The 245,478-nt window shown below is 43.3% G+C and overlaps 6 protein-coding genes and 3 long non-coding RNA genes across 19 annotated transcripts; 5 read left to right on the forward strand and 4 right to left on the reverse strand.

Moving 5' to 3' along the window:
- Positions 1-297: 297 nt before the first annotated feature.
- EVL (Enah/Vasp-like) lies at positions 298-142,369 on the forward strand. 9 transcript variants are annotated; one of them, XM_086895076.1, is made up of 14 exons: positions 298-453; positions 72,852-73,020; positions 80,467-80,644; positions 123,187-123,250; positions 126,407-126,468; positions 130,393-130,622; positions 131,270-131,391; positions 134,376-134,436; positions 136,401-136,467; positions 137,769-137,835; positions 137,940-138,002; positions 140,225-140,291; positions 140,669-140,726; positions 141,760-142,369. In XM_086895076.1, exons 1-14 carry the CDS (start codon positions 449-451, stop codon positions 141,795-141,797), a joined length of 1,251 nt encoding a protein of 416 aa, XP_086751202.1. In that variant the 5' UTR covers positions 298-448; the 3' UTR covers positions 141,798-142,369. The 9 variants fall into 9 exon arrangements, with proteins under 9 accessions (XP_086751202.1, XP_086751195.1, XP_086751196.1 ...); XM_086895068.1 differs by lacking the exon at positions 298-453 and adding an exon at positions 12,808-12,884; XM_086895074.1 differs by lacking the exon at positions 298-453 and adding an exon at positions 24,658-24,748.
- Positions 23,285-24,294, reverse strand: LOC147652713 (uncharacterized). The gene is made up of 2 exons (XR_015288558.1): positions 23,779-24,294; positions 23,285-23,601 (listed from the first exon to the last, which is right to left on the reverse strand). It is a non-coding gene; the product is annotated as an uncharacterized LOC147652713 (long non-coding RNA).
- On the forward strand, positions 37,099-39,372 carry LOC111929825 (uncharacterized). The gene is made up of 3 exons (XR_002864870.2): positions 37,099-37,136; positions 37,269-37,339; positions 39,335-39,372. It is a non-coding gene; the product is annotated as an uncharacterized LOC111929825 (long non-coding RNA).
- On the reverse strand, positions 77,850-78,807 carry LOC111929824 (uncharacterized). Its single transcript, XR_002864868.2, has 2 exons — positions 78,599-78,807; positions 77,850-78,030 (listed from the first exon to the last, which is right to left on the reverse strand). It is a non-coding gene; the product is annotated as an uncharacterized LOC111929824 (long non-coding RNA).
- Positions 127,313-128,553, forward strand: LOC147652714 (ena/VASP-like protein). Its single transcript, XM_086895078.1, has one exon. It carries the CDS (start codon positions 127,391-127,393, stop codon positions 128,489-128,491), a length of 1,101 nt encoding a protein of 366 aa, XP_086751204.1. The 5' UTR covers positions 127,313-127,390; the 3' UTR covers positions 128,492-128,553.
- A 2,433-nt stretch (positions 142,370-144,802) lies between the features above and the next one.
- Positions 144,803-178,453, reverse strand: DEGS2 (delta 4-desaturase, sphingolipid 2). 2 transcript variants are annotated; one of them, XM_086895080.1, is made up of 3 exons: positions 178,194-178,453; positions 154,349-155,091; positions 144,803-147,152 (listed from the first exon to the last, which is right to left on the reverse strand). In XM_086895080.1, the coding sequence occupies exons 2-3, from the start codon at positions 155,063-155,065 to the stop codon at positions 147,009-147,011; spliced, it is 861 nt and encodes a 286-aa protein (XP_086751206.1). In that variant the 5' UTR covers positions 155,066-155,091; positions 178,194-178,453; the 3' UTR covers positions 144,803-147,008. The 2 variants fall into 2 exon arrangements, with proteins under 2 accessions (XP_086751206.1, XP_086751205.1); XM_086895079.1 differs by lacking the exon at positions 178,194-178,453 and adding an exon at positions 163,871-164,023.
- YY1 (YY1 transcription factor) lies at positions 177,174-202,598 on the forward strand. The gene is made up of 5 exons (XM_086895077.1): positions 177,174-178,308; positions 187,286-187,448; positions 196,665-196,725; positions 199,201-199,359; positions 200,424-202,598. The coding sequence occupies exons 1-5, from the start codon at positions 177,612-177,614 to the stop codon at positions 200,604-200,606; spliced, it is 1,263 nt and encodes a 420-aa protein (XP_086751203.1). The 5' UTR covers positions 177,174-177,611; the 3' UTR covers positions 200,607-202,598.
- A 7,362-nt stretch (positions 202,599-209,960) lies between these two features.
- Positions 209,961-219,272, reverse strand: SLC25A29 (solute carrier family 25 member 29). Its single transcript, XM_086892748.1, has 4 exons — positions 219,156-219,272; positions 217,561-217,604; positions 212,961-213,044; positions 209,961-212,312 (listed from the first exon to the last, which is right to left on the reverse strand). The coding sequence occupies exons 1-4, from the start codon at positions 219,187-219,189 to the stop codon at positions 211,569-211,571; spliced, it is 906 nt and encodes a 301-aa protein (XP_086748874.1). The 5' UTR covers positions 219,190-219,272; the 3' UTR covers positions 209,961-211,568.
- Positions 219,273-232,535: 13,263 nt separating this feature from the next.
- Positions 232,536-241,194, forward strand: SLC25A47 (solute carrier family 25 member 47). Of its 2 annotated transcripts, none has more exons than XM_023927568.2 (6): positions 232,536-232,870; positions 237,970-238,013; positions 238,295-238,366; positions 238,638-238,820; positions 239,884-240,154; positions 240,899-241,194. In XM_023927568.2, the coding sequence occupies exons 1-6, from the start codon at positions 232,843-232,845 to the stop codon at positions 241,183-241,185; spliced, it is 885 nt and encodes a 294-aa protein (XP_023783336.2). In that variant the 5' UTR covers positions 232,536-232,842; the 3' UTR covers positions 241,186-241,194. The 2 variants fall into 2 exon arrangements, with proteins under 2 accessions (XP_023783336.2, XP_086751564.1); XM_086895438.1 differs by lacking the exon at positions 232,536-232,870 and adding an exon at positions 233,999-234,081.
- The last annotated feature ends 4,284 nt before the right edge of the window (positions 241,195-245,478 follow it).

The raw sequence follows: 245,478 nt of genomic DNA on the forward strand, positions 1-245,478 counted from the left end.
GCTGGGCTGTGCAGGGCTGGGCAGGGCTGTGCAGGGCTGTGCAGGGCTGGGCAGGGCTGGGCTGGGCGGGGCGGGGGGCGGTGCGGCCCCGCCGCGCGTGGGAGCGGAGCGGCGCGGGGCGGGCGGCGGCGGCGGCGCTTTGTCCTGCCCACACACACACAGACACACAGACACACAGACACACAGACACACAGACACAGGCAGCGCAGCCGGGCGGGAGCCGGCAACATGGCCGGGCCGGCGGAGGGGCTGCCCGGCGCCGCGCTGCCCGGCTAGCGCCCAGGGGCCCGGCGCTGCCGCTGGGGCGGCGCCGCCGCCGGAGCCCCCCCGGTCCCGTCCCGCCGCCGCCACCGCCCGGCCCCGGCTCCGGTCCCGGCTCCGGTCCCGGCTCCGGTCCCGGCTCCGGTCCCGGCTCCGGTCCCGGCCGCCGCCGCGCCCCGCCGGGAAGATGAGGTGAGTGCGGGCGGGGATGCGCCGAGCGCCGGGGCAGGGCGGCCGCGGAGCTGCCGGCGGAGGGGTGGGGGCACCTCGGGTCCCCGCGGTGGTGTCACGGCGTGGGGGTGGGGATTTCCTGTGCGACTGGAAGGCGGAGGAGAGGTTAAGCAATGCGGCGCTTCCTTGTCCTTCACCGGATGGATAGTACGGGTGGGTGGTGACGTTTTTGGCATGTTTGACTGTCAGTGCCTAAGTCCATCTGACAGATTATCCGGTGGTTACAAAAGGCTGTGAGCGCCTGTGAAACTGCTGGGCTGGGCAGCCGGGATGTGCCCGGTGCTATTCTGCCCTAATGCCGGGATGTGCCCGGTGCTGCTCTGCCCTAATGCCGGGATGTGCCCGGTGCTGCCGGGCCCTAATGCCGGGATGTGCCCGGTGCTGCCGGGCCCTAATGCCGGGATGTGCCCGGTGCTGCCGGGCCCTAATGCCGGGATGTGCCCGGTGCTGCTCTGCCCTAATGCCGGGATGTGCCCGGTGCTGCTCTGCCCTAATGCCGGGATGTGCCCGGTGCTGCCCGGCCCTAATGCCGGGATGTGCCCGGTGCTGCTCGGCTCTAATGCCGGGATGTGCCCGGTGCTATTCTGCCCTAATGCCGGGATGTGCCCGGTGCTGCCCGGCCCTAATGCCGGGATGTGCCCGGTGCTGCTCTGCCCTAATGCCGGGATGTGCCCGGTGCTATTCTGCCCTAATGCCGGGATGTGCCCGGTGCTGCTCTGCCCTAATGCCGGGATGTGCCCGGTGCTGCCGGGCCCTAATGCCGGGATGTGCCCGGTGCTGCCGGGCCCCGCAGCCCGGGGGGACGGCGAGAGCTTCGCCGGGCGAAGGACTCCCGGTCGGGGAGAGCGGTGTGCGAGGAAGGGAACGCGGAGTTCACCGGAGAAGCGGAGATGCTCTCAAGAGCATCCAGCATGGGCCGTGCCGGATCTCCCTCTCCTCAGGCAGCCGGTGCTACAGCTCATAGTTTTCCCGAGGTCAATTTGTCAGTAGTGAACAGGAAGGGCTAAAAAGCCCCACCAAACCAATTTCCTGATGGAAGGATGGAGAGGAAATGTTATTTGGTTTGGTTTATGTTCGTGCAAACCTCTCTCTTTGCTCATTTATTCGAGTTCACTTGAGCTGTCAGTTTCTCGGAGCAACCCAGCCCCTTGATTCATCTTTAATACTAGTGAATTTTTCCACTTAATAATTATCTTTAGCAAAGCAAAATTGCTTTGGGAGAGCTTAAAAATGGAAATAACTGTTTGAAGCCAGATATCTTTCTGTGGTGCCTGGTTCCTGAATTGCAGGGTTGGCATTGCTCCTAGCAAATGCAGTGGGAGTCCAGAGAAGCCTTTGCCTGCATTTACAGTTACATTTACTTCTGGCATTATCATGTGTATTGAAGACTTGGAGCTGCATGGATTTTTTTTTTTTTTTTGCCATTTACATTACCATTAATTTTTCTCACTTGCTTAAAATTGCATTCTTGGGGAGGGCCAAAAGCACACAATTCCTGCTGTGTCATGTGTCTCTGGTCTCCACACAAAAGGTGTGTCTGCATCAGTCTCACCTGGCCTGATCAGAATGCGAGTCAGACACCTCTGGGAGAAGTCACCAAACACAACAAATGCTGGGGAAGTTTTCCCTTGCTCCCTCCTGCTCGCTAAGCAGCCCAGTTGGGAGGACTCTTGCCTCATGAAGAAGGGTTGCTAGAGCTCTCCCCAGGAAGAAGGAAAGTTAACTTACTGCCCCATAAGCCCATCTTTCACCCCAGAGAGGCACTATGGGCAGTTTGGAAGGCTGCAATGATGCTGGGTTTCTGCCATTGAAGATGTTGTGCTCCACATGAACCTCCACAGTTGGTGGTTGCATTTTTGTTGGAAGAGGGAATAGGGGAGTGATCCATCATGACAGACTGTGAATAAAGGTATCATAATGTACCCAAGGTAATCCTCACCAGCTGAGATAGGGCACTCAAAGAGGTCAGCCACAGGGTGTTTTGGAAGGGAAAAGCAGCTGAACTCCAGGAGAGGCTCCAGAACTTCCCCATATCCTCGCTTTTAACAATGATGGAGGGGGTGCTTCTCTAGGTTGCACCCCCCAGCTGCCTCTGCTCTACGTGAGGCAGCCAGAGCTGGTCTGGGTGTGCTGCTGGGCATGTCCCCGTGCAGCTGTCCTTTCCTGCCTTCCCCACACAACACTTGGCATCTGCAGGTGGATCACACTTAAAGTAGTCTTTTGTTATAAATACCACTGCTTCTTAATGCACAGTATTATTTTGTTGGATTTTTTAAATGAATTCCTGTTTTTAAAGGCTTCCATTAGATTTTTTTCCCTTGCATGTACAGACATTACTGAATAGCTTGTACTTGTCAGTAAATATATGTCTGTAAATCACCTAAAACCTTTTCCAATAACAATTCTTGTTTAATAAATACAGGCTGTATAATTTCAAAATACCTTGGCAGGCTATATAATCATTTAATAAAAACCACCTTGAAACATTTGCTTAGCCATGTGTGTTTTATTTATATCTCTCTTTTTGTGGTGAATAGATTACAGTGCTATTCTTTGCACTATTGCATTTATGTGATGGTTTCCATTTTTTGATAATTCTTTATGTCTTAGCTTCAAAGATATGAAGTGTGTGAATAGTGGGTGTAGCAGACACCTTAGTAATAAAACCAATTATAATAGATGTTCTGCCTCAAAAATGGATTAGGATCCCTGTGTGGAAAATGTTAAAGTGCAGAGGTGTTATTATTTTTTAATACACAAAAATACTGCTTTACTACAGCAAATGTAGCAGTTACTTGACAGCAGATATTCATTTATTCTTAGAAGTAACAGAATTAGCTCATGTTTGGGAAAATATCTATGAATATCGCTGTAGGTGAAAATAAAATTTTTACATTCTGTCAGCAGAGGTATAACCTGTAATTTCTTAAGTCATACCTGTAGTTTATAAGGCATCTGTGTTTCAGTGGTCCCTATGCTTAAAAATAAAATGCAGACATAGCATTTTGGGTGTATCCCTGAAGAAATCCATCTCTCTTTTTGCCATGGCTGTAGTGAGTGTACATTTGCTCTCTGTGCTGTGCTCCTGAGACAATGATGGGGGGGAAACCACCCACTTTAAGCACTTAGTTTTTTTCTAAGCAGAACATGCAGTTAATATCTGGAGATAGAACCAGCCTCTAAACAGGATTATTCAGATTAATAATCCTTACTCTTTTGTGATAGCACATGCTTTAATCCAAGCCAAAGTAATGAGTTCAGCACAGAAATGATGGGGGGAAATGGTGTCACTGAGCACCTTAAAGTTTAGCTAAAGCCAGCCTTTCTGTTCTGAGTTTTTTATAAAGCTATCAACTGGAAATCTGAAAAATGTTTTGTATCTAGCTCTAATTTAAATGGATGGGGAAACATGTTGAGAAAAAGAGGACTGAATATTTATACCTTCCAGTTTTAATAACAGGAAGTTATATACATTATATATATATATATATATATATATATATATATATATATATACTTAATCCTTTTATTTTCAGACATAAACAAGCAAAGTCTTTACATTTTTACCAATAAACACAATGTATTGAGCATTTCAGTGTCCTCCCCATTTTCTGTTCATAAAGCAGTTCATGATATAACTCAAGAGACTTGCCAGTTCTTGCATGTGGGGTAACTGGAGTTGTACGTATGCAGTGTTATTTTCTAACTTTCCTCTCTTTACCAGTTCTTTCTGTTTGCATCTGTAAAAAACAAGAAAGAACATTATGTTTTTATTTAAAATGTCATCAAAATTTGGATTACCAACCTCACTTACTGGTGGACTTTGTAGCTCAGTGTTTTCAGTAGAAAAGCAGGAGCCCACCCTGAGATGGACAATAAAATTGAGCTGGCTATAAAATATCATTTAACCTTGTCACTTAGTAACTGATTTCTGAGCTGGAGCAATATGCCTGTAACTTAACTAATTTTTGTTTAATTCAAAGGCTCTGTCCTGCCATGTTCTGACTCCTGCTGTGTGCTGTGGCATCCTGGTGTGTGTGGTTGTGGGTTCCTGGGGTCAGCTGGGAGCTGTCAGATCACCTCCACAGCCCTGCCTTTGGGTGTGTTTAGGTTTGCAGCCCTTCAAGCTGAACCTGTGCCACGCAGTTCTGCCAGAATCTCTCGACAGGAAAACCCCCAGCCCTTGGCCTGTCATGGTTTGGTCAGCAAAATCCCGAGTGTGGGTGCTTAGGCTGCTGACAGAAAACTGCTTTTGTTAGCTCAGCCTTGATCTTTAGAGGGCTAGGTAAGCTCCAGCTGTAGACAAACTCATGGTCAGGAGATTTTGGAGCTCCACTGAAGGTTGTACCACGCTGGCTGTGGCCAAGTAAAGGCAGCAGTGGTGTTCCATTGGGAACAGGCAATGCTGGGTTTCCATCAGCATACCCTGACTGCCAGGCTGTGGAACAGGCAGGCCAGCTGTGCCTCTTTCATACTGCTTTTCTGTATACTTCCAACTTTTTTTCCCTCTCTCTAAAATGAAGCATAGATCCTGGATATCTTTTTGTGCATTCCCTCATTTTTTGGGTATTTTGTCTTGTATTTTGTAGTGGTGTAACTGAGGCTGAGGATAATCTTCCAAATGTGCACAGGTCTGTTTAACTCAGTGCTGTGGGTTTGTGTGGTGTGTCCCTTCTGTCTGTCCTGAGTCACTCAGACCACGACTAACAGCAGATACAGAGCAGCTCCATTAAAGTGTGTCACAATTAAAGGTGTCTGCATAGTCTGCCTGCACCTGGCTGCCTACTTCTTTGGGCAGTACAGTACTTCTCTCTTTTGAAGTATTTTAGGTTAAATATTTGTATTTCTTGTAAGAAATAAAAATCTTTCCAAAGTGCAAACACAATTCAGTTTCAAGTAAGTTCCTGTATCTTGCAAGTTTTGGGATTTCTTTCCTTCTTCTTGCTATGTGACAGTTTTGCTCAGTTCTGAGCACTATGTAGGGAGCAGTATGGAACCTCTTTAGAAAATATTTCTAGAACTGTTGCCAAAATGAAATTAATTATAACTAAATCCTAATAATTACAGAATTGAAATAAGTTGAAATAATACAAATTGAATGAGCTGTAGGTTTTCCTTTTTTTGTGAAAGTTATTTATGAATATTTCAGGGTTCTTTGTGGAATCAGAACCACAGTAGTATCATCTCATCCACTCTCTATTTACATTTAAGAACACCTCAGTGATGTTTTGGTATTCTCCTTTACTGCAGTAGGTAAGCAGCAAAGGCTGCCCCAGCTGTACATTGGTATTGCCCCTACATATCTTTTGTTTTCTACAGTCATTGCAGAACTCTAGGGATCCACAGTGCTTCCCCTCATTTTTCTTTTCTTTAGCCTTGTGGCCTGGACTCAGTTTCTCAGGAGCAGGGAGGAGAGGTGGATAACTGTGCCATCATTGTCTGGGCCCACTGTTCACCCTCAGGCAGATTTCATCTGCAGTCACCTACCCAAGACTTCCATTTCATCTGCTTTTTGATCTAATGTGCCATAATGAGGGGAAACAACCAAGACCCACCGTGGCACACTTGATGGGTAAAGCCCTTGTCCCTGTCACAGTGCAGTCCTGATGGGGCCCAGGAGAAGGTGCCAGACCTCCAGACAGGCTGCCAGGGTGCAAGTCACGGCAGCACACAGCCTTGCTTGGGTTACTCTGCCTTGTTCCTAGTTAGCCCACGAGAAGTTTGCAGGGTAAGGGCAGGTTGTTTCCCAGTATCTGGGTGGTGGGACATCTCTACCCTGCGCTGTAGGAACCTCGTGGTTCATCTGGCACATTTTTCCTGTGACAGCTCTGGGTTCATGGGTGTGTGTGCACATCACCCAGTAACACTCAAAGTGTGCTTCAGTCCACATCGTGACCCTGTGAAACTGAAAACAATTTAATTATTCCCCCCCCCCCCCATTTCTGGTGTATTTAACATCTCACTCTTCCTGTGAGACTTTGCATTTTTGCATTGAGCAAATGCTTGGAATATTATTGACGGTCTTTCCAAAACTATTCATCGTTTGAGAGCTGTAGAAGCGTTAGGGATATCTGTCTTTATTTGAGGAGACAGAGTGGGCAAGTCATTACCAAAAATTTGAGCGTGTAAATCTTCACATTTCTGACTATCCAGAGTGCCATTCTGTAATGCCACAACAACCAGTGAAGCATTACATTTCACTGGATATTTCACAGTCCTAAAGTCATAGAGACATGTGGCTACCAGAAACCTTTGACTTTCCTTCTTGATGCAGGCATTCAAGCCTTACATTTGTTTCAAGTTCAGTGTTAGTTTATACACTATAGTTGGGAACTCTCCTGAGTTGCCATTCTTGTTCCCTCAGCTGTGGCAGTTTAGCCACTTGTGGTTTGGCAGGATGAGCTGGGTCATGAAGTCTTTACATTGAAAAACAGAAAAAAAGAAAATTCACTTTCCATATGCAAAGGGGGTGTGCATAAGGTAGGTTATGGTAATGCTCCCTGACACCAGAAATGCTCAAGAAAACATTTCTTCAGGGAATGGTATTACTACAAATTAAAGTATTTCTTTTACTGAGATGCTGCTCCTGATCTTCCTCTTGTGCTCTGCAGACCCTTCTACTGCAGGCTCCCTAGTGCTTTAAGGTACAAACTGTATAGCCTAGCTGTTGGTATGGATGAGCATTTTCTAACTACTAATCATGCTCCTTGTCCAAAAAAGGTATTTTTCACCTGAGTTCATGATGGAGTTGTTTTTACCTGCCCTGAGTTATAGGTACTGTTTATCAGGAATTAAACACCTTTCTTAAACCACTGAACCTCCTTCCCTGATTGAATTTCCTGTGGGCTTTCATGTGATCACCTTCCCAGTCAGCACTGGGGCTGGACCTGTTTTGTAGAATCACAGAATGGTTTGGGTTGGAAGGGACTTTAAAAATCACTCCAACAGGTGCCATCTTTCCTGTGCTGGGGACCCCAGAGCTGGATGCAGCCCTGCAGGTGGGCTAGAATGAAGAAGAGAGGCAGAATCACCTCCCTCTACCTGCTGGCCAGCCCTTCCTTGATGCAGCCCAGGATTCAGTTGGTTTTCTGGGCTGTGAGCACACATTGCTGATTTGTTCTGTGGAAGCTCCTGCCATTGAGTTCGATCTCATTTAGGTGAGCAGTTCATTCCCCAGGCAGTAGGTGTCATTCCTGCAACTTGAGATCTCACAGTTGTATTTCTGTCTTTCTTCAGCTTCACATAGGTGTCAAGATGGATAGACATCTTTTTCTGTGAAAAAAAAGAGTAAAAAGAGAGAGGGAAAAAAAAAAGCAAGCTGTGTAGTGCTGTGACTCGTACTGTGCCACGGGTGCAGGGAGATGCTCCAGCAGTTTGTGTTTCTGCAGCAAGGCTTCTCAGGCCCAGTCCTTGTTGTTGGGGTGAGCTCCATGGTGCAGGCATGCTGTACTTCCTGGGCTGGTCTGCAGCTGCTAAATCTTTTAACCTTTTGGGCATCATTGCTTTATCTGCTGGAGGATGACAATTCTTACCTGAGAGGGAATTAAGATGATTAAGTAGCCGGGTCTCAGTCTAGCACAGGATTTAAGGCTTAAGTTTGGTCCTGTTGAAATCCTTGCTTTGCTAGATTGGAGTCTCCTGTTCAAAAAGCATTTCTGAGGATGACAACCATCTTTGTAGTAAATGCTAATCGTTACAGCAAAATTCATTGTATATTGCCATCCATTCATTCCTTCCTCCCCCTTCTTCTTTTCCCATTCCCATCATTCGCTGCTTCTTAGTATGTGTGTAGCTTCCTTCCTTTATCCCTCGTCAGTAAGCCACTCCCTCAGTAATGAGGAGAGCTAGAAAACACAGTGAAATGGCATTAACAAGAAGCAGGGCCGTGGCCACCATAATCCCTTTAATTGCATGCTGAATGCTTTTCTTCCCAGGGCTGTACACGGTTCAGGAGCTTGGCCGCAGCGATGTTCCGAGGGTGTGTGTTTGCATGCAACAGGAACGGCTAAACACAGCCAGGGCTGCTGAATGCTCCTGAGGAAAGGATGGCTTAAATAAGTAAATTCAAGTGTAAAAGCTGTAATTGGAAATGTCTGTTACATGTGTGCTGGATGAGTAGGAATATGTCCTCAGCACTCGGCAGACTAGCACTGTTCCACTCATGGTTCACAGTCCAGAGGACATCAAATGAGAGGCCAAAAAATGGCTACAAAAATTTTCAAAATCAGAAACAAGGCAGTTTAAAATCATCCCCATATGCACATATTTCATGCAGTTTGTATGTGTGTACCTATTCCTGTTAGCTTCTTGCTGTTCTTATTACCCACTTAAAATATTTTGATACTGAAATTATTTTATTACATGGCTTTGCTTTGTCTGTCATTCTATTTCCCACCTGCCAAACAGTAGTGGGATTTGAGATAATCTGTGAATTTCTTTTTGAAAAGGATTTGTGATTTAAAATGAGAGAAATACTGGACGAGTATATTTTGACAGAATGAGGTAACTTTAATATTATGACTTCGTCATGAATTGGTATTGAGTGCTGCAACACATTTGCATGCTAATCTTTCTTTTAATTAACTAAATATATCACCTAGGTGAATGTAAGTCAGTTTTTGATCCCACAGCTGTTATGTTGAGAAGTAAGGGTTGTGTCATCCAAATAAAGCAGCCTTCTCAGGTAATTAATTTCTTTGACTATTCAGTAAGTAGAAGAGAGAAAAATATGGACTTATTTGAGTTCATTTTCCTGTATGTTCATGTTCATTTTATCTGTATGCTTAATAAAAGGTCCTTTATCTGTCCCTGTGTGTCGTTTTGCTTGTCTGGTAGTAAGAAACATCTTTGAGTAGGAACAAGGAGTTACATCTCTTCATCACACTTTGGCACATGCAGTTTTGTCCATTGGATGTGCTGCTTTGTCAGATGTCACCAAAGTGATCCACAGCTCACAACACCAGCTCAGGTTCCACTGGTAGCCCAGTGTTGTGATGGATCCTCCCAGAGCCTGACCTGCTGCCTCTTGGCTTCGTGTTTATTTGTTTTAATTGGTGCTGAGCTGTCAGAAGTTCGTTCACAGCATATGGAATCACACACAGCTGTCTCCAAGGCTGCTGTGGCGAGGGGTGATGCCCAGGGATGTCTGGTTCATCACACACCCAGGAGCAGTCCAGAGGCACTTGCCTGTACCTGCAAGTCAGCCTGGAGCCATCAGCCTCCATCCTTGGGGATTTCAGCTGCCCACACCTCGTGCTGGAGGCAGGGAGAAAGCCAGCTGATGCCACGGCATTAAGGCCCTAATCTTGAAAGGACTTGTACACATTCTTGACCTTATTACTGGGAACAGCATCCTTGATGTTTGTGAACCTAATAGTCCTTGTGGTGAGACTGCTGACCGTAATAAATTCAAGTATATGTGCAAGTATTGAAGGGGTTGGGGTCTGATGGAGCAGTGAAGGCTTTCTTCTTCATTTGAGGGCAGAACTCAGCAGGGGAAATTTGTAGCTTTTAGGAGGGGAGACAAAAGTGATTCCTTTTCTCTGTATGGAAATCCTCACCTTTAACATATACAAACAGGAATATAAGCATCTTGTTTGAAATATCCCCCACACCCCCAATGAACAATGATTACCTGAAGACCTGAAGTCAGTAAGTCAAAAACAATGCCAGCCCTTGGGGGAGCAGAGGAGGTGGGCAGGTACAAGGAGCAGGTTTGCTAGGAAACAGTGTGGAGGGCTGGGGCAGCCAGAGCCATCCTGTGGGGCAGGTGAGGTGGGTCCTTCCCTTTCAAGGGTTCACAAGCAAAAATGGAAATAAGAAGGGAACAGGAAGAGGGTCAGTGTGTTTAGTGTAGCTGAGAAGTGTGTGTGTCTTGTTGGGGTGGTCCCTCAGGGCTTGTTTTGACCCCAGGGAATGCCTCCTCATTTATATATTCCTCAAGACGTGACACAAGGGTGAACTGCAAGGGTCTGCTTGTCTCTTCTGTCTTGGCTTGCTGAACAAAAATAGGGCTGGAACTGCATGACTGCAACCCTTTACAGGAGCTTAAAAAACCTGAGCCAGCATACTATTTTAAAATTTCATGGTATTAAATATGAGACTGTTACAGAAATAGCAGAGGGGACACTGAGCCAGCAAGCTAGGGAATGTGGAAACAAGTTTGAGAGAGCAATAAAGGCACACAAGGACATTTCTCAAGCTATGAAATGTGTTCAGAGGTGTGCAGGGTGAATGCCTTGCGTGTGCATTTAGATGTTACTGCTGTCCTGAGTACTGGCACAGGTCTGGTTTAGTCAGTTCTCCCAGTTTCCAGCTGGCTCAGTCTCCTGAATCTGTTTCCCAAGGAGCTGTGTAAATGTCTGTCAGCACCACACCAGTGGGGGTGGCAGAGAAGGCTGTGATGCCCCAGAAGGCAGCAGGTCAGCCCGAGTGGAAATGATGCTCCGTGTCTGACCCTCCTTGCAGTGCTGATTTCATCCTTGCAAGAGCTCACATGCAGATCACTGCATGGTCTGATTAACCCAGTGGTTTGCTAAGGACTTCCATGCTAAATTGCTAAGAGAATAGTCCTTTTTCCTCATCCAGGAATGCTTTCTGTGGTCTCCAGTCTCTGATGTCTTTGGCACTTTGGTCAAAGTCTGTCACTGCAACCTTAGTTGCACCCTGATGCCAGCTGTCATCTGTTGTTGCTATCAGGCCTCTTCATCATCCTTTTGCTTCAGAGGTTTGGACGCCTTTTGTGACCCTTAAAAGATGATAATCCTGAGTGGATGCTGCAAAACAAACAACACAGCTAAAGGTTCCCTGAAAAAAATATTTAAAGGTATGCCTGGGTATTAAAGGTTAAGCCTGACCTTGCTAGAGCCCTTGTCTTCTATTCGAATGCAGTGGGATTATAATCTAATATCAATTTCGATCTCTGATTCCCCAACACCCATCTCAGTATGATAGGCCTGAACTGCAGTTCAGTTTCACAGATGGTACCTGCATCCCAGAAAATATTAGATGACTCGTGCCCTAAATACGACAGAGTGCATTTGCCTACACATCTGTGTGTACAGAAAAATCTCTTTAATGGTGAAAAGCATAGTCACGTAAGAGCAATGTTAAGGGAGTTTGCTAGAAGACCCAGTGGTGACTTTTTAAGTGTTGGAGCAGGGTAAGCAAAATGAGAAGACCTCAAAGCTGTGAATAAACATGGCAGCTCAATTTAACATGTCTGCCTAAAGAAGCAGGCTTTTATGATTTTTTTTTTGTTATTTTATTACAAACAAGAACTTTGATAACTGCTGTGTTTTCCCAACAGTAAAAAACATGTCAAATATTTTTGTGACCTGCTATTTAAAAACTAACCACATCAAATGCTTCAGCTTCCTTGAGGATTGTCTCATTTTCCTTCAGGACATGGATTTCTCATGGCCCATCGACATCTGTTCAGCTCCTGCAGTGCAGGAGGATGAAGTGAAGACTTGCAGGGTCTGATTTGCTCTCCAGCCTCTGGGCACCAGAGGAACTTTAGTGAAGACAGAGACAGGGGAGAGCCTTCATGGGGACTGAGCATGCAGCAGCCCTGGCAGTGTGTCCTCAGTGGGATACACAGCTTCGAGTCCCCCTTTCCTGGGGGGGGAATTCACTGGCAGCTCAAAACTGTTGACTATGGGGGGAATTTTTGCAGCCTCTCCTCAGGTTTTTGCTGTCTAGTTTAAAGTTGTCTGAACAAGGATTTGAAGGAAAACTAATCCAAATCACCAAAAATGTGAATGTAAAGTAAATTAGGTAAACTAAATTAAACCATTGTATATATTATCTGATTCAGCATTCAAGTGACCTTAATTGTGTTAAGCTTAATTCACATCAAAGTAAATGATACTAAATATGAAATAGGGTTGATTTAATTAATAATGTGTCTGCAGGGATCTAAAGTGGTTTGATTCATTACAGAAATGTTAATTCAGATTACCTTCCTAGAGTTTTCTCATGCAGATACACCTTACAGGACAGTTTATTAGTTAGTCCTAAACTGGTGTAATTGTGTGTTTGTTCTCCCTTGGCTGTAGAAGGACCTTCCCACTGCTCTCCTCTTGTGGTTCATGGGCACTTTGTTGTGGGATGTTTTGTTAATTTGTTAGGACATTCATTGGTTTTCTGTTGGCTTAGTCACCTTTTCACCTGATTTGTGGCTGCATGGTTCTCCACAGGGTGAAGACAGGAGTGTGAATGTGTGATCAAGGTGGAGAGGGTGGGACCTCACTTGAGGTCACCCCTTTGTGCGAGAGACACCCTGCTTCCACCCACACTGTTGGGTTACACAGCACATGGACAGAAGAAATGAGCTCTGCTGGAGTTGTTCAAAGTCACGTGCCACCGATTTTGATTTTCTTGGTGTTTAGGTACAACTGTGATGTATTGCTTGGCTTTGGCTTGTACTCTTTCACTCTGGCTTTTTTGTCTCCTTTGTGCCTCAGTAGTACTACAGAGCATGTGGCTTCTGAGCAGCCTCACCGGGTAGCTCATGCCCTCAATACACACAAGCTCTACTGACCCACTTTCTGACTGCTTTTCTTCCTTTTCTCTTGGTGGCCTTGAAGTTCTGTGAGTGTATTGTTTGGTGTGTGATTACTAAGGGAATGGGCACACCATAATTGTGAAGATGGGACAGCTGGAGTGGCTGAGACATGCAAGTCTTTGTGCAGGGTGTTTGTAAGGATGGACTTCTGTTTTAAAGAATTGTGTGAAACACTGCTGTGATTCAAGTATAAAACTTGAACTGAAGCACCTGATAATTTTCAACAATTTGCCAAGTTGAAAATACTTAAAAGACTTGAGGAGAGGAATGGATGGTAAATATGAACTAGATACAGCAAAGATTATCTAATTCCATAACTTGGGGTTTTTTCCTTTATTTATTTCTTTCTCTGAATAGGAGTAAACTGGTATTTGAAGAATAGAGAAGTCCTCCAAAACATGTCCTGAACTTTAACAAGAACCCTAACTTTGATGCAAAACCCTCTGAACTTTGAAAAGTGAGGTGAAATATAATATTGTGCTTCAAAATTCACTTGAGGTCTATCCCCAGCATACTAGGAAATGCTGACTGTTCCTGCTGGCATCTTCACACCTTCTAGTTTGAGTTTGCACCAGGAATCACTTCCAAATAGTGGCCAAGGCAGTGCTGTCAGCTTTTCTGGGATTATTTGGTTTATCCTCTCTGGAAACCAGGCTTTGAAAGCACCGAGCTGTGCCCATCTCGTCCTGTTTGAATATCAGCACACCCAGACATGTAAACAATGTGCTTCTTCAGGAGGCAATGAAAATCAATGAGGCTTTGGAAAGACATAAAGTCATGGCCTTATTTGGGAACTTGCAAGAGGCTTGGCTGTCACAGGAGAATATTTTGGCTCTGTGACAGTTTTCTTTTATAAGGTTCTTCAGTGAGGAATCTCCTGGGTTTGTGCAGTGATAGTTTGAAGTGTTGTGTGTCTTTTTCACTCCTTCCCAGGAATATTTGCTTCAGGAGAAGCCAATATGTTGGTCAAAAGAGGCCAAAGACCCCTTTTAACCTCTCTTGTCCAAAGTATGTAGAGAAAAAGCAGGTTTTCAAAGATAAAATTAAAAATTCCTGGTATTTCAGCATTCTTGAGCAAACTCACATGTTTTTATCATAATTACTTCTCTATATCCTTTTTATTTCTCACTACTGGTTTGTTGAATGCTGCTTTCTGTTTATGTAAGTGTGGGATTGTTTAGAAATAATCTGGTCTGACATTGCACTTTTGATCCTTACACTCCTTGGGAACATTTCCTTTATGTTCCTAACACCTTGCAAACTGTGGTGGGATAAAAGAGCCTGCATGATAAAGATAAATAATAAAGTGAAGGGAGAGTGTCAGAGACAGAAGCATTTTAGACTTTGAATTGTTTGGGAAGAAAGAGGGAGGAGAGGGATTATCTCAGCAGCATTTTGAAAGGGTTTCAGAGGAGGTAGCTGAAAGAGAAAGGGGAATTAGAGAAGAAAGATGTGATTATAACCTAAAAATCACTGTGTCTGTTTCTGAGTCCCCTATCTATATGATACAGAGGTGGAATGTAAAATTACTTAAGAGACTCAAGATGCAGAGTTTAGTGAATTCTGAAGGAAGAAGGGCCTTCAGGCCACACTGATGTTGGAGATGTGGGGCACATGGATCTGTCACAACATGGATACCAGAAAGGACACCCTCAAGCATCAACAATACTCTTAAATAATTATAGTTCTTGGAGAAGTTGAGAGGTCAGGACAAGAGGGTGAAGTCAACAGAGTCTGGTTATGGGACTAATACCTATCCTTCAGATTTTCCTTCCTACAAAACACCCTTCTTACCAGGATATCGAATTGTCCAGCATCTTTGTCAGGTTTCCCTTGACCTGTTCTTGCCATTCCTGTGCTTGTAGTGACCCAAGACACATTTCTGCTCTTTTCTGCTCTGCTGGTGCCTTTCTGTCCCTGAGGAGGTGGGGAGGGAGCTGCACAGGCTGGGCTCTGTTCCCAGCCCTGCACTGCAGTGACAGAGGTAATATTTGGCTGGTGCTGGTGTGTCTTTGGAGAAAGGGCAGGGGGAGAGGGCAGAGTGCCTGGAACAGAAGCAACCCAAGGGTCCAGCATAGTTCTAATGTCATTTAATATTGTGCATCTAATAGCAGGCTGAGGTAGCAAAAGGGGCAGTGCCCATGGCAGCAGATGGGAAAGGAAGGTTTGTGAAACCTGAGAGAGCCTGAGCTATTTGCAGCCAATGTGGGGAATGCATCTAGGAATGTGAGGCTGGAAGGAGCACGTGTCAGGCTGATGTGTAGTGCTCTGAGAGAGAAATGTGAGTTAAAAACGTTGAGGAATAAGGATTCTTGTCTGTGCCTGGAAACCTAGAATGAATTTCGGGAGCAAGGGAAATAATTTTTGGATAGTATTTGATGGTTTGTGTTAATTTCTCATTTTATGAGTCTTGTAAATTGATTTCCAAAGCCTTGCTATTTCCCTATCAAGGTCATTGGGATACACTGTTTACTCTGTAGCTTCATTCATTAGAAATTAGCTAAGCTGGGATTTGACTAGGATGTTTATCTGGGATGACCTGAACCACTTGCTTCAGGAAGTCATTCATACTTGAAAAGACAAGATCTCATGTTAAAGGACAGGTCATGCTCACCTCTCTTTCTACTTTGAGGGAAGTAGGATTTGACTCATGAACAAATACTTAATACATGAAAGTAGAGTCAGTTGTCTGAACTGAATTGGTGCCCAGTCCCATTTCAAATGACCTCAAGTGCTGGATGTGTGGCTGATGGTCATGACCAGAGCCCAGCTGGATGCCAGACACTGTACACATGCTTGGACCTCTGGATTTGAACCCCAAGCAATGCTAGGCAGGATGGCACTGGGAATATGCAAAGTTTCAGCTGTGAGCACTGCTGGGAGGGAAAAGCTTTTGCTTGCTGCAGTTTGCTGTGGGGTTTGGTGTACAAAAATGAGTCAGTGGAACTAGAGCCAGATCACTGTGATTGCAAAACTCATTCCTGACTTCCCCTTCTGTCCTTTCCTGGTCCTGGGTACCTCCTTTATGCAGTTTTGGGATGGACAAAAGCGTATCCCATTGCTTTTCCCAAGGTTGTGACCTGATTGCAGGACAGTTTGGATGTGTTCTGTGTGGCTTGCCTTTTAGTCTAACCTAAGTGATGAAAAGGGGGCAATTGGTGTTGTACTAAGCATGATTCATGGTAGTGTAGGGCAGTTTGTACTAGTGCTCCTTACTTGGCTGTAAAAATGCTACTAGCTCTACCATAGGTAGTTAATCATGGTTGTATAGGCTAAGTAAGCAGGTTTTTTAAAGACAGAGTGAGAAAATGGGATCATTCAATTGAGAAATGGTAAGCCATGCAATTATAGCTGGGCAAGTAGTGTGTATGACCTCCTGCTCTGCTCTTCCCAAGCTGTCCTGCTTTCTTCTGGCTGGGTCTTGGTCAGAAGTGGTGGATGGCCAGGGCTTAGGGCTGCTGGGACAGGTCATGGTAGTGACTGATTTGTTGAAGATTGGTTCAGACTGTGCATAGAGCAGAGGTCTGGGTGCTGGCAGAGCCAAAATGAGAATTCAGACTTCATCAGTAACTTCACTACACAGACCTGAAGCAAATAGTGGGGCTTTACTTAGAATTCCAGCTACCACTTCAGAAATCCTGTTCTTCTTAGAGAAGATACAGGAAGATTAGGAGATGCATGGAAAAACCTTGGTTATAGAGCACAAAACAAACTCCCCCTAACATGGGGGCTCTGTTAATGTTTTGCTTTTATGAATTTTCAGGCTTGTCCTTTTGTTAGGAAATTGAATCTCATCCCTGCTACCACTGGAAACTGGAGAACTAATGATGTTCAGATGATGTGGGGTCCTAAATGCTGCCTGGGTTCATGGATTGTATAAAGGCTTTTGCTGTGATGCGTTTTTTGTAATTTTCATGCATTTGACTCCAAAGAGTAACTTGCAGCTTATGTTAAAAAAGTATTTTGTGTTCATTTTGACACATCCTTTAATTAAAGTGTCAGACTTAATACTGTTTCATTGAAAAAGCCAGTGGACCCTCTCCAATGAGTCCAGCAGAAGCAGAAAAAAACAGGAGCTGTGATATTTCTCAGCTTCTTAAAGAAAAAAACAAACCAAAAAACCTGTTTTTTCAATCTTCAGTCTTCATATATGTGAAGAACAAGTGGGGGATAGAAACATGATATTCAAAACAATACGTTGCAACATAAACTTCCTTCTTTGGTTTTGATTTGCCAGAGAATATCGTATTTCCCCTTGCTAGGTCTGGCTCAAAAATATTGAGTCTTACTGATACTCTGGAAAGAGATTGGTAAAGTTGGCACATATCCATTGGCCCTCTGCAGAGGCCAGCATGGCCACGTGCATTTCAGAGAAAGACCCCCCCCTGAGGTTCTCCTGGGTTTTAGAATATTCTTGTGGCCACCTCTAACTTTCCTCTAGCCTTAAAGGAAGAAGGCAGCATGAAGTCTCAACATTGTGGTCTGACTGTGTCAGTGGTTCTCCTTAAAGATGATGTATAATCTTCCTCTCCTCTGTGTGCTTTTCTCAGGGAGCAGGCGTTGTCAATAAGTGAATTCCACATGAGCTATCACAAAGGGGAGAGGTTGTGGGAATGACCTGATGCTGCTTGTGGAACATCTGCTGTAGCAGCCAGACACACTTCAGGAGCAAACTGTTCTGTGCCCAAGGGATGGGAAGGTCCTGCTCACAGAACCAGAGTTGTGGAGCTTGGCAGGGACATTTGGTGATCATTGAGTCCAACCCTTGCTCAGGACCTTGTCCTAAAGAGTTTTGAATATCTCCTGAGATGCTGATGCCAACCTTTCTAGGCAACTTGTGCCGATGTTTGAGCACTCATGGTAGAGAAGTTTCTTCTGATTTCTGAATTGAATTTCCTGTATTTCAAAATTTCCTGTATTTCAAAATTTGTACCTTGTCACCTCTGAGAAGAGTCTGACTGCCTTCTTTACTCCCACATTGTGTATTTTTACACAGTGGTGAATGTGTCTATAATGATGTGACACCAAAAGCCTTACTGGAGGCAAGACTTCCTGCAGAGTAGGCCAGAACCTGTCCAGGGTGACAATGGTGTAGTGATGTTCATCCTAAAGAGACAATGGAGAAACATGCCCAGACCACAACAGCTACTGGGTTTATATTCAGGTTCAGGTAGGAACACCCAGGTACCTCCCTGGATGTTGTGGATGTTGTTGTCCAATGTTGTGGATCAGGGGACGCGGAGGCTTTGACACATTCGAAGATGTTTCAGGTGCCTGTTGTATCACTGCAGTTGGGTCCATTATGGCTCATCATGGCCCATCAGCAGAGGTGAAAACCTTCAGGCCACATGTGGCTGTCCAGGGCTGCCTGGCAGGGGAGTTATCACAGCTGAGTGAGGATATTCACAGTGAGGATGAGGTGACAGGACCTGCCTGGAGAGGTTTGCCTCTGTCCTCACCTGCCCAACACCAGCTGTAGCCTGTAGGGCTGGGCTCAGGCTCCTTTGCACATCCCAGCTTCCCCACAATGTCTGAGCCATCCGCATTCCAGCCTCTCTTCCAGTACCCCTTGTGGGTACATTCCCCAGATCTGGGACAATTAAACAATAGTATCCCCATTGTCTTATCTCATGTTCCCGTCACAGGTCACAGCCCAAATTCCAATTGACAGGCATATTTGGGAAGGTGTGGGCTATGGGGATGGCTGCCTGCTTCTTTGCAGTTTGCTCCAGTGGGGAAGAGCACTTCTATGGTTTTAGAAATGTTTAATCCATTAACTGTTTCAGTCTCTCACAATAAGAAGACCCAGTTGTTACTAGGAATACTCTTCTAAAGTTTATCAGAGAAGATGTCTAGTAGGCACTGATATTTTCCGTGCAGAGTAACTTCTGTCCAGCCAGTATACTTGATAACGAGTCTCAAATTCAGGCAGCAGTGTGCCCCTTTGTGTGGGGGAAGTTGCTTGGTCCATGGTGGCTCCTACTTTTGACTGCCAGCATGCCACTCTACAGATGAAACATTTATAAGATCTAGGCCACTGGCTTGCTTGGAGATGACAAGCCAGGGTGTTTGTGGTGTTGTGTGTGTTTGTATTCATGTCTGAAGCACACAGGTGTGGCTTTGTTGAGATATGAGGTGTGCACCCCACATAAGTGTCCAAATGTTTTATTGTGAAGTGCCTTTTACTGGATGACCATGGTTTATTCATACACTATTTCCAGTTCCACTGACATTTCATTTGATAGTGCCAATAATACTGGTTGAGTTTTAACTCTAACTTCACTTTTTTCCCCACTTAAGCTCTCACAACTTGGAAAAAGTCGAATTGACCAAATTCTAGATTTAAGGAGGTTTCCAAGGTACATTTCCTTTTATTTTCTCTGATAGTGTCTTCTGCGTTCTGCTCTGTGTACAGATACTAATCAGCAAAGATGTAGCTGTGGTAAGATGCTGTGGCTGTCAGGTGAATATTGGGCAGTGTTATTCATTATTACAAAGCAGACTTCTGTCTGCAGCATGATTCATATTTATCTGTGCTGAACTGTAAAAAAAGGTTGATAATCGTTTATCTAGGAAAAGTCATACATTACTACCTTGTACTTCAAATTTGTATAGCCTTTTCTTGAAAGGGATTTTTGTTTTTTTAAACAGTAGGGCCATAGAATGGTTTGGGTTGGAAGGGACCTTACAGACCATCTAGTTCCCTTCCCTGCCATGGTCAGAGACACCTTCCACCAGACCAGGTTGCTCAGAGCTTCATCCAGCCTGGCCTTGAACACTTCCACAGACAGAGTGTCCATAGCTTCTCTGAGAAACCTGTTCCAGAGCCCTGCCACCCTCACAGGAAAGAATTTCTGCCTAATATCTATTCTTAACTGACCTTTCAGTTTGAAGCAGTTGTCCCTTGTCCTGTCACTACATTTTGTATGATTTTAAATAATTTCTCATGAACAGGAAGCAATACCCAAATCCTGGTCACATCAACTAACATTTGCAACCTTTACAGACTGAATCTTAGTTTTTAGGTGTTTGGTGGCTTGACCATATTTCTTCTTTTACTAATTTGAATTTATCTCATATATCCTTGTCTGTTGTTTATGTGAACTGCTTTTCCATTTTCAGCCTTCTATGGCAGTCAGCACCATACAGTTCTACACTTGACTGGGTATTTCAGGCGCTGTTTCAGTGATCAATAACTTAATAATCCGTATGGAGCTTTTAGTTTTCACCCCGCCTGGCTCAGTTCTGTTGGATTGCTAGCTGTGACTTGGTGCTGTCCCCAAGCGCTGATAGAAAATCAGTGAGAACCCCATTCTCTCTGGTTCACTCCAGTGCATCTTCCCTAAAGCACTAGAAAAAGGCAGATGAGGCTGTATTTGGAAAAACATCCCTTTCAGCTGCTGTGCACTCATCTGCACCTGGTACAGGGTATCTGTTCATGAAAATGGCATGTGAGACTGCCAGCATGGTAAGAGTAAAGCTGTGGGAGAAGAATGTTGGGAAGGCATCAGACACCCTGTAATCAGGAATCTCAAATTCTGAGATTTGCAAAGCATGAGGAATACTTGGGCCAAAGTTGAGAGGGAAAAAATTGATTTTTTTCTGTGCAAATATTTGTGGGCTGTGATAATAATGTGATAACATGATATATGGTAATAAGGTGATAGTTCCAAGATATATAAATAAAGATATGTAAATAAGGTAGGATTTTTTTGGTGAAGGTTGACATTCGAAAATCAAACTTTTGTGGTCAACCTGAAAACCTGAGAGTGAAAGGAGAAGCCTGAAATATGCTGGACTATCCTTATGCATCAAAATTCGTATTATATTTTAAGGCAACACATAATAGAAATCCCATTGATAAAAGGAGGGAAAAAATGTTCATTTTTGCCCCACCCATCCTTCCCTTTAACAGCTGAAGCTTTGAGTCAGTACTTCAATGCTGAATACATCTTTGTTCTGTAAACTTAAGGGCACTGCAGTTATTTTCACAATTTCCCCAGTACCCAAACAAACTAAGGTAGTCACTCCTTTTCTATTTCAATAAACATTTTAAACTTCATTTTCCTAAGCCCAAGACAGACTTTTGAACTCAGAGACAATCCTGTTGAAAGGAGATTTTTCAGCATATTCTGGGAAGCTGCCTGTGATTGCCACATTCTCCACTCTGCAGAAATTTTGGAGCTGCAGTGAATGAACACTCATTAGATATGCTGTTGTTGGCTCATTTCCCTTCTCCTTTCTGTTTTCTTCCTCATGAATTGAAATGAAAGTGAATACAGAATTTTTCAGTACAGTTGCAGGGTTTTTTTAGAGTGGTCTGAATATCACTTCAGCATAATGATAATGCAGGCTTAATGACAGAAGTCCACTGTGTGAGTGGCTTTCTTCCTTTCTTGAGCAAGGGAATAAGTTACTTCATTAAAATATCTCAGTCCTTTTGTGATTGGATAATGTCACCAGGCGTCTGGCAAAGGCTTTGGTGGAATCTCAGGTCAGGAGGACAAATACTGATACACTGATATACCAAATAACAATAATGCAATAAAATGGTACACTTGAGGAAACCAGACTTTTGGCCAAGTATCAGCATAAGGCCCTTTGATGGCAGTGAAATACTACATAAAACCAGAAATTTCACCAGTATCCTCTGCCTTCTTCTGGTTTGTCATTTTTCCAGGCTTATTTTGGATCCTTTGCTCTTTTGGCAAGCTTTCATCAAGGATAACCACTCCTATTACAGTCTCATTTGTTTGTTAGAGCCCAGCATTAAAATTGCAAATTGTTTCCCAAAAGCTACTGCTTGTCTTCATTGGGAGGGACACTCATTGTCACATCTTTCTGGCCTCTGATCAGAAGGTGGGGTCTGGGTCCCACAGTTCCCATTGCATTAATTGTGCCATCCAATGTTCAGTAAATTTTTATTTCATGTGACATAATTTCAGTTTTTGGTAAAGTGCTGGACATTTGTCATCAAATGTCTGGACTGGTTATACTGCCAGGAAGGGAACAAACAACTTCTTGTAAAAAATTTCATTGCTGATTGTGGTTTCTGACACAATTTCTGGCTGCTTCTCAAGACCTTCAGTCTGGCTCAGGGCACAGGAAGTTACAATCTTTGCTAAAAAGCTGTAAGGAGGTATTACAGCCTTGCATTTATTTATGTATTTGGCAATTTCATGTGTTCATGTGACTTTCTGAAGCCCCTGTGTGTTCTGTTTGGTAAAATTTCCTGCTGAGCCTCACCCGTGTCTGCAGTAGGACATGGTGGTCTCAGATCTTACTGTTGAATATGGGAATCCTAGTAATTAATTAACCAGAATTGAGACTAATGGTTGTCTCACAAGACAGAAGTCCTGCTGTTTCTCTCTGTAATGCTATCAGCTGTTGTGGAAGTGCTGGCCAAGAAAAAAAGTTAAAATGTTATCCTAATGAAACCTTTCAACAGCTGACCTCTACTGTATATGAAAACTTTGTGGAGGATGTTTGCTTTTCTAGTCCTTCACAGTGAACTCATTGATGACAGAAGCCTTGACTTGAACAGCTGGCTATTTGTTTGCATTGTGGCTGTGGAGAAACTGCAGAAATTGGAAGACCAGATAGTGATTTTGTCAATTTTGTTTCAAGAAGAATGCTTAGGAGAAGCAGTATGTTTGATCTTAATTCTGTAGAAAGGTTTTATTTTAGATAAACAGCATGAAAAAGAAACAAGTTTCAAGTGAAAACTAGCCCTCTCTACTTGATTCAAGTTATTGGAAGATTGTGGTGAGCCAGAAAACAGAACTTCAGAATTCCATCCTTCTCCCATGAGGGATCTTAGCTGGCTCTGAAGGTATAAAACTATTTCCTACAAATCAGGAGCAGAGCAGTTGCTTGCAAGGGGTACCTCTCCCATGCCCATCTGCTTGGGTGCTGTTTACAGTGAGCATGCTTGTGGTGAAGTTCAGCCTAAATGTGGAAGGTGGATTCTCTTGATGGTTGCATTGTTCTCTCTGCCAATTTCAATCTTTTATTAGGCTGTAGCCAGAATCACCTACCTCACAGTCCTTCTCTTGCTGGATGCTTGTGGAAGAATTAATTTCTGTCAGATGGTGTGACTGCATGTGTTTTAGTGCTCCTACAGCGTGCCTTTATTGTCACTTAAAACTACCACATTTGTTTAGAGGAAATAAAATGAAACCCAAGGTCACTACTACATTAAAAACACCATGCCTCAAGTAAATGTGGATTTTTTTCATTTCCAGTGCTGGATTTTTAATTTTTTTTTTTGCCAAGAGTGTCTTTTCCTTTCACTCCAGCCCCTTCTGCCTATATTTTTCAGAGCCATGAGATCAGATGCCACAGTTACCGTGGCCTGTCCCCAGTCACTGTGTCTAGGAGATGTGGCAGTCTGAACACTTTGGATGCTTTTCCAGCCTTCAAATCCTGCAGCTCAGTGGGACAGCCATTGCCCTAGAGCACAGTGAACCTCAGGAGCTGTAGCTGGGCCTGGATATTTGAGACTCCAGCCAAAATCCTCCATGTGTTTCCTTGTGCCAGCCCTAGCAGTAAAAGAGACAAGTCACGGTGGGGAGCAGGCCCAGAGGGAACCTTGAATTTGCTGTCTCCCTGTGACTTTCCCAGACAGCATGTTCTCACACTGCCCCATTCTCTCTCCTTCCTAGGGCTGTGGTCGATTTCCCAGGATTTGCACCTCCCTCATTTGCAGCAGTGCTCACCTTTCAGCAGCTCTGTAGGAGCAGGTGACTGGCAGAGCCTGTCCCCCTCTGTTCAGTGCTGGCACCCCTGGGTGTCCCCAGGCTGTGGTGGCTGATGCAGAGTGCACAGGTCAGGGTTAAACCTCCCCTGTCCGTCCCCATCGCGCTGCTGAGTCGGGCAGCTTGGGCAAATCTCCCCTTCAGTGACTCTCGGCTCACACCCGTACAGTCCCTAAGCGAACTGGGGATGGGAGTCACCGGCCCGCCATTCCAGAATTTCCAAGGGGTGTCTGTGGGGATGGCGAGCTCTGGCTCCGGTGTTTGGGCTGTTCCCCAGCGCTGCGGGCAGTGTTTGCTCAGCCTCGGCACTCATCGCTGCCGGGCCGTGTTGTCTGAGAGCAGCACATGTGCCGTCCGGGGCTGGCCGGGAGCCTCCCTGGAGTGCCTGCGGCTGTCCCAGCCCGGGCTGGCCCCGGGAGGGGCTCCTGGCGGCTCGGGGTGGCCGTGCCCGCCAGGCTGTCCCCGTGTGTCGCCCCTGGGGTGCGCAGCGGCCGCTCTGCCCTGCGCTGGCTGCGCTGTTGCCATGGAGATTGCGTGCGCTGTTGCTAGGCAGCTGAAGCATCCTCGCCCGCACACTGCAATGCCACGAAATGCTCAACTTTCCTCATTCCCGTCTCCCTTCTGTGATCTCGCAGATATGACTCCTTTGGCTCTTATCCCACTTCATTCAGTTGCACTGCTGCGATTTCTTGGTGTTAACCCTGTAAACCCTAAAAAAGCCCGCGTGGCACTGCAAATAAGGATTATGGCAATGAGTTCAGGGCTGAAGGAGTTAAAGTGGTTGGGGATAGACTACAGAGGAAATGATTTCTAGCAGATAAACTACTTTAAATGTTCTGGCTTTCATGGAAGGGGAGGTTTGTGGATGCAGTCTTTTGTTCCATCACTGATGGTTTAGATGAATAAAAACAGACTAAAATATCACTACAAGGTAAGAAAATCAGCTTGAACGGGCCTAATTAATCTCTTCGGTTACAATATATATTTAGTTTTTTTATTATCCTCTGCTTGTGCTTGCTGATTTTGATGTAGCATGTGAATGATAATTTAGCTGTGAAGCCTGTCGCGTACCGTATTTGACTTATTTGGCTTGAATAATAAAGATATCAGCCTGTATTCTTGGAGTATACTGCATTAATCAGACTTGCAGGAATGATCACATGGTACTCTATCGCCTTTTCCTGTTAGCTGCTGCTTGTCAGCAGCTGGCTGAGCTGTAGGCTGCAGGCCAGTATCTGCATACCCTTTCTCCTCAGAATATTCCAAAAATACTGTCTCGTCATTATGCATTTTGCTGCAGTTTGACAGACTAAATGGTCCTCTGCACGTTAAGAAGATTATTTTAAATTTCAGAGCATTTGTGTAGTTGCTAGGCCATGTATGCATTTGAAGAATTCAGGTAGGCTCTCTGTTTTATACATCAGTGTGCTTGGTTTTTGTTCTCACAAGGTTTTTGCTGTGTAATGTCAGTCAGCTCTACAGTTAGTTCTTCAATGTGCAGATATTTATTGCGTTTTAGAATCTCTACCCTGTGCATGGGGAGAAGTGCTTGAAGGGTTCGTTGCAGGTAACGGTAGCTTAACTGCATGATGAAGTGCAAAGCTGGGTAATTGATTATATCTTGCACAAATTTCATAGCCATGCAGCCAGAAACAGCGAGTACAGGGTAGTTATAAATATAAACCAGAAACTGTTCTCTTTAAAAGGGTCTTTGCTATTTTTAGTTCTGGAGAATCTGACAGATGCTCCTTCAAGATAAAATACCGATGGTGATAGAGAAAATTGATGCTTGGATTGTACATAGGATTATATTTTATGCTGCTGCAGAATATACATGTCTTTTTCATAACCTTGTAGCTGCAGAATTCCTTATGAATTACATTTAAAATAAGAATATTGTTAAGTTTCTTGGGGTTGGTTTGTAGTTTGCAGACATTTGAGCAACTGTGATTATTAGAATATGAAATTAGCACTTTTTATTTGATATCGGTTCTGCTCAGTATTGCCTCTGCCCCCTCCCCTCCTCCATCTCCACCCCCAGTATAACTCCATCCTTATGCAAGTATCGAGGTCTATTAAAACATCAATAGACATTTGAAGGCATGAAACAATTTCTACCCTCACTAACAGACAATTATTTTCCTATGCAGTTTGGGACTTGAAAATATTCTGGTCAGTAGTTGTGGGGTAGGGAGTGTCTCACTTTTTGTGAAAAAAAAAAAATTTGTTTAGTGTGTTCAGTTCTTATAACTTGTGTTATAAAATTGTCCAGATAAAATGGTGACAATTTTGAAGCAGCACTAGGCTTCACCTTATGATACGTTTGTCTATATCTCATTTTTAGAATGTATCTTAAAAATACCTTTCTTTTTGATTCAAAAAAAATGGACTGTTTGACCAAGTATGTAACTAGAGGAGATGATGTATTCTCTTTCTATACACAATGAGCATTTTTTATTAAATACCTTAAAATTAAATTTTCTACCCTCAGATAAGATATTTTTAACATTATTTCTGCTTTTGTTAGGCAAATATATTGGCAATTTCCATTATTTTGTGAGTTGCTGCTCAGTTCTGTGTGTGAGTGGTGGCAAAAGCAGGTACAGGACACCCCCACTCTCCAAAATGTTCTGATTCCAGCTGCAAGGGCTGAGGAGACCCAGGATGACTGTGTGTATTCCTCCTGTTGTGAGATGCAGCATGAATACTGTCTGAGAGGAAAGATTTTACTGGAAGACCGGATAATGCTGTGTAACTGCTGTTGTCAGGGCTGTCAGGAGATGCTTGCAATCTTGACATTGCTGATTGTTGGCAGTAATTTAAGGTGCAAATGGGTCCAAGCTTACTGTGCCACTTACTGTGCCCACAGAGTTGTTTGTATTTCTGCCAGTTGGTTGGGTCCTATTCTTAATTGAGTGAAATCCTCAGTAAATCTACAATGAGAAAAAAAAAGGGATATTTTTAAAATCCTGCTTTAAAAGCCTTAGCTGTCTTTTCAGTGGCTTTCCTAGACATCTTGGGCCAGAAAGACACCTAGTTTTATGGCAGGAATGGTCAAATGCTGATTACACACCCATTAGGCTTATTAAATTACGTGTCAGCCTCTCTTAGACTTGATTTGAAAATAAATCAAAAATTTGATTTGATGTGCAGACTGCTAGACATTTTCTTTTAAATTTTCTGTACTGGTAGGGCTGGCGTTTCTGTACAACAGCATTTAAATGACATTCATTTTATTGGGAATTTCTGTGGTGTTTTGTTGAGGTTGCATCTGTGTGTTGATGTGGATTTTTTTTGTGGTATGATTATTCTCTTGCCTGTGGCTATTTTAGATTCTGATGGCATCAAAACATATCTTGCAATTTAAAGATTAAAAAGAGGTCTAGTTGAGCAGTGGGGTGGAAGCCTCCCTGCCATGGGCTCCTGGAAGCAAAGTGGCTGTAGCAGCAGAGGGCACTCTTCTCTGGCCTAAGGCTCCAGGGTTGCCCCACTCTCTTTTCAAGTTTCCTGTCTTCCATGTGCACAAAACACAGGCTTTGCACTCATCTCTCACCTTGACTTTAACCTGAAGTGGATGCTCATGTGTGTGTTGCAGCAGCAGGGCTGTTTCCATCCTCCAGTGCACCCACAGGCCTTGAGGACCCGAGTGTCCCCTGAAGTGGTGAGCCCAGCGGGGCCTGCTCATGCAGACACAACCATGGCATCTCTGTGTGTCACTCTGATTTTTTTTTTCCTGTCTCCACACGGGGCCTTTAGGACCTGCAGGGCTGCCCAGATGGGTGGTGCAGGCTGTAGCACCCTGAGCCTTTGCCAAGAGGCATCCCTGCAATCAGGCCACCCAAGTTCTCCCACTGATTTCATTTTGATGCAGCCATCTTCACTTCCCTGGTGAAATGGTGCCAGGTTATTTTTGTGAAGTGTTAAGCAGCTGCTGGACCTCTCTGAAGAATTGTTTCACTTAAAGAGTGTAAGTGACTCTGGTGTACTGTTTGTGAAAAACTTATCTGTAAAGCCCTTTGGGATGGAATCTTTCCTGTGTGGTTACTGGCTGGATGTAGAGAGACTTAAGCCTCTGAAAAAATTAGGGAGTAAATCCATAGAATAATCTCACAGCTTCTTGTATCAGCCAAGCTTGGTTTATCTTCCTCTTGGAAAGAACCTAATATTCCCTGAAAAACTTTGCTTTTCAAGCAGAGGTTAATGGAGCTAAGCCCCTTCTCAGTCCATATGGGCTTCTGGTTTCTGTGTGCTATCTATGGGTTGGCCCATTTTATTGCTGATTCCTGCACTGTCTTCATAAAACCCCAAAGATGACATACATTTGGGTTATAATTGGAGGCAGGGTTGTTCATAAGCCATGCTTTTATGACCTGCTGCTGACCACACTGCCGTAGGATGGCTCTGCACGTGAAGCCATCAGGAGGATGGTGCACTTGGCCACGAGCAGTACTCCTCATTTGGTATCTTCCACCCAGATTTAGCTCTCTAGTGGCAGAACACAAATGCATTTTCTTTTCTTTTGTTGCTATGCCTTTATCTTTCTGGGATATTACTTGGTATTCTTCGCAGTGAGCTGGTGTCTGTCTATTTCTGCTACACCGCCCACCACAGCACCACAGTATTTTTAACTACATCTTCTATTCCCTCATCCAACGAGCAAAACTGAGAACGCTACAGGAAGGAAGATGAGTCTCTCAGAGCGAGCTGGCTCTGAACAGAGGAACTGAAACCCACCGATGAATAGAAAGCAAAGCTCAGAATGAACGTAGAGCGCTTGGGTGCCACGGTGCATGGAGAGCCTCCCACCTGCTGGTCCCCAAAGCAGCAGCAGCACTAGAAGATGTCCCCTGTGTCTTTGGGCAGATGAAGGCATGGTGTTTATTGTAATGTATAAGCATTTCATGGCCGAGTTTAGCTGCACAATTGGATCAGCACACGGGAATTCTGATGTTTAAGCTGCTTTTGCTGCTGCCAAGCAAAAAAAACACCTGAATATGCCAAATTAGTGAAGAATTTTGGTTTTTACATGATTCTGTAAAAATGAATTGTGGTGGCAGGTGCCCATCAAATGCATGCTCTGACTTAGAGTGCAGCTTTCTCCTCTCTCTGGTGACCAAGAGAAGGACACAAGGAAATGGAATGAAGCTTCATCAGGGGAAGTTCACACTGGACTTTAGGAAATCATTCTTCACTGAGAGGGTGGTGGGTCACTGGAACAGTTCCCCAGGGAAGTGGTCACAGCACCAAACCTGTCAAAATTCAAGGAGTGCCTGGACAATGCTCTTAGTTATATGGTTTAGTTTTCGGTAGTCGTGTGAGGAGCAGGAAACTGGACTTGGTGATACTTATGGTTTGCTTCTAACAAGAGATATTCTGTGATTCTGTAATTTCACTGCTGACAGTTCAGATATCTCCAGGGTACCTGGCATCTTTATTAAAGAACTGTATAAAGGAGAAGTATGATCATTTTGTAAGGATGGATATTACAGTAAAAGGCACGTGACTCTTCCTTCCCCCTTCTCCAACAAACAGTAAGATGATTTATCAAAGGGACAAAAGGCTGGTGCTACAAAGGGATGCAGGCCTGTTTCCAGTAGCTTTTCCTGCTGAAAGTTCCTAAGAAGAAGGCCTTTTAAATAATCACAATTTTCAGAAGTGACACTGCAGTTTAAATAGCCAAGCAGCCTTAGAAAGCTGTAGCTGAAGTGACAGCCAGCATGGCTTCTCTTATGGTGAATGGTGCCTGACAAATACAGAAGCCTTCAGCAGTGGGGTTACAGTGTTGGTGGATAAGGAAAGAGTGACTGTCATCATCTGCCTGGATTTGTGCCAAATGTTTGACACTGTCCTGTACAACACCCTTGACTCTAATCTGGAGAGGCATGGATTTGACAGATGGACACCTCAAGGGATGAGAAATTGGCTGGATGGTCACACTCCAAGAGCTGTGGTCAACAGCTTGCTGTGAGAGTGGACACCAGTGCTGAGTGCTGTGTGGCACTCTCAGGGGTCAGTGTTGGAACTGGCACTGTTCATGTATTTGTGACAACATGGACAGGGGGCTTGGGGACACCCTCAGCAGGTTTGCCAGTGACACTGAGCTCTGTGGTGCAGTCAGCACACTGCAGGGAAGGGACCTTGACAGGCTTGAGAGGTGGGTCCATGTGAACCTCATGAAGGTCAGCAAGGCCAAATGCAGAGTCCTGCACCTGGTTCAGGGCAATCCCAAAAGAATGGAAGGTGTTCAGGGCAGAGAGGTTGAAACTAGATGATCTTAAGGTCCCCTCCAACTGAAACCATTCTATGACTCTATGACAATAGAAAAGGATTCCTGTTCATTGCTGCAAGAAATGTGATCATATTGATGAGTAAGAAGCATCAGGAGAATTGCCAAAAGGCTATTTCAAGTTTCTAAGGAGTGTAGCTTCTGTGTAGAGATATAATGGAGAAGTGGAACAGCAATGCTACAGAGAAGTGTAACAAATTGTTGTTCCAAATTGGTGACTCTGACCTTCCAGGTTAGATGGAGCAGCTAGTGAAAAACACACCAAATGGTGTAGTTAATCTTTTCTGACAAGAGGGGAAAAATTTGATGAGTAGTTGTTTCTGAGTTCAAAAGGTGTTGAAATGAAAGGGAGAAAGCAAGTTTAAAAAGGAGAAAATTCAAGGATGGTATCTTGGCAGATCATAATTAGTTGCAGGATCTTCTGACCTGCATAGCTGAACTCTCCAATTGTATATCATGTTCAAAATACCCTGTAGGTGCTTAATAAATAACCACAAATGTATGAACCTGAAAGCTGCAGGCTGGCCAAACCTCTGCTTTCTCTGCAGTGCCCACCAGTGAACCAGCTGCTTCTGTTCCTCCCTTTTGTCCTTGCATGGAACACACAAATTCACAGAGCTATGGAATGGTCTGGGCTGGAAGGGACCTGACAGACCTCTCACTATACCAGGTTACTCAAAACAACATCCAGTCTTCCCTTGAACACTTCCAGGGATTGGGCATCCATAGCTCCTCTGGGCAGCCTGTGCCAGTGCCTCACCACCCTCACAGTGAAGAACTTCTTCCTGATACCTAATCTAAACATCCTCTCTTTCAGTCTGAAGCCATTCCCCCCTGTCCTCTCACTCCATGCCCTTGTAAAAAGTTCCTCTCTATGTTGCTTGTAGCCTCTTAAGGTACTGGAAGGTGCTATAAGGTCTCCCCAGAGCCTTCTCTTCTCCAGGCAGAACAACCTCAATTCTCTCAGCCTGTCTTTGTAGGAGAGGTGCTCCACCTCTTGGATGATCTTCATGGCCTCCTCTGGACTTGCTCCAAGAGGCTGATGTCCTTCTTGTGCTGGGAGCCTCAGAGCTGAGCATGAAACTTGATAAAAACACGTTGTTGAGACAGAAATTTCTGGTTATCTGCAGTAATTGGCATGCAAATATGAATATTCCATATGATGCATCTCATCAGAGAATATGCACAAGCCTGGGGGGGCAACTTATGGTCCCAATAAGATCTGTAATACCCTTTGCATAACCCTTCACCCTTCATTTTGTGACTGAGAGACAAACTTTAATATTTTTTTTCTCCAAAAACAAACTTGCACTAAATTAAAAAAAGAGGAAAAGGAACTAGTTTTTCATTTTTCTTTTGCTGAAGGCGATTGCCTCAAATCTGCTCTTTGATATTGGAAATTGATTTTCGATCCTTGGATTTTGGACAGTTGTTATTTATCCACACAAGGCATACACCCTGAGGAAATGTTGCTTCCTTAAACAGCAGATTGAATCAAATGTTTTTGCTGACATATTTTTCCCTGTGACAACTGACACTGCAGTTGCCACATATTTCAGTGGTTTAGCACAGAGACATTTGAAGAGAAGGAGAGAAATGCTTCTAAGAAAGTAATGTGAGAATGCTGTTGCTGGAAATGAAGATAAGCACGTACTATTCTCATAGTGGCTATGTTGAAATATTTCTACTGAAGAGGAAAATGGATAGAGACTCTTTGTTAGAGGTGGTGCAGTCAGGTTTGGCCAGATTTTAAGGGGGAAAAATTCTGATGTTTGGGCATATAATTTTATCCCAAATATAAATATAAAAGGAGATTTATTCCAGGATATTCACTGGATTGGAAGGGCTCCACTGTCTATGTTAGGAGGTAATTTCCAGTCACAGTTAAATCAGTGTAAATTATCTGTGATGTGTGTATTTAGTGCCTAAAACAGGGGAAGTCTTCCTGTCTGTGGAGCAGCATTCCCTTCTTTTTTCCTGTTGAACTGTAAACCCTACAGAGCACCAGTCTCACTGGTGCCAAAGGCTTGGATCACAGCCTTTGTGAACCTACCTGAGGTCTGCAGTGTAATTCATTTCCAAGCCCAAGGAATTTCCTCTCTATGCCTTTTGCTCTAGGCATGATAACCTATTGTTGCATTTTTATCTATGTCTCTCTCATCTCCAAAACATGTTTATCGTTTTCTCCCTTTTTTTAACTCTCTCTCAACTCCAAAACATGTTTAGCCCCCCTCTTTTTTTTAACCAACCTTGTGGTAATATTTGCAAACAAGCAGTGTCTGCTGTTGTTTAATGAGGATCCAGACACACTTTTCAGAAATGAAAGTAGCTATCAAGACATGGAAATTGATGTCAAGCTTTAAAATGAAAATAAACTTGAGTACAGATGGCTTCTTTAAATAACAAAATTAATGATAATTTTTAAATCCACCTATGGGCATTCATTAGAGCAAGTTATTCTCAGTGTCATTCTAGTGTTTTCTAAGCCTTAGTATGAAATCTATAAAGATTTGAAGCATTTCAGCTGAACTTTCATGGGAAGTAGCTGCTGCTCACTTCTTCCTACCTGCAGTGTTTTTTCATAGGGGTGGATGCTTGGTTTCAGTATCCTGGTGTCTCCCAGAGATGCTCATTACCTCTGTCCCTGTCCATATTTTCAGCTACAGGACAGCGTGGATATCCAAATTCCCTCTTGCCTTTTCTTGTGCAACAAGGCCAAATGGATAAAATTGCTGTTCTTGTTATTTCTGCTGTTCATAAGGTAGATACAGGACATGGGGGCTTCTTCCTATGATCCGTTTTAATCCTTGTGGTGCAAAGCCTCAGACTAACTTCCCATTAAACTTGTCCATGGCAGGGAAGGAGATGGGGTAAAAACCAGGGTGAAAGGAAGTTAATTAAAGGAGAAAAAGCCAGGTAAAAATTTAGGGAGATTATTGAAACTTTTTTTTTTTTTTCAGAGTGGAGGAGGGTTTTATATCAAAAAGCTTGTTCTTTCTTCTGACTGTAAGAATTGTTATAATAAAAGAAGTATTCCTACCAGTTTTGCTCTCCACAGATTGTCTTTGCTTCATGAGACAGCACTTTTTGATGCCATTTTTTGTAGTTAGCACTGTTCTGCCCAGCCATCACAGCTTAGCTGCTGTTTGGCAAGGGGCTGTTTCTTATAAAGTGACATTAAAATGGAAGTAACAGATAAGACTCTTTTTGACATGCATTGCAAATTATTTGAGATCAAAGTCACATTCTTGTTTTAATTGGGAAATGGAAATCTAAGAACCACATTTCAAAAATGAAGAAAAATTCATTTTACACGGATCAGATTTTCACAAGAGCATGTATCAGCTCTGATTATTCCAGGGAGGAGGACCAGCTGGATGCTATTTATGTAGAAAATTTGCCTTTGTCTTTACAGGCTCACATAAATGTGGAGTATTTGAATTGTTTGAAAGTTTCTGTTTGTTTTTCAGTGATGAAGAGTGTGGAAAATGTGATTCTAAGGTTGTCTGTGTGTATTGCAGAATGGGGGAAGCAGGCATTTTGGCCCTGACACTGTGCTGTAATGGTGCACAGTAACTGGTTCTGTTATTGTACTGGGACAATTTTGTTGCAAGAGAAACAGCAAAGGATTCAGGAGCCCAAAGTGCTAGCAATATAAAGGAAGGGGAAAAACCCACCACTGCTTTTGGGAAAGGATCAATCTCAAAGCTTGAGGATGACACTTCAAAGTCTGTATTGGCTTGTTAGGCAAGATTAATAATACTAATAAGAGGTAATGCACTCATGTCAGTAGCTCCCCTATGGAAATTTTTAACTACTCTATATAACCAGTGGTATTTTCAAAGCTCACTCAGCACAAGCTCATTAAACACAGATAGGCACTTATTTAAACTATTTATTAAGTTCAGTGTGAAAAGGAGAAGAAAGGAAGCGTGTTATTAAAGAAGAAGGTGAAAATTAAGTACCCACAGGGTACAGCCCATGAAAGGTATCTCAGTAATTTGACATGACAACGATGCTGATTTATTGTGGAAAATCCTGACATCGCTGACCAAGATGTAACAATATCCTGGTTTTGAAGGTCGAAGTAAGAGAAAAATCAATCCTGAAATACAATGTGATTTCCTAGCATCAAGACTTAGGAAGTGGAGGGGCTTGTTCAGAGGGCACGCAGTGCACTTGGCATCACCTCAGCTCCCACTGCACTTCTGCTCCTTTCAGATACAATTTTCCCTCCCCAGAAAGGGTCACATCTGTGCCTGCAAGTGCACAAGCACTGGGTGTGGGTGTGAGCTCAGTCCCTGCAGCTTCCCACGTTCCTTCTGAGCTCCAGCCACACTTGTGAGCTCTGGGTCTGCATCAGGATAACCTTGAGTGCCAAATACTGGGGATTTCAGCTGGCTGCTCTTGTGTGTGTGGGTGAGGGGAAAGCAAGGGGTCAGACATGGACTGGGATTCCCTGTAGATGCAGAATTTGGCTCTTGAGGTCTGGAATGTGTTTTCCTTTGCTTTTTTGGTTTATTCTGTCTGAAGTATCTGAGGTTGGTCTGTCTGGACTGGTGATGCTGAGGATGAGAGCCTTGGTGTCACACACAGGGACTGACACCTTTGGGGTCCCACCAAACTCCGAGAGACTGCTACTTCTTGGGGCTTTACCCCATCACCTTCCCCACTATGGGTTGTGAGCCAAGTACAGCACTCAGCTGGCCAAATTAAAGTTTCTGATGCTTTCTCAAAATTTCTGAGGTTTTCAAATCTTTATAGTCAGATTGCATGCTTGTAAATTATATGTATTTAAATTAAAACAACTAATTTATAAAGTCTGATGCATTTTTTAGTTGTTTCTCTGTACTTCAAAAGGATGATACAAAGCCTTTTGGTGGGTACCATGAATAGGAAGTTGAATTTTAAGAATGCATTTTGAGATATATATCCTGATTTATATTGAGTCCATTTGGTAGAGGAGCTGTTGAGAAAAACCAATGCAAGGGAAGCAAAAGCATGCCATCATGTTGCTACATAGGAAAAATGCACTGTACTGCAGATTTGCACTTGTGGTTTAAGGTGATGATGAGCAGAAAGCATATTTCCAGGGCTTTCTTTGTGAGCAGATTACTTAAACCCAGATTCCTTCAGATGTCTGAGCTCAGTCATGGAAGCATTAAGAACAAGAGTCAGAAACTTGACTAAGACTGCTCACAGAAACCTTTATTAAACTTTAAAGAAGGCAATGAAGCAAGGATTAGATGTAGCTGGGTGTGGAAAATAGCTGTGGAGACAGGTGTTGCTTGTCAGTTTGAGTTTTACTTTGATGTTCAAGCAAGCCAAGGCAAGTGGGGACAGAGCTGGTGGGCAAGCGAGGCGGTGCGGGTGCACTGAGTTAGCTGGAATTGCACCTCTCACTGCAGTGCCCAGAAATGTGCATCAGGGGAAGCCAGCCATCCAGGAAATTGGGCTGGAGGAGTCATCTGGGCTTCCTTAGTTTGTGTTCAGTGTGCAGACTCTAGTCTGAAGTCAAAAATCACTGTAAATTCAAAGGGGATCAAGTTTGATAGTGGCAGCTGTGCTGTGGAGCTGAGGGTTTGTCTTTAATGCTGGGATTTAATGCAGGTGCTGCCAGACATGGTACCTGTGTGCCCATGGACATGGGGGACTGTCCCCAGACCAGTTATTAAGGGCAGAGAAATTGAGGTACAGTGTGTCCTAAATCCTGGGAGTGGCACTGATGAGTGAGATCCAAGCCCGTCTCTTTGGGTCTCTTTTGTCCAAGGATGTCTTCCCTCTGAAACATGACTGTAAGTGTGTATATTTACATAAAAATATTTAGATATTTTTATGTGTGTTTTTACATTGTTCTGTAAATGAAAGTTTGTATTATGTGAGGACTTACTTTGAACTTTGAACAACACTGCTGGGGTTGTGAGAATAGTGGATGGAGCCAATGACACTTTGTTTTGATTTCTAGCCCAAGTTACTGTGTACAGTGATTCAAGTGTGGCTTCTAGACAGGACTTATTTGTATCTGTCCACTAGATTTGGGAAAAGGCTGCATGTTTATTTACACTTCTGCAATTCAAATCTATTTGTCTGCTACACTTAATGACAGAATGCGTGGGCTTTTATGTATATGGAGATCTATTTATATATAGACATATTTAGGCAGAAAGCAAAGAATGATTTTTTTTTCATTAGTACATGATTTTAACAGGCAACAGGAACAGGGAATTTGGTGATAAACTTGCAAAGTGTCAGATCAGAAGATACAAATCCCAGAGAACTAGGCATGGGAATATGACTGAAAAGGAGTGTTCAAAGAAAAACACATGAAAATTAGTATCAGCTACTTTAAAGGTAAATATCAGAAAAATGCTGTCTTTGTAATGGTAATCATAATTGTGTTCATATAATAGTTAATGGTATCACTGTTTTGATGAGGAGCACAGAAATCCCAGAACACTTTAAAGATGTTCATCGAGTAACTCAGCGTTCTGGGAAAGTTGTTAAAATTATCCCTACTTTGCTGTTAGTACAAAAAGTAAGGTTAAATAAAATGCCAAAGGTCAGATTCCAGATTAGATGTAGTGCTGGGAATAGGGAACAGGCTCAGACTCTTTCAATCCATGGATTTAATTCAAATGTTTGAAATGGAAGGACCTTGCCGTGTTGGGAATTCACATTTGAGATCGCTCTTCAGAAAGCTGGTTGTCTTCTACTTTTGTCTTTTTTCTGCAGTGGAAATTAGTCCCACTTTCAGCCATGAGAGGATTAGTAGTGCTGTGGATGCAGTTGTGCAGATGTCTGGGATGAGCTTCATTTCTCCTAACTCTGAATGTCTACATCCGTCCTGGTCCCTGTAGGCTCCTTGTGTAATCAATGGAGAGAAAAAACTGCTGCTAACGTGATTCATCTGACCTGTTTTAGCCACCTACTTTAGGAGTAGATGAAGCATGCTCTAGAAACATTTTTATTTCTTCTGATTTTAAGGAAGTCCAAAAGAAGAACTGACACTTAGAGGTTGTCTGGACTGGACAAGGTAAAGCAGAACTTGGAGGAGTGTAAGCAGTTGTAATATTTTGTCTGCCTCATACTGTGGCTTACAGGAGTTTATCTTTTTCGTACTGGCATTTTGCATGTGTCACTTTTCATTTTATCTTCTTTATTTCAGCTTCTGGCCTGTGTTTTAATGTCTGTTAGATTTAACTACAGTTTCAGAGTACAATCATGGGAATGACCCAGGTACTGTCTCATTGACTGGGGTGATACCACAGCTTTGGATTCTGTTTATTGCTTGAATGCATATCTTTATTGCAGGAAATGGAGTAAATAAACTCCCTTGTAAAGCATGATGTTAGTCAAGACAGAACTTGACTTCTGATTGGGGTACAAGCACCTCTTCCAATCATCTTCTGCTCTCTTAGGGAGCATTTTAGGGGTTCTGTTCATTGTTATCCTGATTTTTACCACATCCCCTGGGATGTTCTTTTTCTTTTGGTTTACTTTAAATTTTCCTTGAAATATATTTGAAATGCAGTGCCTGTGATGCTTACACAGCCATCTGAAGACCACTTCTACAGGGGTACCCAAGGCACTACTGCATCAGTATTCTTAGGTTAATGTGCTCCTGTGTATCCATACAGGCTGTTTGTAAAATCTCTCTCTCTGTGTTAGGTTGATGTGCCTTGTGATTTTGATGTGCTTTGGCTCGATTACATATATGTGATTGCACCCAAACCACTGAAATTCTGTGCTGTAATGAAACTTTCCAAAGGAAAGATGTATTTAAAAGTCCAAAGAGCTACCTGTTCCTGGATAGTAAAACCCATCCAGATGAGGAAAACTTCCTGAATAGTTGAATAGCTTCCTTCATGTTCTAGCTGTCTGCCTTTTGGGATGCTGGAAAAGTTGTGGAGAGAATTGCACGGGATTTCAAAAGGTTCCTGTTGTATTAAACACCTGAAACACAAAAGTGGATATGTCTAAGTGTATCTGAGCATCTCCTGGTCTGTGACTTACAGTGACAATATATAGCTTTTGTCATCTCATTTGGGTGTTACTATCTTCATGCTTTGAATCAATTAGTTAGTGAAGCTGGGAAAGCTGACATTTGCCTGAAACCACTTGTTTTTATGAGGTGCTTTGCTGTAAATGTCATCATAGACCAGCCTGGTGTCACTGGTGCAGTAGTTTGCAAACACTAAAAAGGAAACTCCCTTCCAGAAATAATCCCTGTGCTCCTGTTTACATGATCTTGTCAAAGTCTCAAACCATTGTGCTTTTTGTAGAGCACCTGAGGGTGTTCTCAGTGCAGTACTACGTCATTCCTGCACTGGATCTGGCTTATAATTCATTAACCACTGAAATAACAAGGAATAAGGATGGACCTTAAACATGGTTCATGCTTTCTGAAAACTTGGGCAGATGTGCCCATTGTATCCAGTCTACATTTTAAATTCTTTGCACAAGGATAACTGATAACTTTTGTTTTAAAAGCTGAGCTCTGGGACAAGAAATCCTATATCACTTCTTACACCTGACTAAGCTTTTGAATCTCACTACTCTGAGAGATACTGCTGTGCACTGAAAATTGCACAGGAATATCCTGGGCCAATAGTTATTCCAAACAAGCCTGTGTTGAACTAAAGGCCACAATTATCTAAATGTCCCAAGAGTTGATCTCCTCTTCCCCAGTATTGCCAGCTGCAGAGTGACTGAACCTGTGTGTTTCCTGGGGCATGTTTCCAAATGTCTTAGCAAATATTAAATAGATGAATATGTAAATAATGTTAAATCTTCCTGTGCTAACCTCTTTATCACAACTGTAAGGTGGCAGTTGCTGTCCCTTTAGTAAGAGAGGTTGGAGTTTGGGTGTTTTGTTTAATTTAGAAGTGAATTGATAGTTCTCTTCTTGCCAACTGTGGCACATGAGACAATGAACTTCACAGTGAAATCTGACTATAATAAAACACATAATCTGTTTCACTTAGTTTTAAAGAAGGCAGTTGTTTAAAGCAGCTGGTGAAGCACACAGATGTTCTGGTTGAGGGCAATCCAATATTGAAATGGCATAATGTGGCAACAAACTCACATTTTAAAATGAATGGCTGACAAAAGAAATATTTAGTCAAGCACCCTACCCTTAATTATAGTGGCAGATATTTTTCATCTGGAAGCATGTGCTCAAAAGGTGCTGAACAACCGAGCCTTCTTTCTGACAAAAATGCTGTGTTGCAGTTCCTTAAGACAGAAAAGATGCATTCACTGGCTTGCTGGACTCAGTTCTGCTCTGTGAGTTTGCTGCCTGAGCCTGCAAGTGAAATGACAGTGGCTGTGCAAAGAGGCTTCATTCATCTACAGATATAAGTGTTGTGAAGTCATATAAGAAAAGAAAGCCGAAGGTAACGCGCTTGTGTCGGGGTCCTGCTCCTCTGCAGGAACCAGCAGACTTGAATTTTTAAGCTGGGATGGAGACCAGCTGCCTCAGTGAGTTTCCTTGTGGAGACAGCTTTTGATCATAATATTTTAGTCATCTTCATGAATGCCTGCCCAGTGAAGCATGGAAGTGTTGGGCTTTCTCTCCCTGCTGCAGAAGAGGAGGTCAACTTATGCAATTTCCTTGCACTTCATTTCTTTGGATTTGCACAGCTGCCCTCTCAGGACTGCAAAGTCCCTGGCCCTAGGGCCTGCCAGTTTTGGAAGCTTCTAAATGTCAGGTCTAATCTCAAGTTTTAATTTTTAAAAATACAAAGTTCCTTGACTTTTTGCTTGCAGAGAAAATTGAGCTATTCCCAGTCAGTCAAATCTTGGTGCCATTATATTTCTGGGTGTAAGGTGGGAGAGAGAATGAGATGTGACTGTTTCATTTTCCTGCAATAAAATGAGGCATGATGCCTTCAATTACACCAATTAAATCAGTTAAATAGTGACTTTCCTCACTATCACAAGGCCTCTGCTTTACACAGGCCTGTTCTCTAGTGCAGTCTCCAGCATCAGAAGCTCTTCACAGCCCGCCCTGGCCATGCAAAGACCAGGGCAGTTCTGTATTGCCTGGTTCCTGAGGTGGGAGCTCTGCACAGAGGCACCCAAGAGCCTGAGGGGAGAGGGAGGACTGCAGTAGCTGAATGTATGGGAGTAAAACAAGAAACTGTGGCTATTTTCTCATTTCCTCTCCTGGCTGCCCAATTTGAAGTCATTACTGGAATAAAGCTGCAGGAGTCTAGCCAGGAATAGAAGGTAGGTAGGTAAGTGATATCAAAAGTTTAGTCTATGACTGAAAGTACTCAGCCATCTTCCATAGCTTCCAAGGCTTCCTTCCTTGGTGCAGATCATTTTATATCCTTCCCTGAGCTGCTCCAGCTGCCAGTTCACCAGTTTTAGCCCCAGGGCTAATTTCTGCCTACCTTCCGTGCCCATCAGCTATCTATTATTGACTTAAAGTGTTAGTCAGACCTTCTGCAGCTGTCAGTGGGGCTGGCAGTGGTTGCCTGTGTCTCAGTAGGCTGTTGTCTGATGCTTCCTGGCAGCAGGGGTGGTGCAGAGACTGTGAAGCTCATCTGGTCAGATAGCACTCAACCGCTGAACTTAGTGTCTGTGTTGGCATCATCCCAGTTTATTAGTGCCATGATAATTTTGACTGAGTTGTACACACAGAACTTAAAGTCACACTTCTTGTTTGCAGGAGAGGTGCAGTGTTTGTCCTTCTGCCATCCTTGTCAGTGAGACAATTTGTCTTCTCTATACCAATGTGCGTCACCCAGTGTTGTTTTGATTAACTGCTTACATTTTCTAGAATTCATCATCACAGGGACCCCCTGTGTCTCAGAGCATTGTAACCCTGCTTGCATGGTCTTGGAGGCTCTGATAAGAAGAGCCTTGTTCTAGCAGTGTTGTGTCTTCCCAGCCTTTAGAGGACATGAGGCATGTATGGCATGTATGGCTCTTCTCTGAGCTGGAGAGGTGAAGGTAGAAAATATTGAGCTCAGCAACTTCACCATTTTTGCATAGAACACTGTCAGATTTATTCTTGTTCCCACCACTGTTACAGAGACCCAGAGTCAGGATGGGCTTCAGAACGAGGATGGTGGGATGTGGTGGATAGATTGGGACCAGGGCCTGCAAAGATCTGAGTTTCTTCCTAGGCTTGTGCTAACACTGGGGTCTCTTGGGCAAAAAGATTCACTGTCTAAAAAATGGGGATAGGTAGACTCCTGGAATATAAACCCACTAAGGTTGCAATGCTCTTGGAAACAGCTTTTACTTAGGGATTTTTCTTTTGAATGACCCTTCCTGGACAAAGTTATGTCTGTATTTCCATGTCACACTGTTGTATATGGTGACTTCACAGCAATGCCCATCTGTGGCAGGAGGTGACAATACACAGGCTTTAACACATTAATTCAGATTTAACTACCTCTCCAGGAAAATATTTAGAAGTACCTTCTCCATGTAAGAGGTTTTCTATTGCTAGACATCCTGAAAATGAATGTGCTGCCTCAGGGCAAAGGCAGTATCTTCTTATTGTTCAGAATATGGGTACTTTAAATCTTCTGCCTTTATTGAGAAAATTATCATCCTTGCTGAGGATCCCTTGTTGAGGATCCCTCCATTAGTCTATCAGGGAGGCGGTTAGTAGAGATGTAGATGAGTCATGTGAAGCCTTGTGTCTCTTAGTGCATGTTTGCAAACCTAATTTTAGTCAGTCTACTCCACTCCACTCCTCCAAAATTAGATAACATTGTTACAGCTATGCAAGTGTTTCAATCAAAAAGAATCTCCAGATAAATATAATTAGGAAAAGACGTTCTCTTTAGCTGTATTCAGTTGTGGATCACAAATACATCCATCTTTTTTCCCCCCTTTTTTCCCTACGAAGTACCTAAATTGTGGTTTTTAAGACTGCTCTCAGACCCCCCAGCTTCAGCAGGCTTTGTGTGGCATTCTTAACTGTGCACACATCCAAATGTGTGCCTGACATTTCCTGTGCATCTTTGTGCTTAAAAGTAATTGTTACCACTACAGTGTTCTGCCTGCAAATGCCCTCATGAGGCACAGCAGCAGTTTAGATGAAGATTTCTTGACTTGCCAGGAAATTGTAGTGTTTACTGTTAATTTTTGAGATTTCACACTGCATCCATTAGATTTGTATTTGAGCACCTCTTTCCAGTGAATCTTACCCTTTTGCCCTTGGGAAGTAGGGGATCTGACAGGCAGGTGTTTTTATGGTCATGCACTGAAGTCAGCATGGACTGGGACAGGAGCAGAACCTGATATGAAATATCAACAAAACACATCTGAAAAGGAAGAAAGAAACTGATAGTGTTTGCAAATTGACTCTTTAATGCTACATATGATGCCGTTCCAACAAGCTTTTAGCAGCATTTGCTACTTCTGATTAGATTTGTTAGATGTACTAGATGACAACAGTCTATTTAAACTTCCATTCATACTCTTGCTCTAGTGTGTTTTACAGTCCTGTGGGTATTATCTTTGGAGTTGTGGGGACACACAAGAAGCCTCTCTTTCTTTCTGGAACTTTTGTTCTGATTTGCCAGCCATGGCACTTTGCTCCTGGGATATCTTTGTATTTTTGTCTAAAGAGGACCAGACATGGAATCTCTGGGACTTGTGTTTCTCTCCAAATGCTTATGTTGGAGGAAAGGACTTAAGTCACAAAATCTTCTTCACAAGATGAGATTTCTTGCTCCTTCCCTTTCCTCCCAGACACATCATCTGTCTACCAGCAGGGGTTATCTCAGAGAGAGGTGTGCTGCCTGCCTGTGGAAGAGGTGGCTAACTCCAGAGTGAAGCGAGTGAATGCAGTGGTTAAAGAGAATAAGGACGGCTGGCCTGTCCCCTCGTGTGCAGCCTGCATGGGGAACAAGTGACTCATGCCTTGGACAGTATGTTACTGGCTTCTCACAGCTTGGGATCCCACAGTTGCAGCTGATGTGTGACCAGTCATCCAGCATGGCTGGAGCGTGGGGCCATGGAGCAGGGAAAATGCTGGGATGTGGTCCAGAAGGAGACTACTGCACTGGAAAACGTCCTGAAAATGTGTCATTTAGCAAGATCTTCATGCCAAAGAGCATCATCTTATCTCACAGTCAGGAGTGAATGTGGGATCTTATCCTCTGGGATAAAAGGGTGCTGGGGAGGGGAGATTGAAATATCTCCATCTTTGCCTTATTGATCCTTCAGCCTTCTCTTATCCGGTGGGTTTTTCCCTTTCCCTCTGCTGCCAGAGTCCTGCTAAGTGCTGAGGGAGGGCAGAGCCCTTGCTCCCATTGCACCTGTGTTCTGGGTAAACAGATTCACTGCTGTTGACAGCAGTCCACAGGCTCCTCAGTCTGCTGAAGTTCCATTTGAATAAACAAAGCATATTTTCAGTCGTACGCAATGCTTGGCCATGGTGGCAGAGAGCCCTAGCAGGTGTCTTGAAGGCCTCTAGAAATGAGACAACAATCCCCAAGCGGAACATGCAGTGGGCTGGCTGCTTAGCTGATGGGAGCTGGCCAGCCTCCACTGGATTTGACTCAGGACAACTAGATTAACACAAAAAACCAAAAAAAAACCCCACTTGTTTTCTTTCTAACCAGCAATGTCCCCTTCTCTTCTGTCTCTCAGCAATCTGTCCCCTCATCTTTCCCCAACTCTCTTTTTCTGATCTTTTCCCTTCTTTTTCCTGCCAAAAGGATCAGAAGTACAAACACACCATTTGCTAGTCTGGAGTGACCCCAGAGCAATTTTGCCTTCTTGCCACTTAGATATTCCAGGAAGCAAATGCTGCCTTTGGTTTCGAAAAAGACTGGTGGAGAACTTGCAAGAGGCAGGTGAACTGGTGTGGCACACAGGTACAGCAGCTCTGTGCTGGCACCAGTGAGTTGTGCAGGAGAAGTGTTGGGATGGCACTGTGGGAGTGATGCTGGATCTTCCAACCTGTGACATGGGAAGAGCTTGAAAAGCACAAGACCCTGGTGCAGCACATTGTCAGGTCTCATTCCTGGACTGCATGTGCTAGCTGGGCAGTTGCCTTTTGGTGGTGAAACTCCACCTCCAAGTCCTACTGAAGGACCTGTTAGAGTTATTGCAGGTGGTTATTCCTAGAGGAGACTGTACAATCTTGCACATCCATCGGGTGTATTGCTGCATGAGTCTGCTTAGATGGGAGGGTATCACCCGTCTAGCATTGACTGAGTTAAGAAATAAGAAGAAAAATCTTTATTTTCAGGATTTATTATGATTGGATAAAAGAAAAATATGACCAGACAGTTAAAGAAGACATTTAAATGGGAAACAGAAAAGGTAATGGAGTTAAGGAGATTAAAAATTGATCTTGAATAGTGTGTATTAAATTATTTGTATTTATCCTGGTGTCTCTTTTAGTGGGACATTATTCATGTCCCTAACTGCATAGAAGGTGCAGTTAAAATGAGGACTTTTTATTTAAAAAGGGATTTGAAATATGAAACATAGCAGGAAAAACAGATGTTGGAAAAATTGGAGCCCAAGTAAGTCATTATCAGACTATTTTCTGCATTCAGTGGATCTGATTACCTGATCATTATTCTGAGCAATGCTTGGAAAAGGTGGGAGATGTGAGAGATTTCTCCTTGAAGTCTTGCTACAGATGTTGAGATACTTCTATAGCTGCATGTTAATGTATGGCTGAGCAGCCTTCAGAGACTGGGAGAAAGTTCTTGATTAGCAGCAGCATCAGGTGGAAAATTGTGGATGGAATCAGAAATCAGTGTCTTCGTTAATTGTGAATTATGGATGAAGGTTTTTCTCTGCTAGTTTTATATCTCTAATAAAGACTTGTTAAAATCTGCCTTCAATTAAGAATATTTTAGTAAGTTCTCCATGCTGGCTCTAGAGGTTAAAAAGAATGTCTACAAAAGAGGTGGAGGTTAGAAAGTAATTTGTGTTTAAGTGTTGAACCACCATAGCCTCTTCCTGCAGAAGTATTGGGAGGACTTCATTAACTCCTGCTACTTCTCCTGCACTGTCTGAATAATGTGAATTCAGAATCTGTAGACTGAATAGTGTGAATATAAAGTTTTGGGGTTTGTTTTCTCTCCACCTCCATGTTCTAATTATGAATAGAATTATGAATAAAAATGTAACCTGGTAGTGTTAAAGCTGTAGAGGAGACCAAGCTTAAAAGTCTGTCAGCTCAATGTTATGGCAGATGATATTTTATATTTATTTTGCAATATTTTTAAAGTTAATTTTTAAATGGAACTAGGGGAGTTATGTAACTTATTCTTGTGTGCTATGAATTAAAATTCAAATTTCCATTGCTATACAGTATGACAAATCAAAACCAGAAAAAACCCCTATGAAATGCAAAATGTACATCATTCATTTTTGCCTAAGTTACTGTAAAAATTAAGAATTCTGAATACAAGTGCAGTTAACCTGCATAATTGCTTATTGAGTTTTAATACTGAATAATGTATTCTGCTCATCACCCAAGGATGCAACAAGTTCTTCCAACCAGCAAGAGTTTCCTTTGGGAAAGCAGCTGAAAAAAGCACAAATGCAAACCAAAATGACAATAGCGCAGGACACCCTGTTTTAATTAATTTTACTGATTTACACCATAATTAATACTTACTGCCTTTGCAAGAAGAACTTGTGGGCCACTTAGAAATGAGAGTGGGCTCGGAAGGAGCCTGGGCAGTGGGCAGGGAGCGGGTACCCAGGCTGCAGCACCCACCCCAGCTCACTGCACCTCTGCATGACTTTGTCACTCCCAGAGGAGAGCTGGCCAGCACAGAGATCTGCAGCACAGACCCAAGGCAGCTTCTGCAGTGGTTGTGAAATCACACTCTGCAGTCCCCCTGTGAAACTGGCCTTTGCTTTTATTAGAAAGGTTTTAAAGTATCCCAAATTGGAACGCAATGCTTAGTTGCTACATTAATTTGAAATAAAAGGTTTATTATAGCCAAAATGGTTTTCATTTGATTCATCTGTAATAGTTCCATTTTTTGTGTTTTCTGTACAGAGAAATAAATCACCATTATGTGCTGATTTCTCTTTATGCTTGTTTATTGTGCTGTGATGGTTTGTTCTGCTTTCAAGTGTCATTAATCCCCAAGAAGTAAATCAGAGTTTCTGAATAAGCTTTTCTTTGTCAGGTTTCACTGGGGTTTAATCGTTGACATCGTTAAAAAGGCTTTTCTTTTTATGGAGGAGCCTTGTTAGGAATTACAGCATGCAGACAGTAAAAATTCAGACATAGTAGTTGTCACCCGTTAGAACTTAAATTTCTCTTTTCCCTTCTCCTTCTGCCATGTGTAGCTGCTTAGGGCTTGGGTGAGACACAGACATAGTGGTTTGGCTGAAAAGGGTGAGCAGAGGAGGAACTGAGCTATAATCTGCTCTGGAGCTCCTGTCTGACTCTGGCTTCGCCACTCACACGTGGCTTTGGGTGAACTTCCCGGCATCACCAGCTGGAAATAGCCACACATAGCATTTTGTCTTGGGTGCTGTGGCCTCATGGCTCTGTGCAATGGAAAATTTAGGCTTTCTGTGCAGGAAGACTTGCTTCAGAGCTGACAACAAGACAGAAAATACTCATTAAAACAAAACAAAAAAAAAACCAAAGCAACCCTCAGTAAAACCACCCTGCCAAGAGCTGCCACAAACCACATGTTTCCTCCCATGCTTCTTTACCTGTTCTTCCCAAGAAAAGACTGTAGCAAATCAGCCAAGAGGCAAATAATTAATTAAAAACATTCCCAAACTGCGTCCCTGAGAGGTGTCAACAGTGAGGAGTCCTGTTTGATGGATGGTCCTGCATTTAGGAGAGAGGGAAGGGTACTCTTCTCTGTTCCCTTCCCTTTTTCTGGAAAAATGCTGTTGGAGTATTGTGGGCTGGTCCCAGATTAATTTCAATAAAATTGAAAAACTGAGGCTGCATGTGGCAGAAGTGGTTTTTCACTCTAGCTGGCTCCAAAGGAAAAGCTCCAGAAGGCCATCAGGCACTTGGACAGGTTTCACATCTTGAAAAGTTGCTGGTGGTAGAGTTCCTGCTCCATTGGAAACATGGGATGCTCTGGTGGCATTTGAGGCAGTGATAAACCCATACACAGAGGCAGAAAAGTCCACACATTGATGACAGCATACTATTAAAAGACTTAAGATTTCACAGAAGGAACTGGATTCTTTGGTAGGGTTGTGTAAACTTTTTACTTTCTACTTTGTAAAAAGGACTCATGACCTGTACAACAGTTTTTTGCAGTTCAGGGGCAGTGTGCAGAACTCACAGTGATGCTATACTGCTGTGATTTTCTTTCTGGACTTCTTATTTGTGGCTTTATATCTAGAATTTCCACTTAAACAAATATAGCTTGGTGAAAATATCAACCAACCTTGTTTTGGGAGAGGGGGAGAGCCTCTGTGTTGACTGCAGAGTGACTGAGATGCAAGTTCAGACACTGAACTTGATGTGGATGTGTGAGGTGGATGCAAAATTAATGTATGAGATGGGCAAAAGGATCTCTGAGGACAAGAGCTGGGTATAAAAAGGGATAGAGGAGGGTATCTTGCAACATCCTCAGAAGTGCCTCTGATGCAGGAGGGATGTCTTTGTTGCTGGATAGAGTTTGCCATTGGATTTAAGGAATGGTCATTCACTCTTTGACTGAGACCATTACAAGGGATAAAAAATTACATATCTGCTTCATGTTGTCCTGAAATGTACCCTCCAATCTGCAAAACTAAAACAAGAGCTGATGACTGTTTGGTAAGTATTGAATGTTTTTTTATAATACCTACTATCCACAGAACAACCTTGCTAAAAAGCTCCAGAAAATGTAAATGACATGCTATGAATAGGCAAATGATCCCTAGGCAATAATGTGTGCTGAATAACCTTTGTACCTTAGCAAACTGCCTTTTCTGCAGTGGAATCTGGTAGCTGAATAATGCATTGGGTTTGATGCTGCACCTGGCTCTGGACATGGAAAGCAAGATCAGTCAGCCCTGGTGGAGGGACTGCTGTGTGGAGGATGACACTGGAAAAGGTTCAACCACAGCATCTCAATCCAATTGGAGAGCAAATTTTCACTACAGAACGGTGCTCAGGACAAGCTGATTTAATCTTCTCCAGTCCCTTCATGTAATTTTTTAAGAGCAAAGCTGCATTTCAGGACCATTTGTTGAAAGCAGAATGTGCCACTGCTGCCAGGCTGGTAGGAAAAGACAAATCATCTTCTTACAAGGATTAACACTGCAGAGGTCTACCAACACCAACATGAAAGAACACAACCTAACTGTGTCTTATTTTGGGCTTCTGAGTGTTTCTATCATTCTCTATGTCATCAGAGTTGTTTCAGAACATATTTTCAGCTGTATTAGCCACAGTGGCTATTTTAAAAAATTCTTTCCTATTATGCCATTCTGCTACTGTCTGAAAAAAAGTGAAAGGGTAGGTCCAGCTTTCAAAGGGATACATATTCTGTCTGCTTCAATGAAATCAATATGTTAGTCTCCACCTACTGTGGCCTGGGGTTGTTTTGTGAACTACGTATCAGAAGAACATCCTATCATTACAAGCATTTGAAAATTATTCTCTAAAATCAATGTGCTATTTTCTCTTAAGCTTGCATTTAGCAAAATCTTCTCAGCATTTCTTCCCTCTGAAAAAGTTAGTGGCTGTTAATTATGAGAGAAATGCATCTGAAATTATTTTCTCCAGTGACACGGATTCATCTGTTCTATGGCTCACATAATCCTGTGACGTTCCAGAGGTTACACCCAAGATAAATTTATCTTGATGTATGCTATGTAATTTATCCATGGAAATATGAGGGCAGGGGGGGATGAGCAAAGTCTGGCTGCCTCTGTGGCTGTGCACATGCTAGAAAATCTGCTGGCAGCAAATACGGCACATGGTGAAAAGTTAGTTGGCCTGATTCTGTCTTTCCCAGAAAGTCAGAGAAACGGAGGCAGCCCTGAACGCCCTGAGCCGGCAGTGCGGACCGCAGGGCACGGGGGTGAGCTCCTGCTCGTGCAGCTGGGTACAGCACCCAGCACCCCCTGCCCAGCACCAGCCATCACTCTTCATAATGTCAGCATCCCACAGAGCCCGTCCTGCAAGCTCTGAACTGGGCCTGAGTGAGACACAGCGCTTCAAAACACACCTTTGGTGCCACACTGAGGGTCACCTCCGCTAGCGCTCTTCCTCCTCTGTGTGACCCCGCGCTGTGAAAAGAGCTGCACTGGGGCTGTGGCACACAGAGAACCACACCGTGTGGCTATAGGAACAGAAACGTCCGTGTGTCCCTCTAGTACCCAGCTGTTAGCTTCAGAACTGCTCAAGGGTCATATCTTCATCCAGTGAACTGATAAAAATCGCCATCCTCTCTCTCTGCCTCCCTCAGCAATTGCCCACTGTGGACTTCTTATTTCTTTCTCCAGCAATGGTCTGCAACCTTGCATTGTGCTAACAACACACATCAGATTGATGTGGGGTGGGGAGCAGGGGTGCCTTAGTGCAGCCACCATCCTCCTCATGGAGATTACAGTCATCAATTTCCATCTGCTGTGAGCATCAACAACACGATTCCTGGCTTCAGGAGCATCAGTTGATTCCCAAGGCTGAGCAGGTTTTCATTTGGCAACCATTACTGCACCCTTACCATCAGTGCTGTAAAAATACATCAGCAGCAGGTAATTTGCTTTGGCTCTATAATATATGAGCCTGAAATGACATATTTTCCTTTACCATGTTAGATTGGTACCCAGATTGGTACCTTTTGAGACTTTACAGATGCCTCATGGCTTTCAATCCAATAGCACAGTCTATCTTGCACTGGCTAATCAGAAGCATTATTATTCAACACTTGTTTTTCGGGAAAAACGAGAAACTTCAAACCTTAATTAAACACGGTGTGAACCAAGCCTGAAATTTCAGGATAATGGAAGAAGCAGATCTATTTGCAGGGCAGCAGGCTCACAGCCTCATTGCTGTTATCCTGCACCCCACCCAGCAGCACCAGTCCCTCCTCCTCCCTTGTGACTCTTCCTGTGTATTCCCCCACCCCCTTGGCTGCAGGCTCAGGGTCTCCATTCGTATGTGGTCCCCATTTCATAGCTGAGCTGGTCTGCAAGCACACACAGTAGGAGCTGCTGCAGTTTAATCTGAATTTGAACATCTATTTCTGTCAGGGAAGACCTTTGCCAGGGTAGAGAGGATGGGTGGGGATCCTGACAGGGAAAGGGGACACCCTGGAGCAAGCAGCTGGGGACTGTGGAGTTGAGGCTAATCCCTCCTGAAGCATCAGACCCCACAGGCTGCAGGTACATCTCTGGTGCAGCTGGAAGATCCCTAAGCTGAACAGCTCTGAGCTGAACCTTGGAGGCCTTTTCAAACACTCTTTTCCCAAATGCTTCTAAACAATGCCTGTGATTACTCCAGAACCATGATTATAACACTTGGAGGAGGACGAAAGGTTTAATAAACCCAAATGTGTTTGTTAGCAGTAATTCACAGCAGAGTCTGTGGCTGAGCCTGCCAGCTGCCACCGTCTGCACGAGTTGCATTTAGCCAAGCCTAAAAGCAGGAGCAGTATTGGCTCTGGAGAATCCTACTGCTCCCTCCTATTGTCTAGAGAAATGAATTGCTTTATAGTAATGCCTGGAAATTGCTTTATAGCAATGCCAGTCACATGCTAAACAGATAAACAGCAAACAGAGTACAGATTTGTTCAATGAATTTCCAAAGCTTGCTCACTGAGGTGTCATTCTGTTGGAACTCCAGTTGGATAAGGGGCTGATTCCTGCCTGTATTCTTCTGGGGGTGGTTTGTCCCTGCAGGGACTATGTAGAGCCCTATCACATCAGGTGTTGTATTATAACACTTAGTTGTGCAGGTGCTAACTGCAGTACTGCAATAGTGCTTATTTCTTTTCACCACAGTGTGTTCTAGATCCATCAGGAGCTGCAAATGTCCAAGGATATCTATGGCTTGTTTCTTTCCTTGCTAGTGCTGAGACTGCTGTGGCTATGAGAGATCTGACGGGTGACATGTGGCAGGTGGGCCTTGGGCACCACCAGAACATTGTTTAAATGTCCCAACTGAGCTGTGCATGAGAGCATTACATGGGCTGATCCTGTCCTTTCACAGGCTGATTCTTGAAAATGTTCAGGCGAGGTGTTAACATCTCACTTAAATTCTCTACTGCAGTGTTCATCTACCGCCTTCCACACAAATATTCTCTCTGTTGGCTCCACAGTGATTGTTATTTTTGTCCCTTTCTCCAAAGATATGGTCTCAGCTCTGCTCTTTAGGAGAACTCTCTGAGAGCAGAGGAGTCACTCCATGGACAGCAGGAGTTTTGCATTTCTGACCCTGCCCATATGGGTCACTTAAGTACCTATGTACTGCTGTGTCACCCACCTTGGCTCCATTTTCTTGCCCAGCCAGATGCAAACCCTCTGCTGTGGCCTCATGTCTTGTTGCTGTCATCTTTATGGCTACCCTATGCCCTGGTGTTTGTTGTATCTCCCTCTAGAACCCCAGAATTATGCTTAAGTAGTCTGATTTTTGAAGCAGGGATTTTCACAGAATGGAGTGAAATTTGTCCTTGCAAATGAGGAAAAAAAACCTCCTACAAAATCAATGGATTTCTGTCAGTATAAAACAAATTTGAGGGGGAAGAATCCCTTTCCCTCCTCTGCATGCCTCCATCTTCTTTCCCTAAAGTGTTGTAAACAGCAAAACTGCTTCTGGTAAGCGCTGTCCTGGCACTGGAAATGGCTTTCTGTGGCTACTTACAATTACTGTGGAGATCGATAGGCAATATCAGCAGTTGTGCAGTGAGGAGTGAATGACATGAAGTTAACTTTCCCTCCCCTGCTGGGATGGATAGTGTGCTGTGGCCCTGTTTCCTTATCTTCTTTATACAAGAGTCATTTCAAGCTTGATTTTTCTTGGCTATCAAAAGAAGAGTTACAGATTTTACTGTACTGAATCAACCCAAAACATTGCTGCTGTTCAGAGGTGTGTCTCCTCATAATCTACCCTCCAAGCACACTTGGAGGCTCACACATCCCTTCATCATATTGCATTTTATTGTGTTACCTTTCACACACACGCACACACACACGTATAAATGTCCTTGTGCTGTGTTTGGAGCTGTGTGGGGAAGGGGGATGATCTTCATGTGCCTCCCCTTAGAGCAATACTGGCCACATGGGATGTTGTCATGGAAAGGAAAGTGGAACAGTCTTAAAAAGCTGGGGGAAAAATTAAAACATTAAGAAAGGAATGGGGAGCTTTTTGTGCAATCTACGTTTTAAAAAGTATTTACCATTGTAAGCGTCTTTTTTCTTAACTTTTTAAAAGCTTGGACAGCACAATGCCTGCCATGTTAAATTGTTTCCTTCAGAAGTCATTGGCAGTCACAATTGTATTGAAGTGGCTTTGAAGGCTGGGCTGAACAGAGAGATAAATAATAGTTACATTTTTAGTTTGTGCATTATCATATTGCTCTAATTCAGCTTAATGAGTCAATTATCCACTTACAGAAATTAATTACAAAACAGATTCTAAAAGTGTCCAGGATGGGTTCTGTCAAGCCAGCTTTATGCTGTGGGATGTGATGAGTGATGCTGATCCTCTCTCCATCTCTGTGCCTGTAAACTCCTTTCCTTGGGATAGAGGTGCTGAGAGTGGAAAACTTCAGTCTTGGACTGCAGTACAAAACCTTCTGTCAGTCTGTTGTACTTCATATTCAGCTTCACCTTGATTAAAAGCGGGCTTGAGAACATCAACCACTTCTTGGGGAAAAAATTCTGGGAGGGGTTTGGAGCTAATTCAGCTGCAGCACTGAGGAAGAGCTCGCTGTCATTCTGCTCACAGAGAGGATTTACTGCAGGGATGCTGATCTGTAAGACATGAACTGCCTGTCTGTTGCAATGGTGCGTCTCATGTCAAGGGATTGGGATGCAATAGATCAGAGTTAAATTAAAACACATTTCATGTATTTATAAATGAGCAGTGGTATCCATTTTCCTGCTTTGGTGAACCTGACACATATGAATGTACAAACTTCAGTCCCTGGTGGTTGGTGTTATTTTAATAGTAAGTGAAAAGCCCAGAGAGTATAAATTGCTTGTGTTTCTCCATGACAAAACTGGATTATATAAACCTGAAAGGAAACACTGTACTCGGCAGAATAAAACTTATTCATGAATTGCCTGTTAATCTTTCAACATTTACACTGCTTGAAGTTTGGGTTGGTTTTTTGGTGGGTTTTGGTTTGGTTTGTTTTTTCTGATTTGGGATTTGTTTCTTGCTATCAGAAAGATAACAGAAATTAAGCACTGAATTGATTATTTGAGCATTTAGAGGCTGAATCGTGCATTGCCATGAATGCTGTGATCTTTAGAGGCACTGACAGCTTTCCCTCTGGCTGTTAACATGTCTGCTTTATACAACACAAATGTCAACATCACTACTCCTCTAATTAGAGCAGTAGGTCAAACAGTGTCTTTGTCTGTGGAGGAGCCCGAGCCATTAGCCATGTTAAGAAGAAGCTCCTTTGTTAAGCTTGATTTATGTTTCTGAGGTTTGTTTTATCCTGTGGCAGCCTACAAACGCTGTTTTCAGAGTGGGGCATTTTTGCTGACTGCAGAAAGAGAAATACACAGAAGAGATTGTCCCTCCACTGATTCAGCCTCCGCCTGAGCTGCAAAGCAAGCCCTCCCCAGCAATCCCAGCTCGCCACCGGTCTGGCCTGTGTGTGAGAATGCATTGCTTTAGTTTTATTCAAACACAAGATACGCAGCTTTCCAGAGAGTTTAAATTATAATAGTACTGTAAGCTGCAGAAGGCTATAAAAGGAGAGAAGTATAGTGTTATCCCTTAAAACTGACGCAAAGAAAAATTGCCATCGTCCTTGTTTGGGTTCTCTGCTGGAGGCACCAGTTTGGTTTTGCCTTTTCTGATTCGTTTTTAAGTAGGATTTAGCATAATTTCCATAATGATAAATCTTCCATTTAAGATCAAGAAAATAGAGTTGTCTGTCTTGAATATTCAAAAAATATGACTGGTATTTGCAGATCATCCCATTTGTTTTTCTGATGTCTTTGATTGCATCTCTTCCAATGCAATACACATCTCACAAAACTGAAATAGCATTATGGAAATATATAGAAAATTACTTCAAAATAAAATATGGGTTAAATATTTTTATTTTAATTTTTTAAAAAATATTATTTTTTTATTTAAATCTATTTTTAATAAACTGATTTCTTTTTTATAACACTTTTTGTCTCTGTGATCTTGGGTTTTAGTGGATAAGTAGTTGGTGAATCTCCAGTGGAAATTCTCAGATTTCAGAACAGCAGGATTTTTCCTTAGAGTAATTAATAGTCAAATAAGCTAACACTGGCATGAGCTACTGTATATGCTTTAATTCATCTTGTTGTTTCTCTGGAAGGGAAGTGCCAGCAGTGGAGAGGAGATCACAGCAATGTTTCCTCCTCAGAGACAAGCACATTGAAGAGCTGTGCCAAGCAAAGATGGACAGTAAACGCTTTGGGTATTGTTTCCCTGTGTTTTGTTCTCGTTAGCATTTGGCACAGCCACTTGTGCTTCCTTTCTCCTGCCCATTTCCCTACAATGCCATGTGCCACCACGCAGATCAGGGTGGTGAGAGTGACTCCTTACAGATGAAATATTCATTTGCCTCTACCCTCTGGCAAACCTGGAGCACATGGAGAGCATAAGGGACAGTATTCCATCATCCCTCCTCTAACCCACCCTGAGCACACACTATGCCTAAAGCCTTGTGACACTGGTGGGCACTGTGGGCATTTCTTCTTTGTCTGGGGCTGCCTTGTCCAAGGGATTGCCTGTAATTGCTCCTGGGGTATGGGCTGGGATATTCTGCTTCCTCCACAGGAGAATGGTGTGGAGGGTTCTGCCTGCTGCATTCCCACTGCTGCCTGCCAAAAGCACTGCTCAAATGCTTTGCCTCTCCCAGGGTTGTCTGGGAAAGGAAACCACCTCCTGAACACCCCTGCAAGGTTCTGAAACATGCTTTTAACTAGAGAGGGGAAGGTTTATCACACTGAATTGGTAGGTGGAAACCTGAAATGGCTGAAAGTGCTTGCAGTGCTGCAGAGAAAAAAGTCCCTTCTCTCTTTCTGCTGTGCCCCCAGCGCAGCACTGACATCTCAGGGGAGTTGAAGCTCTGGAGATTTTCCGTGTGTTGAAGGATATGTGCTTTACTACCATGGCTTCTTAGGGTTTTTTCTTGGTTTGGTCTGGGTTTTTTTACATTTGCTCAGTGACTGTCATTCTGCAGAAAATTAAAGCTGTTCATTACCCCAGACAGAAGCTGTATTTGCAGATTTATGTTGCCCTTCTCTGAAGAGACAGAGCTGCTTCTGCCAAATTAGCTGCAGCAGATCTATGACCTGAAGGCTGTTCTTCAGTAGGCTGGAATTAAACCATCCAACACACATCCAACACAAACACTGCTCCTAAGATGAAGCTCAGATACAAGATACCAGGTGCCAAGTCTCTGTTGGATTTTAGAGTGTTACCTAACATATATTTAGAAATCTCAGTCTTATTGCTGAAAACCAAATGAAACTCAAATAACGGACTTGGGCTTAATTTGTTTTCATTACTGCAGCACAGACCTCTGAATTAATGATTTTCAATTAGGTTTTCGACTTTGTGTTGAATATAAAATGAAAGACTCAGGCACACTATTTCCTCTTTCCTTCTGCAGAATAAGAGTGTTCCTATATGTGCACCATTGCATTGCAGATGAAAAGCATGAAATAGTTTTGACAGTTGTGTGTGCATAAAACAAGTTTAATATGGAGATCATACATAAATATAAGTTTCTTAGTTTGCATAATAGTTTGGCTCCTAATGGCTTGGCACAATTCCTGAGGGCTGTCCTGGCCCTTGGTCAAACTGATGCTCTCTGTTCCTCTGAACAGAGAGGGTCATGGATGGCTACCAAGTTGGCCAGTAGCTTTAGGAATGAGCTGGGGAGCCTTGCTGTTTTGGAAATCTCAGGTTTCACACTGAAACACAGTGTTAGCCATGCTGCTGTACCCTGGTATTTGCTGGTAACCCTGCTCAGCAGGGAGCACTGCTCTCTCTCCTCACCCTGCAGTGCTGGCTCTCGCACAGCTCCGCGCAGTGTCTCTGAAGGCACACTTCACTGCACGCTGTGTTATGCTTTATTATAATGAGCTGGGTGCTCATTAAAGCTTCACAGTTATAAACAGAGTCGTAATTTAGCTTGAGGAGCACTGTAATATTAGTGTGGCACCTGGAAACTAACCTTGTCTCAAGCTGGGTTATGTCAAAATGTAAGGGAAGGTACTTATTTGTAACAACTGAAGTGAATGATAGAATTGCAAGTGTTTATAAAGTGTACAGATGAAAAAGGGAAGAAAAATCTAAGTCTACAAAGCCCCTCTTATTCTCTCCCAGTCATTCAGCCAGCCCTCCTCTTCCTGCCTCTTTGGTGTCATGGCTGTTCAGAGGGACTCTGCCTTCATCTCTGGTTTCAGAAAGTTTCCATTCCAGCAGAGACCTCCAGGGGTTTGCATCACACTCCCTTTTCCTTTGTTTGTTTGTATGTTTATGCAACCAACTAAATCAAGAGGCTGTTATTAATTGCTCCTGGTAAAACCATGGTCTGCCTCCCCTCTTTGGACCTACAAGTGCTGCTGTGGCAAGGAAGGGACCACCCTGCTTCCAGCCATGGGCAGAGCTCTGCTCATGGTTTCTGCTGCCCAGGGCAAAGGGGCTCCATCCACTGAGCTCCCTCTTGCATGATGTCTGTGGCCTAAGACAAACACAGACACAGTTAAAGCATGAGTCTCCTTTATGGCATCTCTTGAGATCACCCTGTGGTGATGCTAAGTTTGAAAACCCCAAAACCATCTTGAATGGGTGAGAATAGAATAGAATAGAATAGAACAGAACAGAATAGAATAGAATAGAATAGAATACAATAGAATACAATAGAATACAATACAATACAATACAATACAATACAATACAATACAATACAATACAATAGAATCACAGCAGTAATATGGAATTTGCAACAAGCCCCTGTCTTTTCTGAACCTTATGCTCATCCAGAGGCTTTTTAGTTGGCCCAGCACCTGCTAACAAAGCAAGTGTGGTACTGATGCAGCAGGGAGTGTTGGGTCCCGGAGCCATGTGGTGAGTGTGGATGTGCATGCTACTCAGTCAAAAGTATTCTGCCTATTTTCTGGAGGGGTTCTATTAAAAACTGCAGTGCCTTGAGACTCTGATCAGAGCTGGGCACTGAGCATGGCAACAGTGTGCTCAGTGCCTCAGGCATGGCACAGACCAAGAGAGCCTGCAGAGAAAGCAAGATATAGAAAACCTCTTTATCAGCATGTTTTATTCTTATTCTCAGTTTTAAAATGGTGTGAACCTAACTCTAATTGGCAGTGGAAGTGAAAGACTGAGAAGAATGAGGCATCTGGCTATGCTGGCACACCAGTTCATAGCTCTTGCTTTATTCTAGTTTCCCTTTTCTCTAATTCTGGAGCAGGTGGGACAAGTACTAAAGAGCAAAACACCTCTATCCAGAAAAGCTATGTAGAGGGATAGAAAACCAGGCAAATGATGCAGAGCCCACTAGCTATGTAACACCAAGCTGGGAGCTGGAAACCATTCCCTGTGTAGGTCACCATACCATCAGAGTGAGGAAGGGAAGTTCTGTTTTCACTTATCATGTATTTCAGGGGAGTGTTCCCTGAATCCGTGGTCTGATTTCCAGCTGTGGTTGTATTACCAAGTGAATTAGGACCATGGTCTTGGTGTTAGAAGCCAGTTAGCCCAAGCAGAAAGAGATGAGACAGGTAGCAAAGGTAGAAATATTGAGGAAGAAAGGTTCATGGCAAAAAGTGCAGTCAGTTCTAAGGAAAATGCTTCTTTAAAGCTTATGCTCCCTAACCCAGTTCCAGTGCCCTTCATGGGAACATGAGCTGGATTTGACTGGGGCTCTCAGAGGTCAGTGCTTTATCCACTAAGCTGCAACTGCCCAAACTGAGTACAGCCCAAGAGACAATTGGGAGCTTTGCCTGGTTTCTGTTCTGTTTGTGCTTTGGGGAGTTGTTTTCAGCAGACCAAATAACACTGCAACATTGCTCAGCTGATGACACACCAGTTATAAAGTTCACTGTGAGGGATCTTGCTGTGAACTGACTGAAAGGTTCTGTATCAGTTTTGATTTTGATAAGCCCTTCGTGGCCTAGGGAGAAGCCAGGGTATGATGTAGGGCAAGACAACCAAAGCTATGGCAATTTATTAAATCTTTCAAAACTCTTGTGTTGTTTTGGGTTTTTTTAATTAACAATTTAATCATAATATGGCTTTGAATGCTGCTTTCTATATTCTTGTTGGGGCTGAAAATAATGTTTGATGCACTTGAAAGAGGGATTTGCCTTTTGATCCCACTTGGCTGTAGTTGTTAGCATTACTGTTGGGGCTGGGCTGCCTTCACATTGGCTCAATGGAAGATGCACTGCAGGTGTTACCTTACTCCCTAGAAATCCTCCATGACCTTACCTGAGTCTTGAATTTGTGTTCCTGGGAGATGGTGGAGCTGTAGAAGGTTCAGAAAGCCATTAAAAGAAGAGGGGAGCTGAGTTACTACTGAAACTTTCCCCATTCTCTGTGTCCTTTCTCTGGTGTCCTTTCTGTAATTTGTTGACTTGTGAGTGATTTTAATTTCTCTTTTTATTTTTTCCCAAAAACATTGTATCAGCAATGCAAAAAGACAGTTTTAAAGATTTCAGTTCTGTTATAATAAACCCAGGGCATTGTTATGAAAAGCATGTGTTGACACAGACAGAGGCTGTTGAACATTCCCACTCCGTCTAATGGCTCAAGGACTAAATGTTTATGTTAAACTTTGGATGGAAGGGCTACCTTTTGACAAGTCTGAAGTGCTGACAAAACCCCTACGTGTTTTAGACAGTGAAAAAAATGCCAGACAACTGGAAAGTTGTACTTTTGGAAAAAGTCTGTAAGTCTGATGCTGATTTTGAAAGGAGCTGTGCATGCCATTGTGGAGGGTTTGGTGTCATCAGATGGACAATCTGGTGAGGGTATCAGTGGAGCTGAGCAGCGATTCTTTGGGAGACCCTCCCTACCAACCTGTCTTTAGTTTGCTCTCCTAAGAAATTAAGGTTTAAGCAGTTGCTTCACCTCTGTCTGCCCATCCTCTTCCTTCTCTCTACCACCATCCCAGTAGCTGACCAGGGGATTCAGAAGTGTCAGCCTAGTTTGACAGAGGATGGTTTATCACACCAAATGGATGGAGAGGGATTCAATCTGGTGTCCTTTGGTTTATTTTTACTAAAATAATCTGAAAATTACTTTTGTGAAATTTAGGAGGCATCCTCCCACACTGATTGCCACAAATAATACAGATTTTTTAGAAGAGTTTATTAGCATCTGGTGTCTTTTTATGCCCAACTTGAAGAGAGTTTCACCTTTTCCATGATGGAACACTACAAACAGTCAGATCTGCAATGCTCACTTTTTATCAGAAGGAAGATACTTAATCCAAATCAACACTATGACTCAGTTGTGCAGCTTGTTGTTTGGGCCCAGTAATGATTTGTTATTCTTCCCAGCTAAAGTGTATCTGCAAATATCGGGGCCACATTCATTGTCCATCATTACAAACACTGGATTTAAGACAGGGCTTCAACACACTAGTAAAATTTACCTTGTTCTACTGCCTGACTGATGACACAGATGATATAAAAGATAAGTTTCTGCTGCAGCTGGAATGGCTAATTGCTAATAGGAATTTTACCACCAACTTCAGTAAGGATAAAGCAAGTATTGATTAATGCAAAACGACCTCAGTGTCCTGTTAAATGCTCTAAGGGATTATTGGAAGACATGAAAAAATGTGGAAAGAATATGGATGCTTTACAGTTGTTACAGGAGAGAGCTTCCCTGCATGTGTGCACCACGTTGTGTTACATGGCAGTGAAAGGTGTGGTGAGTTGACAGGAGAAACTTTTGACTGCACCCATTCCACATTCAGGGATCCTTCTGCAAGGTGAAGTGTCCCTGTGCCTATAAGTCAGCTGTTATTTCCAAGCTGTCCTATTCCAAGAAATGTAAATATCAGAAACAAGGCCAGTCTTTCTTCATCTTGGTGTCAACCTAGCCTTCTGGAGCCTGCACATCCCTTACTTTTAGAGATGGAGTTGCTGTCTTGAAAAGCTCTTTCCCTATGAATATCAAATATGATATGACCTGAACATCAGACAGGCACATGCCTTTAGAGAACTGCAAGTGATAAAAATAGTCATGTGTGATTTCTGATGGGTTTTTGGTCAGCTGGTTCCCCTCCAGTCTCCTAAGCTGTGTTTACATGCCTTCTCTTTACTCCAGCATCCCTTACATTAGAAAACCTCTCCTTGTTTTCACATCTGCTGGGCTGTACCCCACCCACCCGTGTGCCTCTGAAAGTCTTGTGACAGAAACCCTTCCACAGGCTTATGGTGCCCACAAGATGGGATGGAGGTGTCTCATGATACAAGATAACTTATCTTTTCAGTAAAACATGATGCTTGAATTGCATTTCTTAACAGTGGGTAGCATTAAATAGCTGAGGTAGGTACCAGAACTGAGGCAGTGCTGGTTTTGAGTGAAAAGCTCCTAGTCTTCCTTCGGGACTACTGTGAATTTGGTATTTCTTGTTTCAAATACAAACCCCAGGAATTTACATTGACCACCCCATAAATCAAGAGCTACAAAAAATGTAATGTAGGCAGTTGAAAGGACCGCTGCCTACAGCTGCTAAAACCACTCATCATGTTTACTAAAGTTTAAGGAAAAATGCAAGCTGAAGGTGAAAATACATCAGCTGTGGAGCAATGTTGGGGGATAGCATATGCTTGATGACATAAATATGAGAATGTTTTTCAGCTGATACCTCAAGTAAGTTTATATTTACACTCAGAGCATGTCTAATGGTTCTTTAGATCAAGGGCATTGCCAAGCTTTAACATAAAAAAAGGTTATGTTGAAAAGCTAAGTACCCCCCCTTAAAATCTGAAGTACAGAAGAGGGTTTGCAACACTGTAAATCCCAGCTTCTGGGGAAGAAAGGAGATGGTATGGCTCAGCTGAGGTGGGAACAGTCACTGCTCTTTGCTGCTGGAGCAGGTGTGGGTGGTGTGGCTGGTGCTAGCTATAGGTACAGAGGTGCCTTCTGCTTTCAGCAGGGAGATGCCCATGCTGGTGGCTGCAGTAAGACTGCTGACACGGAGCCTTAGAAGATACAGCCCTTGGTACCACCAGCTGCCATGAAACAATGTGGAAATGTTTGTTTAATAAGGACTGCAAAATGTCCCCGGCACTCAGGACTCTTAAGTACTTTCATCATTTCAGAGGAACTTTTCCTGGCAGACTTTGATCATATTAAATAGATTCCCCATGATATCATAATGCTCCATTTGTTATAAATGTGCTGATTTGCGGATGTGCAATTAGCTGACTCAAGCAAAAAAGCATTATAGATACCCTGTGTATGAAGTGGCAGTTTATTTCTCTCCATATGGTCTATAACTTGTTCCATGCTGCTTACCGTGGGGTCTGGGCTTGCTGCCCACTGCTCATCACAGTTTATAGAGAGGAAAATTGAAGGCAGCCATGGAGTTAATTCTTTGCAATACAGTTATTTCCTTAAGGCAATACCTAAGCTGTTTGCATCAGCCAAAACATCCCCTTGGAAGCAGGTGAGTCCTGGCTGTTCCCTCTGCGGAGTGAGGCTGAGATGAAATCATCTTAGCAAAGGGCACTGCATGACTTGAGAGCCAGAGGCTTCCCAGAAGGAAAAAATAGGGCTTCCCAAATCCTGCAGAACTCATGGCCTTTAAAAGATTTCTTTTCCTGCTGTATGTTTATTTATCACTACCTGAATGGATCTATACAAAGGGCTAAACCTAGTTCCTCTTTAAGTCCAGGGAAAGACTTCCTTGGGCCTCAGCAGTGATGGAATTGCATCCTAAATTTATATCCCCAAAAAGACTAAATTGTAAAATATGCTCAGTGCAGGATCAATTATTTTGTTGTCGAAGTGGCGGCTGGCACCTCACCTCACTGCGCATTTTTAACTCTTCTAATAGTAAATAAGTATATTTTATTCTGCTTTCTCTCTTGCTCTTTTCAAATGAGTGGGGAGCATGGAAAATAAAGAGATTTGGGAGAGCAAGAGCATACGTTAACATACAGGGTTAAACTTTCTGAGGACAAGGAATTTTTTTTGCCTCATCAGCATGTTTAACAGTTGCAAATCTCAGTGTATGAGGAAATGTCTTACATTCAAGGACTATTAACAGCTGTGAAATTAGATTTACAAATCTGAATATATAACTGCATATTTTATATGCTGTTGCATATCATTTGTGCATATATTCATGAAACTGTCTTGTAGTTTATGAAATTTAAGTGTACCATTTCAGTGGGAACTTCCAGATTTCTTAATCACAAAGTCATTAAATGAAAGACTTGCCATATGCAAATTTTGAAATTTGTGCAATATAACATGATGCCTTTTGAGGATAACACAGAATGAAACCCAACAGATACAGAAGTATAAATAGTTATTCGGAAGGTCTGAAACATGCTTATTAAGAAAAAAAATATTTTAATCATATCTACCTTCAAATAACTCTTAGGTGGGTGCAGTTTTATATTATGATTGTGATTCTTATTTTTTAAATAGTATAAGCAACACATTCTACAGTGCTTCATTTCATTCTTAAAAATAGCCTGGGTTTTGTGTTTGGAGATGAGTCATTTTGAGGCTGAGGCACTCACCTTTCTGGCTCAGCCTATAGCTCTAAGGATTGAAAATATGTAACATTATTGTCTTATGCAAATCACCATTCATCTGGCAATAAAACTCTCCAAAAGAAAGCAAATACAAGACTTGAGAGTCTTTGGAACATGAAAGCTGAGTATATGGCCAGCAGACATGCTCCTTGGAAACCTATGGGAATATTCATTTAATTGCAACTAAAGCCTCGCTTCTGTGTTTAGGAATCCTGATCTGCTCACACAGATCTCAACACATGACTGAAATAATCTGTTTATCCAGCATATGGTTCTTTGTGAGGACTGGATAGAAGTCAGCTACTCGGTCTTATGTGTCATTTGTCACAGAGTGCTGTGTCCTTCTAAGTGCTCCCTTTCTAGTCCAGGGCCATGGAGGCATTTTAGCAATGCAGAGAGGTGATTAGAGGCACTTCTGCTGGAATGTATGCTGTGGTGCTTAATGAAATTAATTTGGCTTATGACAGGGGCATGGAAAGGCAGCCCTGGGCTTTGTCCTGCTCACTGTCACTATTTCCTGGGGTGACATTGGATGTATCAGTAGTGACCTGCTCTTTGCTGTGCTTTCAGCATGCATGGTGCTAGCAGGAGTGGGGAGGCTGGGGTTTCCAGGTGTGATCAAAGGTGTTTGTTCAGGAGAACCAAATCTTTAGGGTTTTCTAGCTGATATTATTGCAGATGATATTTGCATGTAAGGAGAATAATATCTGTTTGGTTTAACAGGGAAACTATTCTATCTCATAAGTGCTGTCCCCTTCCCCCCAAATCAGTGACCAATATCCATCTCAGACACATGACATCAGAGAAATAAAAGGGCTCCTCAGATCTTTGCTTAGTCCATCTTCCTGTACCCTTCTGCCTAGAACAGTGGAGCCAGTATGGCTGATCAGAGCCATTAGTGATTTGTGTCCATACTTACTTGGAGATGCATTTTTCAGGTAAAGTCCTTTTCTAATACATTCAGTAAAGTACTGCTTTCACTAACACTACAATTATAGTCTAAGCAGTGTGTGAGCTATGCAGAGGAACTGACCCCAAATAATGTTGAATTTTAAATTAAGTTCATGAAAAGCAGGATTTTTTTGAATGAAACAAGGTAGTGCCCAACATCCACACAGATCTCAAAGCAGAAAGATGTGATGTCAGGAAAGTGATAATAAAATTCTTCATTAAACAGAAAAAATGAAAAAAAAAAACCGATAAAAAAAGGCACTACAGAAAAAGCTGTGCTTAAATGTCAGTGAGAACTTTCATTATTGTTGGCTTTTAAACTCCCCCCATTAGAAAACTGAAACACTTCAGTCATACAGAGATTTTCTGCAGAGGAACCGGAAGGAGCAGCTGAGCAGGCGATGTGCTACCAACTGCGAGAGCAGCCAGATTTTGACACCCATGTTTTCACTAGGTGCCATTTCAGCAGCAGTTTCTGTAGGTCTTTCAGTTGGACCATGAAAGTAATCTCTCAACAGGAAAAATAGTGAGGGTGAAAAGCTCTCCGCTCCCCTGCTTAGGTGGAGTGGCATTTGCAGCCCTTGCTCCACAGCTGAAACTGCGCTGAAGGGTTTGTGTAGCTGGTGTGCCTTGCCAAATTCAGCCTATTTCTTACACATCTCTCTTTTTGCTATATTGAACAGGGATCTAAGGTTTTTAAATGTGTGTTGCACTCTGAAAGCACTGCAAGGACGTCAGGAATCGTGTGATCTCCTGAGGTCTCCAAAGAGCTCTGCAGGTTTTGCTCTCATTAGTGGAGACTTCAGAGCCTCTGGTGCTGCCTCCCAGAGAAAGTCTGTGTGCCTCCATGGTCAAATAATGGCTTCTGACGGTGTTTCCAGCAGTTCCTCAAGAGATGAGAAGCTCTGCAGTTTGTGGGGTGCTTTGGGAAGTTACCTTGTGTCTGTACCCCGTGTCCTCTGCTCCAGGTCAAGTTGGACAGATGTGCAGAAGGCATCTAAGTAGGTGAGAGAGGTAAAATTTGCACTGTGCCGTGCCAGTTAGAGTTTTGGGCTGGGGCTGGAGCTCAGCAGGATGCCAGGTTGGCTGCCAGGTGGTGCAGGGCCCTTGGTACCACTGGGGCCCCTGGGTTTTGTTCTGCGCTGTGTAAACACCTGTGCCATAAATGGATAACAGCAATATTTTTTTTTTCTGAGTCTGAGCTTTATTTGTTTTTGCTTTTTCTTGGACAGTGAACCTGTGCCTCGAGAAAATATCCATTCCTCCAATGAGGCAACAACGGCACATCTAAATCTTTATCTTGTTTCTACTTCTGCTGAGTAAAGCAGCTATAAGAAATAATACATTTCTTCTTTAAAGTCCCTTCCCCGCCCCTGCTGTATAAGTGTTACTTCCTGCTCTCCTGCTCTCTCAATAGCGCTTCCCTTTCCTGTTTTGGTTATAAGCTTTCATAGGGACTCTTGGCTTGTCTCCCTGCCAAATTTGTCTTCTGCTCAGGTGAAATAGACTATTTGGATTTGAGCACACGTGCTGGCTTTGAGCGTGTACCTCTGTGGGATTGCCTGACCAGGTCCTCCTCCATGGCAGGCACGTAAGTATCTGGGGATTGTGCCTGTTGGCAGGGAGTTTGTTGACCAGAATTAATGTGGCTGGATGTGAAGGGGAACACGTATTGTGATAAACACAGAAGGTTTGTGTTTTGGTTATGGCCTGGTAGGATAATTTATAACTGTATAAAATGGTAATTAAGCTTTCATGGCAATGCTATATTAATATGCATCCCCTGGCAGTGGGGGAGAAGCTGACTTGATGAAGCGAGCGTTTCTTCATTCCTGATCTGCCTCCATCAGCTCAAAGGGAATTGTCACAGGTTTATTTACATTTCTTCTGGGATTGAAGGGAAACCAAGGCAAAGTAATGCCAGCTTTCATGAAAGATCTTTATGTTGATTTCCTCTATTCACTTACGAGTCTGCCTTTCCTGGTCATTAGTTATGATTATGATCTTTCAAAGCCTTTATTTAAGGAATTGTTCTCCTGAAACACAGATATGGTTGGCCCATGAGTGAGAGACCTCAGTCATGTATTTTCATTTGACAGTTTAGTTTTGGGTTTTGCATAATTCATATATTACACGATTAGGTACTTCTTGTTTTTATTTCTGTAATTTAAGGGGGAAGGGAACTAGTTTATATTAATAGCAACCTAATCCAGTCGAGTTGCTTTTCTACTGTTTTTGTCTAATTGAGTTCCTGGTGTTTCTCCAGGCCATTTACTTGACTCATTTTTAGGAACTTCTAAGCATTTACTTGGTATTTACATTTAGGAATTCCCAAAGTGTGTCTTCAAGGTGGTATATAAAATCTGAAAGTGAACCACACCACACAGAAAGAAATTTTTCATGATTCAAAGCACTAATGGAGCAGTGAAGTTCCTCCATTAGGAGACTCCATTAGCAGTGAGTTGTTGGATCTTGGAAGGAAAAGTTTCCTGGAGCATGGTCTGGCAGCAATGCCCAGCAGCAATGGCACTTCCCTTAATCACACCACTTCCTCAGTGAAGGGCCTTTTGCAAAGCAGATCTCTTTAAACAATTCTCCACATGCTGAGTTGAGATGCTGATAACTGGAGTTCCCCTTAGAGTCATTTGAATTCTTATGCTTCGGTTTGCAAAACCTACCAGAAGAGGGATGGGTTAAAATTAACAACACTGCATGGTTTAAAAATCTCAGCAACATAAACTAAGCAGATGTGCTGGCTTACAAGGGCATCAATCTGTGGCCTCTCTGCTGGCCCCAAATCTCCACTGATTGGCAGATGTGCTGTTTAAGTGCCGTGGTGGGCACGGAGAGGTCAGGGCTCTCCACAGACCTGGCAGTGCTGAGGACTGAGCTGTTTGGGACTGACAATCAGACCCAGGTGAAATATCTGTTATGCTGCAGTGGTGTTTTGCATACTGTGTAATTTTTTTGTATTTATACTCACTTTTCCCATGCTCAAGAGCATTGAGAGGTGACAGAAGGTCATGTCAGGATTGTGTGCGTGTTCCCAAATTTAGCAACTCATCTGCCAAAGTCCTGGCTCAGTGTGCAACCTGGGTGCCTCATCTCTGTCTCTTCTCTGGTGTCCAGTTGATATGTCTGCTGTGGGTATCTGCAGCAGATACTGGACAAGGCAGTTCCCACTGGGTATGCCAATGTAGTAAGGGAGAGTTCAAAATTAATGTCTTATTTCTAACAGTAACTTTTGGATATTGTTCCTTATGGAGGTGAACTGGTGTTCATCTTACTCTTGATAGCACTGTAAGTACCAGTATTTCCATTTCCTGCTCTGTAAAATATGTATTTGTCTTGCAGGTGTGTCATGACTTTATTTAACAGCGTCAGTCCTTCTGAGAGCTGCTTATGAGGGAGGCTTCATATTTTTACTCTTTTCTTGTAACTATTTAATATTGAACTATATATAACTATTGATTATTGAACTGTTTAGAGTTTAACAGTGGAGAAGGGTGATGGCCATTGCTCAGTGCAAAAGGCTCATCTCCTGCTGGCAGTGCAGACAAAAGATCTGCAATGTGAGTGTGCAAGCCTGAGCAGGAGACCAAAAAATAGCAGTTTCTCTGGGAACTGAGCTTCACTTCAGGCTGACTGGAGCAAGGGCAACACTGTTGGGTAGGTCTCTCTGCACAGGCAGGCAACCAGGAGAGAGTGCAAATTGACAGCTTCTGACCACTGGGTCCATGGGTTGGTTTTTCAGGGAATGCCAGGAAATAGAGCTCAGAAAACAACTGGAAGCAGTCATTATTATATATGAGAGTGTGACTTCTGCTGTTCAAATATATTTTGTAATAGAGTGTGACTTTTACTGCTTAAATATCTGCTATAAAATAGTCAAGCATCTGCATGTCACTGAGGATTAAAAGCACCTTTCTGGATATAAAACCCCCCTGGGGCTGCCTTTGGTGTGATCAAGTGGCTAAATGCTGTATTTTCACCATGAGGTCTTGCTGCATTGCTTGAGGAAGTTCTTCAGGGCTCTGGGACAAAGGTGAACGATGGTGACACCGGCTGTGCTGCAACTTTGGTTGTAGAGGGAAGTGGGCTTTGAAACAGGGGGTCCCAGAAGGAGTCACAAGTACGACTGACATTGTGCTGGAGAAATGAGGCTCCCAAGGAGAAGTGGGGTCATGGGCAGAGCTGGTGGTGAATCTCTGGTGGGAAGGCTGGAGAACCACTGCACTACAGCAGCTTGATTTGCAATGAGCTCAGATCTCAGCTGTGGTCTCTATGTAAGCCCAAATCACCTGACTGTCTTGTGTTCAGAGGGTCTCTCAGGCTTTTTGTTCTCTAAATCCAGTGTCAGAGAGAAATGTCCATTGTTTCAGGTTGCTACTGAAACACTTCCCCTGCATCCCAGTCATTATATTTATTAAAGTGAAAACTATTAAAATGTTTAGGAAATTAGTATATTAGTGCTTGAAGTAGACTTTAAAGTGCTGCAGGAACATGACTTGTAGCTTGCTAATTCTGAGGTTAACACAGATCTGTACTGTACAGATCACACATCTCTGTATACAGGATTTTGGACTTACATTAGCTGTTTAAGCTGACATTGAGAGTATTCTGTCAGCTTCTTAAATCAGCATCAGCAATTTCTTGCATGTCACATTTAACCACACAAGTGTGATTTCCTGTAGCAGACTCAGTGGACAAGTAGAGTAAGATGTGCTAAATAAATGACTTGTGCGTTATCTCTCACATTCTCTGGGCTGAGATTTCGTTCTCAAGTAAGGCAAGCCTGGGGCTAAGTAATATCAACTATTTCTCACACCAATAATAGTGATTAGATCAGTCTAAAATAAGTTCTAATTATTAATAATACAAATACTGAGGGGGGGATGTATGGGAGCTGGAAATGAAAAATAAGGTAAATGTTTGTATAAACAGCTGTTTGTCTTTACTATGAATACCAGAAAAGAGCATCTTTGAAGGTCAATCCATAATAGGTTCAAAGCATGAGATCTTGATTTCTTATCAGGGAGCTTTCAGAGTTTATGCTAAGGGAATGTCTGTCCCAAGGACACAGTTGTGTGTGCAAACATGAAGGATAGTGGAAGTGTCCAGGTCCACCTGGCATGCTGGAGTAAAGCCCAGAGAATTGGATGTTTGGTCCCAAAGTTAGATGGTTGTGCATATTTGTCACACCTTTTGTGAGCATGATTTGCTCACAAAAAGCCAAAAGCTGTGTGACCTTGTCCTGGCTGCGAGAGAAAGCATTTTAAAGCTTTCCCATTGCCCCAGAGGTGTGACCCCTGGGAGGTTTGGTGCTGGACAGGGGGTCCAGGGTAGGACTGGGATAACCCTGTGCCATGGCAGGCTCTGCACGGGGCTGCTGGTCAGAGGTGGCTCAGTCACTCAGTACCAAGCTCTGCAAAAGTTTTATTCATAAGAGGATAACTGTGTAAGTAGAGAAAACAGGTCAGTGAAGGAGCACAGTGCAGCTTGGCCACTCGACTTTTCCCCAGTCTGGAACGAGAGGGAAAAGCCTTAGAGACCCTTCAGAGCCAGACTCTCCTCCAAACATTATGGTTTGCTCTCTTTTTCCTGTTTATTCCTGTTTATTCTTTTGTGGTTCCAGCCTGAGCTTTTTACTCATATATTTGGATAACTCACTGAGCCAAGCAGAGTGAAGCATGAGGACTTTTCTCTTTCCATGGTTCCTCCACTACCAACTTCCACAGTAATTTCTGTGTAATTCTGTAATTTTGCTGGACCTTTGTGAAACCACTGGTGCTTGGACTGTGTTTAAAGTAATGTACAGAGAGTAACACAGAGATTCTCAGTGAGCTTTATAACGTGAACATTTTCTGGGCTGTTTTCAGAGAAGCCTCTTAAAGCAGCAGTGGGACAGTTGTGCCTTTTATGCATAGGAAGAGTAGAAAGTCTTCAGGATAAAGAGTTACACCTCCATTTAGGGTGAGACAGCAAGCTAGCAATGGGTCCCTGGAGGCATTTTGGATGTTGAAAGATTGATGAAGTGCTTTGCAGGAAAGGATTCCCCTCGTGTGCTGTTTTATGTTCCTGTCTGTTATTTCACTGGAGGCCAGATAACAGGCTCAATCCTGTTTCCATTTAAATGAATGATAAAAAACTTCCATTGACTGCAGGGGAGCAGGGATCCAGCTTGATGTGTTGTTGCTTTCTGTCACAGTAACAATTGGTTGTCGTGCATCAAACACTGCTCCTGGAGTCTGTGTTTCAGCCACAGGACAGTAGCAGGTCGTTTGCTGCCAGTTTTGGTGGCAGCAAAGTCTGAAGGCAAAGTTTCCCTATCTACTGGAATCTGGGTATGGCATTGTGAGTAATGCTGTGTTATGGCCCTCATGTCTGGATGGTTAGGTGTAGTCTCCTTGTTGTAAGTAAGGATAATTTAATTAATTTTGACTAATTTAGCAGCTCGTGGTAATAGTGGATTCCAGAATTCATCTGAAATGGAGACAGTGAAGTGCTCTTGCTTACTTTAGTGTACAGCAGGACATGTAGTGCTTGGCAAGGCTTGAGGAGAAGGATGTGGTGTCGCACTGGCTGAGTGTGACTCTCCCAGGAACGTTTTCCTGGAGCCCCCAGCTCACTGGGCAGTGGATGCTCAGTGAGTTGACAGTGGTTGCTGTGCCCTGGGCACCTGATGCTCCCCCCACCCCTGGAGCTGGAGGTGACACAAGACACCTGGTAGCAAAGGCACCATCCATCTATGAGACTGCACTGGGGATCATTTTTAGCCTTTCCATTTCCATATGACAAAGGCAAACCTGCTGTTTTGCTGGTATGTTTCTGTCCCATTCTGTCTGTGCACCCAAGGCAGACTGAGTGTCCCCCAGCAGGTCTGGAGGATGCAGGCAATGCTGCCACTGCTGCCAGGCTGCAGCTCTTGCAGCAGTTGGAGGATTAGGCAGGCTGGAAGGAGCTCAAATCCCTCAGCTGCTCGTGTCAGATATGGAGGAGCTGCCACAAGACATTAGCTTACCTTAAAAAACAGGAGGGAGAGGTGTTTGCTGGGTAAGTACATCAGCAAAGGCACAGCTGTTCTCCAGGTATCTCACAAAGCAATAGCAACTGGTGGATGAGCTGGACTTCATGAATTCTGAACAATATAAATAAAATAATGGTTAGTCCTTCTGATCTGAATATATTGCTCTGGTAGCAGAATTTAGCTGTTTCTATGATACATAATAAAAATACAATTTACTCTGGATTTTCCTACCTTGTTCTTTATAGAGATATCTGCTGGCATAATTGCTCCCTCTATAAATGCTGTGAGGACTTTCCAGGCTCTTACCCACAGCCTGGAGGAGGTCTGTGGGCTACCTGGAGGCTGTGCAAAGTGATTGACAAAACAAGCCAGAGTCAGTGGGCTTTAGTGTACCACGGGGGATACATCTGCCTTGGAAATCTTTTTTGAGACTCGCAAATCAGAAAAGATATTGCTGCTGTAGCAACCCAGATCCTCTTCATAATTGAAGTAACGTGCTCCCTTTCATTAAAACAGTGACAGCGATGGGGTCAGGCAGGTTTGGGTGTACAGCAGTTGTGAGAATTTACAATTTGTAATTTGGCACAGTTGTAGTGCAGCAACATGGTTTAGCATTACCCAGAAGCTTCTTTATTTGTGTGTGTGTGTGTGTGTGTGTGTGTGCGTGCTCGGGGGGGAAACCCAAACAGGGAGGAAAAGGATTTGTGTGCAAAGCGGATTAACCACTTGCTATTGCATTGTTGAAAATTATTTAATATGTCTTGGGCTGTGGAAGGGAGGTATATTTACCTATACATAGGGCTAAAGTTAACAGGACAGTCATGAACCTAAAGTTTTTGCAGGACACAGATCTCAAGAGTTTAATTTAGATGAACTAACTGAATCATAAATGCACCATAAGGTGCCCTATTTGCTTGTTGAAAAATCCCTGCTACATTTAAAGACCTCAAATCTCCAAAATTTGCAGGATTCATTTTTTTCTTCAACTTGTATTTCCTCTAAGAAAAGTGTCTGGGAAGTCAGGAGAGTGGAACTGAAATTCTGACCTGTATTGACATGTCACAGCATTTGCCAGTGGCATTTATTGCCCTTGAAGGGTGTGTTTTATTATGATTCTCTATATGTATATTAGTCAGGATATGACTAATAAACAAGAGGTGATGTATTAAGGAATTTCTGTGACTCTGAAGTAGAAAAACAGTTATTTACACTATACAAAATAGTGGTTATGTACTTTAAAGCTGGCATGCATCCACATTAGTGGATTCCCCTTCCCCACTTCCTTAGCTGCTAGGACGAAGGAAAAAGCATTCCTGTGTGTTTTGCACCGTGTATTCTGGGACTTTCAAGTGCGTCAGTGGGTCTGGGTATTAGGCGTCAGCTGGATTAACTTAATTGATTTCTTCAGTTTACCTAACATGGCTTTTGGTTCAAGGTCTGCTTGCTTCCAGTTTAAATGTATAACTCAGCTGTGGGTGTCACGTTTGTTTCGTCAGCAAGCTATAAAATATTGGTAGGTTTTCATGCAAATGCAAAAGGTGTCGGTTGCCAATGGATACATAAAATAAATAGAGCATTCATACTGTTGGACAGTTTTTGTAATGTTTATGTGATGCAAGTTATTTCTCAGGGCTTAATGTTTTATATAAAATAGATTATTGCCTCAAAACAGCAGCATACAGGAGGTTTTTTAAGTCTCTGAACACATAACATGTCAGCTTTAATTTAACAGATCGCATTCAAAGGATTAGCAGATCTCTTATAAAACATATGTTGCAAGTACTACTGATAGTTTTATTTTTTTTCCTTTAGACATTTTAAGTAATAAGCAATAAGCAGCAAATTCACTGTTTTCTTTCCTGATGTTTTTGTTTTTCTCCCCAGTGAACAGAGTATTTGCCAAGCCCGAGCTTCAGTTATGGTCTATGACGATACCAGTAAGAAATGGGTGCCAATCAAACCTGGACAGCAGGGATTCAGCAGAATCAATATATACCACAACACGGCCACAAACACCTTCAGGGTAGTTGGAGTTAAACTGCAGGATCAACAAGTGAGTAACAATATCAAGTTTCCTGTGAATTAACCTTTGATCTCATTTGGTAACCTCAGTTCTATACCTAATGCAACATTTCCTGCTCTCTGCATGGTGCCTACTAGTCTGTTTATACTCCAGTGATTCAGGTTTTCTATAATTTTTTTTCACACACAATGTATCATAAATTATTATTGCTTATTTCAAAAAAGAACATTTGGTAGATGCCAAAGAGATTTAAAAGTTATTCCTCCCCTTACCCTTTGCAACTTTTTCTTGTGAAATGAGTCTTATTCACTCTGCAGGTTTTGCTCTCAGCTCCCCCCAAATTACTTTTTGTTTTTAGTACGAAATTAAAAATAGAAATAAAAATCAATTGTTCTGCACCGCTGTCCCATGAAGTGTGGTTGTTACATTGCTGTGATAAGCAATTAGTTCCTTGTAATTCACATTAAAATCCTAGGTGCACACTGTGATCTGACTTACAGCATACTAATTTTTAGGACCTCCTTGGGTATTAAAGGAATAATATGGGATTTATATTATCAGAACTGGGATCAGACCCCCGTTGGCCACCAAAGCACGATGCTCTGCCCAGGGCTGCCACGGCATGGCTCTGGCAGCCTGGTTTGTGGTGTGCTGGGCAGCACATGCCATCAGAGCTCCCTCACTGAGTGTCACAATGAGACCCCAAACAAGAGTTTGCTTGAGTGGAGAAGTGGTGGAGTGCCTGTGTTTTCGAGCAGGAATTTCAGAGTTGAGGGCTCCACCCGTGTGCTGTCACGAGGCTGGATGGCAGTGGCAGCCCAGCCTGCCCACCTCTGGTGCCCACCTGGAGCCCTCTGTGTGGCACAAGGATCAGGACAGTGGGCCAGTGGTTGCCTGTTGGCTCAGGAGTGGTGTTGCCTCCTGGGAAGGTGAGGGGAGCACTGCTGCTGGGGTCAGATTGGCAGGGGCAGGGCAAATCCAGCCAAGCTGAGCCAGGTCAGGCCAACCCAGAGAGCGGCAGCCAGGGTACCACCACCTCTCTCAGCTGCCACAAATGTTGCATGGTCTGATCTGCTTGTGGAAATGCTGATGATCCTCAGCTGACAGCTGTAAAGATGCTGTGGGCCAACTGGAAAAGTTACTCAGGTTGCTTACTGGAGGTGGTAATGACTTTTGTTACACTGTGCATATACAGAGTCATCATTCTGAAAAAGGTAAAGCAAAACAAAAATAGGCAGGTTTTGAACACTCTGGTTTTCAAGTCCTCGCAGTGCACTTGTGAAACATCTGCCAAAAATTTTGCAACGGCTTTTATCCTTCTCTGTAGAGCAAAGGCAATATAGGAAAGCAGTTCCATTCAGAAATAGAAAATATTTTCAAAAATAAACTAAACACAGTGTCTTCTTAGTCAGTTATGAAAGCTAGTACTGCTTTGTCGCAGGCCATGCTAGTTCTTTATTTTACATAGCCAGCAGGTGAATGAAAATGATTTTCATGTGACTGCAATCTAAGATAGGACTGAATAGCTGGTGTAAAAGAAGCAGAAGTCATGAAGTCAATATGTATATATGTAAGGGAGACAAAGTAGCAGAGGTCTGTCTTATCAGAGTATGCAGTTTAAAGAGTAGTTCATATTAAAAAGTCAAATCTTAAGCTGCACTTTGAACATGCTTTGCATTAACTGTAATATTTAATCTGCTTGCAAATGTTCCAACTTATGAAGATGTTACATGATATCTAAAAATCATCTCAGTTCAGAAGGAAACAGGTAGAAGAATATATTTATTCAGAGTTAAAGGACTAAAAATCTTCTTTCAAAAAAACAGAAAGTATAGTCACTTACCTTAGCTGCCTAAAACTGCCTGAAACAAAGTGTTCCCCTTAAATATAATTGCAAAAATCCAGTATTATGAATAAAATCAAGACAGTGTATCATAGCAGTATTCAAAGGAACACTCTGAAAGTCTCAATATTCAGAATTTAATATATTTTATATGAGTCTCACATGGAATCATCAGCTTGCTAGGCTTGCTAAGTATTTGCATTTAAAGAGAATAAAAATGAATTTCAGTTAAAATAATTCTCTGGTCAAGCCATTACATGGTTGCTCTCAGATTCTGTTAAGTCTCACTGAAACTGAGGCTTTAGTAAAGCTGTTGATTTTCCAGAAAAGACATATTTATCTGAAAAGGACCAATCTTCAGATAAAATGTGATTTGGCAAATGATGAAGCTAATGAAGCGACATAGATTTTTGAAGAGTTGAGAAACTAGTTTAAAATATGTAATATGACAATAACATGGAGGAACAATTTAAAGTTTTCTTACATACAATTTGTCAAGGCACAGACTAGAGTAATCTTCGTGGCTTCATCCCTGTCTGACTTTATTTCCCTTTTGATTTCATTGGTTTATATTACACCTCTAATAATATCTCTCTTTAATTTTCATCTTCTTTTTCATTTTCCACATATCTTCTTCTGCAGACTCCTTGTCTTGTCTGTGTCTAGCTGCCTTTATTTCTATCCCTTTTATGGTGCATGTGCTGCAGCTTATGACACTGTATTCTTGTTCTGCTTACCTTATCTCCTTATCGCCTTATCTCCTTCTCTAGCTGACAGTGTCTGAAAAGTTCACCAGAGACAACTGTGGTTTGTACAGTACTGGAGCATCATTCTTCCCCCAGGAAGTGGCCCCCAGGTCTCGTTCCCTCTGTGTGTCTGGGTGTCCTAGTTTAGGGCAAATTTGGGAGAAAAACTCCAAATGGGGGTTTCCCCAGGGAAAAAATTCTAATGACCCCTCCCTTCAACTGGTCCGGGGAAAAAAAATTCTTTGGAGAGAAGTGGAAAAAGTTGTTTATTTAACAGAAATTGAATAATATTAAACAATAAAACCTCTCACTGTTTGATGGGATGACAAATCCAGGAAGAAAAGTCCTTTTCATGTGGTGTAGCTCAGCTCACTCAGGTTCTTATCAGTCCCTCCGTCTCTGGATAGTGCCGAGGCCCAGGCCCCAGTGGGCCACAGCTCCTGGGGTTTGTCTGGGTGTTTTTTAGTCCAAAGCAGGTTTGCACAGATCCAGGAAAAAAAAGAAGAAAAAGGTCCAGAAAAGCCAAAGAGAAGCTCTGTCCCGCTGTCTGTTCTGCAGACACCACAGTCCAGGAGCGGGATGTGGGGGAGAGATGTTTTCTTTCAACACGAACTACACGCTTCTTCTTCTCCCTTTTTTGCTCTCAGAGCCAGTCCTAAAGGTGCAGAACTTAATATATAACATAAAGCAGGCAATTGGGGATGCCAGTATCATAAAGTCACCCCAGGACACCGGGCAAGGTGCTCGCCGCGTGTGGCGGCGGCGCTGCGTTACAGACAAGCGGTACCCGAACTCCCCTTTGTGCTCTGCACAAAGCACAGCCTTGCACAGGCTCATGCTGGCCTGAGCCTTCAGAATACCACAAGTGTAGTCTGGAAGCTTTGAAGTCGCCACAGAGACCAGAACTGGTTTGAAGCTAAGGCCAGATCAGTGCCACAATCGCTTAGTGTCATGAGATTTGATGTTTCCTTGCTGAAATGTTTCATGTTGGACTCGATGTTCATTGAGGTCTTTTCCAACCTTAACATTCTATGATTCTGTGATTCTTGAAGCCAACAGCTGCCGTTTTTACACCCTTGTTGCAACTTGCCAGCTGTTGTTGTCACCTAGCCTGTTGTAAAGGTGACATGTGTGAGCTTCAGTCACCATGCAAAGAGTTCACAAAGCCAAGAAGCAGTAGCTCCCCATTCCAGAGTCCTCATCAAACTGAGGTTTAAAATTAGGACTTTAATGACTGACAGTGATGTCAGTTCAGCATGATCTCAAAGACACATGCTGAATAAACAGGCAGGGAGGAGGGTGCAGCTCAAAAGTGAATCACACCTCCTGAGGGGCTGGTCTGTTCACGTGGCTGAGAAGTGAATGCAGAAACAGGGCCTTGGGGAACGTGAGACATTTTATGTGTGAACCCAATCCAAAACTGAAACAGGGATGGGATTCTTGAGATATAAGCTAACTAAAGTTTTTGAAAATAAAGAACCAATTAATCACTGTTGTAATTTATTAGAAGTTCATCAGGTCTGGGCCTGCCTACAGAAGTAAAGAGTGTGTTCTCAGCTGTAGCAGTTTTTATATCCTTGCTGTTTTAGCAGTCTTGGCTGCTCCCTGAGAGATGAGCCTGAGCAGTGGCAGCCCAAGCTGCTGAACCATTTCATACAGAAACAAGCAATTGTCTTGTCCTGGTTCAGTAAGCAAGAGTATTGTCTTATGTGGGAACTCTTGCCATCATCCTGGCTGTGTTTACACCTCAGGTGTTGCCCTGAAGCCCACTCCATCCTTTCTAGCCCCATTCCCATGAGTCCCAACAGCCACCACCATCGTCACTGCTCACAGCTCACAGCCCTGCAGTCAAAAGGAAGGGCTTCCTGGTTTTGAGCTTTCAAAAATCTTTTTTTGAGTTTCTAAAATTCCCTGTTGGTCCCAGAGAGCCTACACCTGAAACTGAGGTGAAAGGGTAAAGGAGAGTACTGGGTAGAAGTGAAGCAAATATTTTATTTTTTTTAACATTATAGTGATGGGAACATTGAAACGTGTCAACATAATGCTATGCATGACTGGTCTGTGAAACTCCTTGCCATATGAGATCACTGAAATACAGAATTTAACAGGCTTCAAAACAACACAGACATTTATATCATTAAGATATATCGGTAAGACTACATTCTTTCAGGCTATAAAATACTAAAAGAAGGTTGAAAAGAAAAAGAGTGTCATATAAAATGTCATGTTTCACCTTTAAAGTGAAATTCTAGGGGAAGAGTTATAGGAAGAACTGTTTGCCATGGACAAATCCATGATTTATTTCTTCAAGATTTCCAGTGAGAGCTTCTCCAATTCACCTGTTGTAGACTGCAACTGAAGATTAAAGATGAACTCTTGGTCTGCTCAGCCTGGCAGATGTGCTCTCTTACTGACACACAAAGCTTTAGAGTAAAGATCCCTTAGAAGCACCTGTAAAAAACCCTATGCTTCAAACAGGGAGACCTTCTTTATTTTGATTACTGCTCTGAAGCACTTAATTATCATCATGTGCCTTGCAGAGTTTCTACACCATCTGTGCAAGACACCTTTGTGCACTCATTCTTAACAACAGCAGGAGATCCCCTCCTCTTTTTTTTTTTCCATTTTCTATAAACATGAGCCAGAGGAGATAAAAATGAAACTCTGGCTATTTTAAGTTTGATTTCCCAGTGATTCATTTCTCAGTAAATTCTATGATTTGAGTTTGAAGGCAAGGTATTACATGCGTGGCATCCTGATGATTACTGAAGGTCACCGTTCAAATTCTGTCTTTATTCAATTAAAGGGATCTAACCCTCAGAACAAAGCAGATCCTTGGAGTTCCTTGGAAGCAGGTTTTGAACAGTTTACCTGACTTCCATTAAACAATTTTTGGCATATGTTTTAACTATTCCTGCCTTTCATTATATAGCTGCACTGTACTCTCTGGTGATCTTTGGGCTTTGATAGAGGTATCCTTTGAAACAGAGGCTTCTGTTAGTAGGTGAGAAACACTCACTTTGAAAGCCTGGTAGAAACTCACAATCTTTCTAAACTTTTCCTCAAAGGTACTGCCTATGCCTTCCCTTGGTTGGTCTACTCAAAAATGGCTGGAAAACTTGAAAATTGGTCCATGTTAAAACTGTTGGTTTAGAAATCCAGGCATGAGCCTACTTGATGCTCAAGAGACTCTTTGAGTGTGAGCAACATTGGTACAGGATCTCCCAATGCTCAGTAGAAGAATGGGGGTGATGTCACAATTTCTCAAGGAGAAAAGGCTATCCAAGCTGCCAAATACAAGAGGAAGTTCTGTGACCAGTTTCCACTTCATTCTGATTCTTGTGGGTGTCTTCCCACGCAGCATGTTGGTGATGCAGTTCCCATTTCCAGGGGACTGATTAATGCTTGTGAACCTCCATACCCAGTGTAGGGTTGCATCTTCCTTTGGCTCACAGGTCAAGAATTTCTCAATGAAATGTGTTAAAAAATCCAGTGTAGGTCTGATTGCTTCTCAGTGCATTTTCATGGAGCCTTGGTGATGATACTGGTTTGAGTGCAACAGGTGGACTATTGTATTTGTGCCTAAGGCTAGACCAAGTATTCAAAGACTGTCTCCTACATCACTTTCTAATGCTGGCTCAGTAAGTAAATGCATCCTAGAAATAAAAGTGTATCTATAATCATCTAGGGGACTAGTGGCTTCCATAGCTGGTTTTCATGATTTTTTGTATATTAATATATACAATATATTAAAGTATAGTAAAGTATAGTAAAGTTTCAAGACATCTGTTAACTATATCAATGAGACAAGGTTATCTTTCAAAAATACTAATGTGTGTAAAACAATTTGTTCCTTATTACGTGCTCATCTAATGTTTCTCTGCCAGTTAAAACTGACAATCCATTGCAAATTTAAAACTCAGAGCTGGGTGTCATTAATCATTGAAATTAGTTTTAAAAGTCTGCCCTTATAATTAAGAATTGTCAGTCATCTACCAAAAATATTGTTGGAATAATTAAATACACTGAAGCTTTTTAGTTGCAATCATAATTTTAACAGAAAACTTTTCAAAGTGCTGGCCAGACTGCAAAAAATGTATTGGTAGGTTTTCTGGTATGTGGCATCCACCTTTACATAAATTCTGTGTACAAAGTGGTGCAGTGGACACTCCTGCCTCTCCACCCTTAGCTAGAGCAGCTCACACTTTTAGCATTGGAGGTTTCTGTCTGGGCCCCAGCTATACTGTGTAGCTGGGTGTCCCAGTGCCCTGCCCAGGCATAAACAGGGCTTTGTATTTAACAGATTAAGTTTCAAGAGAAATTTAAAGCAGTCTCCCCTTACCTGGAAACCACCACACATACAGCAAGGGAGAGGTGGGGACAGGAATGGCTGTCTGGGTTTGACAAAGTCTAAGCTCAGGAAGCTGGTGGTGATCAGACACATGGGAGAAGGAAAGCCAAACTGGTGCAATAAGTCAAACATTCATGTGCTATAGGACAAGGTTAGTGCCAAGAACTCTGTCTGGCTCTTTTCCTAACAATTGTGCACGATCATCCTCCAAAAGATGGAAACAGCTGCTGCCCCTGGCTCCTGACAGCTGTTTGCAGCATCTGCACAGCTGCATCCTGTGGAGGTGCTGTAGAAAACAAGAGCAGGTAATAGATTTTGCAAAACTGGCTTGCAAGTCCCCGAGGCTGAACTGAACTGTTGTAAATCTCAGCCCCAGATATGGGTCTTCTGTCACAGAAACAAACACTGCCTTACCGTGCAGCCACGTAGGAACTGCCTCCACCCATTTAGGTAACCTTCACACAAGGGATGGGTGGGGTTTTTCCCACTGAGAACACAGCTGTTGTTAATCCTTACACCTGTGTTTCAAATCACAGGTAGTGATTAATTACTCAATTGTGAAAGGACTGAAGTACAATCAAGCAACACCTACCTTTCATCAATGGCGCGACGCACGGCAGGTCTACGGCTTGAATTTTGCAAGCAAAGAAGAGGCTACCACGTTCTCCAATGCCATGCTGTTTGCTCTGAACATCATGAACTCACAAGATGGAGGTAACTTAATCTCTGTTAATCTCTGACATTTTAAAATGCTTGTTACCAATCACCTAGTGCAGTGATATTGGATATTATGCCATTATAAAACACATTATAATAAAAAACCTTAGCCTTTAGATCAGCGTTTGTTGTGGCATGAATTGCACATGTGCAGATTTTATTTCCCTTTCTGCTCATTTTTCATGGTGCCTTAACTCACCATAGGAAATCAATAGTTATTTGGGAATGCCTCAGCAGGCAGGTAGCCCCACTGATTTATGTGGATCTGTATATGTGCTGTTTTACATAAAGAATCAACTTGAAGTAAACAGAAGCTAGAGTAAAATAAGCAAAACCTTACAGGACAGGACTCTGAGGTGGCATTTCCAGTGTGCTGGGCCAGCTTCAGCCGTTGGCTCTTTCCAAAAGAGGAGTGTGTGGCAGCTTGGTTATTGAATACTATATTGACTGTAGAAGAAGTTTGTGGTGAAGATTGCTGTTCTGTGAATTTGTCATTGCATTACCTTGAACTGGGCCCAAAACAAAGTCCTGGTTTCTCAGTGGAAACCAGTTTCAGGTTTGTGGTATCTGGATGAAACACTGCCCTCAGTTACATGCTTGTGACCCCTCTGCAGCTTCTGGGCTGGGAACAGAGCAGTCCTTGTGTGGTGTCTTTTTTTTTTTTTCCTTTCCTGCAAAAGCACACACCACAGCCCTATTTTCCTTTTGGAAACACAGTGAGTCAAAGTTTGCATCACTTGCTGCCATCCAGGTTTCACTGCAGTGTTCACTGGTGATGGACAGCAGCTCTTTGGAGAGAGATGGTCTCCTGACAACTTCCTATACACAAATATGTCTTACTAAAAGTGTACTTGTACTGTAAGAGTTCAGATATTTTTATTTTGCTATTTCTTTTCTATTAAGCTGACAAATGCAAAACTCCTCAAAAATCAAGACATATTTCAAATTCTTAGCTATAATTAGAAGTACTGAGGACTTAATTCTGCTTTCTTCATCTGAGCATTTTCAGCTGTAGTTGTGCCACAGCAGGCGACTTCATGAGGAGATCTGGCCAAGATTCACCAGTCCCAAATTCATGAAAGTCTGAAGAGTACAGAGCTCTTTGGCTGCTCAGATGTGCCCAGCTCTTTTAGACCTCCAAATTAGGATTCTTTGACTATGGCCTGGGTTTAGTGATTGGTTTCATGTCTATGATGAGTCTGCCTTTCTTTCAAAAGCCCTTAAATTTGGGTTGTTTCTTTTTCCCCATCTGTCTCTTCCCATCAAAGGGAGTGAGGTTTTTGCAGGATTTTGAGTTTGCTTCAGGGAGGTGCCTTGTTGAAACACAAGTCTCAGGATAAGAATTTATTTGCTCATAGGCTAAAATACAAGAAACTGCCTTAAATTATGTTAGCTACACCTAGCAATGAACAACAGGTATTTTTAAGAAAGTATTTTCGAGCACTTGAAAAACATATTAAATTTCTGAGAAGCTTATGCATATACAGCCAGCAATAATTTCCATTTTGCCTTTTTTGGTGGTATTTTTAAATTCATTTCCTTAGCACTAAAAGTGTGCTTTTGATGCTTTACAGGTTTAAAATTCAGTCCATGGTGAAGAGCTTGTATTTAGAGTTTGTAGTTGTCACATTCAAAGACATGAATTGGGTCACAGATACAAAACTTCCTTCTCTGGACAAAAAAGAATATTCTGGTAAACTTTCAGTCTTCAGCAACCCTTTTTGTCTCATACATAAAGTGTTAGGAGTTTCAAAGATTGCCAGTTGTCCCATTCTTTACAGCTGAGCTTGTCAAAAACTGAAATTTTGATTAAAGGAAATTTCAGCTTTTTTTTGTTTTTTAACCCTCTGGTTCTATGAAACAAATTCCAAAAATACTAATTTTTCATTTTTTTTAATTATGAAATTCATTTGCAGAGGTATTTCTCCTTAATATTAGCTATGCATTGATAATGGATTAGAATGAAGCTTTTTATATCATCATAAGTTTTCCTGTTACTGCAGTGATCTCAGCATGCAAACTGACAGCAAAAGTACATGATGGATATAAGGTATAAAATGTTTTTTCATATTTGCTCTTCCAGGCTTCTATAGCCCTTAAGCTTTTGTGGGCATGGATTAATGTAAATAGGAATTCACACAAGCACACATATCCATATATCTTTTCAGGCACTGCCACTGCCTGCATGCTGCATTAGGGTCTGCTTTTTTCATATGGAAAAATCATTAAGAAAAAATGTATTTATTATATCTATGCATCCATGTATTAAAGTTGCCCATGTGCTTATGCAGATGGATGGCAGTTTTAAGGGGTTCATTTGTATGCCCAGAACTGCTCATACACTCGTAAAAAGATAAACCAAAACCAGGGTGAAACAGAGGCTCCCTCTGCCACATTCAGAGGGCAGCAAACCCTATCTGCTCCTCTGCAGCTTGGAATGTGCTGTGAGCACCACTTGGCACATGCTGTTTCTAATGTTTAGTTTTCTCCTATATAGCCACTGAGAAATTATTACATTTGAGTACTGCTGATCCTCCCATAGTTGAATAGATTCTGGCTTCCATGGCTGCTTCTCCCTTCGTTCTACCTCCCACTTCCATAAACTAAAATTAATCATGGTAGACTACAGCAGAAGATGTGAGACTGCATCATATCTTCAGCAGACGTGGAGTCAGGGTACTGTTACATTTGGGAACATAACTAGTCTTGGCACAAAGTAATGGTGTGGGGTTTTGAGTGGTGCATTGAACTGAATTAGTTCAAAAAAATGGTAGCGGCCTATGTTTTGGGGAGTTGGAAATAATTTTTAGGTAGTGCTGACTTTCAGATGACTGGGTCACTTCAAATGAACACAGAGTTATGAGCTAGCAATGGGAATTACTGTACTGTCCCTCTTCTTCACGAGAGAAACTCCAATGGCCAGGACCAGCCACAAGCACTGATCTCTGTTCTGACTGCATGGGGTGAGTGAAAACTAAACCGAGTGCTTTGTTAAATGCCAAGGGTTAAATGGGCCGAATCAGATCCTACAGCCAGACTGTGTTTACCCAGGTTATGTGTCAAGATCGGTGCTGGGACAGATATGGATGCTAACTGTGAAGCAGGGAGCACAGTGCCTGTAGAAAAGCAGGCTGCATAACTTTCTCAGTCTCACCTGAGAAAGTGGCCTGGGAAATCATAAAGAGTAATTAAAGCAATCCTCAGAGATAGAAGACAGCCTTGCAGGTGCTGTTTGTCAGTTTTTTGTTTTCTTGCAAGAGAAGGTCGAGGGGTGATGTACACCACTGACCAATGATGGTGATGTGTTAGTTCACTAACCAGTAAGAGTTTTACTTTTCTGTACTTTCACGTATTGGTCTATAAAAGAAGATCTGAAGTAATAAACCAGAGGGAGAAATTCTCCTGTTCGACTCTCAAGAGAGTCTGTGTCGTTCTTCTCGCTGTTCCAAATAGAGCAACAGACAGATGTCTTCCCAGGAGTGTGACATCCCAGAGTTGAGCCTAAACTCTGTCTGGTTGTGTTTCTGCAGTGGATGTACTCACTCTTACCTGTGGGGGCAGCTGGCCACTGTACAGGTGTCCATGTTCTGCAGGAGCCTCTCCCAGTGCACATCCCCAGGGCAGGCTAAAGCAAGCCTTGAAAGAGGTGAACACAGACCTGGCTCATTCTTGTGCTTTGTAAGGATGCTTTTGGTTAGATTAGGAGTAATCCAAAACCAGATAAAATGGGACTAAAACCGAAATAATATTACAAATATGTACCATCCTTCCTTTGGAGGTTGACAGTTGCCTCACTGAATCACAATTGTTTACCTGCCAGCTTGTTTATGTGCCTAATTACTTTGATTTCCTTATACATCTCTTTAATCTGTTCTCCCTTACAAACAAAAGGAGAAATATTGGTCCTGAGCCAGCCTGAAAAATGAGAGCAAATGATAACACTGACTTGCTCATTACCAATCTCTTGCTTACAGTGGTTTAATGGTGTCATTTAGTAAGACCATTAATATGACAAACAACTTCCCATTTAATTGCTTTTCTTTCATGGGTGTCCACTTTGAGAAGTCAGACCTTTCACTGGCATAAGGTACCTGGTACAAGATAGTGTGTCACCAGCTTACTTTGTCATCTGCAGCCAGGTTTCAGTGGGGGCAGGGCATCACCCCTTCCTGCCCTGGGGGACTGGGGAAGAATTTTGCATGGATCCTGCCCACAGGCTGTTTGATGTTTCATGTTTTTCAGGGCTTACATCCTCCTAGATTTACCAAATGCAATGACTGGTGGCAGGCAGCATGGTTATTGGAGCAGGACATAATGTAAGAACATCAGTGAGCTAAAACGGGCAAGTTCTTCCCTGCCATAATTTTGTAGGAAAGCCAGTGGTGCCTGTAATGAAGGTAACTTTCTGCAGGGCTTAATGGAGCCTGTGCACCCAGTGCTTCTCCCAGCGAGTGGTTACACTTCTGGGAGAAAGGGAATGAGGCAATTTTCCCTCCTTTCTTGTTCCCCAGTTTTCAAAGGGACTCTTCATTGCTTTCTTTCCTTATTTGCTCATCAGACACTGAGTCCCAGCTGGTTGCTAGCAGCACCTGCATGTTCCCATGTTGCATAAGGGGACAGTGGTTCAGCTCTGTGGCTTGGCGTGACCAGCTCTGAGGGCATCTTGGGCTTCCATGGCTTAAAGACTTGGTACCTCCTGGAGAAGAATTAAGACTCTGATTTGTGCTGCTGGTAAATGCTGCCTGTGGCAGAGAGAATATAACATACTGTGAACTTTTGCTTTTCTTTTGATATCTGTGCCCTGGGGACTTAGATAGTTATTGTTGACTTACAGTGTATGAAGATTCCATTTCTAAATGTAAACACCACATGCTGAAAAGCCTTATGCAGAGGGCTCATTGCAGAGTTAATCATAGTTAGAGGTCAGCTGCCTTATCTGACTAAGAGGGGAGAAGTTGGAGGAAAGCTTGAAATAGGAGAGAGGTTTGAAGGAAATTAATAGTGATTTATTTCTTTATTTATTCCTTGTAAGAAAGCCATTTTTTTGTTCTGAGTGTCTTACAGACCACACAATACGGACATAGGTCATGGAGGGTGCAGAGTTCAGCCCTGTGCCTTCATCTTCACAGACCCAGCCTTACTTCTGCAGGGAGGGCACGTTGATGGTCAGAAGGATTGCTCCTCACTCCTCTTCCTCTGGTTAGAAGGTCTGCTTCCTTTTCAGCCATTGTGGATTATTTGACATGCATTTCTCCTTTCCCATATTCTGGATTTTATTAAGTTCTTAGTAGTTTGAGATCTTTTTCCTTTCCTTCAGTCGTTCTGCTCTTACCCATTTTCAGAAGTGACAACATGCCTGTATTGCTAGAAGTAAGTTCCTTGAAAAACACTTTGGGGAAATAAAAGAATAAAGCTTTGATTAATCAAATAGCAGATAAACTAGCACAACGTACCATAAATTCTCTCTCCTAGTTAGATGCCCTAAGTATTTGCAAGGATTCTGTCAGTGAAGGATGTGTGTGAAGATTGTGGTGCACTGGATTTCAGAATAAAGTGTACACAGGATTTATTATATTTTTTTCAAATATATTATATTCACATATTTTTTTCATAAACATTTTGCCAACTAGTCCTGCATCCCTCAGTTTTTCAGTGGCAGTAAAGTGTAACTTCTGGGAAATTTAGTCATCTGAATTCATCTTCAACAAAGCAGTGCCTGTTTGATTTGATATTATTGCCCCAAGACTCTGCAGCACCAGAGAGGACACAGTGTGGGAAGACAAAAGACTTCATCTTCATTACATACATGAAATATCTCATCAGTAATGGAAGGGACCCACCACAGAACACAATGCCCACTTGCAGCCAGCTGGTTCCAAAACTCTGCTGGGGTAAAGAGAAGGTGCAAGGTGCTTTGCATGCTGCACTGTGGACTCGTTTCCCACGCTATCAGGTGTGTTGGTGCAGATTATAAAGCCCTAAAATGGTGTATTCTGTGCACATTTTACTTTTAAGAGTGCTAATAACATTTAAGGATGTGTGTAACTTCAGATGGCATAGACATTGCAGAACCATAAGCATGCATTGTGCTGCAGGTCTTTGGACAAAGTCATTCCAGACATTGTTCCTATTTGTAGTTTAGGCAAAGAGAACTTGTAAGCAACAAACTTTTGGACTCACTACTGTAAGTGTGATCCATGTGGTCAAACACCTAGTGCTAGCCAAAATAGCAGCCTGCAGGCAATGGTTAATTAAGTGCATGTGAAAAATACAAAAAAAAACCCCATTTTGTTTCTTTAAAAACCAAAAGTTTTCTCAGGGGAATAAATATTTTCTGACCCACGTCTTTCAAAAACACCAGAGAAAGGTTTAGAGAAATAAGTTTCACAATGTTTCCAGACTGATGCCTACACCAGTTTCAGTATCAACTTTAGTCACTCAGAAATGTTCTGCAGAAAGGGGGGTTTCTGATCTAAATTGCTGTGCTTTGTAAGTCAATGAAGAGGGAGGCAAAATTCAAATGAGATGATGTGCTTTTTCCTTTCATCTGCTGCATTACTTTATCACTGAAGCTGTTCCAGAAAAGTCCACGTGACATACAGAATCTTTTAGTATATTGCTTACTACAGAAATAAATTCCTTCCTCTGCCAGTTGGACAGGGATGAGCTGGTAATGTTTGTTACCCAGCAAACAAAGTGGGAATTTATTTTTGCAAAGCAGCCAGTGAAAGGCACGCCCCAGGCAGTGCCCCACTGAGTGTTCAACAGGTCTCTGCCCAACCCTGGGAGGACAAGAGTCCCTTGTGACCCCAGCTGTAAAATACCAGCTCAGCCACAGCACCACTCATTGTGTTTAATTCCCAAAATTTTTTCCTGTGCTGAGGGGAGTGACAGTCCTCACACAAGCCCTCTGCCCATCTTTCCAAAATAACCAAACTTCTGGAATAATAGGCACTTGCTTGCAGGCTTCCCTTGCTTGCCAAACTGCTCAGGTGTCCTCTTCTCAGGGCTAACCCAGGGTAACCTGGGCTTCCTAACTGAACATAGGACATTTCACAGAGCCAAAGAATATTCTGAGTTGGAAAGGACTCACAAGGATCATCGAGTCCAGCTCTGAAGTGAATGGCTCATACAGGGATCAAACCCACAACCCTGGAATTATTAGCATTAGGCTCTAACGAACTTCTAGGAACCTGGGTACACTTCACATTAAGAGATGCATGTTTAAAACCAAAACTGGAAGAAGCTGGCCCAGCCAGGAGAAGCAGTGAGTAAAAATGGTTAGTCTTCTGTATTGGCTTGGCTCCAGCTGACTGGAGCACAGGAGGTGAATTGATTCATTTGTGAATAGATAAACTGGGACTACAGACTCCTTTCAGTGCTAGAACTGTAAATATCATTGCTATTATGCATCTGTCAGGAACTGTCAAACCATTATTTAATTATTCTCCACTATAGAAGTCAGCATTTTTTCAATTCAGTTTTTCAGTCCCCCAGCTGGTATGGATCCACAGCAGAAAGTTTTCCAGGGCACCGAAGTGCCCTCACAGCATTATGCAAATAAGAACCCATGACATGTTGCCTGTGTGCATCTCAGCCTCTTTCCTGCAGGGCTCTGTTGTATCCCCGCTTGGAGCAGCAGCGCCAGAGCCGCTGTCCAGCGTCTGCAACAACAAAAGCTGCCTCTGTTCTTGGAAGAGCATTAGAAACCTGAAGGCCCTTGAGCCTCTTGCTGATGCTCTTTGCTGTGCTGAACTGTTCTGCGCTAAATCAAAACCACTTCAGGAAGGAAACTGTGTGTGGGAAAAAAAAAAATGAGAGATTTAAGAGATACTTGCACACGTTGACTTATGCTAGCAAGATTCCCTTGCACCATTGCCCTCAAACCTGCTTTTCTGAGTGTGCTGCAAACTGCAGAAGTTTCCAGAGCGCAGTGATAGAAGATTCACTGTGGCTTTTTCACTAGAGTATAGTCAGTGGCAGAAGAAGATATTAGCTTAGGAAAAAAATCAAGTATCAAAATTTAACAAATCCAGTAATTGATGTGCAAGCAGTATAGGCCAGATTTTGGCCAGTGTTCATCTGGAGACCATTTATAGAATGATTTGGGTTGGAAGAGACCTTAAGGATCACCTAGTTACAATCCCCTGCTGTAGGCAGGGATAATTTGAAGTAGATGAAGTTGCTCAAAGCCCCATCCATCCTGGCCTTGGTTGCTTCTATTTAAAAGGCTTTCTGTATTCTCAGCTAAGAGCCAGACTCTGTAACAGCTTGTCTCTACACAGTAACTCATCTACTCCCCTAGCTGTGATCCCACTCCTAGCAATTAGTAATTGTGTGACCATGATCTTCCTGTTAATGGGAGTAGACCTACAGGGATCTGTAGCACCACGTTTCATACCTGAGCTGTGATGTCTGTGTGGTCAAGAAACAGTAACAGGTTCTCTTGGTACAGTCAGTTACGTATTAGGTGTCCCTAAAAGCAAAATTCATCCCATTTTCCCTCTCCTTCTCATCACTGACTGTAAAGGATTGATGCTAAGAACTCTTCTTTGATCCCTGACAATTTTACTATGATCTTCTTCCAAACTTTCTAATTATTGTATGAAGGATTTCTAATTATGGTGTAATTAATTAGTAACTACAATGATAATTAAACCTGTAGTTTAACAATAATAAATTAGGGACCTGGAAACTGATGTGCATAATGTGTATTTTAGTGATGCTCTATGGATTTCCTTGGGACAGTTAATAAGAACTCCCAGGAGTCCCTGTGTGTTATGTGTGTCCATACATGTGTTCACATGAGCAGTGCATGTCAGGTTATCACTCCTCTGGCTGCCTGAGCTCTGCAAACAGATGGGCTTTTTACTTGCAAATTTTTTTATTTTACACCAGAAGTGAATTTAGGAAGACATTCACACATATATAGATTGAAGTCAGGAATACTTTGCTGGGCATAATAGGATTTTTCACCGATAAAACTGATAGTATTTTGAATTTTTTCCTTTAAACTATGCTGTCATTATGTGCCATAGTTCAGTGTGCAAACAGCACTCACTAGAAAGGTGTTCCTGGTCCAAGCACAGCATTTAGGACTGGGGACAGGGACAGCCAGTGGTGCAGCTGGGGAGGTAGGGCAGAGCTCTGGAACCCTCTCCAGCAGCAGCAGGCTCAGCTGAGGGGAAAGTCTGCTTAATTCCAGCCACTGAGTGAATCGCCATATGCTGCTGCCAGCAAAGCATGCAGAGCACTTCTCCTGCTGGCTGGTAATCCCTGGGCAGCTCACACAAAGTCTATTAATGGCCTTCTGAGGTGACTCTCCGTGGTCATCCAGCACCTTATTTTTCACCAAGTCAGGGGCTCGAAAGCCCTAGGATGTGTCGCCTCCTGCAAGCAGAACCTTAGACCTTTGTGATGATAACTCATGATTTCTCCAGTTAATTCTAATGAAGCAATACAGATCAAAATGGAATTCATTTAGCTGAACTATAGCCATTTAAATGCCAGGCATCCAGTTTACAAAAACTGCTCATTTTCCTCTCCGTGGGGCGAGGAGGGCTCACCTGCAGGTGAGCGTCCCTAGTCCTGTGCTGCTGGCCCAACAAGCTGCACAGTCCCTGCCATGCAGCAAGGAGCAGAAATTGTGTGGTAGAATGGAGCAGCGTGGGGCCGTGCTGCAGTTCAGTTCAGGAAGGAATCCCCTAAGAGGTGTTTTCAGTTCTCCAAGCGTGCGGCCTATGGACGTGCCCAGCTGAGGACACGGCGTGGTTCAGGTCCTGGCGGTGCCTTTGGAATTCTGCTCCACCTTGCTGACAAACAAACCAAACCCTGCCAAGCAATCACCGCCAAGCAGATTTGATGGTTTGCTTTATCTGTTGGTCTTGATTAGTATTCTGGAGATCTCTGTAGAAAACACCAATTTTAATTCTGCTTTCTCCGGTGCTGGTTTCCAGGGACTCCCTCTGGTGGTTAGGAAGCTGTGTGAACATTAGCTTGCCGTACAGCACGGTGGGAGACGTGAACTGAAGAGTATCTTGGCTTTTTTCACACCTTTAAAAATAAACTTGGGGTCAAAGCCATTGAGGTTATCACCTCTTTTGACCGCTTAAACTTGCTAAGTGTGCATTGCTGGTTCTTGTCAAGAAATGGTGCATTTCCTGCAGCGTGGCAGAGCGAGGAGCACCACTGCAGGTACACGTGTGCCCGTCTGGTGCTTTGCAGACACGAGCACGAGGACGTCCAGAAGGTTGGATGTTGTCAGAAATCCATTTGAATATGGATTGTCCTGAAATTTAATGGATATCCCTTCTAAGGCACTTTAGATGATGGAGTATTTGCTTTTTCTTTTTTTTTTTGGCTTACCGTTGGCATCCGCAGTAGAAATGACTCTGCACCTTTGGGTCGGGGTGCCCAGGTTCCCCTGCATCATGTGCAAATGCATACATTGCAATTTCACTTCTCAAGATGCTTTGCCAGCAGATCTTACAGGGTCCTTGCTGAATGCAAAAGGAAACACTTTGAATCAGCAAAACGGGAGGGCTTATGAAACTTGGGCAGAAAAAAGAGCCTTTCAGTGTCCTCTGGAGCCTGCCAAAGCACTAAGTGCTGGTGATGACTAACGAGGGTGGCACATCTAATGCAAAAGCTGGCAGGAGTTACCATGCAGAGTGCAGCAGGGGGGGCACCCTCAATCAGGGAGGGAGAGGCTCTGGAGATGCATGGCCCAAGTGTGTGGACAAGTTTCTGGATCTGCAGTGGAGGCAGAAGGCACCAAGAGAAAGCTTGGTTCTGGCAGAGTCAGCAGGAAAACTCCTGACTCAGATAAATGAGTAATATTATCCCTAGTTTGTGGAAGGAAGAGGAATTTGAAAAGTGTAACAAAGGTGAGGATCCAAAGGGAAGGGTGCCTTATGCTTCCTGCTGATTATTTTATTTCTCATGTCTCTGACCTTTCTGATTACTCTAAATATGATATTTCAACTTAAGAGCTGAAGCTTGAAAACAGATATTTGGCTCTTTGGATGAGCTGGCATCTGATTCCTTTTTTTGGTCTGTGCTGTAACATTCCTGTGAGCACAGAAAAACTGCATATTTTTAAAAATTTTATTGCAATTATTTTCTTACAGACAAGATTGCCCCTGGGTGGCTTTACATTATCTCATCAGCCTGTGAGTGCACCTCCAAATCACCTCCTTTTGCTTATCAGAGTTTACTGGTGTGTCCAGAAATTGCCCAACAAGGGTCATGCTGTATATATTTCTTGTCTTCCATCGCATTATATTGCAGTCAGATCTTTCAGCACCGCTGTATTTTTGAATAATGTTTTTCCTGACACTGCAAATGGTGCAGAACACTGTAGAGGCAGAGAGCCACCAAGCTGAGCTGGGGGCAGGAGCTTTGGTCAGCAAGCTGTAACACACAGGGAAACTATTTTTGCAGTGGTAGAGTGAGAAAGGACTGCAAAGACGTCAGTGTGTAGAGCTGTGTCCTTGGTCATGCTGTAAAGGTCAGTGTGTTGGGGGCTGAGGGAGCAGGGGCTGCAGGAAGGTTTGCTCACACCCTTCTCTGCCATGGCTTGCACTCACTGTGGTGTCTCTGCAGCTTCTGAAGTTAAATTACAGATCAGACGCACAAACTGGGCTTTTCCTCTGGAGCACTCTCAAAGTGCCTCGAGCCTGGGGATCTCACTGAAAGGTCCACACCAAGGGTTTTCAAGGTTCTTTAAATGGAACCAAGTGGTTTTTCCCCCAGAAATGGATTGCATTTGGTTGTGGCTTTTATTTCACCAAAATCAAAATGGAACTTTCAACCTGCCTGAGAAGATGAAGTGTGTATCTTTCATTCTGATACTACATTTTGCTTCACTTTTTGTTTTCAAATGCATATCATGTAAATTACTAGATTTGGTTATCATAAAGGCAATGACAAAACCCCATCTTTCTGATTCAAAATAAAGAGAAATTCAAGCTAAACATTCTCTTGTGTTTCCATTTTGAAGCTCAAAGTCATGGCAAAGCACAAAACTGTAAAAAGACAGCTTTTATTTTTAAAGATGAGAGGAAACATTGTGATATTTTAAAAAAAATGAATATCTTTTAATGAGAATCAAACTTCCATGCAATTCTCTGCAAATTCAAACATTGTTTTACAATAATTTTTTTAATTAAACCCCAAATTCTGCCAAAAGTTCATTTTTCATGGCTGCACTAGGAACATTAAGGCACCAATGAGTCCTGGTCAGCAGCATCTTGAATTATTTGATTTCACATTATTTTTATTACATTTATTTTTAGTGTCAAAATTAATTTACAGCTAATGTGAGAACATTAGCTATTTAAACAAAACTGCAGAACATATTGTCAGCTTTCACACTACATAAATTAAATTGGTATTTTCTCATATTACATGAGAAATGGATACGGTAGGATATTTGGGGTTTTTGTCATATCACATGATTCTGAAAGTATCTGTTGTAATCAGCTGATTTTTGGGTTTCATTTTAATTGTTCTGCAACACTAAGAAAGTGATGATGTCTTCCATACATATGTGCTTTAAAATTAGGTGGTTTTAATTCTTCCAGTTTAATAATTGCTTGGAGATTTAGAAATGTTTTCACTGGGCTTTCATCACCACATTTCAGTCTTCTCACTGAGCTCAGTGCCTACAGAAGTTAGTGTTAAATCTTAGTTTCATTCATTTTTTCAGTTTTCCCCTCATGCAAGTTCCTGTTAATATGAGAGCATTCAGGGATGAACTCTGGTAGTCTCTAGATTCCTTCCTCCATGGCCCCAGTTGTTCAGGGTTTGTCCTCTGCCATGGGTTTATCAACAGGGGTGGTTGGCTGGAGCAAATTTAAATTAATCTTCTCCCTGTCAGTAGTGGATGGTCTTCCAGAGCTTTTACACTAGTGTTCTGATCGTGTTATCAATGACTTATATTTAAAAAAGAGTAAACCCAAAATTTGACCTGCTTATAGTGTGAAGCGTAGTGTCTGTGCTGGCTTCTTCATACACAGCACAAAAAAAACCCAAAATAAAATAAAAAAAACCACCTCCCTCCCCCCCACAAAAAAAAAAACCAAAACCAAAACAAACCCAAAAAACAAACTAAGCAACCAAACAAAAACTAAACCAAACCAACAACAAGAAGAACCAACTCCTCCCCCAGCCAAATCCAGCTGGTTTGGGATGGTATATTTTCACAGGAGATACAGTTCTGAAAGGAGATGCTTTGGGAACCAATCACATGATCTGTTTTTATAGGGCTCCGTATACAGGACACACAGGACATGGGATAAGAATTAAATCCCCAAAATCAGAGGACTATGGCCAGCCTAATAACCAGGAATCCTTGGTATGAAACCATCTCTAGAAGAGGGCTAACAGCTGCACCTTGTGGGCTTGAAATGCCTTGCAGAGGGAAAGAAGCTTCTTTCATTACCCTGACTTTCATTAAAATCTTTCATTAACTGACTTTCAGAAGTTATCAGCAGGGCTTTGTCTTGTCAGAATAGATCTTTATTTTGGGATACTAAAGATGAGGGCACATTTACAGTGATGATTGTGTAGAGAGAGTATTATGCAGGGATTTATGTTCATTTGCATGTCAGATTAAGGTTTTATGCCATGCCCTGTGTGAATTAAATACAGATAGCAGTTTTGAGAGTTATGAGATTTTCTGATGGATTTCTATGCTGAATTGCAGTGAAATTTTGTATTATCAGATGGAAGTGCCAACTCCAATACATTAATATCCTTTCGTATTTGGAATAGATATAAAAATAGATATCACATTGTATATGCAAATTACTCAACATATTTGCACAGATTTTTATTTCAGAGAAATTAAAGGTCATTTCTGACTCCATATGGAATAAAGTTTACAATTGGGAAGACAAAGCAGAGTTGCCTATGCTTTAATGTTACTGGTCCCCTCAGGGAATGGTGCTTCATCTCCCATCTCCCCGTGCCACACCCCATCACTGCAGTCACGATCAGAGCCATCTCTCAAAAAAAAATATAGGTAATGAAGGGGAAGATGACACAGAGAGAGAAATAAAGGACAAGAAAGAGTGATACAAGTGAAAACAGTTGCTCACCAATGGGGTGGTGCCAGGCCAGTCCTCCAGCAGCAGCCCCATGCCAACCTTCCCCCTGGTTTTGTTGGTGAGTGTGACAGCCCATGGTGTGGAACACCCCTTGGGCCAGCTGTCCCAGCTGTGTCCCCTCCCAGCCTGCTCACTGGTGGGGTGAGAGGCTTTGTGTGAGCATTGCTCTATTATCAACATAACTTCCAGCACAAATCTGAAATATAGCCCCATGCCAACTACTGAGAAGAAAATTAACTCTATTGCAGCTGGAACCAGCACACCAGCCTTCTGCAAAGTGATCATCCACACCAGGAGTGCAAAAAATGTTGGTGTATTTCTTCCTAAAAATCTGCAGAACACCAACACAACATAAAAACATACACTAATTTTATTCATAGAATCACAGCTTGGGTATGAAGGGACTGGGAAATTATCCCCCAGCAGTGATCAGCCCCTCCCAGTCCAACTCTCCCAGTTTATGTACTGATCACAGCTCTCTATGCTGTGGAATATCTCTTTGGCCAGTTTGGATCAGCTGGCCTGGCTGAACTCTCTCCTGGCTTCTTGTGCATCTCCTCACTTGCAGGGCACAGGAGACTGGAAGTCCTTGACTTAGGGTAAGCACTGCTCAGCAGCAGCCAAAACATCTGTGTTATCCACATTATCCTCATGCTGAACCTAAAACACAGCTCTGCACCAGCTACTGGGAAGAAGATGATCCCAGCTGAAGCCACAACGGGGTCTTTTCCAACCTAAATGGTTCTGTGATTCTATGACTTTTCCATTCAGCCTGACCTTGTACTTTTCCCATGATGGGGCATCCACAGCTCCTCCAGGCAACCTATTCCAGTGCTGAGAGCACTGAGTGCTAAGTGCCAGTCCTGCTTTGTAGGACTGAGACCCTCTCCTGCTCTGTGCCCAGTTTAGCCTCCTCTTCTGCAGGATTTTCTGAGGAAGCATTTTGAGGGAAAAGCTATTTCATGCAATATTTCAGTAAGGAAAGAAAATTTCTGTGAAGGAAGTGGATTTTCAGCTGATGGACTTCACATCGATAAGAATTATTAAAATGTGAAAATAATGTTCAGCCAGAGGGTAATGGGATGTGCTGATGGTATGAAATGTGCTTCATGGTATTTCAGTGAGAGGTTAGCTCTTGCCAGTAAAACATGCTACTTAGAAAAGAAGATAAAATGCTCCCATATCCCCAAATGGGAGTTACTGTAGGATTTATGAACATGGTCAGGGCTGTTTTGGTTCTGACTGATGATAGTAAGAGACTGCTGTGACCCTGCTACTTCACAACATCTCTATTTAAAGTGTCAGTGTATCACTTTCTCATAATATTGTGAATCTATTCCCCCAAATTTCCTTGAGGTGTTATTCATGGCTGCTTTCACAATTTTTCATCTCACTTAAGATGATTGATTAAAAATAGAACAACTGTCTTAAAGGTATTCCATGGCTCAATTCTTCCACTGAATTTCTCTTGCCTGGTCTCCTACCCTTGCTCTATATATTTGATCCTGGGAGGAGGTGTGCTTCTACCACAAGTATTTGGGAGAGGGATGTAGCAAGGGAGCCTTCACCAGATACTGAGAAAAAGTAATACTGAGCTGGTAAGCCCAAACACACAGAGAAGAAACCTTATCATAATTACTCTTCCAGTGTAGCCTTGCATATATCTGGAATTACATATATATCTGGAATTACATATATATATCTGGAATTACATCTTATATATCTTATATATCTGGAATTACACATATATATATATATCTGGAGTTACATATATATAAAAAAACTGCTACAGAATTGTTCATGCCAAGATTGCAAAAGATGATTCATTTTTAAAATCTCTTTAAAGGGACCTCCAAAAGCAAACAAGTTTTGACAAAAGCTGTTCAGCAAGTGCCTTTGTATTCATGTGTTAGAATATGGTGAAAAAAGCAACCCAGTTATTAAATACAAAGTAGTGCTTGTCTCTAATAAAGTGTTTTAGCAATATGTTGTGTTACTAGAGAAAGTGTGAATATTTGGTGCCCCTGCTGCCCCTAGGTTTAAAAGGCTTCTATTCCAATTTTTTAAAATTATTTAATAATTATTTAATTATTGTTATTACAACTTCCTGCCTGTTTGTGATGTGAACATGTATTAATTTGGCCTAAATGGTAAAAAGTGAATACCTGCCCAGCTGGTGTCAGTGGTGAGGGAGTGACACCAGCAGCCCACCCTGCTGTGCAGAGACATCTCCACACTTGGACCCCAGATCTCTTTGCTAACAAGAGGTGGAGTTAATAAACCTTTCACATCTCACCAGCTAAGTAAGTATTGCTGCAAAGGACCTCTGACCTGAGCTCAGAACAGCCTCCAAGTTCTGATTTTGGTGTGGCTGCTCCTGTGGGGCCCCACACTCTTTGCCATACCCCTATGCCGTGTGTGATGTACCTTTCAAGAGGTACTACCCCTTGCAAAGTGGTATTTAACATTGAAACTGAGAAGTTTTATGTGTCACATTGGTATTTCAAGCTCTGCTTAGCAAATCTTTGATAGCAGACAGGTGTGATTCACACTGTGGTGCCAGGCAGATGGGTGACATGGGCTGTGGGTAAAGCCATCTCCTGCCTCAGGCTCTGATCTGCCTGATCCCAGGATTTGTTCTAGAGGAGCTTGGATAGATTGTTCCTGTGTGAGCAGAGATGCAAACCAGCCTCAGGAGATGTGAAGTTTTGTGACAGGTTTGAGGTGAGATCCCACTCTTTTCCCAGAGTGTTCTTCATCCCTGGTCACACAGGGATTCGCTGGGTCAGTGTTTAGGTGACAGCTTTTCCCCAGCATCTCACTTGGACACTGTGTCTCATTGCTTAAGTCAGTGTGTCTCTTCATGTTCCCCTTGGGAAGCTTTTTATAAAATACCAGTCCAGCTAGCTCAGCTGCATCTTCTGGAAGGGGTGACTTGGGCTGCCAGCAGCCAAAGTACTCACTGGAGGTAAAGCAATCACGTGAATAAAGGAGCTCACAAAGCTCTCAGTGCTACCAAGTCCTGCCTTGGACAGCTGGGCTGGGCTTTTCAGTGCCACTTTTTCAAAATAAAAATAACTGCATATAGCCCTCTCCTGCTTATATCTTTAAACTATTATTTTTTAAATATAGTAATGATAGCTAATAATTAGACAGCTACATGGGTGCTAAAGCAGATACCAGTCCTTTCACTGGGTGGATTGAAAGTGGGAGTCACAGAATGACAGAACCAGAGAGTTGATAAGGTTGGAAGGGACCACAGTGGGATAAAATAATTGTACATCCAAAAGAAGTTAGCTAATGTTAATTCTGAGTAGTTGCACTGTAGCCAGAAATAAAATTGCTTTCTTTTTTTTATGTGCGAATCTCAGTTGCTGTTTATTCTAACTCTTACAGGTCTGCTTCTCTTGCATGGCCTTGGCACAATGCACTGACTTTGTGCAGTCCCCTCTGATTTACATGTTTGGTGGAAGCCCAGTCTGTTGAGATGTTTATAAGATGAAATCTATTCCTATTGAAGAGTGAGAGCAGGACGTGAGATGATTACAGCATGCAAGCTTTTCTTCTGAATGATCTGTATTAAAGCTTCTTGCATGAGAGGTTTTCTCCACTTGCTAACTCAGCTGACCTGTCTGGTCACATCCACCTTTCTCTTGAAGTTGAGCTGTGTGAAGAGATTCATAGAGCCATTAGAAGATTAATTTCAGCATAAAAGAAGGCAGATCAGCAATTACACCTGTATTTTGTTTTATTTTCCAGCTGTAAAGTGTAGTATTTATGCTTATTTCTCATTTCTTTCCTCCTCAGAAGATCCAGACACAAGGCATGGCATATTTCAGCAAAGAGGATTGGTGGTAGTTAGTTGTGCCATCTTAGAACAAGTGCATATTGCAGGTTTAATGGGACAAGCTGGATTTAATAATTGGTTTATTAGGATATTCTTTTATTTCTGTAGCAAGCAGACAGCAGGCCTGCTGTGGGCTCCAGCAGCATTTTGTCTCCTGGTGCTTTGTTGGGAAGTGAGGATCTTTATTCTGTGTACCATGTGAAGCAAGCTGTGTATGTATGTATTGGTTAAGTGTGTGTCAGGTTTCATGGGATGGAATGACGAGCTGCTGAGGGGACTTGCAGGAGCATGGGGCACTTTCCTTGCTTTTTTGTCCTTTGTTTCCTTGTTCTCATTCCAGGTGGACAGAAGTCCAGTCCAGGAGTGAGCAAGTGATGGCTGTGCAGCCATTTGAGAAGGCCTGAGCAGCTCAGCACTTTGTGCTGCCTCAGGGAGTGAAAAGTCTTCCATGTCCTACAAAACCTGTCTGCCCTTTTTAGAGCCTCTGAGGACTGGCTCTCTGTCTGCCCCTGGCTGGTCCAGACTGTGCATCCAAAAATCTGTCTCTGTTGGTCTCAGAAGAGAAACCAAAGTGCCTGGCCTGTGGATTGTCCTGATTTCTCATTGTTGCAATTGATTTTTATTTTTGTATTTGTTATGGAAAACACAAGCAAAGTGCATCACCTCATCAGGAACCAAAAATGTATTCAGCTGGTCCAAATCAAACCTTTTCAATGAGAAAAGGATAGGCTTTGGTCTTCAGTCTTTCAGTTCAATCACCCTAAAAGCACTGCACGAAACACTAGGTGTTTCAGAAACCAGTACAACATTTAAATAGATTTATTATTCTGCCAAGATTTATTTGAATTAAAATTTACACTTGGAGGAGGGTTGGGGGGAGAAGGAAGTATAATTTAATTTGCTAAGTGATACTGGAAGATTCCTTGTGAACTGTAAAGAGCCCAATGGAAAAAAAAAAAAAAAATCCTGTTTTCATTTAATCCTTTTTTAGGACACTAAGAGATGGCAGGTGGAGAAAGTCTGACAGAACACCTTGTGCATTGGCACAGAAGCAGCATAAAGTCTTTTGCATATCCATATCCTGAAAATTAATTATTTTCAACTGTTAAAATGGGAACACAATGTAATGATTCCTCCAGGTCTGCTGTCACAGGGGATCAGTTCTGTCTGTTCCCTGCAGCCCAGGGGCAGCCTGCAGCTGATGGTGCTTGGCCATGACCAGTCCAGCTGTCAAAAGTGATGGCTCAGAGGTTTATGTTTGAGCTTGTGCTCACCTGCTTGTCCAGGTAGGATCCCAAGTGCCACTGCAGTACTGCAGTGCAGAACAAAGTGGTGTTGAGGCTGGAGAGGACTCACTGAGCTGGCAGTTTCTGTCCCAAATTTCCTAAAGCCCCAGGGCAGGAAGGAGACAAGCCTTGTCTCCAGCAGGTCTCTACAGCACACTCCTGCCATGAGCTGTGCCATGCAGGCTGTGGTTGCATTATCACAGGTAAGGAGTAGTTTATGGAAGTGTTTTATTGAAAGTGAAGTTGTAGCCTCAGCAGCTGTGGGTGTTGCTGAGGAGAATGTGATCTCTGACAGGGAGAGATCTTTCTCATCAAGGGAACTTCTGATTCTGCCTTTCCTTGTCATTCCCATCTCCAGTGAAACACACCTTTGTTTATTCTTCAGGATGTCAGGCCCCAGCACGACAGGTCTGTGCAGCTTGTTTATCCAGCAGGAAGGGAGACCTCCAGGAAGGATGCCCTTGAGAGAGAGCTGAGTGCAGCCAGTTCCCATCTGCAGCACCCAGGTGCTCTCCCCAGTGCATCCCCTCACCCATCCCCTTGTCTCCCTCTATTAGTGGCCCAGGCAGCTGAGAGCCATGACTCATTCACCATTTTGCTCCTTACTTTCCCTCTGGCCATAGACCTGAGAACAACATCTTGTTTTTCTGCCTTTTCATCTTTTCAGAGCATGTCCAGATGTATTGACTCTCTCTTCTTTTGCAGAGTCTTTGGCACGCACCCGCTCCGAGCTCTTGCAGGGCTGCTTGGCATGTTCAGGCTGAGCTGCCTGGACTCCAGCAATGCCAGCAACACATCCAGGCAGGCTCCCAGACAACCCAAATCTGTGGAGCATCATCACCTGCTAGGGGAGGTGGTGGCTGCCTGCTCCCTTGGATGTCACCATTCTTGGCCCTAGAGCCTGTGTCCCTTCCATAAGCAGACATGTGCTTACCCCATCCTCAGTTCACCTCCAAACAGGCAGCAGTGTCACCCACAGTCAGCTGGGAGGACCTGCAAGGGGAGTGGAGCAGGGCAAGAAGGTCCCTGTGCCTTCTGCTCCCCAGCTTCTGCCCTTTTCCTAATATTCCTAGTTTTCCCTAATCTTTCCTAATTTGGGGAATTGGAAAGGAGTATAACACATTTTGGTGTCTTAAGCATCACTGTTTTAGACACAAACTCAAAGCATGGCACCCCATGAGGCGCTATGAAGAAAATCAGCCCCATCCCAGTCAGAGCTGATACAGAGCTGTTGGGGCAGGGATGCTCCTAGCTGGTCACACCTGGCCCCAGACAGAGCAGCCTCGGGCAAGGCTGGGCACTCTGGGCATCCAGACAGGCACAAAGCACCAGCAGCTGATCTTCCCATGCCAGGTGGCTGATGCAGTGAGCTGCTGGGTCCTGGAGACAGCAGTGCAGCACACAGGTCCACAGCAGCTGCGTGCATCGCCACAGAACAGGATGCCATGCAGAGGTGGCAGGGGCAGAAGGAGCAGCTCTGTGTTGTATTCAGCCACATCCCTTAGAGGAAGGGGATTTGCTCTGTGCTACTCCCCATGCACACACACAGAGGTGTGGAGCAAACAGCTGCTCCCAGCGTGAAAAGCCCTGCACTGTGAGGGTGGTCACTCATCACAGGGCAGAGCTGACCCCTGTGGAATGATGTGAATAATGTCTCAGAGTGGACAAGAGGTTTGCTCTTTGTACCTGATCTGTGTTTTCAATTGGGAGTTTAAACCGGAAAAGAGTTTCAAGATTTGTCTGATGTATGACTGTATGTAAATTGCTATGGTAACCACCACATTTCATGTGCTCAGGGCATTTTCCTGAATTCTGCAAGAAGCTGTAGCTGTGTTTATTGATGCAGCTCAGAGTCAAGTTCCATTATGTCACTGGCCTTTTTGGTTTTTTCAGTCTCTCTTTTCCTTTTCTTATCACCATCCATTTTAGCTCTGCATTTTTTTTTTCCTTTCCAAATACAAGTGTTTTGAAACACAGGCCCTTATCTGTACCAACCCCTCCTTTTAATTACAAGAGAAATCACAACTTAGAACAACTCTTCCTTGACACAGAATAAGTAGAGTAGCACTGGAGGAGTTGTCATCATTTTGATCACTTAACCTCGCTGGGAAATTTTGAAGTCTGCACTATTCAAGGCCAAAGTTCCCGAGTTCTCACAGTCTCATGAAATTATTTATTATTAAATGAACACAAATCTTTTGGCTTGGACTATTTTGCTGTAGTGTGTAGAATAGCATTGTGTATTTTAGAGGCTTGGTGCTGTAGAGAATTTTAATACTAAGTCAGCATCCTTCTGCTTTTTGGTTCCTTGTTTCATACAGGGTTATCTGTTACAGCTCAAATTCAGGCAAGCATTTAGGAAATTATTAAGTATAGTTAGGTATTAAATGCGAATTATCTTTGAAATAACTACCTTAATTAAGGTCTAGAAGCTGCTTAGTGGACCCCAGGCCATTAATAGAGGAGTCATTTTGCAATAAAACCCATGGTCAGATGAAGTTCCTTTATTTGCTCTCTGTATGCTGTGGCCACTAGTGATACCTGCTTCCTTAATTTCCCCAGTGTCTTCAGGCAGAGTTATTTAGGGGTCTCTGGAGAACATCTAGTCCAAGCACCTATTTAAAGCAAGGCTAAATTCAAAATTTGGTCAGGTTGCTCAGTGCAACTCAGCAAGTTTTGAGAATCACCACGGATGGAAACTTCCCCACGTGACCAGACCAGGGCTGTGCCTTTCCCATCACGGACCAGTTGGGTGTTGGCTCCACAGTGAGATTGCTCCTTAGCCTTCCTTTCTCTGAGCCCAACAAGATGACTCCCTGGCCCCTTCCTCATGTGCCATTTTCAGCCTCCAGTCACCTTCATCACCCTCCAGTGGGTCACAGAATCATAAAATCATAAAATGATTTGGGTTGAAGCAGACTTTAAAGTTCACCCAGTTCCAACCCTCCTGTCGTGGGCAGGGACACCTTCCACTAGACCAGGTGGCTTGGAGCCCCATCCAGCCTGGCCTTGAACACTTCCAGGGATGGAGCATCCACAACTTCTCTGGGCAGCCTGTACCAGTGCCTCTCCACCCTCATGGTAAAGAATGTCCTCCTAATATCTAATCTAAACCTGTCCTCCTTCATCTTAAAGCCTTTCCCCTTGTCCTATCACTACATGCCCATGTAAAAAGTTCCTCTTTCTTGTAGGCTCATTTTAGAAACTAGAAGGTGCTATAGAGTCTCGCCAGAGCCTTCTCTTCTCCGGGCTAAAGAACCCCAACTCTCTCAGACTCTCTTTCCTGGACAGGTGCTCCACACCTGTGATCATCTTTGGGGCTTTCCTTGCTCCAACAGGTCCATGTTTTCCATGTGCTGAGGGCTTCAGGGCTGGATTCCAGGTGGAATCCAGGTGGAATCTCACAGGGGCAGAGTAGAGGGGAAGTATCCTCTCCCTTGTTCATGGCACTGTGTCAATAGTTCTCTTGCATGGCCCTGCTGAGTTGGGTAGGCATGCCCTAAGGAGATGAAACAAATGGCATTATTGCTCCATGAACAATAATTTTTCTTTTAATTTGGGCTGTGTTCTCTAGCTCCAAATTACCGCCGTGCTTTCTGAGAGTATGGAGTGTGAAGAGTACAAAGTCCGGTGTCTTAATCTAAGAAGAGTCGTGACACTGGAAATACACTGAAAAACTGTGTATTTCCCAAAGAATCTGGGAGGAGGGTTCCATTTTTCCTGCTCATTGTGAAAGTGTTGGTGATTATGTGCTGAAAGTACTGAATTTCACAGCATTGTGTGGTCCATGGATTACATACAGACTGCAAACGAATTCTGATGACAACAATCCTACATTTTGTCTAGTTTTGCCGTAAGCCAACAGGAGGATTTCCATTGTCTTCTTTTGAAGATTTTTATGATGAGTGTCTGCCATTATGGTATTGAGTAGATGGTTATTTTTTATTTAGTAATGGAGCTTTAGCTAAGAAATGTCAGATTTGTTTCTTTCCATCAGTGACATTTTTTTGTTCATTAATGATACATCTAAACTAGAGAAATAGAAAGGGGAGTGAATTGTATTGCTAAAAAAAAAGTTGGTTTAGCTACGAGGAATATGCCAACATGTCTGCAAAACTCCACTTAAATTCAATAAGTAATTTAGCTTATCTCCTCATACACAGGATACTATTATTAGCAAAGCATTTAATTAGCTGTCTATTGCAGTACAGCTGAAAGCCAAACACCTCCTCTGGCATTTCCCAAGAAGTCTGTCTGTAGTTCTCAGAGCAACACTTTTAAGATTGTGTGTGGCTGAATAAGATTTTGCTGCAGGAAGCTTTATGATAAACTTGTATTATTATAGCCAGCCTAAAAAGGAACCTTTTTAAAAAGTTCCTAAGACAAAATGATGCTGATTTGGCTTCATGTAAGAAATAAAGGGTCTAGAAAATGGCCCAAGAAGGTGCAAATATAATTATAAACCTTCAGGATACTTTAAATTGTCCAGTATCAATTGTTCTGGCCCTGCTTCAGCACAGCTAATCAGTGAAAGAGGGGCTTAAGAAAAGGCTCTTGAGGAGCATCCTCTGGCTATTAGAAAATTTCCAGATAGAATTAAGTTGAATGGCAAGGAGGACATGTGGTGGAACTGATACAGGAGGTGCTGACTTCAACACACCTCATGAATGTGCTCTTGGCTCTTTGTAATGCCAGGAGGGCAGCGAGCTGGCATCTCTTATGCAGAGCTCAGCACTTTGCAGAAGTGGGTCCACCTGCCACTTGAAGCCTATCATCCCAAACCAGACAACCACATGACTATTAAATAAGGTGTGTTAACCACTGCCTGCTTCCATGAGATAAAAGCCAGGATTGTGATAGAGATTCTGCTCTGGTTGCAAAAGCACTCAGACAGTCCTAGTGGGAAGACTCCTGGTTTTTGTTTTCACTGAGCCATCCTTGGTGTATTTTGTGTGTCTGTCTCACAGATCAAGGCTCAGGACACTGCAAGGCTCGGGGTTAGCAGTGCTCCTTGTCCTCCCTGTCTGGCTGATGGGAGATCTGGGCTAATGGAGTAGGGCTGGAGGGTGTCCCTGCCTTGCTAAGGGACTCCCATCATCAGGAGATCAAGATTTACTTGCCTGGATTATAATCTGTCCAGGAGAGGGAGTAATTCCATTCATGCATTTGTCAGCAGCTGGCAAACAGCATCAAAAAATAAAATCATGGCATTGTTGACAGTAGCCCACAAGTGAAATTAATACAGATAAAAATGTTTATTTTCATAGTCTTTTCTCATAAATTAGCCAAAATAACTGGCTTATTATTAATTAGCCCTATATACCCACAGATATCTGTATATATTATTAAACATTTTATTCAATAGCATCATAACACTACTTGTAAGAGAAAATATGAAAACTGAAATTCATTAAGGGAACATTTACACTGCAGTTAGATCTGATGCTGCTCAATGTGTGGTTTCAATTTGTTTAATTCATGTTGATGTGCAGACAAGGCTGCAGAACAAGAAAAATACAAGCATTCATTTAATATTAGCTACTTTGCTTGTTCATGCATACTTTAGCTAAAGCCTTGCTGCCATATGATTTCAGATTCCTTCCGTGTGTCCCTGATCAAATATTCATGGTTGTATTCACACTTACAGAGAGGATTCTGAAGCCTACCTTGAAGTAAACACAGGGAATGAGGCATATATTCAGTCCAAACTTTGTTCTTGCTCATGCACATATGAGCTCTAGCAACAGCTACAACCAGTTCCATGTGTGAAAATCAGACAGATGCTTCTCAGGCACAACATTAGCAGCGTGAACCTGTTGGACTTTCTAGGACTGAGACACAGAACACTATGAACATGTGCAGTCCTCATTTCCCATTTCAGCTAGGGAATGGGAAAATGTATTTAGCCAAGAGGATAGATCCACACAGAAAACATTATCTTCTAGATCCAATTCAGCAGGAAATTTTGTCCATTTGGTTCAATGGAGTTCCATTTGGGTTTCATCTTAGGGACTGGTCTTCAATAAGAGCTTTCACTCTTCATTTCAAATTGGGGAAAAAGTGCAAAAGCAACTATCTTAAGATATAGCACAAACACTTAATTCTGCTTATTTCATTATTTCATATATTTCATTATTTCATAATATTTATTATTTCATATATATTCCATTAATACATATCACTAACTTTAATTTTCACATTAATGAACACACTAAAATTTTATTAATATGTGATTAGTATTTTTTTATCAGTGGAATAGAAAAAATATAATTTGATGTACATCAAAATAACTTCAAAAAGTATGAGTGTTTGAGCATAAGTCATTGAGAAGAAAATCTTTATAACATCTGCCCAAGTTATTTAGCTCCCTAACTTTGCCTGTTGATCACTTAAGTCTTACCTGTACGATCATTTTCATGTTTGGTACTATGTTCCTATATAGGTTGCTACTGTAAAAAGAAGTAAATTTGCTGGTGCTGTGTATTATTAATGTAGCACCCTAAGTAAAAAGAAAGAAAACTGACAAGATCCAACCTTACCTTCATTTTAATTCCTTAGGAAGGATGTTTCATTATATTCCCATTCTTTGAAGTACCAGGTCTCTTAAATCTCTTTTTAATGATACAGATGCAATGTAAATACATAGAGGAAGGAGTCAGCATGCAGAATTGGAAGAACACAAGACATTTTGAGGCCATGCCATGCAGGGGGATGGGAGCAGCAGTGGGAGGCTGTGTGTGCTGGGTCCTGGGCTCCTGCTGCTGGCTCTGGTTCAGCAGGCAGGCAGGAGCTTCTCTCATCGTCAGTGAACCAGCTGTTGTGGCAGATGATTGTGCTGAATTTCAGGTCATTTGATAACTAGGGCAGGCAGCCGTGTTTCGCAGTTCAGCTTGGGTGACACGTACAGTAAGAACTTCATCAGCACAGAGCGGAATCGCTCACGTTTCTCGGGTACCCAGGTGGGCTCCTTCTGGGGGTGGAGAGGGGGTGATCAGCCAGATCCCATCCTTGGCAGCTGGGCAGCAAGCCCTGTCTCCTGTTTGCCACTTCTGCATGCAGGAGAAGTGTGGGACATTGCTGGTTTCTCAGCTTTATGATGAATAATGTTCTGAGTGGTTCTTATTTAGGCAATCACTTAGATCTCCTGGCAGGCTCTGCTTGTCATTAATGTGAATTGTGGTGCTGGCTTCCAGACTTGTAAAGAAATGCTTATATCCATGTCAGGGAACAGCAAGCAAAGCTTCCCAAATTCTTTGGTGGCTTGGCAATTCCTGAGAGCAAACTTATGGGAAAGGGGGAGCCCTTACAGAGCCATAGAGAGGAGCAGTCCAACCATGTTCCTTTGTCAAGCTGCTGGAAAGAAAAGTGGCAAGGCTTGCTCAGGGCCAGGGGAAGGATTAATGTAGCATTCTAGGGAAAGCAGCTGGAAATATCACTGTTGTTTTCTCAGCTTGGTGAGCCTTTAAGCTTTAATGTATTCCTAGAAGAGTCAAGCAGATCTTTGGTGTAAAGAAGCCCATAAGTAATGGTGTTGGATTGAATTTTAGAGGAAATTTTTTAGAATTTTAGGGGGAAAAGACAGAATATAGAGAAATCATTAAAGCTATCCACTGTAACCTCTGTGTTCAAACCTTTGGTATTCTGACCACAAATTCTTTCAAGGCAGAAAGACACTGCTTAATGTAACATGCTTAATGTAACAACTTAATGTGATAGAGAATCTATCACTGCCCTAGGTTTGCCCAACTGGCTTGTTACCATCACTAGTAAATAAAATACTGTGTTTGAAAGGATACACCTTACTCTGAAAGCATCAAGCAGCCTTGCTGATTCTGACACCCAAACCAGACTGCCCAGTCATCTCAGCACTGGGTGGAACGTGGCCAGCCTGCCCTCCACCTGGGAGACAGGCACTGAGCAGGGCTGAAAGGGGATGCTGGGGAGCAGAAACACTACTGGTGTAGGAAATGTGGGGAAAAAAGCAAGACTGCAATAAATTTCAAGAAATAACCTTGAGGAGACTTTCTGGTCTGAAAAAAGGCTGGTTTTAATGTAACTTAGAATGTTGTATCTGCCCTCTCTCCCCCAAAGCTTCCCCTAACATGCTGAAAAGCGTCTACAATTTAAAATGGTAAAAAAATTAAGGAGAAGAAGGTCCAGGGATTTAGGTATTTTGACAGAGAGCAGGCTGCTAAAGGTGCCTGTCACATTAGAGGTGGCAGCTTAGGCTTGTTCTCTGTGTTTGGAAGTGAATACACCCTCTAAAGCAAACCAGCTATTTTTAACTCTCATTCTGGGAAGCCCTTTTTCTCTATGCTGGGAGAAAAGATACGTGCTCTGTGTCACAGTTGTCTCACAACCACTTACCTCACCAGCCTGCTTTCAATAATGAGACAGATAATAGGACAGAAAGCTGGTCACCCAGTGATGAATAAACCTCCACTCCTCATTCTGGGGGATGAACAGGGAGGGGGAAGCCTGCTTGATTTATCAGGAGAGGTCCCACTATGGAAGGTCAGGAAGAGCCTAACAAGGTGTTTTTACTCACCACAAGGAGCGTTTGCCCACTGTGCCTCCTGCAAGGCTTTTTCTGGCACACCCAACATGAGTCACAGCAGTGAGCAGAGTGCTGAGCCAACAGGCAGTGTGGTACTGGGTTTTCCAAACCCTCCCTGAATCTATGGGTAATTTGGTAGAGTTTATGGCTTAGTCTCTCAGCATTGGACTCATCCCAGCTATATTTATAGGGCTGAGTCTCACCCAGGCTTCTCCTGCAATCAGCAGAGAGACAGACGGCATGGGAGGATTTATCCCTCTTAGATTGGCACTGATAACTGAGGAAGGTGGTGATGCAACTAGAAGTTTGCAAAGATGAAGTACTTTGAATTGTGCTTGCTAGCCTCTTTATAGGAGTTTGGGGCTTTTTCTTGGGTCTCAGGCTTTCTGCATCATAGGAAAAGTTCATCATGGTTTCCCAAGAAGTGCCTGTTCATACTCTCAGGGAACAGAATGCATTTTCAAGTGAATCATAATCAATTTGCAAGTTTAAATTAATTAAAGTCAAGCCCTCTGAGAAGCATCAAATGCATACCTGCACTTCCTTTATACCAAATGATGCTAATAGCAGTGTAGCAGACTTCAAATTTCCTCATCAGTTAAACTGATTGAATTTTTTTTGTGTGCAAGGCAATTTAGAAAGCAATATACTGTAATATAGGTATGTAACTAGTGACTATTTAATTGTTACCATACTACAGGTTACTGGCAGACAGCAGCTTAAATAAGTTGTATGTGGGGCAGCTGTCATGAGAAATGGCTGATTTACCAGCCTTCATTTTTCCTTCAGCATTTGCAGCTATTTTGCTCTTAGCAGCACCCTGGGAAGAAAAGATATACAAAGTGTAAGCATGTATTTTAAATATTGTTTAATTTAGTACCACAAACACTGACACAATTTAATCAGAGAATATTACTAGAGAATGGCATCAGTATAAGATGCTCCTAATGCAGACAATTTTCTGGTAATTGTAATTTTTCCTAGAGTTGACAGGGGTTTTCTGGGCTTAGTCTGTGAGACTTTGCATTTGCCTGGAATGCTTCTTGCTATCTATTTTTTGGCAGCAACTTTCAGTCTTGCATCCCAATCAAAATGGTTTGTAACTGGAAATATGTGTTAGGGGCTAGTTCTGAAATAGATGCTGTGCCAGGTGAGTCTTCTCACTCCCGTGGGTGAGTGTTGATTCAGACACCTCAATCTGGGTTGTCCATGCAGAACTGAAGGTTCCATGCTGTATTCCTTGGCTGGTTTCGCTGGGCTGTGAGACCCAGACTGTACTGCAGGTGCTGAAATTCAGGAGAGGACCTTAAGTGTCCTGGCATGGACTCAGCCAAACCTCTGTGCAGGGAGCAGCTCCAGAGAGACAAAATGTGGAGATGAGCAGGCTGATTTCTTCCAGGTCTTAAATCTGCTCCATACAGTCATACCCCAGGCTAATTGCTGAGATATGTGGCTGCATTGTCTGTGGAATAGCACCGTGCACTCCTGGGAAACACTTCAGCTCTCCTTGGCATGGCACCCAGGAGTCCTTTGGAACTGATGGCAGAGATGGAGGTTGAGAGCAGAGAGGGCAATATAAAAAATTAAGGCTGGTTCAGTACAAACAGCTTCTGCAGGTATAACAAAACACCTGACACTGACACTTAACAACAGAAATGAGCTTCCATCTTAAGAATTACAAAGATGTGATCAATGGCATGAGAATGGCTTTTTTTAGTACATTTTGTCTGGCTGAGGAACTTAAAAGTTCATTGTTCTCCTTCTTGAGTGTTTTCCAGAGTTCTCTAAAGTATCTTCTCCGAGTGCCAGTTGATAAAGACACTAATAAAATGAAACCAAGCACTTGATTCATTTCATAGTGTTATTTCAGTTTTGGCACAGCCTCTGGGTTCTTAGCTGTCTAATGTGCTGTTAAGTGCCTTCTCAAGCATGGATAATAGATATTAGGAATAGAAAAGGAAAGCAACCTTTTCAATTAAGGACAAAATGTACAGAAAGTAAAATGACGAGTTGTAGCAGCTGCATATTAGCTCTTACGTGCACAGTCTCCAGATACAGTCAGTAGGTGCTCAACCAGATAATTACAGGCTTCCTGCAAAAGGCTTCATGTAGGAGAGTCACCTGCCTGCCTGTTACCACTTGCAAGACCAGAGCTGTCCTTTATTTTCACTGCTGCAGATTGTGGAGTTAGTGTTTTCCAACTTCTGTTTAAAAAAGAAGCATTTTTCTAGAACAACTCCTTCCAGAGGGCTGCTACACCAGGTAAGTGCTGGGCATCAAGAAGGATTTGTCAGCTTTTTTGTCAGTAATGATTTATATTTGTCAAAATGCAATTTTCACAACAGATTTCCTGTTGCAAGGATTACAGGAGCAGTTAGTTGGGGGAGTGCTTGCCTTCCAGCCAGCTGGTATTGCTTCATGCTCAAAATGAGGTCAAGAGTTTTTTTATATACAAGAGTAAGAAGTGGTCAGTTAAATTCTTACTTAAAATCTCTTTAGGTGCACAGCATCTGCAAGTGCTCCTCATGCAGGAATCATCTGTGCTGCCATAGGCAAGCTGGGCTGTAACCTTTGGGAGGGTCAAGTGATGCTAATCAGAAATTATAGGATTTTTGGGGAGTGAAGGGGATGTTATGCCCAATACTGCAGGATAGAGTATCCCTTTTAAGTGTCTTGCATGCAGCTGAGTACCACAGTTTAGGAATCCCTGTACAGGCGTTATAAAAGTATTTTCACAATGTTTTTGGCCACACCAGTTTCTTTTCCTCCCCAAACTTAGACCAACACTGATAGTGTCCAGCAAGTCATAATTTTGTTTATCCAAAGTAGAAGCAGAGGTGGTGGCTCATGTCATACCACCTGAGGCAACTACCTTCTTAGGGTCTTTAATTATTTTTCCTGTGGGCCATGCTGCTATTTCCACTTAAAAGGGGTCACTGTCTTGCTGGTGGGATTGTGGATACCAGTCTTTATTTCAGAATCAGAAGTGATGGTGAAGTCTCTGAGAGAACCTGTTCCCAATCCAAATGAGCTCCTGCTCTGCCATTTCCTCATCACATGGTGGCCCTGGCTGTGCTGCCCCACGCTGTGTCTGAATGAGCTATTTAAAAATATTATGTCAGTTTTAGGGAGGAGGGTGGAGTTGGGGTTGGAGGCAGGAGTTACCACACCCACTCACTGGTTTTCTGGCTCCATGGCAGACTGTTGGCAGAGAGCTTGCTGTGCAGGTGGTAAGTCTGCCCAAGGATATGTAGGAATTTGTTAATCTCTGTCAGATCAGTTTGAGAGTCTCTGAGATGCTGTTTGACCTTGAAGGATGTTTTTTAGCTTTTTATTACTCACAACCATATTTAACCCTGTAGAAACCACAACCTCACTGTATAAGAGATAAGAGTGTAAGAAAATAATAAAGAAAAAATGGGGTAACATAGTCTCGGCCAAATAAATCACTGATGGAGTTAGATGCATTCTTGGGACAGAATGAAAGTTGTACATCTCTGGGTTTACTGATTCTATCATTAGTTTGATACAGTGTTTTAAATTGCCTACATTTGTGTAAGAGGTTTTCTTCTGAAAGAGCAGGTGGTTCCAGTAGTACTGCAGGGTAAGTGAGCACTTTGGAGGGATTAGCTGATATTTTACATCAGCCAGATGCTTCCCTTCAGTCCTTCAGTTTGAGATACAGGAAGAAAGCACAGGAGAACAAAAAGGATTTGAAGTGCCCTCAAAACTGAGAATGCAATGGTTTTATGATACCGTGTTCTCTAGGAAAATTGGACTCCTGAATATAAAACATGGCCTACAATTTTAATACCGTTTTTTGTTCATTTAAATATATTCCTGAATCTTCTTAAATCCTCAGAATGTAATTACATAAAACCATTGGCATTTATGGCTGTGAGACCCTGAATTTACACTCGGGTTTGAATGTAATACTTCTGTTTCTGGTGTGCTTCTAATGGCTTCATAAGCCAGCAAGCAGAAAACAATGAGCACACACAGGTAGAGTTTAGACCATCTGTGTGCCATAGTGAAAAAGATAGCTTGCTATTAACAGAGTTTTTGCTGTCTCAGATATTGATTGATTAATGCTTGTTTTGCTCCATCTGATAGTGGGGAATACCTGAGAGGTATTGATATTGTAGACTTAAAATGGGACATAAATAATTCATAGCAGCAAACATTAGAAAACATATGATAAGCACCTTCACTATTAGAATATCTACATATCAGTCATTCTGAGAATGTTGTGGGAGGCAGGTAGAGAGAGTGAGCAACTACTCAGTTATGATGAGTAAGTGTTGTGTGAGAAGGATGGGAGTGGCTCTGATACATTGCTAATTATGAACTTGTTCCACCTGGGTTTTACCTGGTGTAACCATAGGTAACTTATAAAAATGTGGACCTTTTATTCTAAAAATTAGATATTAGATAAAAAAACTTAGCTGCTGAGTTCAGTATCTGATGTACATCAGAGTAGTGTCACTGAAGCTATGGAGATACATCCCTAAACCGGCTATAAATTTGCTTAAGGAGTAGAGCATTCGGCTGTGTGAAGTCCTCAGCAGACAGAATAATGCAAAGGTGAGGAGAAGGGAAAGAAATGGATCAAAGGTGATAAGGCAGAGGTGGAGAGCAAATAAATATTCTGGTTAGCCTCCTCATACAAACTCTCCATTAACTTCAACTGGATTGCCTCTGAAGGCCTGCCACACTTAAATATGGAAGAGGAAAGTGATTCGCAGGCAAAGTAAAAAAGGTGAAGTGTTGGGATCAGAGGAGATCAGGTATCATGGGATGATGAAGAGCAAATTTAATAGTAGATGGGGGTTTTAAGCCATATATACATGTTTCTGAAGCCATCTTGTTCACACTTACATTTTAAGACTAGTGTTCAACATTTATCACTGAACCCCTTTGACTTCAAAAGGTACCAGTGAACTTGATCCTGCATGTTCAGTAGCAGCCATTGAACTTTGTTTATTCACACTTTGCTTTTATTTTAATTGCTTGCACGTAGGTGAACCTAGGAACATCTGATTGGGGCAGGAGGCAGAAAATGCAATTTCTTTCTTACTTTGACCGCGTTATGTGAAAGCCCAGACAATGAAGCCTGGCTTCAGACACCCCGAAGTGTTGTGATAGGTGAGGTAAAGGGTCCAATTAAATATTTACGTGGCTGGGCCCACTGTGCTGCTGTGGTGGGGGATTGATTACAGCAGGTGAAAGCTGCTCTGCGGGGCTGCCGGGCATGCGGAGCGCGCCGCGGGCAGCGCGCGGAGGAGGCCGCGGCCGTACTATGGTCAGCAGGGAATGGATTTGGCACTGCTTCTGCCTCTGCCACTGTGACTGCATCATCCTGTGCCGAATGTCTTGTAGGTGATGGAAACCTCCCCGCTGCCTTGCGCGCCCTGTCCCTCGCATGCGGTGCTCCTGTGGGAAGGGGGGACGGGATGCTCGTGCCAGGGCGAGTTGGCATGGAGATGGTCTGTGCCACCATCCTGCTGTGCTGGGAAACCACTCACATTTTAGCTCACTGATGGGTTTTTGTCTTTAATTTGCTTTTAATTCAGGCAGGGGCGGTAGGAGGCTGAGATAGTATTTGAGAGAAATGACCCATTAGGTTGAGGAGATGCTGGCATTAGTCAGGGCTGTTAAATCAGGAGAGGTTATTACAGCAAGAACGTGGGACCATGACTTCTGAATCAATGTGTTGGATTGCTTCTGTTTTTACTTGCTAGTGAATAGCATCTGTACTCATGGAAGTGATAATGGTTTTTAAAAACAGATATGAAAAAAGGGTAGCATTTTATATTTGCTATAGTTAATGGATAGGATTAATAGGATGTTTGCCTATTTTTTTCTCCATAATTACCTGCCTGTGACTGATAATTCCTGTTAGCTCTTCTGGAAATGAGGATTTGCAGAGATGAGTGGGTTTAATTTGGGCCTTCCTAGTTAGTGGGACTTTTGCTTCCCTTAGGTAGATAGCTTGGCTTTGGGTGAATGTGTGAAGTGTGAATGGGATCAGGCACTGTATTTGAATATTTCGTTTATCTGTTGAATTTTTTATGACTGCAGCTTAATTATCAAGGAATCCTACCTATTTCTATTGATTATTTTTCATATGGTTTGTTGTTTATTTTTGGGTTTTTTCCCATAAATCCCAAAATATATCTCCATGTAGTTGTTTTGTAAGAAAGTCATCTTCTGTCCAGTACTCTTACCCAGGTACAGGTACCCATCATAGCTGCCTTACAGCAGTGTTGGGATTTAAACCTTGGTGAAATGGATCTTGTCTGGATCTCGACCATTAACTGGATGCAAACTGTGTGTTTATAATATGGTGTTTTCTATGTGTGCATGGTGCTCCAATGCATGTATGGGGCCCTGCTGTTCTCCACGGGGTGGAAAAGACTGCCCTGAGAGGTTTACTGTCCCACCAGTAGGGAAATGGGAAGGAGACACCTAGAAATGAAGAGCCTTGCCTTGCAAGGTTGTATGTGGAGATGGGCCAAGAATAGACCATGCTGCTCTTGTTGCCTTGGGTGCTGCACCGGGCTATAGTGGGTATGGATATATATATATATATGTACTTTTCTGATATAATATGTCATAATCCTATAGTTAAGCAAAACCAGAGATGATGTTTGACCAGCTACGTGTGTATCAGCCGGTTGAACTGCTGTCCATGCCAGTGGCTGGGTTCTTTTTCCCTGTGACTTCAGAAATTATAAGAAATTCAATATGTCCAAAAAAAAAAAAAACCAAGCCAAAAAAAACCCCAAAAAAACAACAAAAAAGGATCAAATCCCTGTGTTTTATTTAATATAAGTATGAAGTGGGTATAAACAGGTATATGCACTTACTTGGGTGTAGAAACACACACAGCCACACTTAGCTAAAAGCAGGTAGTTTATATTTCACAGAACAGATGTGTGGGGATTGAGACATCCAAGGGAAAGTGCTTCCTGAGCTCAACAACACTCCTACTGCAGAGCACAAGGTCAGCATTGCAGTGTCCCTGTCTCTGTTGGGACAGCACCTGGCAAACTGATACTGGAGCAAAACAATTCATACCCTCACTAAAACCAAATTCAGGAAAATATCTTTGCAATATCAACCATATTTTTAGATGGTGTGTTTTGATTTCAACTCTCAGCTTCTTTGGAACATGCACTGCCTGGGCTCCAGCATTAACTGAACGCCCATGCAGTGGTGGGGAGGTGCCAGCTTCTTAGGATGACCCATGCTCTCAATTTTAATGAGATTCTGATAGTATTTGGTGTTTTTCTTAAAGCTCCATTACTGCCTAGAGGCACAAGATTATGAGCTAATCTTTGCTTTTATTGAAAGTTTCAGTCCAGGATGTTCAAGGAAATAGGCTTGATGCACATTCTGAAAAAAAATCAAGAAAAGGAGAGAACGGAAGTGCTGGGGGGCTTGTTTACCTGCTCCTAATAATTGTGGGGTTAATTTACTTTCTTTTATTTTTTTTAATCTAATCTCATGGCCCTGAATTCTATAGATTACTTTTTTTTACTTCTGGCACTGATTGACATCTCCCATCATCTTCCCTGGGCATGTTTAAAAAGCTACCTATACTGGAATTACAGAAATACACCCTTAGAAATTCAATGATGTCTTTTTTTTTTTTTTTTTTTTTTTGAATAATAAGAAAGTAAAATTACTCTTCCTATACTTTTCTATGCACATAACATTTTTCTCACAGCCAGAGGCAGCTCCCCTAACAAAAGCAATTGGTCATCAGCTAAACTGGATGCCTACTTATCACGAAACTGCCCGTGGAAACAAGGCTGCTTCTCTAAATGCATCAGAGCCCCTGCAGCAGCCCTGCCATGGAGGGAGGTGCTGGCAGTCCCCCCACCCAGAGCTGCCTGGCAGGTGACTGCCTTACCCACCTCGATTTCATCAACACATGATTGAGTTGTCGCTGAATTAGTTCTCTTTTGCTCAGAGCTCAGCACAGTAAAGAGAATCCCCCTGGGATGCTCGAGTTCCGTGTTTTTCTGTCCTGCAGGGAGGCTTCCTGCACACATCGTGCCAGAATTTCTCTGTTTCTCGGAGAGCCAGTGCTGCACAGGTCTGAGCACATGCTCTGGGGCGCTGGGGCCTGACCCAGCTGGGTGTGCAGCTATCACCTTCCCTTGGGCTGCCATCCTCAAGGGTGCTCCTAGCGCTTCCTCGGGAAGTGGGGAAACAAGGTTCAGCCACTTCCCCTGCCCAGGCAGAACTGCAGCTTTCCTTGCTCACTTTCCCCCACCCCAAAAAAGCTTATGCTATTCTAGATCAGTGTGTGTGTTTTGTTCTTCCTGTTAGAGGAAGATCATTTCATGTTCTTACACTGTTCTTATCTTTTATGTTAATCAGTCACCAGATAAAATACAGGGAGTCCCATACCACAACACGTGGGCTCCCATCCCTGTTGCTTGCCCTCACTATGGGGATGCATTCCCACCACTCCAGGCTGTATTTTGGGGGAGATACTGACCCAAATAGCCCTGGAGCCACCTCACCGTGTAAGGTTTCCTGTTTGCACAGTCACCTATGTGTATTTTACAATCTTTTTTTAAACTGGCTGTGCTGTTTCTTATGTGAGAGGTAACCCAAGCTGTGCTGCTGAACTGAAGCACTTTTGCTGAGATAAATGCAGCTAAGCCATGTCCTTTACATATTTATTGTGACCCCTGCTGTCAGAGTGGAGTTGCTTGCTGCAGGAGCTGCTTTAGCACTCCTGCATTTGGGAGGAAATACAGAAGTTTTTCTCCACCAGCTCAACCAATACACAAGCATGAAAAATTACCAAATGCTGTGCCAGTTCCATCATGAATAAACAGTCAGGATCAAACAAGTACCATCGTATTTTATACAAAATAGTGGAATTAGCAGCTTCAGCATTTGAGTCAAAGGCACTGGTTTCATGTTGGTGTGCTCAGCAGCATTTCTAGTGAATTGAAGATAGCTCCTTTCTAATCATCTTCCAGCCTTTGCACAGGATCTTTGCATAGCCTTTTTGTTTGGTAACTCCCACTCTGGATCTCATGTCTTCCATCCTGCTCAGTGCACACACACAGTTGTGTGGTTCTGCATGTAGGGACCCCTGCAATTCCATCTGTTGATTTTTTCCTAAAATAAAAACAGGTAGGAAAGGACTGTGCACAGCATATACATCTGTACATAAGTTCTTGCAGGAGGTCTGAACTAATGCAAGGGTAGGGCACTCCCATGTTAAATACAAGGCTTGTTTTTCCAGCTCTGTCACTGTCCTTAAATCTTATCTGCATCGGAAAGTTTCAGCAGTGAATTTTAAATCAGTTTTTAGTTCAAATGAACAGACTTCATACAGACCCCCTGTGTTCACACCCTTATTTCACTTCAAGCAGGGCCTGTTTCATGTTAGATTAAAGTAATCTAGAGGTAAAGGGTAAAAGATAAAAGCAAAGTAGTTGCCATCTTGGGAATGGTGCTTTTAATAGCTTCTAAGATGGGAACTTCTAGAATTCAGCTGAGAATTGGTACCTGATAGACCCTGCTCCTTGTCCAGTGTGGTGTAAGGTAAACTGAGGTTATGTAAAGCATTGCTGGGCATGATTTTAAGAGGATGTGTTTTGCTATGCTCTGCCACAAACTTACAGCAGTGTTGGTCACCAAGGAACAAGGAAGGGAGGTAGAAAAGCTTTTCTGGCACACAGTTGGAAATGCTCCTTTACCTGTACTCTTCTAGCCTCAGGCCAAACCAAATTTGGTCTGCACCAGAATAAGAATGCCTCAGGTGACCTCTTACATAGTTTTGACTGTGTCAGTAGCAAAACTCACCTGTAGGTAAATTGATGCAACCAAATTTTATTTGTGCAGACACGGCCTGGGTGTAATCAAGTCACTTCTGCCTCATAGCATTGGTGAGGCTTAATTAAGGCTGATAAAGTCCTTCACAGTTCTCAGAGGAGAAGTTTGGAACATGTGTAAATGATGTTATAGAAGGTGTTTAATGTACTCTGTTAAAATGCTGCTGAGGCACCCAGCCTGTGAATAACACTCTGAAGCTCTTTCTATTTCATGTTAATGTTTAATAGGAGTGAGGTGAACTGCCTGAAAGCAGGCTTTGTGACACCATTCTCCCTTGGTGGGGTGTGCTTCCTCTCTCTACCAGGCTGTACATCAAAACAACCAAGGCAGGAGCAGGACAAGTGGAGTGCCAAGGCCTGTGACAGGAGAGACCTGGCAGTGTGGCAGCACGTGGCTCTGCCCAGCTGCAGCGAGGGAGAGCAGTGATCCATCTGCTCGGTCCTTCAAACAGTGATCCCTCTGCTCAGTCCTTCAAACAGTGATCCCTCTGCTCAGACCTTCAAACAGTGATCCCTCTGCTCAGTCCCTGGAGCAGTGATCCCTCTGCTCAGTCCCTGGAGCAGTGATCCCTCTGCTCAGACCTTCAAACAGTGATCCCTCTGCTCAGTCCTTCAAACAGTGATCCCTCTGCTCAGTCCTTCAAACAGTGATCCCTCTGCTCAGTCCTTCAAACAGTGATCCCTCTGCTCAGTCCCTGGAGCAGTGATCCCTCTGCTCAGTCCTTCAAACAGTGATCCATCTGCTCAGTCCTTCAAACAGTGATCCCTCTGCTCAGTCCTTCAAACAGTGATCCCTCTGCTCAGTCCCTGGAGCAGTGATCCCTCTGCTCAGTCCTTCAAACAGTGATCCCTCTGCTCAGTCCCTGGAGCAGTGATCCCTCTGCTCAGTCCCTGGAGCAGTGATCCCTCTGCTCAGTCCTTCAAACAGTGATCCCTCTGCTCAGTCCCTGGAGCAGTGATCCCTCTGCTCAGTCCTTCAAACAGTGATCCCTCTGCTCAGTCCCTGGAGCAGTGATCCCTCTGCTCAGTCCTTCAAACAGTGATCCCTCTGCTCAGTCCCTGGAGCAGTGATCCCTCTGCTCAGTCCTTCAGCTCACCATGGAAAGTTAGGTGTACCTGAGCTGCCGTGTCATCCAACGCTGGTTGTACTCCTTGGGCCTGAGAAATAGCGTAGGCACCCTGCTTTATCTACGGGCTTTATCTAGGCTAATTAGATCAGTGCTTTGTCCAGGATAATTGTCTCTAGTAATGAGTTTAAGGGAGTGTCACTGTCACAGCTAGTCACCAGCACTGCTGTCCCCATTCTGGCCCCCTCTCCTGCAGGTGCTTTATGGTGGTGTGTGGCAGTGCCAGGACGTCCCCAGCACTGCAGGCTGAGGTCCTCGGGGCAGCTGTGAAAGTGCTGACAGAGCTGCAGCAGCAGCAGCAGTGTGATTGCCCAACAGTGGCAAGAGAGCCAAAATTCTGAGCAGGCTGTGAATGGGGAAGTGGTGGCGGATGGGGACACTGGGCACTGTGGCTGAAGTGGGGACAGTGCCCTGTGGTTGTCACAGCTCACTGTGGGGTGAGCTGCTGGCAGGGGGACAGCAGCGCCACCAGGAGCAAAGAGCACCTGCAAGAGCACGGGAGAAAGAGGAGAGGTTATGGTGAACCCAGCCAAATTCCCTGCCCAGTTGAGTTCCCAGCATGGGTTTGCACGCTGGCCCAGGCTGTACCTGAACAGGGACCTGATGGGATTAGCATCAGTCAGAAGTGCTTTCAACAGCTGATATGTTGGGGTTTTATGACAGAAAATGCCAATTTATTTGAAAGATACTGCTATTGGAAAGAAAAGCTTTTCAGAAACTTGTAATCTGGAAAGATTTCTTCTGTTCTTGTCAGGATAAGCAAGAATTTCTGTCACATTGCCAGAATATAAGCAATGACAGGTCAGACCTGATGGCTGAAGCAGTCTCCTACAATCCAAGTGTGTGCTGGAATCATCAAACAATGAGGGAGAACTGTCTGTCTCTCTGACACCTTTTCCTCCCATAATCTGCTGGGGGTTTGTGTGTGTTTGTTTGTGGTTTTGGGGTTTCATATTTTTGTTTTTCATGAAATCATCATGTTTTCTCATATGCAAAACAAAAATTTTCAATATAATGAATTTAAAACCCATATGTATTTCTAATTCAGCTCTGACTCTGGACCCTTTCCTTAGCCCACCACTTTCACCACGCTGGTCCAGAAGCACCATGGAGGCTGTACGAGTTGCAGAAACCCCAAGCAGGGGCTGCTTCCATTCTGTGTAATGAATGAAAGCGTGCTCGATTGGACCCGCTGTACTGAAGAAGCACAAAATACTCGTTGCTCAGAGAAATAAACACTTTTGGTGTTTTTCTAAGTGTATGCAGTCAGTGTTTCTTGCAGTTGTAGCCAAAGGAGGGGCAAGAAACATTGCTTGGAGCTTCTCCAGCAGGAGAGAAAGGATGGCATTGTTCCTGTCTGTGCCTTCCTGGTGAGAGTGGAAGCCGGGGCATGGGTTTTCCTTCAGGGAGAGCTTTGTTGGTGTTTTTTGGCTGGCTGCAGTTCCAGACGTGGAGATCTCAGCAGCAGCAGGCACATGGGAACCTCCACAGCCAGCACAAAGCAGCGCCCTGTGCCAGGAGCTCCCCGTGTCTGTAGGGACAGCTGGGGAAGGGCAGAGCGGTGCTGCGCTGCTTGAGTAGGAGGAGAAAAAACAAACACGGAAAACATCTGTGTGCTCCCAAAACCTGCCTTCAGCTGAATCACAAGATGCGTATGTAAAAGCGTGGTTGATTATTGCAAAGCAACTAAGCGAGGAAACACGGACATTGGCAGAGTATCTGCTGCGTTAATTACTTGGTGAAAATGTGGCTCCCGGCAGCTGTGGAGCTGCGAACGGCTCAGGAGCAGAACTGTTTCTCCTGGTCATTGTGCTGAGAAGTTCTCTGTGTGTTCTCTTCTCTGAGGCTGTTCCCAGAGGCTGGCAGGGTCAGAGGCAGCTCACAGGGCAACTAGAGAAGCATCTTCAAATCAGGATGGCATCACCAAGAGCACTCACTGCTCATGTCTGCTTCTGTCTGAGAAATACCCAAAAATGTGGAGGGGAATTAAGCCTAGAAATCCAGCTGAATTGAAACCCCCTCAGCCTCACAGCTGTCTGCTGTACGTGCGCAGCAGAGCATACATGTACAGAATGAAGCATGAAATTAATCCTTGCCTTCCGTGTCCCTGAGCTGTGGCTGAGCGGGCCAAAAGCTGTCCCTGGCTTCCTCACGTGTAGTTTCTGAGAAGATCCTTGCTACACCTTGAACTCCTTTAACAGAGCCGCCTGCTGTGTTGTTCCCAAGTATGTGCTAGGTTTTTCCCTGAGGTTTGCTGCCCAAAACAATCAGCCGCTCCCCCGCGTTCATCGTTTCGTGTGATCTTTACAAAATGTGGCATTTCTGTCTAAGTAGTTTGCCAAAGACCTATGATAAACAACTAAGTTGTCAGTCATGAGTCATTAAAGAAGTGAACTGTCTTCACTTCATGACCAATCATAGGATATTTTTAAATGTCAGAGCTTTTGGCTTAGTGGTTGTCACTGGCTTCATTTTTGGGAGACCCAAAATTAGAATATACAGGCCTGGTTCTCAGAAAGTTCTTTGTAGCCTTACTTCAAATGTTAGTCCTTAAACACATCTCAGAAATATGCACGATTTCCTCGGGATCAGTCAGTGCTCTGGAATTTCTGACTACGATGCATTTCTGCCATCTTTCCTGTTTTCATACTTTCTTAATTGGTTTTCAGATAACATTCAGCCTGGCAGTAATACATAAAGAATATAGAGATAAATATGCTTAAGAATTTGAGTCTGACATATTTAGGTTGTAAGTGTTTAATTCTGATTTGCTCTCATTGGATAATTTTTTAAAGGGTGAAGTTTTAAATTAAAAATGAAAAAATAAGGCAGATGTAATAATTTCCTGCGCATAACTGATCTTCTTCCCAATTTATCAGGAAAACTGCTGTTGGATTTAATAGCAGTCTTATCTGTTTAGTCCCAGTTGAACCCTGCCTCCTCAAATGAATGGAACAATTCTTGTAATAAAGGCAAGACCACTTATGTTACCAATAGTTATTTTTATTTTCAGAATAACTGTTTCTTTCTGAAAATGGCATGTAGTGTCAGTGTCCTTGATTAAATGTCTGAGAGCAGAGATTAAATGATCAATCAAGAGAGGAGGTAGGGGTCACATGAATAGTCAGCTTTTGTTGGTGGATGCCAGTGGAAGCTCAGTTTGATGTGGATCCCCCCAGAAGCAGAAGACCACAGAATTGTAAAAAGAAAAGACACCTTTGTGAAAGTCTAGTTTAATTTTGTATCTCTTTACACCTTTGATCAGGCAGCTTTTGATGCCAGCTCAGCATCAGAGCAGCACAAGTTAGCACCATGTGTGCTCCCAGGCTCAGCAAGGCAGTTGAATTTCTGTGCAAGCACAGAATACTAGAAGGATGGAGCTGAACCATGCCAAAGCTAAAAATGCATCCCAGTGCAATGGGCTGTCCTACAGGAAAACTTTTGCAACACTGAAAGTCTTCACCTCACCAAAGGATTAGTATGTAATCTACAGCAACTGTGGTGCCAAGTTTCTGGACAAATCTGCTCCCACATTTAGCCCCTGGATTCTCCCAGTGGGACTAAAAATGTTCAGGAGGCAAGGATTTGTCTAATAGGGAAAAAAGAGCTAAAAATAATAATAAAGCAGAGAAGACAATAATGCTTGAGGTTTATCTGTCATAGAAAGGTGGAGAAGCGATCTGAGTGGCACTGTTTTTTTGAAGTCAGACACATTTGTTTTCTTTTCCTCTCTTTTTTTCTGTAGGTCCAGCTGCCCAGCGCCAGATCCAGAATGGTCCATCTCCAGATGAGATGGAAGCACAGAGAAGGTGAGTTAATCAGCTGTGGCAGAGTTCTAGTTTGTAACTTGGATGAACATGCAGTCCTTGTTCACCAGTAAGCACTGCTCTTTTTACTCGTACATATTTTAAGCTGGTTCTAAATGTTTTCCAATTATTGCTAATGATTCTGTAATGACTATTAAAGGGTGAAGTGAGCCAAAGTTCACACTCTAGGTAAACTCTGCTTGGTAGGTACTCAGGAGTCTTCCTGCCTCCAAAAACTATAAGGAAAGTGTAGGGAAATTAATTTCCTGAACCTTTACGAATAACTGTGAAAGACCTGAGATTTAGTGTGGATTTACCCTTGACTGTCTTATGGGTCAGCAGTGATGATATTTCACCTGAGATTTACTGTGGGATAGCAGAGTTATCATAAAGGCCAGAGAGCCCCTGCTCTTGCCAAGGCAGGCAATGTTGCCTCTCCCATTGCCTTCCTGAAAAACCTGATCCAGCTCTTCCTTTAACCTCTGGCAGTCACTGATTCTGCAGACCATATGTAGGTCAGGCCTCCAGTTTGGGTGTCTATTATGTACATTTAAAATGTGAGCAGCTTAACTATGTTAGAATAAAAATATTTTATTTATCCATTTTTGTTTAGAGACAGTAAAAGCCCTTTGGGTAGGTAATATTTGACTGCTACAGGGCACATGGCCCTAGGAAAGCTTCTTTTGCTCCACTGGAGTGGAATAAGATATGCCAATAGATGCAGTTAGATATTGCTGCATCTGCACTAGAGGACTTTCAGCTTTAATTATACTGATGCATTCCTTAAGCATTGAGCAGACCTAATTTTAAGCCTAGGGGGTTTTTTTATAACATCTTATAAGCAAAAAGGAAATTAGCTTATGGTATCTACCCTGCAAATTTGTTTGTTTAAAAGGCTTTTTAGAAATCTTTACACAAACGTTTAAAGAATATCTTTTTAAGCCAGAGTGTAATTTGTCCCCTCTTGTACTTTCCTCCTTGCATACTCCCTTAAGTAGCCTTGTGCCAATCCCAGGCTTTATTTAGTTCGACTGGAATAAATTTGACTTCCTAAGAGTTTAAGAACTTCTCCTTTTAGCATGTGTGGGAGGGTGCATTTGGCACATATAAACTATTTCTGACCAAGGGCAGAAAGGGCTGGTATGAACCCCAGTGACTTCAAGTGGCAGTGGTTAGCCCCTGTTTTGGATTTTTGCACCCTGCCCTTCATTCTGTTCTGCAGCAGCATTAATGATTTGGGGGTGTTTTACCCATATTTCTTTACTATCATGTCAGACTGGAATTTTCCAGGTTGATTCTCTAGATCAACCTAGAATTTCCCCCAGGTTTAATCAGGAAAATGTATGTATCAAGTTGTTCTGCATCATCAAATCTTGCTAATAAATGCCAAGCTAAGGTAGGGGATGGTATGCTCAGGAAATTCTTAGTACATGAGTTAACAATTGAAATTTTAGTAGTGCAATTGATGTTGTTGCATCCATAACAATCAAGAAAGAGCTAGGGTACCTATTGAAGTAAAGATTTCTATTTATTTGGTTTAAAGTGTTACAGCTTAAATGAAACCAGTTGAATCAACCAAGACTTTCTCAAAAGTTATTCACCTTTGCTCATATGATAATTTTCTCAGAAACCTGCAATTTTCTAGAAATTGCATGGGTTGCATGTCCTGAACACAAAACCACTTTAGAATTGATCCCGCCACAGCAAAATCATGTCTTTTCCTTTCCCATATATTGAACTAGATATGAAACATGGAAAATTTATTTTGGATATGTTTTCTTTTCCACATAATATAATTTTATTTTTATGGACTAGTTTTTATTTTAAAAGCTTCTGTTGGTATAAAAATAAGATAGAATTTCTCAGCATTGCAGACTCTGGTAAGTACAAGTAAAAATGTAACAGGGAGGTGTCTTAAAATACTGTGCAAGGAGTCAAAATAGAAGTGTTGATTAAAGTTGAGCTTGCTTTATTGTCAGACCATGAAGTAAAGCTATTGAGAAAAAAGTGCACAATGAAGGCTGGTCTAAGGATAAATGAAACTAATTAGGGCAAATTTGACCTAGATGCTGTGGAAGAAAACAGTAATAAACTTTATTACCAAGTGCTTCAGCAGGGTAAATTCAGAGCTGTGTTTTAATATTGTTGAAATCTTTAGTCCATATCCGTGTGCCTGCCAAGGAGCCTGGCAAGCAGTCTGGCTTTTAGCTATCGGGTTTTCTTAGCAGGAGCCAAGCGAGGGTGGGTTTGTGGCAGGGGTCAGGGACATCCCTTCCTGCAGGAGCAGTCCAGCATGCAAGAGCAGACTCTGCTGATGGGCCCTTGGAACTGCACATCCCTGCAGAGCTGTCCCAAGCCTCTCCCTGCCGGACAGCAGGGCAGCACAGGAGCTGGCAGCTCCTGGGGGAAAGGTGCCGGAGGAGCAGCAGTGCACAGCTCGGATCAGCACAGCACTGCTGGGGGTGCTGGTCCCGCAGGGACAGCTGTGCTGGGGCTGTCAGCTGCACTGGCCAGGGCCAGAAGGGGCTTGGATGTGCACCTGAGCAACAGAGGCTTTGTATAGTCAGCACTGAAATGCAGATGAAGCTTTGCTGTATTTTCATTCTAATATGCTAATATTCTACAAGTGCTTTGGGCTCCTGATCCATAAAATATTCTAGATTGTGTCATTTTGAGTATTTCCTTCCCTGGAGATATTCAAAAACTCTCTGGACAGAATCCTGGGGATTGTGTCCTCCAGCTTGAGCAGGGATGTTCGACTGGAGCACTGGCCTCCAGTGCTCCCTTCCTGCCTTACCCAATGCGTGATTCTGTGGAGTTACGTGAGACGCCACTTCCTCTTTCCTTGCAATGCTCTTATGCTCCAGGTTAACAGCATGCATGTTTGCTGTGCTCTCCTGGGCATTGGGCACTGCCTGTTCCTTTGCAGAGCCCCTGAGGAGTTATCTGAAATGGATCAACTGACCCCTGCAGTGTCCGGAGCGTGCAGGGCTGTGTCCAGTGTGTGAACTGGCACTGCTGTGGCCAAGGCAGGTGAAATCAGACCCACCTCCATCTCACAGGGCCAGCTCTCTCCCCAGACACACAGTGCTTCTCAGGGTTTTACTCAAAATTATAAGGAATACCTAATGACCAAGGGTTTTTTCATTGCTCTTTTAGACAAGTGATGGAGCAACAGCAACAACGCCAGGAATCTCTGGAAAGAAGAACCTCTACCACAGGCATGTATCAAATCCAGCAGATACAGTCTCTCCCTGACTGTCTCCTCTTGCTCTTTGTTGGTGTTTGTGGGGTGCTGTACAAAAGCTAGACTGCTAAAAGTGTTTATAGTTACAATTACATTTTAAATATTAGATTTTCAGCTAGGGGCTTACATGCATTTGGTCATGGCTGTGTTGTTTTGCAGGGGCTCAGGTCTGAGGCATGCAGGTGGAGCTAGGCAGGTTTTGCACGTGGCAAAACTTGTACAGCTGAGGGGCATTTTAGGTGTACTAAGGGGGCCTGGCCATGCTTCTTCCACACCCCTGAGGAGAACAGGTAGCTCAGAGGAAGATACAGCTCTAGATGCTCTTCACTGCGATTTTGTGATCATGAAGTCTTCTGTGAACTTAATGGAAAAAATATAGATATTTAATGAGCTTACAAAAATCTTCTACAGCATACTAAGTTGCACTATACTGAGAGAAGAGTTGACAGGAATAGTTTATATCTACAAGGTATGGCTTTGTCTCTGAAAGGAGCCAGAGCAAGCAAGCCATTTTGTGTTTGGGCTTTGGTTTTGGGCAAGTTTTTTCAGTCAATCTGGCCACGTAAGTGAAATGTTTTTCCTCAGCTGTTAAACTTTTTTACTAGAAACAAGCTTAGACACGCGCATATGCCTTTGGTGAGAGAAAGAGTTGGACTCTTGTTTCTGCAGAGGTCAGTGTGCTGCTCTGTATAGGGAACTTAGCCAAAACCCTGCCTTGGCATCCACAAGGAATGGGACATGGCTCCTAGGGACTGCTGGCTGCTTCTTCTCTGCCTACAAGGTGGCCACCTTTGTGTTCAGCACATCCCTTGCACCTGTCCCTAGTGCGAAGGTGATGCTCGTGATCCTGACTCAGATTCACGTGGGGTTTGGAGGAGCCTCACTGGCACCAGAGCATGCAGCCCAGCCCATGCTGCCAGGGTTCTGCTCTGCACACCCCTCCAGTGCTGCTGAGGGCTGGAAATCCCCAAGCTGGTGCCTGCACCATCTCCTCTTTGCTTTGTTTGAGTTTCTGTTTGCGTTTACTTCACGGTTCCTTTTCCTCTGTTCCACTTTGCCTTGCTTTCGTTCCTTCCTGCGTACCCACCTTATTCTTTACATTTGTCTTTTCTGTTCTTTTAGTTTCCACCCTTCAAACAGGCATATGCTCTCCTCCCTCTCATCCCCAGTCTCCTCCTCCTGCCTCTAGTAACTGCGATGTTCCTGCCTCTGGTGTTGTGCTCCCCCCACTACCTCAAGCCAGCGCTGTCTCTTCAGCACCCGTTGTCCCTGAGCCCGCCGGTCAGTCCCCTTTCCTATGCCAGCGGAGAGCCAGGGAGCCCTCGCAATTCCTGCACAGGCACTCGGCCTCTGAGCTGCCAACAGCCCCAGGTTCCTCCCCTCCACCCTGCCCAAATGGCAGGACTGTCATGCCAGGCATCAGGCAAACCTCGCTGTCTCCACCGCCCCTCCATCCTTCCCATTTTCCCTTTCCCTCTCACCAGCCTCTCAGGGGCTCTTCTCTTTCCTGTTCTCCTCAGTCTTCTTCTCCCTCTGCTACAAATGCACCATCTCTGCAGAGGGGTGACATCCTGCAGCCACGTGGTCCCACCATCCTGCCTGTGATTCCTGTCCCACCTGACAGGGTCAAGGCACCCACAGATAAAGCAGGGTGGGAGACCTCAGCAAATGTACCCCTGAATGACCACCCTGAAGAACAAATTGCTTTAGGCCCCCCTGGAACCCATGTGAAAAGCGTGGATGGGTCCTTCTTTCCACACCTAGGAGCTGCATCCTGCTCCCCGCTGCCCACCATCGCCAGCCCCCCCAGCTCCTCTGGCCAGGCTCCCTCCCCATCCTCCCAATTGTCATCTTGTCCTGCGCAGCAGTGGTGTCAGCCCATGTCACACTGTCTTCCATTGCCTCCCCCTCACGCTGCTGTGTCTGAGGTGGCTTTGCCCAGGAGGACCCCTCCTTACTTGACATCATCAGCCACTGCCCACTTGAGTAAGTACTGATTTTGAATGAGTCGCGACCTGTGTAAACGCTCAGCTGCTCAAAAAGCCAGGCTGGCACTGCCCCTGACATAGAAAAAGGGCTGAGAGGCCCAAAGCTACTCCTGCTGTATGTGATTCCTGAAACTGGGGTGGAAAAAATATCAAAATCACTCTGGGCTGGTCCAGGGACCAGGCAAAAAGTAAGAATTACAGACCCAGGACCCTGTAGCTGAGTTGTTGCAATGCATATTCCTACTGTGTTATCCCAGACCGAGATTTTTGTCATTCAGCAGAGTCAAATTGTTTCAAAGACCTTCATATAGAACCTATTTTCAGCTGGTCCAAACGTAGTGGATGGGCTCTTCTGAAGCTGGAGGCCAGGTCTGTGGTAGGTTTCCTGTCTGTGTAGGAATATTGGTAGAGGTTGTGATTTTTACTATTTTTGTTAATTGGTCTTTCTGTTACCAGTGAAACATAGAACATGGATTTTGTTTAAGACACCCAGAATCCCCTGTGGTTGTGCAATTTATTTAATTCAAGAAACTCTCTTCCTGGTATTCACTGCATTTGTAGTTGTGGGCTTGTCACTGTAACTATTCCAACAAACCTTTCTCTTTGAAGGCAGCTCAAGGGCTTGGGTCTGGTCACTTTGTATATGGCCTTGATTTCTCATTGCTATCTAAAGCCTGCAGAGTGAGAACAATTTACAATGCCTGTTTGCAATTCAGAGCATGTTTTGTGACTTGGATCCATTCAGGATTATAACCACATATAATGCTTAAGTGGTGTGCCTAGAAAAGGAAGAAAATGAAAATATTTCATTTTACTTTCTGCTAAAAGTTTTACTGTAACCACTGGAGGCTCTGTCCTTCAGCTGATGTAAGTCCGTAAAATCCACTTAGTTCAATAAAGTTATTTTAAACTCACATCACTCCATTATTTTGACTCAGTTCAATTTTTGCCTGAGGCTGCCCTCTAATTAGGTGGGTGTAGTTTTGCAATTACAATTAAATGTACCCACAATGAATTACTAGCTATTATGTTCATGAACCAAAGAGGGCTTGAAATGTTTAAAGTATTTCTAATAGCAGCTATGGTTCATTTCAAGACTGGAATTGGGAGTGTGAAACAATGGCAGAAGTAACCGCAGAAATAAGGCAGTATTATAAGAAAACCTAAAGAAGAAAAGCAAACTGTTAATGTTAAATATGGTTTCCAAATATTTCTCAATCAAAACCCACCTGTCTTTCAAAGTAACGCTTACTGAACAACTGAAGCTGTGAATAAATACCAAAAGCAGCCAGTTCTGATAGAGTGTACATGGGGAAATACCCCTGGGGAGGTGTGTTTGTTCAACTGACCTGTTACAGACAGGTAAAACACTGCAATGGAGTTATCACCATCAGCCCTTTCCAACAGGCTGCTGCTCAGAGGAGCTTTGCAGGAGCTGGAGTGTCCCCTGGGTTATTCTGCAGAATTGGCTGAGGCCACACACCTTCTACATGACAGAAAGGAGGATGTGTCACCGTGGCCCACAGTTTGCCTGACAAGCTGATGTCAACCAAAGTCCATGGAGTTTATTATCTCCATATAGAAAGCTGTGGGAGAAGCAGCAGAATATGCCACTTATGAATTGGGAAGCGTTGTCTGTGTTCTGATTCTGACACGGAATGAAACACTAGCCCAGCCAAGGAGAAGAGGAGGGAGAAGACTGTCAGTGACAGGGTCTTTCAGGAGGACACAACTGTGGCTGACTGACCATTGATACAAGCACCTCTTCCCATTCTTCACATGCATGGTGCTCCCTTGCATTGGCCACTTGTCCCGGAGTCAGGCCATGGTGCTGGGAGTGGGAACGTGACCTTGTCTGCGGGCTGGGGGAGATCGTGCTTCACATCTAATTCCTATTCTCTGCATTTCAGGCCCAACACTTCCACCTGGCCACCCCAGTGGTGCTGCTGTGATCCCTGCTTCATCTGGGGGGCCCCCACCTCCGCCACCCCCCCCAGTCCCTCCACCACCCATGGGAGCCGCGCCCCCGCCACCGCCCCCGCTGCCGGCTGGTGTTGGCCAAGGGGCAGGCGCTGAAGATGGGTCAGTGTCAGGGCTCGCAGCAGCTCTGGCTGGTGCCAAACTAAGGAGAGTGCAACGGGTAAGGAGGTGGCACTGGGACTCCAGATGGGCTCTCCTCTGCTGTGGGAAAGCCTGGCACAGCTTGGTGTAGTGGTCTGCAAACCCAGAGTGAAACATGGTGAAACATGCTGCAGCTTATCATTGGGTGAACTTTTAAATGTGATTTGGCAGTGCAAATAAAGCTGAGCAGGAAATATTGGATAGAGTTTACGCTCTTCAGAACATATGAGTTAGAAAATAGCTGTGACTTTCACATTGCCAGGATTTCATTACTTCATCGTTCACCACTGTACTAGATATTAGTGTTTTCACTTGTTTTAAGTAGTTAAAACTACACTATACTTACAAAAAGCCAGTGTAGACTGTCGAGTCCTTATGTCAGTAGCTGTCCACTTAGATAAGGGTTGCTTAACCATGCATAAACATAATTATGGACAAGCAGTGCTGTGAGTTTTTTAATCATTTGCCTGTTTATTTGCATCACCCAGATCTGTCTTGGTTTTAGTAACATTCATGTGGGTCTCCTTTCCAAGGCAGAACACACCCTATCTCTGGTTTTGGGCTGTGATTGTGATCACTGTTCCTACCACTTGGGAAAACTAATCATTAAGGGCGTGGCTATAAAGCAAACCTTTCATTAATTCCAGTCCTGATTTCTCTCTTAAGCCAGAAGATGGTTCAGGAGGATCCAGCCCCAGTGGGGTCTCTAAGAGCGATGCCAATCGAACAAGTAGTGGAGGAGGCGGAGGAGGACTAATGGAAGAAATGAATAAATTACTGGCAAAAAGGTTTGTACTTACACCTCAAGTAAGCCCCATGAGATCTGCAGCAAATTGTGGAAGAAGGCGCTGTCATTTTTGTGGTTAGCAGTAGGTGTTGTGCAATTTGACAGGCCCTGAATAGATGTTGGTCACCAGTATTGCCCAACTTCTAATGCAAAAGGTGTTCCATTGGAAAAACTGGCTGCCTTTTCCCAGTGTAAAATGTTATATTTTTACATCTAAATTTTTTAAACTTACAAGTAGTGAAAGAAAAGGATGAATGAAATAATGAAGGGTAGGTACAGTTGTAGGTTGAACAGAGATGGAGTTTTTAAATAATGTTATCTTAGTATAAAGACAGTTCTCAGCTCAAAAGATCTGATTTCAACTTTCCTCCATGTCCTGTTCATTTCAGAAAAAATTCTGAACATGGGTTGTGAATGTAATCCTTTGAAAAGTATTAAATAAATACACAACACTCTAAAAAGCTCCCAGCAATATAAAAGCGCAGATAGATAATTTTTTTTCTTTCCAGAATTAAAATAGCTTGTTGGCTCTTAATTTCCTCCGTACCCACATATCAAGAATGACCTTCCCTACCTGGAAGTTGTCTACAGGCAAAGTAAGGTTTGGTGATTAGATGCTGGGGTAACTAGCTCTGTTCAAGCAGGCAAGCTGAATGGACATCTTATCTGTTTGGATATAGAAATTCTGCATACCTGTGTGGTTCTAGTCTAAAGTGTACTCTGATATGGCTTTTGGCAGTAGGATCTGGTGTCTTCAGGTATTTAGGGTCGAATTCTCCTGGTATCTTAACAAATGCACTTGCAGTGCCATGAGCATTGTATTGCCTCTACTCTGAAAATAAATAGCTCCAAATCCTTTTCCAGGGAGTTGATAGCAGCAGAGTTGTCCCCTAATTTTTTCTTCACAAAGCCATGGAAGTACCTGGAAATATACAAGTGCCATTCAAGGGTGCAGTCTGGGCACATGCTGTTGTAAGCTGATACTGAGAGGATTTCTTTGGCTGCAAATTCCTTCTTATGTGTGATGACATAGGAAAAGGAAGAACCTGACACTGTGTTTCAGGCTGTACTTAGCTGCCTTACTTGCCTGCTATTACCAGGAGATAAAAAAATACTGGTTTGTTTTGGTTTGGTTTTAAATTGAGCATGTTCAATACAGATATCAGATTTATGAGCATGGGATCTCAGGGGCTCTTTTCTGAACAGTAAACCCCATGCTCATATGTCTAATTCTCGGTAAGCAATGGACGAAAACATTTCTGAGAGCTCAGGTGCTATAAAATACCACTCTCTAGGTTCTCTGGCCCCTGTGAGAGCAACCCTTTGCCTCAGGAGTAAAGTGCAAACAGAATAATGAACCAGGCAGAACCACAGACCACTGTCACTCCCAGCTAGTTTGTTGCAGGACATAAATCTAACACTGGCCTCTCACCCTGGCAAATATTTCACTCACTTAGATTTGTAATAATTACAAAACTTCTTTTTGTTAGAAGAATCAAGTAAATATTAGAGAAAGACCAAAAATTTATTACTGATCTAGTAGAATTATTAATGCAGTTGAATATCTGGAAATGATTCTTACAGAGCACTGTGTCCTACAGACACATACTGCTCAGTTTGTTTGGGTTTTGGTCAAATTTTCATCAAATCCTCCAAGCTGTATATCCAGTGAGGCTTTTCTCAAAAGCCTTTCTTAGTGCTTCCTGAGACTTTTTCATCTGAGTTGAATTTTGTTCACTTCAGAAAGAATGAATAAGACTAAATGAAAAACCTGCCCTATTGGTGTTTTAAAAAATATCTGGTAAGGGTAGTGTTCACAGGTGGATAAGGGTAAAGTTCAGCACAATCAAAGTCCATGTGGAGACTTAAGGTGCAGTTCCCCTCATGATCTAAAATGGGAAATTGGATTTCTAGAGCCTCAGCACTGGGCCCGCTGGAGTATTGTTTAGAACCTAAATAGAGCTTAAAAATCAAGAATTTGGTTTTCTTTTCATCATTCAATTTGGCTAATGTCCAGGAAGTTTTACCATGCATTTTTCAAAAATAAACAACCAACACCTGTGTTTACTGTGATGTCCAGTGGATGGATTGCAGCACTTTGCCACTTCGCAGAGAGGTTTCCCCCTCCTTGGAAAGCAGAAACCAGTGCGGGTCTCAGGTCCTCACTCAGCTTCTGTAGACAGCACCAACACTGCTGGTCCTGGGACTACAGAGTGCAGGAGCTCTGCTGCCTTTGAAGTGGTTTTGAGATGAAAAGAATCTGTTGTTCACCAAAGGCACTTGAAAACCAGGCAGGTGGGCTGGTTTCCTGATTCCTGGTCTCCAGCCAGATCTTCCCCACCCTGGGGGGAAGAGGGGGTCTTGGCTGAGCAGAAATGGTGCCCAATCTCTCCCAGCAAGGGTGGACCTGGCTTGAAGGGCATTTTTGACAGTTTTCCCATCATGTGGGAACATTGCTACAGCCCTTTCTCTGTGCAGGATCAGGGATGTGGGGTATAGGACAGGTGACAAACTGACACTGGGGCTGGCTGAGAGCAGTGTCATCACTGCAATACCCACCTGAGCCACCTGCTGTGGGCAGGGTTGGTCCTCAGAAACCCCTGATGGAAGGGTGAATTGTTTCTCCTGTGTAGGAGCCAGGAACCAGGACTTGCTGAACCCTGGAGAGAAGCCATCCTTTTCTCATGCAGTTTCATACCAAGCTTCGCTTCCTTGCTCTGTTTCATCACATTTCCTCATGCTCTGCACCCTGCATTCCTCTGTTAACCACCTCATAATACTGCCCCTCTCTCCCTGAGTTGTATCACTGGGACCTGGATTCTTCACCTCCACCCCAGTCCTACACAACCAAATGCACCCAGCCATTGTTATTTTCTCTGGGATGAGCTAAATAAATAGTAACTCCCACCAAAGCCTGAATCAGTCTTCCCATGAGGATTGTTTCTAGAGGGCTGACCATGTCCTATCTCCTGTTCCTTTGCAAAGGAGGAAAGCAGCGTCGCAGTCAGACAAGCCAGCTGACAAAAAGGAAGAGGAAAGCCAAAACGTAAGTGAAACACTCCTCTCTGTTGTGCTCTTGCAGATTCCTTGTTAGCCAAAGTCCTGTGCTCATTCACTGTGTCTGGCAGGCAGTAACAAGCAGTGCTGATCCAGGAATAGATGTGCACATTCAATCCAAAGCCGAATGTAACTTCCCACCTTTCCTGGGAACAGCACCCTATAAACAAGAACAGCTGCTTTATTCAGAAGAGAGGTTTTGTCTAAACCAGGTGAATGAGCTCTATTTCATGGTCTAATCCCAGTGGTGTAAGGAACAGGAGGTTCTTGCCCTGTGAGAAGGTGCATTGAACTTTCTGGCAAGTTAACTTGAGATAAAGTTCATGTATCTTATTTTACATTTGGGGCTTGAGCTAAGCTGAAGTGGACCATCAGCCCTGCAGTGTAACTTTGGATTGCCAACCTGTATGCAAAGCAAGAATCAGCTCACTTCAGAGCCCAGAGTGCACAGAGAATGTGCCTGGTGGAAGATGGGAAAACAGTGTATTAACCATTAGGTCATTCAGAAGTCACAATGTGACCATGATAGCTACACTAAACTGAGAATTTGGACAGCTTTGGGGAACTTTGATTAATTTCTCTTCAACAAAAGCAATTATACAAGAAGTTTTATTTGACTGAGTCTGTAGACTGAACTTGATGCAACAATTTTGAGTCCAACATGCAGATGAAAACACTTTTTTAACTGTTGAACTGGTAAAGGGTGGAAGATTCCTGCTTTTAAGAGAGGGCAGGATTTGCACTGCATCCTTTCCACTGTGGTGCTTTTCCAGGCTGCTGCTCATTCAGCATTCCTGTTGCTGGCCAGTACCCTCTTTCTGCCACAGCTGCAAGGTCATAAAGCATCCTGTGTGCTTCATATTGCCTGTGTAGAGATGTTCTCTCCAAAGACACAGATGTTCAGTAGGAAATCCATTAAAACAATCTAGGTCTTGCCCCGAGCAAAAAGATTTGTAGGAAGAGCAGGAATAAGCACTTTTCACTGTTTAGGGAGAAAAGGAGCTATTTTTTGCCTGTTCCCCGAGGGATGCTTCAAGCATGGAATTTGCCCTGTTGAACCCGCTATGCAACCATTGCTCTTAATCTTGCCCCAAAGCTGGTTTTGAGCCATACACTTGGAGATGAAAGGCACCATTTAGCTTCTAACTTGCCAGCCCCTGCCTTCTGTCCCTTATTCTCTCTCCTTGAAACTCCCCATTAGTTTATATACCAAATCAAACTTTTCAATAGCACCAGTCTGTTTAGAAAAGTGTTTTAGAGAGCATCTGTTTAATTTGTGTCTTGAGTACATTTCATGTTCAGGGTATCTTCTTTCAAACTGGGTGCAATTCTGTTTTACAATGCAGAGCTGATGCTTCGCCTGAGTTTGTTTTGAGGCTTGCTAGATAATATTGTCATGCCAAATATATGGATGAATGGTTTATGATCTGTCACACATAAATCCGAGATAAAAGAGTCCAAGTCTTTGATGAAGTGTTTTGTCTTAAGAGGAGTACTGATTTTGTTACATTCTGTTTGTACCTGAACTCCTCTCTCTGGTACTGGTGGCTGTCCTGGGGTGAAAGACTGGGATGTGAGCAATTGTTCCTTTAGGTGGCTTGGTTTCCACATCTCAGAGAGTTTCTAAATTTGGGAAATGGATGGTTTGTATTTAGGCAACAGCAGACAGCACTTTAGAGTGGTTTCACCTGGTTTGGTATACAGAGATAAGAGTGATTGAGTGTAATCATGAAAAGAGGTCCACATTAACTAAAATAAAAAGGATGTATTTTGGCATCCAATGTGAGGAAAGTTAAAGTTTAAATGGCCTTGAGCTCAAATCTTGGCAGCAGTGCTTGTTGGACAGGGAGGAAACTTGCTGTTGTACCACATGTGCTGCAGCTGTCTCCAGAGTAGAAGAGGACTCTGCACTTCATCCCCAAACTCATTAATGTCCTGTTTTTCTCTTTATAGGATGATGCTAGCACCTCTCCTTCAACCAGTACACGAGGCTCTGCCCAGCAGCAGCAAAATTCATCAGGTATTAATTAAGTTGAACTACTGGCATTGTAGTTGTCTTCTTAGTCTCATCTTCACCACCACCTCTAGACTCTGGATTCATTGTCCTACTTCTGAGTGCAGCAGCAGTAACTAACAGAAAAATTCCCAGATACCTATTGTTTTAAAAACTGTACTCAGCAAGAAATTATGACTTCTATATGCTTCACAGTCAAGAAAATTGCAAGACAGTTTAGTTAGACATGTAGCTGAGGATCTGTGTCTTCAACATTACACACCTAAGTCTTTTAAGAGAAAAAAGCTGTATTATTTTATTTTTTGTACTGCAGATGTCCTGATCTATACAGCTGGGGTTTGGATGTCAAACTGCTATTCTTTAATCTAATAGTTTTTTTGCAATAAGGCTGATCCTGAGTGTTCCTAGATAAAATTGGTTTTCCTACAATTAATTGAAATAACTGCATCTGAGTAGATGAGCTGCAAGCACTAGCATTCATCCCTGTGTCAGTCTTGGCTTTCATGAATGCTGAGAGAAATCTCTCCCGAGGGAATGACTATTTAACCATTCCAGCTTCCTTTTGGAACAAAGCCATGACTTGTGGCTCTGCAAGGGAAGAGGAGGAAGCCAGGAGAAAGGTGTATGTAAATGAGATCTAGAGATTTCCTGGGAGTGCCTGTAGTTCTTTTAAAAGGCTTTTTAGGACCTCACAGAGGAGCAAATCCTTGTATATAAAGTTGTCAAATCTCTGCAGCAGTTCATTTTAGGAGGAGACTCGGATGATAGGAAGCACTTTCAGCAACAAGAGTTATGTAGTACAGCTTTTTGAGAATGTTCTGTGAGTTAAAAGTATACACAACATTAAATAAATTCTCTGTGGAGATTTGCATAGTGGGATCTTACTGTCCTTTTTATATGCACACACATCTTCTGCCAACTATGCAGACAAAAACCCTAAGACTTCTTAACTTAAAATATAAATAAATATTGTACTGAATAAAGTAAGCCTTGCAGCAATTAGCATGTATTTCCTAACAGAAATAGAAATTAGAAATAGAAATTTTCCTCTTACTGTTCCAGTTCAATTCCTTTTAGTATTGTTTAACTATATGGTCCCTAATTAAAGGGATCACTAAGCAGATTTTTGCCAGTGCTTTCCCAATAATGCAGGCAAATGCACTCATTCAGCAATCTCATTTTCCTGGTTCTTTTCCTAAGTCACTCATCCTCACTCAATGAAAGCAGCTGTATAAGACAATCAACTTCAGGTTATTTTTATTTTCAGAGCAAAAATAATAAACTAACTTTCCATGTTTGTTTTTCAGACTCTGGGAAGAAGCCATGGGAAAGGAGCAATTCTGTTGAAAAGCCTGTATCTTCATTGCTTTCTAGGTGAGCTGCATGGGGTGTCCCTGCGGCTGGCCAGCAGGCAGGATGGTCATGCTGTCCCTGTGGCATGCGCACCACTCATGTCTCGTTTCATTCCATTGCTGTAGAAATCCATCAGTGGTGAAGAGCTGTGAAGCTAAGAGCCCCACACAATCCCACGTGTCTTCTAGGTACTGGCTAACTGCCTGGCTTCTTAACTGTCTTGGCTTGTCCTTTGGCTCATCCTCATTCAGCACTAGTGTTCATCTTCTGCTGCCTCTTTCTACTCATTCTCTTGCAATCTGCTTTGTCTGTCGCTGCACAAAGTGTGAAGGTGTCATGTCAGAGGTTTGTTCCATGGAAACAGCCCGTGCTGCTCACTTGGGCATTACAGATATTTATCACCTGGAACCAGCACTTAAACCATCCATGTGTGTGTGTGGTGTAAGTCAGAGACTTGGGTCTGGCAGTGCTGTGCCATGTGGAAATCATGTTTTGGACCATCTTGCTACATCAGGTTCATGGTGACCCTGCCAATAGGTGAAGCTTTCATTGCCCAGCCTCTGCAGAAATTAAAAAGCAAAAGCAGAAATGACCTGAAAAGCTTGCAGCTGGGAAAAGGGAAGTTATTCTACCCATGCAACAGCAGTGGGTGCATGAGAAAGGAGAGTGAAGCTTGATAATAAAATCAAGACAAAAAGGCCCCACCACAGATAAAACTTTCAGACACATGTGTTATAAAAACTAGCAGGTATCAAAAGCCAAGAAACCCAAAGTAAGACTCCAGAAGTCCTGTCAGTCAGAATAGCCAAGCTTCAGGATCAGCACCCATGTTTTGAATCACAGAGACTAAGTGATGTTGGACAGCGAGAGATGCTTGCTTCCCGTGATGGTCCAGGACCACCTGGTGTTTCTGGACACTGAGATGGATGGATAAGCTGAATAAGGAAGTAGAACACAAGCTTACAGATGTTCAGTATTTACTGCAAAGAGATGTCCCTTATTTTACATTGTTAGGTATATGACAGTGCTGAGAGAGATAAGTTGCCAATGGCAACTATCTGCACATACTTGGCTGCTCTGTTAAAAATGCTGTAACATGTTCTGCCTGAACATTTAGAGGGATGCATCCGTGTTATTATAGCAAAATACAGTTTTGCCAGCTCTCCTAAAACCAGTGAAACATGTTGGTTCTAGGAAATACATGAGCTTCAAATAGACAGAAAAAGACCGTTCTTCCTCCTTACAAATGGGAATGAAACATGGGCTATTTAAAGCAGCCATCACATCTCAGTAGTTATCTTTTATAAAAGCATTGCATCTCAGGAGGAGGAGTTCAGTGGGAACAAATGCTTTCCTAGTTTAATGCCTGGAGTAGTGCTCAGTAGTAGTGCTTGCTTGAAAGAGTTCTGTGGGGAAATCAGCGAAGGTTTCTAAAGCTCTCAGTGGTGATCTGTTTCCGTTCCTGATCAGTTTTATGGCATTTGGATCTTTCTTAACTCCATTAGCTGTGAGATGGTAGGACACATGTGAAGATTTCCCAAGGAAGGGTTGCAAGACCAAGCAACCCTTAGGAGCAGCAGCATCTCCACCAGCCCCCAGTTTGGGCTCAAAGATGATGGTAAAGTTATTCAAAGCCTTTGTACAGCATGGTTAGTTTTTAAAATGTTTTAGAGTTACTGATTAAAAGAGAAAGGCAAACAGCTTCTGGTTTCTTAATTTATTTTATCAGATGTCATCATGGCTCAGCCCACTGACTAATACCATGCAGAAAGACTGATAACACTCAGGTGCACTAGCCATTAAGGCCAGGCTGGTTTTCTTTCTGAGTCAATAAAAAATTACTGTGATACATAATACTATCAACAAGCCACCCTTGACTCATTCAGGTCTTCCAAGGAAAGGATTAGTGGGTTATTATTTTCCCAATAATACTTTTCTAAGATGTAATCTACTATTACTTTAGCACCCAGTGAAAGCCTAGGTTGCCAGGACAGGGCTGCTGTGCAGAAAAGGGACTGTGAGAGAAAACCAGACACGTAGCTTGCAAATTGCAAATGTCATAATAAACCATGGTGTTCAATAGGCTTTATCCCTTCAGCATTTTCTAACCTGAAATCACTGAGATTCCCAACACAAAAAAAATAAAAAAAAATAATAAAAAAAAATGAATAATAAAAAAAATTTCACAGCATCTGTGAGGGTCAGGTTGTGCATACAGGAGCAGTGCTGCTCTCTGGCTGCCAAATATTCCTGAGCAGCACAATAGGGACAGCAACAATCCTGGCCAGCACTTGAACACAGGTGCTCCTGCTCTGGGGTGGATTTCATCCACACCATCAAGGTGGGTGCAGCTTAGCACACATTGTAGGGAACTGACCGGCTTTTTTATGCTTTTCTTCCATTTCTCAAGGATGAAGCCAGTGAGCAGCAGCAATGATGTGGCTATGGATGCCTTAGATTTTGATCGAATGAAACAGGTGAGTGAAGATGTCATTTGCACTTTTAGAGATTTGGCAAGCTACCCATTTTCCCCCATGCATGCGCTGTACGAGCAAAATGGCTGTTCAGTCTTCTGATTTCCTCTACAACTAGGTGCCTAGAGAAGGGCTAGCTGGTGAGCAGCAAGAGAGCACAATCTCACTGCTATTTCATCATGATGTCTGCACAGAAATGTGCAAGTAAATATGCCAGCATCTTCTGCATCCTTGCCTGGGAGTGCAGATGCAGCTGTTAGTAGTGCTAGGCTCTGACCAGCAGTGGAGGTGGGGGACAAGCACAGCCATGTTAAACTTGCATTTTCTTCCACCAGTTAGAAGGAAATTCTGAGCAGCTGACTTGTGTTTTGTCTCATCAGGAAATATTGGAGGAAGTTGTAAGAGAGTTACACAAAGTGAAAGAGGAGATAATTGATGGTAAGAAAGAGAAAAATTATTATTTTTCTCATATTTATGACTAATTTTCCATAGATAAGATGATAGGAACTGCAGAGAGTTCCCTGGTGTTTTCAGACTTCTCTGACAGCTCTGATTTATACACACATTTGAAGAACACGCATCCACTTTATCTGAGCTCTGACCATAACACTGCATTTACACCCTTTATTATGCTGTTGATGAGCATTTTTACCACCAGCCTATGAGAAATTCGTTGGCTGGTGTTTCTCACAGGTGGGAGGGTGAGAAAGGGCCTGCCTGTAGCCCATGGCACATCAATTTATCACAATCAGCAAGCGTGAAATCACTTGTAACTTGCTGGCCACACAGGCCTGGGATGAGGAGGGAACAAAGGAAGCTAACTGAAAATCCTTCCCAAAAATCTTCTGTATGTTTCCTATGCTTGAAGAGTTAAGCTTTCCAAATAGCCACATATTTTTATAATTCATTGAAAAGTACAGGAGCTGCACCAAATGTATCAGTACATTTTAATAAATTGCTCTGCAGTTTACAACTGAAGATATTTTTCAGGGCCATCATTGAAATGCACAGCAACATTCTCATTTGAAGGCTACATTAGGGCAAACGAAGATGTATGTCCACACCCTGCACTCCCCACGTTAGATTCACAGGGAAGGGGAAAAAGAGGAGACTGTAAAACAGCTAAAATCCATTCCCTGTGCCCTTGCCCTAGATGTGTGTGCTCACAAAACCTCCAGGCAGTTTGCAGTTGGAGAGACCCTTGTCCATACGCTACTGTCCCAGCAGCTTGGCCCTCAGAGCCTCCCTAGTTCATTCCAGTGCAAAACAAGGCATTCACATACACCACAGATGCAACTTCTTACAGTAGTACTGCAGTTTGCAAGCCAGCAGCTGACTGCTTACCCTTACTCATCCTTTTGCCCTCCACTCATCCTTTTACCAGCGTGTACTTTCTGCAACCTCCGTACTTAGCGTTTTCCATCACACTGGGTATAACATTATGCACTAACTTTCTGGTTTGGTTTTCTAGCCATACGGCAGGAGTTGAGTAGAATCAGTACAACATAATGATTGCAAAGCATTTGGACGGTACTAAGAATGCTAGGAAGATTGGATCATTTCTAAGTGTACCAAGGTCATGCAAGATGGTGAGAGAGGACACCGGCACTGTCTTTGTTCTTACACCCTTTTTATTAGCAGACTCAGCACACTTTGAAGCTTGCTGCTGCCTTGGATTCGCTTCATTTTACAAGTCTTAATCTAAAGATTATTAAATTTTAAATTTCTGGATTTTTTAGATTTCATCTGACACTGCACATTGGATTTGTCAGCCTTTTTTGTATTTTGTATTTGCTTATTTAAATGTATTACCTTTCTTTTTAGTAGTAGATAAGATAAGAACACACGTGAACCATTTGCTTTTGATAGATGACTTCAAAGTAATTTTACTAGTAGTCTGCAATGTAAATGAAGATCCTTTGCCAACAGAAATGTATTGAGGCATCACCAGAAGAAAGAGACATGTTTAGTTGTCAGCCAAGAAGTTCTTTGTCTCAGAGTTATCACAATATTAAAAAATGGTACGTCAGTGCATCACAGTATCTGTGTTCATATTGGTAATAAACTGTTTATTGTCCACACGGCCCTGCCTTTGTTTCATTTGTCCCTTGAGCTCCTGCACTTGTGTGTCACTTGGTGGTACGAGGAAGGTGACTCACTGTGGGGTGGCAGCCCTGCCTTTCCTCACCCTCGTGGCCCTCACCTGCCCAGCCCTCTCACATGGCTGGCTGAGCACCACGTCCTGCAGCCAGGCTGCCACAACCTCAGCAGCTCTGTGCCAAAGAGAGTGGAGGACAGTGGCTTAAGGCTCTTCTCAGGCCACCAACTATCTGTCCCAGCACATCTCCTGCTGTCACTGAAAAGAGCACAGGTCCCATCATCTGCACCCCTGCAGATTTGCAATAATAAAAAGGAGGTGTCCATGCAAAATAAGACTACCAAAGGTGGATGCAAACTGAAATCCCAGGCACAGCACTGCTGACTAGGGACTTGAGGGGAGTCAGTTGTTAATGGTGTGCAGGTCTTGAGTATTTCTGGTACAGGACACTGAACGCTTAACAGTGCATAGCCAGTCCTATTATCCAGGCCATGAAATTGTTTCCTTTACGGTCATTCTTCCCTCCAGAGCAATCTTGGGAATTTCTGCTTGACTTAGTCTGGTGCAGTCTTTGCGTGGTAGTCGTCTTGATACCATCTTCTGGTAACCTCATGCAAAAGCCAAGGGATTGGAGTCCAACTATTGAAATCTGTCAAGTATTTTCCAAGATCCCTTCATTTCTTCTGGCTTCCATAAAGATTTTATTTTAAAATCCAGGTGCTGAGGATTGGTTTTGGGAGCAGAGCCTGATGCAGCAGCCCAGGAGAGCCTGTGATTGTCTCCTTACTGGTGGAGCAGGCAGCAGGCACAGCCAGCCTGCCACAGGAGACCCAGGAGAGGAGGCAGGATGGATCCCATTTGGCAGTCAGCTGTAAAATGTTACCTGTTTTGTTTTGGGGTGTTCTTCAGCAGTCTTCAAAGCAACCCAAATGCCTTTTAGAAATGAGTCTTTTTCACAGTTTGGTTATACTGTAGATTAAATATGGGAGAAATCTGAATTTAATGCGACAGTGAGCTCCAGACTGAGACTGATGTTTGTTAGCTGATGTTCTGTTAGCCAACAGAAGTCAAGAGAGAGGTTAAATAGCAGGATAAAGATTTCCACATGGGAACTAAAGCAGGCACTGATGTGTACTATATTGCAACAACCCCTGGACCACAAGAAGGGGCCATCCCAGCAACAATGACCCAGACAAGCATCAGTAACAGCAGAGATTAGAATGCTCTGTTGCATAAATCTCTTACAGTAGCTCATGAATTTCCTAATTACAAACCCATTTAATGGCATACCTGATAATGGCAAGTACTCTTCAGAACTACTGCTGCTCAAGATCACATTGTTTTGTGAAACTCTCCTGTAATCCTAATTCAGGTTCTGGAAGTTAGTGCTTGGCATGGTTCATGTTTTCCCTTGGAATGTGGCATTCTGCCTAAGGTCAGTGGTAACCATGTTGTATGGCATGCCCCTGTGTTAACATCAGCCAGCTGCTGTAAATGAGATTTTCTTACTTTCTTCAATTACCTTTGCAGGCCTCATATAATTACGACATAATAAGCTGAAGTTTGCACAGGGCCATTTAACAGTGAGAGCAAAGTATGTGGGGTGGAAGGTGAAGCCTGGCTGACAGGAGCAAGGGAGCAGTCACGAGCACTGTGCCAGTTCCCAGCCTTCAGCTCCAGTGACAGGGATGTCAAGGTGGCTTTTTTCCAGTAGTGGCACTACCAGAGGATTTTCTCCTCCCAGACATTAATTCAGTTTGCCAGCTGCCTCTGCAGGGAAGGGTGTCCTTTCATTCTGGGCTTGTTGAGCCACTGGAACAGAGCAGGCCACCGGCATCTTACATAGCAGAAATCTAAGGGGACATCACTCTTCATTCCTTCCTATCATACAGCTATTTGCCAGAGCCTTAGTGTGCCCAAACAATGAAGGAGATTTGGATCAATTTTTAAGCAAAGGGAATAAAACTATACATAGCTCTAACACACTTTTAACCCTGTGGTTGTGAAAAAAACCCTCCTGCCAACATTACTAGTAGTAGCAAAGACAAATGCCCACGGAGAGAAAAGGATCACAGCCTTTTCCAGCAGCACCCCACACATTGGAACTCAGCTCACATTGCACCATCTGCAGGCACTTGAGGCTTCCAGGCACTTCCAGTTCCTGCTGAGATGCACAGTGCTGAGCAGGAGGCCTGTGGGGCTGCCCAGGCTCAGCAAGTTGAGACCATGATGGAAATACTGATGGGAGGCAGGTGAAGAAGCAGCTGGCAATTTTGGTTGGCTTATTTACGTCAGAGCCTCTCTGTCAGGCCAGGCTAGTAGGCCACAGCAGATGGGTGACTGGATCATGAAACAGCTGAGTAAGGGAACTACAACATAAGGTCACTCATCAAAGAGGATAAGGACAACAGTCAAATTGAGGAAGATAGCATAATCTTTATTGTGGTTTTTATATTAACTTATTAAATTGGACAAGAGAGTTAAGGAGCAGCTGCTAAAGACATGGGAAGTTGAATACATGATCAGAATGCCAGAAAATCTGAAGTAAATTAATAAAAAACCTGAAATTCTGTGACATGAGGACTGATACAAAGGTAATAGAAGTTCCCACACCAGCACCTCTTCCTTTGGGAGAAAAGCAGCTCTAATAATTAAGATATAATGTCTTAAGTATGTTCATCACTGAGGAACCAGCAAAGGCTGAAATACTGAAAGAAGCCCCATTCTTACTCTTCTTATCCAAAAGCACAAAACAGTATTGGTAAATAAACCAATACCAACCAAGGGTGTTCAGCCCCTGTATTACATATGATCTTGATCTGCTGAGCAAGCCTGGGTATTTATTTACCCAACTGCCAAAATCACATGGGTGAGAAGAATGGAGAATGGGGAAATGAAGGAGGAACCCAAATTGCTGCAGGTTAGCTCAGCTGCCCAGTGAGCAGACAGACTGGCTCACTGGATCCAGAGCTGCTGCAGGAAGGAACAAAGTCGTGTTTAGTGAAGAAATCAGGCTTCCCAAGTCTAATAACATCTCTGAGGGACCAATGAGGCTGCACAATAATATTTTTCTTTGTTACAGTCATGGAGTTCCAGAAGAAAAAACCCCAAACTGTTAGAGGGTTACAGGGCAATTATATATATATATATATAATTTCTCTCTTTTAACCACTTTGTAATATTTTTGTAATATGTAAATGTAATATTTTGCCAGCTTTCCATGGTATAGGGAATTTACTAGATGGCATCTGAATTCCTAACTCCCAAGGTATTGTTCTGCTTGGAGAAAGGTTATGCTGATTAAGGTTTTTGATACATAATTTTAATACAGAGCTATTGAGGACAGCCAGAAGTTTATATTTGGAGAACAGGCAGGAAGATTTTAGTATTCCAGTGGGTAGAAATGAGAGATGAAGGTTAATGTCAGTAGCACCAAGTAAGAGATACATAGAGAGAAAAGACCTGATCTCCATGTTCCAGGTACATCCCCTTAACACCACCAGTGTCAGTTTTATATAGCTGGAGTATCATGTGCTTCCCAAATGTCAAGTTGTGCCCCTTGAATGACAGAGGAAAAAAAATGCCATTATTCTGAAAGCAGTTAGGAACAAATACCACCATGGAGATGAGGACATCTCCACGTCTTCACTGACACATACTCCTATCTGCCATGTGGGGAAAAGGGTGTAATACAGAGGAGACCAAGAAAGGTGATCAGGAATGCTAATAGGCATTATTAGCTAATTATTAGCTAATGCTAATAGTCTTGGCAAGGAAAAAATTAAAACTAGAACCTCTCCTTTCCCCAGAAGACTTGCAGTACGGAAAAGGATGAGATACATGAAGTTATGAATACTGTTGAAAATGTGAATGAGAAACCTCCACCCAGTTCCTCTAGAGGCACATCCATGCGCTCATCAGAAAGTAGGTGGAAGACTAAAGAAAGGATTTTTCCTTGCCACAGTTCAGATCTGTCAGCAATAGTATTAGATCCTAAGAATAGAAATTCATTCAGAAAAGTTTTAGACAAAGTCCTGAAAAAAAGATCAAATAGCAGCTACTAAAATAATGTTAGAGATGTACAAAAATATAAACATATTCCATTGCATATATAAAATTTCTGCTGGATTAGACAAGACATTGAGCTAAAAGCACCCTCACCTACCAGAGAGTTTCATTTACTTCTGCATGCCAGTCTTCCCTGCTTCCACACTCCTGTGCACACAGAGCATCTACTTCCAATCTGGCATCAAGAGAAACCAGTCCTGAACTACACACATACACGCTCACACGTAACACACAGCAAACATTCTCCCCCATAGACAAAGCTAAAGCTTGGGCTTAGGCCTAAATTGTCCCAGGAAGTTTAATTCTAAGCCTAGACCAAAGGTTCACCTCATCATTGTTCACTCTAATCTGTGTTCTAAGGGTTATTTATACAAATATCCTTTATTAAAAAGTATCAGTTGTCTAAAATTGCTTCATTTTCACACCCATCCTCTTGGCATAAGCAGCATACACCAACTTTAATTCAGCACACACAAAGATCCTTCTGTTTCTGCAGAAATCTGGAGTCATGGGAATCAACAAACACACACCACTTCAGCAGGCTGAGCTCCCTGTTAGCTTTCCTTCGCCAGCTTGCACCGTCTCTTAACCCTTGAATAAGGACCAAGAGTGTCATCAAAAACAAAGTCCCACAGAACTCGAATCCAGGACTGGTGATGTGGGAGGTTATCATAATATTCTGCTGCAATCTTCTTCACCTGGAAGAAGAAGAGAGACGATGAGCTGTTTGGCTGCACAGAGTCAGATGTGTTTCAACCTTCACATTCCGATCTGATAGCACAGCCATTACCTGAAGTTACTTGTTATTGCTTGTGAACTTCTGAAGCTCAGCCAAAAGAGAGGTACTTAAATGCATTTAGATACTTCTAAGCAGATTTCTGATCTAAGTTTTGCCTCACAGTGCCATAATTTGAAAGACAATGGATTGCTGCCTTCCATATTTCATTTCAGGGGTGCCCCTACTATTTCATTTCAAGGGTGGTGGGATGTCTACAGTGAGATACTTGATCAATTGCCAAGACAAGTGCACACTATATTTAAAGCCCTGTTTGCCACTCAAAATTCTTCTGTTGAGGGTTCTGGGTAAAAGAGAATTATCAACTGAGAAAATGACAGACAGCCTTGCCTACACTTTGTTTTCTACCCTGCATTCTGCTACCATGATGCAAATCTAAGAGATGGGTTCCTCCAGCAAGCAAAAAAATTGCAGGGGTGGTCTGTTCTCCTCAGTCTGAAATTAAAAATACTGTGAGATTCATTATTAGGTCACAAGTCTAATAAAATTTCATTCCTGCTATAATTCCCCAAGTCTTAAGACTGCTGCTGTCAGAGAAACACTGTGCATCATTGGGGTGTTGCTTGTAGTGGGAGTTAGGCCAGAACCAGAGGACAAAGAGCTTTCAAAGCTGGCAGGTTCAGAGAGGTTCAGGGGACTGTGAGGATTCCAAAGTTATCAGTTATTATTCCTGCTCCAACTAAATGCTTTGGTTTTTGAACACATTTATGAAGCAGCAGAATCTGTTAACTATATACGCTTGCACATAACTGCTTGGGCATGGTTTTATTGCAGCTCCACCTCCTAGACAAACAAAGCTCTAGAATAGAGTGGTTTGTCTTGCTGGACAACATGACTTCTATCTTTAAAAACCCTGCAGAATTTTAAAGCCAGCTACACTGAGCACAGTGCAGACTTCCAGTGAAGAGAGAAAGGGTTACACAGAAATCGTCGTGCAGGAAGAGGGTCTCATCACTACCCAAGGTATAAGGGTGGAACCTTAACACAGCATTTGACTGTTTGTGAAAAGGTAAGAATTCCAGTGAAAGTTAAATTATAAGCTAGCGTGTCTCCCTGCTAATTACCTCATTAATTCAGCTTCCTAGCAGACACTTCTCTGTGCAATAGGTTGGATAATGTACAAGAGTCATTAAGATCTTTTACCTCTGTCCCTTACACACTCCTTGTGCTCCTGGCATGGTATGATGTGCTAGAGATGGAAGATTCAGTTCAGGTCTGACTGTATTCTGTCTTTCACTGAATACCTCCAACTTCATAATAATTTTCTCTATCCTGCTAAAAAGCGTTGGTTTGTACTTCAAAGTAGATAATTTTCAATGGGGTTCAAACAATATCAGGATTTCTCCTCATAAATATTTTTTAATGAACGGAAGAGAGATGATTTGCAGGTTTCCAAGATCTCTGGAGATGCAGATTTAGTTCCCCAGGCTCCTTCTGTAACCTCAGTCAGAAATAATTTAACCTGGGTATTGTATCCTCCCTTTTCCTGGCTGGGTAATTGAAATAACCAGAGGATGAGAGGGAAGACTATTTCAACAGTAAGCTCCCTTGAATGGAGGCTACTCATGAGGCCTGATGCAAACACAAAGTGGGGGCTCAGATACCCAGCTTCAAAAGCTTCACTCTAGCTCTGACATAGTCATTATCTAGCACACAGTTGCTTAGACCTTCCTTCCTACCTCCATTTTAGAAATTGTGCCTTTCAACTATAGTTGAGCCCTCATCTACACTACTCAAGTTCATATGGCAAGTCTACCATTCCCCTCTTCTCCAGAGCCCCATGTATTTCTTCCCCTCTGAACCAGACCATGTTTTCTTAAGTAGTTACATTATTCTGCAGAGCTCTTGACCATACTGTTTTCTCATTTCAAGAGCCTCAGGAAGTTTTCCCATATCACCCCTTGCAAATGGAAGTAGAAGGTTAGAGATTCACAGAAACCGATTCAGCTCCTAGGAACAGTGTCTCAGGCTGTGTCCTCTGGCTCCAAAAGCTCCAAAGGAAAAGTAGAAGTGACAAATTAGTTAAAAATGGCCCAGAGAAGAGGCCAATAAACAGCCTGCTTATGTTCAGCCCAATAGCTTCTGCAAACATGAGCAGGACCTTGTGCAGGATAGCAGGCACCACTTGCAAGGTCTCTGGGCAGGTCAGCTGTATGGGATGTACAGAAAATATCGACAGGGGAAGGTGAAACTGCAATAAGGAACAGAAGAAAGAGAAAATTTAATGAATGCAGTTAGAGGGGGGCTTCTGGAGGATTTTCTTATGGAAAATAAGGAAATTTTTTAGGTACATACTTTCATCTTGCTATCATGTGGCAGGAAAGAATTTTAAAAGATGTTTCTCTTTTCTAATAGATTTACGCAAAAGTTTTCCAGCAAAAACGTCTAATTTTTCATTACTTCTTTTAGCATCTCCATACATATAACAAAATTATCACCTTATCTACCAGAAAAACTGGATACTGGGAGAGCAAAAAGTAATTGGGGTTTAATGCAGGCTCCCTTTTAAATGCAACATCATATGAGGAGCAGCTGAGGGAGCTGGGGTTGTTTAGCCTGCAGAAAAGGAGGCTCAGGGGAGACCTTATCACTCTCTACAACTCTGTGAAAGGAGGGTGTAACCAGGTGGGGATCAGCCTCTTCTCCCAAGCAGCAGAACAAGAGAAAAAAGGCCTCAAGCTGCACCAAGGGAGGTTCAGGTTGGACATCAGAAAGAATTTCTTCACTGAGACTTGTCAAACATCAGAACCATTGCCCAAGGAAGCAGTGGAGTCACCAGCCCTGGAAATGTTCAAGAAATGACTCAACATGACACTTAGTCCTATGGCTTAGTTGATATGGTGGTACTAGATCAAAGTTTGGACTCAATGATCTTGGAGGTCTTTTCCAACCTTAATGATTCTGTGATATCTGTTAAGTATGGTTGAGAGTGGAAGGGTCATCCTCTGTGTTACATTCTGCTTAATCTACAAAACCTGTAGGTGGCAGTTTCCAGGTGGCAAGTTTTGTGGCCAGATCGTAGGTTGTCTTAAAGAGGATGGCACTGTAATCACATGTTCCAAAATCTTGCTCCTCAAGCTCTCCATGTATTACATTGTAGGTGGTCCATTTTCTTCAACTCCTCCCTGCCTTTTTCCTTACAAATCTCAACCGTAAGTCTTAACTCATTGCTAGTTTGTAAATTAAAATTACACAAGAACTGTCTGAAATTCAACAGGAGCAAGTGCAGGGTCCTGCACCTGGGGAGGAATAGCCCCAGGCACTAGCACAGGCTGGGGGCAACCTACTGCTCTGAGGAGAAGGACCTGGGGGTCCTGGTGGACAACAAGCTGTCTGTGAGCCAGCAGTGCCATGGGGGCCAGGAAGGACAATGGGATCCTGGAGAGCATTGTAAGCAGGTTAAGGAAGGTGATCCTGCCCCTCTACTCAGCCCTGGGGAGGCCACACCTGCAGTGCTGTGTCCAGTTCTGGGCTCTTCAGTACAGGAGGGATGTGGAGCTCCTGGAATGAGTCCAGTGAAAGGTGGCAAAAGTTGATCAAGGAACTGGAGCATCTCTCTTATGAGAAAAGGCTGATGGAGCTGGGCCTGTTCAGCCTCAACAAAAGACAACCAAGAGGGAACCTCATCAATATCTGTAAGTATCTGGAGGGTAGGTGTCAAGAGAAAAGATCCAGGCTCTTCTCAGTGCTACTGAGAAATAGGACAAGGTACAATGGGCAGAAACTGATGCACAGGAAGTTCCACCCAAACATGAGGAAGAACTTTGTTACTTTGCAGTCACTGAGCAGAGGAACAGGTTGCCCAGAGAGGGTGCAGAGTCTCCCTCAGTGGGGTTATTCAAGAACCATCTGGGCACAGTCCTGTGCCATGTGCTCTGGGATGACCCTGTTTGAGCAGGGAGGCTGAACCTCACCCACTCTGTGACTCTGTTATCATGGAAGGAAAACAAGAGATTTCAAAGTTTGCAGGACAATTGCAAGTCACTTGGCACCTGGTATATTGAGGCTTTTCTTCAAGTAGGTCAAGGTGGCAGGGCAAGAAATCACATCTTTTGGACTGAAACTTTTGTTTCTGTGCTTGTAGAGCACAGTGACAGGACTCTACTCCTACTCTTCATATCTGATAGGCACAAAAGTTAAATGCAGCCTAGTATTTCAGCAAGGCTGTTACACACTCTTTGTCCTAGGGCTATACAGAAACTAGAGATCCTTATGACACAAAGCTGCAAAATTACATTAAGAATGCTCAAAGGCTTATTACAAGAAGTTCCCTCTATAGTCCTACATCCCCACCACAGGATGGTGAGCACTTCAAGCTAGCCCTCCTGGCCATCACAGGGTTAATGAAATCTGCAATTCAAAACCAGCACATCTACCATGTTTTCCAGTCTTGTCTGTCTAATAAATCTGGTTTCATACCATGTCTTTTCCTTTTCCCACAAGCTTAATGGGTAACTAGTTTGCCTCTGGTAACACTGCCTCTTTTATTGCAGCTTCTAGGAGTAGAATTCCTCCTTCTTCTCCAATCTCCTCTCTCCATAAGTACACTCAATCCTTCAGACAATGAAGAATGGATCTCTTTACTCATTTGGTAAACAATGCAATATTTTATATTTGTAAGACTTCATTCAAAGACTAATCTAGTCTAATGTCTACAGGGGTTTTTCTTAGAGCAGGTTCTTCATTGCAATGTTAAATTTCATGGTTTCTTGAGTAATTTCTCATTGTACTAGTGGGACAAGTTCTTACTGCACACCCATGTCACTCATCTTTAATATCCATAAGCTTATGAGCACAGCCTAATTCTTCCTCTTTCAAATCTGTCACAGTCCTAGGGTAAAGGTCTTTCCAGTGGCAAACACATTACTCAGAACATTCTGAATGACACACCTGTAACAAAGGAAAAAGCTGAATTTACTCTCCAGATAAGCAAGCTGAAAAGCCAGTTACCTTCCAAGATTAAGATCCAGTTATTCTCAAATCCTATTTCTCCCCTGATCTCAATCTTGCAGGATCGATCTTTAAAAGCAGAGATCTTAACTCCACATTTTACTTGACAATAATTAAAAATAAAAATAGTCTCACTGAGAGGTCATCCATATTACACAATGCAACTATTAGAAGTGTCTAAGAGACTAAATCTGAAAAAACAGATCTTTGCTGAGTGAAGAATTTGCCAGGAGGTTAAGCAAAGTAGAGCAAGGTGAGGTTTCTTACCTGCTATGAAGTTCAAGATTTAAAGCTCATCAGGGAGAATATGTTTCCTTATCTCTTTTCATCAGAGAGGCAGAGATATTTTTTTCTCATTTTGCAGAAAAGAGTAACCAATTTGTTTCAATGGTCAAAGGATTTTCTACAGGAATTGTTTCGCCAAAGAAAATAATTTTTTTTAAAATAGAATTCTTTGTAATAAAATTTCTATTTGTAATTGATCACTCGTCAGACTCCAGGTCTTCCATATAGTTCTGTCAGGCAACAGTGATTGACAAAACCTGCTCTCTCCTCCACCAGCAGGGCAAGTCTCAGTTGCCAGAGAGCAAAACACACGTGAACACAAGCCCATGAAATTGAGCTAATAACTCCATCCTCTTTACACAGAAGGGCAGACACTTCTAGCTGCTGCACTGCCTCAAGGAATTACTCTGAACTATTTGTGGTGTGGGTGGAGAAGAGCTTTTCAGGTCTCAGTCAGGGCTGGAGCAACAGTCCCAGCAAGTTCCATTAGTCACTCACCTCCCTTGTGCAGGACCCTGAGCTAACCTCCGTCTATTTTCATTGCTGTAATCTAAGTCCATCTAACAAGTTTGAACATTTTAAACTAAAGCTAAGCACATGCACTTTCCCACTGAGCTATCAGGGGTATCAGTGATGGGAGTGCCTCACACAAGGGCTTCATATCCGAGTGTGGGCTGCTGTACCAGCTTCTCTGGGTCTCACCAGGAACAGGCAGCATCTTCAGAACAGAGCTCCAGCAGCAGTGAATGAAACACAATTGCAGGCTATATAGAGGCTTCCCACACTCCTCTGCACAAGAAAATCTCCCCTTGATTTGAATCTCGTCTCAGGGAGTGTTTCTGTGATGGAGAACGTGAACCCATACAGCAGTGTTTGCCCTGGTATGTCATCACAGAAGCTGCATGTGGAATCAGTAGTGGGTAGGTCACAGCTCCTGAACCTCAGGCTCCTCAGCTCTACCTCCACCTCATATGGATATTGCAGTAGCAGTTCCAGCTTTGCATCAGCCCACAGAAAGATGTTTCCTTCCTATTACGTCAGAGAACTTGTATGTAGGAGGAATCCTTCGAAGTCACGTACCTCTAACACTGTGAGCACCTGCTGAGGAACCCTTGTATTAAAACACTCAAGAGCAGCTTACACACCTGGAGGGAGATTGAAAACCATTCCTAGACACCTGGGCTTTGCAAATTTGATTCCCACAACTGATAAAATATAAACAAAAAGGGGTTTGCCTTTCAAAGGAGGAAAGCCACAGCACTTTCCCAACGACAGACCAGGCCTCCTCAGTTTCTGTGGGTGGGGCAGGAGAGCTAAAGGGAGTTACAGAGAGTGTGGCTTTATTTTCCAGTGCTATCTGTGTCAGGCTGGAACATGCCCCAGAAATTATGTCATCTCAAAAACAGAAGAGCTTTCCTTTGATGTTAATCAAGCAATATGGTTAGCAGATTGATCATCAGACAAATTTCAAGTAGCAATTGCCACCTGCCTCCCTTTCGATGGGTCTTTAAACTTTCAAAGAGTTGACACTTAGTGGCTGAGGGATGTAAATTGAGACATTTAAAGCCTTAATGGAGGATTTTATCATGCAAAATATATTCCTCAAGCCCTCTAAGGGTGAGATGTTCTAGTTTGCATCAAACAAAGTATTACAGCAGTTTGACAGCCATTTCTCTCAATCTCTGGCTTAAAATTAATTAGAAACTGTCTTGGTTTATCACCCCAGGACAGAAACAAAAGGCTGTTCTCTTTTTTTCTCCTTTTTTTTCCCCTTAAATTCATCAATTGCTATGATTTGGAGTGTTTTCCTTGAGACAGTTTAGCAGCTCTCATAAAAATCCAACTTGCTCATGCTATACTTACCATGGGCAATCTGCATCCAGGAATGCTGGGGAAGTCATGATGCTCCATGTGGTAGCCTACATTGAAGGTGAGCCAGTTCAGAGGTCCATAATAAGAGTATGTCTCATATCCTTTTAGGAACATGTAGTGTTCTGCTATGAAGTGTCCAGAAATGGGATGAAAACCCAAGCAAAGAATTGTACCTGCTATTAAGTAAATAACAGGTTTGAGCCCCCACAGGTAGTAAATGATGAGGTCTACAGAAAACTGGACGAGAGCGTTAAGAATTTCCATCCGTGTAATTGCTTTGGGGTTCACATACAGGGGTCTCAGACTGTAGAACAGAGGCTGGAGGAACAGCCAAAGCAGTTTCCGAAGGGGAGTGCAGAAAAACCAGCCCTCAAAGTCTGTGGGAATGTCCACATCCAAGCTGTCCCCTCCCAGATACCGGTGATGGTCAATGTGGTATTTCTTGAAGGAGGCAGAATAGGGGATGCCAACGGGCAGGTTGGCAAAGACTGCGAACCATCGGTTCCACTTGGCCTGCTTGTTCCCAAAGGCCACGTTGTGTGAAATGTCATGGATGGCGAGGGTCAGGGAATGGTTGATGCAACCCCCAAAAGCATAAGCCCAGAAGAAAATCCATTTCCAAGATAAGTCTTTCACCAGGTAGCATGCCAGCAGCTGCATGAAAACCATTCCAGATACAATCCACTTTAAATGTGGATCTGGTCCCATCAGAGTCTTGATCTCTGGATACTTTGCTAAAGGGAAAAATGTACAGAAAAACTTGGTTAAATCATAATTAGGTAAACACAATCATCACTGTGACTCTCTGTTTTCATCACACTATGTTTGAGGCCCTGGTTTTATAAAATGTTAATTCCAAAGTAGGATTTCCACTATACAGACAGTTTTATTAGTTCCAGCATCACGTCCAATTGTGATTGATATTGCTATATATAGACATATAAAAAAATACCCTGATGGTCTCTCTGTGGCATCATCTGCCTTCCCCACAATGAGTATTGCTTCACACTGATGAGTAGCAATATGCCAAATCCCACAAAACTTAAACTCTAAGAAACACCTTCTGCCATGTTTTAATGTCCTTTTGTATTTTGCTCAGATGTTATTTGCCATGAAAGGGATACAACTGCCTTCTTTGCAGCCCTTTTCACACTGTTGTTTCAAACACACAAGCAGAGGAGAGAGTTGAGCAACAGGCTCACCAGGTTTTGCTCTGTGGTTAGATGACAAACACAGCATTTAAAAAAAGATTCCTAATTATTTGAGTGTTTACCAGTGCTAACAACAGGTACAACTCTTCACACATGGTAACATCTCAGTAAAGTCAGTAATACTATCAGGATTTTGTAGGAAAATTGTATAGAAAATTCTTCTCTGTTCCCATGTCACATACCAAAAGCAGGCATAAAAGCCACATGGATTATCACACAACAGCTTAATGAGGCCTCACAAATAGTGCAGTACAGAGTCAGAGAGACATGGGCTAGGCTTGAAAGTCTGATTCATGTCAGGCCAGGACCAACTTACTAATCTTCAGTCCCACCATCCATTCATCTGTCTTTTAAAAAGAAAATAAAATACAGAGTACAGCCAATCCTCTAGGTGCTGTTCACTGATTCCCATCTCCTCTTTGCAAATCCACACTTCTCACTTCCAGTTTTAACTTGCACAATTCCTTCTGCTGCCTTATGGCTTTTACCCATGTACTGACCTCCCTCCTTTAACCCATACTTTGCATTTTTCAGTAATTGCAGTTTACACAGATATGTGCATAGAGAAGTCACTCATTCTGAACCTTGAGGTTACACAGTGTCCCTGTGAGTTTCATGGGCCCATTTTATGAATAGAAAAGTAAACATCATCTGACTGCCACAGTATAATACCAATACAATAAAACCAGATTACAATGATCTGCATCTATGCAGCTGTGTCTACTATAAACAAAGGCTGGAGACAATACATGTAATTTATGTGACCTTGAAAGCAGTGGCAGATACTGAGTGCTAGGTGCAGAGAAGGTTTTTTTAGAAGTGAACCCTGAAAAGGTTACAGAAATTCAAAGAGATGAAGTGCTACTTAAAGAAGCAGGTTGATGTGGTCATGCTCTGTAACCATTCCAGCAACCCTTGAGCCTCTTGGCCAACTTCAGCCCCTCTTGACAGAAATTAGAGATTACAAAGATTAGAGAAGTAGTGTGGAAGATGAGGACAAAGGAGATATACTCAAATCTTGTGAGGACAAGGAGGCCAAGGTCACCATGAGGAGTATTCAAGCAAGAGAGAAATTTTTGAAGTGCTGGGAAAGCTGCAGTGGAAGTTCACATCTTCCTAAAGTCAGGAATTTTTTTTGACAAAAATCTCCAGAAAATCCAGGGGTTTTTTTTTTTTTGTTTTGCTGTTTTGTTTTTTGTTGCTGTTTTCACCATTCTTGAAATTATATGTTTCACACCAATAAAGTTGTTCTCTAGTACCTGAATAGGCACTAAAGTTTTACACAAAGTGCTGGTTATGCAAAGTTCACTCTAAAGTGTAACAATATAATGACCTGGTCAGAAACAGTTAGAGACATGCAGTTTTATGTAGCTTAATCACTTTTTCAGGGGCATCTGTCCAAAACCCAGAAAATGCTTTAATAAGTCAAGCCACCTCAAATACTGTCACATCAAGTAGAGATAGGTTACTGCAGTCACCAGAAGAGATGAAATGTGAAACAACTAAATGTGTTCCTTAGCCTGGTCAAATTGAGGCCACATTGACCCCCCACAAAAAAAAAAACCAAAAAGACATTTTAATGGGATGGGAAAATTGCTTAGAGATGTTTCATACTGTCATTTGAAAATAATGACATTTTTTTACCTATTTCTTTCTGTGGCAGCCAACAAGGACTGCAGATTCCGTTTAAAAGGTGTCAGTGCCAAACAGCAGCGACAGTGTGTGCAGGCAGCAATGCAGGCAGGCTGCACTTATCGCAGGTGACAGCTATTAAGTAACTTGCCAGGGTTTAATATTAAATTCAACACATGATTAACTCCAACAGTAAATTTTTGCATACTAGTCAAACCACAATACTGTGGCTGTTTATCATTAATACAGATATAAGCCATGGCATGGAAAAATTTCAAGTTTCACTTCATGAAGAAACCATGGCTTGGGCAGGGAGTGGTGCTGGTAAGCTCAATGGAGGCTAAAAGCTCCACTGGTGGATAGCCTGCCAGAGACCTGTTGGTTCAGGAGCACTTCAAATGCAGAATGTTGAATGCTGACCCTTTTCTAACTTAAAAAAGCAAGCACTCTTCTGTGAGACACATTTAATACCAGATTAAGTGATCCTGATGATTGCAATTCATTAATAAAGGGCTGACACAAAGTTGTGGTAACACATATTTTTATCTCATTTTTCCCCTGTGTTCATGCCTTGCAGTTAGCTGAAAGAATGCTAGTAAGGCAAGAGCCTCACTTGCTGCTGAAAAGCCTGGACATCCCTGTAAGGTTGCTGTGACAAGTGTCTGTAGGTGCTATGCAAACAAGACATCACCTACTTGCAGGAAAAAAAGGCAACAGAGACTCAGAGGCACAGAGAGAGGGCATGGAAAGAGGAGAAAAAACCCCAATCCTATCATTCACCCCTACTGTATTGGGGGATGGGGGTGGATGAAGGTATGGACACACAGCACAGAGAACAACACTACAGTTATGTGGCTGCATGGGACCAAGTTTTGTCCTTTACAGTCTGATGAGAACAGGAGAGACTCGGCTACTCTGGTGCCTACACAGCACATCTTCCACCCTCCAGCTCACTGAGGAAGTCTGTAAGCTCAGGCCAGCAGATAGGTCATCCATGTGTTCTGCTTCAAGCTGTCCAGACTGAGCCACTGTCCCGCTGTGAGAGGGTGGGGACACTGGTGTAGATGTACAGCAGTGCACAAGGATGATATTTTGTCTCCAAGGTCAGCACGCTGCCAAAGCAGCACAGGAATTTTAGTACAGTAAATAAATGTAGTTACTAACTCTGGCCAGACAGCTCCACAGTCTCTGCTCCATGATGCAAGACAGCATTCCCCACTCTTACAAGTCAAGAGAGAACAAATGCTGCAAGTATATTTTCAGAAGGGTTTCACAGTTCTGAAACAACCCATTTACTGAATTAACTTTTCACTCCACTGTTCTACACATCTTTCAAGAGGTGGGTCTCACTCACCAAGTGCCTAAACTTAGTCAAATTAGTCTGACTCTGTATTTTGTTCTGTTGATGCTTCTCTCTGGCACTCACCCTGCAGTGATCCTCAATTAGGGCTGGAGCAATTGTTCCTGGACAGGCCACTGGCTGCCAGGTCCTGCTGTTCCTCCTCCTCAGGAGACAGCAAATACCTTATTCTGAACTCTCACTCATCCTCTGTGCTACTGACCCTGTCCCTGAGATAACTCAGACAAGTCCCAGTGATGGCACCAGACACAGTTTCTCATTGATGTGACTCCACATACTTCACACTTGCTCATTTTGGTACACATAGGCTTTGAAAGTGAATGAGAGCAGGAGCTGTACACAGAGACGGTGGTGATGGAGGTTTAAAGGAGCAGCAGCCTTGCCCACATCCATGAGAAACTAGTAGCAAGAAGATAAGAACTTGAATTTCTTAATTTTCCTTTCTTTTCCCCCCAAGTGCAGCATACTGATACAGTCAAAGTGGAATATTCCTCAGCATAAGTCACTTAGAAGGTTTGTAAAAGGGAAGGAGGAAAAAAAACCCAACAAACTGTGATACTGCTGTTCTGGACTACATTCTGTTGATTATGAGTCCTTGCCAAAACAGGTAAGAGACACCAGACACAGGATGTCAGCTTTACTGCTCCATGTCCTATGCTGGAGCTGGTATTTGTACCAAATAAACAAAGCAAAACAGTTTACTAACATTATTGTGTTTTGCCTTGTAGCAGCTCAGCTCAAAAACATGCTTATAAAAGCACAGCACAGCCAAGTCCTCAATGAATGACATGGATGAGTTGGAGTAAGTCCGGAGGAGGGCTGTGAAAATTGTCAGAGGGCTGGAGCACCTCTCCAATAAGGAAAGGCTGAGAGAGTTGAGAATGGAGAATGTTCAGCCTGGAGAGGAAAAGGCTTCTGGGAGACTTTATTGCCTTTCAACATCTATTGAGGGTTTATAGGAATGAGGGGGCCTGGCTGTTTAGTAGGGCTTGTTGTGATAGATCCCTTGATCTATTATCTTGGTAATGGTTCCAAGCTAAAAGAGGAGACATTAAATCTAGATATAAGGAAGAAAATTTTTACAGTGAGGGTGGTGAAACACTATCACAGGTTGCCCAGAGAGGTTGTAGATGCCCCAGGCTGGTTGAGGCTCTGAACAACCTGATGTAGTTGATGATGTACCTGGTACTCAAACCATTCTATGATTAATTCAAACAATGCATGAGTCAAGACACAGGTAGGATATACAGAGGACAATATGAATGATGACACCTTCAGGTTTTTCATAGTCTCTTATGAAAAAGCCCCTCCAGTACACAAAATAATAAGAAACATTTTTGGCCCAGCTCATTACACTGAAGTTTTATATACATCCACTGTGAAAGGACAAGCATCTTAATCTTGTATTTGTCACCCACAAGTTTCTAAATAGCTTTGTGCTAGCTGGTCCAAGGGCAGTGGGTCACCCAGAAGAGGCCACCAGAGGGAAAGTACCACAGTGGTGCCACTCTGCCACTGCCAACAGAGGTGGATGATGTCAGCACATCGCTATGTCAGCAGCTGTAACCTGTCTGCTTACATTTGTTAATTAGCTAGTTCAGAGTACAGGGATGTAGGAATGCTAGAAAGAGGGCTTCCAGCTCCTTCTGAAACAAAAATCTGCAATATGGACTAAGCCTTCAGTAGTACTCAATACATTTCCCACAGAAGACCACAAATGCCTAAATCAATCACTTCCTGCCTATGTGATTTATTTCAAAGGTGATGCCCACAGGGAATTGGCATGAGCATTGGGACAGCAGCTCTTCTGAGTGCACTCATCAGAGGATGTGCACAATCAAGGGCAGCACTGTGCCCACACACTGCAGGGTAATAGTTTCTTCACCAGAAGCACGTGTACTTCAGAGCTTTGATTTAAGCTAAGGACATAATATATTGCATATTTCTGTAGGTACAACTTATCAGAATTTTCATAAATGTGAGATTTAAAAAGGCAACAGAAGAGACAGCCTGAAGAAATAGCAGATTAATTTCTAAATAGGAGAGCAGAGCTGGAAGCTATACTCAGATCAGCTAAATGTTGGCTTTTTAATTTTGTTCTACCCCGCCCCATGGGCTAACGTATCAGCCTTCCTACAGGATAAAGTGCATATAACACACTTGCACCATCTCCACTCCAAAATAACTTGCCAAAGAGCTAATTACATAACTATTAAGCATTCTTGGATGTTAGATCATATTCAGTTGTTCCTGGTCTATCCTGAGCAACATTGATTCAGCTCTCATCCTCTGCAGCAAACAAGTGCTTCCCTAAGGATCCTGCGAGGCAAGACATTTTCTGACCAACTTGCAGTAATTTTATAAAGTTAGATCCAGCCCATGGCACAAATATGATCTCACTCTTCCCATGTCACAACATATTGCTCATTGCTTGCATTTGGGAAATTGTTTGCAGGTGAAATGACCATACATTGTATGATTATTGTGTTACCTGCATTTAAGCAATGATTTTTTCATCTCTCAAGAGTGAAAAGCCATCAACACTTCCCACTGAGCAAGAGCATAGTTTCTCCAAGTCTTTCAGTCCAAGAAATCCTTACTGACAAAATGCAGAAATCCTATTTCTACTAGATGCTCTCTCTCTGTTATATCTCCCCCAATAGCATTTTTTGTAACTATACAGAAAGGCTAAGCAGATCTAGATGATAAAACTTTTCCATCAGGAAGATTTTAACCAGATCTTTCCCTAACAGAGCTTACTGCAGCATTACACAAATCCCAGTCCTGACACAAGGCAGTAACACGCTTTTCATAAACAAGACAGCGAGAGAATAGCAATGAAACAATTCTATTTCATAAACTGAAAAGCGTGAATAACGTGTTCAGGAACATGTATAACGTGATCAGGGTCGAAGTGCCAGCTTGGCAAGAGATCTCCACTCTAAGTCAAAAGCAGTTGCACCCAGACAGTACTAAGCACTAGCTACATTTTAATACCTAGATACTACAAAGAGATAATAGAGAAAGTATCTCCTCACCCTTGTGCAAAATGTTGATCTATTTGCTGGTATAATTATAGCCTTCAGGAATCACAACCCTTATCCAGTGCAACAGTGTCCTGCCACAAAGCCAGTTTCCAGCCAGCCCACTTGATAAACATTGCTCATAGCTCTGCAGCTCAACAGGAATAGGTTGCCCAGAGAAGCTGTGGATGGCCCATCCTTGGGAGCATTCAAGGACAGGTTGGATGGGGCTCTGAGCAAACTGAGCTAGCAAAGGATGTCCCTGCACATGGTTGGGAGACTGGACTCAGGGAATTCTCATTCAGACACAGTCACCGACTACAAAAGTCTTACAGACACCTGGGCTACTAACTCTTAAGCCAGGACAAACAACTTTGTGATGATGAAAAAAACAACTTTTTTTTTACCTGTCAGATGCCCTATAGGAACATATTCGTGCAACAGCCCAGGAAACACCACTTATGTAGAAAGAAACTGCCTTATGTGTTTGTCAGTTTGCCCTTTTTCGTTCCCCTCCTAACAGATAATTTCCATTTGTATTTAAATACAAGTAGCCATGCCTGAGAGACCAACATTTTCAAAAGCTGCAGCCCAGAGAACAATCAAGTTTCAGTGCTTAGCAACTAAATCATTAACCTATTGGGAAGGAAATACTTCCTTTAGCAGCATGGAATGCTGTCCCCAAGGCATTGCTGGACACAAAAATGTAAAATGCATGGATTTTTATAGATATTTGTTCATATGCATTTAAGATTCTTACTGTGTACTCCAGCTTAGTAGACACTAAATGCTTTGGTAACTATATGCTCTGAATACTGGGTGACTTTAGTCTTTGAATAATAGAGTGAGGATCATTTTACAAATATTATGTGGGATATTATGATAGTTTCAGTAACTTTTGGTAACATTTTGACATTTGTGACACTAGTTTTATAAACCATTCTGCATCACCAGATAGAGATCATACATGTCTCTCTGTCCATGTTGTATTTCTCTCTGCCCTTCCTTCTACTCCCATAGCTGGGGCAGGGGAAGCTGTAAGAAAGCAGATGGACCTTGGTTCCAATTGCTTGTTCTTAACTCAAAGAGAGGGTGGGCAAACTGCTGTAAGTCCTAAAAAGAGTTTGCTGCAACATGAGAGTCCAAGTACCTCCTGACAGCTTCCTCATGGTTTGCACACCCCATCCTATAGCACAACCTAAGAGGCAAGAGAGCACCAAGGGCAGAGACCCACCATACACTCTCCTATCTTTAGTTCACCAAAATGTAGTTCCCTTGACTGAGGAGGTGAGGAGCACGACACCAAGAAGCATCATATGCTGTACTGACATAATTTGACTATCACGATTACATAGTAAAATAATTACTATTTTCCTGAATGTCATTCAAATCTGGCCGTGGATGTTCCACCACTGCAGATATACCGGAAATGTTTTCGTAATTTAGATTTATCCAGGATTAAGCTGTAAGATTGTGGGGGAGTTAAAAAACTGTACCTAATTAGCATGTGTCTTGTGCAGCAACTCAGTCAGAAGCTCCACTGCCTTTTTATAAAAGTTCTTTAAAAACTTTATCCTACTCACTAGAGAGAAGAAAACAAAACGACCAACCCACCCAAATGAAAAGAGGGGGGGAAAAAATCAAAATATGATTTATTAATAAAACGTGGAAAATATATTTTCAGGAGATATGCAACAATACTCTGTGACAATTCTGAGTTACCAGTTATTCTCAAAAACGATCTTCAGAATAGCCAAAACCGTCCCACAAAAACAAAGCTCCCTACCCACCACCCTCCTGTGCGCAGTTAAGCTGCGCTGCGCGTACAACACGAAAGCACGGGAGCGTGTACCTTGTCCCCGGCAGGCAGCGGGGACTTGCTCTTGTTCTCCGGGAGACCCGACCCGCGTCCCCGTTTAGTTTCACGCAGTACCGGGCAGGGGGAAGACGTGCCCGCGGGAGGCTCCGTGCCCGTGCCCGGGGCACAGCCGCGGGCAGCGGCCGCTCCCGGGGCGCGGTGCGGGCGGGCGCTGGGCACGGCCCGAGCAGCCCCGCCGCGGCTGCCGCCCGCTGAGCCGGCTCGGCGCTCCCGGCTCCGTGCGGCCGCCGCATCCCCGCCGCTGCCCAAGGGAGGCAGAGCTGGCAACGCTACACTCCTCGGGGGAATCACCCAAGAGCCCAGCGGGCTGCGGCACTCGCTCTCCGCAGCCTGGATACCAGCCGGACCCCCCGCCCGTCCCGTCCGGAGCGCAGCCCAGCCCGGCCGCTCCCGGACTCCCCGCCGTACCCAGGATCTCCTTCCTGCGCTGCGTGTGGGGCTGCTCCGTGTACACCCACTCGAAGTCGTCGCGGGTGACACGGTTCCCCATGGCTTCTGCTGCGCCCCGCTCCGCTCCGCGCTGCCCTTATAGCTCCGCAGCCGCGGAGGGGCGGCTCCTCCGCCCGCCCCCGCCCCGCGGCCGCCGCAGGCGGGCACCGGCACAGCCCCGCTCGGGGGCACCGGGACAGCTCTGCTCGGGGGGCACCGGGACAGCTCTGCTCGGGGGCACCGGGACAGCTCTGCTCGGGGGCACCGGCACAGCCCCGCTCGGGGGACACCGGCACAGCCCCGCTCGGGGGACACCGGCACAGCCCCGCTCGGGGGCACCGGCACAGCCCCGCTCGGGGGCACCGGCACAGCCCCGCTCGGGGGCACCGGGACAGCCCCGCGGCTCCGCTCGGGGGGCACCGGCACAGCCCCGCTCGGGGGCACCGGGACAGCCCCGCTCGGGGACACCGGCACAGCCCCGCTCGGTGGGCACCGGGACAGCTCCGCTCGGGGACACCGGCACAGCCCCGCTCGGGGGGCACCGGGACAGCCCCGCTCGGGGGCACCGGGACAGCTCCGCTCGGGGGACACCGGGACAGCTCCGCTCGGGGGCACCGGCACAGCTCCGCTCGGGGACACCGGCACAGCTCCGCTCGGGGGCACCGGGACAGCCCCGCGGCTCCGCTCGGGCGGCAGGAGCCGGGAGAGCTGCAGAGCCCCTCGGGGGTGTCAGGGGGAGTCCGGGGGGAAGAGGGTGCCTCGGGGCTGACTCTGAGGACAGAGGACGGGCGGCCGAGGCTCGCCGTGCCGCAGGGACCCTGAAGACAGCCAGGAGAGGTGCGTGGGGTGGGAGTGTTTGCCGGGAACTGGGGATCCCCGCCGTGCTGCTGCCAGCACCGGGCCCGGCACAGCCGCTGCATCCATCGCTGCCTGGGGCGGCTCCGGAGCACAAGGGGAACTCCAGCGCTGCGGTCCCATGGCACTTCCAGACACGGCTTTTGGAAAGCAAAGGTAGTCCAAACGCCATAAATCCAGAGAGAGAGCCCTAAGCAGAACCGTGAATTAGGGCAAAGCCCGGTCGTGTGGGCTCCTCCCAGGGGTGGAAGACCTAGAACAATGCACAGGCGACCAACGGCTGACATACATTTCCTTGGCGCTCTGACAATCCTCGTGAGCTGTCCCGGTAGCATCCAGCCCTTGGCTGTGTAACACTTCACTCCTGGTAGTCTGAGGCCCATTTCCCCACTGTCCCCACTGGAGCAGCAGGAAGTCACACTGCTACCTTGGTAACAAAACCAGGCAAAGGACTTGCTAACATTAAAACTAAGTTAACCTTATGTACCTCTCTAGCCTCTCTGATTCACAGAGTTACACGTTACACAGTGATGTTTCTACACACACAACTCAAAATTAAAGTGCTGCCCTTGTTCCCATATAATCTTTAGCAAGTCCATACCTGACCTCCTGTCCATCTTCACTCATTATCCCTATCCCTATCATTAGTCCTTCCAACAACAACATCACCTGTGGATCAGCTCCAATCTTGTTTCAGTCCTTTTCCGATATGAAAGTCTCTAGCACCCTCCATTCCACTCCACCCTTTAAAATGCCTGTTGCAGATGGAAGTTAAAAGGGACAAAAAAGCAGCCTTGAAAAAATGAGATGTAACTATTTTTCAGCAAGAATTTTTGCCTACAACCACTGGCAACACTATCACCTCTTATATTAGCCTAGTGGAACCATTTAAGATCTCTTGCGAGAACAACTGCACTAAGGACTAAAAACACCAAAAATGAAACAACCCACAAACCCAAAATCCCAATGCTTGGCTGCTAGAAAGCTTTAGGAGGCTTTTTTGAGAGTTGGGATTTTTTTCCCTGTCTAAATCATGGAATCAGCTGAGTTGGAAGTGATGTACAAGGATCATTGAGTCCAACTCCTGGCCCTGCACAGGACCATCCACAAGAGTCACATGATGCACTTAAGAGTATTGTCCAAACACTTCCTGAGCTCTGTCAGGCTGTGAGTGCTTCCTTGGGAAGCCTGTTCCAGCCCAACCACACTCTGAGAGAACAACCTTTTCCTAATATCTAACCTAAACTTCCTCTGACACAACTCCATGTCATTCCTTCAGGTCCTGTCACTGGTCACTGCAGAGAAGAGATCAGTGCCTGCCCCTCCTCTTCCCCTCATGAGGAAGCTGTAACTGCAATGAGGTCTCTACTCAGTCTCCTCCAGGCTGAACAGACCAAGTGACCTCAGCTGCTCTTCATACAGCTTCCCCTTGTGGCCCTTCAGCATCTTTTGTCACCCTCCTTCAGATGCGCTCTTCTGGCTTAAAATGTTATCCCTTGAATAATGAAAGGTACAAAGCAGGTTGAGTGGAAGGACTGTGGTGTAAAGAGAAACAGTTTTACCCACAGCAGGAGCAGGAGTTTAAGCCCTTTGCTGTTACAGCTTAGCTCTCTGTAAGTACAATGGTTTGTTCACTATTGCTCCAGCACAGGGTCGGTGCTTGCTCATAAAGTTGCAGGGTCCAACCCAGATAAGGGACTGTTAATCCAGGTTAAGGTTATTACATGTTTCTAGAAGAAATGGATTGTTCAGGGTGCAGATGCCTAAACCTTTTACTAGCTCAAACATTTTGGTGTGTTGGTAGTGTTGGTGGAGAAGCCAAAACACTAAATATGATGACACTCTTCTGAGCACTTCCTGCTTAGGTGTGCTGAAGGTGACTAAAAACGAAATTAGTGGGGCAGTCTGTGCAGTTATAAAGAAAACAAATATGACTTCACCCCAAAGCTTGTCCAATAGGATAATGCTATTGCACATGGCAAGTTACACATGTAGACTCAACCCGACCACATAAAAAGAACAGAAAACTTTTCTTCTCCAGTGAGTTGGCATCTGGTTTTGAGAACAGAATTTCATGCTTAATATTTCTATAATAAGCCAAACAAATAATACTAATTCAATAATAATTGTGGAAGCCAGACTAACAAGAAACACCAGCTTTAGATCATCTTCTAGAATTGGCAAAACTATCACTCAGTTCTGACCATTTGGCATCCATAGTTTTACAGCATCCTACTAAAATCATTCACAATGGAAAAGGGAGGGAGGGCTGTTAATGGCACCTAGCAATAATAGCCCTTTTAATGAATACTGTAATGACTGTCAACTCCACAGATTCACAAAATCACTACACTTTACACAGTTCAAATGTACTTCACATAGTCAGGTTCTCTCAACTGTAGCCTCCCTTTCTTATTTAATTTCCCATACTTGTTCAGGATTTCTGGGAACTATTGGGAAGCCTAGCTGAGGGAAATTCCTAACACACTCAGGAGGAAGAGCACAATTGCTGACTCTGTGCAAGGTACCATCAAAATATCTCATTTACATAGTTTTAAGTACACATCACACCAATCTCCAGCATCCCAGGGATGAAGACAAAAATCCTTTGCTCCGCTGAGGACATGGCCTAAAATATACAGCTCTGAAGCAAGGTATACTGGTCCACACATCCAGGCAAAGACATCCTTCCTCACCCAAAGGTGCCTATCCATCAGCTGGCTTCCCAGCACGAATGTATTTCTGCTACACAACTCATTTCCTTCCTTCTTGTGCTCATGGGAAGGACGGATGACAGAGTAAACACAGCAGGAACACCTGCACACGTCTCCTAGTGACCACTGCCAGCCTTTGGAGTTTGAGGTATATTAATTCTGCCCTGGTGTGCAGATCTTAACTCCTCTTCTTGTGGTTGTCAACAACTAATCTTTGTTAAAGTTGTTGTTCTGGAACTAAAATAAAGTTGTCTGGGAGTTTTATCTCTAAATAAAGTGTTTTCTTCTCTGAAGTAAGAGCTCCATGTCTCATGACAGACTTGTATTTTCAGTTACTGCATTACCTACTTTCTTCTCTGTCTGTATAAATTAGATCTTCTTTCATCACCAGAAGAAAACATAGCTGTAATTTTTCTCCTTTATTGAAGATTTTGCTGTCATTTTGAATTGGATATCACTCTCTGACTTGATGCAACTACTGCCAACATTTACCACGTGACACGCTTTATTGAACAAAGTCAAATTTTCATAGGCAGCATAGTTTGTGGATGAGCCACGTCAACACACACCCACACTGAAGGAGGCTCAGGAGAAACAATTTGCCAAGAAGACCTCGTTTGTTTTCCCCTGTCGCCTGTGCTGACCCTTCCCGGGGTCAGCCTGCCTTTCTCTTTCCCCTGGGTTAGCTTCATGCTGGAGCTGTGAGTTGAACTGACCGAACAAAGGTGCTGAGGAGCTGGTGCAAGAGCCTCGGGAGCAGGAAGGCGTGTTCCTTTGGCAGTGTTAAGCTGTTGGGTACACTCGCTTCTATCACCCTTCCCACAGCCCGGCGGTCCGCAACGCCCGCGTGTGCGCAGCGCTCCGCAAGCCCTGCTGGATGCTGCCATGGTGTCCCTGCCCGAGAGCCTCCCAAATGAAACGAGAACTTCCAAGAAGCAAACAGCTCCCCAGGAGCCGGGCTCACCGCTGCCCGGCTTCACCGCTCCTCCCCTGCCCCCGGAGCTGTGCGGAGCCGCATCGCTGCCCGCCTTCCGCAGCCGGCCCTGCGGGAAGCTCAGGCCGTGGGAATGCTCCTTTCGTGGGCCGGGAGAGGCAGGAGGGGCTGCAAGGACAGCTCCCCCGCAGCCGGGGCTCGGTCCGACCCGTCCTGCGGCACACGGGGCCGGCCGGGGCGGGGAGCGGAGCCGGGCTCGCCCCGCCGCGAGCGCAGCGCGCCCCCTGCCTGCCTTCCCCTGCCTGCCTTCCCCTACTGCCTTCCCCTGCCTTCCCTTGCCTTCCCCTGCCTGCCTTCCCCTGCCTTCCCCTGCCTGCCTTCCCCTGCCTTCCCCTGCCTGCCTTCCCCTGCCTGCCTTCCCCTGCCTTCCCCTGCCTGCCTTCCCCTGCCTTCCCCTGCCTGCCTCCCCCTGCTGCCTTCCCCTGCCTGCCTCCCCCTGCCTGCCTTCCCTTGCCTTCCCCTGCTGCCTTCCCCTGCCTGCCTTCCCCTGCCTGCCTTCCCCTGCCTGCCTTCCCCTGCCTTCCCCTGCCTTCCCCTGCCTTCCCCTGCCTTCCCCTGCCTTCCCCTGCCTTCCCCTGCCTTCCCCTGCCTGCCTTCCCCTGCCTTCCCCTGCCTTCCCCTGCCTTCCCCTGCCTTCCCCTGCCTGCCTTCCCCTGCCTGCCTTCCCCTGCCTGCCTTCCCCTGCTGCCTCCCCCTGCCTGCCAGCCCCGCTCCGAGCCGCCCTGCCCCGAACACACGCTCTCCTTCACCCCTCAAGCCCCGCCGCCCCTGGAAGGTAACGGCGATCACACCAAGGGTGCCTGAGGAAGGAAGGGCTCACTGGGCTCACTTCGCCAGAGCGACGGAGCTGGTTTGGTAGCGCTCGAGTGTTCTCGCTTCCTTTAGAAATACGTCCTTAAGAAATTTGAAAATGTTTTGTCTGGAAGTTAACAAGTGCGGGGCTGCTGTAACTAACGATACCGCTGTGATCCGGTACATAATCTATTTAGACAGATCGCTCCTGCAGAACTCACATGGAAACAATTTCGTCTTCTAGATAAATATTTTTTTCTTGTGATACAGTTCTTTGCTTTCCTAAAGAATCACAATCTTTCTACAAAGTAATTTATTCCACGGAGTGGTTTATGTTGTCCACAGGATTTGAAATTGCTTTCTCTCACAAGTTGTATCTGTTGTTACACACCTTAAGTACTTCCCCCATGGATAGTTTATGCTACCATCCCTGCAATCTTGGGCATTTCAGGAAGATTTACTAGCATCCTGAAACAAACTCCTGCGTGGAGTGTGGGAACTAGACTTCTATTCTACAGCAAAAATTTAAAACACAGAAAGTAGTAACAACGTTTGTAATCACCTATCCAAATATGAGAACCTAAGGGGTTCACTGTGGACACGTTGTCAGAATTATAAGAGAATGTAGGTCCTGTGAAGAAAACTTCTCTTCCTCCCCTGTAAGCATCGATGCCACTCTTCTCTGAAAGCTCACCCTGCTGTACTCCCCTGCTCCGTCTGGCCGTGCTCTCCGGACTGCAGCTCACCCTCGCAGATCTGCTTTCCCAAACGTAATTCCCGGTACTAAGGTTTCAACCTGATGCGCTTAAAACCTTTCATTTCAGTGCTGCTGAGCTCACTTCTGACAATAGGAGTGACACGGGGTTAAGAGGGGTACTTGTTCAGCCTCTTGAAGTCAGAGACTAGACTTTAAGTAGAGGAAGAAAACAACCATTTGAAAATGTCTCGCTGGGTGTGTATGTAGTGTGGATGTGTAGGAAGAATTCCCTCTGCAGGGAACAGTTGGAGAGCAACTTCGATAACAAAGTGTACTGAATTCCAAAGATTATGTCATACTGTCTTTTTTATTTATAAGAAATATTTTTAGTTAGTATGTATATTGTAGCAATATATATAGACTCTCCAAGATGGACTAGGGTTTGACTATAAATTCACAAAATAAAATTACAATCTTCTGATGAGTTACAAATCCTTCTGGTACAAGCACAGTAGAAAAACCATTGAACATTTTTGCCCATACCTAGAGTGTAAGATTTTGCTCATAGTTTAGTAAACTGTCAGTCAAGTCACAATACCTATTTCCTCATGGAAACCTAGCTAAGTTGGTTTAATAATAATAATAATAATAATAAAAAAAAAAAAAAAAAAAAATCTGCCCTTGGGCTTTCCTTGAGACTGCAACATTTTATATCTTATTTATTTATTTTTATTTAGCCTTGTTCATTTCAATCTATTTTTCATTTAAAATGAATTATTAACTCTAGGGCTACATCTTCCTTAATACTACTGGGATCTATCTGATGACTTCAATAGAAGTCAAGAGCTGAGCACTTTCCAGCATCAGGTCTGTAACCCAAGGGAATGCATATGCGGGAGAGGAGATAAGGAAGCCCAGCTATTTGCAGGACAATCAGCATGAATAGAAGCTGCAGATTTGCTCCCTGGCCCCAGGGAGCAGTGTGAGCAGTTAGGACACGAATTCATATACATTCCCTGTGCTGGCAGGTGTGAAATCGTAGCATGCTGGCTCAATTAATAGGTATTATTTCCCCAGAATTTCTGCTTTTTGTGTTGTCTACAATTTGCAAGATACAGGCTATTCATATGTCCATACACATCATATGTTGGTCTAACGTGACTCCTTTGTGAAGACTGAGGATTTTTGGAAGGGTATTTTCATACCCTCAGCCATGAGATTAGGAATGGAGGACAAAAACTCCATTTACGATCATCAGGTTTAAAACTCAGTAATAATGATTTGTATTTTTCATTTATAATTAAAGGGCTAAACTTTTCTGGAGTGAGGATTAGTACCACTGATTCATGTACCCTTTCACATGGTAAGAAAAACTAATTATATGGTCTTGTCCTTACAACAAAAACCTTTTTAATGCAACTGGGGTGATTAATGACCATAACTTAGAAATTAGTTTGGAATGGTGGCATTCCAAGCCCTCTATCACTCTGCAAGATGACTGAGGAGAGAAAATCCTTCCTTACTGTGCTCAGCTTCAAACACACAAGCAGATGACAAATGTAGGAGAGCACGACAAATCTCAGAAAATAAATGGGTGTAGCTTTGTTAGCTGCTTGGTGTTCTACTAAGACGGGAATCTGTAGTAGGATGTGATACAGCAAAGAAAAACAAGAATTACTGGAAAGCGAATCAGGGAAAAGAGGTGTACACAGAATTCACTGCTTGTTTCCAGTCATGGTCAGCAAGCAGAATCTTACATTCATAATGAAGCTTTAAATGTGTTTTGAAGGAGTTCATACACAAATTGGGATCAGGGATTTCCCTCATGTTTAATTAGCAATCTGAGGAGAAAGGACAACGACATTTGTAGCAGAATCCAGTGGGCCAAAAGGCCAGGCATGGTGGCAGTTATGTTAGATCAGCTGGAGATGAGGAAGCTGAATTATGAGGCTAAATTATGAAGCACTAGAAAGGTAAAGTTAAAACCACATTTCCTGCAGAGCTGCAAAAAGGACAAGGACTCTGGAAAGATAGCACAGCTAATTAGCATTTCACTCAGTGAATTACTTTAATGGCATTGTAAACCCCAGTTTAAATTTCTTCCCGAGTTAGGTTTTTTGGTTTTATTTTCCTCTTCAAGACTTCTCATGTTTTAATTGATTAATAGGCCATTCTAGATGAAGATAACAAGGAAAACCTGCTATCTTGAATTGGCAGAACTTATTCATTAGTCCTAGATAAGTCTTTAACAAGTGTTAACAAGAGTACCCTTTATTACTAACTACTGATTTCCTCCAGTAAGTGACTTTCTATGTGGTCTTCTTTACACAAGTGCAAAAAATATCTTAAAAGCTATCCATGTGACACATTTTACTACATATGTAAGTATTATCAATTTAGTGATCAGTGTTGGCATACATTGGGAGGGCTAATCTTTCTTTCTTTCTTAAACAGTAGACAAATAGTTTGTGTGAGAAAGAGAAGGAAAAATAGGATAAAAAAATAAAAAAATAGGATATCCAAATAGAATTTTCCAAACCAGTGCATTTGCAAGACTGTGTGAAACAAATCGGGAAATCGGTGTGTTGACTGTGCTAGAGGCAAAAGAGAAGGCTGTAGATGCTGGCTGTGAAAACCTCACTTATTTCACAAGTTTCACACTTTAAATGTCTTCCATTTGTTTTGGTGTAAAATTAAGAGGGCAGGAATAAGACTATAGAAAAAGAAAACAAACATAAAATCACTCCAATATGTAAAAACCAAGCATTGATCATTTTGTTTATTCATTCCTACTTTGTGAGAGATTAACTTGTTTTTCTGTGACCTTTCTTTTCTTAAAATACAGCAGACTTCTGTATTTGCCAAGTAATTATTTTCAAAAGAACAGCTACCTAGTTTGGGCTAGGTGCAGCTGAAATAAGGGTCAGGACAATTAGTCCTCTAGTATGAAACAAGAAACAGGTTTTCATATAAATATCACACAACCAACACTATACACAAAGTGGGACTAGTACAGCAGTGACAACTGTGGTTCTGGAAGCTGCAAACTACTAGTTCACCACTAGAATTAAAAATGCACAGGAGTAAAAGCATAATATTGATTGAGGGGCTAATTATGTTGAGTACTGACCATTATCTGCTGATCATATATATGGTGTATAATACATACACACATATATATATGTGTGTATATATACATGTATATGTATGGAGATAACTTACATTGAGCATATCTGAGAGATGAGTTGTAAGAATTCTCCCAAACCATGGTGCTGCAATGTCTCAAGCACCCTGTTATCTTCTTGTGCTATGAGCAGCACTGCTGATTTCTCTGCAGGTGGTCTGAATTTAACAAATGCTGTAAGCATTCTAGGAATTGCAAAATAAAATTACAAATAAAATTTAAAATAAAAAAAAATTAAAAATAGCCATGTTCTTCTAGTGGTGCCCAGTGAAAGGACATGAGGCTGCAGGCACAAATTGCAATACACAAAGTTTTCGTTAAATGTAAGGGAAGAACTTCTTTCAGTCAAACATGGGAAGAAGCTGCCCAGAGAGGCTGTGGAGTCACCATTATTGGAGATATTCAAAGCTTGGCTGAACACAACTCAGAACAATTTGCTCCATTTGACCCCACTTTTGAGCTAGGGTTTGGACAAGAATTTATCTAGAGATCCCTTGCAATCTCAGCTCTCCTCTTCTGTGAGCCTCTGAAACTGAGAAGGTCAGCGCTTCTCATTCAGCTTAGTATTATTTGGGGTTAATTGAAACAAAACATGATTTTTCAAATGATCCTTGTATGCCATTAATGCACATATTGGCAGTAACCTGCCTGCAGAACTTCCTACTACTTACACTGATGTACATCTTCACCCTAAAACAAGAACCCAGCACATACAATCTTCTGTAGTACTTCATGCCAACTATATGTAAAAGCTCAATGAAGTTCAGAGGTAAGAAAAGTCTTTGAGAGCATGCATCTTGTCTTCTTTTTCCCTCCTCTCCTTTCTTCTACTGCCTTCTTTTTCTTGTGCATAGTAAGGGGGCTCAGGTAAATGTGGATGGCACTACTTTTTTTGCAACACTGCACCAGAAAGAAAGGAGGTGAGTTCTCAGTAACCTGTAGCTTTATAACTTGTCCAAATGATTTCTGCACAGAACTACTACACTGTTTGTACTGGCTTTGAAGTTGCCATCTCTTTGAATCCTGAGGTTTTCCCTGCACATTCCGGTGCTAAGAAAAGCAGATGTGTGAGTCAGATGAATCCAAGAGAAAGGAAGGCTTTGAGGACAGCAGAAGCTGGGTTTGTCAGGAGAAAACCCGTGACATTTTGTTCTTTCAGTCAGGTGTGCTTGGCACCTGAAACTGCTAACAGGAATTTTGCAGTGGCAAGAACAGAGAGTGGAGATAAAACAATGCTGGTGGGTGTGTGCATATGAAAAGTAGAAATTTGGTTTCTGCAGACTAATGGAGGACTACAATTTCCTGCAGCAGATTTTAAGGAATAAACCAGGGAAGAACACCCCTACCCTCACTCCCCAATAAAACAGCTAAATCTGAGGCATCTAGAGCTTACAGAGAATATATATTCCTAAACACTTATTAAGATGCCTAAAAATAACTTTTATTTCCAATTGATGCTTTAAGTTTTTTAAATTAAACCTTTTTACCCCTTGCTTTTTAAATGTGTCTAGGAAACAAACTGGAGTTCTGAGCATGGGGAGCAAAATGGGGTGCATAGGGCAAGAAGATAAGAGATTATTAAGGGGTTAAGTTCTGCTGCTGTTTGGATGGGGACAAAGTTTTATTTTAAACACCTTTTCAATGAGCAGCTTTCACATCTTTATTTTTCCTTGTTGCTGTATTTTTTTGTCAAGCTGTTAATGGAAAATAATGTAAGTTAAGCAGATCATCTCATTCAGGATAAAGAGAACACAATTGAAAATGAGGTGGTTGTGATACTTACAAACCTGAAAGTACCTTTTCTGTCTGAAATTATGTAATTGCTTCCAGTAAAAAAAAAAGAAAACCACAAAAATGAAACAAGGTTGTGCAAGATTATTTAACTATTATCACTGACCTGGACCAAAAAATTTGTCTCGATAAACAAGGGAGACTTGTGACTTTGTTCCTGTATTTGACAAAGCTCATTTACACTAACACCAAAAAAAAACCCCAAAATAATCCACTCAGGCCCAGTCCCACTTGCTCTGATGACAATGTCAGCTCTGATGGAAATTCAAGAACAGGACTGAGTGCATGTCTAACATGCGGGTGATGTTTATATTTTCTCTATGCAAGCTTAAAATATAAAGTATAACTGAGTGGTATATTTCTTCTAAGAAATAATAAAGTACACCATAATGACTCACCATTTTTAAAATTACATATAACTTCTATGGAGGGATGAGGGAGACTTCATTCTAATTTTGAAATCATGTTCTTAAAAGCTACAGGACCATTTTTCCCACACTGGTACACTTGTCCTTCCAGCTATAAACAGAAGGGCAGAATTTATATGTAGAGTTCTGGAAATCTCTTTACAGGATCTAAAAACAGCCTTTCAGTTTGTGAGAATCTTGCCATGATAAACTACATCTTGTAGTTTGTTAAAATGGGAGTGCTGAGTATGAGTGGAGAGAAGGAAATTCCAGATCTCCACAAGTAAATTTATTGCTATTTCTAATAGTTAATAGGAAAGTATTTCCTAATCTCATCATTAGGGCAAAGCTCAGTACTGGTATCTTGAGACTTGGACTAGACTAGACTAACTTGGAGAACACTTGATGATGAGGTAGAAGAAGAAGGTACTTATTAGCAGGAACCTTTCACCAGCTTTTGTATTGTGACAATTTGGGATACGAGCAAAGCAATAGTGTACTGAGAAGTGAAGGTTAAAACGGAATGCATACTTGCAGCAGCCTTGGAAATACTTACAAGGTAAACCTGCATTTGTAGCTAACATAAAAGGGGACAGAAAGGTGGTATAACAGCTGGGGGAAAAAGGAAGACGAGCTCATGTTCTTTCCCTGAGTACGGAAGGCCTGTGAGACTTGTTTTAAAACAACCCTCATCTTCAGTGGTACTAATTTACTTTGTATAATCCAAGAACTCCTTTTTTTTGAAGATATACATGCTTGTAGAGCCACCAGCGCATTAACTTCTGACTGAAGATAACATAGAGTCCTTTTGAAAGACTTTAGGCTACTTGTAGAGAACAGTTTAGTTACTCAGTCCATTGCTCCACGTCTCCCTAAGTCTTTTGCATCTTCTTGTTCATACCAAGCCAGGCAGCTGCTTCTTTGCAAGTTCTGCTCCTGATTTACAGGCATTCAGGCCCGACCCCTTACAAAGGCAATAACCAAACGAGTGCTACATTTCCCTTGGCACCTCTGCACGCGGCAGTTCCCTGATGGGGTAAGGAAGGGATGTCCCGCAGCAGCTGGCGGAAGGGGAAGGAGGTGGAGCGTGACTGGAACGCGGAGCTGCTGCATTTGCAAGGCACGAACTGCCGTGTTGCTGTTGGAAGGGGTCTGGGGAGCAAAGGAGTTCAGGGACGGAGAGGTGTGTTACTAATTAAGGCAAATACCTACACTTAGTAGTTTAAATGGGGGGATCACCTCACGTATTAGAATTTTGTGCGGTGATTGAACTGCAGTGCTTCACTCATTTTAAACGCTGTTTCTCGGTGAGCGAGTTCATGCACTCGGCCGCTGATGGCCCCACCGTCCGCACCTTCAGGCCGGGCTGCCGGCGGCACCGGGAGCCGCGCTCCGCAAGCTCCCGGCGTGTCCGGGCGCATCTCCAGCGCAAGGCTGCGGGAAAGCACCGCCCTCCGAAGGGAAGGAAAAGGAATAAAGGGAGGAGAGAGGAAAAATTCCCACGTGCCAGTAACAGCTCAACTGTAAAATTCAAACGCGCCGACCCTGCCCACGTCCCAGGGCTCAGCCGCAGCTCGGCGCTCGCCCGTCCGTCCCTCAGCGCAGGAGCCCGGGCTGGCGGGGAAACGCCGCCGCTCCGGCCCGCGCTCCCCGCGGGGCCGCCGCGGGCCCGGGACACGGCGCGCGCCCGCCCGTTAACGGCCGCGCGGCCCCAGCGCCCCCTGGCGGCGCGGACCCGGCCACCCCCGCCGAGCGCGCACGGAGCGGCGGGGCCCGCGCGGGCGGCGGGGCCGGGGCGGCGCTTCCGCGCGGGGAGGGGAGGGGCGGAGACAGCGCCGCGAGCCAGTTGGCTGCTCCGCGCCGAGAGGTGCGCCCCGCGCTCGCAGCGCTCCGTGATAGGACGAGAGGGGACACAGGGGGCGGGACGCTTGGCACGGCGCGGCCCCGTTGGCTGCTTCTCTCGCCTGGGCGCGGCGGGAGCAGCCATTGGCTGCCTGGCGGCGGGGGGGCGAGTCCGGCGGCAGCGGCCTCCGGGGCTGGGGTCCGTCTCGGCGGCAGCGGCGGAAGTCTCGCGAGGGAGCGCGGCCGGGATTTGGCGGTGCTGCCTCCCTCCCTCCCTCTCCCTCCCTGCCTGTCGCTGGCTGCGAGGCGCTGGTGTTTGTGTGGAAGGGGGAGGAGGAGAAGGAGGGCAGGCGAAAGGAGCCCGAGCCCCACCATCCGCCGAGGAGAGCGGACCGGAGCCCCCTCGCCTCCCGCGAAGCTCTCTCTCCCCCCCCTCGCCCCGCCATGGCCTCGGGAGACACCCTGTATATCGCCACGGACGGCTCGGAGATGCCGGCCGAGATAGTGGAGCTGCACGAGATCGAGGTGGAGACCATCCCGGTGGAGACCATCGAGACCACCGTGGTGGGCGGCGAGGAGGACGAGGAGGAAGAGGAGGAGGACGAGTGCTGCGAGGAGTGCGGCCCGCACCACCCGCCCCATCACTACCACCACCACCAGCCCATGATCGCGCTGCAGCCGCTGGTGTCGGACGGGGACCCCAGCGGGGCGGGCGGCGGCGCGGCCGGCGGTGGCGGGGGGCAGCTCCACCTGCACCACCACCACCAGGAGGTGATCCTGGTGCAGACCCGCGAGGAGGTGGTGGGGGGAGACGATTCGGACGGACTGCGGGCCGACGACGGGTTCGAGGATCAGATCCTCATCCCGGTGCCGGCCCCCGCCGGGGAGGACGAGTACATCGAGCAGACCCTGGTCACTGTGGCCGCCGCTGGCAGCAAGAGCGGAGGCAGCGGCTCCTCCTCGGCCGGCGGAGGAGGCCGCGTTAAGAAGGGCGGCAGCGGCAAGAAGAGCAGCAAGAAGAGTTACCTGAGCGGGGGAGGCGGCGGAGGGGCCGAGGGCGGCGGCGGCAGGAAATGGGAGCAGAAGCAGGTGCAGATCAAGACCCTGGAGGGGGAGTTCTCGGTCACCATGTGGGCCTCGGGTAAGTGCGCGCCGGACCCCTCCCTCCCTGGGCCGCGGGCCCCGCCGGCGGCCGCGCGGTGCGGCCGGGACAGTTTTGTTTTGAAGGGAGGCCATGTTTTGATGTGTGCGATGGGCGCCGCCATGTTCATCGCCAGGGCAAGTATGGCGGCTCCCCGAAAAGATGGCGGGGTCTGCGCTGCCGCCGCCGCTCCTGCCCGGCCGCGGCGGGGGGAAGGAGGCAAACATGGCGGCGGCCGCCAAGATGGCGGCGGCGGGGGGTGCGCGGGCGGGCGGCAGCGCCGCCGGCTCCCGGGCCAGGCCGCAATGGCGTAGTTTCTGCAGTAGGGGGAGGCGGGGTGCGGGGCGAACCTCCCTGCGCTCCCCCCGTCCCCGCCCCGCCGCCGCTCCCCGCGGGGCCCGCTCCGCGCCTGCCCCTCGCCCGCCCTCCCCTCCCCCGGCCGCCGCCGCCCTCTGTCCTCCTTCTCCCCCGTGTCCCGTTCCGCCGCCCCTCCCCGGCTCCCTGCCTGCTGTTCCGCTCCCGTCCCTCCCGCTCCGCGGCCGCGGGTGAGGCGTGTGCGCCGGGCTGTGACCGCGATGTGCGGGCGGAGACCCGCCCGTCCCGACCCCGCGGCTCCCCGGCCTGGGGACGGCGAAGCCCGAAATACCGTGTACAGCTCGCCGGGGGGCCGCCCGGCCCCGGCCCCGGCCCGCTGCGGTGGCCGGGCGGGCGGTGGGTGGGGCCTCCCCGGCCGGAGCCCGCGGTGCCGGCGAGGGGAAGCAGCTCTTCGCCCCCGCGGGGCTGCCCGCGCCTCCCGCCGGCTCGGAGGGGGCGGCCGCAAACAACCGGCCCTTCAGAGCCCGAGGGGCGCCGGGGGTGGCAGCCGGGAGGGGCGGCTCCGGAGCTGACCTCCGTCCCTGGAGCCGCGGGGAGGAAAGGGGCAATTCCTGACTGGCGCTGGGAAACCCTCGGGCTTTTTCTCGACTAGGTCTGAAGCTTTAAATAAGCTTTTTAAGTAGGCACAGGGAGACCTTGTCGTGGGAGATTCTGTTTTTTGAGGAATTTTTTTTTTTTTCTTTGGTGTGTGTGGGAGTGTCTTTTAAAGGCAGTAAAATCTTGTGAAGGTGTTTAATATCTGTGGGACTTGGAGTAAAGCTGACATGCACCTGCCTTACCCACTTTATTTTTTATTTTTTTTTTTAATTTTTACAAAAATGTATTGCCAGCAGCAACGCTCTGTAATCAGAGTTCGGTCCATAAGTTACGTAAATGTGAAAAAAAGAGGTCAGATAATACAGTTCATGTAATATTTAAATTGGTGGGTGCTTTTTGAATAGTAAGTTGGTAATCTGTCTTGCACATAATAATTTTTGTGCTCTTTCGAATTTTTTTAGAAAGAGTCTAGTAAAATAGAGATACTCTTTAAGCTTTTGATGTAGTCAAAAATGTTTGCACTCTGTGATGTTTGCAAATGAGCAGAAGTTTTTAGAAAGGGCAGTGTAGATGGGAAGGTGTATTGGACAGCTGAGTTCTCCTGCCTGAAAAGATGGAAAGCACAGCGGTATAGATTTTTACTCTCATTTTAAATACAGATGACAACTTCAGTAAGTTTCACAATAAGTAATTTTCTGACACTATTGGCATGTCAGTTGACAGCCCAATGATCAAAGTTCTTTACTTCTTGATGAAGAGTTTCCCAAATACTGTTTAGTGGGATGGTGTTCTGTGTGCTTCTGTATCGCTGTATGAAACTGAATAAATTCCCTTGCTAATAATTTTCTTAGAACTGACCATCCAAGAAAGATAAAAGATAATAGAAACTAATACAGGCTGCTGGTTTGTGGAAGCTGCTGGAGATAGCTGAATGCAAGTGGCTGTATGACTCATGAGCTGGCAGGATACAGGACATCACTGAGATCAATTGACAATTTCTAGCATGCATTTGCACTCAGAAATTCAGAGTGCCTGATAGGATGCTTCCTTAGGAATGCACGCTGATTATTACTTGGCCCAAGTGAAGCATGTGTATAATCAATAAATTTGCTTCTCTTCAAACATACATAGCTTTTATATCTGGGGTAGCCTTATTGATTGCAGTGGTTTTCTTGTTTAGGAGCATGACCATGCAAGCTCAGTAGGAATGATACCCACTTATAATTTACTGGACATTGAATTGTATTGCTACATTTAACTCAATTATATCCCTGATGCAGAGGAATAAAGAATAGCTAGTCTGACTTGACTTGCTAAAAAATGCCCTTCCAAAAGCAAAATCAAATATATAGGGAAAAAGTTTGACCTCCCCTTCGTTTGCGCATACAGACACCATCCCCCAGCTTCAAACAGCCTTGTTAATAACCTGGTCAGTTGAGAGTGCTGTAAAGTTTTACTGAGAATATTGGGCAGGCTCATATGCCTCACATACACAGTTTATTTAATGTTACAGAAGGGGTCTGATGTGGTCAAATGCTGGGATTTTTTTTTTTTTTAGTTTTTTTTCTATTTTGCCTTTTTTCCCCCTGAAACTTCAAAGGCTCAGTTGTTACCAGAGAAATTGAAGTAGAAACAAAACTTGAGGCAGAAGGATGTACACCCAACCCCCAAAAAAACCCCATCCTGAGTACCCCCCCCAAAAAACCCCTTCAGCTAAATCAATACCAAGAAAACCCAAAATCACTGGCTTGCAAAAGGATGGTTCTGAAGTTTCTCTAAAGAAGCAAACTACTTTATTTTGAAGAAATACAGTAAGTTTAAATCTGTATTTTGACATAATTAAAGATTTGCTTGCACACTGATTCAGTTGACTGTTTCAAAAGCTAAGTGAAAAATTAATCAAAAGACAAGTGATAAATAAGGCCTTGCATCGGGATAAAACAATGAGCCCTATATTGCTGTGCATGGGATTTTGAGTTGAGAAGGACACTTTGCTCACCATGGTGTGGGTAGACAATGTGAATTAATCCTTGTTAGTGTTTGGTGCTGTTACTATATTGGCTTGTACAGGGGTGGTACCAAATTTAACCAGTCGTAAATCTTTTCCCATAAAGGAGCATAACATGTCTTGTAGCACCTCTTGAAATGTGTAGAAATAATCTCTGAAATATATAGCAATGTAACTAAAGGGGATTACTTAATCCTTGCCTTCTTATGTGGTTACTTAGAAATTGCAGTACTGTTGTTGGCAACAATTTAGTTACCATAACTTCTCTTATCACTTTGGTATCTATGGTAATATCAAACTTGTGACCCATGATTAAAGTGTGTAGTTTGAAGCAGGAGTGAGTGCCTTGTTCTCCTTCAGATCAGCTTTTCAGCTCTTCAGAATACTGAATTTCAGAATTATTTCAGAATAATGAAAGTAAGAAGTGAATGAAAGTATTTTTGAAAGTGTTGAAGAGGGTCTATGTTGGATAGTTAATCATGTTCCTATAGTGTGTTTACTTTATATAAAATATATTTATCAGAAATTTGCATATAATTAATGGGGCTCTCCAAGTGAGACTCCTGTTTGTACTAGAAAAATAATTCTTACCAAGTGAAATTTATTTGTACCTTTGCTGTATTCAGCTTGAATCATTGTCTTCAGTGAGTTTTTCCAGGTTGGGTACAGAATAGTGAAGGGGGAGGGGAAGAATCATGAGAAATCACTTTGTCAGATGGCGCTTGCAAAACTGATTCTTGCATGCAGGAACATTTGGGAAGGTGGTGCTTAAATGCTGGTTGCACCAAATGCTGGAAATTGCAAACAATTTGGGCTTAGGTTCAAAGGCGAAAAAATTGATTACTGTAACTACATCTCTTTCTAGGTAATGACTCTGTCAAGCTTTCAAACCTGATATAGTTGGCTTAAACTATTATTGTTAGCATAGTCTGCAAGCTAAGGGCTGAAGTAGCACAACCAAACATTGCCCACAGATGTTAAACTGCTCAAGTGTCCTATCCCTAGACGGGAAAGACAAAGATACAAAAGTGACATGTATGGTTTGGAAATTATTTTTGATAATAGAGGAAGCCTGTGCTGTGCACCCTTATTTGGAAACTTGGGGAGTTCATGTTGGTTTTCTAGAAGGTTCTTCAAAATCTCTTAAAATTTCAATGTCAAAAAATAGAAAGGTTTTCATTTTGCTTCATCAGATTGCAGGGGTGAGAAAATAACCATCTGCTGTCTGACCAGTTGTCTTAAGTAGTATAAATGATAGATGAGTCACTTAGTTCAGTTGTGGGCTTGTATCAAAGATGGCCAAAATGCTTTGCAATGACAGATAATGAGCTTCCTATAAAGTTTGTTATAATGGAGGCAGAAAGTGATTCTCTGGTTAAAATATTAAGATGTCATGTCAATGATATATGTTTTTGCTGTAAGTATTTAATCTGCCCTGTCACTTTTTCCAATGATAAGGCAGACTGTTCTCTGTGTTTGTTTTAAATGTATTTTCAGTTTGGAAAGTGAAATGCATGAATGGTTCAGTGGTTCACCATCTAAAATAACTCAATTAATTTGCTTCTTAGCCCACCTTTAGACTACAATCCTCTAACTTGCTGTTGGATCCTTCCCTGGGGTGCTCGAGTCACTCCTGTGCTGACCATTCAGAAGGTCATAGTGCTTCGGCACAGTCTCATAAATGCTGAAGTCAGATGATGACTATTGATATATGCACTGGTTTTGTCAGTTCATGTCTCAGTGGTGTGAAATAAGAGATGGGTGACACACGGAAAGAAGAACCTGTTCTCCATCTGTGTGCAAGGCACGTCAGAGGGAAAGTAACCTAGCAGCCGTTTAGGTTAAAAAATGACATACTGTGCAAAACGGAATTTTAACATTCAGGAGTGTCTGCTAAATAACTGTATTATTTAACAAGCTAATTACAGCTCTTTGCTTCCAAACATGACCAATGAACTAATTTGCCTGAGGAGATTGCAATGTGGTAGCAATAACCAAGCTGTTACCACAGTGCCTTGGTACTGCACAGCTGCCGAATACATCCTTTATCCTGTAATTGCTTTTCAGCTGTTCCTAAAAGCAAATGTGTTTAACTGTGTGATCATATTTTAAGCTTAAATGTTGCTCATCCTTTTAGTGGCTAAGTAGAATATCTTTTAATCTGATGCCTTGAGGAGGAAGCTGTAGGATCAGGTGTCATTGCTTTGCTACCAGGTGTATCTTCTGAGTTCCCGTTTGCACGGTTTTCCTCAGATGAAAACTGACTGAACAATGTGTTCTCTCTGCTCGGTAATAGAGGAGGAGGATGGCTTGCAGATTTGGTGATTTAGAAGTGGAATACAATAAAATCAAGAATAACTGAGGAGAAAATAATGACAGAGCTTCAAGGGTTGAGTCTTAAGAGGGTCGTTTTAGTAAGTTGGGGAGTTTCCAGAGTTGTCAGCTGCTACTCAAGAAATGCACAAAATAATGGGATTCCAAAGTGGGTGGATTTTTCAGTGTAACAGAAGGGCTGTAAGAGATGGAGAAAGTGTAGTAATAGGAGCAAGATGTAATCGATAAAGTCTTGGGAAGCAGATTCTACTATATTTTGTTATTGATTTGTTGCATGGAGTTACTGGTTTTATCCCAGTAATCTTGCTCCTTACTTCATTCAATATTTGCACTTCATCCTCTTAAAACTTCAGGTTGTTTCGCTAGTAGTCAAAAGACACAGTTGGCTAAACACTGAACTTTCACTGATCTTAGTAGGAAGATGTTTGACATACTTGCTTTGAAGGGCCCAAGTGGATCTGATTCAGTATGTGTTATTGCCCATAATTAGGGGGCAGTGAGAGATGTGTAGATGGAAGGACACTGAACATGAAGATGTGTTAGGGTATGTCCTAAAAAGGTGCATAGAACAACACAGTTTAGGCTAAGTATCTACCTTAATATAAGTTGGCATAGAAGGATGTAGGGGGAGGCCATTAAAATTGTATTCCAAGTTCATTAGGGAAAACTGCATTGGATCTATAAGAACAGTGCTTCAGCTGAATGCTTTGTATTTGAGTCTGTTGTAGTCTCAGGTGTTTTTAAGGGACAAAACAATGTAGACAAGGTAGTAAATATAATAATAATAGCCTCCGTGGTTCTGTCTGTACATGTCTTGCATGGGTGGCATCCAGAGGTGTCACTGTAAATTCAGGGCTGTGTTTTGCTTTGCTTTGGATGCAGTATGTTTGATTCTCTGATGCTTCGTGAGAGGAAAAGGGGGAAGTAGTGATGCCTGTAGTGGGCATCAAGACTTGCTTGAAGGCAAAAAACAACAAACAGTTAACTTGCCCAGTTTGCAGTGAGAATGATCAGTTCAGCCTGAGTGAAAGTTTGCTTGCACTTTACCCTCCAGACTTTGAGCGGCCTAGTCCAGGTTGGTAAGCCAACAAATAAACTAAATCTGTGCATAGAGCACTTTGGTAAAGTTTTTCCATTTCCAAAGTTCCTCAAAAAAATGGGGAGATTTCTTTTTTGTGTTTTTATTTTGTTTTCCCAAAGACCTGATAATGTCACAGGATGGTCACCATACTAAAGAGCTACTGAAGTCTACTGCTACTTTTTCAGAAATACTAGCCTAATGTAACACTTCAAGGTAACTGTTTTGTATTTTAGTGTTTTGCTTTAAATTTGTTTTTAGAAGTGGAGGTGTGTGCTACTGTAGAGATGCATATGCTACTATAGAGATGCAGTTTTTTGTTACAGGAAAATGTGGGGTTTTATTTTCATGTAACTGTTAATATACTAAACAGTAATTTCTCTTATGTTTTATTCTATCCAAGCAATATGTTTATAGTTTTTGTGTTTTGTTCCAGTAGTCTGTGGAATTAAATAGCTGTGGAATTGACTTCTGTTGGCAGGCTTTTGGGAAGTAAAGCCAATGAACCACTTTCAGTTTGGTCCTCAAATAATAAGAAAGCACTGTGGAATAGCAAACTTCTACGCTAGGGAAGGAAAGAAGATCTTTAAGAACGTGTACAGAAGTTCCCAGTTGACTCATGTATCTGACATGATGCAGGAAATGAAAAACTCGTCTGTGTTATGAATGTCATCAAACAGTCAAACTGCACATTCTGGGTAGCTGTTGAAATGGCCATGTGGAGGGCAGCTGATCTCATTCTAGTCCTCAGCATAGAGAAGGTGTCACTTCTAGCTTTGCAAAAATTCTGATTTCCCAGTCTTTTCTCCCAGTGTAGGCATTGCTACATAATCTTTCTTCAAGCTTCTCTTAGAAAGAACAAATAGTTGCCAAGCTAGAGGCTTATTGACTTGTATTTGTAACTCCTTCAACTGCTCTAAAACTTAACATAAATCTTTGCTTAAGGTAAATTCAATTGTTTTTTTAGAGTACTGGTAGGGACTGAAAGGTAGTGTGGTGAGTGGACGAGTAAAAAGGTCAATAGTCAATTTTGCAGTTTATTTTGAGTTTAATGCTGCAGATAGTATTTTCTTATTTACACTTCTGTCTTTGCAGCATTGGAGTCTGTTTTCCTCTTTCACCATGGAATATACATGAACTGCTATTTGATCTGGTAGATCAGATTAAACCTCAAACTAGCAGTAACATTTCTAGAAATAGCTCGGTGGCAAACATTAAAAGCAGGCATTACAAATTGAATAGAAATTTGTGTGTGGTATATTTATTTTATTTGCTTGTCCTGTTGTCTTTGTCTCTCTTTCCTAGCCTAAGTTACTGAGTAATGACTAATGTTATTTCTCGTGTTTCTGTTTAGGGGAAAAATCCCAAAACATTTTGTCTTTTGTTTTCTGCCTTATGTTTTCCTATCTTTTTTTAATTGGTGAAATACTATTTCTGTCCTATCACCTTGTGTTTCCACTGCTTAAACGATATCTGTAAAATAAAATTTCGTGTTGTTTTTGTATAGTCTCTTGTGTATAAAACAATTCCAGAATCTGCTCCCCATGCACACAGTAGAAGTACTGTCAAGTTGTGTTACATTGAGCTGAGCAGTTACAGCCATATATGCATCTGTTGTCCCAGGTGTATTTGAGGCTGGAAAACAGGGTAGGTGCTGTGTCTCACTTTCTGCTGCTGTGAATACTGCAGTGAGGAACATAGATGGGTGTTTCTGTTCTCTCTCATTTTTGTGTCTCTCAGTTTCTATTATAAAATAGCAAGAGGAGATGGAATGCATGGTACAATGTTTTCTAAGGTATGAATGTGAGTAGACAGCAACAGCAGGTCTTCCACCTGATTTCACTGCAGTCCTTGAGCACAAATTCATAGGAGGAGCTCTAGAGCAGAGAAAACAGCAGTATCTTAACTGCCTTGCAGATCAAAGCTTTGAATAATCCCAGTCTGCTGTTTACATAGTGGAGTGGGAAAGAGCTTAGGCTGGCCTTTGCTACAGAAGGAGGAAGCCCCCTTGGGAGAGAGACACATGGTTGAATTACTTGCTTTCTTTGAGATCTGTCTGTACATTTTAGAAAAACTTGATTTTACAGGCAGGTGCTGAAGCCCATCAGCAGTTATTTTTAAATTTGTTGTCTCTATGACACTTCTTTTGGAGGTCAGGGAAGTCTGAAGACTGAAGTAAAGATCAGTAGTCCTGATATCGTAGGGTAAGTGTCTGCTGTTCTTCTGATAGGCTTGCAGAGTTAGGGACTGCTGCTGAGTATCAGCATGGGTATAATGAAGATCAGTCCAGAAGAGGTTAAGGAAATTAAATATTTAGGCATTGTTTCAGGAAAAGTACATTATCTTTCAAGTGCAGCCAGCATTCATAGGATTGTTCCACTAATTTCTGCATTTGTTTGTGTTTAAAGTAGATTTGCAATTTCTGGTTTTTTTTCCCTCACTCACTGTATTCTTTCTGTGTTCTTCAGGCAGTAACTATATGTCTTTTTGCTCTTCACATTTAATATGGGAATCTGGATGAGCGGTGTATTCTATTAAACATGTGGCAATCATGAATTTGTATTGAGATGTAGCCTAATAAATTGTATGCTGTTCTTACCTTTAGTATGAATTTAGTATTGAATTCAGTATTTTGTGTATTTCAGATGATAAAAAGGATATTGACCATGAAACAGTGGTGGAAGAGCAGATCATTGGAGAGAATTCTCCTCCAGATTACTCAGAATACATGACAGGGAAGAAACTTCCTCCTGGTGGAATACCTGGCATTGACCTCTCAGACCCCAAGCAACTGGCTGAATTTGCTAGGTAAGTAGGAAGAAAGGAACTCTAAAATTGTGCTCTTTTCATTGGTTTAATTATTAAATGGCTAGGAAAAACGGTATATTTAGTATGGGTTACTAGTCTATTTAATTCCATTCTAAAACAAGGGACTTAACACAGCATCAGGTACTCTGTTCTGAACTAAAATAACAGGATTTTATATTCAGTAGTGAAATCTTCAGTGTATTCCAGTCTTTAGTTCCATTAGGTAAGACAGGAATACACTGATACTCTACGTAACCCTGCCTTAGGATTGGACTAGATGGGCTCTAGAGGTCCTTTCCAAGCCCAGCAATTCTGTGATGTGTCAGATTATTTCATGTGAGTAGACTTAAATTCGTGAGAACCAAAGGATCCAAGAAGTGAAATGCTGCATTCCGGTTGTTCAGTATAAAATAGCAAGGCTACAGGATCTAGTTGGCAACTCCACTTCCTGTTCTTTTTCACCTGCTTCTTAGGCTCGAGATTTTAAATCGTGTCCTGCACTTTCAAGTGCCACTCATAGTTGCAGTTTCACAGTTGGTAGCTATACTGCTTGGATTTTCTCTGGTGAGTCAGAATTATCACTCGTTTACATAATAATAGGCTGACCTGAGCGACAAGGTGACTTTTGCTTTCAAACGGCGGTGGAATGACTTGCAGCGGGGCGGGGACAGTGAAAGTGTCGGCTGGGCCCGGCTGTGGTGCCGGGTGCTCGGGGCAGCCCGTGGCCACCAGAGGGCACCCCCGAGGCCAGCGGAGGGGCCGCTCCAGTGCCCCCCGGGGCTGGCTCTGCTGGCCCGGGCCCCTCGTGCTCCGCTCAGCGCGGGGGCAGCGTGAGCGCTGTGCCTGAGCCTGTCTCTGGCTGCCAGATTGTCACAGGCTGAGAGCAACATGTGTGTAAAGCCACATTCGTTTTCATTTCTTTAGCAGCTGGCTGTTCTTCAGAGCGCAGGTGCACAGGTCTGACACTCGGAGTAGGAGGACAGTCAGATGGTGTTAGCCTTACTGCCTAGTTAGTAGAGGGAGAGTGTACCTTTTCCCAGGTACTTGCTAGGCGCCGGGGGCTGTTGATACAAAGTTCTGCTCTGGTTTCTTGGCTAGCTGGATCTTGGTGTTCACTGTGTGCATTTACTCCTGTTTTACCTTTTTGATCTTGCTGCTTTTTACAAGTTTTGTCCTGGTACTCTGTAGTGTGTTTGTGCTGGAGGAATTACAGCATGGCTGCATCCCACAATTACTTTCACTAAAGCCGTTGAACTATGAATTTCGAAGGCTCCTAGTAAAATAGGTTTTCAGGATTTTCTTGCTGCTTCAGGTTGTCTGATCTGGAAATGTATAAAAGCACATCACAAACAGCTGAAAACAGGGTTCTATCTGAAGTGATGGGTGGATTTAGCTATTGATACTCTTGTGTTTCACTATAATTTATCAAAGTTACTGTAATTTTCTCTAGGACTTGCTGAGGAGTTCATACAATTTTTTTGTGAAAGCAAATAATTTAAGCGATACTCTTGAGTGTACATAGTGTTCCAGTTCTAAACTGTTACCTACATATTTTTACTCATTGTGTGTTTAGAATTGTGCTCTCCATTACTCTAAAACATGCTAAAATCTTTGGTTCTATTAGACACTGAAATACTGAATAGCTGTCTTTTGTTAGGAAGTAGAAATAGTTCCTTGCAGGGTATTCTCCATGCAAATACTGAATATATTTTTCTTCAGACTGAGTTGAATACTTGAAATGGTTGTCAGGATTTGGGCTTCTTGAAATGACCAGGCTGCTTCTATCAAATATGTCTGCATATTTCTGAAATATATTGTAAAACGTTTTAGTTACGTTTCTATTGAGAAAGCAGTGGCTGCTGGCAGTATTTTAAAATTATTACTTCACTGTATTTACGGTAAAATGTTCTAGGAAGTTCCAGAGCTGGAATTTGTAGCAGGTAGTGGAAAGATTCAGTTTTGTGTGTACAACTTCTTTTCTCATAGCAGATAAAATATAAACGTTTCAGTCAGAAGATAAATGCATGAAGGTAGAGGAAGCACTTTGTGTGGATATCACCTTTAGTAATATAGTTATATTACTATATATTACATATGCTACTATATAATTGTAACAAGTTGCTAAAAAAATTGTTCTCATAGCTTAATTGTAGATTCATGAGAATTTAATACATTTTCTAAGAAAGGCTGATTTCTTGGTCAGAATCGATGACTGTCAAACTTTTGTTTTATGTTATGTCTTAAATTATTGTGTTTATTTATTCTGCTGAGACTGAAGAGTATGGGTTAGAATTTTATTATTTCTTGTTAAGGTCTAGTCTTCTTGAAATGAAGTGTGTTGAGGGACTCCTTAGCTAATAAGATGGATTCAAGTACTGATACCTGCAGACTACTGTTCAATTGCTTGACCTTGCTGTGTACAGTATCACTAGGAGCTTCACACAGCAAGCTGGAAATAAAAATTGGTTTTATATAGCTGGAGTTGGCTTTGGAGGTTCAAGGAATACAGTTTTTCATGCTAAAAGAATGTGTTTGTTTAGTATAAAGTTCTCCGAAATTGTCAAACAGTGCTCATTGCTTTACAGTTCAGAAGTTCAAAATTCTCAGTAGCTGTATTTTGAAAACTTCTAGCAGCACATGAAGTTGAAAATTGCTTCTAAACTTAAGTAGCTTCACGTGCTGTAAGGTTTTGAATTACAAATTTGTATTTAGATTACTTGAAAAAAGAATTGTGGCAGTCCACATATAAGGAAGTGTGAACTGGCTAGTAAAACTGTATGCTAAGTGCATTGTGTGTAGTTGAGAGAAGGTTATGTAAGGATGCTTTTTGGTTTTCATTTAAGTAGGAAGGAATCACCATACATTTGTAGAAATTACCTCCTCTGAACCAGGCTAGATCCACTGTTTATAACAAATGGTAGCTTATTTTGATTAAGAATAAACTGTTTTGAAATACTTGCACTGATTATTAAGAGCAAAGTTCTGAAGTTAAGCTTAAATAGACAAAACTTGAATTCTAGTAGTAGCAGATTTTGAGCAAGGTTCTGGTATTCTGATTATTATTTAGTTAGTGAAAGGTAATGCAGGGACCAACCTGATGTTTGAAGTTATTTGTAGCTCTGCAGCCATTTAAAAAAAAATAATTAAGAAGTGTAGTAATTGAGCATCTGCAGTGGCCAGCAGTGCTCAGAGCTCAGTGGCTCTCACAGAGCGAGTGGTTGTGGTGTCTCTTGCGATACAGTTGCCTTTCACTGCCTGGTTTAGAGCATATGTCATTGAGTCATGTAGCAGGAATCTAAATTCTTTAACTGGAACTCTGACAGTTTTTCCTGGAAAAGCTCTTATGCATTCTATGATTCCATTGAAAACATTGTGAATAAATAGGCTGTGTCAGAACATCGACACGTTCAGTAATACATAGACGAATGACCATAAGTTACACCTGGCTGGCAGTTTACCACTTTTTGCAGATTACTTTAGTCTGTTTTAGGAGTCTTGAATTTTCTCTAGCATGCTTTAAAAATGCAATAAAAAAGGAAAAGGTGGAATTCTCTTGGGCACTCATATCAGGATGTGAAATGTTAATTGTGAATGATCTGCTCAGAAGGAAAAAACCTGATAAATTACCGTGTTTTCATTTGATTCCTTTGACTGGGAAACTACAAATCCCTTCAAGTGGAGTAAAATGCTTCATCCAAATCTAAATTGATGACAGCTCAGTAGTTAGCTGTGAAGAAATCATAGTTGCTTGGTAGTGAAAACTTAAGAAGGTAGCAGGGATATTTCTAGAATGTGCATATGGCAAATTCTCTCAAAGCAAACCACTAAGAAGGATATCCCTGGTTGTCCTCTCCTTCTCTCTTGTCCTCCAAATACATGACTGAACTGGCTGAAGACAGCAGAACACAGACATATGTAAAACAAAGAAATAAGAAGGAATATCCTATAGCAGGGAAATTGGCAGAGTAATGGGTCCTGGTGGTAAAACCTTCATTGTTTGTGGTTTTATTTTCTGCTGATGTTGGTATCTTTTCTGAGGGAGAGCCATTGTGAGGACTGGTCTTCCTTTCTATCCACTTTCCAAACCTATAGAAAACAGAAGAGGAAACTGCATTAGTTTGAAATTGGACACCCTTCTTAGAAGTGACAAAGCCTTCTGTTCATCCAGATTTATGACTTAGGCCTCTTTATAAGGTGTATGCTTTTGTAGTCTCATTAGACAAGTTTAAAGGGCAGTAAAGTGACAATTGCTTTACCCAGTATTATTCTAAGGGAGGGGAGATCTGCTCTGTGCCACACTGCAGAGGTCACTGTCCCTGTTTACACATATGATATTCCTCATAACTGGAACAAGCCTAGGGATAACTTTTGCCAGAATTGTGGAGTGAATGAACTTCTTATGGCAGTTTTCTTCCTAACTGTGACTGAAGCAGGTAAGACACTGGCTGTTCTTGGGTTGTGTTAGATAGATTCCTAGGACACTTTGTGCCACTCCCCTTTCATCTTGTTTATCCAGAAGCCAGTCTAGCCAGTTCCAGGAGTTGTTCAGCACAAACTCTTGCAGTAGTACGGGGCTGTGACGCTCAAGTTGGTTCTGCTCAGCAGGGCAGTTCAAGGGGAATGGCAGATTGAGGGGAACACAGCAGCAGTGCCAGTAACTTGCTGTTGTTGAGAGTGGATAATTTCCTCCACCTCTGACTGTTCCTGGGGAGCCAGGGGGGTGGACATCAGCACAGGTGAATATCATTGCTGGTCATCAGAGACCTCTAAGATGTGTTAAAGGAGTTGCCTGAAAAGAGAGTAAAGCTATTAAGGTTAGCTTAACGTACAGAGGGAGCAGAAGCTGAGAACACAGAACTCTAGCAGTGGCAAAAAATAGGAGATGATGGAGCAAGAGGGAAATTCTATACTGTTACTTGAATTATATTTCCTTTCTTCCCAGCTTTAACATCTTTTCTATTGCTGCCTTTTAAATTGCATTAATTGGCAAGTCTATAGGTTATGGAGTTTGACAGGGATTTGGGGTGGGGATTAAGGTTCTCTTAGGGTGAAGTACTTTCAGTTCAGCTATGTAGATTAAAGGAGATGAATTTAACTTTCAGATAATGCACAATGATGATATTGCTTTCTTTATTTTAAGAAACTGAGTGGTTTAATACCTGTGATTTCACTCAGTCTTCCTTATGCATGGATAAGGCAGCATGCTTTTATGCAGCTCATTCTGTAAAGCTATTGGGTTACACACATTCCTGCTACCTCTGCTGTCACACATTCCCTCCCTCCACTCCTCCAGTGCAAGTTAAGAGGTAGCCTTTAATTGCAGTGTCCCAGTGACTTGATCCAAAAGGTACCCTTCCTGATTTTCACAGTTAATTGATTTGCAGTTGCCTTTACTAGGCACAACACATGTAACCTCACCGCAGAAATGAAAATTTTGGTCTTGCCATGTAAATTGACTTTCTGCAAAGGCAGCTGTTTCTGAAGTTCCACCCCAGAACTAATGTGTGTCTGTAGTTGTATTAAATAGTGATATTTGTTAGAGTTCTGTTTTTGATTAATGTTTCAGGCTAAGAAAACTTGGATGGAGCTGGTAGAGATGCTCTACTGGGTGGGAGCCAAAAGTCTAATCACCACCTGCAAGAGCTACCTGCACCAGTGTAATTAAGATGAACAGCACAGATTCTAATCTGGTCTCCTTTTGCAGAAAGTTAATTTTAAAGTAAGACCAAAATCTTTTTTTCTAATGCATTGAATATGTAAGTCTTTAAGTTCTTCCTTGAGGGATTGTCCATATGGCTTCTTATATTTCTGCAGCTTCATGAGCAAAATTATGTTTTTTGACACAATGATCTACTGTGTCTGTGCTTGTGTGTTTATGCCCTCATGCCTTCAGCCCAGGTGTACAAAGGGCCCAGCAGCTTCCTCCTGAGTGTGGCACTGACATACAACCTGGACACCATTTGCCATCTCTTCTTTTGCATTGTCTGCTGCTGTTTTGTTGATAAGCCTGGTTATCTCTGGAACCTTGTGCATAAACACTGTCTTGTTCCACAGTTTAGGCTTAATTTGCTGTGCTTATGTGAAAAACGGGAAGATGTAAAATTGCTCATTTTTTAACTGAACTTTTTGGTATTTGTGTCCAAATGTTCAAGTATACTACTGGGCTGGTATTGCTTAATTTAGAAACAAAGCCTGAATAGCAAAAAGCCCTGGATGGACATTCATCTTATATGCCTGCTCAGACACTGAACTGAAAAAACCTGCAATTGGTTCCTCAAGCTTCCGTACTACACAGGCCCGGGGTATTTTCCTTCTCACTCTACCTCAACTGCCTCTTAGAGATGGCACTGTTGCAGCATTTCTTTCTCAAAGATTGACTTAATACCAGAGGTAGGATACAAGAGTCAGGAAGAGGATTTAGCACAAAGTGTGAGAATGCAGGCACTGCTCACTATATCTATTTTCCACAACAATCTCTTGTTAGCAATTCTCTTGGTCTAGTCACTCCCTTTACAGGTGGCCAATTAAGACTTTGGAACAATAGTGGCTTTACTCATTTTGATCATGTCAGGGATACAGATCTCAGACTTCAGAAGTTTTTTTTGTTTAATTTTTTTGGGGCTGGGGGGTATGACTCAGCCAACATTTAATAGGTTGATTGAATTAGAAGGAGGTGTTTTGGCACCAGCTTTGTCTCCTAAGGATGTTTGTTCTCTAATGGAATTAAATCATGACACTCTGTTCTTTCATGTCCTGCCTTGTCATATCATTCTTCTGTGATCATTTATACAATTACAGATGTTCATTTCCGTCCCTTTTCCTGTTTTTTTTTTTTTAAATCACAGAGATATAATAAGGAGAATCCCATGCTAAAGGTAATTGAAGGTTTTCTGTAGGGGTACTGTTAAGACAGCTTGTGTGTGTGTGTGTTTTCCTACAGCCTCAGTACCTGTAGTACTATTGAGTCTGGAACCTCACTGGAGAGTGCAGTCAATCAGTTAATCCAAATCACTTGTTTGGAGTCAGGTATTTTAGTACTTTACTGAAGGAGACTGTGTTAACTAAAAACAGCACAACCATTCTGTACTCCAGTTGGATTATAGAAATTAAGTCTAATCAATGAGGTCAACTGGCTTGGTCTGTAGTCTTGAAAAAACAAGTTACAGTGAAAACAATGAGGAGACTACTGTACAGGAACAGATGTAGTTTGCTATGTTCAGAATATTTCTGCCCTTAAGTTGATAAAATCCTAGTTGTGCTGCTGGTTGTGTGGTGCACAGGAGGAGTTTGTCAACACAAATACTGTACACCCTTCACAAGTCACTGTTAATATCTGTAAATCTGTTTGTAACCCTGCAGGAGACTGTAGTGTTCTTCAGGTTAGCTCTGTATCTACTAAGTGTATTCTGGAGATGCTGAGGCAAACAAGAGTTTCCCAAGTACCCACTTAGAGAAAAGAAGAAAAGCAGCAGCTAAATCCTTGGGGTTTAGTGTTGTCTGTGAAGTGGCTGTCAAGTGCTTTAGTCTGTAGATGGTCACTTGAACTGTGCTAAGTCTGCACTACTGAAAGGACTCAATGTGAGGGACCAGTGATAGCTGACAGAGCCAGAGGAGACTTGTCCCTCACATATCACTCCACTGGCAGTTGTAAGATGATTTTCCTGGGTCTTCAGGACTTCTGATGGAGTTTCTTTCACTGCTCTTGCCTGAATTCACCCTCTTCTCTCAGTATTCCATGTGAAGGAAACAGGTGAAAGCAGATTTCAGCTGTAGGAGTGTGACAGTACCAAAGAAGTCTGGACTCCGCTTGCAAAAACCAAATGTTTTCGTGGTCAGAATGGAGGCATTTTAGTTTATTTTCCCTACAGCTCTTGGGAAGTTTTTGAGTGTTTTAAGAGGTGCTGTTTAGCGATTCTTACCTAAATTAATAAAAAAGGATGTAAAAATGTACATATGTGCATTGTTTGGAAATATATTCCTCCAACCTTGTTGTTTTGTATCAGTTTTCAAAAAGAGAACTCATGCGGATAAGACTGTCATGGATAGCAACAGATACTTTTCCTTCTTGACATTAAGAAGAGTGATTCTGATAATTCCAATTATTTTGTTAATTTCAAGATACTCATTCTGTTTGAGACTAGGGTACACCACCAAACCTGTGGATTAATTTACAGATAGGATACATAACCACCTTGTTCCAAGGGAACTGTTGTGTGTTGTACTGCCAGGAAACACAGTTCGGTAACCCACATGAGCAGACTAGCTCTGCTTCCATAGCAAGGTTTGGGAATGTGCAAAATCTCATTGCTTACCTAAGGGAATCTCAGCTGTATGTGGATCCATTTATTTACACCCACCTACTGCTATAGTTAGATGGAGAGAAACCTTTTCTTTTTAATTTATTGAAGACAGCACCACAGATTTGAGAAATAAAGACAGCTGAAAGTGCAGTGCACTTTTCCAGAATCACATCTGTCTCTTCTGACTTTGACAGGTGGTTGTTACAACCAAACTGTTCTAGGATTGTTTTGTACAGAGTCTTACTGTATGTAAAATAGATCTGACACATACAAGCAGTTTTGCTGGGCTCCTTATGTAGCAGTGGAGTGGCACCCACAGAATAGTCAGTTGCTGAGAGTGGAATCTGTGTGCACAATAGCTTAAAGTAAGAATAATTATAATTTCTATGGTTGAAATGGATGTCTGTGTTGTCTGTAGATTCCACAACTTGCCTGATTCTGCTTTCCCTGCTTCTGTAGAGTTTTCTTTAGAAGTCTTGTGTGATGAAAATACTGCAGAATGATTGAACCTATATTCCTTCATGTTCTGCTGCACGGATGGAGAGGAAGTGAAGCTAAATAGGCCACATGGGTACTGGCACAACAAAAATGGAGTTTTCAAACAAAACCTCCTAATTATAATTAGCATATGTCAGGAAAAAGAAATATCTCAATTTCCACATATTCAGAGGATTAAGAAGATAGTATTGAATGTCTTATTCTATATTTGAGAGGTCCTTCTGGAAAATCAGAGCATTCCAAATGCTAAATTATACTGTTAATATTTTTATGAAGGTTTTGAAAATGTTAAAGTGAATACCACTGGCACATGTAATACTGTGGGATAAAATGTGCTCATTATGTAGGCACTTAGGGGAGAAGAGCTGTCTACTAATGTGTTTCTACTAATATTTTGTTGTATTTTTTTATCTTTAAGAATGAAACCAAGAAAAATTAAAGAAGATGATGCTCCACGAACGATAGCTTGTCCTCACAAAGTAAGTGAAGTGCTCAGCTTCTGAGTGGATAGTAATTTGTAGATCAGAATTTTGTATTGATGTTTTCTCTTGAGAATGAATAACTAAAATATCTTACTGTTAATAGAATACACTCAGTTAAATGTATTTTACTTGTCATTCTCTAGAGGCTTCCTTTAAAACCTTTCACTGAATAATATATTATTCCCATTCCTTGTCTTAAGGTTAGTGCATCCCTAATCTTCTGGTAACCATGATGCACAGTCCCTAACATGCTGTTTACTGTTGTGATTTCCCGACACCCAAGAATACATACTTGAAAGAATGTTCTGAAAGCTGTTCAAAGTACGTTCCTAAGATCTATATATCCTCTGCTTGGAAACTATGACAGATTTGGAGTCTAGATCAGGAATCAGCAATTTATGGTGCAGATGCCAAAGTCAGCTTTATTGGAAGACTCAGAATTACATTCCACAGAGCTGGAAAGTGCATCATCATGAAAGAGAGGCAGGCATCTTGGAGATATGATTCTGATCCACTGGTAGCAGGGAAGCTTCTGTCTTGAATAAATGTTGCCAGTCACCTAGATTGGTAGCCTGTGGCTTTACTGCATTATCCAGCTTTTGTAGTGCTTCTTTTAGCTGACTTAGTCTGTAACAAAAAAAGACAAACACAATCTTGCTGACTTCTGGTCTAGATAAGTGTGAGCCTAAGCAAATAATCAGGACAGATAGCTATTAGAGTTATCCTTTAGAGAGCATGAATAGAAGGCTATTTTCTGACAGCCATGGTGTAAGGAATTTTCTGAATTCCTCTTTGTGCTTATATTGATTTCCAATTCTCCACATTCTAAAAGTGTCATGTTTTTTTGTAGTACAGTATGTAGAGATACAGGAACAGTTATGTTTACCAAGGAATGTTACCTTCATTTCTTTCATTTACTTTTTCATAGCCTCAACTTCATCTAAATGGGGGGTGGGGAAAGAATATTCTATCTTTCCATTTTCTATCTTGTAGTGTTTGTAGCCTTGATGCATTTATGAATTCAGTTTAACAAAAAAAAACCCACAAAAAAACCGAAAAAAACCACCAAACCAACATATTGTAGCTGTACCAGCTTCTCTCATAAGCAAGAAGGGACTTTGAAATAAATGCAGAAAAAAAGTTGATGGTCTGTTTACTTTGGCGCTGCTTTGCCCCACCCAGTTCTGCTATGTACCCCGAATGGTGGCACAATATTTTAAAATTAGCCAAAGAGGTTCTAGTACCTGAACAGAGAACCCCTGAAAGTGACATTTCACCTTATTTGTAAGAAACAAAACTTATTTAAATGTATTTGTTTAGTAGAAAAAAAGAAAAAAAAAGCCTGCAGAATTTAGGATTAGCAATTTAATGGTCCTTTGGGTACTGTTGTTAAATTTTATGCCTCAAACACAGTGATGTTGGCATACTAGCTTTATATAAGTTTAAACAGCATAACTTGTAGTACAAATAGGAATTATGATTATTAATAAGATTTGATGATATATTTTGAACCTTGAGGAGACATTAAGAAGTGAAAAAAATGTAGAAAGTTTAGACATATAGAGCCCCAGGTCACTGCTGGCTTAAGCATAACTCTTAAGCATTTAACCTACCAAAAGTGGTATTCCTCTGTCAATGCAGGGTTGACCCCCAGGTTAAGACTTGTGATGCTGTACCTGAGTTAATGTATCTTCTGCTTTTGGATTGAGGTGGGGCTAACTCAGGCTATAGCCCCATCTTATTCCACTGCCCAGTATCACTTTGTGGGTTTAAACTGCAGCACGAGTGGCACTCTGTCCCAAAGTAGCAGTGATCAGTCTGCTGTGGCCAGTTTGGACAAGGTAGTTCCTGTAAGTTATGTGCTGGAAGCCCTCTTGTTCCATTTGTTCTCAGAAATGAGGAATACAGAGACTGAAGAGGACAGAATGTTGGGAGATGGTGCACATACCAGTTGGTACTAGGGAATAATCTGTGGTATATTAGACATCATGTAATATATTGTAGTACCGTTGTTCTCGGAGTATAGCACTTTAAAGAGTATGCCACAGGTATCCATGAACTCTTTCTCTGTCTTTTGTTTTATTGGTTGGATTTTTGTTTTGTGTTTGTTTTTTCCTCTGAAACCTGTTAGGTGCTTTTGTTTGATTTATTCATTTGCTTCTGTCAGAGCTTCATCTTCTCCATGAGACTGTCCTATTATTTGACTGTGCATGGCTCATAATAGTGAGTGAGGAAAGGGTTTAGGATTTTTTCCTTTGGTATTGGGTTTAGGGGGTTTTTTGGTCAGCTTTTCAAATTATTAGTTTTCTTGTATTGCTTTTTTAAAAATAAATGTAAGGGATGTTCTTTTCACTGCCAATTCTTAAAGTATCCAGGATATAAAAGCATTTTAAATGTTTGTACTGTAGCAAATAAAACCTTCTTTATGAGAACTAGCTTATCTACTAATTGAGTTTCACTGTTCTTTTTAAGGGCTGCACAAAGATGTTCAGGGACAACTCTGCCATGAGGAAGCATCTGCACACTCATGGTCCTCGAGTACACGTGTGTGCAGAATGTGGCAAGGCCTTTGTGGAGAGCTCGAAACTAAAGCGGCATCAGCTAGTTCACACTGGAGAGAAACCCTTTCAGGTATTGGTAACCTGCAGGCATGAGTGCCCCCACTTAAGCTGGGAACACTGGAGACTAGCTATCACCTGGCTTCCATAGGACTTGGGCATACTAGGGCTTTTCTAAAATCAGATGAGGCACCTGAAAAACTGGGAGCCCCAGTAAGTTAATTAGGCTATCATTTAATTATTTACATGGACTTCTCTTAGAAATTGGCAGATTGGATGTACATGGGAGATACCTTTCAAAAAATGATGTAAAGTTACTCTCTTTAAAAATGAAGTCTGCAATTATTAGAGAAATAAGAACATGTCTATTTTCCTCATCATCTTTCCAGCTTAGCGCATGTGGACAACTGACACTTGGGGCTGTTTGCTCAGTTACCTCAGGGTATTAATTTTCAGTAGGGGTTATTTCAGTTTTCAACAAAATGATGGAGTCACTGAATCTCTTTCCATTTATATGGAGTCACATGAGCTTCTGCCACCAGAGGTCCCCTGCCCCCTTCATATGATAACCCCTATAAATCTTTAAAAATATTCTTAGTCTTGAGCATATACGTGTTCCCCAGAAAATACTTCAGATACATGTTTTTTATGTTGTTGATTATTTTCTAAAGTAAATTATTTCAAAAATTGCAGTCCTCAGACATTTACTTGGATGCATATATTGAATATTCAGTGTGGTAAATGTAAGTTTTTGACATTAAATGTGCTGTCCTCTTTATATCAAGCCTATCTTTAAAGTAAAGCAGGTAAAATGAGAAAACCTTTGCAAGTCATCACTCAAAGGGGGAAGTTCTGATGTGAAAACACATTTCTGTTTTGTCATACAGTGTAGATACTATTTCACATGCAGAGAAGGTGTTTTTAGTGGAAGTGATTGCTTGCAAGCTGGAGGTCATTTATTTCTCTCTTTGAATATAGGTTTTAGTGCAGTTCACAGGGGATCCCCACAGCTTTACCCATAATAATCTTCAGCCTCTGGCTTCATGCTTAAGCAGTCTAGTGAATTAAAGACTGTTTTTCTGGTCAGTGAGAGAGATGAGTTCCACCAGCTAACAGTATTTCTTTTCCTTCCAACAGTGTACGTTTGAAGGATGTGGAAAGCGTTTTTCACTGGACTTCAATTTACGCACACACGTGCGAATTCACACTGGTGACAGGCCCTACGTTTGCCCGTTTGACGGCTGCAATAAGAAGTTTGCGCAATCAACCAACCTGAAATCTCACATCTTAACACACGCTAAGGCCAAAAACAACCAGTGAAAGTTGAGCAGAACGTTCTTGAACTCAAAGCATCTTACAGGAAAATCAATTGGAAAGAAATACGCCTCCCCTTTGTATATTGTTTCTAGGAAAGAATTTTAAAAAAAGAACCCTACAAGCCTAAAGGACGTGTTTTGATAAGTAGTAAATAAAAAGCAAAAAAAAAAATCACACAGAAAACTTTAAGGTGACATTGCTAAGATGCTCCACCTTGGTCTGTAACCCCGTTTCAAGAACACGGTGTTTTGTAAAGTGTGGCCCCAACCGGACGGGTCAGCTCATGAACTTGCATCAGAAAAGACAATTCTTTATACAACAGTGCTAAAATTGGACTTCTTTTCACATTCTTATAAATATGAAGCTCACCTGTTGCTTACGATTTTTTTTAATTTTGTATTTTCCAAGTGTGCATATTGTACACTTTTTGGGGATATGCGTAGTAATGCTATGTGTGATTTTCTGGAGGTTGATAACTTGCTTGCGGTAGATTTTCTTTAAAAGAACGGGCAGTTACATGCATACTTCAAAAGTATTTTCCTGTAAAGAAAAAAAAATTATATAGGTTTTGTTTGCTATCTTAATTTTGGTTGTATTCTTTGATGTTAACACATTTTGTATAATTGTATCGTATAGCTGTAATGAAATCATGTAGTATCAAATATTAGATGTGATTTAATAGTGTTAATCAATTTAAACCCATTTTAGTCACTTTTTTTGGAGAAATACTGCCAGATGCTGATGTTCAGTGTAATTTCTTTGCCTGTTCAGTTATGGAAAGTGGTGCTCAGTTGTAGAATGTATTGTACAGGCACTGACCGTTTATTAACACCTGATAATATGTACATCCCCCATGTAATAGAAAGGACAAGAATAAAACAGTGGTCCTAAAGAAAGAATCTGGCAGAAAATGATCTGTAAGCGCAGTCAATTTTCTTTTATTGTCCAGAGCAGTTCTAGTTCCTCTTGACCTCTCAGAAATTGGAAGCTAAATAAACTCAAGTTTCCTTTACTTTGCATTCAATTACAGTGATTTGTGATGCAGTTAATGCCACATCAGGTGGTATATCTAAACAGAATTGCTGACTGTAATTCTGGTTTTGAGTGACCTAGACTTCCATTAACTGGAACGGTGGATTTGGAGACTTGGCAGTGTAGTGAGGAGTGTTCTGTGTGCCTGGACAGCAACTAGGTAAAACAGTACAGGAAATAACTAAATGGAAACCTTTGTTTAGTCAAGGTAAGAAATGTTGGCAATTTAAATGCAGTAACAGTAGAAAGTGGAGGAATGGTAGGGTTTGGGTGATCATACCAAGAACAAAAGAAACTGTTTCTTCTTTCGGCTGACTTGTTTGAGTGTAATGATAAAAATTCTTGGAACCTTTTGTTTCAAAACAAGAGCTTGAAGTTCTAAGAACTAAATGGAGTTTTGATGGTCTAACTAAGAGTGGTTACTTCTCATTTGTTCAAGTGTTCAAAGAAAACTTAGCAATTGCTATAGTAAAATATGACAGATTAATAAACAGAAGATAATGCAGAGAAATGCATAAATTATTTTTTAATGGCATGTAACATTTTAATGCAGTAAAAAGTGTTGTTAATATTTTTCTGAATTCTGTTCTTAAAAGGTTCATCAAAGTTTTCATTGCTAATACTGTAAAACTTAATTTTAAGTCCAATGTTGGTGGTAGTGGCAAAAACATGGGTAATAAAGAAACTGCACTTAAGACCAAGGGAATTTTCATCCATACATAAGTTAATCTGAACACTGCAATTCTAGTCTGAGGTTGTTAGGGGTAGAAAGAAAGTTGGGACATTTAATTGTAAAGTATGCGTTAGAATTTTGGCAGTATTTTTTCTTTTATATATAAGCAGTTTTTGAACAGGACAATATACTGAAACTTGTATAGTTATAGTTAAATTAAATTCTGTATACAGTTAAATTAGTGTCTATTCTTTTTGGAAGGAAATAAAATTAATTCAGTCTAGTTCTAATTGACCTTATATTTTTTCTTAAGCATTATCTGTGATGTTGTTAGGCTTACACAGAAGTTTGCTTTCCTTTGTCATAAAGTCATTTATTGAATTGCAAGGTGTCAGTACTTCATCCTTGAGCATACATTAGGGACTGAACTATGTTACCTTGAACATACATTTGAGACTAAGCTATGTTAAATATTGATTTGAGGACCAACTGGGAGCTGTAACTTATTGCCTCTGGTTATTTTGCATCTGATTACAGAGAGACATTTCCATCTAGGCCTCAAATCAGTAGCACTCAATATACTCCTGAGTGTAAGTAGCAACACGCAGTAGCTTTGAAAGGTCTTGCTTTGTAAGTACTTAATTCCATATTGGGTATGAATAAATACTAGCATTCAGCAGCTGCTATAAGTTGTTTAAGCTTTTAAAGTATAATTGGCACACCTTGCTCTTAAAACCTCCTGCTTAATTGATTCCAGAGTTTTCCTCAAGGTTTTTCAGTGAAGAAATTACAGGATTTGAGAATAGCAACAGTTGACTTGGAAGCCACCATTCCCAGCGTGCTATTGAGTTCCTGCATTACACCACCAATTTGTTCAGGTAAGGGGAGGAGGATCTGAGGGGTGGTAGAAATGTGAGTTTAAAACTGGCAAAAAATTTCTGTGTTTACTCATTACCCGTGTTCTGCTCATTTGATTGTACATATACCTTTGGTTCTGCTGCTGTCAAAATGAAAGGCAGACCAACTTTGAAGGTAGAACTGACTAGAATTTTCTCTATTTGTGGTCTGTGAGTAAATGCAATACAAACTGAACTTAAATACTAATTACTTGTGGAGAGTGTTTCTTGAAAAGGTTCTAGGAGGACCACAGATTCAGATTTGAAATGCTGAGATAATGAATTCTTAGTGAAACAGAACACTAGGGCCTCAGCTGAATCTGCACTGAATTTTAGTTACCTTCTGTTTGAAGAGGGTCACTGTGGAATTGAGGTAGTGTGTTTTGACTTTTCCCCTTAATGGCTGCAAGTTGTCAATCAACAAAGCCAAATACCAAACACATCCTAACAGCTTGTCAGCAATAATGTAGTTTTAAAGGCAAGTGGAGATACTTTCTGCTAATTCCACAGGAGGTGTAAAGCTAAAGATGCAATAATTACCAGAAATGGCAAAAGTATTGAGGCTTTAAAATGTTTGAAGAAAGTGAATTCCTTCAAAGTGCTAGATAAAGAAGCATGGGAGTGGTAATAACAGGTGCTTCCATGTGCTCATCACATAGCTCACAGGATATTTTGTCAGTATGCTGTGGAAAAACTGGGGCTGGTTGGTTTTTCTACTCAGTTAAGATGCATGAATTCGAGGATAGTATGTGCTGAGTATCATTCTTCCAAGTGTTTCCTTAATGCCTTGGAAAAATTTAGAAAATCTGCAATTTTCATCAGTGCTCCTAGACAGATCTGTGGGAAGTCTTAATCAGTCAAGTGGCAGCTGCTACTGCCATTGGTTGGTCTATAATGTGGCATCTATAATTTATATATTCTTATTCTAAATTAACTTATTCTAAGTTTAAGATGTTTCTCCTCTCTACAGCACCTTCTAAAATCTGCTGTGTAATGGTGGCATGAGGGGAGGAGTAAAGTATGTTTATGTCAGCTTTTCTGCACTAATGTTCCTGGAGCACTTAAAGCTATAGAGGGGAACCTGGGGTGGATTTCAGAACTGAATATAGGGTGTGAATTTTGTGGGCAGGAACACACATAAGAGTTGGATTTCAGTATTCTTATTCCTGGCTGTGTAAATTGAATACTTTAAAAAATAATAATTTCCTTGGGAAAGTCCCAGGGCAAAAGAAAGGGAAAATGAAGTAGAGCAGAGGGAGTGCAGCCCTGCTGCTGAGCACAAGCAGAAACATCTGCACAGTGATCTGTAAAGACAGACATGAACAGAGCAAGACTCTATGTCCTTATATTACAGTATTCAATATTCAGTTTGATAATATGAATTGGTCTAGTGTCAGGTTGCAAGAGTGTGATGCTGGCTTTACAGCAATGCTTAAATGCCACCTGGATGGCTACTAGTTCAATTTTGTAAGGTAATTCAATCAGTGGTCCTTTTCTCAACTTCATTCTCTTTGCCTAAGGCAAGCCAGCTTTTATGTGTACTCTCAATGATCTATATTATTATGGCAGTTTACCTTGGAATTTTTCTTAGTCCTTTTCTCTGAAAATTGTCTAGAAAGAATTTTCTTTGGGGCAAGCACGTCAGATCATGTGTAAGAATTAATGTGAATTTTTCAGGTATTGGCTTCCCCTGAAGTAGCAGGAAAACACTCTTTAGCTGTAGGTAAATGAATAGGATTCCTTATAGCAACTGGGTTTCAGACATCTGTTTTAGGGTTTTCCAAGTCTTCTGTTACTTCTTCTAAGAGAAAAGCTCTAAGCCTGGGTGCTGGTTGGTACCACAGCTTTTGTTGTGGTTACAGTGTGGGCATGATACCCTCTTGTGAGCTGTTGTTCTCACCAGGTTCCTGTGTCTGCTGGGAGCTCTCCTCAGGAGCAAGCCTGAAGTTCTGTCCAAATGTTGCAGAATTTTGGGAGGGAGAGACAGGGTTGGAGAGTCTGTGGTGTCCTTGCAGGATTTATGTGTGCTCCTTTTGCCCAGCACTTAAGTGATGTTGTAGGTTTAAGTGTGATTCCTCTCTAATCAGTCTGGTATCAGGTGGCATCTATGTCAGTGCTTTGTTTCAGTCCTTTGTTCAGAAACTCCCGGGTAGTGGTTTGCCAGGAGATGGCAGTGAATTACCTGTTTGCATGGCTTGGCCAGCAGACAGAATGGCAGTGTCAGGGTGCCCCTGCCAGCTCAAGCATGTGCAGGGTGTCCTGCGGCGTTCTGTGGATCTTGACAGTCCTGGAGCATGCCAGTGTCAAAGAGTAAATTACCCACACGGCACTCAGAAGTGTGAGAAGTACAGTTGTGTGCTGATTTCTGAGAGTCCCTGTGTGCTTGTGCATTCAAGCAGAGCAATGAAAATGAAAGACTGTAAATCAAAACTCTTGAGTGTGACATGGGTCATATATACATACATCTATCAAATATTAATGTTAACTAGAGAGTAATGTGGAAATCCAGTGATCAGTGGTGTTAATGAATGCACATTCAGCTGTGAGTGGCTACTTTGGTTAACTGCCGGACCTGTAAAGCATCACTGCTTCTCTCCAGCAGTGATGTCCTCAAAAGTCCAAGCTCTTCTCAGGCAATTAGGACCTGTTGCTGCTCATAAGGTGTGCAAGGCCATTGCAGAGGCTGCAGAACAGGACCGATGTTGCATTGGAGTCCTTCATTGCTGCTCTTTAGGGGATCAGAGATGTCAAGTAGCCTGTTTTCCTCCCTGCAGCAGGCCCACAGAAAAGTTCTATTTCTGAAGGATGTGGAGAACAAATATTTTTGAGATAAATTATAGAGCATGTGAAGACTGTGGCATAATATGTACTGCTTGTTAAATAGTGGAAAATACATACACAAAAGATCTTGGTGACCAGATAGGTCCTAATGTCCTTTGGCTAAAGCTCATCTCAGGAGCTGGTTGAAAGACAAATCTGTGGAAATCTGCCTTGTTGGTTAGTGTTTTGATTTAAGGGTTTACAAAGTCAGGTGTCCTTTAGAGCTGCAAGATGGGCTTGCCAAGGACCTCACTGACCTTGCTAGTGCCAATTTTGGTTTACAAAGGTTTTGACTGCCTCACATGTGGGGCAGCATGCAGCTTATTTTGACTTATTTTATCAACACATTTATTTTTTTTCTCAGCAAAACAGAAAATTTGGCCTTTTGATATAGAATCCTTCAGTTTTCAGTCTTAACTGATTCTTTGACTGAACCTCCAATGGATTAATGTGAATCCAGTGACTCCCATAGCTTCAAAGGACACACAAATGTTTCTGGTTTGAAAGCGAATTGTAAGGAATATTTATGGGAGATGTTTAGGTTTTCCTCTTGTGTGGTTGGTTGGTTTGCTTGTTTTAATTTTTTTCCTCCTGCTTAGGTTAGGGACAGGGGATTTCATCTCAGTATTTTCCAGAGTGTGAAATGAAAAATGTGTCCAGTCTCTCGATTAAGAACTGGTAGGGAAGCACTACCTGGATTAATTTAAGGGTAGAAGTAATTTTTACATTTATCTTCTTTAACTGCATTTAAAAAGTTTGAACTTTATTACTGGCCTGTTTGAAAAGCACCTCTTACAGATTCTTCCTAAGTGAAAATACCTCAGGAAGATATTACAGTAGACAAGGAAGAAGGTGATTGCAACACTGAAGTATTCCTGATCTACAATAAATCTCTGCTCAAGATAATCAGATCCTATAAAAAGAATATTCATTTTATTTTGTAACAACTTTAATCTGGCCAAGTTATTGCTTCTATTCTGATGTATAGAGGAAACAGTGCAGACCATTGAGGTCAGGCTTCATTATGCTTACAGTATTTTGTTGATTGACACATGGATATGGCTTAAATGATTCAAGTCTATTTTTACTGTCAATAAAAAATGCAGTGTGCTTCTTTCAGTAAGAAAAACCAGTCATAATAAATTATAATAGTGAATGATAACTAAGCAATTTGGCTGAGTTAGTTGTTACATTTTACAGACCCTAAGAATATTTTGTGAACATTCAAACTTGACATTCTTCCATTTATGTCAATCTACAGGGTATTAGTGTCCACTGCAGACCTTGCCTTGATTTCAGTTTATTTGTTGATGAACCTGTATAGCTCAAAATGACTTTCCAGGTCAGTTCAGTTAAAACTAGTAATAAACTACAAGTAGAAAAGCTTTTACTGTATATCTTATGTATTATTGTGCATATTATGTCACTTTTTTCCTGTTAGTGATGACCACTTTTGCAATTAGTGAGGACATCACTAATACAAAAATTGAAAAACAGTTGCAGTGGGAAGATGAAAGTGGCTTATTTTCCTTTGCTTGTCTCCCCTACTGCCCATGGACACACTAAATTCCTGAACATGGAAAGCAACAGTTTGCTTCTTCCTGATATCAAAGGCTGTTTCCCTTAGATTTGGCCCAGCAAGTTCTCTGTTTCCCTGATCTCTTGCCGTGCCTGTGAGCCCCTCCGACCTTTCATCTGTCTCCATGGCTGTGGTGTTTGATAGGGCATGTTGGCTGGGGTAAGCTTCTATTTTCTCTGCCTCTTTTTCTGGTAGAAGAGGGCTTTAACTGCACATTTTGCTAATCTGAGGGTGTTTGGCACTCTTCTGGGTTTTAAATTGTTCTTTAATTGTCCATGAATTAAAAGTTGGGCTAACGGCAGCTAATTGAACTGTTAACATCTGTTTTCCAGCATAATAATAAATATAATAACATCAAAGAACAAACACCTCTTTTCTTTGCAAGGTCAACGTTTACATTTGTGTCTCTGTCTTTTTCCCAGTATGCTGCTGGTGCTGCACCTGCAGTGGACAGGTTTTCATCCCTTGAATGTCTTGCTATCCTTTTACCATATAAACCATATAAAAAGTTTTATCATAGAATCCTAGAATGGCTTGAGTTGAAAGGAACCTTAAAGATTCCAGCACCCCCTGTCATGGTTAGGAACACTTTTCACTAGATCAGGTTGCTCAGACCCCCATCCAGGCTGGCCTTGGACAATTTCAGGAGTGGGGCACCCACAGCTTCTCTGGGCAACCTGTGCCAGGGCCTCAGTACCTTCACAGTGGAGAATTTCTTCCTAATCTCCAAACTCAACCTGCCTTCTTTCAGCTAAAGGCCATTACCACTTGTCCTATCACTGCAGATATGCAGAGAAAGACAAGACTGAGAGGACAAAAAGCCTGTCATGTTACAGACCTGATAAATTTCACTCATTCTATTACAGTAACTTAGTCAAGAAGCAGTATGCATGGATAATTTTTCCCCTCTTGTTCTAATTGGACATGTTTATGCTATAACTTGAAGGAGGCAGAGGGACTTGGTAGTAAGTTTCATTTTCAGTGATTTTTACATTCTTAATCCCTTCAGTTATTTGGGAATTGCTTGCTAATAAATAGTATGGAAATGAGGATCTGTGAAGGCAGGTTCTACTTCTGTCTGAATTGGCTCACATCTCAAAAAGTCTATCAGGAAAGAACTGTATCATAATTTAAATGCTGAGGCTATTGTCTAGCTTGATTTAATAGTTAGAAGTCACATGGATTTCAAACAAGTGACATCAGACAAGGCTGAAAGCTGGCTTTAGCCTCTTCTCAGGCTTGTTGAGTAACATCCAGTGTCTGCTACTGATTATTTAAGTTCCAGATGGATGAATTTCTGGAAAGAATGCTTCAGTAAGCACTGCAAGTAAAACATTGTATAGCCCTTTTCTGTTTTAATGGTATTAGTCTTCTAAGGAGACACTGTTTGCTTATTCCAGGTTTTTGTTTCTGTTCCATAGTTCAATGTTGAACATTGTTGTTCCTGCTGAGAGAACAAAAGGTACTTGACTGGAACTGACCCTGGTCATGGTCAGGTGGAGAGGTGGTGGCCTTGCTCTTTTCTGATCCAGGAAACTGATGCTTGACAGGGTTTGTGTCAGCCACGTGTATCTACCCCTTAAGAAGATGAGTTAGTGGAACCAGTACCTGAAATGACCTCTGAAGAGGAGGACATGAACCCACTGGAGTGAGTCCAGAGGAGGGACACAAAGATCATGAGGGCTGGGGCACCTTGCCTTTGAAGACAGGCTGAGAGAATTGGAGCTGTTCAGCCTGGAGAGGAGAAGGCTCTGAGGACACCTTCCAGTACCTAAAAGGGGACTTCCTGGGAAGGTGGAAAAGGACTTTTTACAAGGGCATGGAGTTATAAGGGGTAACAGTTTCAAACTGAAAGAGTAGATTGAGATTAGGTATTAGGGAGAAATTGTTTTCTGTGCGGGTGGTGAGGTGCTGGAACGGGTTGCTCAGAGAGGTTATGGATGCCTGGTACTTGATTCTGATGGGATCCTGCAGGGACCCAAAACTTGTCTTCCCCACTTGTGGGGTGTTGCTGCTGGTCAGCACAGATTAAACCAAATAAATCTGATTTTATAGAATATATATATATATGCAGAAGAGGAAGCATCTAAGCAAAGAGGCAGCTCTTTGGCTCTAAAAGCAGGATTGTTCTTTCAGTAGAGGAAAGGTCAGTTTGAAGAAGTGAGGCCAGGCAACTTACTTTCTTTGTTCCAGGGATGGGGCCTAAGCCAGAGCAAGACCCCACCCTTCCCAGTGGTGCACAGAAGGCAGATGTGGAGCAAGTTTCCCCTGGCAAAAAGCAGAAACCCCATCCTTACGCACACTCGATTTAACACAAAAAACCACTAAAAAAAAAACAACTTGAAAGAAGCAAAGGCAAAATTTTTAAAAAATTTATTCCCTCAATATATATACAAGAATTAACATACTCCTGTACAAAGGTGTAAATGGTTTTTGCTGTGATTTGTTGTGCAGATGCAGCTTAGTAGACAAATTTAACATTCAATTTGAATCTCAGTGCAAGTAGGCACTAAAACATCCACCATACCTTCAAGGTATAAAAAGACATACCAATTTTACAGATTTCTCCAGCATATTTTGTTACAGTGCAAAATGCTATGAAATAACGCTTCTTTAGAAAATTCATATAAATTAAACACATATTGCACTTGTCCCAACCAAAATTGTAACAAGTTGTACTTACTGAACTAGTTTGATATGTTTTAAAACATTGCTCACACATATACTGTCCTTCCTTCTGGCTATTTGTGCCAAATATGTGTAGCTTTTAGCTCAAATCTTCAATAACTGTTTGTAGCTCTTTGGCTAATTCAATTCTCCTTGAACAGACTGGTAAAAAAATTTACAGCAGATTAATGTAACAAGAAAATTCTTTAAAACCCTTTTCAGTCTTCTTTCCAGTAGCACTGTAACTAAAAATCATAAAAATCAGTATTGTTTAAATTCATAATGCAAGTGTATTGAACAGCAACCATTTCAGACACTTACACCCCTATTTTCTGGAAAGGTATGAAACCTCCAGTCCTAAATATGTATGTATTTCTAAGATACTTCAAGCTGCTACGCTAACATTGCAACCACAAACATTTTGTGCAATACCACAGGCAGGACTTTGACTTCTGTACATCACTGGCTGCTATGAGGCATGTTGGGAGAAGTGGTGCAAAGTTGCATTAACTTCAGAGAACAAAGTCCACTGGACTGAACTACTCAATACAGTCCATGCACCCACCAAAGGAGAAAGAGAGGTGAGGGCAAACAACACCAGTCCTACTAGATCTGAGTTTCCCATAATCCTTACAAGCCTTGAGATTTAAAGGAACAAGTGCATTTGAGGGTAGATGCTAACTTTGTGCTTAAGATATTTATTCAAAGCCGAAAGGTCAGGGAGTAACTTAGGTACAGATACTTTTTTTTCCTTTTTTTTTTTTACAAATCAGTGTGAACAAAAGTTGCTACTAAAACCATTGACATAGAAAAGTAAAACACAGGACTAGCTGAATGCTAGTCCTTGTCTTTACAGTTCAGGGTTACTGCAAAACACCTCCACCATTAAACTTCTTCCCCCTTCTTCACCTTCAAGGAGTGCACTTACTCCTGTCACATACAAAATGAGTATTTCTTTCATGAAAGCATTTCTGCATCCAACTCAACTTAGTCATTCAAAACCTGAGTGAAAAAAAACTCGATTTCTGGTGCTAGAACACCCTCCAGAACCTCTTCTGGAGCCACAACAGCAACTTTCTAAAAGCAGGTCCCCCTCTCACTTGAATACTACTAGATACGGAGTCCTGAATAAGGCAAGATGCTGTTTATACAAGTAGTGAGATGAAATCCTAATTTGATACATTTAGGAATTCTTTATACAGATAGCATAAATCTACACTACTTGTGTGGGTCAAGTGTTCGTGTTTCACAAAACCCAACCAGCAGGGCTTTGGATGAGGAGAACAAAGATAGGTGTTTCACAAACTGGAAGGCTGATGGATTACTGGACCTGGTTCACATTCAGGAAGGTTGTCGTCTGACTTCATGTACATCAGGAACACAGTGACAGTAGCAAAGGTAGCTGCATTGACGGGAAAAGCACGGAGAAGTGTGGAAGTGAGACCTCTGGTGAACACCCTCCAGCCTTCCTCATGGTAACTCTTCCTGACACAGTCTAGGATGCCGTTGTACTGTGTGACACCTCCCACTCCATCGGCCTGCAGCCGGGATTTGATCACATCCATGGGATAGGTTGAGAGCCACGACACGATTCCCGACATCCCTCCGGAAAACAGCAGCTTGGGAATAACGTAACTGTCCTCAGCTTCGCAGCCTAGATACCGAGTCATGCAGTCATAGGTCAGGAAGTAAAAGCCAAAGCTTGGAGTTTCTCTTATGAAGGTAGAGACCATGCCCCTGTTGATACCCCTCAGCCCTTCCTTTTGATAGATTTTAATCAAACAGTCCAGAGAATTTTTGTAGTTCTTTGTTTTTAGCTTATATTCTCCAGTTCCTTGAAGCTGCATCCTTGTCTTTGCCAGCTCCATGGGACAGCAGATGATGCACTGGATGGCCCCAGCTGCTGACCCTGCAAGGAACTGGTTCAGAGGAGTGTCTTTGCCCAGAGCACGAAGGGTGTTTCCTTGCACACCGAAAACCAGCGCGTTAATGAACGTAAGTCCCATCATTGGTGACCCAATACCTTTATAGAGTCCAAAAGCCTAATGGAAGAAGAGAGGAGAAACCCTTTTTAACAGTTTAACAGTGGTGTGGATAACCTCAAACAGCAGCACACAGCCTTGCTGGCTCTCCCTTGTACCCCAGCTTTTTAACAGTGGCCACATCAGGACCACCTTGTTTTGTAATAACCATTTCATCTCTGCCTAGGACACAAACATCTAAGCGATTTAGCAGTATAAAAATATAGCTGAACACATCCAGAAAATAATATTGCTTTACCCAGAGGAAAGTTTTCTGGCAAATTTTACAATTTTTCTTTTTAAATAGCTTACTTGGAGCCTGAAGTCAGCTTTAACAATGGTCCTAAAGTTTCAGCTGCAAAAACACCTCACCAATTTCTTCAGTCATAGCATAGATTTTCAGAAAACTAGTTATTTAAATAGCTTACTATTTTATTTAAAAAGTTAACCTCAAAATGCCATCTTCTGGCTTCGTGATCTTCTTTACAAGATTTCTGGCCAAGTTCTGACTACAGTCTCTGCCCTACAGTCATGTGAGGTTCAGAGCATGCGTTATCTGTTGATCTTCAACATTTATCAGCTTTTTAACAGCTTTCCCACCCTCCTGAGCCAAAATATACTAAGATTAAAAAAAAATAAAAATACACAAAGCAGTAATTTTGTACTTACAGATTCTTGCTTTATGATGGACTGAAAGCAATGGAAAGTCCCACGGTAGAGAGGTTTCTCTACATTTTGAACTTGCAGACGAACCTATAAAAAGTTGTGTGAGATACCAATTTGTACATCAGGAACAGCCTAAAGGATAAGCTACCCTGTCTTGTACCTATGTGGAGATTTGCTACAGCAATGCATATGCCAGAGCACGGGCTGGACACTGGAATGCCATATGGGGCACAATAATTTGAAAAATTTTGTGCAAGTGTTTTGAATTAAGTTTTTTTGGGGGGTGAAAACATGAGGGAAGAGGATCACTAACTTCTTGTGACTATTAGCAAACCAATAAATGGATTGACATCTAGAATTTCAAACAGATGCTTTCCAGTACAGGCTACAATAGGGTCTTTCTTTAGCTGCCAAGAATACTTCTGTTCACACTAAAGAATACCTGTGCAAACATGAGACAATTTAATAAAAAAGAAATTAATTGTAAGTGAAGCACGAGATTAGGATAATTTTAAAGGGATGGAAACTTTCAACAATACTCATAGAGTTTCTAAATGCCAGATTTGGGCCCATTCATTGAGATCTGATATTTTTATTTTTTTTTTAAAGCAGGTAGCTGGGCAGTGACTCTTAAGATGTCTTTGCATAAGGGAAGGAGTAAAAAGCCATTTGTCCTTTTAAATTTTAGTCTGTTTTAGTTTTTTAAGCCTGCTAAATGCAAGCAATTGGTGAGGGTGTAGCTGTTTCAAACCTTTAAATGTTAGCAATCAATTAACGTTTCCAAAACTGAAACAGTATGTTCTGCTGGAGGGATAAATGCTACTGTAACTGGTGGTCTTAGGAGAGATGCCTTTTCTGGATGCTTTTTAACCTATAATGGAAAATTCCAATTCTGTTTTTTCATGCTTATTTGCCCTCAGCACACTTTGAAAGGGTCTCAGTTCTACCTAGCTCAGGCAGGGCTCTACACTCAGCAATGCACTCAGTAACTTGACTTCACTGGAATGATAAAGTTACAAATCTCTGTTTGATCTCCTGCATGGAGGCCTGCAGTGTTTTTCAGAAAATATGCTTATTAACCATGTAATGCTGCTGCTGCAGCTCCAGGACAAAAAGCTTCAGTCTCTTCTGAGCAAAAGAGAAAATTTTTACACCTGTGTGCAAGATTCCTGAGCTTAATTTTTTTTTCATGGTTGCCTAAAGTAATAAAAAACACCACCACAGCAATGAAAGACCTGTAATATGTGTGTCTAGAAAATTATTTATGGAGGTGGTTTGTCAAAGTCCTATATTCAGGTTAGCTTTCTTCAAAGCAAAAAGAAATTAACAGGTTTATTATTTTTCCTACAACATGTTATTTTATGTTTTGTAAATCAGAAGTTTAGTTTTCAGTGTCATTTTAGTATATACATTAACATATGCTCGCCATAGTGGGAGGCTGAGATCGCTTTGGGTCTTGCCACATCTCAGAACCAGAAGCAGGCTTACAGTAGGATTCAAAGAAAATAAATCCTTTGTCAGTTCAAGTGACTTTTGGGGGATGGACAGACTGTCAAAACTGTTGAAGAAGCAGGTCCACAAGCAAAGGCAAATCTTAACAAGCTGTCACAATTGCACAAACAAAGGTTTTACTCTAGAGTTTACTGTTACTGTTTCAAACCTTGTCTGTGACTTCCACATACATGGGCTTTGGGAGATTTGCAGCTTAGAAACCTTCTTATTTTATCTTTTCTTCTTGTGTTTAATAGTCTAGAATTAGTCATATCTATGGGCTGAATTTCCTAGGGGCACACAGCTCCCTCTATTTTTGTCTAAATAATTTGGGAAATATTAACTGATTAAGCTTTTCTGTAGGGTAGAATAGAGTGCTGACTCCCCAGGTCTAAGAATGAAAAACTTCTTTCTCTTGAGCACAGATAAGGGTACCCACATTAGCAGACTGCCACGATGAGTGCACATCAAACTTGCATTTTCATGCATGTTAATGCCTTATTCAACAAGCTCCTTAGCATGTACAGCTATAGGAAAGATGAATCATGTGCAAGGTTTATCCACCTGTTCCATTCATTCCCAATATTTTATCTTCCTTCTTATAGGAAAACACTGTTACTGAGGTTTTAGGTCCAATAATAACACCCACTAATTTCACATCACTGAAGACTTGCATAATGGCACTCAAGACTAAATAAAAAAACCCAAACCACTACATCCTCAAAACAGTCCAAGCATTCAATAATGTGGGAAATCAGTGACTTCAGAAGTATTTGAGCAATGAAAACATCATCCAAGAATATGTAGTGGATAAGGCCTCAACAGCAGTGTGTCTGAGATTCAGTTTTAGAGGCACTGTGTGTGGTAGTGTGTACAGCCAGAAATGCATAGCAGAAAGAAGGTTCAGAATAAATCTACATTTTAAAAAAAGGGATATTTAAACCCCGCTCCCTCCATGCCATAGCTGTAGAAGAGGGACACATCAGTTTAAAATTAAAAAGGGAAAAGGCTTCATAAGTCTTTCAGTTCTTTACTTGAACTAATACATTTGGGAATAAATTAAGACTGAGAGAAACAGAAGTGTTCACCTGGGCTATACTTACTAGGTAACTCTCCCGTGATGAGGCTTATCTGTCATCTACAACAAAGTAACACTTTTGCTGTTAATGAAGACAGCCCCTAGCTCAGAAAGTAAAGGCAGTTAAAAGCAAAAAAGCAATTTTATACATTACATCAACAAACCAGGGATAAAGAGTTTGCCAGTTCTGAGGTCAGCTCAGTTGCAGGTTTCGCAGGGTGACTTCACAGCTTAATGTCTCCCTGTGTGTCCCACCATCCCCCTCCCCGCTCTGTGAAACATGAGCACCAGCCAAAAAAGAGAAGAACTTAAATGCCAAGACAGAAGTAAAACTTTGGCTTATCTATGCAGCTTTCCCATTGTTCAGTTGTATTAAAAATGCACAGTCTAAGGTGACTACCAGGTAGCCCTTTAAACACTGCAGAACAATAAAAAGTTAATTCTCAACACATATACATACACGAGTTATGCAATGTCTTTTTTTTTTTCCTTAAAAGGAGGTTAGTTTTTCCACGTACAGTGGTGACTATGCCTGCTAATAACACAAACATCAGTATTTGCTCTAACAAAATAAACACCTACAATACCTTCTAAAGGATATGGGAATATCCATGTGTCACGCTGGATTTCATAAAACATTTAGAAACAAATTATTTGCTTTATTGTAAAGCAAGATGCTTTTTTCCAAAGCTGATACATCGATTTTGCAATGATACATCTGTTGAAACCACCATGGGAGCCTATGTTTTTACAGTTAAATGTTTCATGCAATAGAGGCTGTGCCTCTTTAAAAAAAAACAAACAACAAAAGCCCATCAACTAAAAAACCCACACATGGTTACCTTGAGTTTGAGCATAGAATTTTAGCAGTTTTACTGGATTCAATGAAATGAGTGATCACCTTCAGTTAAGCATATTAAACTTGGCAGGATGGGAGAGAAAAAGACAGCTGGCCCTGTACCATCATAATAAAAATTGTGCGAGTCTGGATGATGCCATTCCTGAAAATATATTCTAGAATTCAGCTGAATTATTTAACTGTCAAATTTACCACATTCTGAACAACAAAAAGACAGATTTCACTGTTTGAGCAGCTTGCACTGCAAGCTTGCAAGGAGGATTACTTTCCACTAACTCAGGAATTCTGCATTGAATGAACCATGCTCTGGAATACAGAATATAGCAGGGCCCTCAGTAACACCATCAGCCTTTGCATATCTGAATTCAGCAAGGTAAAGGTGTTCCAAATATACTACTATGTGGCATGCTGTCTGCTGCAGTCAAGTGACCTGATATATTACTTTAGCAGGGAATACACCGATATCCCTTCTAGTCTTCAGTGCAAGACTTTCGATAAGGCTGCCAAAAGATGACTCAAATTGTCATTCTGTTCTGAAAGATGGGCTTGGACTCCTGAGAGCCCTGGCTGAGGGGCCTCCCAGCAGATCTCAAATCTTGTATTTATGGTAGATGAAGAATGTGTAACACACACAACTAACCATCAGAAAACCAACCTGAACTTGGAAAGTTGTAAAAACATATAATAACACTTGGAGGAAACACCCCCCAGGCAAGCTCTATACTGTGGATTTTTATTGACTTCCACCTAGTGCTACAAATTAAGCAGTAATAGCAGAGCTTGAGGGGAAAACAAAACTCCAATCTTTCAACCTACTATCACAGTGGGTTTGAGTTACAAATGCAGAGAGAGGCAATTTTTGCAGTTAGTGTTGAACAGCTGCAGAAAAGCAAACTTCGAACAAAATTTAGTTCAATGCAAAGTTGTATTTCCAAATACCACATTGTTACTGCACGGAACTTGCAGTTTAAGGCCAAGGTTTACGTTACTAAGTTTTCACTTCTGAAGAGCTGGAAATTGAAGAACCTAAAAGAGTAGCTGTGGAGGCTTGCTCCAAGCTTTCCCAGGCAGATTTACACTCCTACAGTGTCTGGGGATTTTTTTTTTCCCTCCCCCACTCCTTGGAGAAACTAAGTTTTCTACTTAGAGGCAAATATATTTCATAATCAACCCACCTTAACAGTGTCAAAGGGGTGTCCCACCAGCACACCAGCAGCACCTGAAATGAATCAAATGCCATGGTTATTACTCTGAAGTTTCCTCCTGGGTCTGGGGCTACAGCAGCCCAAGCAGCACCACCAGCCTGAGGTGTGGGTGCGCAACATGGTTTGCAAACCAGTTAAAGAGCATCCCAGCAGGTCAGGAGATAGGAGATCTACAATTCAATCCTTCAGGCCAGTAGCAGGTGCCTTTATGCTTCTCAGGAAGCCTGTGAGGCGCAGGCAGGGGCTGGGCTGTGTGACTGCAGGCTGTGCCGCACCATATGGAATGGGCAGCCACGGTGCCTGGCCTCAGCTCGAGGCAAATGCAGCGGGCAGAGAATGAAGGTTTCCTCCAAAGGACAATATTTTACGTTCACATTGCTCTGTGCAGGCACAGAAAACACGTAAACACCTCTAAAGGCAGCAGAACATTCCTGCTCTCCGCCTACAGCCCTTCCCTGACAGCAGCACCTGCAGAGGGACCACGCATTCCTAAAAACCTCTGCTTTATTCTGGCATCAAAGGACTTTTTAGAAGTCGCGTGCAGGGCTATTAGCCACACCAATGTGAACACGGGCTTTCTGCACACACAGGCTGGGGCACTGAGTCCTGTGGCTCTGCCCTTCTGTGAGCCGGCCGTCCTTAATGCCCGGGGAGCACGGCGAGAAGCGCGGGTGCCAGCGCACCTTCCCCGCCTGCGGGAGGAGGGCTCTCCTTCCTCCCCCCGGCTCTCCTTCCTCCCCCCGGCTCTCCTTCCTCCCCCCGGGGAAGCCGTGGCACAGCACAGAGCCTGCTCCAGCACGCTGCAGCCCGGCCTGCCTGAGGCCACGGCCCGAGATAGAGCAGCGGCGGCGGCGAGCACCGCGCTCGGCACGGCTGAGCCCGGGGGAACCCTGGCACGGCGAGCAGCGCCAGGACGAAATCAGAGAGGCGCCGAAAAAAGGCACATTTGCCAAGCTGGCAGGAAAACAGCGAGCGCAAATACCCGAAAAGACGCGAGAATAAGCGTCCTGAACACAATCTAGTATCTGCTAAATATAGCAGGCGGCAGGCCGGCCGCAGATGCGCGGGGAAGCGCAGGACGCGTGTCCGCCTTCTCTCCTCTCCATCTTAATCTCTCAGCTGCCCGGGGTCGCTGTGCTCAGGCCGGGCTTGCCGAGCTCGCCCCCGTCCCCTCGCAGAGCCCGGCGCGGCCGGGGGCTCGGTGCGCGCCCCCGGGAGCCCCCGAGCGCGGCCCCGGGCTCGGCCCCGGCTGCAGCGGGGGCCGCTCTCATCGCCCCCGCCACATCCTCCGCTCCCAAAATAACAGCGCCGCGCCCGGCCCTCCCCGCCGACCTGCCTGCCTTTCTTCCGCCTTTCAAAAACATTTCCCTCTATCCCTTTCTACGCCTTTTCTACCTTTTATATTTCCCCCTGCTCCTCTTTCCCTTTTTCAGCTTTTCTTTGCTGCTTGACTTTTACTATTCTTTTCCCCTCACCCCCTTCTCCCTCTCTCTCCTTTCCCCTTTTTCTCCCCCTTCCCCACCATTTTTTATGACTATTTTCCCCCTGCGGACCCGGCCACTCACCGCCAACGCATCCCGCCAGGAAATCCAGAGCCATGCCGGCAGCGTGGGGCCGCACTCCGCTCTGCGCTGCGCACCCACCGCCCAGCCCTTTCTACCCTGCCCAGGGGCCGGGCCGCGCCTCCGGGGGCGGGGGCCAAGGGACAACTCCCCCCCGGCCACCCCCGGCCACTGGCGGCCGCGCGGGGGCGGCTCCCGGCGAGGGACGGCACGGAGATGCGGGTGCCGGCCTTGGGGGTGCCGAGATGGGGCTCCCCTTCGGCGGCTCCGACACCCCCCTCTCCCCCCGCCTTCAGCCTGTCGCTGCTTTCTCTGCGACAGCTGCGCAATGAAGCAGAAGGGAAGGGTGAAAAAAAATTGGGAGGCTGGGGAGGTGGTGGTTGGAGGATGGAGGGGGCAGAGCATCCCTCTCCTGGAGCATCAGTAGCACCTCAGTTGTTTTGGGTGGTTCGGGGAGGCTGTCCTGGGTGGTCTTGCTTCCTGGGAGAGGCATCCCTGGGTGCTTGTGGCTGGAAAGCCATGAGGAGCTGAGGAGAGGGTGCCTCCTTTTGTCAGGGGTAAAATGCCTGTCAGACCTGTTAGGAGGAAAGGGTGAGGAATCAGGGCTGTTCAACCTCGAGAAGAGTCCAGGGAGAGCTTCCCAGCACAGCTTGGGTTGGAAGGGAGCAGAGTGGGTCATCTTGTCCAACTTTCCTGTGTAAGCAGGGTCAGCCCAGAGCAGGTGGCACAGGATTGCGTTCAGGTTCTTGAATATCTTCATTGAGGGAAAACTCTAGACCACTTCTGGGAAATCTGTTCCAGTCTGCAATCACTGCACAGTAAAGGAATTCTTCACGTTCAGGTAGAACTTCCTGTGCATCGATTTCTGCCCATTGTCTCTTGCTCAGCACCTCCAAGAAGAGCCTGGCTCCATCCCCTTGACACCCTCCCTTCAGATTCTCACAGACATTGATGGGGTCCCTTCTCAGTGGTTTCTTCTCAAGGCTGAACAGGCCCAGCTCCATCAGCCTTCACCTTTAAGAGAGGTGCTCCAGTCCCTCCATCAACTTTGTAGCCCTCAGCTGGACTCGCTCCAGGAGCTCCATGTCCCTCTTGTACTGAGGAGCCCAGAGCAGGACAGAGCACTCCAGGTGTGCCTCACCAGGGCTGAGTAGAGGGGCAGGATCACCCCCCTCGACCTGCTGGCAATGCTCTGGAACATGTTGCCAGGGAAACTGTGGGTGCCCCATCCCTGGAAGTGTTCAAGGCCAAACTGAGTGCCACTTCAAGGCACCAGTTCCAGTGAGAGGTGTCCCTGCCCATGGCAGAGGGGTTGGAGCTGGATGGTTTTTGAGGTCCCTTCTCACCCAAACCATTCTGTGATTCTATTACCAGACTCCGCCCCAAAATATCGTCCCAGAGCGGGGAGGAAGTGTTGCACCAGCAGATATGGGCTTTGTGCGAAATGCTGACCCCGTGGCACAATGGGAAATACGGGAGTGAGACCCTGTCTTTGGTGGTCAAAGGCACAAATGAGTAGCCTGCTGCCCATGGGGCTTTGCAGAGCCCTGGCTCTGTCTTACACAGCACTGCTGCACTTCCCTCTGCACAAGGGGCCTCTCCCTCCCCGCAGGCTTTTCTTGTTCCTCTGCATTAATTCTGCTTTCCTGCTAACATTGCCTGGCTTCAGGGTGCCCTGATGCCAGAGCCTTTAAATGGGGAGCTCAAGCTGTTGACAGTTTCCAAAGGGAGCCCTGTTTAAGCTGCTCGTTATTTCTGCAGGCAATGTCTGAGAAAGGGGAACACCAGTGGCCTAGAACAATAAGCAGCCTATTCCAGCTTTGCTTAGAGTAACACGATCTTCTTCAGGGCCTGCACAGTCTAAATTGTTTTTAGAGGGTAAATTCCAGAAGCAGAATGGAAAAGCAGATGGCTGGATTTTTATTTCCTTTTTTTTTTTTTCTTTTTTTTTTCTTTAATTGCTTTCCATGGTATGACAGTTGTTTTTAGGTGCAGCAGCTCCATAAAAAGTCAATAGAATCTTGCAATAGAACAGCACATTAAAAATCAATCCAGCTTTCACCTTCTGTGCAAAGAAAGCACACAAAGAAATGAACAAAGATGAGGATGCTTTCAACAAGGTCTGAAACTACTACTAGAGGAAAAAAACAAAGATAAACAAAAAATAAAACACATTTAGCAGGTCTTGGACCATCATTAAAATTTATAAACAGACAATGTGTAAGTGCAAAGTATTCAATGAATCCCTGACACTACACATGTCTTCCAATCCAATGCTCATTTGGGCTCCTTCTCCTCTCTAAAAACCAGCAAACTGAATGAAGCACCAAGGTGTCTCTAGGATGGTTTGAGTTCCTTCTTTCACATCCCTGTCCTGCCTGGGGATGACCAGTACTAGAGAGCAGGTACATGGGCTGGTCCTGCCCTCTGCACAGCATCAGTGGCTTTGGGAGCTGCCCACTCCTGCTCTATCACCCACCTCCTAACAGGAACTTGGGTTTTACTGGGTACACATATCTACAGACAGTACTTGAGATCAGATAGGAATCCCTCATCAGTCGTTTTTCCTTAAGCATTTTATGCAAGTACAAGTGGAAGTGACTTTCTGTGACTCTTGTATACCCTGGGTCCATGGGAGAAACTACAATCACATGCAGAGTTCTGCAGGTGAAAATCTGGATGTTATACATCTCTGTCTTGTAGCACAGGCCTTGGAAGGATCAGCTTCACCTAAAAGGTTCTTGGCCAAAGTGTTTTAAATCTTTTATTCAAATCCTCTGATCTCCCAAGCAATCTGTCTCAGAGGAATTACCTTCTCTACCAGAAATGGTTTTGTAATTCTAATGTTTTCCCACAATGGTCAGGGAAAACATTTTCTCTCTCTTTGTAGGGACTTCTAGGTTATTGGAAGATGGTTTCAGTCTTAGTGTTTTCTCCTCTGAATTATATTAATAATTATCTTCTGATCTCTGAACCTTCTTACCCCCCTCTTTCTTCAGCTGATGTGGAGTTCCTTGAACCAAGCCCTAAGGCCTTGCTGAGTGAGTTCTGGGAGATTACCCTGGGTATTTGCAGACAACATTCTTTTCATGTATCTGAATATGAGATCAGATATTCACAAGAGACATAACATAACATAACATAACATAACATAACATAACATATAACATAACATAACATAACATAACATAACATAACATAACATAACATAACATAACATATAACATAACATAACATAACATAACATAACATAACATAACCACGTTATGATGTTGTTCACTTATGGGCAGCCTGTGACACATGATGTGCTCCAGGACACTTCCAGTAGATCAGCTGCATGCCACAATGTTCCCTACCTTGATCTTGCAGTTTTTTTCTGTAGTCATTCCTAGCTGTTCATGCTAAATTGCTTTTTCCAGATTGTATTTCCAGTTTGTCAAGATCACTTGAATTCTAATCCTGCTGGTGATGTTTGTGCAGCCCCTCCCAGGTTGCTGCAATCTCCCAAGGGCTCTCTTGTTCCTGGATGCTTAGGCTGTTCCTAATAAGCTTTATTTAACATTACAGACTCTTTTATTCAATGCTACTGAACCCCACTGGAGCACTTCAGAGGGGTGGGGGCCACTTCATGTACCAGTGCAGAGAACATCAGGGGCTCATTGGTATAAAGTCAGAGATGTCCAGGGCTGGTTCACTTTGGCATGGGCATGGCTTTAGTCCCACTGGGGAGTTTGTCTTTGTTCATTTTTTCTTGCCTGGGGTTTTGTTTTGTTTTCAGTTCAAGTTACACTTGTGAGGCAACACAGTATGAATGTGGATGAGTTAATTAATATTGTGTGTGGGTGGGACAGTGAGTCAATATAGATGCTTGTATTTATGTGATAAATGGAAAGAAGTATTGGAGCTCTTACAGCTGGGTAGTATTTCTTAGATCAAATCTCTTGAATATTCATTCAGAGCCTTATTTGTGCAATATAGGTAGGGTTTTGGAGAGGACACCTAACCTGACACTGAAGGAAATCCAGGTTTAATGGTTCTCCTCTTCATTTAGGCTGGTATTCTAGATTTTTCAGAAGCCATGTCTGATCTTGTGTCCGCTTTGTTAATGTGTGATGCCTCTGGCTCAGAGTGTGACTCGATGCCTGTTGGGACTCCTGTGCCCTTCAGGCTCCATGGATTAGGCTCAGCTGTGACTTCCTTCCTGTTCATTCTGTTCCAAAGGCTATTCCAAACATAACTTACCACTGCTGGAATGAACCCCTGGAGTGCTGGAGTGAGGGGTTGTGCTTTTCCTGCTTTCTTCTTCTTTGGGACCACTGAGCTTCCCCACTGCATGGCAAAATGTGGGGCCCTCAAATAAAGAAGGCAGGGAAAAAAAAAAGCCCAGAGTAGCTCGGGAAACATACAGAGTCTACCTACAGAGTCTAGGTACAGCAGCTGCACTGCCAGGTGTCTGAGAGAAAAGGTTATAACTTATCCTAACTCTTCAAAGAACCTCTTACCTTTGTCCCTTGGTCTTGTAGGTGGAAGAAGCTTTGCAGAGGATGCTGGAGGGGTGAGATAGAGAGGAAGTTTTTCCTCATTCCCCTGGCAAGAAGTGACTCTGCTGGTTGTCTGCTGTCCTTGATGGCACATGGGGGAAATCTGTGAGCAGGTGACACCAAACTGAAAGCTGCACAAGGGGATCAGGAGACTAGGGAATGGAACAGAAAAAGGAAGAGAGCAAGCAGTGTGACAGAATAAACACCGCAGGTAAGTATAACATGAAGCAGAAGGGCAGCAGGGTAGAATGAAGTAGGAAAGGAACAAAAATGTGGAGTTGTGATAAACTTGTAGAAATTCTGGTATGCAATGGCATGCAATAAAATATATATTATTGACTCAGGTGTTTCAAAACTCTGTTTGCTTGTGAATTTGGCATCAACATTTGGCTATGTCCCAGTAGAAAGGTCCCACTACAAACTGGAGGGTGGTGGGTGGGGGAGCCTTCCCTTTGTTCCCCAGAGCTTTGCTGAGGCTTGGCCACCTCTGGGACTACCCTACATGGGAATTCTCTTTCATACAGCCTTCAGACCCTTCCTTAACTTCTAAGGTTAACTCCTGCACCATCACAACTTCAGCTCTCATCATGTTACCCAGAAAAATGTATCAGTTTCTGTTTTGAGCTGTGGCTGGAATTTGAGCTTCTTCCTAGCACCTTCTTTGGTTCTCAGAATCACTCTTCAAAGTCTCTTTGGGCAGCAGCTCTCTCTGTGTGCCCCACGTTATGTGAACATGGTGACATTCAGACCATGTGCAATGTGAACATTGTATTTACAGCAGTGAACTGCTTTCAAGGAACACCTTGCATTTCCCAGAAACTGGAGCCCAGCACAGCCAGGCTTGATTATCATCAAGTGCTTTACAGAATGGCTGGCAGCTAAAGCAGAGATACATGAATCCAGATGGTGAAATGAGAGGAACATTGGGACACAATGTACATAGGAAACAAGCAGGCACTGAGCTGTTGTATAGAAGCACCCCTTTGTCTGAAAAATAGCTTTCTCCAGATGAATTCACTGGGTACCTTTGTGTGGATTCAGGTCCATTTTCTTTGTTTTCCTAAACACTTTTGTGCTTGCTGCCCTGCTTGCTGTTTGCATTATCCCACTCAGTGTTGTGAGTCAGGTCAGTGGGATACTCCAGATCCTCTGGATGCAGCTGTACTTGAAGACAGAGCAGCTGAGGCATTATTCTCAGGGGACTAGATGCCTTTATTATCCATTAACTTTATGGCCTTGGGTGGCTTTAGGGTATTCTCTGATGTCATTATCCCACTGGCTTCAAAGGTACTGTATATCAAGTGCTGAAACTTCCCAACCTGATAAAATCCCTTGATTAGACTGGAGTTCCAAAGCATGAAATTAAACTGATGCAGTTGTACAGAGCTGAGTGCTGCTGAAACAGAGCTGCCTTGCTTACAGGTCTCCTGATGGGTGGAGGCTTTGTGATGCCCCAAAATGTCCTGGTCAGGGTCCCAGCATGTAAGGCCTCTTCTGTTCCCAGGGAAATCATGTCAAGGCAGATGAACAGCTGCCTTGGCCAATATCTGAAATGCTGAGCTTGTGAGAAGCAGAGGCAGAGGTGCTGGGGGACAGGAGTGGTGTAGTATGCTCCAGGTCGTAAGGTGCCCTGGAAAGTTTGGTCTAGCTCCAACTTTCCATGCTTTATCCTGGTAAAATGGAAACATTTTTATTACTAGGAGCACACACCTTCTGAAACACCTGCCCCTCTCCAATATAAGCAGAAGTGGCCAAGTTCTGACATGCACCTTCTGCTGTTTGTCTCAGCCTCTGCTACACATGTATGTGGATTATTTTGGGTTACTGGTGTGTTGGACATGAGAAAGAAGCATAACCTGCACACTAAAGAGTCCACAACATTTATGTTCATTCTGAGGGAGAATCTATCCCTGTTCATAGTCAGTTGTCTTGTGTTTTGTTTGAAATACAAAATCACAGCAAACCCCTGGGTGCTTCCCTGGAAGCGGATGAGAAATTAACAGACCAGAAAACCAGAAAAAGCTGCCTATAGGCATTAGCCCAAAGTCTTTTCCTTGGCACTGTCTTTGTTTTCAAAGATCATACATACTTTGGGTTTTGTTAACTGAACTGCTGAGTCTTTTCTGTCATTTTTCTGGTCAGCAAGAAGGCTCAGAGAGGGCAGACCTACACACCCCATGGTGGGTGTTGTCTTCTCTTATCACAGGTCTTTGTCTCTGGCCTGTGATAATACTATGATGGCTAAGAAATTATAATTACTTTTTTAATGTGTATTTGGGCAAGGACCTGAGTACAAATTTCTTGAAGTATTACAAGGACTATGTTCTCTTATATTTGCTGCAGGTGGAGCAGGTTTCTTAGCTGCTGGCCTTCTTTGGAGAAGAATGCACTTTGCAAGTGCATGCAGCCAGCAATACTGAGAGCAGGTCTCCATAGAACCCAAATGCTATTTGGAATCACAGTTTGAAGATGCCAGAGACCACAAAGAGCCACACTGAGGTAAGAGAGTGGGCACTGAGTCCAGTCACCTGAGCTAATAACTATCAGCCCAGCAGCTTTACCCATCTTTCCCTCAGCAAATACACTGGTGACTGGTGACAGAGAGCAAAAACTGTTGGGAAATCATAGAGAAGAGGAAGACAAAAGCTCAGTAACTGGAATCTTCATAGCATTTTTCCAGTTTGAATTTGCAGACAACATAACCTAAGCCCCAGGCTGTTTCTGTGAGGTAAAAAGGTGCAATTATGCTTATTTTATAGATAAGGAAACTGTAAATACTGATTTGGCCTAGGGGAACAGGAGGCAGAACTATGAGAACCTCCTTTTCCTGCCTCATGGCTTTGTTTTTAAGATACCTTACAGGAACCTTTCTGTGAGGCTAATGGCTTTTCCCTGCCAGAAGATATAAAAATATACTTTCAACATCATGCATTTGAAATCTCCTGGCACAAGTTGTATTCACATGCAAAGTCAATGACCAGTGTCCAGCTAAATCCAAATGCTAGGCTATTTAACAGAGTAGACACACAGACACTAAGGTTTATGTCTGGACAATTTTTTAATTTGTTGGCCTGTCCTCAAGGCAACTTTCTGCTGGGTCATTTGTGGGCTGCCAGCTGTCACGTAGAACGTTTGTTGTTGCCATACCCCTTCTAGTAAAGACATCCATTTCCTGTAAACTGAAAGGACAGGCTTAGCAGGACAGCCATGGTGCCTCTAGAGAAACTTCCCATGAACTCTGGGGTGTGGACACTCCCCTGGCTCCTGAGCACATGGCAGGTGCTAAGTGAGTGTGTGCACTTCCTAAGATACTCAGAGCCTGGTACTGTTAGTACTGGTGTCTGAGTGTTCCTTGGTGAGGTTGAGAGTGCTCCTGAAAAAGCTACGGAAACTTCTGGCTCAGAGTTTAATTTTTCTCCAGGCTGGGCCAATGGAAAAAGTCAGGTTAACGTTGGAGGCATAGGACTGAACAGTTGCTGCTGAAATGGGTCTATATCTGCACTAGGACAGTGCACACTGCTTGCAAATGTTTATGGCAGAGGTCCCTGAATTACTATTGATCAAGTTAGAATGGGTATCAGAGGCTCTTTGCCCCACCCCCCCAACAGCATGGGGCTCTTCTCCAGCATTAAACTTGCTTTGTAGCAGTATTTTTAAGGGAGATACTTTGCTTTTCCTTGAAGACTTTAGTTAATTCATTGTAGTTTCAGTTGTTTTCTATTTCTGCAAGATAAAATTCCTTTGTATATATCCCCTCTCAACATAAGCTCATAATAATGCTGGCATTTAGAAAAAGTTCTCTTTTCTGAACTCATTGGTGCCAGGTTTTTCAGTTAAGTAACTCTTCCCCATGTGACTTTAGCAGCTGATCTCAAAGTCCCAGACAATAATGCTTTATAGTTCTAGAGCTGAGTTTTCTTCCTAATTTCCAAGTATCTCTGAAGTTGTTAAATCATATAAAATCAGCTAGTTATAAAGGAAAAAGACCATTGGCTAGTCAATTATGTAGACTCTCATAGATTTTCCACTGGTGTAAAGCAGAGATCTCAAGGAGACACAGTTTGGGAATATTTCAGTAAAAGATACAGGGGCACAGACTCTGGAGAGAGCACTGATAGTGCACCAGCAACATCAATAAACAGATTTGGAGCTTGTCACTGTCCCCACTACAACAGCTGTGTTTACTCTCTAACACCTGAGGTGCCTCTGCTGAAAAGGTAGAGGCTTGCACATTAACATCATCATGAAATAAAGAGTGCTTTATTGCTTGGTGGTTGGGAAGAGCAGGCCAGGAAGGTGAGTGCCTCCCTCTGCTCCTGGCTCTCCAAGCCTGCTGCCAAGGCACTGACTACATCTTCTGTCCATTAAAGTGCAAGAGGTTGGAAAGTGGTTCAAAAAAGCAGTCAGAAAGTCAGTACAGTCCTGACATCCCCTCCCTCCATCACAGCAAGGAGTTCTTCTGCACTGCTAGAAAGGGAGGCTGGCATAAAATCCTTTCTGAGAGCTTGCTGCAGTGGTGCACTGTCAAACTTCCTCTTTCTTCCTGGGCAGCTCAGGGTGATGTAACCACGGCCTTCCAGTAGCTGAAGGGAGCCTGCGGAAGGAGGGAGAGGGACTTTGTACAAGGACATGGCAGCAGGTCACAGGGGAATGGATTCCAACTGAAAGAGAGTAGGTTTAGGTTAGATAGGATGAAATTCTTTGCTGTGAGAGTGATGAGACACTGGCACAGGTTGCCCAGAGAAGCTGTGGCTGCCCCATCCCTGGAAGTGTTCAAGGCCCGGCTGGATGGAGCCCTGCTCAGCCTGGTCTAGTGTAAGGTGTCCTTGTCCACAGCAGGAGGGTTGGAGCTAGGTGATCTTTAAAGCCCATTGCAACCCAAACCATTCCATGATTGTGTGACTCTGTGCTTTTGGAGAAAGAGATATGTAACACTTTACATTTTCAATATATACGTAATATCACAGCGATGTTTGTGTAGGATGGATGCTAATATCATTACTTCCACCTTTTCCTATTATTTACTTCTGAACAGAGACTTGTGGCTCTCTGAGAAGTGTCTGGATTCTTGCAGTGCCTTCATGGCAGTGGACACACCAGTTATGCTGATGAGAACATTAAGCATAGGGAGACTGAATGACTTGCCCAAAGCCAGAAAGTCTGTGACTTCTTAAATTACTGCAATCATCTTCAGTCTTCTTGGAAATGTACTCTTCCTTCCCCTTGGGGATGTGTGTAGAAACACTGCAACCTTGTTTCAGCTTTCCAGAGGTGAAATCACATATTTATACCTGATGCAGTTGCCAATGCTCAGAGTGGTTTCCTTACTGCTTCTGTTTGTTTGGCTGTGAGATTGCTGCTGTGGGTTCTTGAGTCCTCGGAATTATTGGTTTTTCTCTAGTACCTGAGAGAAAAGACAATGAGCCGCTTTGATTTGAAAAATCCATAACACAGCTGGAGGAGGAGGTTCCACCCCCCTTTCCACCCCCAGCACACAAGGCAAGTGCCAGGCTCTGCCAGCTCAGCACTGCTGCTGTCACTCTTTCCTGTTCCGCAATGTGCAAACAGCCCGTGACGTAGCGGGGTAGCGCTGTTTGAACAGCCTCTCCAGTCAAGGATTTTTCCAAAATAAATTGGACAGGAATTAATGGATGTGCATGTGAGTGCAGTATTGCACAGCGCAGGTGGGACAGAAAATGCAGCACGTTATGGCAGGAAATGAGGAAGGAACATTTTCTCAGCAAATCTGGCTGGATGAGCTGGCAGGTGGTGGCGGAGTCGAAGGAGGACAGGCTTTGCAGGATGGATGGAGTTTGTAATATCCTGTGAGTGAGCTGTGGAAGAAGATGGTGAAAGGAGTCTCACCTACATGATGCTATTTAACACTGATTACCTACCTAAAGGCTGCCTTCCCACCTTTCCTTTTGCTCCATCACTTGTACCAGTCCTCTAGACCCTCTGCCACTGCCATGGAGCAGTTCTCTCTGCCTCCTCCTGTGAAGCAAATGGAGTGTTTCATCCATCACACACTGGGCAAAATAGGGGCCTTCCTCACTTTTTGTCACTCAGTTTCTTGATTTCCTGCAGATTGCTTCATATTGTCAGCTCTGTCATTTTATCTGACAGCACCTTCCGTGCCCTGCTTTCTCAAAATCACCTGTGAAATTGGTGAGCAAATAATTTTGAACAAATCGATCTTGAACAGTTTGCTACTGGAGGAAAGAACTTGTGAGTTATTGCTCATGGAATGCCGTGCCTTGTAGAGGCTCAAAACATGTTCTGTGTGTGATTTCCTAGGGCCTGCTTTGAGAAGATCTCCTAGGTTGGGACCAGGCACTTTCTCTCCTCCCTGCATAGATGTGGACCATGGTGTTTATTTGCCAGCTAGACTAGCAGTGACCTCGGGATCTGCAGTCCTTGGACAGTGTGTCAAAGTGGGACAGGAATATTTGTATTTCCTCTTGGAGAAATGCCTGATAACTCAAGATTTCTTTGGGATGCATTTTCTGGACTGTCTCTATTGGCCTGTAGCACTGGGGGACCTGGTTCTGGTAAATTAATGAGGCTGGTATATCTCTGAAATCCAGGGAAGAGAGGATGGAGGAGGAAGAAGGCTAAGACTTCAAGGGCTCAGTCTCTGGGAGGACTCCTGGTAAGGGAAGTTGAATTGCTGCCTTGAGGGTCCCTCTCTTCAGCAGGGAGTTGGTCTGTGTTGTTTGGAGTGTGCCAGCAGCAGCACAGGCTTCATTTCTCAGATGGGGTTTCCTTCATGCAGGATCACACCCCCCTCAGCACCTGCTCACATGTGAACACCTGAACCCTCCTGCCTCGCTGCCATCATGTGGTGGCCAGGCTGAGCACGGCAGGGGATCCCATTTTCCCCTAAGTCCTGACTGCCCACCAGGAGCAGAGAGTGCTGTGGTGGTGACTGTGTTTGCTTGAGGCTCATGTTACTTTGCTAAGCCCTGGCTGAGGCAGACGTCCCCAAAGTAGCTCTGTGTGTGCATTCCCCCAGAGCTGGCTGTCACACCTGCTGAAGTGATACCTTCGTGGGGCAAGGTGAAACAGTTCAAGCCCCAAAATATTCTTCTTTCATATGGACACCTTCTGAATGACCTCTGTTTGCAAAGCAATCCTGGTCAAATGGAAAACCTGACCTCTCCTGGTATGCCCTATTGAAGTGACCAAAACCATTATCAAAAGGTTATGAAGTCAGATTCCTGCTGTATAAAGCAAGTAATATTTTGTTAGAAGCACTGGCATCAGTGAAGGTTAAAAAAATAAACAAAGGTTTAATTTTATTTCACAAAAGGAAGGGGGTTCGCTTGGTTGGTTTTTTTTTTTACAATCTCAGAAGATTTCATGAGGAAAATTCCTTTTGAGCTGTTCAGCTCAGCTAAAGAAGGTTGGAATTTTGCTTGGTCTTTTGATATTTCATGGAAAATACTAATTAGCCTTGATGCTTCAGTCAGCCAGTGCAAAATGCCAGCCAGCTTCTATTTTTTTGCTGATATGGCACCAGTCACTGCAATGTGTAGAAAAGTTCCCCCCCCATGTGGTTCCAGGCTGCCCTCCCACAGGGGACCGTGTCCTTGTCCCTGTGTGTCACTGGTCCCATAGCTGCTGGAGGGGTCCTGCAAGGACAGCAGCAGAATCAGATGATGGGAGAAGAGGAAACAACAGATTTCCCTGCACTTGGCATGCACAGACTGTTGATGAACCATTAATAAATCGGGTACAGGCACCAGGTATTACACGGAAGGGCTACTAAATAACCCAGTGTGGTTTTGCAGCTACATTGCTGCCTCTCTAGATAATGTTTTACTTCTCCTTTTAAGTTTTTGCTGTCCTTGCATGATTTTAAACTGGAATAGTCTGTTCTCTTCAGAACAGAAAGCATTCAGGAAAGGATGCATAAAAATCATAGGAAGCAAGTTAATAAAAATACTTTCATTTTCAATTTCTGGAAAGTGTGCTCTCACACAGAGCTGTGCTATATGGCACTGGCACAGCAGCCCCAAAACACGTGCTTCAGTGAGAAAAAGGTTCTTGGAAAATGTGCAGGAAATGGCACTGGGTACTGAAGTCCTCAGCTTCCCTGTAAAGCCAACCCAGGGGGCAGCAGCCATGAAGTTTTCTTTTCCCTTTGCTGCCAATGTACCTTGGCTCTGACCCGAGAAAACCTCTACAGGAGGGGTACAAATCAGGTCACGGCTTGGCAAGCCCTTCATTGCATCAGGACTTCAGTTTGCAGGGTCTCTCTGGGCAAAGCTTTACCTCCCACAGGCAGCTGAGGCACCCTTTGGTAACGGGACTGTTGTGCAAAGCCAGGCAATGTGACATTTCCTTGAACTCTTGGTTCCCCTTGAGCAGCCGGTCTCTGCAAGGAGCTGACAGTGGAAAGGGGGCGAGGAATCTGAGCAAGAAATGAGGAAGAGCTGCTCCAGGAGCAGGGAAAGCTGTGCTGCTGCTGTCTGAAATAGAAGCAAATACTCTGGATGTGGCTGGATGAATTCTGGGGTTCACAATTTGTATACGTAATGAGCAGGTAATAATCCATGGGGATCTGTGTAGAAGTTGAGGGTGAGTGCACTAGGAAAATCAAGAAAAAATGGCTCGGTAAAGGCAGAAGGAATTTTCATTAACAGAAAGGGTGTGTGGTCCATCAGGAGGAGAAAGGGTGGGCTGGGACAGGGGGAGGAGAAATCCTGCAAAAAGCCACAAATGCAGCGTCTCCTCTGGCAAACAAGCATGCAAAGCTGTCCTCTGGGGCTCGTCAGTACAGCAGGGGATGGCCCCTTCACAGCCAGCCTTCCCCTGAGAGTCACCACCCCTCAGCACTGTCCAGGCAAAAGGGCACTGGGAACAGCAGCTTTGGCGCAGCATTTCAGGGCTTCACGGGATTACTTATTCACTGTGCTCCTGGAAGAGTTCCAGGCTTCCCTGCTCTGCCACCAGTGTACAAATTCATCAAGTACCCACAAGGCTCACAATCCCCAGAGGCAAGAGCAGACTGTAGGAAGGTGATTCACACTACAAATCAGTGTCTCCGGAGGACCGGCAGGGCTCGGGGAAGACCGGACCGTGTCCTCATCCCTTCTGCCTCCCTCACGCTCATCAGGGTGATTAAGGCAGCAGCCGCACTCTGGATGGATTTCATTGCTGGGGCCATCGGAGGTAAATACGTGAATTAGTGCTTGTTGACAAAAGCAGATAGCTGTGTTTGTTTCCTTCTTCAGCTAGAGAACAGGTCTCAATAGCAGAGCCGAGAGTCTTTCCATGCAGGCTGCTTGTTAAAAGTGTGTTCTTCCTTATGAAGTGGGAAATGTCATCAGAGCAGGTTCACAGAGCTGCTGGACAGGCAGAGCTGCAGCTCGGTCAGCTGAGGTCATTGCCTGCAGTTCCTCCAGTCTAATTGCAGTGGGACAGGGTAGAACTCTAATAGGAAGAGACAGAGTGAAATAGGTTTTGTGCAGATACAAACCGGCTTGTATAGCCCTGACTGCGGAACCCTCACGTGCCTGGCATCTGGGGGTCCCAGCTGGCTGCTGGGATGGTGGCTCTGGGGGGCCGAAGATGTGATCTGAGAGACAGGAGGGGAGGAAGCACAGTGTTCTTATTGCATTCAGAATGCCTGGATGAACCTTTGCATTCTCCCAGGTTAAGATGTATTTGCAGTTGTGATGGCGATCTCAGCGCAGGCGAGCTACGCAGCAGGCTTTGATCTGGGAGAAAGTAGGTTAGCTGTGTACAAAAAAAGTAACAGGAGAGAAGTGTGATTAAATCCTAGACATTTTTAGAGCATGTACTGCTCAAACCCATCTTTGTTTTAAACGGCAAAATGTACCCACCGGTCTCAGTTCTTTGCTGAAATCTCATTAGATTTACTGGAGCATACAAGGTAATATATACCAGCAAGTACCACGAGAAAGGCCTTTGGGTCACCACTGATAGAAAGGCCAGGTGAACCTACCAGGTGGCTGAGATGTCCAGCCCATGCCTGCATGACAGGTCTCACTTTGTCACTCACTGAAATTTGGCATTTTCCCTCACCAGGAACAGCCTGTGGTTCTGCTGCAGATGTGTTTGTCCTGGGAAGGACCATGCCGACTCTTACCCTGCCTATTGCTCATCACCCAGTATGTGCAAGTGGGGCAAGATTTGGCATCTAGCAGCATCCAGCCCTGGAGGAGCCTGTTGTGCCTATCCTTGGGGTGTTGGTCCTCCTGGGGTGTTGAGAGACCCTTCATGGGAGAGGAGGATATAACCAGCCCCACCATGATAGCTTCAGAGCACCCTGTGGAGAGGGAAACCCTCTCCTGGGGCTGGCAATGGGATGTCCATCCCAGAAGGATTTACCAAACCTCCTCTCAGACTTCATGTTCATGGTGGGGCAGAGATGAATACATTTGTTGCTTGGACACCTTTGCTTTTTTACCACAGTTTGAAGTAGGACATTTAAGGACAAACCTCTTTTGCAAGGGAACATGGAGAGCTGAAAACAGAGTTTGAACATGGCCATTCACCTTGGCTTTCTGCCCTGGCTCCCACGCAAAGCCAGGTTTGTGCTGTGACCCCTGTCCAGGCTCCAGCATCATGTCCTGCCCTGCCATGCAGCAAGAATCTCCCTGTGTGCCCTGGACACAGGCTCAGCCTCAGGGGATGCAGGCTGTGGAAATCCAGCTGGGACCAGAAAAATTTCCGCTTGTTGTAAGGCACTTTACTGACCTCAATGTGTCAGAGAGCAAGTTCTCACTGGCTGACAGAGGTGGGAGCTTGCCCATAGACACATGGGAGGAGCCCTGTGTCTCCTGGGCAGGGCTTCAGGGCCGCCATCCTTCCCCTCAGATGAAACAGCTCCGGGGGTTCTGGGATGGTTTTGGTGCTGAGCTTATTTTGGGGTTAATGTTTGCTAGAGCTGAAGCAGTTTTCATATTCCTAAGGAGTCTATGAACTCAGCTGAAGAGCATGAAGCAACATAAAAAATAAGAGTTTCTGTTTTGTAAATGACATTCTTGTGACCTAGATCTATTTTCAGAGTGTCTTGGAGAAAGCATGGCTTAAGCATCTCTGAAAAACAGCAGACATCATGCCCATTCGAATTCCAGCCTCTGGCTGCCTCAGGCAGCTGCACAAATACTGAGCATCACCTCTGGGCAACGGGTTCCGTGGCAATGAGATAAACTCAGCATCTTCAGCCCAAGAAACAGTGATCTGCTAAGGCTCCAGATAGAAAAAACATGCGAGGAACATGCTTAGTGACTATGGAGATTTTCTATAACCAACAACTGTGGCTGGATGTTTTAGGAAGCATTACTACCTGGCCTGTAAAATTGAGCAGGAGGTTGGACTAGAGACCTCCTGAGGTCCCTTCTGACTAGAAATTTCCTGTGATCCCATGCATACTTTCTAGCCCTGCTACAGCAGCAGCCTGGGCCATGGCAGGGACTGATGACTGGGGCTGTTGAGGATTGCAGGATGACCTGACTCTTATGTCAGGAGTAAAGACTTGGGGAAGTGAAGCCGAACTTCACCTGGAGGTGGCAGAGCAGCAGGGTCTGCAGCATGACTGGGCTTTTCCACAGCTGGGAGGTTACATGCAGTCCAAGGGCAGATAAAATAATCCCCCTGCAGAAGGAACATGCTGTCTCCTCACAGCTAAAGCAGATCCTGCTGGGGTCATGTTACTGAATGAACCTCAGCTTGCTTAGGGCCACTGATGTTTCCAACTCTGCACGAAACAAAAGGTTTTGAAAGTTGCTGTCTACCCATGCAGTGCATGGACATTGATCCCTGCTTCTCCCTGGGTGTCTCAGCCAGGGGTTTGCCAACAGATCAGAGCTGTTGCAGCCTGGTGGGCTCTGTGCAGCTGCCACTTGCTCCCTGGTGATTGCCACCCTGCCAGAATCTCTCATTTAAGTTGCTTGGTCAGAGTGACCTGACTTGTGTAGAGAGTGAGAGATCCATTTTGTGCACTCTGTGTGTGTAGGGGATGCTGCAACCTCTGCTTAATACCTGGGAATATCTCAGATAAAGGAGGCAAAAAAAATATCTCACTAAAATAAAAAAAAAAAGTAATTCCCTTGGTTTTGCTGTTTATTTTTGTCACAGCTGATGCAGTGTTACTCAGCAAGAGTCCCACAGGAACTGTCCCCTGTATGCCCACTGTTCACTGCTGGCCTTCTTTGATTTTGCTGCGCAAACAGGGCATGTGTGGGTCATGCTATCTTAGTCCCAGGCTATTTATATTGTGTGACAGTGTGCAGAGCCCTCATTCCTCAGCCTTTGATAGACTTGGCTCTTGAACTCTTCAGCTCTGGCCACTGCTTGGAGTGCTTTGTGCCCCTAGGTAGCACAGTTCATGGCAGGTTGGGTTATTTGGAAGTTTGGGAGATTTACATCTTTGTTGGGAGCAGTGAAAAATTTACTTTTATGGTCTCCTCCCAAGTGGAGATGTTTGGTCCTTGCTGGAACCAAGCTGGTTGAGAGCTTTGTATCTTAACGTGTGAACAGGGTGATTTCTCCAGAAGGGAGGTCAGTTCTGGTCAAACACTCACCCAAGTCATCCTTGGTGTGAGATCTGCATGAGCCGAAGCTCCTCCCTTCCTCATCCAGTGCAGTAAGCCAGGACTTGGCTGTGCCTGGTGCCCCTGTGTGGCCAGCACCTGGTCAGCCCCTGCCCATGGTTCTAAGCCCAGCCCACGCCCCTGAGGTTCAGGAATGCTGAAAATGATGAGGTTTGTCAAAGCCCAGCTGAGATGGGGTGCTTGGGCCGGGGGACTGCAGCTGTGAGGTCAGCACTGTCACCCTGGCACTGACTTGTGTGCTGCTCCTCCCTGGCTGGCAGTGTCCGTGTTTACTCTGGCTGATGGCCAGGAACCCGGGGCAGCGCAGGTCCCCAGATGACTGTGCATTGTCACTCTCTGCTTGGACCAAAGCCATTGCTCCTTCAAGCCATATTATTACCTGTGTATTCCCCCTTGCCCTCTCTCTTCCATCATTGTCTCTCTTCCATCTAGGTCCTTTTTCCCCCTTCATTGCTGTTTATCTGGTGTCAGATTTGATGGATGCTTTTGAAGAACAAACCTCAATTTTCTGCACGAAAGATGCTGTTGGTTGTTTTCCTCTGGGTAATGCACTTTGGGGTTGTCTCCCAGTGACTCACAAGAGCAGCTGCTGCTTTTCTCCAGAACATGGGAGAGCTTTCCAGAGCTCTCAAGCAGCCACGTAATCATCGGTGAACATGCCCACACCAACTAACACATTTTTAAGTAGCTTGGGTTTTAATTTCTCTTTTTTAAAGAAGAAGTCAGTGGAGGCAGTTTTCAACAGGTGAGCTACCAGATGTGCCCTGCATCTCTGAATGCCTGATGGGCACATCCAGCATTTCTGTGAACTCGATCTCTGTCTAAATAACTCATGTGGATACAGCTCCATTGTTCTCCAGCCTGATTTCTCTCAGGTGACTTGGCAGGTGGTGTACTGGGAGGAAGTTTGCTGGTCAGCACCTTTATTACCTGCTAACGCTTAGAGGTGAGGTGAGATCTATTTATTATTGCAAGAGAGAGAAATTCTGGTTGGAGCTTTTTAGCCCTCCTTGCTTGCCATTAAGGCAGTAGCTTTGTCTCAGAGGATTAGTGCATATCCAGCAGCTATTTTAGGGCTCTAGGAGTGAGTGTGGGTGTTGCTAGAGGATTGACAGTGCCTGGGGGCTGGACATGTCCAGGCAGGAGCGATGGTCAGCGGGCTGTGCTGGGCGGGCTCTGCGGCCGCTGCCTCTGGACACTGCCAGCGCTAATCCCTCCCTGTCCCAAATCCCACCGAGCCCTGAAACCAAAACTGCTCCAGACCATGTGGGTGGGGATGCTTTGCACCTCACGTGAGGATGCCTGGTCATAGTCCAAAGATGCTTTAGTGCCTAAGCTGAGAGGGGAAACAAATACAGCCCAGTATTCTCCCTTCATCCTTCGTGGGGCAGTGCTCTCAGTGTCTCTCCCTGTCTCATCTTGCTCCATCTTCTTGTTCCTCCCTGATAAGTTTCCCATACTCTGTTTCCTCCTCTGAGAGAGCCCTGGTCACTCAGAGAAATCTGCATTTTTCTCTGTCAGTCTTGGCTCAGATGCCTTTAGTGGAGCTCGAGGAGTCTGGTGCCAGGCACGGCTGGGCTCTGGAGCTGTTTTCTGCTATTCCCCAGTGCTGCTGTTCCTTCTGTGCTGGGTGAAATGGTCTCTTGTGACATGTGCTGTTAACCATCTCCAACATATTCTCTGTTTCAGGTGGTCTAAGCACAGCTGTGGGTTATCCACTGGACACAGTAAAGGTATCTGTTGGGCTTTATTTCTTGACTATGGAAGAAAAACAGAGGCCCTTTTGTTTTCCCCCTCCTTTTCAGAAGAAAAGTCCCATGATAACACTTTATCTGGGTTACATCTCCATATCTCACTGTATTTGGTTGTGTTTGCCCCTAACAAAAAAAAATAAAAATAAATTGTTTGGTGAAGTTATTTTATGGTTAATTATCTGTTTTGCTGCATTGGCATTTGCTGTTTTATTTATTTTTAATCTGATATCTGCATTTTAAAGTTGTCCCTGTATTTCTAGGTGAGAATTCAGACTGAGAACCACTACAGAGGATTTTGGCACTGTGTTCAGGAAACATACAGGACAGAGAAGGTAGGTGCCTCTCCTCAGAATTGCTGATACCAGTTTCTACCAGATGCTGTGTTTCAGAGAAGCAGAGCTGCCTCTGTCTGTTTGGAGAGGATGGGCACCAGTTACATACAAGCATCTGTTGGGAGAGGGGTCAGGGTGAAATTTAGCTTTGCTGGTGAGCTGTAGGGTGGGAGTAAGTTTTGACTCAGCAATGTACAGCCAGTGCTTTGGAGCAGATGCTTTCCCATGCCCTCCACCTTTAAAGCCACCTTTCTCCTCTGTCTCCCACCAGGTCCGGGGATTTTACAAAGGTGTGACTGCGTCAGTCCTCGCTGTGTCTGTGGTTTCCTCTGTTTCCTTTGGCACGTACAAAAACTTCCTCGGTGCCATCTGCAAGCTGCAATACGGGGCTGCAGATGCCAAGCCATCCAAGCTGGATGTTTCACTTGCTGGAGCTGCTGCCGGCGCTGCCCGGGTAGGTAAACAGCCCACAGGGAAAGCACTACAAGAGATCTTGCTCACAAACAGAGGCGGCTGGAAAAGCAGGGAATGTGTTTTCGGTCCGGGAGGCCACAGGGGAGCCTGCGACAAGTCTGGTGGGTTTGTTTTTGCAGGGGAGGTCATGCTCTGCCCACACTGCCCTTTCACTGGCTGGCTCCATGGCGTGGCCGAGTCCTGCTGGGCAGCTCGTGCTGGATTCGGTTCCGAGCGGCGCAACGCTTAAGAACATGCCATTAAAATGACACAGACCTTGGGAGCAAATGCAGAACAAGGAAGAAAAAACAGCATAGGCAGCAAAGTCCCCAAGTGGCTGCGATGGTGTGTTTATGCAAGAAAGACATAGCTGAGTTAAAGCACAGGTCGGTGCTTTCCCAGCAGCTGTGCAGGAATGGCTTCAGGAATGGGCAGAGCACAGCCCTGCCTGGCCAGGACTTCAAACTCAGCGGGGCACCGCTGGCAGGTGATGCTGCCTGGCAAATGTGCAGGACCCTCGACAGGGAGGGGAGGCTGGGTCCAGGAGCAGTTTGCCACAAGCAGATGAGGGTGAGCATCCACAGGCTCTGTGAATGTGGTGGAGCTCATCCCGTGCTGGGCAGAAATGTGTGCCTGGTCACAATCCTCTTACAGAGCAGTGCAGATGGCCAGGTTTCTAAGCGTTTCCTAGACTCAACATGGGCTAACTTCTCATGGTCTGGATGGTCTTGGTTCAAATACAGACACAAATAAGAGCCCCTGATGTATGTTTCCCTATGGCTGAGGACATCCCCCTTTCCACACCCATCTAGTTTAGCAAGTAGCTACAGGTATTTAATATCCTGTGTTGATTTCTGCCTTGCCTTCCTCTCTGCCCAGTGCAGCTCACACACGTGTCCTGCTGCTGCTGGGTGGAACAGCACGGGTGGAGGGGAGGAGGCTGGAGCTTGCTGGAACTCGCAGCAATATTATTGCCTGAAAAGCTGGGAGACAAGAATTTACAGGAGGGAGATCAAAACACTGTTTAACTGTGAGGGTTGAAATGCCACTCTCCGGTGTTGCAGGTTGTGTTGACAAACCCTAGCGAAGTGGCTAAAGTTCGGATGCAGACCCAGAGGAACCCACACCCTTCCATCACACATCAGCCTGCTCCCAAGCCAAAGTACCGAGGGTCTCTGCACTGTCTGAAGGTTATCATCAAGGAGGAAGGTTTTGGGGGTCTCTACAAGGGCTGTTCTGCATTACTCTGCAGGGATTGCTCTGCTTCTGCAATATATTTCCTTTCCTATTCTGCTCTGTGCGAGTGGCTCACACCAGATGGGAGAAATAAACCAGGTAGGTACTGGAAAGCATCTGGCATTACCTGCAAAAATGGCTTATTTGGTCCCACACTAAGAGGGAAACCAGGCTCTGGGCAAACATCTCCCAGTACCTATAAAACCTCACCCAGATCCTCATGAGGGATTGCTCTGTGTGTGCTGGTTTTGGCCCCAGGCCCAGGGCATGCACACTGGCCCTACCTTGTCCCTAAGCAGCTCCTCCTCCTCCTGCAGGAGGGGTTTCTACCACACACTCTGGTGCCTCGAATGTGGATATGAAATCCTGTTAATGTGAAAACAGGATAACTAGAAATTAAACATGGACAAAGTTCATGATCTCCAGTTCCGTCATGGAGCTCAGACAAGGGTCAGTCCAGAGCTTGAATATGAAGTCCAGGTGGAGAAGGTGAAGACTGTTCAGGTTTGTAGTTGTGATCTGTCTCCAAAAAGCAACTCTCCACTTTGACAAAAAGATTGGATAGGTAAGATTTAGCAAAAGAGCATCTCCCTGAGAATTATAAATATTAGATCCATCTGAAGAGGGTGTGAGTGCTCTCAGGCTGTACCACATCTAGTTCACATGGTGTTCAAAGTGTCACATGTGCAAAAATTCCCTGAGATCACTGGAAACACACAACTGCAAGAGCTGCACAAAATAACTCCCGAAAAACATGGAAGTTACCAAAGTTTGTTGTCAAATCTGGATGTAGCTGAACGAGATGCAAGTGAAATGCCCTTCTGCCTTCACTCTTTCCTGCAGGTTTCCTCGTTGTGCTGCTTTCTGGTGGTTTTGCTGGAGTCCTGGCCTGGGGATTAGCTACTCCCATGGATGTCATCAAGTCACGCATGCAAACAGACGAATCGGACCAGCACAAGTACAAAGGCCTCATCCACTGTGTGAGGGAAAGTGTGAGAAAGGAGGGGGTAAAAGTGCTTTTCAAAGGACTGGGTTTAAACTGCATTCGTGCCTTTCCTGTGAATATGGTAGTGTTTGTAACATATGAAGGTGTACTGAGATTTACAGATCATTATAAAAACAAAAAATAGCTTGTTCCACTCTGGCTAAAGTGTACTTGTTTTTTGGTTTTTTTTTGTAAGACAACATCCACAAACAACTGTTGAATTGATGGACAGCATAGAAAGCATGGACATTTCAGCCCAAAGCTGATGATTTATGGCTTTGTTTTATTCTTATAGGATTACAAACTCATCAAGGAGCCTTGGCTTCATATATAACCTCCCTTTTATCTCATTAAGGGATTTAGACTGTAGCTGCTGCCTAGGCCCTTGAAACATTTGCAAATTTTTATGTTCCAGTAAGTTGTTTGTCTTATCAGGGGTTTTGGTAAATCAAGTAATTTTTTTCTTCTACTGGCACAGAAAATGCTCCTCACAACCAAAGGAAGAGCTGGGGGGAGTTTGTGTAAGATTTAACACTCTGCAGCGTGTGCTCTTCACATGTAGTGCCTGCACTGCATTCACCGAGTGACTCACATACTTGTGCTTCAGGCTGAAACTTCCCCTTCCCAGCAGTAATTTCCCCAAAGCACTCTCCAATTATATCCCCTTGGCAGCAGCTGAAGCAGGAATGTCTCCTTTTCCCCGCTGCTCTTTAATGAGTGGCAGACACGGTGTGTTTACATGGCTGCGCTAACGCTCTCGCTGGGACGCCAGGCGCGCTTCCCGACGGGCCCGTGCTTTTCTCCCTGACCCTCTCCGCAGGCCATGGAGCAGCGGCTCTCCCAGCTTGGCACAGCTTTGGAGGCAATCTGTTCTCATCCTGGAGCGAGGGTAGGAATAGATGCACAGCCTCTTTGCTTCGTGGAGGAAAGGCTGCCATAAAATCTGTGCGCTGGCGGGGTTAGGCAAGCTCGAGTTGCAAACTCGTAGACCATAATCAAGATTTCCAGCTTTTAAAAGTGCACACTCTTCTCCCTTTAAATGGTACCATTAGGAGCAGCCAAATGTATATTGCCAGAGGTGCATTTTGAAAGAATTTCAGACTTTTCTTTCTCATCTTCCTACCACTTCTTTTTCATTACTTTTTCCTACTTCTTTTTTTTTTTCAAGCAAAAGTCTATTGAAAAACCAATGCCCATGCTATTGCTTCAGAAGGAAAATCCCTAAAGCCAGAAATGTTAGTTTGCTCATCCTGCCTCAGGGGCCACATACATGCTTCTGGTTTAATCCCTAGATGATGACACTTGAAGCATTCTGGATCCAACCTCTCAGATTCTGCTAAAAATGCATTTATTGGAGGGAAAGGGGAATACTGTATTTTAAAAGGAGTTATCATATTTAGGACCCTTCTGGTCAGCAGTCACTCTCACCAGTTGATAGCATGGTTTTAATACACTGACTGCAGACAGGATTTGTCAGCTGCCTTGGGCATACAGAAAGAACAACAGGTTTAAAGAATGCAGGTGCTCCTAGACAAGAATAAAGGGAATCTCTTCTACCCCAGATAGACACCACTGAAAAGCTCCACAGCTCCTGAAATATCTAGGCCTTCAGCTTGCCTTTTAAACACATTCACAGCCATGCTATCATATCTAACAGGCCCCTGAATTCTTTCAAGGGTCTACCCAGCTCTTGCAGGTGATCCAAGAGCAGGGTGAAGAGGCCAGGCTGGTGCACACTGTGTCATCTTAAGGGGAGTGAAATGAAAGACCCAACACTGAACTGGATTCTCTCCAAAAGGCTTACGGCCTCAGCAGCCTACCACCCTGACAGCTTTGGGTGTCAGCACCAAACTTCCTTTAGTCAGAAAGTCCTTAAAACAGAGGATTTAATTATGTTCTTGAGGTTTGGGATTCCTCTTAAGAGTCTACTACCCTCACCTCCTTCTACAAGGGATGTGTTTAACTGGGAGGTGATTCATCCCTGCTCTGCCTGGATGTTTGGAATCATACTCCTTTATGCCCTGTTATTCTCAGCCAACCTTGTTCTCAGGCATCACATTCTCTGAACTGGGACAGTGGAAGAATGCCTGCAAAACAGACTAAACAACCATTTATTGTTAGGCAGCACTGATAGCATCCATGGTCAGCCCAAGGTTTGAATATGAAATAGCTCATCTTTCCCAGTACACTCATGCACTCAGATAACGAAAAATGTCTCCTCCTGTGGGTGTAACTGAAATACAGCTGATTCCAAGGGAGAAGAATTACAGAGAAATTGTAAATATGAGTGGGAATAACTGCAAAAGCCAGTGCAAGAGGCTGGGAACTCTAAGCCTCAGGGAATTCAGCACCACATGAGCAGGCTCTCATGCAGACTGAACAAATGCTACCAGAGAGGCAAATTGTATCTCCAGGCAGCTTGTTTCAGGAAGGTAAGGGCTTAGCAATCCATCCTGTTCAGAACCCTTTACTGGGAAAAACATCTACTGGGAAAAACAGTGTGGGTGACAACCTGAGGAAGAACTCACAGCAGGTACAAACAGCAACAGGTACAGAACTGACTGGGTGACTGCTGTAAACACAGACATAAATTTGAACCAATGTTTGTTTACTGACAGGACACATATTATGTACTTCACTACACACAGCCCAAGCTGGGGTTTCAGCTTCTGCTTTTCAGTGCTTGACTGCTTTATTTTCAGATTTGTATTATCTTGACCTTTAGCTACTCTAATGATCACAGAACTATTTACTTTGATAAATAAGCTAGCTGAAGGCCAGCCAACAGAAAGAAGGTACCACGTTTGCTGTGCTGATATTGAGTATACTTTGCTATATGGACTGCAGCTTGTTGTACAGATCATTTCTTTTAGCAACAAAGTTGGTGGCCTTGAGAAAAAAAAAAAAACAACTCTTAGAATATCAGGTAGGTTTCAGCATTCCTCTTGGCGATTGTGGAAGTGCTGTGGGAACCTACTCAGAACCTGTGCTTTTGCACAGAAATTGTGAGCACTGTGTTTCCAATGAAGCACCAATTTGACACCAAAGCTGCTGAGGTGTCACTGGAAAAGGTCTCGTTGATCTTCCCCCATCCCAGAGGGGGCTGCTGTGCACAGGGACATGCAACCTCCAGTCTGGCTTGTGAGCTGGTCATCTCTGGACAACTGACCCTTGCTGGCTCAGTCTAGCAACAGTCTGAAGTCTACCAGGAAGGGGGTTCTAAGGCACCCTTTTTCAGTACTTCAAAACAAGGACCAGCTACATCAGATGACAAATCAGTATCTAAAAAGGTAGGAAGAGAGGTCAAAACCAGCTAAGGGTAAATTAAGGCTTTTAAAAAATAATAAAAAAAGTAAAACAAAAGTTTGATACAGACTTTTATCTATATTTTTATTACAGTGAGATGAACAAAATGAACAAATTGAGGAAAATGTAATGAACAATGCCTGATAACATTTCAGTGTGCTTTTGAAAACTGCCTTGTCTTGACCTTTAAAATGGTATCTGGGGCATGAACTGTAATTACAAGAGAGTCAGGAATTCATCAAGAGTCCTCAGTGAAACTGCATCACCTCAGAAGCATCTTGGTATGAATTCATCAGAGAACTTGAAAACAGTGCTTGTTCAGCAAATAAATACTAAATAGTTTTCCTATCACTTTCCCTTCTAGAACTTTCAAAACATTTCAACTGTTATTATAAAATAATCCATCTGCTTATCTAGAATAGAACATGGCACTGTTTCTCCTACAGCATATTTCCCTTTGCAGAATAACAAAATTAATTCTCAGTTAATGAAATAAATCTAGCAGAACAAATCTGCATATATTTTAAACAATATACTTGCATTATAAGTTTGTAAAAGCACTTTTAAAGTAAATTTAAGGCTTATCTTTTATGTATGGCTTAAAGATAACAAAGAGTAGACTGCAAAAACAGGAAGGTCATCATTAAAGTCAAAAGTAATTAAGACTTAGCTTATTTATTACTGGATTTAAGAAGCAGTTTTTTCCCCTAAGAATTGCTCCACTACTTCTAGGAAAAAAAAGCTTTTTCTACTCCTTGTTAAGCCTTTGCTGGCACTGAGATGCTTTGCCTGTGGGTTATGGAGACAGTCTCTGGGAAACATTTTCACGAATACACTGAAGCCAATGGCACTAGATTAGAAATGTCAGCTCACGTAAACTGTAAAGAAAAAGACAAAAGCTGAGCCTTGCTATTTCCAGCACAAGTTTGGAACTCATGCAATAGGCCTAAGTTTGCCTTGCACTTCTGCCTTTTCCTTGGTTCCTTGAACAAACATAAGCAGGCTAACCCACCTGAATTATCTACATCAAATAAAAGCACCTTTGCTAGGACTGTATCTGGCCTAGCAACTTTCTGTTCTGTACAAGACAGATCTAACAGTTTGCACTCAGCAGTGTTCAGATCAAAACAAA

Source organism: Cyanistes caeruleus, chromosome 6, assembly GCF_971803275.1.
Source record: "Cyanistes caeruleus chromosome 6, bCyaCae1.hap1.1, whole genome shotgun sequence".
Lineage (NCBI taxonomy): Eukaryota > Metazoa > Chordata > Aves > Passeriformes > Paridae > Cyanistes > Cyanistes caeruleus.

Coding starts and splice junctions, on each gene's coding strand:
- EVL (XM_086895069.1), top strand. CDS start 12,712: ATGTGTGATCAAGGTGGAGAGGGTGGGACCTCACTTGAGGTCACCCCT. Junction 123,251..126,406: donor GAGATGGAAGCACAGAGAAG/GTGAGTTAATCA, acceptor TTGCTCTTTTAG/ACAAGTGATGGAGCAACAGC. Junction 137,836..140,224: donor GTATCTTCATTGCTTTCTAG/GTGAGCTGCATG, acceptor CCATTTCTCAAG/GATGAAGCCAGTGAGCAGCA.
- LOC147652714 (XM_086895078.1), top strand. CDS start 127,391: ATGCAGCCCAGCCCATGCTGCCAGGGTTCTGCTCTGCACACCCCTCCA.
- DEGS2 (XM_086895079.1), bottom strand. CDS start 163,952: ATGGGGAACCGTGTCACCCGCGACGACTTCGAGTGGGTGTACACGGAG. Junction 155,092..163,870: donor GCGCAGGAAGGAGATCCTGG/GTACGGCGGGGA, acceptor TTTTCCCTTTAG/CAAAGTATCCAGAGATCAAG. Junction 147,153..154,348: donor CTGGATGCAGATTGCCCATG/GTAAGTATAGCA, acceptor TTCTTCTTCCAG/GTGAAGAAGATTGCAGCAGA.
- YY1 (XM_086895077.1), top strand. CDS start 177,612: ATGGCCTCGGGAGACACCCTGTATATCGCCACGGACGGCTCGGAGATG. Junction 178,309..187,285: donor GGTCACCATGTGGGCCTCGG/GTAAGTGCGCGC, acceptor TGTGTATTTCAG/ATGATAAAAAGGATATTGAC. Junction 187,449..196,664: donor CAACTGGCTGAATTTGCTAG/GTAAGTAGGAAG, acceptor TTTATCTTTAAG/AATGAAACCAAGAAAAATTA.
- SLC25A29 (XM_086892748.1), bottom strand. CDS start 219,189: ATGGCTCTGGATTTCCTGGCGGGATGCGTTGGCG. Junction 217,605..219,155: donor CCTGGCGGGATGCGTTGGCG/GTGAGTGGCCGG, acceptor GATTCATTTCAG/GTGCTGCTGGTGTGCTGGTG. Junction 213,045..217,560: donor ACCCCTTTGACACTGTTAAG/GTGGGTTGATTA, acceptor AACTTTTTATAG/GTTCGTCTGCAAGTTCAAAA.
- SLC25A47 (XM_086895438.1), top strand. CDS start 234,030: ATGTCCATCCCAGAAGGATTTACCAAACCTCCTCTCAGACTTCATGTT. Junction 238,014..238,294: donor ATCCACTGGACACAGTAAAG/GTATCTGTTGGG, acceptor CTGTATTTCTAG/GTGAGAATTCAGACTGAGAA. Junction 240,155..240,898: donor AGATGGGAGAAATAAACCAG/GTAGGTACTGGA, acceptor TCTTTCCTGCAG/GTTTCCTCGTTGTGCTGCTT.